This window comes from Triturus cristatus, chromosome 9 (genome assembly GCF_964204655.1).
Source record: "Triturus cristatus chromosome 9, aTriCri1.1, whole genome shotgun sequence".
Taxonomy (NCBI): Eukaryota; Metazoa; Chordata; class Amphibia; order Caudata; family Salamandridae; genus Triturus; species Triturus cristatus.
The window spans coordinates 1,005,476,465-1,005,764,822 of record NC_140592.1 but is presented as its reverse complement, the minus strand read 5'-3'; positions in this window follow the sequence as shown (position 1 = coordinate 1,005,764,822).

Genomic DNA, 288,358 nt, shown 5'->3' with positions numbered 1-288,358 from the left:
ACATACTGAATCTTAACTGACAGTCAAGAGTTCGAAACATACCTTGAAAATAATCAATTATTATTTTTCTGGTTTAATGAGTAACGTTAGGGAATGTGATTTTCTAACATGTAAGAAAGGGAGATGGATGAATTCTTTTAAACTAAATGGAGAAGAGAGTTTTCAATACATTTTAATTTCCCATTTACTACAGATATCTGGTTGCGCGCCGCAAATTTATGACACAAAGGTGCCGATTCCGATCCTGGAAAACCCGGGTACGAATGGTCGTACGGAGCGTATTCCCCGTATGACTCGTACCCGGGAAATCCACCTTACAAAGCGGCAAGTACGAATCGTACAGAAATACCATTTCCGTACGATTCGTACAAAAGTACGTGCGGCGAAAAAATACCCACAATTCCGATCCGGGACATCGCGTACGTGACGTCCGGACGGAGTCAGGCAGCGTTTTACGGACCAGCAAGTACGATTCGTGCCTACGTCACTCCGCAAGGACCATTTTGTACGGCAGCCAAAAACTGCCGGGAAATTGAGGACGAAGCGAACAAGGAGCACCGGTGCGCGACGGACAGCCATGGACCCCATCCTACGTGTCATCCCATCCCTCCTAGCCTACGTCCTGGTGCACAGAAACCGACGCAGACGCCGCAGAAGGTCAGAACAACACTCAGGGGCAAAGGGGGGGGGCAGGGGCAGGAAACATAACCTCCATCCAAGTGAAATTGCAAATATGTCCTGTACATACATGACCTCCTGGCTCTGGTCACTTCGGGGGGCGTGTCCACCACTCCCTAAGTACCGTCACAACGGAAGTGGACGTGGATGCGTACCCGTCACCACGACAATGGTGGTACGGACCATACCCACGCCCCCACAGCGTGGGTACGGCCCGTAGCACCATTGGAGTGGTGATAGAGGGGTACGCGCCGTACCCACGCCCTCAGAGCGTGGATACGGCCCGTACCACCATTGGAGTGGCGATGGAGGGGTACGCGCCGTACCCATGCCCTCAGAGCGTGGGTACGGCCCGTACCACCATTGGAGTGGTGATGGAGGGGTACGCGCCGTACCCACGCTGTGGGGGCGTGGGTACGGCCCGTACCACCATTGTTGTGGTGATGGAGGGGTACGCGCCATACACACGCACTCAGAGCGTGGGTACGGCGCGTACACCTCCATTACCACAACAATGGTGGTACGGGCCGTACCCACGCCCCCACAGCGTGGGTACGGCCCGTACCACCATTGGAGTAGTGATGGAGAGGTACGCGCCGTACCCACGCCCTCAGAGCGTGGGTACAGCCCGTACCACCATTGGAGTGGTGATGAAGGGGTACGCGCCGTACCCACGCTGTGGGGGCATGGGTACGGCCCGTACCACCATTGTTGTGGTGATGGAGGGGTACGCGCCGTACACACGCACTCAGAGCGTGGGTACGGCGCGTACACCTCCATCACCACAACAATGGTGGTACGGGCCGTACCCACGCCCCCACAGCGTGGGTACGGTCCGTGTCACCATTGGAGTGGTGATGGTGGGGTACGCGCCGTACCCACGCCCTCAGAGCATGGGTACAGCCCGTACCACCATTGGAGTGGTGATGGAGGGGTACGCGCCGTACCCACGCTGTGGGGGCGTGGGTACGGCCCGTACACCCCATGAATGCGGGGTTAGGGTCCGTCCCACCCGTACCCCTACGGCACCAGTACAGAATGGACACAAGGCGTACACACGCCACGAATGTTGGCATAGGGCCTGGTGCAGCATATAAGCAGTATAATGGTGTGTGTGCATGCACAGGACAGCAGTGTACTGCACCAAGGGGGCGGGTGGGTGGCTGCAGAGGACTCCCAGCAGTGGACAGAGACATGGGGGTGGGTGCCCAGGACTCCCAGCAGTGCCCAGACATATGAGGGGTGGGTGCATATCACTCCCAGCAGTGCCCAGACATATGAGGGGTGGGTGCAGAGGCCTCCCAGCAGTGCCCAGACATATGAGGGGTGGGTGCATATCACTCCCAGCAGTGCCCAGACATATGAGGGGTGGGTGCAGAGGCCTACCAGCAGTGCCCAGACATATGAGGGATGGGTGCAGAGGCCTCCCAGCAGTGCCCAGACATATGAGGGGTGGGTGCATAGGCCTACCAGCAGTGCCCAGACACATGAGGGGTGGGTGCAGAGGCCTCCCAGCAGTGCCCAGACATATGAGGGGTGGGTGCAAAGGCCTCCCAGCAGTGCCCAGACATATGAGGGGTGGGTGCATATCACTCCCAGCAGTGCTCAGACATATGAGAGGTGGGTGCAAATCACTCCCAGCAGTGCCCAGACATATGAGGGGTGGGTGCATATCACTCCCAGCAGTGCCCAGACATATGAGGGGTGGGTGCATATCACTCCCAGCAGTGCTCAGACATATGAGGGGTGGTTGCAGAGGCCTCCCAGCAGTGCCCAGACATATGAGGGGTGGGTGCATATCACTCCCGGCAGTGCCCAGACATATGAGGGGTGGGTGCATATCACTCCCAGCAGTGGACAGAGACATGGGGGTGGGTGCCCAGGACTCCCAGCAGTGCCCAGATATATGAGGGGTGGGTGCATATCACTCCCAGCAGTGCCCAGACATATGAGGGGTGGATGCAGAGGCCTCCCAGCAGTGCCCAGACATATGAGGGGTGGGTGCAGAGGCCTACCAGCAGTGCCCATGCATATGAGGGGTGGGTGCAGAGGCCTCCCAGCAGTGCCCAGACATATGAGGGGTGGGTGCATATCACTTCCAGCAGTGCCCAGACATATGAGGGGTGGGTGCAGAGGCCTCCCAGCAGTGCCCAGACATATGAGGGGTGGGTGCAGAGGCCTTCCAGCAGTGGCCTGACATATGAGGGGTGGGTGCATCATCCTCAGATGACCACAACTCCATGGGTCCATGAACGCATCCCCAATGTGCGACTATGTTGAGAGTGCCATATCAACACATCACTGACAGCAGTGTCCCACTCCCATGAGGATGCATGTCATTCCCCCACTGCATGACACATCACATGTGGGTGCGATGACAAATGACACATGCATACCCACCCCTGGTGGATGCAGCACAATACACACACTGAGATCATGTCACAAGACTGTATAGTCATGTCACTGCATACTAAACTAAGCGAGCCAAAGGGAACACACACTGTCACGCACATTCCAGGACTGATAGGAATGTACAGGTGCTGGCACAGCCACCAAGTTGTTGTTTCCCATGGAAGGAATAGGGTGGACTTCCCACAGATACAATGCCCACAATTGTCAGTCAGGTGAACAAATACCCTGCAGAACAAGTACCATATGTGTGCTAGGCTGGGAGTACACACATGCATAGTGCGGAAAAGGGACCATTTCCCCATGGAGGCATGGCAACATACTCTATACACAAGTACAGTGACTACCAAGGATGGCACAGACGATGCAGCCGGACACATTGCTGAGCAGGCATGGACATAGTTGAAGGGATCCATCAGCCACCAAGGGAATGTAGACACAGGTCAGCACAACAATGGTGCAACTCCCTGCAGGGAAGTTGTCAGGTGCCCCAGAGGAAGGAACACTCCTTGGGACAATGTCTCCAATCACAAAGAGCATACACGACCAAAGAATCATTGCAGAGACCTTGTGACGCCACGCAGATACCAGGGTCCACCCCATGAGCAGCAGACTCCTACATTTCCCAGATACCCAACACATGATCACCACCCCAACCCATGGAGCATCAGCACCAACATCAATACCTGAAAAGCAATCGTGTGCAAAGGAAAAACAAAATGCTTTATTCAGCATGAAAACAAAAAGTAGAAAAGGACACTATTTACAAAGGCCATAGGCCAGTCCAGATACGAAGTCCTGGTGTGGGACACATGGCCACGCGTCTCCCCTAGCTTGCCTGCACATGTGACACCTCTGGTTGATCGACTGGGGTGGGGGCATCATGTGGGGAAGGACCAGGCACCGCAGGGACAGGAGGGGGTAGGGCAGGTGTTGGGGGTGCAGGGACGGACGACTCCACCACAGGGGTGGTACAGCGCAAAAGGTGGAGGTCAGTATAGCGCTGCACACGTCCGCAAGGTCTTCCAGCGTGTCCCCTGCACCCGAAGGAACCACAGGCCCCAAGGAGGGCGGGGGGTCAGAGGGATGGGTCGCAGCGCTACTTGGGGAGGTGGTGGACAGGGGGGGGACTCAACTCCCCTACCCGTGGAGTGCCTTGCCCGTTTGCGCGCAGGTGAAACAGTGGGGCTGAGGCCCAGCACAGCCAAGTAGGTCTCCTTCTCAGACTGTGGGGCAGGGGAGCCGAGGGGAGTGACATTGGAGGGACTGGGGAGTGAGGCATGCGGACTCCGACTGTGGCAGCGTGTCTGCCTGTGTGCCCTAGACCCAGTGGGTGTGCCTTCTTCCCCCTGAGTGTGCGTGACTGGAAGTGTGCGCTTGCCCTTCCCTGTTGGTGTGCTGCCTGTGTCTGGTATGGTGCCTGCCTGGAAAGGTGTGTGTGTGCTTGGGACAGGAATGGGAGTGGGAAGTGTGGATAGCGCAGGGGTAGGTGTGGGGGACCAAGCGCTGCAGGAGACTCACTGCTGCCGTCAGTGACGAGTCCATGGACCTCAGCAACATCCGTTGGTCAGACATCGCTGATGACATGCCCTCCATGTACGACACCATCTGTGTCAGCAGTCTGGTGTGGCCATGGAGGACAGTCAGGATCGATGTCTGCCCAACCTGCAACTGCCGCTGAATGTCCACAGACTCGGCAGTGAGGGCAGCAGGGGACACAGGGGCAGGGGGTGCGGTGCCTGGCACGAAGGAGACACGTTGTTGCCCTACATGGACAGAAGGGACCAGAGCAACTGGGAGGGCGGTGATGGGAATGGAGGGGGCGGTGACAGTTGTAGTGCTGCTGCCAGCTGTTGGAGCAGCCTCCGCCCCCTCAGGGAGTTCAGCCTCGGACCCGTCTGCGTCGTAGTCGGTGGTGGTACTTCCCAGGTCCTCCGCCGCACTCCCCTCGCGCTCCGTGCCACTTGATGCTGCCGACTCGCCAGGAGTGGTGGCACTGGTGCTGGATCCCTCCTCCACGTCCGTGCAGGTGTCTCCCTCAGTGTCCCCCGATGATGCTGTGGGCAAGGTGAAGAGACAGGAAATAATCAGTCACCTGTGTACATCTGACACATGAGTCCAAACTAAATAGGTCACAGTGCATATCATGAAAAGCATCATGAGGAACATCTAGAATCCCCAGCACATATGTAAGCCCTGCACTCCCCAGTTGGTTCACCCAACATGCCCCCTGAAATAATGAAAATCAGGACAACACAGCAAATAACTGGAGATCCAATTATGCAGAGAAGCTAGTGTCTGTGAACAGTGGAGCACAGGCAGACCATGACGGCATGCCACCTCCTGGTCACTGTGAACAAAATAGTATTGGTGCACCCAATGCCAAATAACAGACGCCAATGCTGAAGGGGTCCCCACACTCATAGACCTGTGAGTACTGTAGAAAAGAAAAAGTAATACTATCTGATCCATTGGGAAGCACAAAACTTTACACTATTGACATTTTTGGAATGTGTGAATGTCCCACTTGTGGAACAGAACACACATGTGCATGAATATCAGAACCAAAAACACAATATATAAAGGGGTCACAGGGGAATTAATTTAAGGACTACCACACCTCTAATCCCCAATCAGTATTTAAACAACTAACAGGAGGTGCTAAGTCCGTTCAAAAAGAACAGAAAGCCACTGAACGCTGTGAAAGAGTGTAAAGAAACCTCCTCAGATAGTTTGCTCATCACCTGGCGGGAGTAAAGAGTCCATCAGTCCACCCTTACTGGCGGAGCTTCATCATCTGAGACTCTAGGGGGTCAAGGTCTAGGCCCACAGTGTCGAGCCAGCAGGCCCTGCCGGGTGCCCAACCTGGTACTCCCGAAAAAGAAGGACTCCTGCCAAGGTGTGTGTTCAAACTACAAAGACTCTAGTGATGTGCAGTGCTCTAAAGTGAATGTGAGTTAAAAATGGCTACCTGGGCAAAAAATATGTTTATTAGGAATTGTCCCTGTGCCATATTTAAAAAAACCAAATAGTCTTGAAAAAATTGACTATTTCCTGGCTTAGTCTAATAAGGTCGACATGTTTCAGCCGAATTGGTCAACTGACCCGGCTTTCTTCAGGACCTAAATGTGGTGGAAATAAAGGCTACTGCAGGATAGACACGTTTGGTGTATAAATCGTGAAAAACAATACTCAAAAAGTGGAAATACAATAATCAGGTAAGACTGTGGCAATGGCCACCCTACCGGACAAGCAACCTCGTGCTTGGACGTAAGAACTATGTCTTCTTTCCTAAAAAGAATTCAGAAAATCAGACCATCAGAAAGAAGTTTCACACATAAATCGCAGCATCAGTGACTACTGTTCAGCAGTGCTCATTGTGCACTGCTCTCATTACAAAAGAACCCAAGCAATGGTTTCACGCAAACAAGATTTCAAAAGAATTGTATTAAACTCACCCAGCTTTTTGTGGGAGAAAAGCCTCATCTCACCCGGCTGACTGCTCGGAGATGGAGGTACCGCTCTGTTCAAATGTGAGGAAAAACAGAAAAGTTGCACACTGATACTCATCTGTCTAAACTCCTCACATGTACATTTAAACAATATAATAAACCTATAAAAAACTTCAAAATCAATGACCTAAAAAAAACGCCCCTCATGGATACAAAAATGCAGGTAAATGAAAAAGATGTTCCTTCCAGAACTTGTTGATTTGTTTGAAACATACAACAATGCAAGGATTCACAATGATGAACACCTCGATCTATACAGTCGCCCCTGGCTCATTCCAACATCAAATGCAACAGAGTTCAGGGGGAAAAACGCACATACCCTATGCAAGGTTCAGAGCGAGAGGTGTTGCCACCTCACTATTAAATCCAAATAAACAAAAAAAAATTTTAAGCATAGATGGACCTACAGCCCTCAACCAAAGCGCGGAGCTCTCCACTCCTTACCTGTCCGTCGGTACTTCAAACCAGACTGCGAGCTGTCTGGAAGGTGACGGCAGGGGGAGGGGGAGCTCCTTAAATACACGCCTTAATTTAACAAACTCACTCAATTGGAATCAGGTGCTAGTGTGTCCTTAGCACAGACACGCCTGCGCGTCAAAGGAGGCAGGCGCAAGCATCGAGACACTCACTTTGGTGCATGCGTATTAGGAAGACTAGACAAGTCAAGGTGCACGGCTAGTGTGTCCTTTGCAAAAACACGCATGCGCATCAGAGAACAACAGGAAGAAGCGTGAGCACCGAAACACTCGCTGCGGTGCATGCGTGTTCCAAGAAACGAACAAGTCGAGAGGCACGGCCTCGGTAGAAGCCATGTTTCGAGTAACAACACTACATTAGGCTCATGCGCGGTAAACGGAACCTTTGGTACTTCATGGCTCCGTATCCGCGCATGCGTATTAGGATGGAAACGGCCCAACTTGAGTCATTATTTGCGGTGGCAGAGTCAGCACGAGCTAAAAACTCGGACCTTCGTAATGGCAGAATGTAAAAAACACAAACAAACCGCTCCATTTCTTACTCTTTGAAAACCTAATGGGTTCGTTCTTGTGTTGATGGTCCCCACCGTCCCTGTATACACTTTTAGGATATATAGCAGCAACCGAGCCCGGGCTGCTTATCAGGTATAATACCAATACAAAGAGAGTGAAACACAGGGACAATCTACCACCAAAACACTTGCTCTAGACACAAGGTCGATAAATCCAGATATAGCCAGCAATGATGACCAGCAATTGCAGCCACCTTTTACATTCAAGTAAATAGAACAATGGATGTACTCGACAGCTCTAGAGACAGATAGTACATAAAGGATGGCATATGCCTGGATATACATGTGTCTGTGTAGAATGAGTTCTGAACACTCCTATACACATTTGCGTAGATGTCCATTGGGATCAACTGTCCTATCAATGGTTGAGGATATCGTATGTGATGGAGTATCTGATGGAGTATCTACGCACCAGTCGATTTCAGAAATAAGATGATCAGACAAGATTTCAGATAGAGGCCCATGGTATACTGTCATTGAGGCCATGTGTGTCTGTCTTCAATCTAAAAATCCACCTCTGTTCTTTAGAAAACAGAAATCTTGGAATATCTGTTACGTGCTGGGGAATAAAAGGACGTTCCAGCACAAGCCACCTCAAATCATCGGCCTTATGTTGTTTGGCCAGAAAATGGTCTGTCAGACAAGTAGACTGTTTCATACATCGAATAGTACTCTTATGCTCACTTATGCGGAGCTTTACTTTGCGTGTGGTATACCCAATGAAATGCAGAGTACAAGGGCATGTGATCATATAGATCACACACTCAGAATTACAGTTTGTATGGTTCCGCAGTATCCAAGGACGGCTAGTCCCTATGTCCACTGATGTTATTTTGGTTGTCTGAGGACAGACACTGCACGAGCCACAAGGATAATGGCCTCGTACCGGGGGTAGTGACCACAAAGTATTGGCGGCACGTGTGGACTGTGACAGTGGTCGTGTGTGGACCAGGCTGTTCCGTAAACTTGGACCCTTCTTAAACGCAAAAAGAGGAGGCGGGATGCTTTCGGATGCCACATTAAGGATATGCCAATGCTTACGTACCGTTTTCTGTAATCGATTGGAAAGGGTACAGAAGGTGGTTACAAAGGTAAGCCTGTCATTGGGAATATCAGAAGTCACACAAGGAGGTGCACACAAAACTACATTTACACAGTCATTGTATGAGCTGCCCGCCTAATGCCAAGAAGCCAATGTGAAGAAGAAATGTGGTATCAGGAAGTACATATACATGGCACCACGGTGGTCGGGATGACTTGACACCGGTAAGTTGGCATCAGCAACAACCAAGGACTAACCCAAATGCTGACACACTGTGGGAACATGGCTATGTATAATTCCTAAACAAAATTTGGACAGAAATGTGCACATGTTCTAATAGTGCCAGCGTGTTCCACAAAAGTGTAAAAGTGGTACTTGTGCACTCCCTTGGGAAACATCTGTCATGCAGGCACATCATTGTCCTTCACAAAAATCAAAGTGAAGCATATAAACAATTGGGACATGTTGACAAGTGTAGTGAGTGCTAGGGCACATTACTTGTTGAATAACAACTTAAAACATGCCACCTGTCACATGGCCATCCGTACCATGATGACACAGTTGGCAACACATCTGACACACTACCTGTCATGTGGATTGTCACACATGTTCAGACACAGGATAATGCATTAGCTAATGGCCCTGAAATTGTGTTGGAATAAGGAGCACCTGCACTGAGGAGACACCCTGATGTGAACGAAGAATGTCCACAAAGATGTCAGCACACACAGACCAAACCACATAGCATCTGGAGCACACACCGGTGCCAATAATGGATGAGCAGGAAACATGTTTTTTAACTTGTGACACATGCTGCAAAGCACAAACATGACACCCTGCACAACATGCCTGGGTCACTGCACGTTGAGTGCCTGTCCAGACAATCATCACACACTGGTCAGACCTGGCAAGGAGACATAAGGTTTGGACATGTAGTCCTTGCCCGCACAAACACCCCATACCTGAGACAATGTGATTGAGACAGTGCAAGATGTGACACCTCTCAATCTGGGTTTACTAAAAAGTGCATCAGGAATTCCTAAATGTACTCCACATCACCTCGTGAGGCTGCCAACACATATTTGTGACAAAAAACCTCAACAGATTGTTGTACATAGACACACAGGCACTGGCCAGTGTGAGGATGCACAAGCAAAATGGGGTCAGCCTGTACAATGGGCACATGTAGCACACTTCAGATAAATACAAATGAGGCCAGGGAACAATGCCACAGAGGCAAAACTATGCTGAACACATTGAGAATGGGCACAGTGTTGGATGACACACATGATACCGAGGCAAGGGTGTCTTAGGGTACTGTAGTGGGCACACTGCTCCATGGTCCTGGAATTATCTGACTGTAACATGAGCTACCGTCCCGGCACTATGCATGTCTCCCACTCATGCACATCATGCCTGAGGCCACAACATTGGTCATGCATGCTGCAAGTCTGTTCATTTGTAAACTCACACTCCTATGTTGAGACTCAGCACCAGTGCCAACTGATATGGACCCCCAAATGACTGAACAGGAAAGGGCACAGGCAAGGTAACAACACATGTCTCCGACCCCACCCCCACATGATGCAGACAGCAATGTGCACTTGGATTAACTGCCAGCCTAGATGACCATGTGCAATAGTGATTACACACAGACCAGGGAACACATGTCAAGGAGGGGAAAGGAGGAAGAACAGCAGCGGATGACTTTGGGGAACAGAAAATGCAATGCACATATTAACCCTGGCAGTGTATCCATGCGACTGAGCACTTCCCAAAGCTGGTGACACACAACAAACACACATGTACCTACCCCCTTGCTGCTGCTGCTTCTCCTGTAACCGCCTATCCATGTCAGGGAAGACCACCGCCAGGACACGCTTCATTTGGTGGGTCAGGCGCCGGCGCCCGCGGTTCTTGCCTTCTGGTGAGTCCCCCAGCAGGACCAGGGAGATCCTCCTGGTCCAGCACCAGATGTCCTGCCAGCGTTTCCTCACCTGTGCCAGGCGCCGACTGCGACCCTCCACGGAGATCACGGCCCTGACGGCCTGCTTCCATATCTTCCCCTTCTCGTAGGTGGTTACCTGTGAGGATGACAAAGTGAGAATGGATCACTACACCTGCTCCATGTCACAGAGACACACATTAGAACATCTTTGATTTGTTGAACAGGGCATAGTATGCAGCAAAATAATCGCACCTTGGTCATAGGGACTTTGGCCTCTGTGTAAGGCCCAATGCACTACATGTGGCAGGAGGGGTGCGACACACTCCCTGATCACGGCAACCCTACCATAGTACTATGGGCCGTACCCGCGTGTGTCCGGCCCGTACCACTATGTTAGTGTTGCCGTAGGCGTACGCCATAGTGCTACGGCCCGTACACACGCGGGTACGGCCCGTAGCACTATGGCGTATGCCTACGGCAACCCTACCATAGTGCTACGAGCCGTACAAACGCGGGTACGGCCCGTAGCACTATGGCGTACGCCTACGGCAACCCTACCATAGTGCTACGGGCCGGACACACGCGTGTACGGGCGTATCTCTATGGCGTACGCCTACGGCTACACTCCCATAGGGATAGGACCAGTGTGTACACGTATGTGTGTACGGTCCGTACACACACGCGTACTCCTTCCCAAACCCCATATAGTGATACGACCGTACACACGCCCTCAGAGCGTGTGTACGGTGCGTTTCACAGTTTACACTGGGGATAGGAGGCGCACAGGATAGGAATGGAGGTGTCTGACTCGCACAAGGATGGACATCAAGTCATTGTCAGTGCAGTCCTTCATGTGTAGGGCCTACGTGTGTCAGGCAGTGATGTGGCACATGTCTCCTCATGTTTTAACCCAATAGTTGTGTGATGACCTGTGTACACATGTCATGTGTGATGGGGCACTATGTGGCGCACTTCCCCTTCACACCTTTTACATGTGTGCATGTAGTTCTAACTTGTCAAGCACTGCATCACTGGCATGGCACAGTCACCAACACCCGCAACTGTCCCCTGATGCCAGGTACACGAATGATGACACCTGACATCTCACTACCAGCGTGCCACGATGTGACTATGTCATGTGTGTGTCGTGTGTTCCCATGATCTTGCTGTTGGTGTTCCGTCAATGGCATCTGCTGTAGCTGCATCCAACATGGAGAAGGTGACCACCGCGTTTGCAGTGATATTGGGACAAGCGCTGTACTGTGGCTCGCGCTATTTTTAATCTCCCTATTTTGTATTTATGTTTAATTTGTTTTCATCTCCCCTGCTTTTAATCCGTTGCTGCGACCCCCCCCGCCCCTTACCGCACATAATTTGGAGTAACACCACCGCTCTTTTGCGGGTCCGGGCTCCGGGGCTCCTGGGTCACGTGACGACGCCATCTTGGGAAGGTAGTTCCCTTCTTGGGGGTTAGCGCGCTAGCGCTCTTCACCGCCACTCACCTACTTAACGCTCGCCTGGAGCAAAGCGGTCACGCGCAGCGGTCACGCCTTCCCTACGCCTGAGTCTCGCCAGAGTCCTGCCCGTCTGCGCCCGTCAGCGCTAAGGCAGGGCTAGGGCAGGGCTCTTTGGCTGTTCCAGGATGATATCCGCCGGAGACTTGTGTCTACTGCGTAGTGTGGTAAGTGGTTGCCATTATGGTGCCTTGGATCCTTTAAGTGGACCTTATCAATGTCCCACCTGTTCCTTCAAACTTTCGACACCATTGCCTATTGTGAGTCGCCAACCCATAGCTTCTAGGGTTCATATGTCAGATTCTGTTTTGGGCTCAGTCATCCATCCTGCCCTCAAAATCTTTCACCTGAACGTGAGATCACTGGCGTCTCATTCTCATGAAGTATTCTCTCTGATTACTGATGAGAATCCAGATATCTTTTTCTTTACTGAAACTTGGCTTCATGACCAATCCACGGCTGTTATAAACTTAGCCCTCCCAGTGGGATATACCATGCACTCGCATCACCGTCACGCTAGAGGCGGAGGCATCGCGGTTGCGGTTAAAACATGTTATCCGTGTGCCTGGAATCCGACCATTATAGCAGGATGCGAGAGCGCGCATTTTAACATCACAGTAAATCCTCACTTTACTTTGTCGGGACTATTAATCTATAGGCCTCCTGGTCCCGAGAGCGCTTTCCGTCTTAGTCTTTTGGAGGTGGTCTCCTCCATAGTCATGAAAACAGCCAATTTCACGATCATTGGAGATCTTAACCTGCATATGGATGCTCCTCTTTCCAACTCGGTCCATAGTTTCTTAGCTGATCTTGAAGCTTTTCAATTATTCCAACTGGTAGAATCACCCACTCATACTGGCGGACATTTGCTTGACCCCTTTTTGACGAATATCTCCACTAATATCTCAGTGCTCCAGCCCAAGCCTATGGCCTGGACCGATCATTATTTGATCGAGACGCATATCGTCACTAATATTCCTCCCTCTAGGAACAACACTCCTGATATTCTCAAACGTCCCTGGAGAAACCTGAATTTAGAGCACTTTCATCATCTTTTGATGAAGCACCATCCTCATCCTCCTAAGGAAGTTTCCCTTGGCTACGATAGCTTTTGTAAGTGGTTGGACCACTCATTAGATATTCTTATACCTGCTAGGTGGAGTAAGACTAGATCAAGTCCCTCCAGCCCTTGGTACAACGACTCCCTTAAGCTGATGAAATCTTCCTGCAAAAAAGCGGAACGCGCATGGCGCAGAACCTATGATGCTGACCTTAAATCAGCCTATAGGACCTGCACCAGAATGTACCATCGGGCCATATGCACAGCCAGGGCAGCCTTTTACTCTCAGGAGATTAAGAATAGTACGAACCCGACTAAGGTTATCTTCAGGGTATGTAAGGACCTCACCAGCAGAAAGACCGCTACTACTTTTTCAGCTTCCATGGCTCACTGTGAGGATTTGGCCTCGTTCTTTGTTGAAAAGGTTGACGCCATCTACAGGTCATTCTCTCAGCTCCCTATCAGCGAGAATATTAGAGCCCCATTGACTTCCAAACGGCTACAGGTTATTCCAAGCCCTACTCAAGAGGAGCTCAAAGCTTTGACGATTAAAGTCAAATCCGGGTCACCTGATGACCCTATGAGACCAACTCAGTTTCGGGAACTTGCCGAGTGTTGCTATCCGGCTATGCACAGTCTTATTGATCTCTCTTTTAGCACTGGTAGTGTCCCCATTGCTTGGAAGCAGGCTACCGTTATACCTATTCTTAAAAAACCCTCCCTTGACCCTACAAAATCAGAGCATTACCGACCCATCTCCCTTCTCCCCTGGATGGCCAAATTAGCTGAAGCTCATGCGAATTGCATTCTATCTTCTCACCTGCAGGAAGCTAACATACTGGATAAATCCCAGAATGGATTTCGTGCGGGCCACAGTACCGAGACTGCACTTTTGGTGGTGGTGGAACATATTAGGAAATTGCTGGACCAGGGTCAGACGGCGGCACTGATCCTATTGGATCTCAGTGCCGCCTTTGACACGGTCTCCCACCATATCCTTTTACAGCGTCTTGGGGAGGCAGGAGTTGGAGAGATGGCTCTTGAATGGTTTCGCTCCTTTCTTATGGATCGAACCTTCAAGGTATCTTTACCGCCCTATGTCTCTGCCCCTCGCCCCATTCTCCAGGGTGTTCCGCAGGGTTCGGCTCTCAGCCCTACCCTATTTAATCTGTATGTTCATCCACTGGCGGAGGTAGCCCATAGTTTTGGTCTCACCATGGTGTCATACGCCGATGACACACAGCTGGCGGTGGCACTTAATGGTGATTCCAATATGGATGCCTCTACCTTTCAGTCAGCTCTTAAGGCAGTGGCAGGCTGGATGGCGAAAAATAGACTCCAACTTAACGCCACCAAGACCGAGGTTATCATCTTTGGTAAGGAAACTGGGCTATGGGGAGACAATTGGTGGCCATTGGAGTTGGGTCCTGTTCCCATTCCTGTAGCTGAAGTCAGAAATCTTGGCGTATGGCTTGACGACAAACTCTCTTTCACCCCCCATACCAAACGCGTAGCTGGTATCTGTTTTGGTGCCCTGCAGTGCCTTCGGCCCATTTTTAAATTTTTTGATGCGGACACCAGGCAGATCATAGTGCAAGCTCTGGTTCTTACTAGATTGGACTATGCCAGCTCTCTGCTTCTGGGTGTGAATCAGGCAGAACTAGCTCGCCTTCAGCGGGTTCAAAATGCAGCGGCCAGAATGCTGGTCGGCCTTCCTAAGTTTGTCTCTGTCCGTCGTACTATCCAAGATCTTCACTGGCTACCAGTAGGCCAGAGAATTAAGTTTAAAGCACTCTGCGTAACTTTCAAAATTCTTAAGTTAGCCTCCCCTCCTATCTTACCCAGACTATCCTCCACTATGTTCCTTCCAGAACCCTCCGATCTGCAGGGTCCAACTTAGCTATTGTTCCGCGCTTCAAAAAAGCGAGAATAGGTGGTCGTTCCTTTTCGGTGTTGGCAGCCACCCTTTGGAACTCTCTGCCTGCCTCACTTCGTGCTATCCCGGACCTGCTTCCTTTTAGGAAGTCACTAAAAACCTTCCTATTTTCCACAGCTTAGCCTCCTTCCCCTCTGGTTATCTCTGTGGTGTTGTGTTTCTTTATCTCCAAAGCGCCGGGACGCCTCTTGGCTGCGGCAGCCGTGCGCTATATAAAATCAAATAACATAACATAACATAACATGTGTCTGTGTGTAGATGCCCATGTCACACTATCACGCACACCAGGACACATGTGGAATGACACGTAACGTGTGTCTGTATGCATCGAACAGGGACTTGCGAGCTTAGGACATATCTGCGTAGTCTCAATGTCTGTGTGATCATTTTTGACATGTACCCCTTCATGGCAAGGTGTGTGGTCTGTCCTTTTTTCCATGACATGTGACCTGTGCGTCTAGCTTGCCGGCAGCTGTTTGTATGAGATGACAACCTTCAAATGCACATATGTGGATGTATGTCACTCCTGTAATTTGTCTGGCTGTTCACTCACACTGGCCCACAGCTACTTTCATGGCATGTCATGTAGACCTTGCCATTCCACGTTTGTAGCTGGCTCTTGGTAGGAGTATCACCTTGCTGGCATACGTGTGCAGGTTGTATTGCACAGTACAGACTCTGTATGTAGCATATGTGTATTAGCTGTTGAACATGTGCTCAGTGCATTGACATTGGTGTAGTAATGTACTCAATCTTCGTTATTCCTTCCAAATTTCTGCAGGGCACCGCCTCTCCCCCGACCAATGCCAGACTTGGGTGCCATGAGGGAACGTGACTGCATACGCCGCTACAGATTCCCCCAACAGTTAATTGAGGACCTGACAAACAGGCTGGCACCACACCTCCAACCGCGACACAGTTATCCAACAGCGCTGACCCCCAAGATGAAGGTGATGGCAGCCCTACATTTCTTTGCCACCGGTACGTTTCAGTTCACCATAGCTGATGTGGGTGGCATGTCCCAGACCATGTTCAGCCGTGTCCTGCATGATGTTTTAGAAGCCATGTTGGAGCACCTGGATGAATTCATCCATTTTCCAACTCGTGAGCAGTTGACAGGTATCAAGGGTGAGTTCTATGCCCTGGGAGGGATGCCCCATGTAATTGGGTCCATTGATGGGACACATGTGGCTTTGGTAGCACCACAGGCACAGGAGGAAGCCTATTGCAACAGAAAACATTATCACTCCATTAATGCCCTTGTGGTGTGTCTTGCTAACATGCTGATTTCCCATGCCTGTGCACGTTTTCCAGGGTCAGCACACGATGCCTACATCATGAGGCGTAGCAGGGTGCCAGAAATCATGCTGCAGCTGCACAACGAACGAGCATGTCTTGTTGGTGGGTATACTCTGTTTGTCCAGTATTTAGCGGTATCTTTGTATGTGACGGCATCTCCTGACCCACTTCTTTTCATGATGTTTCCATGTAGGGGACTCTGGCTATCCCAACATACCATGGCTGGTGACGCCTCTCCGCAACCCCAGAACAGCTGCAGATCACTGTTACAACGCCCACGGGCAGACCAGGCGAGTGATTGAGAGGACGTTTGGCCTCCTGAAGAGCCGCTTCCGTTGCCTCCACAAGACAGGCGGGTCCCTCCCATATGCACCGGTGAAGGTCTGCAAAATCCTCCTCGTGTGCTGCATTCTGCACAATATGGCAGTGGAGAAAGATGTGCCACTCATCCTGGATCCCGATGAGCAGGAACATCCACCCGTGGAGGATGACGGCCTTTGTCACATGGCTAGTGAGGAGGAGGAGGAGGACAGCCGGAGTCAGCTCATACGCAACTTCTTCTCATAATGGTGAGTCCCTGTGTCTGAGTGTGCACGCACGCTTGGAGCCTTGTGTGGCATGTGTTGCAATGTGTGTGTCCAGCTGACTGTATGCTAAGTGACTTTGAGGTGTCTTCTGATGTGGCAACTCGAGTGCTGATGTCATTCCACACATTTCAGCTGACACACCCATTTGACAACTAGCATGGTGTCAACCTTAGTCATGTTGAGTACATGACCATGCATGCGGATGACTATGTTTTTCCTGACTTCTTGTGTGTCTCTCATCCCCAGGTAGTTGCGCATGCTGTCTGCTCGTGGCATCGTCAGCGTTACATGCACGGACATGGTAAAAAGTCTCCTTTGGGTAAGGAATGCAGCAAGGCATTTTCGGTGTGGTAGTTGTTTGGAATGTGTGGGTTTTGTTACTATGCATACATGTGGACTCAACATGGAGCACATGACATGTAGCATGACTCACATGAATTGATAGTCACACTTCGTGACAGTCATCTGTAATGGGATTGTGGATTTTGATGAAGGCCTCAATGTGTGTACAACTTCCCTCGGAAACATACGGGAGGCTACGGGTGGACATATTGCGGGACTTACCCATAAGAGGCTCAATGGGGAATTGCAGCCTCTCCGTGTGCAGCTGGGGATGTTTGGCTCAACCCCTTCACTTGTGTGCCACTCCAATGGATTTACAGCATCTGTGGTGCAAAGGGGGTGTCCAGTGTAGGTCCCACATGTTAATCCAATAGACCTGTGAGTCTGTTAATGTTGATGCTTTTGCATAGGTGTGAGCCTGAGTAATAAAGGTCTTCCTCAGCCTCCAAGGTGCCTCATCTCTGTCAATGCAGGTCTCTTGCCACTGGGCATGCGGCATCTCTGGCATGGTTGTCAAGGATTGTGCATATGAGTCTATGTGTAGATTAGCAACCTGCATGCTGTTCTTCATGTATTTGATTCTCTATTGTGCATGATGTCCATGGCTGTGTATGTGTTTTGGCATGTTGGTCCCCACAACGGGCCGTCAACACCTTCTGGGGTGTGTTTCCTGTGCGCAGCTCGGCCTTCAGTTTCATGATCCGGTGTCAGTCATCTTTGGTGATTGTGCATCCTTTGTCTCTGGGTGTGCCATTGAAAACCGGTAAGTCCTTCCTTGACATACACCTGTTGCAGTAGTCCTTTCTGACATCCTAGTCTTTGTGTGGATATTGTGGCATAGTTCCCAGGACATGCCGCCTGCTGTTGCAGCCACTGCAGCAAGGGCACATGTAGTTTCCAGATTTGGCAACACACACACATCAAAGACGCTCCTCCCTTCCTCCCTCAACCCATTCATTTGGCTGTCATCAGCTTGTCTGTGCCTCAGTTGCAGCCATGCGGTACCAAAGGCTGGACTGTCTGCACATGCAACGTGCACATTGCACGACCCTCAGGTCCTTGCATGACCCACATCACACTACAGTCTGATGTTGCAGCCACCCGCCAAGCAAGGTCCATCCACACATCTCCCGCCTGCTCTCAGGCATGCACTGAGCACACACAACACCTTTGCATGATGAGTGTTGAACTCTGACTGCCTACACAGCGCTGCCACGCCTTCCAGGCCCTGTCACACCCACCAGGTCATTTCCCTCCTACTCCCCACCGGCTCTGTACCCCTGCAAGGCCATGGGAGTGGGACTCAAGGCTTCTGCATGTAGTATGCTGTCGTCGTGATGCACATGGCACAGGTATCATCTCTCAGCGTGTCAATCTACAATGTGTCCAGGACCCCCCTATCCACCATCACATGCGCACACAACCTCATCATAAACTCGTATGCCATTGACAGCCAGGCGCTCCTCACCCTCACCAAGGACGCAGACATTTCCTGTTCCAATTTTCAAGATTGCATGGGATCCATAGATGAATGGCAGAACAGCAGCCACCTGAGGCTGGACTTGTACCGGACTGAGGTCAACATCTGAGTATTGTCCCCTTACAGCTGGGTCAACTGCTTGTGTCCCACCCACAGAAGCCCCGCACAGGCACCCAGTGTCCACGCACACAAGATGTTGTGCATCATGGATTGCTTGCTCACATTTGCCATGGTAATCACCAGCATCTGTACCTCACACTGCAACACCCTCAGCATTATGCACATGATCCCCAGATAGATCCACTCCAAGGAAAGACGGACCATCCCCCAGGTCCACGACAACATCCGTGTCAAATACTGCCCTGCCCTCTACGGAGCAGCCATATCCAAACTCCAGGGACACTTGTCCACATCCAGGCTGCATCTGCACACCTCAGCTTCAACATCCTGCGCCCCAGCCACATCACTGTCCAGCAGAGATAGCTGCAATGGATCACTGTGTGCTGCAGGATGACCTTCAGACTCCTCACCCACACTCAGGAGGCAGGCCACAACCCTGACCCAAAACCAACCTTGTACCACGTAGTGCCATCTCCGTGCATCCAACTTTGACCTGGCCACCATTCTTCAGATCCACCGTACTCCAGCATGCAGGACATAGTTCTCCCACCTAGGAACACATACCTGGGACTCCCTCTCCGGGAACCTCCAAATGAGGCATGACCTCTACGCCTTAATGTTACTCTTCCAAATAGGTGTGTCCGCACAGTTTCCCTAGCACCCCCTCAGCAGCTTGAGTCCATCACAGGTGAGTATTGTGCTCCATGTCTGCATTGAATGATAACTTGTGACCCATGTGTGTCCTGTGCCAGACTCAGATCCCAGGGTATGGATGGGTGAAGTTGGTTCAACACTCAGGCATAGTTAGACATTTACACACACATATGTTTTGGATCAATGCCAAATGACAGCAACATCTCATGACAAGTAAAAAGAATTTATTTTTGGTGGGATGAGTCTTTTGGTAGATGTGCTAAGGTGCTCTACCGAGTGCATAGAATCCAAAGTTGACAGGGGGAGATGGCATCCTTGTCAGTAGGAGTCATCAGAGTCCAGACCACAGTGTTGGTCATCATTGGTCAGACTGTGACCAGCAAGTCCATGTGGCAGAGAATGTCATTGGGTGAGGTGCTGCTGTTGCGCCAGAGGTCCAGGTGACAGGCCAGGTGACCAGGGAGATGTGGATGGTCCGCTGACTCTCACGGTCTTTTCCGTGGACGACCCACCTTCCTGGGGGGAACCTCAGATGCAGGCCTTGACGATGTCTGTGATGCTCCGTCGGACGAATCCTCCTCTCCCTGTGGCTGGTGGTGGTCTTCGCCTGGTGGCACAGGGAGGGTTGCCCATGTTGTCGGCGATCCGACGGAGTGAACGGCTCATGTCCGTTTGCACCGCCAGGAGCTCAGCCAGTCTTGCCTCCATCCGTCCTTGGTGTTGTTGTTGACTGGCATGTTGCTCGGCCTGCAGGTTCTTCATCTCGTCGAGGGTCCCCTTGATGTCTGTGAGGCTCGACACTACCTGGATGACGCCCCTGGTGTCACGCCGGTATGTGTCCAGGATGTGGCGTATGTGTGCCATACCGGTTCCCTCAGCTGGCTGGTCAGGTTCTCGCCTCCGCCTGCCTCCACTCCCACCACCCCTGCCCACACGAGCCTGGCCTGCCGTTGTGGGCACATCAGGTCTACGGGACCCCTGAGGGATGGCATTAGCGTGGTCGTCTGCCTCCTCCTGGGTGCCCGGAGAACCTTGTCCCTCCTGGTCAGACAGGCTGTGTTGTTCAGTGCGAGCAGGGCTCCTGGGTGTCTCCTGGGATGTTGGAGGAATGGGGGTGGTGGTTGGCACAGATGTACCTGACGCAGGTGCTGCAGGGGCTTGGGCACCAGAGGGGCCAGGTTGGTCAGGTCATCCACGGAGTGGTGGGAGTCGTCGCTGCTGGTGGGATCATCTTCACGCTGAGCCTGGGACTGTGATTGTGTGAGAGAGAGACAATGTTATTGCTGTTTCATGCCACATCCATGTTCCATACATATTCAAGTAGTCACAGTTCCTCCAGGTGGTTAGATGGTGCCTAGCATTCCTCTCAATGTACACTTGGGGAGGGGTATGTTGCGGGGGACAGATTGGTATGTGCTCCTGAGTGATTGATCATTAGATTTTTTGCTGGGATGCTTATTTGGCTATGGATTGGTCTTGTTGTGTCACATGTCCATTGTGAGAGTGGGTAAATCCGTTGCCTGCCCCGGGGGTGTGTGCTTGTGTGAGGGGGGGGGTGTGACCGGGCCTGCTGTTGGGTGTAGTGTGATTTGTCATTGGGTCTCCCAGGTGATGTGTCTGTCCCCTCATGGTGCATGCTGGCATGACAGTGTGTGTGAGTTCCTGTGCTAGGTATGTGAGCTTGTGGAGTTGTTGTTTGAGTGTACAGAGGTCACAGGAGGGCCTTGTGCTGCCTACAGCAGGGCCAAGTGTCAGCTACCTTGTCAGTACTTTGCCAGTCCCTGTGCATTGGGCATGGTGCATGGGTATGTACCTAGGCCATATGGGCTGTGGGCATTGGTGTCTGCTTCTGAGTTGCACAATGTGTTGTGTGAGCCCCACCCTCCCAGCATCCCGGACATCCAGTCTTGGGTTTGTGGTTGGTGTGGCCTTGGACATGGCATTGCCTTTATTTGTGAATGGGGCATGGAGACGTTAGTGGCATGAGCGTGGTTTTTGAGTGTGGTTGTGTGCGGTGAGGGCTTGGGGTAAGTTGCGTGCATTTGGTGTATTTGTGGTGTGGATGCCATTCCCCCCAAGTTACGTGAGTTGTTTGTGTACTCACCAGGCTCTGCGACTCCTTCGACTCCGTGTACTCCCACCGGCGGAAGCGTGGCCATCACCTTCTCCGCCCAGGGATGGTAATGTACGGGTCTGCGGGGCAGCCCACCTCCAGTGATGTTACTCTGGGCGTATTCCTCATTCATTTTCCTCTTGACTGCCCTGCGCAGATCGTCCCACCTGGCTTGGCATTCATGCCTGGTCCTTCGGATGGGCGCAACTGCATTCACCTTATCGACGATCCTCTGCCACAGGCTGGTTTTTTGGGCTATGCTGGTCTGTCTGACCAATGTTCCAAACAGCTGTGGCTCGACTCTGATGACTTCGTTGACAAGGAGCTCCAGCTCCGCCGTTGTGAACTTTGGATTCTTGTCTGTGGGCATGGTGTGGGTGTGGATGGTTGTGGGTGTGTGGGCGTGAATGTGACGGTGTGTGTGTGAAGGTGAAGAGGGAGTGTTTGTGAAGGAGGTTGTGTGAAGGTGTGTGAGTTAAGGTGTAGTTGAGGTGTGAGTAAGGTGCAGTTGTTTGTCTGTGGGGTCTGTCATCAGTGGGTCTGTTGCAAAGGCTCATGGGTTGTGTGTGTGGGCCCTTTTTATTGGTCCTTTTGTGGGTGTGGCTGATTTGAATTTGTGGTGGGTGTGTTATAAGAGGTGGTTGTGGTTTGGGCCTCTGTTTGCCTGTTTGGATATGCCAGGTCAGTCATGGAGATGTATTTTGTCATGTAGACGTGTTTTGTGGTGTTGTGCGAGTCGAATTGACCCTCCTTGTGCTGTTTTACAGTGTCCTGGTTCTGTACGAGTATTTTTCGCCTAGGTAAGGTCCGTACATACGCGACGCTGGGTGAGGGTGCTGTGCTACGGTGTTGGGGTAAGGTGCGTACAGGTGCGGGGCTGAGCTACGGTGTTGGGGTATGGTGCGTACGGGTACGGGGCTGTGCTACGGTGTTGGGGTACGGTGCGTACAGGTGCGGGGCTGTGCTATGGTGTTGGGGTACGGTGCGTACGGGTGCGGGGCTGTGCTATAGTGATGGGGTATGGTGCGTACGGGTGCGGGGCTAAGCTACGGTGTTGGGGTACGGTGCGTACAGGTGCGGGGCTGAGCTACGGTGTTGGGGTACGGTGCATACTGGTGCGGGCTGAGCTACGGTGTTGGGGTACGGTGCATACAGGTGCGGGGCTGTGCTACGGTGTTGGGGTACGGTGCGTACAGGTGCGGGGATGAGCTACGGTGTTGGGGTACGGTGCATACAGGTGCGGGGCTGAGCTACGGTGTTGGGGTACGGTGCGTACAGGTGCGGGCTGGGCTACGGTGTTGGGGTACGGTGCGTGCGGGTGCGGGGCTGGGGTACGGTCCTGGGGTACGGTGCGGAGGGGGGGTGCGGTGCTGACATACGGGGGTACGGTGCTAACATATGCGGGGTGAGGGGGGGCTGTACGACTCGTCTCCGGGCACAGGTTTACCCGTGTACATGTGTGCTGCAGCGTCCGCTCCATACGGGGCCTTTTACATGCGGTTGGGTATTCGGACGGGCAGTACGGATTTTTCTCAGTTTAATAGTAGTATAGTTAAGACTCCTAACTTTAGGACTCCTAAATGTCTTCTGTGAATACCGAAAGTCTTAAAATTAGGATTTTTCTCAATTTAGTAGTAGTAAACTTAGGACTCCTAACTTTAGGACTCCTAAATGCCTTCTGTGAATACCGAAAGCCTTAAAATTAGGATTTTTCTCAGTTTAGTAGTAGTAAAGTTAGGAGTCCTAACTTTAGGACTCCTAAACTGAGAAAAATCCTAATTTTAAGACTTTCGGTATTCACAGAAGGCATTTAGGAGTCCTAAAGTTAGGACTCCTAACTTCTGTGAATACCGAAGTGAGTAAGTGTCTTCTGTGAATACCAAAATGAGTAAGTGCCTTCTGTGAATACGAAAATTGTAGTAAGTTTAGGATTTTGTCTTAAGTTAGTTCTGTGAATCGGCCCCTAGGGACTGGATTCCTATACTTATACTAAGTTTAGGGGATGGACTAACTCTAAGGCCCCACCTATGGGAGGGTTTGGAAAGAGGGGTGGTTACACCCATTTCCTTTGTCCAGTATCGCGCCAGAGCAGGGGCAGGTAGCCCCTGCAACCGGTTCGAACAGGACTATGCACAGGGACACCAAGTGTGCCCCCAGTGCAGGACTTCAAAGCACCAGAGAGTGCTCCCGCCCAGCCCCAATACACATCTGCCTGTCTGGGGAGGTGGTTACACCTCCCTTCGACAGGAAACCTATTGTCCAGGCCTCCCCTGCCGGAGTTTCGGTCAGCAGCGGGAGGCCAGACCCGTGTCTGTGGCAGAGGCATCCATTTTGTGATGCCAGGGCTCAAGAAAGTCCTACCGGGTTAGACCAGTGTGAACATGTCTCTCCCTCTAGAAGGGTGGAATGCTACCCCCGCCGCCAGAACTGGCGAGGGGATAGTATTCCAAAGCGTTTGACACCAAACACAACATGTTTTGATGCAGCCATTCCAAAGTTAGCATTTACCGCGAGGTTATAATGCATGTAAGAGTAAATGGTATGGTTGTATCACAGAACAGCCATAAGGAAGTATTTCCGAACGCTGCAGAGGGGCTCAGCTCATGCTTGGGCACCCTCTCACACAAAACCAAGCACTCTGCCTTCAGGATTGTCAAGGCCTGCCATAAGAGTGACGTATAGGTTTATATGTGTCTGTATATATAGGTGGATATAGGTAGCCTATACCACTGTAAGGGGTGCAAGCACACCCTTACCCAGGCTGCAGTAGCAGACCAGTGGTGCCATTTGGAGTGCTTCCCGGGGTGGCATAATACATGCTTCAGCCTCTGGTAGGCCTCTGAGGTACTTATGCCCTAGGTACATAGTATACCATATACTAGGGGATTATAAGGCACTCCAGAATCCAATTAGATATGTACCTAATGTACATGCAAACCATTTTAGAGAGGAAGCAGCTAGGCTGTGGTCCTGATTAGCAGGGCCACAGCCAGACTAAGGTCGAAAAACAGTGAAACACCAGCAAAAAGTGGGGATACCCATGTGAAGCAGATCCTACTCTCCTACACTTCCTACCAGATTGGGGATGACATCCACAAATGGATAACTGCCTTGGAGAGGGCCTGTAAAGTACAGAAGGTCCCTCAAGGTCAGTGGGCAGCAATCTTATGGCTCTCCTTTGCAGACAAATGTAGAGATAAGCTCCTCACTGTAAGAGAAGAGGATTACCAGGTCTTGAAAAGTGCACTGCTAGATGGGTTTGGCCTAACCACTGAACAATACAGGTTAAAGTTCAGAGACACCCAAAAAGCACAAAATCAAGACTGGGTTGACTTTGTTGACTGTGCTGATAAATCAATCAATCAATCAATCAAGGCATTTATATAGCGCACTACTCACCCAGAGGGTCTCAAGGCGCTAGGGGAGGGGGGTCTGCTACTGCTCGAACAGCCAGGTCTTGAGTTGTTTCCTGAAGGCGAGGTGGTCCTGGGTCAGGCGGAGGTGGGTCGGGAGGGAGTTCCATGTCTTGGCGGCGAGGTAGGAGAAGGACCGTCCCCCTGTGGTGGCTCTTTGGATGCGGGGAACGGTGGCGAGGGCGTGGCCGGTCGATCGAAGCTGGCGTTTGGGAGCGTAGAAGTTGAGGCGGCTGTTGAGGTATCCTGGGCCTTGGTTGTGTAGGGCTTTGTGTGCGTGGGTGAGGAGACGGAAGGTGATTCTCTTGTTGACCGGGAGCCAGTGCAAGTCTCTCAGGTGTCCGGAGATGTAGCTGTGACGGGGGATGTCCAGGATGAGTCGTGCTGAGGCGTTCTGGATCCGCTGGAGTCTCTTCTGGAGTTTGGCGGTGGTTCCGGCGTAAAGGGAGTTGCCGTAGTCCAGACGGCTGGTGACGAGGGCCTGGGTGACCGTCTTCCTGGTCTGGGTGGGGATCCACCGGAAGATCTTACGTAGCATGCGCAGGATGTTGAAGCACGACGAGGAGACGGCGTTGACTTGTCTGGTCATGGAGAGGGAGGAGTCCAGGATGAAGCCCAGGTTGCGTGCGTGGTCTGTTGGTTGGGGTGCGCTGCCTAGTGCGGGGGGCCACCAGGAGTCGTCCCAGGCGGAGGGTGAGGATCCCAGGATGAGGACTTCCGTCTTGTCCGAGTTCAGTTTCAGGCGACTGTTCTTCATCCATTCGGCTACCTCTTTCATCCCTTCGTGAAGGTTGGCTCTGGCGGTGGCGGGGTCGTTGGTGAGGGAGAGGATCAGCTGGGTATCGTCGGCGTAGGAGATGATGTTGAGGTTGTGCTGGTGTGCGATGTCTGCGAGGGGGCTCATGTAGACGTTGAAGAGGGTTGGACTGAGCGAGGACCCTTGAGGAACGCCGCAGATGACTTTGGTGGCTTCAGATCTGAACGGGGGGAGGCGGACTCTCTGTGTCCTTCCGGCGAGGAAGGAGATGATCCATTCCAGTGCCTTCTCCTGGATTCCGACGTTGCTGAGTCGCTGCACTAGTGTACGGTGGCAGACAGTGTCGAAGGCCGCGGAGAGGTCTAGGAGGATGAGGGCCGCTAAGGCTCTGGAAGGTTGGTTACTGGGCAGTAAAGTGTGTGACTTCATAGGATTATACAATCTGATAATGAGGGAGCAGATTCTTAATAACTGTCAAAATCAGCTGTTGCGTCAGTACCTGGTAGACTCTGATCTGACCTCTCCCCAAGAATTGGGAAAGAAGGCAGACAAATGGGTCAGAACCAGGGTGAGGCAGAAGGTACAGAACCAAGGTGGTGACCCAAAGAAGCAGGATTCCAAGAACTCTGACAAGGGTGGGTACAAGGGTAAAGACCAGAAGTCTTCTCAAGGGCCCCAAAAATCTTCTTCTAATGGGGAGTCACAGTCAAAAACCTTGGTGCAAAATCTGTAAGCAGAAAACTCACTGGACCAGTGACTGCACCAAGGCCAAAGAGAATACTCCAGCCCCCACCAATGCCCCTAAGGCACCTGCTCCCCCTAGTGTAGTTACAATTGGTGGTGGGAATACACACAATAAGGGTGTAGTAGGGTTGACCCTGAGTTCTGAGATGGACTCTGGCCTAGTGAGAGTTCCAACTCAGGCTGTGCTTGTCTGTGATGGGGGCATGGATATGTCCCCCTTTGTGAGTCCCAGTAACCTGGGCAAATACAGACAACAGCCTTTAATAAATGGAGTAGAAGCTTGGGCATTCAGGGACACAGGCGCAAGTGTCACAATGGTGACAAAAGATCTTGTGGATCCTGGGCAGATTATACTTGGTGAAATGTACCAAGTGACCAATGCTAGCAATGTCAGAACAGACCATTCTCTGGCAGTTGTTAACTTCTCCTGGGGAGGGGTAACTGGCCTTAAGAAGGTTGTGGTAAGTGCAGACCTACCAGTGCAGTGTTTGCTTGGCAATGATCTAGAGACTTCAGCTTGGGCTGAAGTGGAGCTCAGGACACATAGAGAAATGTTAGCGATCCCTGCACATGTCTTTGCTGTGACTAGGTCCCAGGCCAAAATGTCTAAAGCTGAACAGGCCCTGGATTCTGGAAAAATGGACCAGGTGCCTCACAAGAGGAGGAGCAGTAGGGTTAAGGCAGAGCCTTCCCACCTGACTCAGAATGCTGATCAGTCTCCTCAGGGAGATGATCTTGAGCCTGAAGAAGGAACTGTCCCAGAGGAGTTTGAACCTGATCAGGTTGAGTTTTTGGGGACAGGGGGCCCTTCCATGTCTGATCTGAGCCAGGAGCAGAAATCCTGCCCCTCTCTTGAACCCCTCAGATAGCAAGCTGCTGATGAGGCTGCTGGGAATGCTAGTGGCACCCATAAAGTTTATTGGGATGATGGACTCCTATACTCAGAGAGTAGAGACCCCAAGCCTGGTGCATCCAGGAGGTTGGTTATACCTCTGAAGTTTAGGGGCTTGATATTGACACTAGCCCATGATATTCCCCTAGCAGGACAGCTGGGCCAGAACAAGACTTGGGACAGAATTGTTCCTCACTTTCACTGGCCCCACATGTCTGAAGACACAAAGGAGTTTTGTCGGTCCTGTGTAACCTGCCAAGCCAGTGGCAAAGCAGGTGGCACTACAAAGGCCCCCCTGACACCACTACCTGTGGTGGGGGTGCCCTTTGAAAGGGTAGGAATTGACATTGTTGGTCCCATGGATCCCTAAACAGCATCTGGGCAGATTTATACTGGTGGTAGTGGATCATGCCATCAGGTACCCAGAAGCAATACCCTTAAGGACCACTACAGCACCTGTAGTGGCAAGAGCTCTCTTGAGTGTATTCTCAAGAGTAGGCTTTCCTAAGGAGGTAGTTTCCGACAGGAGTGCCAACTTTATGTCTAGTTACTTGACTGCTATGTGGAAGGAGTGTGGAGTGAACTACAAGTTCACCACACCCTATCACCCACAATGCAATAGTTTAGTTGAGAGATTCAACAAAACCTTAAAGGGCATGATTAAAGGACTCCAAGAGAAGCTTAGGCAAAAATGGGACCTATCTTTTATTTGCATACAGGGAGCTGCCTCAAAAGGGGGTTGGCTACAGCCCATTTGAACTTTTGTTTGGTCACCCCGTCAGGGGTCCATTGTGTTTGGTGAAGGAAGGGTGGGCGTTACCTCTCAAGCCCCCAAAGCAAGACATAGTGGACTATGTACTTGGTCTCCGCTCCAGGATGGCTGAGTACATGGAAAAGGGCAAACAAAAACCTTGAGGCTAGCTAGGAACTGCAAAAAGCCTGGCATGACCAAAAGGCTGTACTAACTGTTTACCAGCCAGGACAGAAAGTGTGGGTGTTGGAGCCTGTGGCCCCAGCAGCCCTCCAGGACAAATGGAGTGGCCCCCATACAATTGTTGAACAGAAAGGGGAGGTTACTTACCTGGTAGACATTGGAACCCCTAGGAGTCCCCACAGGGTACTTCATGTCAACAGACTTAAACCATATGTTGACAGGGCAGACATGGGCTTGCTCATGGCTACTGATGAAGGACAGGAGGAAGAGAGTGACCCACTCCCTGACCTGCTTTCTCAGAACCCTGATGATGGGTCAGTTGATGGTGTAGCCTTGGCAGGCAGCCTCATTGACCAGCAGCAAACTGGCTGCAGAAACCTTCTCAGCCAGTTCAGATATATGTTTTCTCTGACTCCAAGTCAGACCACCTGGTGCACTCATGAAGTGGACACTGGGGACAGTCTACCTGTGAAGAATAAGATCTACAGGCAACCTGACCATGTCAGGGACTGTATAAGGACAGAAGTCCAAACGATGTTGGATCTGGGTGTGAATGAACTCTCAGTTAGCCCTTGGGCTAGCCCAGTAGTCCTGGTACCTAAACCTCACAACAGTGGTGGGAAAAGAGAGATGAGGTTTTGTGTAGACTACAGGGGTCTCAATGCAGTCACTAGGACTGATGCTCATCCCATCCCCAGGGCAGATGAGCTGATAGATACTTTGGCCTCAGCCAAGTTTCTAAACACATTTGACCTGACAGCTGGCTACTGGCAGATCAGACTAGCTGATGATACAAAGCCAAAGACAGCATTTTCTACCCCTAATAGGCACTATCAATTTGTGGTAATGCACTTTGGTTTGAGGAATGCACCTGCCACTTTCCAAAGGTTGGTGAATCAAGTCCTTACAGGCCTGGAAGACTATAGTGCAGCATATCTAGATGATATTGCTGTCTTTAGCTCCACCTGGGAAGATCACCTGGTCCACCTGAGGAATGCTTTGGAGGCCTTGCAAAGGGCAGACCTCACTATCAAGGCTGCTAAGTGCCAGATAGGGCAGAGTCAGGTTGTGTACCTGGGCCCCCTTGTAGGTGGAGGCCAGGTTCAACCATTACAGAGCAAAATCCAGACCATCATGGACTGGGTTACTCCAATTACACAGACTCAGGTGAGAGCCTTCTTAGGCCTGACTGGGTACTGCAGGAGATTTGTCAAGGGTATGGATCAATAGTGACACCCCTGAATGACAACTTCTAAAAAGATGCCCAAAAATGTTCAAAGGACAGCTAGCGGTCAAAAGGCTTTTGATGACCTGAAGCAGGCCATGTGCACTGCTCCCATTCTGCAGAGTCCTGACTACTCCAAAAAGTTCATTGTCCAAACAGATGCATCTGAATTGGGGGTAGGGGCTGTACTGTCACAATTGAATGATGAAGGTCAGGATCAGCCAGTAGCTTTCATAAGCAGAAGGCTGACCCCTAGAGAGAAATGTTGGTCAGCCATTGAGAGGGAGGCCTTTGCTGTGGTTTGTGGACCAGCTGAAAGATTCTGTATTAAGACCTACTTATTCAGTCTACAGAACTATTCAAATAGCCTTTGCGTTCTGGCCCTTTTTATAAAGAAATGTCACAAAAGTCACTTTGTATATAGTACGCACCCTCACCACAGCACTGAGCACCACATGTCACCTTGTCACAAATTATAGTTTACCTTTTGTCGTGACAGCCATGCAAACTGAATGTGGGGATTTATAAATGACGTAATTTATAAAACTTTTCAAATATCCCCCTATTTTGGTCTCTATGTGTGTTGTTTTTGAAAATTTGTTTTCTATGTGAATCAACCTATGATTGTTCTAATGTTTTAAGAAATAGTCCACACCCGACAGAACCAATTGTTTATTTTGTATATGACCGCCCAGGTTCTGAGGGATACTGGGTTACCCCATTGCTACTATAACTTTGCTGTGGTTTGGGCTCTGAAGAAGTTGAGTCCATAGTTGTTTGGTACTCACTTCCTTGTTCAGACAGACCATAAGCCCCTCTTATGGCTAAAACAAATGAAGGGTGAAAACCCCAAACTGCTTAGGTGGTCCATTTACCTACAGGGAATGGACTTTACAGTGGAACATAGACCTGGGAGTAACCATGCCAATGCAGATGGACTCTCTAGGTATTCCACTTAGAACATGAAGACTCAACTGGTCAAGGTTAGTTTAATGTACGTGCGTTTGGGGGGGGGGGGTTGTGTAGGAGAGTAGGATCTGCTTCACATGGGTACTCCCACTTTTTGCTGGTGTTTCACTGTTTTTCGACCTTAGTCTGGCTGTGGCCCTGCTAATCAGGACCAAAGCCTAGCTTATTCCTCTCTAAAATGGTTTGCATGTACATTAGGTACATATCTAATTGGATTCTGGAGTGCCTTATAAGCCCCTAGTATATGATATACTATGTACCTAGGGCATAGGTACCTCAGAGGCTTACCAGGGGCTGAAGCATGTATTATGCCACCCCTGGGAAGCACTCCAAAATGGCACCACCGGTCTGCTACTGCAGCCTGGGTAAGGGTGTGCTTGCACCCCTTACAGTGGTATAGGCTACCTATATCCACCTATATATACAGACACATATAAACCTATAAGTCACTCCTATGGCAGGCCTTGACAATCCTGAAGGCAGAGTGCTTGGTTTTGTGTGAGAGTGTGCCCAAGCATGAGCTGAGCCCCTCTGCAGCATTCGGAAATACTTCCTTATGGCTGTTCTGTGATACAGCCATAACATATACTCTTAAGTGCATTATAACCTCGCGGTAAATGCTAATTTTGGAATGGCTGCATCAAAACATGTCGTGTTTGGTGTCAAATGCTTTGGAATTCTACCCCCCTGCCAATTCTGGCGGCGGGGGTAGCATTCCACCCTTCTAGAGGGAGAGATATGTTCACACTGGTCAAACCCGGTAGGACTTTCCTGAGCCCTGGCATCACAAAATGAATGTCTCTGCCACAGACACAGCTTCCTGCTGCTGACCGAAACTCCGCAGGGGAGGCCTGGACAATAGGTTTCCTGTCGAAGGGAGGTGTAACCACCTCCCCAGACAGGCAGAGTTGTATTGGGGCTGGGCGGGAGCACTCTCTGGTGCTTTGAAGTCCTGCACTGGGGGCACACTTGGTGTCCCTGTGCATAGTCCAGTTCAAACTGGTTGCAGGGGCCACCTGCCCCTGCTCTGGCGCGAAACTGGACAAAGGGAATGGGTGTAACCATCCCTCTTTCCAAACCCTCCCATAGGTGGGTCCCTAGAGTATGTCCAACCCCCAAACTTAGTACAAGTATGGGAACCCAGTCCTTGTGACTTTAGATTGCCCTGGACGAAACTCTGCAATATATATCCTGGACCTTCGCCTTTCTATCCTGACTAGAAGACTGAAGAAATCTCCGTTGGAGTCAAGAAGTGACTCCCCTGCTTGGCAGGCACCAAAGATGCAACTGTCCGGTCTGTAATTCTGAAGCTCCCATTGGACGCCAAAGTCTCTGCATCACCAGAGGTGGATTTCCTGACTTTTCCGAGGCTACCCTGAGTCCACAGCAAAGCTGAGGCCCGTGGCTATCACGGGTGACAAGGAACCGTGACCCCTGGCCACCACGTACTATTGCTGGTACTTCAACTTCTTTTGTTTCCCTGAAGTTCTGCTTTGGGCTCCGAGTAGCCCCAGCCTTGAGCACACACTGCACCGAAGATCTCTGGCCTCCACTCCACGAGTGACCCGTGGGCCAGTTTCCAGTGTGAACACTCAAAGCTCCTTCGCGATCGCTAGCCCGTTGGCTAGTGGGTTCCCACGAAGGCAACTCCACTGCTGCTTGGGCTTTCCTGGTTGCTCCAGACGTGCCCTGACTTACCCTTGCTGGGTGAGTCCCTCAGACCTTCCTGGTCTGCACCGACGTCCTTCTTCTCTTTCAACAAGACTTGCCGTTGCCAAGGCTTGTTGGGTCTATTCTGGTCGCTGACACTGCAGCACTCGACAAACTTCATGGTACAGCTCGAATCCAGCTCATGGAGTTTGTCGACACCTCCTGGACCTCGTGGCTGAAGAGTCAAGGCACCAGTCAACTCACCTGAAGCACCCAACATCTGTGGGCATTGGTCCATCCTGCCCTCGGTCACTGGCCCAGACTCTGTCCCATCTGTTTTCAGGTTCCTTCCATCCTAGATGCAGGCCTGGATCTTTACGGCAGCAGAAGTTCTTTGCAAGCTTCCATTGCAATCGACGACGAGACACGACACCAAAAGACACCTATGCACCCGGCTTCCCTGGGTGAGGTAACTCGAGTACTTCGGTACTCCCATGGGTGCTAGCCCTAGAACTTCTTAAGTCCAAAAGGGTTTGGTCCTGACTCTATTCTAAGTGTCCCTAATCTTTAAAATTCCCCCGTGGGTCCCCTGTGTCACCACCTTGGGTGGTTCCTTGGGGACCCAGCAATTCTACCGGCTCTAGGCCTTGTGTCTAGTTCAGTCGTGATTCGTATACCACTTTTTTGGTATATGGTTTGGTATGCCCCTAGGGCCCAAACGTGTATTTGTGCTAATATTGTTGATAACTAACTTGTAACCTAAGTACTTCGAACTCCAGTATCATAAAGAGACTAGCGGGGTGTTTGATCTTAAATACATATATTTTAAATATATACCTGGTGTGGTTGTCCTTTCATTTGATCATTCAAGAGGTTATAGACTGGTAAAACAAGCTGCTTTACATTCCTTCAAGACTTAGCCTGAAGGCTGCTCTCCATAGCTACCACTAGGATAGCTTTCAATAAAGGTTGTTTTTAACCAATCACCATAAGGGGTTGTTTGGACTGATACAAGGTGCCCACTAGAACTAGTGGACAGCGTACATCAGGCCAACTTCTCACAACTCACACATGTGCATACAACCACAACCACAGGGCTGAACAATCAAAACAACAGGCATACAACTCCTGGGTGACACATGTGTGTAGTTGACAATGCAGGGGCATGCACACATCAACACTCCCGACAAACTCACCCCCTTCACACTGCACACTACCTGACCATTCAAGAGCACAAATGGAAAGTAAGCCATGGGACTAGGATGACTGGCCATCACAAGATGACCACACACATACAACACTGGGCACACATAAAGGAAGAACACACATACATGATGACCCTGACCAGCCTGCCTGCAACACTGTGTGTAGAAACCCACTCTGTGCTGGTAGTGCCAACCACAACCTGACATGTCTACAATATAGCCAACATGAACAAATTAAGTAAATGACAACTGCTATCCATTGTAAATTGACACTATTGCCCCCACAAGTGTCTGGGTCAGGAAGAACTGAAGCCCCTATCACCCCTTGAAAAATAGAGTAAGTGAGCCCAAACATTGACTATGTTGAAGTGGCACACAGACCATGTGGCACAGTAAACCATATACACACAGCAAAATAACTTTATTCAGTAAGGACACTGACAAAATAGATAACAGGAGCAACTGTCTTTATTCACATATTGCACAGATAGGCACCATGAGAAGAGAAGAGCAAGGCACAAAATGCAGAGCGTGTCCATGAGAAGCTGCACAGGCAAGGGCAAAACAACAAGGCCAGTGGCCAGGGTAGAGTGCAGAGTATGTCCATGAGAAGCTGCACAGGCAAGGGCAAAACAACAAGGCCAGTGGCCAGGGCAGAGTGCCGAGTATGTCCATGAGAAGCTGCACAGGCAAGGGCAAAACAACAACGCCAGTGGCCAGGGCAGAGTGCAGAGTATGTCCATGAGAAGCTGCACAGGGAATGTGTGCGACTGTACCTTTCCATGGTCAGCAACACAGTCAGTGGGTAACAATGTGCAGTACAGGCCTATGTGTGTGAGAGACAGGTGTGTGAGGGTGACTAACACTCAGACTTGGCTGTCAGGCGGACTGGGAGCTGGCTGTGTCTCGGGGACTGTCGGGGCACTTGACCGGGGAGAGAGCGGAACAGCTGAGGTAGAGCTATCAGTGGCTTGGCAAGCCGGAGGGCTCCTTGGACCAGGTGGTGTAGTGGCACGTGGAGGTGGAGTCATGCAGACAGGAGACACAGTGTGGCTAGGAGATTGTGGAGAGGTGACTTTCCACTTCTTGGGGATCCTAAATGGCTTGACTGACTCTGGATCAATGGGAAGTGGTGTGGACACAATAGGAACACTCACCACCAAAGCTGCATCAGGTGCAGATGCTGGCACCCCCTCTGGTGATGTGCTGGATCCAGCGGAACGCTTTGCCTGGCTTTGCCTCGGCCCCCCCTTCCCCTGTTTACTAGGTGTGACCCCTACAGTGCCCTCCTTCCCCTGCTTCACTTGGCTTGGAATGGGAGTCGAGGTGGTGGGTGAATCTGCCTTGGAGCCCTTCCTAGGTGCACCCTTGGCATGCACCACCTCCTTGGTGGGCACAGACACTGTATGCTTCTCTTTGCGATATTCTTTAAGGGCAGGAGAGTCCTTGGATGGGGATGCCTCTGAGGCATGTGTGCCTGAGGTGTTCTGCTTTGCTTTTTGTCCCCTGATGTCGCCTGACGGGCTTTTCTATCTGCTCTCTGGGGTGGCTTTGGTCTTCTGTGGGGATGGTGTCTGCGCCCGGGACCGCTTGGGTTGTTGCTGCTGTGTGCTTCGTGTGCCGTATCATGACTTTGATGTATGTGGACCGTGGTCACTATCGTCAGACGTGGCCACTGACAGGGGGGTGGACAAAGGGACCGGAACTAGACTGTAAGTATGTGCCTGTTGAAGGGCCGACGTCACTGTGGAGGACAAAGCCTGGACAGTCCGGTGCAGCCCACCCACGTCTGAATGTATGCCCTCTATGAAAGCAACCACCTGGGCCAATTTCTCGTCGTGGTCAATGAAGGCATTGAGGAGAGCTGTCTGGCCTACACACAGCTGGCGCAAAAGGTCCACAAACTCAGCACTGATGGAAGCAGGGGGGACAGGGGCAGGGGCATCGGTGCCAGGGGTGAAGGACACTATTCCCCTCTTACCGAGGCAGACACGGGCAGCACCAGAGGAAGTGGCTGGGAGGGTGGGCACTAGCCGCTGTGTAGTGAAAGATGATGCAGAGTCCCCGTTCCCTGTGCCCGCCAACATGGATGCATCCCCGCTGGCATCAGATGATGTGGTGCTTTGCGTCTCAGGCTGGGATTCCTCCAGCAGACTCCTGTCCCCCTCTGAGGCGCTGGTGACATCTGGTGTCACTGGGCTTCTGTGCAGCTGTTGTGCTAGTTTCACCCCCACTGGTGTCCGTCTCCTGTCCCTCCGTGACCACAGGAGATGCTGAATGAGAGAGAGAGAGATGTAGGGTCAGGTCAGTGGCAGCAACAGAACAAACATATGCAAGCAATGCACAACAAAAGATGACCAAATCTACATGTTGCAAACCACCCTGTGCAATCACATCATGCCAACTCACTATATAGACTCAAGCAGTGCGTGGAAACTGGAAACTCAGGCATGAGTGAGCCATGTGATGACCACACAGCACAACACCCTGCTTGTGGCTCTGTTCAACCAGACACACAACTAGCTCTGAGCACACCCAGGGACTTGATGGGGGCACACTACTTGATGCCAATGACAGATCTGGATGGAACAGGAGGGGACAACACAGACACAGACTACAACATGACAGTCCACAATGGCCATTAGCCCATGCCACCCACCATGTTGTATTTTGGGGACAAAAGACTGGTGCACATTGTTGTCAGATGCCTAGGCCTCCCCAATCTGGGTGCATGCAATGGACGCATTGATGAAGGCACAGTCGGATCCGGCACACAGCCGTTACCTCCCATGGGATTCCCAAGACTACCCCAATGCATAAGAAACCTGAAGAGCACAACTCAGAATGCAATGTGAATGCACAGCATTCAAATTACCTTTGGAAGTACAGGTAGGGCAAATGCGTGACCCCAGCACCCAGCCCAGCAGCCACTTACATGCCACTGCATCACACTACCAACATCACATAGGCCAGCGCTGGCACAGGCTCTGTACACATGCAGCCACTCCCAGCCAAAGTCACCCTCCCCAAATGCTCACCCCTGGCTTGCTGCTGATGCTCCTTCAAACGTGCATCCAGCTGAGGCTGTGTCACTGCCAAGATGCGCCCCATCAGTGGTGTCATGCTGCGCTGTGCCAAATGCCCAGTGCGAGGAAGCAGCCCCAAGGTCATCTCCGCCACGTTCTTTGCCAGCCGGTTGATGTCGTCCCATCTCTTATGGCAGTGAGTGCACTGTCCGTTTGAGACCCCCAGAGCTCGCACCTTCGCTGCAATGGCCCTTTACACAGCCTTACGCTGGTGTACCTTGAGCTGCAGGTATGGGAGACAACAGGGGGAAATGATCAGCGACACAGTGTCATGTACCGACATTTATCAGTATAGCAGCAAGATACAAACTCATCACATATCCAACGATATGTCTATCAGAGACTAGAGTACATCTCAAATGGTAAACCTGGATGGGAAAAGCTGATGTAAAAGCATGCAGGTGTGAGGGGGAACACAGTCCCTGCACATCTCACACACATGCAGGATGCCAGCACTGAAACACCTATGTGGCCTGCCCACATCTCCAGTCCATTGTTGGCTTGAGCAACACATACATCACAAATCAACCTGTGTTTGGGGGTAGACTCACTGTGTCCAAGACTGTGCAGCCCTCAACGTCCCTGCCCTATGAATAGATGACTGTGTCATGGATGTCACATTGAGGGACATGAATTCACAAATCCAAAATCCTCTTCATAGGGCCGGTCGTGTGCAATTTACAGTGCTGAGATGGCCCATAGCTGGAGTGCAATGTGAATAGACTGATGTAATACTCTGTAAGTGAGTGATATGTCCTTGTCTTTGTGGGCGGGGACTGTGCTGGCCAGCTGGGCTCACACTGAGATGGACTACAGGGACACACACAGCCATTCAGCCAAACAATCACTGTCCTGACTCCTGCATTAACAACCTTATGCGTCACTGTATGGCTGACAACACAACACAGGTCACTCATACATACATGTGCAGGCAGGCAAACCTGTGGCATTGGGTACACACACCTTCCCCCTGTCTGGCAGTGCATGACACAACCCCACACTCCAGGCACATGCTACATGTGTTTCCCCCTTCCCTATCCCCCCCACTGTTGAGGACTTACCACAACATTTGGGGCACCATATAGCCTTGGGTACTGGGTGAGCACCTCATCCACCAGGACCTCCAGTTCCTCGCTCGTGAAGGGACTGGCACGGATCTTTTCTGTCCTTGCCATCACTGTGGACATGAGACAACAGCAGCGAAATTGGGTGGTGAGGGGTCTCAGGCAGCAGTCCCTGGAGGCAGCAGCAGGAAAGAGTCTCAGGCAGCAGTCCCTGGAGGCAGCAGCAGGTGAGGAGTCTCAGGCAGCAGTCCCTGGAGGCAGCAGCAGATGAGGGGTCTCAGGCAGCAGTCCCTGGAGGCAGCAGTAGGTGAGGGGTCTCTGGCAGCAGGCTCTGGGAGCAGTGGAAATGTGAGGCTCACTCCCACACATATAAAGCCTCCTGGGGTCGTTTCAAAGGTGCCAAGCTGCAGCATTTGGTGATCCAGATCTGCCTCTTTCAAATGCATCCAATGACCGCCTCCGCGATGGCGGAGCACGCCTACTGCGATCTTCAAAATTGCATCATGCCACCGCTATCAAGGTTCCCATTGGCTCTAGGGCATGCTCCATGGCAGTGACACACCGTAGGGGCCCGGTGTGCGCTAGCGCGATGGTGCATCTTTCAAATGCATCCAATGACCGCCTCCGCAGTGGCAGAGCACGCCTACCGCGATCTTCAAAATTGCATCATGCCACCGCTATCAAGGTTACCATTGCCTCCAGGGCAAGCTCCATGGCGGTGATACACCGCAGGGGCCAGGTGTGCACTACCGCAATTTTGGCGGCAGAGCATGCTAACCGCCATTTCCCCATGTCTCTATGCCTATCACTACCGCACTTGTGTGAATGGGTGTGCTGGTGACACACCGCCGGGGCCAGGTGGTAGCTACCGCGATATGGATGGCGGAGCATGCCAATCGCCATTTCCCCATGTCTCCATATCTATCACTCCCGCACTTGTGTGGATGGGGGTGCTGGTGACACACCGCCGGGGCCAGGCAGTTGGTACCGCAATTCATGTGGTGGAGCATGCCAACTGCCATTTCCCCATGTCCCCATGCCTATCACTAACGCACTTGTGTGAATGGGGGTGCAGGTGACACACCGCCGGGGCCAGGCGGTAGCTACCGCAAAATGGGTGCCATACAATGGCAATGGCCATCTGGCAAACATCAACAGTGCACAGTACCCACATGGTCAATGGCACATCATTGTGCACACGATGCCAATGTTCCATTTACTCCACTGGTGACTACACATGCCATGTTTGTGTGTGTGATTTTGTAGATTGGCCTGTACTCACTCACATGTCACTTATGAAATTGATGGTCGTGTAGGCAGGACAGTGTTGTTCTGGACTCTACAATGTGTACACATGTCAATGTGTTGAGGTGCAGTGACAATCACAGCAATGCTCGTCTAAATGAATGATGATCTATTTTTCATGGCCTCTCATGTCTTCTCATGCATACATTCAACATTCCTGCGCCGATTGTGGTCATTGTGTGGTGGATGTGTGCCAGGTTGAAATGACGCATGTCGGTGTGACAGGTACAGCAGCTAGGCAGGAGACAGTGGGGTTGATTTGTTACACATATGCTGGATGCTAAACTCCCAGGTGTGCCCATGTGAAATGTGGCCATATCCCTATGTGCATTCACATTGACCAAGGTGGTGTTTGAGGTACTTGTTTTGTGTAAGTTGACAGGTATGCCCTTTGTGTAGCTGAAGGTGCCCCTACATGTAAGCTGGTCTGTTACTCAATATTGATGGTAGTCATTGTTGTCGTTGTGTCATCCAGAACGTGAGATGCTGTGCCCATCTCATGATGTATTGCACTGACATGTGCCCACTTCCTCTCAAATAGGGGGAGGCCAAATCTGATCCGTCACTTAACAGTGCTGGAGGACATGGAGGATGTGGCGATCATCCGGAAATGCTGTCTGGATAGAGCCACCCTAAAAACCCTTTGTGATCTGTTGGAGCCCCACCTGCAGCCTCGTCGGACATATCCAACAGCTTTCACCCCTACTTATAAGGTTATGGCGGCCCTGCATTTTTTTGCAACTGGATCGTTCCAAGAGACTGTGGCCAGCGCTGGTGGATGTCACAACCGATGTTCAACATGGTGCTGTGTGATGTACTGTCCGCCAAGATGATATAAAAGGACAGATACATCCATTTCCCCAGGGGTGCTGAATTGCCAGCTGTGAAGGGAGACTTCTATCCCCTTGGACACATCCCCAATATTGTTGGTGACATTGATTGCACCCATGTCGGGGTTGTGCCACCACAGGCAACTGAGCACATTTACAGGAATCGCTAACATTACCACTCCAGAAATGTGCAAGTGGTGTGCCTGGCCGATATGATCATCTCCCACGTGTGTGCCAAATTCCCAGGCTCGGCCCATGACTCCTATATCCTGCGGAACAGCATCGTGCCCCAGCTGATGGCTAATCTGCTTCCCAAGCGTGCATGGATTGTGGGTGCGTATGCCTAGTTGTATGGCGTGCTGGGTGTGTGACCTGCTGCCCTCTGCCTCAGCGACATTGCAATGTATATTTGTGTTTGTCATACCTAGGTGACTCTGCATATCCCAACCGTCCCTGGTTGCTGAGCCCACTGCGGAATCCCAGGAGCCCGGCAGAAGTCCGCTACAATGAGGCACATGGGAGGACACGTCGTGTGGTGGAGTGTACTTTTGGTCTGCTCAAGTCACGTTTCCGCTACCTGGACAAGACCAGAGGTGCACTGGCATACTCGCCCGGGAAGGTGTGTCAGATTGTAGTGGCATGCTGCATGCTCCACAACCTAGCCATTCACAAGGAGATTCCCCTGCTCCTGGATGATGGTGAGGACCCATGGGCCTAGCCTGCAAACCAACCCGTGTCCAGTGATGAGGACAGTGAAGAGGAGAAAGGTGTTGACCTGCGCGAACAGCTCATCACCCGCTACTTCACTTGAAGGTGGGTGACAATGTACAACATACCCATTGTCTGCTGATATTGCTGTTGTCGTGAAGGGGTATGTGAAAACTGTAACAGCAGCCAATTGTAGTCTCAGGAGTGGTTGCCAATGTTTCTGGGACAGGTCATTTGGGGAACATCTACAGGACATGTATGTTGACACTTGTTGCCCATTGTGATGTGTGCATGTTGGGTTATCCTGAGGATAGGTGTTGTGTGATGTCTGTGATGCCACACCCAGACCAGTGAATGTTGTTCGGTTGTGTTTCCCTAGCTGCCTTCAACTTCTCCTTGCCTACATGCAGCCCATACTCCTGGTACATTGTGATCAGGCTGAAGACTGTACATCCTGCAATAAAGACGGAGCAGACACGACAACATGTGTGTAAGGATATTTTATTTGCAATGGTGACATGTGAGGGTGGTGTACATTTCCATTGAGGTAGTGGTGGAGCAGTGAGTTATGGTACATGAGATAATCGAGTGGTGACCCAGTCCAACAGACAGATGCCATTCACAAGGCAGTGTGAGGAAGGACAGTCCAAAAGAGTCAATGCAGTGGTGAAGAGGGTTGCCATCATGGTTGGCTCCGTGACTGGCGTCTGTCAGGTGCTTTGCCTCCAGATACTCGCAGGGTCTTCTTAGGACAGCCCCTTCATCGTTTGGCAGAGGGGAGATCCTACAGGGCCAGTGGGGTCTGAGGACTCACCCCTCCCTGTGGGCGCAGGGGAGGATGGTGAACTGTCATCCTGCGGCCCACCAGAGGGAGGTGGAGGTGTTGGTTGTGGCTCAGGCCTGTCCCTCAGTACCGTCACTTGCTGGCCCAAGAAGTTCACAATTTGTCCCATGCGGGTGTCGATGGACCTCATCAGCAGGATGAGCTTGTGCAACAGTTCGTCCAACTGGCTCGTTCGTCCCTGGGCCTGTTCGTATGCACCAAGGACTCTGGTGATGTGTTCCAGGGATTGGGTCCCAGCCTCCTGGTGTCTGTGGTTGACCCTGTCCCTCCCTCCTACCCTGCTGCCACAGATCTGTTACCTCACCACTGTGGGCACCCGCATCCTCTCCCTGCCCTTCTCCATCGGTGGTGTGGGGTGGTCATCCTCTGGGACAGGGAGGGTGTTGCAGGCAGCACTGGTGGTGGTGGTGGTGGTGGTGGCAGTGGCCGCACAGGCCGTAACAGCAGGGGTCTGCAGTGAAGCTGTTATAGCAGCAGATGTGGTGGGGGGCCAATGGGGTCCTGGGACTTGTTGCTCCCTGGCACACCAGATGGGCCGGCTTCGAGCTCATCGTCCAGGGAATCCTGGAAGTTAACATCCGAGAGTCCATGTACCGGAGGGGGAGACTGACTCTGCAGGTTGCTGGTGTTGTCCTCTGCAGTGAGTTCTTGGTCACCTGTGGATCAGATGGGAAAGGTCATTGTAGTGCACCCCGCAAGCTTTGTGTTAGCTGTGTATCATTCACTTTTTGTACACTGCACAATTGACTGATCATCACATTGTTTACTATGTGCACTACTGTGCTTCCTGACATGATGCAGTAGTACATGCATTACTTGTCCATGGTGTGAGGTGTCAAGGCATACCATGCGACCCATGCATAATTCATGATTACAGGAACCTGTTGCCATCTAGGGCATGGCATAACATGTTTTTCATTGGGGACTCTTTGTTGATTTGTCTGACCTGGCAGGCGTCCCATCTGGCCATGGACTGGCCATTGTCATCTCCTGCATACCTTTATCCTGTCATGTGCATATCTTGATTTTTACCACCACACATGCTGTCATATTTTTCTAATGGGCCTTGTTGCACTTGCCCCATGGTGATGCACATCTCACTAGGTGCTGTGCATGAGTGTGCCCAGACTTTCTTCTACATGTGCATTGGTGTGTCACACTTTGGTAGCTGTGACAGCTTCCTTAGCTTACCTGTGTGCACACTGTGCATGGCAATGGGGTAGGTGTGCATATTTGTGCAATGTGTGGGCTGGTGTTTTCATATGGCACCATTTCTTTTGTGACGAATGTGTGGGTGCACGTACTGGCTACTTACCTTTAATTTGCTCACATTTGGCTTTGTTATGTGACACATTTGTGTGTGCGTGGGTGAGGCTTACATCCTGCTCAGTGGGGTCACAAGACAGAATAATATGTCTACCTACCTGTAAGTTTGTTTGGTGCACTGCAATGGCTTCCAACTGCTTCTGAGGTTTGGGACAGGGTGCGTGGTGGGAGTCGTGGTACAGGCCTCCCACCCCCAAACACCCTCCCAGGGAAGATGGCTACCTACCTGTAAGTTTGTTTGGTGTACTGCAACGGCTTACAAATGCTTCTGGGTGGGGGAGGGCTCCATCCTGCTCGGGTGTGGGCCAGGGTTCATGGTGGGGGTAATGGTACAGGCCTCCCACCCCCAGACACCCTCCCAGGGAAGATGGCTACCTACCTGTAAGTTTGTTTGGTGTACTGCAATGGCTTCCAAATGCTTCTGGGTGGGGAGGGCTCCATCCTGCTCAGGTGTGGGACAGGGTGCATGGTGGGAGTAGTGGTACAGGCCTCCCACCCACAAACACCCTCCCAGGGAAGATGGCTACCTACCTGTAAGTTTGATGAGGTTAATGTAATGGCTGACACTTGCTTCTGGGTGGGGTGGGGGGGAGGGCGCCATCTTGCTGATGCTGTGGGACAAGGTGGCGGGGTGGGAGCTGTAGTGCTGTCTGCCTGTACACATGCCCCCATGGTAATGTTGCTAGCTATGTTTGGGGTGAATGGGAGTGGGTGAATGTTGGATCTGTGAGACATGTTTTTGTGAGTGTGTGGTGCAGATGGATGGAATTTTTCCTAGGTGGTGTAGCTTTGTAGTTGTGCAAGGCAGGACATATCAGTGAGGTGGTAGTCATTTGTTTGTACTTACCAGCCTCCACTCCCCCGGCTACTCCTGTGAAACTCTCTGGATGCAGTATGACAAGCACCTTCTCCTCCCATAGTGTGAATGTTTTTGGTGGAATGGGAGGCCCACCGCCAGTCCTCTGAGCCAGCTCACGGTTCTTGCTTCTCCTCTCTTTGACAACCCTCTTCAGATCATGCCACCGCTTCATGATCTCCTTTTTGGATCTTGGGTTGGTCCCTACTGCATTGACCCTTTGGACTATCCTTGCCCACATTTGTTTCCTTGTGGCTAATGGTGTCTGTTGGACCAGGCTACCAAACAGTTGTGGTTCCACTCTGACTATCTCATTTACCATGACTGTCAACTCACTCTCAGTGAATTTGGGCATTTTCTGTGTTGCCATGGTGTGTGGTGTGCAAAGTGGTTGTGGGTGCAGGGGTGTGAGTGGTGGGTTTGGTTGTGATGTGTATGGTGTGTGAGGGGGGTTAGTGGTGCAGGTGTGGATGTGATGGTGGTGCTGTGTGTGGTGTGGCTAGTGATGTTTTGTTCTTTGCCTCTCCTTTAATTTGGAGTGTGTGTCCCTTCTCTCCTGGAGTATTGCAAAGGATTGCGGTCAGGGAAGGGGCTGGTTTTATACTCAGCTATGTGGGTGTGTCCAAATTGGGTATTGCTGTCAGATGTGGTGTGTGTGTTGTCCTGGGAAATGTATTTTTCTTTTTGCCATGTGGTTGTGTCATTGGGTTGTGTTTTGTGTATTTGGGGGGTATGGCTGGTTTGCTGTGTGCACTTTTCAGCCTTATTGTGGGGTTTTTGCTTCTTCCGCCATATTTTTCACGGATCGTCCGCTGCAGCTCTTCCGCTAGCTCTCCCATTCATCCCAGTGTGCGACCGCGGCAGTAGGAAACAGCGGTACGTACCGCAGACAGTCGGGGATATCCTAATTTCCCGTGCGGTGTCTCCGCTATGCTTTCGGCGGGTTGTTTTTTTTCCACTGCGTATCCAACCGCCGCAGACGGATTTTGTCCATCAATGCCCGCTACGGGCATTTTTTGTTTGCCCCGTTCCGCAGCGGTCGGTGTTTTTTGACGGAGGATCTTAATTTGGCCGCCGGTTTTTCCACGGTGCCGGCGGGCGGTTGTTTTCCACTTCCATGGCGGTCGGGGTAGTTTTCCGACCGCCATCCTAATAGGCCCCATAGTCTATGGAGGGATAGCCTTTCAATAGTGAAAAACAGCTTCATAAGTGTTTCACTGCCAGGACATGTAAAACATAAGTACACATGGCCTACTTTTAAATACTATGCACTCTGCCCTACAAGCCTTTAGTGTCTACTTTGGGGGTGACTTAGAAGTATTAAAAACAATGGTTTAGGCCTGGCAATAGGTTTACTTTGGCAGGTCGAAATGGCAGTTTATGACTACACTACAGTCTGAAGTGGTAGACCTGAGACATGTTTTACAGTGCTAATTTAGTGGGTGGTGTAGTGGTGTGTGATCATGTGCTGCAGGACTCTTGTGGTCCTCAACGTACTCCTTACGCAGTTCCTTAATCAGGTATTTGGGTGTATCTGGGTGTGGACAATAAAGTCTATGATGTACTGCATTCAGTTAATGGTTGCAAGCCGAAGAATAGACTTGTGTTACAGAACTCCATGTGTGTTGTGATCATTGTTGTACTCCAGAGCTGGGGCTGGACCCAACAACTGGTGACCTGTAGGGGATATGAGCCCCGAAGAAACAAAATTGATCTTACTCAGAGTACTGCTTGTACGTGCCATGTTCACCCAAAGAAGCAGTCTACGTTTGGAGAATGTGGAGCCAAAGTGCAACTCTAGCTCTTGCAAAGCCCTTGAAGAAGGGGAAGGTCCCACAAAGGAGAACAGGCAGGCAGCCTACTGGTAAATTTGTTATGTTTTTAAGGAGCGGGTTGTGGGTTTATAGGGGAATAGGGTGAGAAGTAATTTAATTATAAAAAAGAATTAATAATTTTTATTTATTAGTATTTATAATTAATTTTTTATTAATTGGTTATCACATTTTATTAATTCATAATTATGTAACTTGTGTTATTTTTTTAGGAGCTGGTTGTGGGTTTCAGGGGGAATAGGTTGGGAAGTAATTTAATTATGATAAAGTAATTAATGTTTTTTATTGATTAGTATTTATAATTATTTTATTATTAATTCAATATTGATTGGGTATGAAATTTAATTATTGTGTGTTTTTTTAGGAGTAAGTTGTGGGAGTAATTAATACTTTTTATTTATTAGTATTTATTTTATATTTTGATTTTATAGTGTTTGTGGTAATTTATATATTGTTAAATAATTATTAATTGTTTGTTAATTATAATTAGTTAATTGTTAAATATGTTAATTGTGTCAATTATGTAGGCGTCTTTTGTACTTTTATAGGGGAATATGGTGCGAAGTATTTTTTTTTAATTATTAAGAATTATTTTTTTGATTATAATTAATTTATATTCAATACAGTAATTTGTTGTTAAAAATTTTTTAAACTTCTATAAATTAAGGTTTGTAGTTAACGTTTAGTACTTTTTAACATTTTAATATTTTTCTGTGTAGTAATTTATTATATTTTTATTTTTGTGTTAACATTTTTTTTATTGTAGTTGGAATTTTGTTTCTTTTTTATTTTTATTTGAATTTTTGGGAAATATTAATTTTAACCCTCTGCTATCCAAAACTTTCCCTACTGTTGCACTGTCTAGAGTGGGAATAGTAATTTTTACCCCTATGCTATCCAATATTTTCCCTAGTGTTGCACTGTCTGGAGTGGGAATAGTAATTTGTACCCCTCCGCTATCCAATATTTTCTCTACTGTTGCACTCACTGAAGTGGGATTTATAATTTTTTTCCCCTCCACTATCCAACACTTTCCCTACTGTTGCACTCACTGAAGTGGGAATAGTATTTTTTACTCCTCCGCTATCCAACACTTTCCCTACGGTTGTAATCTCTGGAGTGGGAATAGTAAATGTTACCCTTTGCTATCCAACACTTTCCCTACTGCTGCACTCACTGGAATGGGAATAGTAATTTTTACCTGTTCGCTATTCAACACTTTCCCTACTGTTGCACTCTCCGGAGTGGGAATAGTAATTTTTATACCTACGCTATCCAACACTTTCTCCACTGTTGCACTCTCTGGAGTGGGAATAGTAATTTTTTCCCCTCTGCTATCCAACACTTTCCCTACTGTTGCATTGTCTGGAGTGGGAATAGTAATTGTTACCCCTCTGCTATCCAATACTTTCCCTACTGTTGCACTCACTGGAGTGGGAATAGTAATTTTTACCCCTCCGCTATCCAACACTTTCCCTACTGTTGCACTCACTGGAGTGGGAATAGTAATTTTTACCCCTCTGCTATCCAACACTTTCCCTACTGTTGCACTCTCTGGAGTGGGAATAGTAAATGTTGACCTTTGCTATTCAACACTTTTCCTACTGTTGTACTCACTGGAGTGGGAATAGTAACTTTTTCCACTTCGCTATCCAACTCTTTCCCTACTGTAGCACTCTCTGGAGTGGGAATAGTAATTTTTCCCCTCCGCTATCTAACACTTTCCCTACTGTTGCACTCTCTGGAGTGGGAATAGTAATTTTAACACCACCGCTATCCAACACTTTCTCCACTGTTGCACTCTCTGGAGTGGGAATAGTATTTTTTTCCACTCCACTATCCAACACTTTCCCTACTGTTGCACTCAGTGGAGTGGGAATAGTAATTGTTTCCCCTTCGCTATCCAACACTTTCCCTACTGTTGCACTCACTGGAGAGGGAATAGTAATTTTTACCCCTACGCTATCCAACACTTTCCCTACTGTTGCAGTAATTGGGGTGGGAATAGTACATTTTTACCCCTATGCTAGTCAACAATTTTCCTACTGTTGCACTCAATGGAGTGCAAAATGTAAGTTAAAAAAATTATAAATATGTTAGTATTTTATTTTATAATATAATGTTTTAATTATTGTTTTTTATGTTATATGTGTATGTATATATATATATATCAGGACACAGTTGCTCAGCAAACGAGGGCGCACTCCGAGACCGTAATTCACCAGCAGGCAATATGTAGCAGTTCAACCAAACGAGCCATGCCTGACGCGTTTCGGGTAGTTCCCTTAATCATAGGCAGGACTCACGATAATTTGCGCCACTGCTGAACTTTATTTAAAACATCTTCCCTCCAATGCGTCAGGCATGGCTCGTTTGGTTGAACTGCTACATATTGCCTGCTGGTGAATTACGGTCTCGGAGTGCGCCCTCGTTTGCTGAGCAACTGTGTCCTGATGTATTCGCGCCGGCCTCGGGCGTGGAGGGCGCACCACCCTTGGATTTGCATAGGGGCCACGACGCGCTATCCTAGCGACGTCAGTAGTGGGGAGACTGCTACCATGGATTGCGGACATATGCGGCGCTTCACAGCTTATTCAAAGCTGAAGGAAACTTACCGGATCCCACGGGGGCAAGAGGCAGACTGTTGGACACTACAACTCCCAGCAATCAGTGGGTGTTGTTATCATTGAGCCCATTGGAGGGAAGATGTTTTAAATAAAGTTCAGCAGTGGCGCAAATTATCGTGAGTCCTGCCTATGATTAAGGGAACTACCCGAAACGCGTCAGGCATGGCTCGTTTGGTTGAACTGCTACATATTGCCTGCTGGTGAATTACGGTCTCGGAGTGTGCCCTCGTTTGCTGAGCAACTGTGTCCTGATGTATTCGCGCCGGCCTCGGGCGTGGAGGGCGCACCACCCTTGGATTTGCATAGGGGCCACGACGCGCTATCCTAGCGACGTCAGTAGTGGGGAGACTGCTACCATGGATTGCGGACATATGCGGCGCTTCACAGCTTATTCAAAGCTGAAGGAAACTTACCGGATCCCACGGGGGCAAGAGGCAGACTGTTGGACACTACAACTCCCAGCAATCAGTGGGTGTTGTTATCATTGAGCCCATTGGAGGGAAGATGTTTTAAATAAAGTTCAGCAGTGGCGCAAATTATCGTGAGTCCTGCCTATGATTAAGGGAACTACCCGAAACGCGTCAGGCATGGCTCGTTTGGTTGAACTGCTACATATTGCCTGCTGGTGAATTACGGTCTCGGAGTGCGCCCTCGTTTGCTGAGCAACTGTGTCCTGATATATATATATATATATATATATATTACCTACTGGCGGTCGCCAGTAGGTAGTTATAGTTAGGACCACGTTTCCATAGGAAATCCGCAACATTCTATTTTGAATAACTTTGGCGCCGGTTGACGAATCCTCGCAAATTTTTCAAAATAGGTGGGGCGCTACGCTCCGCTCCTACCCTGAAAGTCTCGGGGGGATTCGTCAAGCGGGGGCTGAGATAAAAGGGAGGTCCCAAAACGCGTTTTTCCCATGCATTTTTACATAGGACCTTTAGACACAGCTACAGCCCGAACGGCTGAACAGAATTACTTGAAATTTGGCAGAGAGGTAGTCCTCAGGTCAAGGAAGTGCCTTTTGTAGGTTTGGTGTAAATCTGTTCAGTAGATTCTGAGAAAATAGCCTTTAAATCAATATATATATCTGAGCCAGCTTACGGTGCGCTTACGGTGCGCTTACCGTACGCGTACGGTGGCGTGCGCTAGCGCGATTCTGATTGGCCCTTAGATCTTAGTAAACATTCGAATCGGTCGAAACCAGGAAGCGGCGGCCTCCATTTTCTCTCTCGCACTTTGACAGGGGGATGAAAAAACAAGCGCAAAATCATGTAAAGGGGCTGTTTACACAGCTCCCAAGCACCTAGCCATGTCGAGGGAGTCCCCAACGACCCCCCAAATGAAAAAAGGCAATTATAATTTTTTCGAAAATTTTGCCGATTACGCTTACCGTACGCGTACGGTAAGAAATAATAATAAAAAAAAATATATATATCCACATTCTCCCCACCCCGTGTGAAAAAGGTGCCCGAAGGGCCCCTTTTGTGCATGGCTTATGAGAGTTTAATCAAAACATTTATTTTACCTGTCACAACGATGCTCATCATATGTCCTCCATGTGCGCACGGTGCGCGAAGCGCATCGTGCGTTCATGGCCCATCTAGCGTAACGTGGGCACGCGGTGCGCGAAGCGCACCGCGTGCTCACTGTGCGCGCACGGTGCGCGAAGCGCACCGTGCGCGCACGGAACGAACTGCATTAAGTGGGCGCGCACGCCACAAATGGCGTAAAGCAACTTAGCATTTAAAAAACCGTACAAATTCACTGAAAAAACCATAGGTTTCACACACGTTATAGTTAGGAATTAGCATTTAAAAAACCTTTCAAATTCACTGAAAAAACTATAGGTTTCACACATGTTATAGTTAGCTGGACATTTTACTGATAAAAAACCAATGAAATTCCCCCGTTATAGTTACTGTAGGCAACTATAACTCACGCGACCGTAATCCTCTGCTGATGACACATGTGTCTTTATGAAAAAAAAATATTTGTAATATATGTATAGCTAAAATTTAATGGAAGAAGACATGGGCAAATAAGTGTCTAAATACAGTATTAGCATCAGCAGAGGATTACGGTCGCGTGAGTTATAGTTGCCTACAGTAACTATAACGGGGGAATTTCATTGGTTTTTTTATCAGTAAAATGTCCAGCTAACTATAACATGTGTGAAACCTATGGTTTTTTCAGTGAATATATATATATATATATATATATATAATAGTACATTTTTATGTATTTATAATATTTTAAAATAAATTAAAGTTAGTAGTTTATTAATTTTTTTAAAATAAATATACAATTATATATTTATTTTATACATATCTATATTTAAATTTGTTAAATTAAATTTGTTTATTATATTTTTTTAAGTTTATTATATCTAAATAATTATTTGTTACTTAATTTATAATATAAGTGTTTTAACATTATTTTTTATATATTTAAAAAAGATGATATTTTGGACTTCGATATTTTTTACTTCTATATTTCTTTCCGATATTGTTGTCATTACATTTTAAATATAGGATGTCGATATTTTGACTATCAATATTTTTACATTGATATTTTTGACATCTATATTTTTGTCATCAATATTATGTCAGTGATTCGACCCAGATGTAAGGCCACAGCTGATGCTTACAGAAGGTGGAGGTCCGAGTGAGCAGCAACCATTGTCGGCATAGCATATACTCCCAACACCAGTGAGTCCCAACACAAGTTATGATACTGCTGTGTTTCTGAAACCACCACTGCCATTCGCCACTGCCAAGAATCAAAATATTGGCGCTAGAGTGACTGCATGGATTAAAACATTAGATGACTTCATAGATGCTCTAGAAGTAGATGACAAAAAGATCATAAAATACTTGAACCTTGCAGGTGATGGAGTGAAAGGAGTGATAAAGAAAATATCCCAAGCTGATGAAATACCATACCATCAAATCAAATAAAAGTTGGGAGCCAAGTTCAATCCAATGTCGAATGTCAACTATGAAAGGAACATTTTCAATCAGGTAAGACAAGCAAGTTGGAGAAACAATGGAGGAATTTGTTGAAAGACATGATGCCCTTATCAAGCATTGCACGTTCAGTGAATTCAATTACGAATAAGGAATGTGTCTCAGGGTTATCAATGGATGCCTCTCTGGTTCATTCGGATGACGCATGAGGAGAGAGACACACAGGTGCCGATCCCGATCCTGTAAAACCCGGGTACGAACCGTCGGACGGAGCGTTTTCTCCGTCCGACTCGTACCCGGGAAAAACACCTTACAAACCCGCAAGTACGATTCGTACAGAAACACCATTTCCGTATGAATCGTAAAAAACACCGACCAGCAAAAAAACACATACAAATCGGATCCGGGACACCGCGTACGCGACATTCGCACGGAGCCAGGCAGCGTTTTACGGATCAGCAAGTACGATTCGTACCACAGAACTTCGCACGGCAAAATTTTTAAAGGACCCAAAAAGTGCCGGAAAAGCTAAGTACGCCGCGATGCACGACGAAAAGGGGGCCCGGTACGCACCATACCCCCATCCCTACACGTCCGCACCGTACTCCAGCATCCCCCATGTACGCACTGTACCCCCAGCCCCCCCCATGTCCGCGCCGTACCCCCACCCCCCATAGGGTAGGTACGGAGCATACCCCCACCCTCGTATGTACGGGGTGTACCACCACCTCCATATGTATGGGGCGTACCACCAATGCCCGTATGTACGGGGCGTACCACCCCCCCCGTATGTATGGTGCGTACCACCACACCCCGTATGTACAGTGCATACCACCACCCCCCGTATGTACGGGGTTTACCCCTGTATGTACGGTGCACGCGCTGGGGGTACGCACCGTACATACGGGGGGTACGCCCTGTACATACGGGGGTGGTGGTATGCACCGTACATATGGGGGGGTGGTGGTACGCACCGTACATACGGGGGGTGGTGGTACGCCCCGTACATACGGGGGGTGGTGGTACGCCCCGTACATACGGGGGGTGGTGGTACTCCCCGTACATACGGGGGGTGGTGGTACGCCCCATACATACGGTGGTAGTGGTATGCCCGGTACATACGGGGGGTGGTGGTACGCACCGTACATACGGGGGGGTGGTGGTACGCCCCTTACATACGGGGGTGGTGGTACTCCCCGTACATACGGGGGTGGTGGTACGCCCCATACATACGGAGGGTGGTGGTACGCCCCGTACATACGGGGGTGGTGGTACGCTCCGTACATATGGGGGGGTGGTGGTACGCCCCGTACATACCCTACGGGGGTGGGGGTACAGCGCGGATATGGGGGGGCTGGGGGTACGGCGCATACATGGGGGGGCTGGGGGTACGGCGTGTACTTGGGGGGGTGGGCTGGGGGTGTTCGGCGTGTATGCGGGCACATGTTTGGACGTCTCCATGCTTGCCATGGGAGTTCACTCTGTACGGTGTTTTTTACATACGGTTGTGCATTCGGACGGACGGGACGGATCGTACTTGCGCACTCGGACTTCAGTTTCCCGAATCGTACGTAAAACTGTCCGGGGACGTGTCGGACACTTTTTCCGATCCGAGGACGTGTCAGGGAATTTTCCCAATGCGATTCGTATGGATTTTTTAACGGATAGTCCTGAATGAATCAGCAGCAATGCCTATGACAAATAACCAGAAACACAAAGTGAAGGTCCAAAAGACAATGTCTCTAAAGAAAAAAAGATAGTGTTTCTGTTGTTTCCGATGTGGATTCTCGTTTCCACATGAAGGTAAATATCCTGCCATTGGACAGATATGTAAAGGCTGTGGGAAAGAAACCACTTCATAATGGTCTGCAAAGCAAAGGAGAAACCAAGTGTGTCACAACAAGAAGAGAAAAAGGGCACCAGAAGGTTCTAGAAGCATTCTAGCCATGCCCACAAGGCCAAACAGCAACATCAATTGAAGCAAGTAGAGATTGAACGAAGATGATCATGATAAACCTCATCTTCCAAATTCTCTTTAGCATCATCATTGAATGACAGTGAAGAAGATGGATGTACAATGGTGATGTTGACTGCAGAACGATGTGCACATGTAGGACTGGCTGCTTGCAAAGAAGAACACAAGTCAAAGAGAGATTGCCAGATGCAGCAACCAAATTAATTTGGAAACTGCCCAAAGATAACGCTAATGGTAAATGGCGCCCTACAAACTTTATTATTGACAGTGGTGCATCGATTAATATCATGCCTGCAGAAAAATATAACAAACTCTCTCCGGGTACCATGTCTAACCCCACTGAAAACAAAGGTGTACACATGGGCTGCTTCTATACCATTGCAAAGTCAAGGATCATTTGTAGCGACCATGAGGCATTCGAAAACAACAATACAAGCACCAATTCATGTTCTTCATGAAGCACATGTTTACTCAGTTTCACCACTGCTACTGACATGAGACTGATATCATTCAATTACAACCTTAATGAACATTCTGAAATAGTTAGTTAATTTCTGTCTTTTTTTCATGGGCTAGGGAAACAAGACACTGAAAGTGCAATTTCACATCAATGAGGACATCCATTCTGTTGCTGAGCAACACCGTTGGATTGCTTTTCATTTACAGGGGGCCGTTGAGAAACAATTAGAGACCTTGTTAACCCTTGTTAGCTGAGCTCGTCATAACTGCCGCGGCCCGCACACGTGCAATTAATTCCCCGCCTGTGTGGGAGAATTAATCAGTGGGCGGGGTCGTGACGAGCTCAGCTCGTCATGAGCACAGCTCCACTGTGAGTCATGATGAGCTGAGCTCGTCACGAGCACAGCGGCGCCGCGGCCCCCCCCCCCGCACCACAGGGGAATTACCCCCGCAGGGAAGGGGTTAAAGCATGATATCATTAGGCACTTTATTGGTCCTAAGCCATGGGCTTCACCCATAGTGATTGTGCACATAAAGGAGAGTGGAGGTGCAGTGCGCTTTTGTGTTGATATGTGCCAGGCTCACAAAGCGATCAAGAGAGAAAGACATCTAGGTCCGCACATAGCCGACATGATTACAGAGCTGAATGGCGCCAAAGTATTCTCCTGTCTGAATTTGAACAAAGGATACTATCATCTCGAGCTAGAAGAGAACTGTAGGTACCATACTACTTTTTCATCTCATGTTGGTTTGTTCAAATACAAAAGACTCAGTTTTATTGTCAGTGGTGGCTGGCATCTATGGGGAGTGGTGGTGCAGGCAAATGGGTGGTGGGTAAAAATAAAAAACACTTACTTGCGACACGTCTGACTCCTTACTCGCTGCACATCTTCCTCCTGCAGCGCGAGCCCTTGAGATGTGCCCTAACCAATCCTGGCGCTGCTCTCATGCTGTGAGAACAGTGCCCTCAATGGAGGGAGTGGCCTAACTCACCATTGTCAAGGACACTGGCGCCATGCACTTACTCCAACCCAGCTACTTAAGACAGCTGGGTTAGAGGTTTCAAAGTGCGCATGTGTGGCTGTCCAGAACAAGAAGGTGGGCCAAAAAGACATGCACGCTTTGAAAAGTGCTGAGGCAGCCAACCCTCCTCCCTGCTGCTGTCATTCAGCAGCTGTCTGCCCCCATCCTGATGTGTTTTATTGAAAACTAAAATGGTAAAAAACCAACTTTATTACCGTTTTATTTTCCAATTCTGGGGCATGGAGGGGAATTTCAAACAGTGGTGCGACTCTTCTCCACTCAAACAGAGGAGCTGTCACTGCTTAGTGAGTCGTTGGCTGCAGAAATCTTCAGGGATGTCATTCGCTGAGTAGTAATATCAATCTTTCACACATGCTTCTAACTACAGTGATGATAAACTTGTGGTTGCGGCCACATGAAATGAGCATGACAAAGCTCTTGCATAAGAATGCTGCCTGCTTGCTGATGTAGGTCTCACTTTAAATGCAGACAAGTGTGAGTTTCGCAAAACCAAACTCAAATTGGATTGGGCATAATTCTTCTTAAGGGGGAATGATTCCTTACCAAGCATTGACATCCACTTGTTCCCCACAAAATGCAACCATGCTGTGATCCTTCTTAGGCATGACCTGCTTCTACTCCAGATACATTTGTGACTTTGCAACAGTGTGCGCCCCATTAAGAGAGTTGGCAAAAAGGAATATTCCATTCCAGTGGTCCTCTGAATGTGACCAAAAGTTTCAAGAAAACCAAACATGCGATTGAAAATATAACTGGAATGGCGTATTTTGATACAAAGTTACATTCTGAGATCTAGTAGATGCAAGCCCGGTAGGGTTGGGCGCGATCCTTTCTCAACAGAATGGACATTCAAATGCTCAGAGACACATTGTGGCACATGGTAACAGAAGTTTATCTCAGACTGAATGTGCCTATATTCTCAGCCAGAAAAAGAGAGCCTGGCTGTAGTGTGGGCTTGTAAACATTTTCATGTATTTCTATATGAAAAGCATTTCATCTTTGTCACTGACCACCAGACGCTGCTCACCATTTTCAGAAAATCCAAAAGCCAATATCCCCCTCGCATCGAGAGGTGGGTAAATGAGATTGCAAGAGTACGATTACACTATTGTGCATAAGCCGGGGAAGCATCAAAATCCTGCAGATTCTTTCTCATGAGTACCCCCACAGCGTCACAGTGTAATATCTAAGGTATGAGAAGCATATATCAATTTCATAGTAAAGTCTAGCACGCTTGCAGCTCTATCTATTGAGCAAATCATTGCTGCTACTGACACAGACAGGGACATACTCACACTCAAGGATATCGTTGCAACGCATTCATGGAGAAAACATACTCGACTTCTCACAGATGGCAATGAATATCAAGAATTCAAAAACGTGCTGGAAGAACTTTCTGTTGTGCAAGAAGGTATTGTACTTAGAGGTTTGAGACTTGTCATACCTCTGACCTTGAGACTACAAGTCATTGAACTGGCACACAAAGGACATTGTGGCGTTGTTGCCATCAAGATAGCCCTCAGAGACCGAGTATGGATTTCTCACCTTGATGAACGAGTCAAGAAGAAACTGAAAGCCTGTCACCCATGTAACTGCTTATCTCCCAAGACAACACAGCATCCGCTAAATATGTCTGACCTTCCTAAACAAGTATGGGAGAAAATTGCAGTTGATTTCTTTGGACCCTTACACAATGGCCATCGTCTCATGGTAGTTATTGATGAGTATTCACGTTTTCCCTAAGTGGAAGATTTATCATCGACCACCCATGACAAAAGAAATCGAGAGGCTGGATGATATTTTCTCATCATGGGGTGTTCCCGCCATTCTCAAATCTGACAATGGTCCACCCTCCAACAGCAGAGAGTTTAAGGACTTTCTTACTCAATTAAACTTTAAGCATCAGTAAGGAAAAAAGTGGTTCAGCGTGCTGCACTAGAAAGAATTGAGCTCAAGTCAGCCTTATGTCCAGCCCTTCGTGTCTACTCCTCAACTTACCATTCTACAACAGGTGAAGGCCCTGCCACCTTGTTAGTTTGGCAGAGCCATTGGGACAAAGCTACCACAAGTCGAGTAATAGATAATGATGAAATTCATGTCACAGATACTTCCTGCAAAAGGAAGCTGAAGGCCTATGCAGATAAGCGCAGATGGGACATGGTTTTCGAAGAAGGAGACTGGGTCCAAGTAAAAAAAAATGAAAACTCAAGACTGGCGCTCCGTTTGATGCTGATCCATTGAGAGTCATGGCAAGTAAAGAATATATGGGGACTGCTCAAGATCCCTGAAAGTCCATTACAAGAGACTTATCACATTTCAACCATCTGCCTGGATGTTCGTCAGTTCCAGACCTTACGAGTGAGACAAGTCCAACTGAATGCCCAAGTCAAACATCTGAGTCTACATATACGATGCCAGATGAGAGTCCAATTCCTTCACCTCAAATGACTCAATCCGGAAGATCGATGCGAGCACTTGGACTCATTGAGGAACTTTAATGTTTATATGTTGTCTGAACTTTTAATTTAGCAAAGGGGGAGATATAGTGCTGTGTGATCATGTGCAGGAGGACCCTTGTAGTCCTCGACAAACTCCTTACAAAGTTACATAATCAGTTGGAAGGTATTTGGGTGTGTCTGGGTGTGGGCAAGAAAGTCTATGACGTTTGTGTTCAGCTAATGGTTGCATAGCGAAGAATAAATATGTGTGTTGCAGAACTCCCTGTGTGGGATGATCATTGGTGTGCTCCAGAGCTGGGGTGGATGCGACCGATGGCACAATGTGAGCTGCAGCCCTCTTGTAGCATATATTTACAGGCTGTGGGTATACGCAGTTGCATTTATAAGTGAATTAAATGTGCCAAATGGCTGTGTGTCAATTTTTCAATGCTTAAAGGAGAGAGCACAAGCACTTTGCTACTGGTTAGCAAGAAGAAAGTGCACAGAGTCCTAATGCCAACAAAAACTTGTTTAGCAAAAAGTCTGGTGGGAATGCCACAACAAGGATGTCAAGTCTAGCATATTTGGAATTCAGTGGACACAGTGCTTATCTCATTGGTTGGTTGTATTCATCAGACGTGATCAATGGATATATCAAGATGAATGTTATGTAATGCTAAGTTGTCACTGTCCCTTGTGGGGTATTTCTGACACTGATGTAGGACTCATGGTGTGTTTTGAGGAAATTAGTTGGGATCACGAATAATTTACATGAGATGTACTATATCATTGAAGCACCGAAAGTGGTGGGCTTACATGCTGTTTTTGATATGTTTTCCAGCCCTGAGGAAGTCGCGGGTGTCTTGTCCCGAGCGACAAAACACGTGTTGGCTGGAGTCTCGACAAGAAAAGCATTAAAATTGCTCATATTTTTCATGTATTCATGCTGATATTCAAGTTGTTTACTTGTTATAATGACTATGAATGTGTGCCGGGGCATGACTCAAAATCATACAGACACTAAAGCAGGAAAACAAAACCATTGGTAGCTGTCAAATCAGGAGTCCTGACATGTTAGCAAAGCCCTTGGGAAAGGGAGTTTCTAATGAAGATGATAATGGTTGGTTGGGTAAGTATGTTTGAGTGCTGCTACAAATATATTTTTCTGCTTGGGAGAAAAAAGTATTCACTTATACTGATGTTTTGTTTTCACTTGTGTATTGAGAGTGAGTGTAATGGCCAGAAGGAATGGGGACAAAAACAGTGTCATTTAAGTCAAAAACTGGTAAGAAAGAGAAGCAGAATAGGGTTCAGAATCTTGAAATCTAAGATGGGGCTTATGGGCATTTGGCATTGGGTGGTACAGAATGCAAACAATAGAAACGCTAAGTATTTGGTGGACATCAAAGAATGTCTGTGGGTCAAGATGGGTACATTACAGGGTATCCTTGTTAAAGAGACTGAGTAGCCTCTGATCATTTACAGAATAGCCGCATCATCAAGGCTGCACTGAACAGGTGTGGGTGAAGCATTGCCAACATAACACACATTCCAACATAACACACATTCATCCCAGGTTTAGAAGCAGCAGCAGCCTAAATAGTGCAATAAAGTCTGCTGAAGATGGGGCACTGGTGGTTCAAGTAGTACAGAGGAAGCACTGGGCTGTTGAATGATGCACCATTGAACTATGCTGGTACCCAGAGTGGATCTCCCAATAAAAGTGAACAAACGTTTTAAAACGAACTTTCTAGAGATAGCCCCACGGTCATTTTTCCTAAATTGGAGAACACACACACTCTGGTGCCAATTACGATCCGGTAAAATATTTCCCCGTACGACTCGTATCCGGTCTTTTTACCGTACGAATCGTACAAGTGCCGTACAAACTGCCAATTACGATTCGCATGGGAAAAACTCCATACGAGTCGCATTGGGAATAATTCCCCACACGTCCTCGGGTCGGAAAATGTGTCTGACACTTCCCCGGACGATTTACCGTACAAACGTGAAAAGTGAAGTCCGACCGCGCAAGTACGATCCATCCCGTGCGTCCGATGTCACAACCGTATGGAAAAAACACCGTCCGCACCGAACTCCCATTGCAACCATGGAGACATGTGCCCACATACGTGCCGAACCACCCCCTCAGCCCCCGTGAGTACGGGTCGAACCCCCCGTGTATGTACACCCGTGTACGTTCGAGTCGTATCCCCGTGTATGTACACCCGTGTACGTGTCGAACCCCCCCGTGTATGTACACCCGTGTACGTGCCGAACCCCCCCGTGTATGTACACCCGTGTACGTGTCGATGTTACAACCGGATGGAAAAAACACCGTCTGCACCGAACTCCCATAGCAACCATGGAGACATGTGCCCGCATACGTGCCGAACACCCCCCCAGCCCCGTATGTACGCGCCGACCCCCCCAGCCCCCGTACGTTCGAGTCGAACCCCCCACCCAGCCCCCGTATGTTCGTGTCGAACCCCCCGTGTATGTACACCCGTGTACGTGTCGAACCCCCTGTGTATGTACACCCGTGCCGTACCCCCACCCGTGTATGTACACCCGTGTACGTGTCGAACCCCCGTGTATGTACACCCGTGTACGTGTCGAACCCCCCGTGTATGTACACCCGTGCACGTGCCGTACCCCCACCCGTGTACGTGTCGAACCCCCGTGTATGTACACCCATGTACGTGTCGAACCCCCGTGTATGTACACCCGTGTACGTGTCGAACCCCCCGTGTATGTACACCCGTGTACGTGTCGAACCCCCCGTGTATGTACACCCCTGTACGTGTCGAACCCCCCCGTGTATGTACACCCGTGTACGTGTCGAACCCCCCGTGTATGTACACCCGTGTACGTGTCGAACCCCCCGTGTATGTACACCCCTGTACGTGTCGAACCCCCCGTGTATGTACACCCGTGTACATGTCGAACCCCCCGTGTATGTACACCCGTGTACGTGTCGAACCCCCCCGTGTATGTACACCCCTGTACTTGTCAAACCCCCCGTGTATGTACACCCGTGTACGTGTCGAACCCCCCCGTGTATGTACACCCCTGTACGTGTCGAACCCCCCGTGTATGTACACCCCTGTACTTGTCAAACCCCCGTGTATGTACACCCGTGTACGTGTCGAACCCCCCGTGTATGTACACCTGTGTACGTGTCGAACCCCCGTGTATGTACACCCATGTACGTGTCGAACCCCCGTGTATGTACACCCGTGTACGTGTCGAACCCCCCGTGTATGTACACCCGTGTACGTGTCGAACCCCCCCGTGTATGTACACCCCTGTACTTGTCAAACCCCCCCGTGTATGTACACCCGTGTACGTGTCGAACCCCCCGTGTATGTACACCCATGTACGTGTCGAACCCCCGGTGTATGTACACCCCTGTACGTGTCGAACCCCCCGTGTATGTACACCAGTGTACGTGTCGAACCCCCCGTGTATGTACACCCGTGTACGTGTCATACCCCCACCTGTGTACGTGTCGCACCCTCCGTGTATGTACACCCCTGTACGTTCGAGTCGTACCCCCACCCGTGTACATGTCGTACCCCGTGTATGTACGACCCGTACCCTCACCCGCGGACATATGGAGCGTACCCCAGACCCCAACACCAGCACCTTCACACAACATCGCGCATGTACGAGTCGTACCAAGCCAGACACAAGGACAGCACTGTACAACCAAATGGCCGAAGTACACACCGTACACACGTTAAAAACGCACGTACACAACCTGGACAAAGCAAAACAACACAAGAATACACCATTCGAATGGCACAAAGCCACTAAACATGTCCAACAAGCTCAAAAACAACACAATCACTGACCTGCAACTGCCAAAATCCAAAACAGAGGCCCAAAACACAACCACTCCTTATACCACACCCACCCAAAGTTCAAACACAGCCACACCCACCAAGGGACCAATAAAAAGGGCCCACACACACAAACCATGAGCCTTTGCAACAGACTCACTGCTGCCAGACCCCACAGACAACCTACAGCACCATACTAGAAGCTTGACCACACCTTACACTTGCACACCTTCACACACACACCTTCACAAACACCCCCACATGACATACACACAAACACACCTGCACAACCACACCCACACACCCACAACCATCCACACACCCCCCCATCCACACCCACACCCCTCACCATGCCCACTAACAAGAATCCAAAGTTCACTAGCCGAGAGTTGGAGGTCCTTGTCGATGAAATCCTCAGAGTTTAGCCACACCTCTTTGGAACATTGGTCAGACAGACCACCATTTCTGAAAAAACATCCATGTGGCAGACCATCGTCGATGCTGTGAATGCTGTTGCGGACACCAGAAGGACCAGGCATGAATGCCAAGCCAGGTGGTACGATCTGCGGAGGAGGGTCAGAGCCAAAATGACGGACGAACACAACCAGGCCAACGTCACTGGAGGAGGGCCGACCCGTACACTACCATCCCTGGGAGGAGAGGGTGATGGCCATACTGCCGGTGGTGGCAGTGGACGGATTAGAAGGAGTCCGAGACCCGGGTGAGTACACAAACAACTCACCTCACATGGGGGGAACGTCATCCACAACCAAACTCACAAACAGGCACGCAACCACCCCAAGCTATCGCATGACTCAACCACACTCCATGAACACGCACATGCCACTAGCGCCACCATGCCCCATGCACCCAGCTGGAAAATGTCAAGTCACAGGCCACAGAAAACACCAACACAAGACACGGTAACCCGGATGGCGGGAGTGTGGGCCCCAAAAATCACATAGTGCAACTCAGAAGCAGACAACAATGCCCTCTGCCCATATGGCCTAGGTCACAGCCAGACAAACAGTGTGTCCCCACACAGGAAAGACTTGCCAGCAAATGGCGGACGCCTTGCATTAAGACATGGGGGTGAAGGCACTTTTTGCACATGACAGCAGCTAATGAACAGCCAACACTGTGAAAGAGTGGCAGCACACACCACCACAGCAGCAGTGCAGACACAGACACTACACCCAATGGGTGCCTGGAGATCACAAACAAACTCACATCAACAAGCCAAGGGCCATTCAAAGATCTGCTAACAGTCTGTGCCCAGGAAACTGGGCTGAGGTGACAGAGGATGACACACAGAGGGAGGGAGAGGGGGACAGAGAGGGAGGGAGACAGAGGTGGACACAGGGAGACAGACAGAGGGAGGGAGGAGGGTGACAGAGGGAGGGAGAAAGGGAGACAGAGGGAGACGGACTGAGGGAGGAGGTTGACAGAGGAAGACGGACAGAGGGAGGAGGCTGACAGAGGGAGGGAGAAAGGGAGACAGAGGGAGACGGACAGAGGGAGGAGGTTGACAGAGGGAGGGAGAAAGGGAGACAGACGGAGATGGACAGAGGGAGGAGGCTGACACACGGAGGGAGGGAGAGGGGGACAGAGAGGGAGGGAGACACAGGGAGACGGACAGAGGGAGGAGGCTGACACACGGAGGGAGGGAGAGGGGGACAGAGAGGGAGGGAGACACAGGGACACGGACAGAGTGAGGAGGCTGACACACGGAGGGAGGGAGAGGGGGACAGAGAGGGAGGGAGACACAGGGAGACGGACAGAGTGAGGAGGTTGACAGAGGGAGGGAGAAAGGGAGACAGAGGGAGACGGACAGAGGGAGGAGGCTGACACACAGAGGGAGGGAGAGGGGGACAGAGAGGGAGCGAGAAAGGGACACACAGGGAGAGGAAATCAGCCTTGTGGGGTGTGGGAATGTCTGCTCGTCAGCAGGTGGACTGCGTGCATGTAGACAAGGGTGGCCAGTGCCAGAACCCCCCCTCTTCTCCATGGCTAAACACAGGGCCATGTCACAACCTGTGCACGAGCACAACGACAGCTACCTGCATTATCTAAGTGTGTGGAACCACTCCATGTGCCCACGTACAGTGCAACACGGAAAGCGCCAATGCATGACTCTCCACACCTGCCCACTCCACTGCTGACTGCAGTCACAATTGACGCAGCAAGTAAGACTGTGCCACACATAGGTAAAGTCGCTAAAGCTGTGGCCAAGGGACATACCCATGTACAAGTGCACTGTGAGTGGAATGCAAGACATATCCAAATTCCCAGAGGAAATGTGCCAACTTTAAAACCAATGAAACATGTATGTTGCATGGAACAAAATTAACATTGTCTCTCTCACACACAGGTCAACGTCGTGGATCACCCCCCAACACTGGGGGGGAAGACACACAGGATCCGGCTCGGCGGGATGACGGAGCCACCGGCAGCGACGACTCTCACCACTCTGTGGACGAACCCGACCCCGACCAACCTGGCCCCTCTGGTGTCCAACGACCTGCAGCACCTGCGTCAGGTACAACTGGGCCAACCACCACCCCCACTCCTGCCACATCCCAGGAGACACCCAGGATCCCTGCCCCACCACCACAATGCAGCCAGGCTGGCCAGGAGGGACACGGTGTCCCGGGCACCCAGGAGGAGGCAGGCGACAACGCCAATGCCACCCCTCAGGGGTCCCGGAGACCCGATGTGCCCACAAGGGCAGGCCAGGTGCAAGTGGGCAGGGGTGGTGGGAGTGGAGGACGGCGGAGGCGCGAGCCTGACCAGTTGGCTGGGGAACCGGTATATTCCCATGTCCGAAACATCCTGGACACATACCGGCAGGATACCACGGGCATGGCCCAGGTTGTGTCCATCCTCGAGGGGATCAAGACCCAGCAGGCCCAGCAACATGCGGAGCAACAGGCCTGTCTACTGCAACACCAACGGAGGATGGAGGACAGACAGGCTGAGCTTGTGACGGTGTTCACGGGAATTCACAGTACACTCCGTCGGATGGCCGACAACATGGGCAACCCTCCCTGTGCCAGCAGGCGTAGAACATCACCACCCACAGGGAGGGATGAGGAGGAGGAGGAGACATCCGACGGAGCATCTCAAACATCGTCACGGCATGCTTCTGAGGGTCCCCGCAGGAGGGCGGGTCGTCCACGGAAAAGACCGTGAGGGTCGGCACAACAGCACCATCTCCCAGGACACCTGGCCTGGCACCTGGCCCACTGGAGCAACAGCAGCACAGCATCAAAAGACATTCTCTGCCACATGGACTTGCCGGTCACTGTCTGACCAATGTTGACAAAGACTGTGGCATGGACTCAGAGGATTTCAAATGGCAAGGACACCAACTCCCCTAGTGAACTTTGGATTCCACACACCCGGAAAGCCCCTCATGTCAAACCCCCCCCCCACCCCAACCAAAATAAAAAGTCACACCATAAAGAGAAGATGCCTACTGATTGCATTATTACCTTACATGTGTCTTGTAAAGTCTAACTATGCCTGAGTTCTCATTTGACTTCAACCATCCACACCCTGGGGCCTGAGTCTGGCACAGGACACACATGGGTCACATTGTAGTAGGCAAGATAGACATGGAGCACCATACACACCCGTGATGGGCCCAACCAGCTGAGGGGGTGGCCGCACAACCGTGCCGACAGACATATTGAGTACAGCTACAGCCATGCGCAGAGGTCAGGGATCATGTGGAGTGTCCTGGGGGGCAACCAGGTATGTGTGGACAGGTGGCAGAACCATGTCCTGCAAGCTTGAGTCAGGTGGATGCAGAGAATGGTGGCCTGGCCAACGTTGGATGCATGGGGATGGCACATGTCACAATACCCACACAGTCATGGACATCATGCACAATACAGAGTCTAATCCCAGACAAACAGCTTGCATCTTGCTACTCTAAACATGGACACATAGCCACCATCACGGAAAACCATGCCAGACATGCCGTATGCACCGTGGCAACACACCAGCATTGACTGAGAAGAGGCACCTTGGAGGCATAGGGACACCTTTATTAGTCATGTATTCTGGAATGCAGAGGCAACTCGGAGTACACATACACAGGTCATGTGGAGTAACATGTGGGTCCAACACTGGAACCCCCCTTCTGCAGCCCAAATGCGTGATAGCCATGGAACTGGCACACAAGTGTCGGGTAACAGCTAAACACCCCCTGCTGCTCACGGAGAGACTGCCATACACCATTGATCCGCTGATGTGGAAGTCCCACAGCATGTCAAGCCAAGGCAAACCGTATGTGTCCGAGGGCAGTGTAACACACATTGATGCCATCATCACATTCCACAATCCCATCACTGATGACTGTCAACAAGTCTGACCATCTATTCAGGTGTACCCAGCTGCATGTAATGTGTACCATGGTGATGCAACATGTCTGCAGAGGAACCAAACATCGACAGGGGCAGTGTGCATACATCGTGAAAAACTGCCACACCCAATACACCCCTGATGCATCCCTTATCCTAAGGAGACTTCCAAACTTGTCCGTGCGGGTAACGCTGAGTCAGCACACGATGACGTGTCCATGAGGAATAGCAGTGCCACAACAATGCAACCAGCAGACGGCATGCGCAAGTACCTGGGGATATGAGAGACACAAGAAGTCAGACACAAAAAGCACAGCCACTTGCATGTGCATGTACTCGACACATGTAAGGATGACAACATGCTAGGTCACAATTATGACTCGGGAAATACACTCATCACTGGTACCATCACTCGAGTGACACATCCACACACACCTCTAACTCACGTGGCATACATGCAGATGGACACACACATCGCAACACATGCCACACGGGGACCAATGCGTGCACACTCAGACACTGGTACTCACCACTAAGCAAAGAAGTCGCGTATGAGCCGAGTCCGGATGTCCTCTTGCGGAACCACATCCTCCACATCACTAGCCCCATTGCCAAGCCCTTCGTCCTCCACGGGTGGATGGTCCTGATCATCTTGATCCAGGATGAGTGGCACAGCTTTCTCAACTGCCATGTTGTGCAGCATGCAGCAGACCATGAAGATTTTGCAGACCTTCGCCGGGGCATATGGGAGGGCGCCGCCGGTCTTGTGGAGGCATCGGAATCGGCTCTTCAGGAGGCCAAACGTCCTCTCTATCACTCGCCTTGTCCGGCCATGGGCGGTGTTGTAGCGGAGCTGGGCCGGCGTGATGGGGTTGCGGAGAGGTGTGATCAGCCATGGCATGTTGGGATAGCCAGCGTCCCCTACATGGAAACCACATGGACATAAGTAGGTCAGGAGAAGCGGTCGTGCTGGAAGTCTACGCAAGATACAGGACAGACAGACTGTACCCACCAACAACACATGCTCGTTCGTTGCGCAGCTGCGTCATCATTTCAGGCATCCTGCTACGCCTCATGATGTAGGCATCGTGTGCTGATCCTGGAAAACGAGCACAGACATGTGAAAATCACCATGTTGGACAGACACACCACAAGGGCATTGATGGAGTGGTAGTGCTTGCGATTCCTGTACGCTACCTCCTGTGCCTGTGGTGGTACCAAAGCCACATGTGTCCCATCTATGGACCCAATGACATGGGGCATCCCTCCCAGGACATAGAATCCACGCTTGACCCCAGTCAACATTTCAGGGGTTGGGAAATGGATGAAGTCATCCAGGTGAATCAACATGGCCTCTAAGAAATCATGCAGCACACGGCAGAACATGCTCTGGGACATGCCACCAACATGAGCTATGGTATTTTGAAAGGTACCCGTGGCAAGAAAATGTAGGGCTGCCATTACCTTCAGCTTGGGTGTCAGTGCCGTAGGATACCTGTGCAGCGGTTGCAGGTGTGGTGCCAGTCTCGCCGTCAACTCCAGAATCAACCGTTGGGGGAAGCGGTAGCACCAGATACAGTCATTCTCCCGCATGGCAGCCAAGTCCGGAATTGGTCGGTGAAGAGGCGGCGCTCTGCAGTAATTTGGAAGTGACAAGGAAGAGTGAGTGCACCACAACAACAAATTATTTGTACTGAGCACATGTTAATCTGTCAATACACATATGCTACATACGGAGTCAGGTATGTGCCACATGCCCTGGACACGTATGGCTGCCAGGTGACACCCCTACCAAGACCAAGCTACACACGGAGATTGTGAACCTCCACATGCCATGGCATGGGATTAGCTGTGTCCCAGTGTAAGTGAACAGCCAGACGCAAGACAGGAGTGACATACATCCACACATCAGCAGAAGTAGGATGTCGATTGCAGAGACTGGTAGCAGAACACTAGAGCCACAGGTCACATGACATTACACTAGGACAGCCCACACACCTTGCCATGAAGGTGTGCATGTGATGACTCACCACACATTCATAGAGAGGATGCAGACATGTCCGTGTTACGCTACTCCGTGTCCCATGCATACATACGCACCTCACATCCAATACCACATGTGCCATGGTGTGCGGAACAGTGTGCCATGTCAATCTACACACAGACACATGGTGGTTGCTGCAACAGCTGCTGCTTTTGAGGGAGCTCCAACATCAACCTAATGGGAACCCCCCACGCATACATGACATAGTCACATCGTGCACCGTGGGTAGTGACATGTCAGGTGTGGTAACCCCTGTACCGGGCCTCAGGGGACACTTGCGTGCGTTGTTGTCCATGCCATGCCAGTGACGCTCATCCCAAGTGTTCAGTACGACATGCACACATGTCAAAGGAGTCAAGGGCATGCCTGGCACACATTGCACCGTCACACATTACATGTGTACACATCTCATCATACATCTGGTGCCTTCTCCACTCAGGAGTAATGTGCCACATCACAGCCTTTCACACCTGTGCCCCACACATGTAGTACTGCCCAGACAATGCCTTGATGTCCATCCATGGACAAGTATGTCAGCCCTATTCCTTCCTGGTGCTGCCTGTCACCACTGTGATGTGTGAAAAGCACCGTACTTTCGCAAAAAGGGCCTGTGTACGTTCCCGTATAACTATGGGAGTGCTGCCGTATGTGTACCCCTAGGGATAGTGAGCGTACGCACGCGTGTACGCTCCGTACCACCATGGGTACGCATACGCGAGAACACCCATAGTGAGACGGGCCGTACACGCGTGTGTACGCTCCGTACCACTATGGGTGTTCTCGCGTATGCGTACTCATAGTGATAGTGAGCGTACAGGCGTGGGTACGGTCCGTACCACCATGAGTACGCATACGCGAGAACACCCATAGTGAGACTGGCCGTACACGCGTGTGTACGCTCCGTACCACTATGGGTGTTCTCGCGTATGCGTACTCATAGTGATAGTGAGCGTACAGGCGTGGCTACGGTCCGTACCACCATGAGTACGCATACGCGAGAACACCCATAGTGAGACGGGCCGTACACGCGTGTGTACGCTCCGTACCACTATGGGTGTTCTCGCGTATGCGTACTCATAGTGATAGTGAGCGTACAGGCGTGGGTACGGTCCGTACCACCATGAGTACGCATACGCGAGAACACCCATAGTGAGACGGAGCGTACACACGCCTGTACGGGCCGTTGCTATGCATTTGGGGTGCCCTAGGGCCCCGGAACGCACCGTACCTGTGTGTGAAGCTCCAAATTACATAGGGGACACATGAGGGACAAGTATAAAGGCCAAAATGCATGCTGGTTGTCATGGAGACCAAGTTTAAAGTTTGAATATTTTCCGGAAGGTGCACAGCAGAAGTCAGTTTGAATAAATCTACTTTGTTGCAATGTGGTTCTAGAGTTGACATCATGCTCAAGAAAAAAACACAATAAGAACCCACTGACTGCTAGGTTTGAAGGGATTGGAGGAAACATAGGATGCAAATGTGAGTGACCAATCACTCTGTACTCCTGTGCATGAAACAGGCCAGTAAGGCAGATATAAGGCAGCCAGGTCCCATGAGGGAGCACTTGCCTGCACATCTCTGTATTCCACGACCCAGCTGCTGCTACTGATTCCCTGCAACCATGTCAAGGGCTGTGGAGAGGTCACAGCCATTCACCCTGGAGGAGAACCTGGCTTTGCTGGATGTGATCCTCCCACAGTACCCCCTGCTGTATGGGCGAGCAGGTTATCAGGTGAGTGCAGAATCCACTAGCACAGACTGTGTCCCTTTTTTAAGACTGTGACTTCTGCCATTGTGTCCAGGTGTGACACACATGCCATGTCCTGTAGGGGGGGTCCCAGGGGGGGGAATGCCTGATGTCTCACAGGCAGAACATTCTGTGGTGCATGTCTGCCTTCCTCACTAGCATGGTGTTTACTGTGACAATCACTGCATGGTGCATGCCACATTCTGCCTGTCTTGTCCTCCTGGGAATGTAGCCTCTACAGTCCTCATGTGATTCTGTGGTCAGCCCAGTGTGACAGGTGACTGTACCCACAGATGTGTGTTAGTTCTGTGTACCTGTGCTGAGAGTGTCCACATGATGTGTTCGTACCCTGGACATCGGTGTGTGTGTAAGTCCCCTGTCATGTGGGTGGGTGCATATGTGGAGTGTAGCACCCCAGCTGCATGAGGGATGGATATACCCTGGCCATGTGATGTGAGCAGGGAGCAGTGCTGTGTGTCTGACGTGCACAGCCAGCCCCACACCTGTGGGCCGCCCCCCGTCTAGTGGCACATGTGCAGAGTGAGGTATGTCGCTCCATTTGGCAATGGCAGGTGAATGTCCTGTGCCTGTGTGTGTCTGTGTACTCTGCTGCGGTGGCGTCAGTGGCCTGTGGCATGTGACTGCTTCGAGGTGCTGCATATTATCCTGGTGTAGCTTGTGATGCACAGTGTGAGCAAGGATCATTGATTGTGTAGTTGCCCTCATTCCACCTGTGTACTTTCAATGGCACATACTGCTTTTGCCCTTCCCCAGAGGATCATGTCCCTATGACAAAGGTGCAATGCATTGGATGCATACTATGCCTTGTTGTAAACAGCAAATGTGTTCTAATATGTGTGTCTGTGACATGTGCCAGGTGTATTGATGTAGTGTCACTTGTTCATCCTCACAGGTAGGCGCCTCTGCCAAGGAGCAGATATGGCTGACCGCCGTCAGCGCCGTGAGGAGTGCGGATGGTCGGAAGCGGCGCCTGTCCCAGGTGAGGAAACGCTGGCAGGATATCCGGTGCTGGACGCGGAGGATCGCACGGGTCCTGCTGGGGGACTCACCTGAGAGCCATAAGAACCGCGGGCGCCGCCGACTGACCCACATCCACAAGCGTGTGCTGCCGGTGGTATTTCCAGACTTGGAGAGGCGCTTACAGGAGAAGCAGCAGCAGGAAGGGGGTAGGTACATGTGTGTTTGTTGTGTTTCGCCAGCATTTGTAAGTGCACAGTTGCATGGATACACTGCCAGGGTTTAAAGGTGCTGTGCAGATCCTGTTAGACACAGTATAGCTGTGCTCTCCTGCCTCCCTTCCCCTCCTTGCAATGTGTTCCCTGGTCTGTGTGTAGTCACTCCTTCACAAGGTAATGTAGGCTGGCACTTTCTCCACGTGAACTATGCCTGTAGCATCATGTGTGGGGGTGGTGTGTAACAGGTTTGGGGACCTTGGCTGTGCCCTGTCCAGTTCAGTACATGTGGGTTCCATGTCAGTTGGCACTGACGCAGAGTCCAGACATGGGAGTTAGTCTCACAAGTGTCATGCCTTACAGCGCGCATGTCCTCTGTTGTGGCCTGTGACATGATGTGCATGAGTGTGCGATACGCATAGTGCAGGGATGTTGGGGTGTGTTGCAGTCATTCCCATTCAGGACCATGGAGTTGTGTTGCCACTACTGTCCCCTGGGGCATATTTTCCTAGGTGTCATGTGTGTCATCACAAAACGTGGACACTCTCAGTGTCAACAGCATAGGTTGTGCTCTGTGCCATTGTCCCCTGGCACCATGTATATTGACGTGAAATGTAGTACAAGTGTCCACTGTACAGCCTGACCTGATTTTCCTTGTTCATAGTCACAGTGGCGAGTGCCTGTGTGTCTAGTTACAATCCTCTGATGATGCCCATTTGTACATGATTATTTGGACAGGCGCACCTTGGGTATTTGGCGTCCAATCTTGCATTTCTGCAGCCCCTGTGTATTTCACCCAGACTAAGAGATGTAAGTGCAACCTGTGTCTCAACAAATTGTCTCATGTAGGCGGTGGTTGGTGCGGGCCAAGCCTACATGTCAAAACCAGAATTCTCCTTGCTAGGTCTGGCCAGTGTGTGATGTTTGTCTGGACATACACTGAAGGTGCAGTGAGCCAGTCATGGTGGGCATGTTTTCAGTATTACCTATGCAGCATGTGCCTCAAGTTCATGGATATGGTCCCTCCTCATCCCTATTGTCGGCAACGCTGTGTGGTGCAGATGCAGTGCTGGATTGTCCCCAGGGCCTGGCTCCTATGTCAAACTCCATTTCATGTCAGTTGCTATTGTGTCATGCTCTCCATGGGTTTTCATTGGCATGGTGGGTGAACCAACTGTGTGTTGCATGCCCTACATCTGTACCTTGTTTTGTAGATGTTACTGATCTTTCTTTGCAGGCTATGCACTGTAACCTATGTAGATTGGACTCATGTGACATATGTATACAGGTGTGTGATTAATTGCTGTCTCTTCACCTTGCCCACAGCATCGTCGGGGGACACGGAGGGAGACATGAGCACAGACGGTGCAGAGGGACCGAGCACCTGTGCCAGCGTTGACATCGTGGCTGGCACATTGAGTGCTACAGAGGCGGAGGAGAGTGAGGCAGAGGACCTGTCCACTGGCACCACCGAATATGAAGCGGACGGGTCCGAGGATGATCTCTCCGAGTGGGCGGAGGCTGCACCACCAGCTGACAGCGGCACAACATCGCACCCCGCCCCCTCCATTGCCATCAGCCGCCTCCCACTTGCTCGTGTCCCTTCCCAACGTGCCCGGTCACCACATGTCTCCTTCCTGCCAGGCACCGCACCCCCTGCCCCTGTCTCCACTGCTGCCGCCAATGCCGAGTCTGTGGACATCCAGCGGCAGTTGCAGATTGGTCAGGCTGCGATCCTTAATCTCCTCCATGGCCACAGCCAGGTCCTCAACAACATGGAGGCATACTTGGAGGGCATTCACTCATCGCAGGCTGACCAACGCAGCTTGCTGAGGTCGATAGACTCGACACTGACTGCAGCAGTGGGTCTCCTGCAGCGCTTCATCCAACCCCCTACCCCTGCCCCATCCACACTTCCCACTCCCATGCCTGTCCCACGTACACCCAGACGTCAGCATGCACCCACCACGACGGACACAGGCACCACACCAGCAGGGAAGGTCACCCGCACACCTCCTGGCACGCACACACAGGGTGAAGTAGGCACACCCACTGGGTCGGGGGGCAAACGTAAGACACGCAGCCAGAGTGGGAGTCCGCATTCCACCAAATCCACTCCCTCCAAATCCCCTCCCCTCGGCTCTCCTGGCCACATATCACACAAAGACTCCTTCATGGCCGCTCTGTCCCTGAGCCCCACAGTGACACCACCCCGCAAGCGGTCAAGGGAGTCCCCGGTCAGGGTGGTTGAGTCCCCCCCCCCTGTCTACGCCCTCCCCCAGTGGCGCTGCGACCCATCCCTCTGACCCCCCCCCCCTCCTTGGGGCCTGTGGTTCCTTCGGGTGCAGGGGATTCCCTGGAGGACCTTGCTAAGGTGTGCAGCGAGATCCTGGCCTCCGCCTTTGGCCCTGCCACACCCCCTGTGGTGGAGTCCTCCATCCCTGCACCCACGACGCCTACCCTTCGCCCTCCTGTCCCTGCGGTGCCTGGTTCTTCCCCCCCACATGATGCCCTCACCCCTGTGGAAGACGACGGAATCTAACAGGCAAGCTAGGGGACACGCTTCCCACTGTGTCCCCCATCCAGCTGTGACTTCTGGACTGCCCTATGGGCTTTGTAAATATTGAACTTCCTACAAACAAGATTTATTGGATCATGCTGAATAAAGCAATTCATTTTTTCCCCTTGGAACACTACTGCTTTGCTGGTATTGCTGTTGGTGGGGCTGCTACATGGTTTTGGGTGGTGTTCATGTGTTGGGTGTGTGGGAAATGTAGTAGTGTGCTGGTCATAGGGGGGACCCTGGGATCTGTGTGCCATCACACGGTGTTAGCTAGGTTTCTCTGTTCATGTAAGCAGTTACTGCATGGTGAAATTGTCCAAAGGTGTATTCCTTCCTCTGTGTACCCTGACATCTTCCCTGCAGGGTGTTCCCAATATTTAGCGCTGAGCTGTGTGTACATTAGCTGGGTGTGTGACGGACTCCTTCAACTTTGCACATGCATGCTGAGCGATGTCTCCACCTGCATCATTCGTGGCATCCTTGGTAGTCATTGTACTTGTGTATGTGGACGATTGACATGACTTCATGTGGACATGTTTTCTTTTTGGCGCTATGCATGCGTATACTCCCAGCCTCGCACACATGTGGTACATGTACTGCAGGGTCTTTGTGCACCTGACTGACATTTGTGGGCATGGTATCTGTGGCTACTCCACCCTTTGCGTTCCATGGGCACTGCTGGGAGTGTTAGGCACCCACCCCTCCTGTGTCTGGGCACTGCTGGGAGTGATAGGCACCCACCCCTCCTGTCTCTGGGCACTGCTGGGAGGACTCTGCACCCACCCCTCCTATGTCTGGGCACTGCTGGGAGGACTCTGCACACACCCCTCCTGTGTCTGGGCACTGCTGGGAGTGATAGGCACACACCCCTCCTGTCTCTGGGCACTGCTGGGAGGACTCTGCACACACCCCTCCTGTCTCTGGGCACTGCTGGGAGTGATAGGCACCCACCCCTCCTGTCTCTGGGCACTGCTGGGAGTGATAGGCACCCACCCCTCCTGTCTCTGGGCACTGCTGGGAGTGATTGGCACCCACCCCTCCTGTCTCTGGGCACTGCTGGGAGCACTCTGCACACACCCCTCCTGTCTCTGGGCACTGCTGGGAGGACTCTGCACACACCCCTCCTGTCTCTGGGCACTGCTGGGAGGACTCTGCACACACCCCTCCTATTTCACAATATGTACGCTTAGAACATACACGTGTGTGGGTTCGCTCCATGCATACGAGGTGGGGGTACGTGTCGTACATACACGGTTGGGGTGGGGGTACGCTCAATGCATACGGGGTGGGGTTACGGTCCAGACGTACACTATTGGCATGGGGGGTACGCTCCATACGTCCGCGGGTGAGGGTACGGGTCGTACTTACACTGATGGGGTGGGGGTACGCTCCATACATACGCGGGTGAGGGTACGGGTCGTACTTACACTGTTGGGGTGGGGGGTACGCTCCATACGTACGCGGGTGGGAGTACGGGTCGTACTTACACTGTTGGGGTGGGGGTACGCTCCATGCATACGCGGGTGAGGGTACGGGTCGTACTTACACTGTTGGGGTGGGGGTACGCTCCATACATACGCGGGTGAGGTTACGGGTCGTACTTACACTGTTGGGGTGGGGGGTACGCTCCATACGTACGCGGGTGGGGGTACGGGTCGTACTTACACTGTTGGGGTGGGGGTACGCTCCATGCATACGTGGGTGAGGGTACGGGTCATACTTACACTGTTGGGGTGGGGGGTACGCTCCATACGTACGCGGGTAGGGGTACGGGTCGTACTTACACTGTTGGGGTGGGGGTACGCTCCATGCATACGCGGGTGAGGGTATGGGTCATACTTACACTGTTGGGGTGGGGGGTACGCTCCATACGTACGCGGGGGGGTACGGGTCGTACTTACACTGTTGGGGTGGGGGGTACGCTCCATGCGTACGCGGGGGGGTATGGGTCGTACTTACACTGTTGGGGTGGGGGGTACGCTCCATGCGTACGCGGGTGAGGGTACGGGTCGTACTTACACTGTTGGGGTGTGGGGTATGCTCCATACGTACGCGGGTGGGGGTACGGGTCGTACTTACACTGTTGGGGTGGGGGTACGCTCCATGCATACGCGGGTGGGGTTAGGGTCCGTACGTACACTGTTGGCATGGGGGGTACGCTCCATGCATACGCGGGTGGGGGTACGGTCCGTACATATCCGTACCCATGCTGTGGAATGCTTGTGCGGGCCGTACCCAGGCCTTTGCCACGTGGGTACGAGCCGTCCCGCCATTGTTGGGGTGACGTAGGTGTGGGCGTGGTACGACTCGTACCCATGCTCTTAAGGCGTGGGTACGGGACATACCTGTATTGTTGTGTTGCCGGTTCGCGTCGTCAAGAACTTCCGTTGTGGCGGTCGCTGGCTTAGCTGGACATGCCCCCACCCCCTCGTAGTGACCAGGGCCTGAGGGTCAGGTATGTCCAGGGCATGTGTGCTGTGTGACTTTGGCGGGGGTTTTGTGGCCTGCCCCTGGTCCTGCCACCCCCCCCCCCCTTTCCCCCCTCCCTTTGTTGTGCTAACCTTCTGCGGCGTCTGCGTCCGAACCTGTAGAGGAGGTCGACTGCTATGAGGGCCGGGATGACACGTAGGTTCGGGTCCATGTCTGTCCGTCGCGTACAGGTACTCCTTGTTCGCGTCGTCCTGTCTGTCCGTCGCGTACAGGTCCTCCTTGTTCGCGTCGTCCTGATTTCCCGGCAGTTTTTGGCAGCCGGAAAATATTCACCGTGCGGGATGACGTCGGTGCGAATCGTGATTCCTGGTTCGTGAATGGCAGGCTGCGTGCGTCCCGACGTCACGTCGGCGCTTTCCCGGATCGCATTTGTACGTTTATTTTCGTCGGTCGGTGTTGTTTAAGATTCGTACGGAAATGGTGTTTCCGTGCGAATCGTAATTCCATGTTTGTAACGTTTTACAACCGGGTACGAGTCGGACGGAGAAAACGCTCCGACCGACGGTTCGTACCCGGTTTTTCCAGGATTGTAATCGGCACCTCTGTGTCGTGCTGATTAGGATTGTTGGGTTAAAAATGTTGCTGATTGTTAAACTTTTTGGTGTTTGAACCCAGAGCAGCAATTGCGCCATCTATCCTTGGAAAAATTATTGAAATTAATTAGGTAAACATTAGAAATGGTTCAAGCCTTCTTACCACAAAGGTGTTGCATGCAGTTGGTAATTAGTTTGATCACAAGTCAGTTTCTCATGAGTCCTTGGTGGGCAGTAGGGTGGAGGATCCCTGGCGCACCAATTTTTCCCATCACCTTACAATACCCCCCTTGGAAAAGGGTACAGTGTGGAGTTGTGGTGTCAGTAGGAGAAAAATGTAGTTAAAGCAGTGGTCGAAGTGGGCGGGATCGGTAGGGCACGGCACGCCCCTACTTCTTTAATTTAATAGATTTTGTTCCCATACTTTTTTTATTTTAAACATGCTTCCCAGGATGGCAGAAATCGACAAGGCCTATAGATAAGGCTCGGCGTTTGTGGCCGTTCAGGGCAAGGCGGGGAGTGGAGAAGGGAAAAGCACTCTGTCTTTTCCTTCTTGCCCAGAGAAGACAAAGACAGTGTCCCCATCTCCTCCTCTGCCGCTGGCAGATGCCTCCCTCCTCTTTTTTACTCTTCCACCCTCTTTTTCTGTCTTGTTCCTGCTCACTTACTGAAAACCGAGACTTCCAAAAACAGTTATTACTCCCCTTTTCCTCTCCTTTCGTTTATTTCTTCCTCCGTGAAATGGATCCAAAAAAGAAAACTACTATTGCTGGAAATGTAATCTTTTTCATACATTTTTTTATTCGAAAAGAGGAGCCTTGGGACGGAGAAAGAAATTAAAGGTTAAAAATGTGATAATTAACTAAATAATCAAGATTGAGTGGCCACAAAGTGGCCAGATTGATTTTATTCACACCCAAACAAATTAGCGCCACTTTACAGTGTTTGCCAGTGAAGCGCCACATTTATTTTCTCGTCTTTCTTTGAACAACATTGTTTACCCTGGGTGGGGAAGCGCACTATTGGTAGAGGTACTGTGCAATACATGCCTAATGGGTGGATTGGAAAACAAATTGTGTACAGCTGCTCTGTGCTCAGATTTGTGGACTTTTTAAACCATGCTGCTTATGTTTTGTAAGGATATAAGCAATGGATATTGAAAAGGGTCCTTTCTGGGCCCTGTAGTCATGTTCTTAACTTAATAGGCAAAAATACTCATTGATTTCTGAATAATGAGTGTAAAAGCATTAAAGTAACCATGTTCCTTTTACATTTAGGGTAACCATGTCCTTCTTACATTTCACATGCTTTACTTAATCTTCCATTACCTATGAGTGTTTGCTTTTTCCAGGATGTTGTTTCTTTTTTTTTAGGCACCATATTACTCTGTGGTCTAGTGCATAATTTAAATTGAGTCACATCCAGGTGTTTATAGCGGGGCACAATTGGGTTGTAGTTGAGGCATTGCGAGTTTTTCTCAGTGGGGCAGTATGTTGTTCAGTGGGAGAGAGGATGTGGCACTATGGTCAGAGCTGCCAAATTTGGAACTGGGGAACCAGGTCCAGCCTTCATGACCAGTCCACCAGACCACTCTCCTGAGGGAGTACATTCCCATGGTACACCATAGAAAACCCCGCTAGACCTTAGAAACCCTGGTGTCTTAGCACCAGCAGGTGGACCTTAGCAGTGGCAATTGTGGGTTAATCCTAAAGGCCTGTCGACCACAATCCATACTGAAGTTCATCTCCAGTCTTGCAGGCAGGCCTAGGAACCAGCACACCCTAGAGAGACAGTGCCAGAGGTCACAGGACCCTTGAGCAGGGTGGCTCTAGGGCGGTGCAATCACACCCAGTGCTGACTTTGTGTTGTGGATATCATGTTTGCAAAGTATATTATGTTTCTAAAAGCACTTGCTGCCTCCTTCCTAACTTCCAGCAATTTTCGGCAACAACAAAAATGTCATGATAACTCCGGTGATTAATGTTCTTCCTAGAGAGAGATCGAGTTTAGTCAAGTGGAAGTTTTGACTCATGGAAAGGTAGCGCAGAGGGTTAATGTGCCTGCTGCAAAGCACATATACCATGCAGATCACAAAGTGCACATAATGTTAATAGGTCAGTGGGATACTGCTTTTGTCAGTGAGATCCTTTTGTTACTTGCAGTTTATAAGTCAAAATCCTAACGTAGGACAGTGAGCTATTAACTGTCAACTAAGAGCTGCATGTTTTTTCCCAGTCTTTGATTATCCTAATGTTGCAAAAAGGGTAAATTTGGATAAAATAAATTCTGGTTATTAAAGATAACCCCCAACCATTGTATTATGTTCTAAATTCAGAGTTTGTGTTTCTCCAGATCAATCACTATTAAACTATACTGCCTTCTAGTATAGTTGTCATGTGACTCCTACACCTTTAAGTCCTGTGTAACATTTCATATACAGTGGTTTACACATGTATGATTAATTGTCTCTGTGTAATGTGTGTGATGTAAAGTGCTCTGACACCCTACACTGGTATCAGTGGTGCTGTAAATCAAGTTAAATGCATTTGAGCGAGAGTGTGGTTATGGAGACTTGAGGGGCACTGTTAAAGGGTGGTATTGAGGGAATCTATGGTGGAGGGAGTCATTGGGAGGCACCAACAAATATTGTTGCACATGGCTCCACCAACACTAACGCCGGCACTGCCCTTGAGGCCAGTGCGCCTAACCCATTGGTACCTCCAGTGGCCTTGTTTCAGCAGTAGCAGCTGTAACTCACCAGGGGTCAGCAATGAAGGATTTCCACGCACACAAACTTCACGGTCTCTCTGCTTTATGTACAAGCACTTTTAGCGTGTGCTGCCTGCTTTGGGGGCACTGGAATTATAAATACATAACTAACTGTGAGTCTATAGGGCTAGGTGGACTTCATACAGCTGCACCATCAAAAAATGTGTTCCTACCAAATTATCTCTTTGGATATGTGCATGCATTTAAGATCTATGAATGCATCGAAGGTTCCCATCACCCACATAAAGTGGCTTGCCTCATCATTTGGGAAACCAGGGACTTTATCTGGAAACCGGATGCCACCAAGTTGTCATGAGGCAGGGTTCAGAGTACGTCCCGGATGCTCGTGTGGCAATGTTGTTCCAATGAGAAGACCACTCTAGGAATTTGCGTGGGGTGATGTGTGCAGTGCAATTAAGTGAATGTGGTGTAATAAAATTGGGAACAAGGCACAAAAATAGTTTAATGAGGTGCTGCCTTGGTACCAAATTAAAACAGTGCTTTTGACAGTTTTAACAAATAACTGTGGTGGAGGTGGTCGACATGTTTCAGCCTTGGGTGGATGTACCCTAGCTTTCGTCAGGACCAAATAAGCTACTGCAACTTAAATGTGAAAAAGGTAAATCATACGACCTGCACCTGGAATAGGTGTGGAAGAAATTACCTGTAAGGTGGAAACAAACATAATGAAAACAATGTTTCAAGGTGAAGCCTTATAGATGATAGGTCACACAACGCATCAAATTAATGCTCAATTATGCCAAATACTTATTAGTAGGAAAAGCCCTTTTCAAAAAGATAAAGGTGCAACAAGTTTTTACACTTACCCGAATAAATCTGGGTATTCGCCTCGCCTCACCTGGCAACTGCTCAGGAAACAGGAGGCACCGCTCTAAAACAATGAATAAGAGGCATGGTCCAAAATGTAATGTGACACACTACCTTAAGAAACTGGAGACGCTTATCCCTAAAAACCCAGGGCAGAAACACATAGGCATAGTCCTTTAACCGGGGTAGAGCCCTATCTAAGCAGAATATTACTGATGGTAATCTTATAATGAGTAGAGAAATATCGTAGCGTTGTTAACTCATGTGCAGACACGGAGGAATGATATTATCTGCACTCATCTCTACTCATATGCGGTTTCGTCTTATCGAGAACAAACATGTATATGAAGTAACAGAGGGAACAAATAATGTCCGATATCTGGATTGAAAGGGGAGCTAGCTTAACGCACCTATAATGTGGCTACAGCGGCATAACAGATAGAAAGAATCATGTGTGCGAGCCATAGGTAGCGTGCAGATCAAGCCCTGCAGGCAGCCTCTGTGGTATTGCTTAAGCGGCATAACAAGTTGAAAAAATCATCTATACGAGTCATGCATAACGTGCAGATCATGATGAGTGTGCACCGGTCTTACCTCTCCGTCGGTACCTCGGGCAACTGCTGAGCCGGAGGGGAGGTAAGCGGTCTTGATGCCATCAGTCTTTTAAGCAATCCAAAACAAAGATGCCGGAATAGCGTCCACAGAGGACGCCCACAGATGACGCGGTAGCACGTGATCCGGGCATCATGGGAGTTGTAGTTGGAGTGCCGAGCGATATATTAACCTAGTCAGTGGTAGTTCATCCCTAGAATATAGCAATGTTTTGGGACATTTTCGTGTCTTGTTGTGAAATCCAAAATCCATTATTGTAATGGTTGAAAATAATGGTTAAGAATAATCAAAGTGTACCAAGTAGAGCGCGCTTTTAATATTTTAAAAAAATGCGCGCATAAGTCTACGGGAAAGATGACATGTTCTCCCGAAGTAATGAAGCTAGTGGTCAATAACAGACGGTATAACAGTGCTATTATAAGTCTATGGGGAGAATCTCACAAGGTAGCACGTGATCCGGGCATCATGGGAGTTGTAGTTAGAGTGCCGAGCGATATATTAACCTAGTCAGTGATCGTTCATCCCTAGAATATAGCAATGTTATAGGACGCTTTCATGTCATGTTATGGAACCCAAGATCCATTATTGTGATGATTGAGAATGATGATTGAAGTAGTCAAAGTGTACCAAGTAAAGCGCGCTTTTAATATTTTGAAAAATGCGCGCATAAGTATACGGGAAGGATGACATGTTCTTCCGGCAGTGATGAGGCTAGTGATCAAAAACAGATGGTATAACAGTGCTATTATAAGTCTGTGGGGAGGATCTCACAAGGAATCACGCTGGCACTCTATTCTGCTGGTCAAAATCTAGTAGAACAACTCAAGTTGTGTGGAGAAAACTCAGGAAAAATCACATTGGCACTCTATATTGCAGGTCATCACAGTGATGTCCATGGTATTTGGTCATTTAAACCCTGGACATCGCTCTTTAATTTAAACACCCATTTCTGCTCTTTGAGGAAAAGAAATTTCGTAATATCACTGACGTGCGATGGAATAAAAGGTTGTTCCAAAATAATCCATCTCAGGTCCTCAGGTTTGTGATTAAGAGCGAGAAAGTGACTAGTCAATCTGGTAGCTTGTTTGTTACGCCTTATGGTGCTCTTGTGTTCACTGATACGAGTTCTAATCTTACGTGTGGTCATGCCAATGTATCGAAGTGAGCAAGGGCATGTTATCTGATAAATCACCTTGTCAGAATTGCAATTTGTATGTTTGCGCAAAATCCAAGGTTTGGCCAACCCTAGATCAATTGATTTTGCTTGTTGTGTCTGGGGACATACAGAACAGGAACCACAGGGATAGTGGCCCTGTACTGGTGGAAGGTCCAACAGTGTTGACGCTCCCAAGGGTGGCTTACTTTTGGGTCTTGTATGAACAAGGTTATCGCGCAAGCTAGTCCCTCGTTTGAAAGAGAACAGAGGGGGTGGAATCTTATCATTTCCAACGTTTAGGATGTGCCAGTGTTTTCGTACCGACTTTTGAACACTGTTGGAAAATGTGCTAAAAGTGGTAACTATCGTCATTCTGGTCAACGGTTCCTTAGGAACTGGAGGTTCAAGTAAGGCATCCCTGTTGTTGTTGGACGCCCGTTTGTAAGCTTTTTTCACCAGATGGGATGGATATTGTCTGGCTTTAAGTTGTTTTGAAAGTTGGTCAGCATGAGTCAGAAAGCTGTCCTTCGTAGAACAATTCCTGCGAATTCTTAGGAACTGTCCTACTGGCAGATTCTGTCGGAGTGATTTTGGATGATAACTATGAAAACTCAGGAGGGAATTCTTCGTCTGAGGTTTTTTGTACAATTCGCTGCCCAGAGTGCCTAGTGCAGGGTAGATCGTGATGTCCAGAAAGGGAAGTCTGTTCTTATCATAAGTGACAGTGAAATTCAGGAATTCATTCTGGGAGTTCAGCCATGAGTGGAAGTCCAAAAGGGTGGCGACAGTGCCATGCCAGACTACCAAGATATCATCTATGTACCTTTTCCAACAGGCAATTTGCCCGCGGAAAGGGTTCTGGTCAGTGAGCACTGTGTCTTGTTCGAAACAGTGAACATAGAGATTGGCCAGACTGGGAGCAAAAATGCTCCCCATTGACGTCCCGGAGACTTGGAGAAAGATGGTTTCTTCAAACCTGAAGAAATTCTCCATCATCGCCAGTCTGGCACATTCCATGATGAAGTGTGTTGGTGTTATGGTATCGCAATCTCTGATGTCCAGAAGGCCCCTGATGGCTTCAAGGGTCTTCTCTTGAGGAATACAAGTGTAAAGAGATTCAACGTCGAAACTGACCAATAGGTCAGTCTCCGAGTTGAAGGCAATTTGTGGCAATAGTCTTAAGACATCCTTGGTGTCTTGTAGGAAGGTCGGCATTTCCCTGACAATAGGTCTGAGAAAGAAGTCGACGAAAGTGGATAAAGGTTCCAAAAGTGATCCTATCCCGGAAATGATGGGACGTCCCGGTGGTGGTCTAGTAGTTTTATGTATTTTCGGCAATACATAGAAATAGGGCATGACAGGAAATTTGGTGATGAGAAATTCGGATTCTTGTGAAGTAATCCAGCCTGATTCTCTTGCTTCACTCACCAAATCGTGGATCTCAATAGAAAGTCTAGTAGTAGGATCTTCTGTGAGAACCCGATATGATTTGCTGTCATTAAGTTGTCTGAGACACTCGTTACGGTAAGTATCGGTGTCAAGAATGACTATGGCCCCACCTTTATCGGCGGGCTTGATGGTAATACTCTCGTCATTCTGGAGTGTCATTAAAGCCTGTCTTTCAGTGTAGGATAAATTTTGGTAGACACGGTCTTTGCTAGAATCGAGTGCAGTGATGTCGTGTATAACTGCTTGTTCAAACACTTTCACCTGGTCCGGTGTAAGATGTGCAGGAGGATTGAAGTTGGAAGGAGGTTTTAAACCCGTGTTGGGATGATCCTCAAGTGCTAGTGTGTTTTCATTCAATGTATCTTTGTTCTTAAAGAAAAAATGTAAACGTATTTTCCTAAAGAACTTCTCAATCTCTTGTCTTAGTTGGAAGGGATCACCCACATTGGTAGGTACAAAACCCAAGCCCCTATTAAGGACTTGGAGTTTGGTTGTAGTGAGTGTCCTATGACTAAGGTTGACCACTAAATCGTCGTATCCGAACTCTGTCCTGCTTGTGGTGTATTCCTCCAGTTGCGGACATTCTGTTGGGGCTGATCTTGTTGCCAGTGTACATGTTGCTGTATCTCTCCTCTCTTTCTGCCTCTGTTTCGTCCTCGGCCCTGTCCTAAAAAAGGCTGGCCGAAGAATGGTGGTTGACATTGGAAAGGAGGCATAGGATGTGCAAAAGGCATTGGCTGGTAACCCCATGGAGAAGGTGGCCACCATGGATTTGGCTGTTCATACTGATTTTGTGTACCTCGCCTACGATTCGGGCGGGACCGTGGAAAGAGAGTCATTTTAGGTGGTACTGATGTGTTGGACCCATCAGAATCTGTTGAGTGGGTGTCTGAACCTGATGAAGAGTAGTTCGACCCGTACTTCCTTCCTTTCTTGTTAAATTCTGGAGGAACATAATTCTCATTAGTGTACGGATAAACTTTCTCAAAAGAAAAGCGAGCTAAATCTTTTTTAAATTTATCAATTTTGTTTAACAAAATTGTATCTTTGTGGTTTTTATTAGATTTATTTGTTTCCTCTAGATTTCTTTTGTATAGGGCACTTGTGATTGATGCCTTAATTTGACCTTCTAGTGTCTGTATCTCGATCAATATAGTATCGGCTGCTTTCTTTGCGGTGCTAATGATTAGGATTAACCAATCGCGGGTGCATCGCCACGCGATAAGTGACCAGTCCTTTAGAAAGGTTTTATCAGTGAGGAATAACCGGGGGGCGTTCGTTACTATTAAGCCCATTGGTGCACAGTTGTTCCTCAAGTATTCCGTCATTATAGCACCGTGTATGAAAGTGCGAGAATGTGATTTTTTCAAATTAAGTAAGGACTGCCAGTCGTCTTGTGTATTGCTGGCAACTGTCGGTAGACTCTCCAAGATACTTGGGGCCTCATATAGGTAGCCAAATACCGGTCGGTAACGGCCGATTTTCGGTAATTATACCGTTACCGACCGGTATTTTGGCTATTGGTATGTAGGGGGACAAGTATTGGTTTCGGAATTTACCGAATCGGTAAAATTACCGATTCGGTAATAATACCGAATCGGTAATGTTACCGAATCGGTAACTTTTCCGAATCGGTAATTTTACCGATTCGGTAAATTCCGAAACCAAAATCGAGATGTAGGGGGAGTGTGTGGGTGTGTTTAAGAGTCGGTATTTACCACCAACTTATAGTTGGTGGTAAATAATTAATGTATGTGTTTAAGCATTTTTACGCGCGTAGCAGTGTGCAATGTGGCATACATACATGCCCTTAGGGCATGTATGTGTGCCACATGTGCACACATGGCCGAATCAGGGGTGCAACAGGGTGTCAATGTGACACCCTGCCACCCTTGCATGTTCTCCACAATTACCGAATCGGTATTTACCGATTCAGTAATGAGGCATACCTTCCCCTCAATGGGAAAGTATGCCTCATTACCGAATCGGTAAATACCGATTCGGTAATTACCGAATTGTAACGAATCGGTAAAAATTACCGACTCATTACCTACATACGAGTTACCACTTCTTAAATACCGATTCGGTACGGCTCGGTATTTAAGAAGTGGTAACTGGTATGCTACCTACATGAGGCCCTTGGAGTGGTACTCAGAATGGACTGAAGCAGCTCCTCATCGAAGGACAAGCCCGTGAGTTCTGCCATGATTCAAGGAAAAAGCGTGTCTCAAAAGAGCGGTATAGAGGGTCTGAAGGAAAATGAAATTCAGAACCCTTAAGAGGAGAAAAAGACCCGCAGCCAAAAGACTGCTCAAGCAATAATGAAAAAGAATCTCAAAAAGAGTAGGGGGTCTACGGCATACAAGTTTAAAGACTCAAACAGAAAAAATCCCAATCCAAAATCTAAATACATAACTAACTGTGAGTCTATAGGGCTAGGTGGACTTCATACAGCTGCACCATCAAAAAATGTGTTCCTACCAAATTATCTCTTTGGATATGTGCATGCATTTAAGATCTATGAATGCATCGAAGGTTCCCATCACCCACATAAAGTGGAATTATGCCACAATGGAGGACAAAATTATGCTGCAGTGTTGACTAAATTATTCAGCAAAAAAAAGGTTGCAGCCTAATCGGTATATTTTCTGATACTTTATTATTTTGAAATTTTTACAAATGCTAACAGTCTCTGCAAAGATTTTGCCTTAGTAGTACCAGTGTAACATACAAATGCAGTGGTGAGAAAGGTGAGCAACCAACCTTTGCAAAGGGCTGTCCACTTCACAGAAACACAAGTCACATGTTTTGCAACTTTTGATCCGTTTGAGCTACAAACAATTTATTCATAAAATCGTCAAATTATACAGAAGATGATGCATTATGTGGAAAATATTGCAGAGCCGTAATTATATAGAAAACATTTGCAAACTAGGATATTTTGCGATTTATGTTTGAACTGCTCTTGTGGAAAAAGGGAGAAGTGCTGATGACAGAAACTCCACGGTTCAAAGACAAATGGCTTGTGCTTCTACTTTTAAGTGTATTTGGGATATTCTGTAATTGTAAACAAATCCCACTTTGTGAATGTATTTCAATCTCAATAACTCATATTAAACCTCAATAAATGTGTATCCATTGGTTGAATTAAATAACATGATAAGCTGTAACTGGGTAGTGAAATAGCAAACAAATACTAAACAAGCATTGGAAATGCAATGGGTCTCGCATTTGTTGGAGTTAGAGCTATTGGCTTGTGTCAATGGCAATGCGTTTTCACTGTGTAATGGAGTGTATGTATGTGGTGTGTTATTGTGTGGTGTGGAAATGTAAATGTGTGGTGTGGAGTGGATTTGTGTAGTGGAATTATGTGGTGTGGTGTGCTGTGAAATTATGTGGATAGGTATGTGGTATTGAGTGTATTGGAATTATGTGGAGTGGGATTGTATGTTATGGAGTGTAATTATGTATAATGGTATTTTGGTTTGTGGTATGGTGTGCAATGTAGGTTAATTATGTGGTGTGCTCTTGAATTGTGTAGCATGATGTGGAATTTTGTGGCATGGATTGGATGTATGTGGTGGGTAGTGTAATTGTTATGTTGATTTTATTTATTTGCTTTGTTGTTGAGTTATGTGATGTGAATTGGAAAGGTGTGGATTTGAATTGTGTGGTGTGGAACTGTGTGGATAGCTTTGCATTTTTGGTGACAAAAGAAAAACAAATAGGTAGTAGCTTTGCTTTAGATCTGTTTCTTTCGGTGTTAATAAGAATGAAAAACTGATGTTTGGACGCATAAATGGAGACCTTATGGGGCTCCTTGTAATTATGTTGATAGGCAGGATGGAATAGTGATAGAGGCAGAAAGTGCAACCTACCAGAGGAGATGGTGCACCCCTCTCCTTCCTGTTTTCCCTTTATTGTGCACCTGCGTGGCACAAACATGCGTATGCAGTTAAGTGCATCTTTAATCCAAAGCCATTTGCTAAAGTTACCACATGTTTCTATTTCATCAGGAAACGAAGGCTCTAGTCTTGGGCTTTAGAAACTGGTGCATTTTGGTAGTTGTAGTTATGGTTGCTTTAACTGAACAACGTAGTGAGGAATTAAACATATGAAAATACGTTATATTTGTGCACAGAATTTTACAACATAACTTTCTGGCATTGAAAATAGCTACAAGCTGGTGGTGTTTAAGTTGTCCAGTGTGATGTTAGTGTATCAACACCAGAAAGATGAAAGGCTGGATTGGCTTTGGTAGAATTACATCTGCGGTTAACAAAGGCCACATTGGCCATTAATGGATTTTGAAGTGAACATTTGGAGATTCTACTTTATGCTTCTCTAACATTTATATTACATAGTTTGATTCTGGTGAATTTGTAATACTATCTGTTTTAGGATTCAATTGAGGCAGCAATGCAAACATCACCATGGCTTCTGCTTAGCATATTCCTAGTATGACTTCTGAAGCCCTACACGTTTGGCTGACAATAGTGTGGTGTGATTGCTGCACAACACTAGTTATGAAAATGAATTTGATGCAAAAAATATTCACTGAATGTTTGTGCTGTTCATTCTCTGACTGTCTCCATTATATCCAGCTGAAGTGCTGTTTGCATACTACCTTTCCTGTAGGATTGAAGACTATTGAAGGAATGGCGCAAAGGTGGAAAGCAGCCATAGCAGTCACCAATCACGTTTATTTAAATTTGAGTAAAGGACTAAATTATGGTGGGAGACATATCGATGTGCTAGAATCAACGGGTGGGCAGCAGATATTGCCACTTATTGCATTTACCGTAACTGACTCTCAGAATAAAGAAATTAATAAGACCTTTTAGAACATTGAAATGTTGGGAGCTCCATTGCAAACAATGGAGTGCTCCGGGCTTATAATGGCTGGTATAAGCCCGGAGCGCCAACATTCCAATGTGTCTTTGTTCACAGCTCTGGCTGTGAACAAAGACTTCAGGGAGCCGGAGGGGATTTGAATCCCCTCGCGTTCCCTGAAGGCTTCGTTTTGTTAGAACATTCTGCCCTCTAGTGGCAGAATGTTCTAATAGCCTTATAGCCCTTCGTAGCAGGGCTATACCGGCTTTTAAAGTCCCTCTGCTTTGTTAAAGTCCCTCTCCTTCGGCTCGGGCCTTTAACGCTGCAGCGGGCCTTTAACAGCCGGTATAGCCCGCTACGGCGGGCTATAAGGCTATATTAATGCATAGGCATAGTCATGACAATGGATTTACTGCAAAAAACAGAACTTGTGTAATTGTAAAAAAAACACACTCATCGCAATGGAGCCTCTTGGCACAATATAACAGCTGTTGTTAGTTATCCAATTTAATGGCACCGATGTTACTGAAAGTTGGGAGGGAGACGCAAGGATGTAAACTTGTGCCCTAAAGGTCAAACACAGATGACAGATACCTTTATTTGATTCAGCGGCCAGGCCCAGTGCAATCCCCTGAATAAAATAAAAAACAAGTAAAGGAAAACACGTGGACAGATGTCGGCATGTATCGAAAAATAAGAAGTTAGAAACACTCAAAGCTTTATTTGAAATTTCTTTGAAAAGTATTTTGTGAACAACAAGAGGGAGGAGGGTGGTAAAGCCATCAGAAGGTCGTGGGTGTGTGGAGTTAAATTACGGGAACTGGGAGGAGAGCGCAGGAGTGCTAAGCAAAGGTTGTTCTAAAACTTCCAAAAGACTGAGTTTGCAGCTATTACTTTCCTGCTGTCCAGAGGTAGTTTTAGGGTTTACATGTATTAAAAAAAAAAGGAAACAGATACACATTTCACAATTAGGTGAAAACCAAAAGCTACTCACTAATATGATGACAAAAAAGGCGGCTCTCCCCCACTTGCCAAACTGACCTTCACCTATAGTCTACAACAAATTTCCCCTTTAAACCCCTGCCTCCTCGAACACTCACTTTGTGTTGCAGTTTTATGAGAGAATGAAGAGTTTTATCCGGAATCATAGGCTATTATGCGGAGGTTGAGACCAACGTGTGCCGCTGTGGTATTTTAGGTTTAATTAGCCACGTTCATCCTTCAATTGTCAACCTAACCCCGGTTAATTAATCCATTCTACCATATTGCCCGCTCACTTTATGGTCGTAGACAAATGCTGCAAGCCCCACGAACAATGAATGAAGGGAGCGCTAGGATCTGCTGTGGCAGTGAAGAAAAGTTTTGATTCAAATGAAGAGTAAACAGACCTGGTCCTGCTCTTCTTTTAAGCCTGCTGCCAGAAGTTCTTCAGCCAGGATAGCGCACAATGTGGGCAGAAAGCATTACTGTGGAGAGCTATTTAAAAAACAAACATTTGAAGAGAGGTGTGTTTACAGGCAGGGCTGTGGAAAATGGTTTATTATGGGAGGACTGCTGACACATTACTATGATATAGCCAGCTTCAGCTTGGAGTGTAGCTTGAGACATTACAACATACACACACAGAGTGGTGCGCATGCTCAGTGCTTCCCTGTTGCAGCAGTTCGAGCGCAAGGGTTAAAGGTATGCAAATTTGTGGGCTAAAATATTCAGAGGCAGCAGCATTAGAGAATCCTGCACGGTGCACATCAAAACCCTGCCACAAGCGTATGATATAGGGAGATCCCGGAAGGGTTTTGTCAAAGCTACTTTGCCTGTCTCAGGCAGAATAATATATGTCCCTATGTAACTGGCGGCATACTTCCATGTCCTCACTTATTTCAGCGGAGTTTACTTGGTCCATGTCATTGTGTGCTATGTTCACCCATGCTTTTTAGCCAACAGGAAAAACAACAAAAATGTGGCAGCTCACAACATAAACAAAGCTCCTGGGGAATATCGTGTTAAATCCACAGTGCAGAAGTACTCGGCAGATGGCTAGTGTCATTGGCAGCACGGGGAGGTGGAACACCATCTGGCTTCCCTGCTCGGCTGGAGACTGCTAATTGATTGGGAGGGAGGAGCGTAGAAAAGGCACAATGAAAGTAAAACCAATGCGGCACTCGTGAAAGGGGTGCAGCACTGATGAAGTATGTCCACAATTATGAACAAGCAACTGAGCGGGAGCCACAGTGGGGGAGGCAGCAGTAACACAACTGTGAAATTAGGAGAAGGTGGGAGGAAGAATTATTGATTTGAATGCAAGCAGCTATGCTGCTGAAGCTGCACACAGACAAACAGTAGCGGAGCAAGAAACCAAGAAAAAAATGGTCCCCCAAAGAACAGATAAAGAACCATAGCGGAATGAGACTGTAATAAGTCCTTGCTCGGTGGGAAGAGCAGAAGAGAGAAAGGAGGGACAAATAGGCTGGACCGACCACTAGCAACCCAGGATTTTTAAAGGACACTGACCTAGACAAATAAAAAGCAATGCCAAGAAAAGGGATGGACTTGATGCCCACAGACTGATTACAGCAGGTCTCGAACAGACAGCTGCGCTGTCTAGCTCGATCTAAAAATAGAATGATCTGCCCTTTCTGGCGTCACCTCTGACTCCGCCTACTGACCCAATCCTTGGGTTATTCCTGCCCTTCAATTCTCTGCCCACAGCTCCCCTACTTTTTTCCCCCACTTCGACCACTGGGTTTAAGAGGCTGTCTCCTCTGCTAGCTGCTCAGTTGCCAATTCTAATATTATGGCCATGGCACCAGCAAGCGGATTTCTTTTTTTTTTTTTAAATGTTTTATTGACAGCTTTTTTTAATCAACCAGTGATCGTCTGTGGACCTCCTGACATATAATTCTGGTGCTACATATCAGGAATAGGAACCATCAGTGTATTACATCACAACAGTCAGTTATGGTATGTGTGAACAATATATATGGCCAGTATATTGGTTGCATCACTGCGCAGAGGTAAGCAAGTCATAAAATTAGTAAGAGATAAACCATAAACAATTAACCACAGCGAGAGTTTATTAGTTCCTGAGCAATTATCCATAATATGTGGGTATTACCGTCATTGCACTCCCATGTCTTGTGTGATCCAGTGTTAAATCAGTATGCAGATTTCAGCGTTGCACATGCCATATGTGGTTTGCTGCCATCTTAGGCTGACCTCTGCATGGGAAGACAACTAGAACAGTCTTTTGAGTTTGGTAATCTGTGTGACAACAAGAGACCACTCTGAAAAGAACATAAGACTCAGATGTAGCATTAATGGTTGTAACTCCAAGTGATTGACAGTAAACATTTTCTTACCTGGTGTGGCACCAACTAATACTTGAGGGTGGCAGTTCCTACCATGCCATTATGTGGAAGATTCTGTTTTTTGTAAAGATGGGGGGCTTCGTCTGACATAATATCTGAACAGCCTATTAGGAATAGCGGAAAAAATAAATAACATGAAATTGAAGTGAATAATCCCATTATGCTGGAATAATCCAGAAATACGTTTTAGCCCGCGCCAGTCCTTCATTTTGTGTTTTGGTCGAATTCCTCATTAAAAATTTCCTTTTAATTACTCCGATACAAATTTTAAATGTCTCCAGCCTTCTAATGCTTTCTATTTGTAGTCAGTGTTCATTTTTCCAATTACATGATCACTTCTGCTACAGGTATATGCCTTCCTCGAAAGGATTTCCACAAAAGTATTTGTAATAAAGCTTTCACAAATGGATTTGAGTGTAAATTGGATAATAAAAATGAAAAATACTGTGGAGGTTGATAATTTATTTTCACTTTGCTGTCTCCAAATAAACTGCCTTTGCCAATAAAAGCTGTTCATAAGGTTTAGAAGTAATGTCACAGCAGGAAAAGAGAACAAAAGATGTCAGTGGCCTTTGTCTTCACAGCTTTAAGGACATCTGAAAGATAGTAAATGGAACTACCCTTGAAAGGAAAAGAAAACGAGCAAGTGTGAGGGTCTGAAAAATTTCATAACCTTTATATTATGGAGGAAATTAATGTAATTTTCTGAGTGCAAACCCTTGCTTCACATCTTAAAGCTGAGTGGTGCATGTAAAGGTCCCTTAGATGCAGGGGACTGTTTCACCAGTGGCATAGGGATCAGTTCTTTTAACCAGCATGCTATGGGTGCCCTTCTTTGGTCATACAAAGGGTCACATCCAACATTGAAAAACAGTGCTACATATAAGTCTAAAGCAACTGGAAAATCCTGGAACTGCATTAGAAACCAGCAATCTTCACAAACATATGTTGCCATTTTAGAATAGTAAATTTAGAAAGTATGTGTGCTATGTGGCACAGAAAGCAAAATCAGCGACAGGACCGTTACCAGTATGCACATGCCAGGAACTCACAAAAATAATGTTAATACAAAAAAAATAATATCAAGCAGGTAGAAAAGGGAGGAGGAGGCAATGATTTGGAAACAAAGAATTAAAGCAACAAAATAGGTGCAGTAAGGGGAGGATGTAATAGATGAGTAAGGTGCAGAGCGCTGAGGGATATAACTCATCCTGTCAGACAGACAGTAAAGAAGCTATACTCTAGAAACCGATAAAAGAAAACAAGAATATGGTGGAAAGCCACCTAATTGAGCAAGGAACTGAGATAGATAAGAACACTATTCAATCATGAGCCGTTGGCTGGCCCAATGCCCACTCTATGTATTGCGTTGTTCACAAGGTGTCTTGAAACCAGTAATAGCTGTCTGTAGGTGTGACCTAAAAAACTAGGGAACAGACCCTCTCAGTCTAGGCTCACAGGCTCTGGAACAACACCCCCATATCAATTGGGACCACTTCTCACCAACTTCAACTTAGGAACAAAGTAAATACACAACTCTTCAAAGAACACTACATTGTGAAAAAGTAAATAGTCCACTCCCTCCAAGAAAACAGACCCCCCCCGGCCTTTCCATTAGTGAGAATCAAGCTCTGATTGTATCGCTGCTTTCAACCACATATAGTGCCCCAACATCTTTTAGTTTGGTTTGTGCCTTGCAAATACTAAAAACATGCATAGAAACATATGACCTGTGAAAAGTTTGTTCTATTGTGTTTTTAAAATGTGACTGTCACCCGAGGAGTTGCCATTAGAGTTAGAGTTAGAGTTATATTTAGGGAGGATAACTCTGTCCCACCTGCAAGTCTGAAAATGATTTTAATGATTTTGGTGAAGGACAGTTATCTAGGGCTGTCTGTGATTTGTTGAGCTTGTAGTTTGCTACTACGAAAAAGATAACAGATTTAAGAACTGCGATTGCCTCCTGGTTCGATTACCACATGGGCCCATGAAGAGAGCGGAAGTTGACTTTGTGGGACCTGTGGATGTTCTTTCCCAGCCCAAGCAGAAAAGTATTCCATTGTCATGGTAGGCTATCTCAAGTGTGTGGAAATAATGTATGTTGAGGCTACAACAACAAAGAAAGCAACTTGTTTTATTAACAATAGGTTCAATTGAGAAGAGTTTCCCTAGGGCATGGTAATAGTTAAATTTGCACAAATTTACATCCACTATGATGCACTCTTTTCTGCTACGTGGCCCTCACTGAACTATCCATTGCAATGGCAGACAGAACCTGTTTGTTACCTGGGTATACGCTACCACAGTGGTTCCCAAACTGGGGTCCGCGGACCCCTGGGGATCCCTGAAGCCTCCTCAGGGGGTCCGCGACTACTTTGAAAATCAAATATTAACAGATTAATAGAGCGTATATAAATATTCAATCTAATTGTACAACTCAACATTTTTAAAACATACTGTAAATGCAATTATTAGTATCCTCATATTGATTTGTGGGAGCAGTGCAGATGCATCAAACTGAATATAGTATGGATGATGAGTGGCCTCAATTGAATTTACAAAAGCTCTAATTTTCCTATTAAAATTACATTTTGATTTCCTTTTTATCAGTGGCGTAGCTAGCCGTATGGACTCCTGTGGTGGTCTCGGCGCTTGCCGCCCCACGGCGGCCGCAGTAAAGAGCAGGGGTGCTGACGAGTATTTTCTCTGTTTGCCGCCCCCTTGCAGCAAATGCATTGAGGAGTGGGTGGGCTGTTGCCACCCAGAAACAGCCGCCGCCCCCAAAATTCATGCCGCCCAGGGTAGACCACCCCCCTCCAGCTACGCCAGTGTTTTTTATTTATATGTGTTTGCTAATTAGATAAAATGTGTCATTTGTGTATTTGTTTGATGAATGTATTTTTGGGTATTGTTTTGTGGTTCAAATCATCGACATAGCTTAGGCCAGGGCCCCCGGCTTCCAGTAATGACTCATGGGGAGGTCCCCAGATTCTAATAAAGATTCAGTTGGGGTTCCCGGGTTCCAGTAATGATTAAGTGAGGATCCCCTGAAGTAAACATTTTTGGGAACCACTGCGCTACCACACAGATGTTCAAACCATTCTATGAGAAATCTACGGGATATATATGGTAAACCTTGCCACATGGGTGGATAGATGGATTAAATTCCTGCTATCATTAGCCAGCAGAATTGTGCTGGTGAAGATGGTGGTGCTGCCGAAACTCCTATATATGTTTCAAAACATCCCCTCCCTTTAAATAAGGCGCTCTTTGCACAACTAAATACACTCATGATAAAATTAGCATGGGCAGGCAAACAACCAACGGATAGTCTACCTCATAGGTCCAACGTAGTATTCTCTTCATATATCCCAAAAACTAAGAATCACAATGTATGACAGTAAAATTAATGTCTGCCAATTCCTTGAATTCAAATTAAAATAGCAAAACTTTGGCCCCGAAGTGAGAGTTCTATATAATGACGATAAACTCATCATATTTAGCTCAATATCAGTAGGTGGTAGTTTGTAGTGCTTACACTGTATTACTGTTGGTTATGTGCAAATGTTTTACACACTGCCTCTAAGATAAGCCTGACTGCTCGTGCCAAGCTACCAAGGGGGTGAGCAGGGGTTATTTTAGGAGTGTAACTCCCTTATCCTGACTAGGAAGAAAGGTCCCTCCTTGGACAAAGGTGCAAGCCCTTGCCAACTAGAGACCCCCATTTCTAACAGTGGCATTCCCCAAATAGTCCTGGAATGATTTGAATTTGTGATTACAAAATAGATCTCCGAGTGTAACTAAATGTTTGTTATTGAGTTGCGGCATTACCGTGGATACTTGGTCTATTTTCAGTAGGGTGTACTGTTTGATGGCAAAGGGAGGTGAATACAGCACCAGGTCAGTGCAAAGGGACGCCAAACGGGACAGTACCCATATGTATCTATTGATAGTGTCTCGGTAGATAAGAGAATGCGACTTCATGTAATAGAAGTGAATGCCTTTTTTCGATAACGACATGTGGTGCATGCCTACTGTTGTGGAGCCAGTGATGAATGAACTGCACCTGTGCCACTAGGTAATACACTTTGAAGCAAGGTGCCACTAATTTGCCCATCATATGGACGTTGGAGCTTATTCCAGCATGCTCTTAGTTGTTTACAATATTTACAAATGGTAGTAGTGGTCTCATTGGTAGCACATCACTCTCTATGTACATTATACATTAACAACACAATGTTGGTGCCCTTCGAGGTTAGAAATCTACACCCCACTACCTAAGGTGTCAACCCACTGTGGCTCAAATGAACCCAGTGATAATGTCAAAACATGTGTATAAACCTCGGCACTCTAATCCATTCAATATTGATTCATACAGACTTCTCTATGCAAGTCAATTTGAACAAACCAGCAAAGAAAATTTTACTTGCTGTTCAATTTAATATACATGTGGAACATACAGCTTTAACCATATATTTGGAAGCAATAACATTGTTGGACAAGAATGGAGGGCTTAAGAAAATGATCCTTCTGTCAGACGTTGAACCGGCAGCCGACACGTGTTTCGTTACAAAGTAACTTTTTCAAGGCTGCAAATGCCATAGAGAACAGTCAAATATGTACAAGAAGAAAGTCAGAAAACAGCGAAGGAAACAGGAAAAAGATTTTTTTTGTGAAAGGCGAACACGAGAGTTGTGTACAAAAGATTGATTACATTTCACAACCATAGTGTTGTAATAAGACGCAAAGAATTGATTCTTTTAAAAGCTAGTAAAAATAGACCCAAAGGAACCAATAGTGAATAGCATTGTTCATGCAGTGCTCACACACCAAGATCTGAGTATTAATAAATCCAATAGTTAGTGAATAAAGTAAGAAATAATAAGAGCTGGTATAGTCAGATCCATATATAGTACCTTCAATAAATAATGGATAAGTCCCAGAAGTATTCCATAGAAATGCAGGTCTTCCAGTGAAAAAGGTCAGTCCCTAGCGAATATTAACAAGAGAAAAGCAGGACAATTTGTAAAAAGATCCTGATCCAAGAGTGGGTAGTTAGTCTCTTCCACCCAACTCAAACTTCAGAGAAAGTACAGTGAAGTGGCATAGATACCTATTCAGAGTAGTATTTTTACCCAGAACGGAAATTGAGCCCCACAGTTTCAAATGGATCCAATACTAGTCATCTGTAAGAGGAAAGGAAAAAACGGATAGTCTACCTCATAGGTCTAATGTAGTATTCTCCTCATATATCCTAGAAACTAAGAATCACAATGTACGACAGTAAAATTAATGTTTGCCAATTTCTTGAATTCAATTTGAAATACCAAAACTTTGGCCACGAAGTGAGAGTTCTATATAGCAGAGAACTCATCACATTTAGCTCAATATCAGTAGGTCATTCGTATTCCTTAAATAAGTAAAAATAACAGTTAAAAAAGTGGAAAGTTTCTACTTTAACCGAACATTTCTATGATAATATATGCTAATTTTTCAACTGCACATTAATTTATGCCAAAAACCAAAGAGATTTGTGTTTTGGTGATTCAGGAGCCAAATAATAAAATTCATTATTAATGAAATAACAAGAACGGAAGACACATGTATATGTAGTCTAGTCACAAATCATTGGATCGACAATTCGAAAAGTGATAACTTACAAATTGGTAGACGAAGAACGTAGGGCTATGGTATGCTCCTACAAAACAAGAGAGATAATGGTATGTATTTAAAATATTGATCTAGGATTTATCATTTACCTATAACAACTCCTTAAGTAATCAACCAACATGCCTCCAGTGACCATGTCTCTTATTTAAGTCCCAAACCGGGTAAGGCAATATTAATACCGTTGGCTGTCCCATACCCAGACTCAGTTTAGTGTAGTATCACCCATCGTATTAATTATTTAAGTACTACAAAATAGTAGTAGCATCCTCAATATTTTTGAGAATGGTTCTCAAGATTATGGGTAATAAAGCTATATAGCTGCTGACTCGTTATGGTATTAATTTGTGGTATATAATACTCATTTCGTATATTGTAAAGTGGTACCCTTAATATTTGATATTTTAAAAAAAAACAAAAGGGGAGGCCTTTTGCACTTACGAGTAACCAAGCTAAGAAAGCTCCCGATTCGTTGCAACACTAACACTAACAAATACTATCTAGTAATGGCCGCCGCTGGTTCTCGGCATTATATAGAACTCTCACTTCGTGGCCAAAGTTTTGGTATTTCAAATTGAAATCAAGGAATTGGCAGACATTAATTTTACTGTCATACATTGTGATTCTTAGTTTCTGGGATATATGAAGAGAATACTACATTAGACCTATGAGGTAGACTATCCGTTTTTTTCCTTTCCTCTTACAGATGACTAGTATTGGATCCATTTTAAACTGTGGGGTTCAATTTCTGTTCCGGGTAAAAATACTACTCTGAATAGGTATATATGCCACTTCACTGTACTTTCTCTGAAGTTTGAGTTGGGTGGAAGAGACTAACTACCCACTCTTGGATCAGGATCTTTTTACAAATTGTCCTGCTTTTCTCTTGTTAATATTCGCTAGGGACTGACCTTTTTCACTGGAAGACCTGCATTTCTATGGAATACTTCTGGGACTTATCCATTATTTATTGAAGTTACTATATATGGATCTGACTATACCAGCTCTTATTATTTCTTTCTTTATTCACTAACTATTGGATTTATTAATACTCATATCTTGGTGTGTGAGCACTGCATGAACAATGCTATTCACTATTGGTTCATTTGGATCTATTTTTACTAGCTTTTAAAAGAATCAATTCTTTGCGTCTTATTACAACACTATGGTTGTGAAATGTAATCAATCTTTTGTACACAACTCTTGTGTTCGCCTTTCACAATAAAAATCTTTTTCCTGTTTCCTTCGCTGTTTTCTGACTTTCTTCTTGTACATTTTTGACTGTTCTCTATGGCATTTGCAGCCTTGAAAAAGTTACTTTGTAATGAAACACGTGTCGGCTGCCGGTCCAACGTCTGACAGGAAGATTGTCATACAATGTTATTGCTTCCAAATATATGGTTAAAGCTGTATGTCCCATATGTATATTAAATTGAACAGCAAGTAAAATTTTGTTTGCTGGTTTGTTCAAATTGACTTGCATAGAGAAGTCTGTATGAATCAATATTGAATGGATTAGAGTGCCGAGGTTTATTCACATGTTTTGACATTATCACTGTGTTCATTTGAGCCACAGTGGGTTGACACCTGAGGTAGTGGGGTGTAGATTTCTAACCTCGAGGGGCACCAACTTTGTGTTGTTAATGTATAATGCACATAGAGAGTGATGTGCTACCAATGAGACCACCACTACCATTTATAAATATTGTAAACAACTAAGGTGCCGATTACGATCCTGTAAAAAAATTCCCCGTACGACTCGTATCCGGTCTTTTTACGTACGAATCGTACAAGTGCCGTACAAACTGCCAAGTACGATTCGCATGGGAAAAACTCCATACGAGTCGCATTGGGAATAATTCCCCACACGTCCTCGGGTCGGAAAATGTGTCTGACACTTCCCCGGACGATTTACCGTACAAACGTGAAAAGTGAATCCGACCGCGCAAGTACGATCCATCCCGTGCGTCCAATGTCACAACCGTATGGAAAAAACACCGTCCGCACCGAACTCCCATTGCAACCATGGAGACATGTGCCCACATACGCGCCAAACCACCCCCCCAGCCCCCGTGAGTACGGGTCGAACCCCCCCGTGTATGTACACCCGTGTACGTTCGAGTCGTACCCCCCGTGTATGTACACCCGTGTACGTGTCGAACCCCCGTGTATGTACACCCGTGTACGTGTCGAACCCCCCCGTGTATGTACACCCGTGTACGTGTCGAACCCCCGTGTATGTACACCCATGTACATTCGAGTCGTACCCCCCGTGAATGTACACCCGTGTACGTGTCGAACCCCCCCGTGTATGTACACCCGTGTATGTTCGAGTTGTACCCCCCCGTGAATGTACACCCGTGTACGTGTCGAACCCCCCGTGTATGTACACCTGTTTACGTTCGAGTCGTACCCCCCCGTGAATGTACACCCGTGTACGTGTCGAACCCCCCCGTGTATGTACACCCGTGTACGTTCGAGTCGTACCCCCCGTGTACGTGTCGAACCCCCCGTGTATGTACACGGGTGTACATTCACGGGGTACGACTCGAACGTACACGGGTGTACATACACGGGGGGTTCGACATGTACACGGGTGTACATTCACGGGGGGGTTCGACACGTACACGGGTGTACATTCACGGGGGGGTTCGACACGTACACGGGTGTACATACACGGGGGTACGACTCGAACGTACACGGGTGTACATACACGGGGGGTTCGGCGCGTACTCACGGGGGCTGGGGGGGTGGTTAGGCGCATACTCACGGGGGCTGGGGGGGGGGGTACGGCGCGTACCGGGCCCCCTATTCTGGTCGTTTTGCGGCATACTTCGCTTTTCCGGCACTTTTTGGGTGCCGTGAAAATATTGTTGTCCGGACTGCTGTCGGTTCGAATCGTACTTCCTGGGTCGTGAAACGCTGCCTGACAGCGTCCCAACGTCACGTCAGAGCATTCCCGGATCACATTCGTATGTATATTTTCGTCGGACGGTGTTTTGTACGATTCGTACGGAAATGGTGTTTCCGTGCGAATCGTACTTCCATGTTTGTAAAGTTTTACAACCGGGTACGAGTCGGACGGAGAAAACGCTCCGACCAACGGTTCGTACCCGGTTTTTCCAGGATCGTAATCGGCACCAAAGAGTGTGCTGGAATAAGCTCCAACTTCCATATGATGGGGAGATTAGCGGCACCTTGCTTCAAAGTGTATTACCTAGTGGCACAGGTGCAGTTTATTCATCACTGGCTCCACAACAGTAGGCATGCACCACATGTCGTTATCGAAAAAAGGCATTCACTTCTATAACATGAAGTCGCATTCTCTTATCTACTTAGACCCTATCAATAGATACATATGGGTACTGTCCCGTTTGGCGTCCCTTTGCACTGACCTGGTGATGTATTCACCTCCATTTACCATCAAACAGTACACCCTACTGAAAATAGACCAAGTATCCACGGTAATGCCGCAACTCAATAACAAACATTTAGTTACACTCGGAGATCTATTTTGTAATCACAAATTCAAATCGTTCCAGGACTATTTGGGGAATGCCACTGTTAGAAATGGGGGTCTCTAGTTGGCAAGGGCTTGCACCTTTGTCCAAGGAGGGACCTTTGTTCCTAGTCAGGATAAGGGAGTTACACTCCTAAAATAACCCCTGCTCACCCCCTTGGTAGCTTGGCACGAGCAGTCAGGCTTATCTTAGATGCAGTGTGTAAAGCATTTGCACATAACCAACAGTAATACAGTGTAAGCACTACAAACTACCACACCAGTTTAGAATAATATCCAATATTTTTATATACTTAAGACAAGACCAAAACGATAAACATCCACAGTACAGTACTTTAAAAATCTTCAGTTACCAAAGTATCGTTGAAAAACAGTTCCTTGATGTTGATAGCTGCGTCCGGGGCTATCACGGCGTCGTGAAAAAACGACCCAAACAGTTCTGGCTGACCACGGTGTCGCGGGTCAGCTACTGTGTCGGGAAGATTCGCAAAAAGTACCTTTCAGAAATGCAGGTCGTTGATGACCTCTCGTTGTCCTACGCGTTGCAGGTGGATCACCTCTCTGATGGAATCAGGAGCACTGGCGTCGGCAGGCGTCGGGTGCTTCGGTGCGAAGTGCAGCAGTGCGGTGTGCAGTGCCCTCAGGTCGTGGTGTGAGCAGCGGCTCGGTGGCGGTGTCAGATGGCATCGTCGGTGAGACCAGGGTCATGGTGTGAGATGAGGGCGGTGCTTTTCATGGTGCTGGCAGATCATGGTGCAGCCGTGGCGTCGTCGTTGCTGAAGCGCTGTCGTCGGCTGACGAACTGGAGTTGATGGCACTGGCGTTGGTAGGCCAAGGCTGCGGTGCGGGATGAGGGCACTGCGTCGTGTAACTTTACGAGCGGTGCCCTCGAACCACGGTGCAAGCAGAGGCATTGAGTCTGGCGTGGAGCGTCGTCGTCAGGGATACCAAGGTGTCGTCGTGAAGCGAGTCGGTGCGGACTGCGGGGCCCACAGGTCGCGGTGCAAGCAGCGGCTCGGTGGCGGCATCAGCAGGCATCGTCGGTGAGACCAGGGTCGGGGTGCGGCGGTGCTCTCTGTGGTGCCAAAGCTTAGGCATGAAGCGAGGCGGTGCGGATTGAGATGCCCACAGGTCACGGTGCAAGCAGCGGCTCGATGGCGGCGTCGACAGGCGTCGTTGGTGAGACCAAGGTTGCGGTGCGGCATTGCGGCGGTGCCCTCTGCGGTGAATTCAGGACACGGAGTCGGCAGCGGCGTCGTAGATGGCGTCGGGCTTGAAGTCTTTGCTGTTCCTGAGACTTCTTGCACAGGGGGCAAGCTCTACCTCAAGCCCTTTGGAGATACTCAGCACAAGTAGAGAAAGTTCAGTCCAGTCCTTTCACTGCCCAAGACAGAAGCAGCCACTGCAGGCCAACACAGCAAAGCACACAGCAAAGTGGTAGTTCCTCCTCACAGCTTCTCCAGCTTTTCTTCTTGGCAGTCTTCTTGAGTCCATCGAGTTCTAAAATTCAGGTGTTTGGGCCCCCCTTTTTATCCTCAATGTCTCTTTGTTCTCTGAAGGCAGAGAGGCCTTTGCCTAGTCCAAACCAGTTCTGGTCAGTCCTGGAGCACTTTGTTAACAAGACTCCTTCTTTCCTTTCACAGTGTAGGCCAGGGACATCAGACGAACCACAGGAGGTGGTACCAGCATTATGGAGGGAAGTCACAGCCCTATTCGGGTCCCAGTTGCAACTCTTCCCACCCATCTACATGTAGATCTTGCTATTCAGCCCTGTGCTGACTCACCCTGTCACTCAAACTCCAGACAAGGAATACACAACCTAGCAGAGACAGGTTTGGATGGTTAGACAAGCAAATACCTATTTTCTAAAAGTGGTATTTTCAAACACAGAATGTTAAAACCAACTTCACTAAAAGATGCATTTTATCATTCTGAGTTTAGGCATACTAAACTCGGCTTTCTACCATGTTCCCTGGGTCAGTTAGGATTATAGGATGTAATAATCAAACTGCCCATTCTAGCCTATGGGGAACAGGTAGCCTTGCAATAGTTAAAAACGAGTATGCTTTATTTCACTATCAGGACATGCCACACACACCAGGGCATGTCCTACCTTTCACAGACAATGCACCCTGCCCTTGGGGGTACCTTGGGCCTACCAGAGGGGCGACTCACATGTAGGAAAGGGAAGGTTTAGGAACTTGCAAGTGTGTGCGCTTGCCAAGTAAACATGGCAGCCCCAGGCGGCGCACAGGCTCTGCAATGGCAGGCCTGAGTTGAACTTTACAGGCTGATTGCGTGGGTGGCACAATCCAGTGCTGCAGCCCACCAGCAGCATTTGATTTATAGGCCCTGGCACTCACAGTGCACTTTACTAGGGACTGACACATAAATCAAATAGGCCAATCATGGAAAACACTGATCCATAACACATTTTATACAGGAGCATTTGCACTTTCCCACTGGACATCAGTGAGGAAAGTGCACAGAATCATTACACCAGCAAAAACAGGTAAAACAAGCATTGACCGCGCTGCCGTGAAAGTGACACGGCTGCGCAGCCCGTGAAAGTGAAAGAGATCGCAATCAAGCGCTGCGAGCGAAGCGATCTGTGGTGGGAGATGGGGAGAAGCGGGAGTTGTGTGACGGAGGAAAGACAGATGGCGGCTGCGCGCGTGCACGCTCGCATGCAGGCAAGCTTTAGGCCACCAAAAGCCTGTGGCAGCACTTTGAAAACCCACACACTAAATGTCTCGCAGAGCAGCGCATGCGCTGGCTCAGTGAGACCTGTAAATGGGAGGTCAGAAAGCAAAAAGTCAGGGGAAACACGCCAAAAGATGCCAAGTCTAACAGCCACTAAAGCATTAATGGAATACCGCTAATACATCAATGAATGCCCTCACCTATGGCAAGATGTTTCATGCAGTACACCGCCTCTGCCCATTATTCCCTGCTGAACCGACAGAATGTCATGTCATCTCAATCCTCTTATTCACTCCCCAAATGACCAATTTAATCACTACACTCTATAATGCAGTTATGGGGGCAATTGAGGTGCCAGCTATTCAGGCATATGAATTATGGGTGGCAGATTTGGGTGTAGACATCACGGATAAGATGTGGAAGTATTGCTGTCAGCGAACAAAGCAGTGTCTCCCAATGGTCAATAAACATTATTACAACTTTCTGAACAAGGTTTACCTTACACCAATGTAATGTCAGGTATGAGGCTACAAGTGACCCTAGATGTCTATGGAGTGGTGCCCTCCAGGTGGACTTTATGCAACTGGCATGGCATTGTCCCAGTGAGACCACATTCTGGGACTAAATAATTAAAACTATGGAAGAAACAACGGAGCACAAATCCAGGTCACCCCCACTGTTAGAATCCGGGGTCTCTGGTTGGCGCAGGTATGCACTTGCGACAAGCAGGGACCCTTTCCTCCAAGTCAGGGCAAATGATTACTCTTAGAAAATAACCCCTGCTCACCCTCTAGGTAACGTGGCACGAGCAGTCAGGCTAAATTCCAGAGGGCATTAGGTTAAGCATTCAAGGCGACCCACAATAACCATCAACACACCACACAGAGACACAAGACTGTATTTATAAAAATAAAGGTTCTTTATGTAAAGGTTCTTTAAGCAGGCTTTAAAATACAGTCTTTTACTTTAAAATGAGGTTCCAGTTACTTGTTATCACTTTTCAGGAGGCCACAGCTCTTAAAGTGGTCACTTTTGGTGCAATCTGCACTCTTTGGGGGTCTGTGCGCTTCGTAGGGCCCTCCGTACGCTTCGTACCAGTGTTAGAACGCTTCGTGCCGTTTCTCACTCTTCCCGCGTGAGCACGCGTACTGGGACTCAAACCGTACGGACCGTACCTTCGTAGGTACGCGTCGTACGAGTCCGGTACGCCTCTTGCCACTCCTCACGCTTCCCGCGTGAGCAGCGTGTATATATTTCCAGCGGTACGGGCCGTACCTTCGTCGGGACGCTTCGTACGGGGCCGGTGCAAACTGTGCCAAGACTCACGCTTCCTGCGTGAGTGGTGTAGCGGGACGACGGCGCCGTACGGACCGTACACAGCAAAGTACGCGTCGTACAGGGGCGCTTGGAGCTTACAGTACCTTCTTCTTGGGGGCAAAGTTTGTGACGGCCTCCGCAGTCCTTGGCAGGGGCGTCCCGCGTCGCGTTGCAGTCCCGCTGGTCAGTGGACGGCGATGCTTCGTGGGGCGCCTCAGGACCTCTCAGCACACCTCGATGTTGGAAGCAGGAGGGGCAGCTCGGGGGTGATTTTTCAGCGCGGCGCGCTGTCGGCTTCGTCCAGAATCGGAGAACCAGTGCGCCGCCGGTCCTCACAGTGGTCTCTACGGCCAGGGGGTCGCAGAGGCTCAGCGCTTGGGCACAGGCAGTCTCTCCTTACGTTGCGAGCTCCGGCTCGAGGGGCAGTTGTTCACTTTGCTCAGGCCAGGCAGGGAAGGCCTTCACGGTGCTCACAGCAGCACAGTCGATTCAGGAGTCGCGTTGCTCAGCGAGATGGGGGCACACAGGTTCTCTGGGGTCAGCGTTAGCAATCCACCCACAGCAGCTTGCTCTTCTTCCAAGGAGGGGTAGCGCCCACTGTTCCTGGGGCGCAGTTCAGGGGGCAAGTTCACAAGCAAGCCCTTGGAGATTGTTTTAAAAGCACAAGTTGAATTCACAGTCTTTCTCAGTCTTTTCCTCCTCTACTTCAGCAGCAAGGCACCCACCACAGGCCAGTCTCTCAGGCTTAGAGACAGTACTCCTCCATGCAGCTTTCCCAGGTCCTTCTCTTCGGGCAGAGGTTCTTCTTGGCGCAAACAGGTTCTGATTTCTTAGGAGCAGGGCTCCTTCTTTTATAGCACAATTCTTTTGTTCTTTGTCGCCAGGGGGCCTGGGCCTGGCTCAGTCCAGTTTTGGAGCACTTTGTTGTGGTGACTCTGCTCTTTCCTTTCAGCAGCAGGGCAGAGACATCAGCCTCTCCACAGGGGGCGGAGCCGGCATTGTGGTGGCTGAGCACAGGTCTATTCAGAGTCAAAGGTGTACTCCTCCCACCCATCCTGGTGTAATCTCTCTACCCACCACCTGGCAGCCAGCCTGTCTCCTGGAATTCCACAGCCCTGCTCTTCCCTGTTACTAGGCAGAACACACACACACAGCAGAGGCGGACTGAAATGACCAGGTCAGTAAATACTAACTTTCTAAAAGTAGTATTTACAAACACATGATATTAAAATAAACTTTACTAAAAGAAGTATTTTATTATTCTGAGTTCAGGCATACTAAACTTGACTTTCCACCATGCTCTCTGAGTCCACTGGGATTACAGCGTGTAGTAATTCCAGCAGCCCATTCTGGCCTATGGAGAGCAGGTAGCCTTCAAGAGTGAAAAACGAAAATGGATGTAATTCACTATTAGGACATGCCACACACATCAGGGCATGTCCTACCTTATACCTACAATGCACCCTGCCCTTGGGCCTACCAGAGGGGTGACTAATATGTAGTTAAGTGAAGGTTTGGGGACTGGCAAGTGGGTGCACTTGCGCAGTCAGCGCGACAGTACCAGACTGCACGCACGTTCTGCAGTGGCAGACCTTAGACATATTTTACTAGGCCGCTTCTGTGGGTGGCACAACCAGTGCTGCAAGCCCACCAGCAGCATTTGTATTTACAAGCCCTGGCACTCCTGGTGCACTTTACTAGGGGCTGATAGTAAACCAAATAAGCCAAACATGGACACCAATCAATGTATACATTTTACCATAGGGAGAGCATATGCACCTTATCACTGATCAGCAGTGGTAAGGTGCCCAGAGTCATAAATCAGCCAACAACAGGTCAGGAAAAACACAGGAGGAAGGCAAAAAGTTTAGGGATGACCCTGCAAAAAGGGCCAAGTCCAACACCCAGCATGATGTTACTTGGCTTTGTAAAACATGTCCTGAGGGACCTTCGCAAATTGACCTCCATGACTATCGTGGTAGGTAAGCAAAGGGCTGTTATGTCATGGGGGGACCAGAGCCTTTCTTTTTCAAGACTAGCTAAAAGATATGGCTCTGTCTGGGAAATAGTCTGAGACCTACACCACTACCCTCCCCCATGCCACATGCCCTAAAGATTCCTGGGAGCCATTGAGAGTCTACCTGCACACCCTTAATATTGAGTGAGATGACGGTGGTCGATTGTCATCTACCGTGAAGCTCACGCATTAGCACGCATTACCTTTGGGGTGATTACTTGCTTCCCACTGAGGCTTCATCTGGGGTGTTGGTAATGTGTCCTGCTTCTCACGATGCTGGGGGTTCCTTTGTAGATGCTCAGTGTCATTGATTCTTATTTCTAATAACTGTAATGGTTGATTGTATAACACAAGCAAATACCCCAAATCTGTGTCTGGTATTTTTTGCCTCTATAGCTTGCAAAATGGTAAAATACATTGTTTTTAAAGTCACCATGATGCAATCATTTTTGAAGACCCATGAAATTATTCCGAACAAACTGGTGGTGTATTATCCCTAAGCCAATGGACAGGTAAGGGCCGTAGCTACGAGATGAGACGCGGGCAGTCGCGGATCGTCGCTACTGCTCACTTTGCCACTGGATTCAAGCAAGCCTGGCTGAAGACGGCTGAAATGCCAGAAACCGGTCCTAGGAAGCTTGTTTCCGGTCCAGGGAAGATATGGCTTGGCAGTTCGGGCTGGACTGTTCCCATGAGGCACAGGGTCAGACTGATTTGCATATGGCCATGTCTGAACTGGGGTGGCAGAGTGGGCTAAAGAACGGTGATGGATTAAACTCAGATCAGTTGACTGGGGGGTGAGTGCTTGCAATGTTCAACACTCCGTCCATCATTTCCTTTGGTTTTTGCTTTATCCTGCTAGGTAAGCAAAGGGCTGTTATGTCATGGGGGGCACAGAGCCTTTCTTTTTCAAGACTAGCTAAAAGATATGGCTCTGTCTGGGAAATAGTCTGAGACCTACACCACTACCCTCCCCCATGCCACATGCCCTAAAGATTCCTGGGAGCCATTGAGAGTCTACCTGCACACCCTTAATATTGAGTGAGATGACGGTAGTCGATTGTCATCTACCGTGAAGCTCAGGCATTAGCTCGCGCATTAGCACGCATTACCTTTGGGGTGATTACTTGCTTCCCACTGAGGCTCCATCTGGGGTGTTGGTAATGTGTCCTGCTTCTCACGATGCTGGGGGTTCCTTTGTGGATGCTCAGTGTCATTGATTCTTATTTCTAATAACTGTAATGGTTGATTGTATAACACAAGCAAATACCCCAAATCTGTGTCTGGTATTTTTTGCCTCTATAGCTTGCAAAATGGTAAAATACATTGTTTTTAAAGTCACCATGATGCAATAATTTTTGAAGACCCATGAAATTATTCCAAATAAACTGGTGGTGTATTATCCCTAAGCCAATGGACAGGCAAGGGCCGTAGCTACGAGATGAGACGCGGGCAGTCGCGGATCGGCGCTACTGCTCAAGTTGAGAAACCATCTGTTTGCGTTGAGGAAGCTGCCTCTCAAATAGAAAATCTACTTGTGCGGCAGAAAGAAGCAGCACCCTTTTGTGCTGCGCATGGTGCCATTTGTGCTAATTTTCCAGTGCGGGACAAACACCTGGTGCTAAAAATCAGTGTGAACGGTGCGACCCAATGCACTCTGCCGCTTGTGGAACTGCGAACTCTGGCCAGGACTACTTTGAAGCAGACTTAAAATGAAATAAGGGCTACATATGCAAACAATGTGACAACACAGGGACCGGACACAAAGTCTATGACTCAGATGTTGGAACAATGACATTGGGACTGTGGCATTACTAAGGGCCACTGACCAGTAGATACCTGCAATAATACAGGAACATTATCTTTTGCAAGTGGGCTCTGGGACAATGACTGATTAAGTGACAAGCCCATTGGGACACAGACGGAGATATTTGAAATGGAGACAAGGCACAGACATACTGATAAAGGGTCACAAATATTGGGGCCAAGCCAATGACAATGAAACACTGTAATAGGGGCAATGACAACAGGGACACAGTAACCCAGGGATCGGAATAATGAGTTGTGTGATATTTTTCACACTCTTGCAATTTTCCCCTGATAGATTTCGGCAGGTCCCACCTGCCGAAATGTATTGGGGGAAAGGACCAGAGGAAGAAGCCAAAACATGTGGAATGCGGTGTGTTGAAAAAATGACTCTGTACCTTATGCCTCATTTTTCATTTAAACACTTGGAACAGGAGGTATTTACCACATGTGGTAAATACCTTACCCTGAGGTAATAATGCCCGACCCTATTCCTACAAATTCACAATGAGGGCCTAAGCGGTAAAGAACTAGTATTGTACACTAACATAAAGACACTGAACTCAGGGACACAGTAATGTGGAAAGGGCCTAAAGCTGTGGAGGTCGCACAAGCACACATGAACCCAGAATGAGCAAACCACCAATGGTTGTTGGGTACTGCTCTGTTTTGCTACATTTTTGTTCCCTAGCCCGGCAGGCATTCCTGTAAGGAAGGGATTGGGTGTGAGCAGCAGCTCTCTTCAGGGATTCCCTGAGCTGACCTCTGGAGTCCATTCTGTAAATGAGAGGGCATTCTTTCATTTATCCTGGGAAGCAGGTGCTGAAGTGAAAGGGAGAGTTGAGACCACCACAACTTCTTGCATGGTAGGGAGAGCTTGATGGTGAAAGTCATTATACTCAGCTTATGTCTTTCACCCATCATGCCACTTTAGTTTGGACCTAGCCATATGCAAATCAGTCTTGCCCCTGATGCCTAATGGGAACAGTCCAGCCCAAACTAACAGGCCAAGTCCTCCCTGAACTAGAACACAAGCAACCTAGGATCTGTTTGGCCCTTGCTATGGGCTCTCCATGCAGGTTTAGCTTGGCTTCTGTGGCATAGTGAACCTGTGGCTTACGCCTGGGCACACCCAGAGCACTTAGGGCGTCAAATGCAAAAGCAACAAGGTGACGGATGGGATTCTTGAATTAATCTCAGCCACTGGAAATCGCTCAGGCCGCTTCCCAATCCATTGTTTTTCGCCCACCTTGCCCCTCAGTTTAGCCCATCCATATGCAAATCAGTCTTGCCCCTGCTCCTTCTGGGGAACAGTCCAGTCCAGACTGCCAGGCCAAGTCCTCCCTGAACTGGAACACAAGCAACCTAGGACTGATTTCTCCCTTGTTATGGACTTTTCAGCCAGGTACAAGTTGGTTCCATTGAGCTCCACTAAACGTTTTGCCCTATTGTGGTCCATTTTGGCACTTTACGTCCATGTGTCCAACTTCTTGCAGGAGTAAATTTGAGTGGCTAAGGAGGGCGCAAGAGGCTTTTTGACCATGACTCGCAAGACTTCCTTATTGGATCTAAGCAACACCAGTACACAAAGTAATTCAAAAGTACTTGAAATGTTAGTCAGGAACAGGTTCGCCCCTGTGCCCGCAGAGAATTAAAGGTCAGCACTAATGCCATTTCTACAAATATTAAGATCCAAGAGAATATTTCATCTGACTTGTCTAAACACATTCCAAAACCACTGGCACTGTATGCCTGATGCAAATCCCTGTGGAGTCCTTTTTCACTTACTGTTCATAAGGATGACTACAGCCATTCTTCGAGAAAATCCTCCAATGTCATTGTCAAATTCATAAAAGTGCCAGTGCTAGTTAAACATGAGGAGGAGGTTAGTGTCATGATCCCACTCACTGGCTCAAGATGAAATGGTGGAGACTATAAGGTAGGTAGAAAACAAGTTTATTTAGACAATTGTCCATAAAACATTCTAAAAACACATAAAACAGTTACAGTGTAAGAATATGATGGCAAATCTAGAGGATCCCACTCTAAGGAGTGGCAGGGACATTTTAACTTCAATTTTCAATAAAGAATATAGGCATTCATTGGCAAGAAAATCTGAAAATGAGGGCTTGTAGAAAGTGGGAACCTGAACCATTCATAACCCCTAAACTAATTAACTTAGTAACCAATCATTGGTTCATTTGTGGGAAAAAAGTGCCTCGGGGATCATCATGAGGCAGCTTGCACCAGCCTCCTGTAATCGCCGCCTAAAACAGATCTCCTGTACCTACCAAAAATGAATGGGTCTACGCTCCAATACCTTTGGGTCGAGTTTGGGCTATACGAGCCGATGTTCATGATTTAGTGCCAGTGCTGAGCACCGGAAACCACCAGCTCAAATTAAGCACTTTAACCAATAAACAACTGGGCGGTAGGCATCAGTGTCAAAGTTGTATTGTGCTGAGGAGGAAACAGCCTTTGCCGTAAAAAGCTACACTTCCCTTCCTAGGGAGAATGGTCCTAGTTGCACATAAAATAGCTGGAAGGGAAGTCCTGATTCTGTAAACTACAGTATTCTCCATGTAAAGACCTTGGGGCCTTGGCTGAACATCAGAAGGAGGAACCTAACAGACTGCAACACAAGCAAAGAAAGTGATTTACATAGAATAACCTTGTAGAAGTGATGCAAACCGTCCAACTCAGTCCAGATTACAGAGAGGTCAGCATCCCATTGAGGTCTTTCATCTGTGCATTTCTGTGAATGGTCTGGCAATAGAATAGGAGAATGAAAAAAGAACCTGTATCACAACTTGTCTCGAAGTTCAAATGTGGTTCTAATCACTTTCTCAAATTTGAAATCCAAACTGGCCTGCATATCACTCTATACCATGAATAAAAAGATTGGGGATGGACCCAGGAAAAGCCATGTGGTGCATAAACAATTAAATTAACTTAGCAGCATCCCCACTTGTTCCAAAATCGAGTACAAGTGTAAGCCCAAATAGGAAGGCGATTTATAGAAACTGAATGCTGGCAAATAAACAGGGAGAATTGATTACAAATCTGTTATTTGGCAGATGCAACACTATCATTTTAAACATGCCTGCAACTGATGGACTTGGGGTCATTTTGAAACAAAGTGCTTGATTGGCTGAAAATGAAGGTCAAGCCTGAATGGTCTGACTCTCGGTGAACTAAGGAAATGGAAAATACTATGTATTGCAAATACACTAGAAGTGGTTCAATAACTTTTTGTGGACAGAACACTGGAGATCGTGTGGAAACCAAAAAAATAAAAACGGCTAGTAAACGTTTATACCTGAGAATCAGGGACAAAGAGCAGAACGTCTTTCAAACCCCTCATTCTAGAAGTTATTCTAGCCCAAACTCTCTCCCATCTCTTTTAAATTTCCTTTTCATTTGTCATTATTTATGATATAAGAGAAAGCAGTTGGGATGCCCCACAGTATAACTTAACTCCAGTGCCTGACCTTCAACAATTGTTGGGACTCATGCTTTCAACCTATGCACTTTACGAACTTCACCCACTTCAGCCTTGGTTTCAGCTATTTTCTATGGGGTTTGTTTTCATGAGAAGTTTGTGCATTTCATTCTGGTGTCTGAGAGGCTTTTGGCTGATGGGTGATAAATAAACATAGCACATAAACATGGTAACAGAAGCATAGGAGGGAACAGAGAAGGGTTCCCTGAAACCAGATTTTTCATTTTTGGTCAAAATTCAATTGACCCAGACAAAAATCAATTAAAATGGTAATGGTTGGCTGAATGTAATATGGCACTCCTAAAAATATGATGATTTCTTTTAATGGATCTTAAATAAATACACAATTTAAAAATATAAAAAGCAATAGGACTGCAGACCTTCTAGAAGGACTTCAAGGGAACATGACAGATGTTCACAGGATGTTGATTGTGAAGATAGATTAGTTTCAGTTTCCTTACTTATTTATAAAATTCCGCTCACTATTGTTAATCTGTATGCACCTACTAATCCAGATAGTTCCTTTTGGCCAGGAGTGTTTTCTAAACTGATGAGCTATACTGATGAATATTTGATTGTTGGTGGAGATTGTAATATGGTTTTTGATCCCATCATGGATAGACGCTCCAAATCTAGATTTCTACCTTCACAAATACATTCTCATTTCAAGTCGACAATATCCCAACGATCTCTTATTGATGCTTGGAGATTGTGCAATCCAACAGGTCAGGAGTACACTTTCTTTTCTCCTGTCCACTTTTCCCAATCACAGATAGATTATATGTTTATTTCTAATGCTCTTGCTCAGCACGTCATTAACTCTGATATAGGATCCATTTTGATCTCTGACCACGCACTAGTCACCTTGGATTTAGATCTCCTTCCACCCTCTCAGGTAACTAAGCATTGGAGATTTAATAATTCTCTCCTCCTAGATTTGCAGTTGACACGTACCTTTGAGCAATTTTCTAACACATTTTTCAAAGAAAATGAATCTCCTGACATATCCCCTCAAATTATTTGGGATGCTTATAAAGCCGATTCTAGAGATTTTATTATTAATTTTGCTTCCCAGAAACAGAAATCTACCTCCAATAAATTTAAAATACTTAATACACGCATTAAGCAATTGAAATATTCTTTTTATAATTCTCACTCAGAACTTATCTTAAATGATTTAGTGTCTGCTAAATTTGAGTTTAATACACTTTCCACAGAAAGTGACAATCCTTATTCACTTAAATCTTGTGCGAAATATTATGGGGGTCAAAATAAAGCAGGACAATTTCTTGCCAATTATCTTCAAATCAAAAAAGAATGTACAAACATTGATTCTATTTTAACCTCCACTGATCAATATATATACACAAAAGTGAGGATATACTTCTGGAATGTACAAAATGTTATCAGGCCCTACATACCCCGGAATCTCAGTCTAATTCCCAAGATCCTCTTCATTATTTATTATCCAGCACTTTGCCCTTATGTCATGACATTGATTTTTCCATATTGGAAAAGGATATTCTAATCCAGAATATTTATAATGCTCTTCGTTTCCTTAAACGTGGCAAAGCTCCCGGACCTAATGGTTTTACCATTGAATTCTATTCTTACTTTTCCTCATTTTTGTAACCCAAATTACACCAACTCTTCCTTTATTTTATAGCTTCTCATACATTGGGTGGCTCCATTCAAGAGGCATTGATATGTATCTTTCCCAAAGATAATAAAGACCACAGATTGTGTAAACATTATCGTCCTATTTACCTAATTAACCTAGATTATAACATTTTTGTAAAAATATTAGCTCTTCGTTTGGATAAATTATTACCCCAATTAATTTGGAGAGAACAACGTGGTTTTATCAAAGGTAGGCACCTTTTGTATAATACTCGACTATTAAATCCAAATCGTATATATCTTCTTTGGTAGCTTTCTCTTTGGACGCGGAAAAAGCGTTTGATAGAGTTAGTTGGTCTTTTATTTTCTCTACGCCCTCCTGGTTTGGTTTTGGTCTTAATTTTATTAATAATGTTTCTTTGTTCTATTACTTCCCTAAATCATCTATTTCAGTTAATTGCCTTATGTCTCCTTATTTCCCTCTTCAGAGAGGCGTTCGGCAAGGTTGTCTGCTCTCCCTTTTATTATTTGTACTTGCTTTGGAAACGTTTTTAATAAAGATTTGTTCTAATCCACAGATTACAGATTTTGTTTATGGGGACACTCAGCTCAAAATCTCGGTCTATGCCGATGATATTTTGCTTTTTATCTCTAATCCACAAACATCCTTACAGTCTTTTTTTATTAGAAGTAGATGAGTGTACGTCTGTCTAGGATTATAAATTAAATGCAGACAAATGTGAAATCCTCCCTAGGTTGATTTTAGTCTGTCTTCCTTTTATTAGAATCCAGATAAGATTAAATATCTAGGTTAGTGGTTCTCTGACAGTTAAAGATGCTATAGCTTTTAATTTGAAAAAGCTACACTCAGTCCTTCTTGTGCATACATCTCATTGGAATCCTTTGTTTTAAACCTGGTGGGGTCGCTTCAACACTATAAAAATGATGTTAGTACATATTATATTGTTCTAAATTTCAAATATGCCGCACACATTTCACAGTCCCAATATAAAAAGATACATTCTGTTTTATCTAATTTTTATGGAATAATAAAAAACCTAGGATGCCGCTTCTTAAACTTAAAAAACCAAAGCATCTGAGGGGGAATTAATTTTCCCGATTTCCCTAAATATCTCTTAGCCTTATGTCTTAAACAAACATAGCTTTTATTAAAAGAAAATTATTCTACACTTTCTCCTTTATGGACAGATCGTGAAAAATCCTTTTGCCATCCCTTTTCCCTGATGGAGTGTTTGTCTTTGACTTCTAGACCCTCATCCTTATTTCTTCCAATTTTTAAGAACACATGCAACATTTTATCTCCCATCTTTATTTCTTATAAAACCCCTAAGGATCAATTTTTCAACTCATCAATTTGGTATAAATAAAAAATAGAATTATTTTCTGTAAGGATTGGTATTCTAGAGGTTTTGAATGGATTCATCAATTCTTTCAAGATGGTACCAGCTTGCCATTTCAAGTAGTACATTTGCTTTTCTCTTCTCCAGAATCATATGAAGTCAAATACCGTTTCCTTATCTGGGCAACTCAATCCTCTTATAAGAAACTCTCTCTTGATCAAGTAACCTCTTCCTCACCTCCTCCTATTCATAACTTATTGGGTGTATTGCCTTCTGCATCCCGACTATATAAACATCTTACTCTTGTTCCGGAAGATAGAGATAAAACAGAGGTAGAGAACTTTTGGGAAATCGATCTGCTAACTACTTTTTCCGTCTCAATTTGGAATACAAGTTGGGTTAAAATTAGGAAATCGTCTAGAGCAGCTAATGCAACTCACACTTTATTCTTTATTTATAACCGCCTTTTGATCACCCCTGTAACGTTACATAGAATTGATTCTGCTGTACCTTTTAACTGTTGTTATTGTTCTCAACCCTCAGCAGATCTTAAACACATGCTTTTTGAATGCCTTCTTATTTCTGAAATTTGGTTGAGAGTTTGGCAACAGATAAATAATATTTTAATACACAAGACCCATTTAATTTTAATAACATTTTTCTAGGTAGTATTTCCGAATATTGGACTTCCCAATCCAAAGATTTTTATATAATAGATGTACTTCTGGCTGTTGCTTTTCAACAAATTACGAAATCCTGGAGGGATACATCTCGGGTATCCTTTCAGGCTTGGTGGTATGGAGTGTGTTACAATCATAGACTTGATAGAGGGTACATTTATCCAGTTGCACTTGTATTAAAAATGAGATTTTGGTGGCTACCCATGATTACCTTTTTAAACACCTCTGCCCGTATTTCACAGTTAAATAATCGTAGAATCCAAGAAGTGCCTAACCCTCCATGAATTGCTTTAGAACATTAACATTTTTTTTTTATACTGTTTAGATCTTAATACAGATGTTTTCAAGTTGCCATAAAATTGATACCTTTCTTCCTGATGGTGTTCTACATTGCATATTTGAGATTACATGCTTAATGAGTTTTTTGTTTCTTTGTATTTTAATTGCATAATTATGTCAATACACTTTTATTTTCAAACTTAAAGGGAACATGACATATGGACACTGAAAATAGAGCAAGGTGACACTGACATGGTCAGTTGTCAGCGGTTGTGTTCTCTTGATGTTTTTTTTAACTGATCTGTATTCCTGCTGCTACACTTTTTTTTTTTTTAACTGTTTTTACTTGCATTTGCACTTTCACTGGGCCGGTCCCCGTTCCACCACAGCTGAGTGCTGATTGCGTGGAGGGACGTGGCTCCGCACACTATTCAAACACTTCCTGGTGGGGGCAGTACTTATTCTGTGTGTGTCCCGGTCGCGCTGCGATAGGTGGCAGCGCGCCGGAAGGCAAGGCCATTCAGAGCTAGGGCGGCATAACGAAATAGCGGTTGTGTTCCCTTGATGTTTTTTAACTGATCTGTATTCCTGCTGCTACACTTTTTTTTTTTTTTTAAACTGTTTTTACTTGCATTTGCACTTTCACCGGGCCGGTCTCCGTTCCACCACAGCTGAGTGCTGATTGCGTGGAGGGACATGGCTCCGCCCACTATGCGAACACTTCCTGGTGGGGGCAGTACTTATTTTGTGTGTATCCCGGTCGCGCTGCGATAGGTGGCAGCGTGCCGGAAGGCAAGGCCATTCAGAGCTAGGGCGGCATAACGAAATAGCAGTTGTGTTCCCTTGATGTTTTTTAACTGATCTGTATTCCTGCTGCTACACTTTTTTTTTTTTTAAACTGTTTTTACTTGCATTTGCACTTTCACCGGGCCGGTCCCCGTTCCACCACAGCTGAGTGCTGATTGCGTGGAGGGACGTGGCTCCGCCCACTATTCGAACACTTCCTGGTGGGGGCAATACTTATTCTGCATGTGTGTCCGGCCGCACCGCTAGCGTGCCGAAGGCACGCCTAAGGCATGCCCGTCTGCGCCCGTCCGCGGCCGTATCGCGACCAGCGCCAGCCATGCTGCCCGTGTGCTTAAAAATAAGGTCATACAGTGGCCCAGACACAAACTTTTGGCCCTGAATGTTAAAACTTGCACCAAAGCACATGGCCATAATCCGGCATCTGATTTACCAAGCAGCATGTGCACGGAGTGCAACTGGGCGCCGGGAGGTATGGCAGCCTATAGGGGCATAACTCAGCCAAGCAGAGAGCAGAATATACCAGTTGAACAGATCCGGGCATGCTTAATTAACTGCAGGTCCCTGCCTAAGCATGCAGATGACTTGTGGCTCCTCCTTGCAGAGATGGAGTATGAGATTATGTTTTTGACAGAAACCTGGTTGAAGGATGATACTCTTGCTGCAGTGGCACTTGCTTTCCCCTCTGGCTTTAAAATCTGCTGCGCAAATAGGGTAGGCGAAAAAAGAGGAGGGGGAGTAGCAATTATTTTTAAGGATATCTGGGAGATAGCTTGCTCTGCATTGGAGAATATGGATGTGATTGAAGGCCTTAATTTGTGTATTAAGACCAACCCTACGACCTCCTTTGCAGTCTTGCTAATCTATAGACCCCCTGACTGTATGCCCAATATTCACCTTGAACTGTGCGAGTATATCGTGCAGAAATCCCTTTTATTCTCCAATTATATAGTACTTGGGGATTTTAATCTACACGTTAATAACCCCTCCTGCATGCAAGCTATGCAGGTAGTCTCTTTTCTTGAAGGAGCAAATTTACCCCAACTTGTTAAACACCCTACCCACAAAGCAGGACATACACTGGATTTGATTTTTTCCAAACATTCCATCCTTGGAAATTAAAGCCACATGCCAGCTGGTGTGGTCTGACCACTGTCAAGTGCCTTTCTCCTTTAGCTTGGCTAAACCCCATCTAAAGGATAGCTTCCAATATTTCTTGAAAAGAAACTGGAAAAGGCTGACAGCGGAGTTTTTAAGTCTGGCGCTGTTAGCTAGCCAACCGACGCTTTCTAAAAATCCCAATGCAGACTCCGTGTCTCTTCATAATTGGATTGCGACTGCAGTAGAATCCACTGCTCCAGCAAAAATTATGAAATCCTTTAGGAAATCACCCTCGGCCCCCTGGTTTTCAGAGCAGCTAAGGGCTATGAAAAGCAGATGTAAGCGTCTTGAGAGACAGTGGAGAGTGGACTATGACAGCGCAGCTAAAACAATATATAAAAAATCGCTTAAAGAAATGCACAGATCAATGAAGGAAGCTAGGAGAGATTATATAGTCAAAAGTATTGAGAATGCTGATACACCTGGCAAGGCTGTCTTTAAGGTGATAAATGCGTTCCTTAAACCTCGTGAGCTGCTGACTGACGCACAACCTTCGGTAGAATTATGTGAGAAAATATCTGATTTTTTTTTACACCAAAATCCGTAAGGTCTATAATTCCTTTTCGCCGACTGTTGAAACGGTCAAATCTGACTTAACAAAAAGGAAAGTACTCAGGCTCTCCTTCTAAGAATTTACTCAGAACTCACAGAAGGAAGCACTGGCCATGCTCCAGGGTTGTAAGTCTGGCTCACCGGAGGACCCCTGTCCTCTGAAACTATGGAAAGAACTGGCTAACTCTTCTATTCTGGTGTTGTCTGAAATATGGAACACCTCACTCACTACTGGTATCTTTCCTGACTTATGGAAGCACGCCACTCTCCTCCCCCTTAAGAAGAAACCCAGTGTGGATGCAGGTGAATTGAATAATTATAGGCCGATCTCTCTGCTGCCTGCACCAGCTAAGATGTTTGAAAAGATAGTGCAGAGACAACTATCTAATTTTATTGAGAGTCATGATATCCTGCACGACACCCAATCTGGCTTCCGTGTTGGCTTCAGCACTGAAACAGCACTGCTAGAGGTGGCGGATTCGGTCAGGATGGCGCTGGACTCAGGAGCATCAGCTATGCTGGTGCTCCTGGATCTTTCAGCCGCTTTTGATACGGTGGACCATCTCATATTGGTCCAGCGCCTCTCGGACATTGGGATACAGGGCATTGTCCTGGAGTGGCTCAAATCGTTCCTCCATAAGCGCACACAGGGGGTGGCGCTTCAACCGCATCACTCCCATTTGGTATTTCCTTTTAAAGACCAGTCATGTGACTCTTTTGAGAATTTCAAGTGCTACCTTAAGGATATAGCTCAATGGATGAATAACAACAAACTTAAGCTGAATGCGGACAAAACAGAAGTGTTGTTTTTTGGTAAAAATCCGCCACCCGCTACTGATCTCTGGTAGTCGGAGGAAATGGGCTGTCCTCTCACCCCTGTAGAGTGTGCAAAAAATCTGGGAGTTAAATGGCAGACAGATTTATCTTTTTCTGCCCAAATTCAGTAGGTGACTGGAGCATGCTTCAGCAGGTTGAGAAACCTACGTATAGTTTTACACCTTTTGCCTGAAAACCACCGGCGGGTCGTGGTCCATGCCATAGTGACGTCTCGTTTGGACTACGCAAATGGCCTTTATCTGGGCCTACCGGCATACCAGATAAAGAAATTGCAAATGGTTCAGAATGTGGCTGCGAGATTGGTCTAACGTGTTCCATTCAGACAACACATCTCTCCGCACCTGAGGGAACTGCACTGGCTGCCGGTCGCCAATAGAATTAAATTCAAGGCACTATCCCTTGCCTTTCGTGCATTCCATGGAACTTGCCCCAACTATCTGAAGCATAGGCTAGGAGTCTACAAGCAGGACCGTCTGCTTAGGTCTAGCTCGCAGAACCTGCTATGTATCCCACGTGACAGGAAAGCACGGATGGGAGGTAGATCTTTCAAGCTCAGGGCATCTATGCTATGGAATGCCTTGCCAAATGCCCTCCGTCAGATTACCTCGGAATTGCAATTTAGGAAAACAGTTAAAACATGGCTTTTTAATCAGGTTTAATCTCCATTGACCCCTGTTTCAATGGCAGGCTTTCCTACGCGCCACCTGTTGCTATAGTGTCGGGACACCTCCTCGAAGGTAGCTGTTCGCCCTCTATAAATGGCAGTATTATTATTATTATTATGGTCACATGGAGGGGAACAGTGATGCGGTGACACTGACACTGGGAGACTAACAGTGAAACAGTGACCAGAGAAGATCTTCAGAAATGGACACAAGCTATAGCACAGTGGCAGGGAGAAACTGTGATGCAGGCATACAGAGGCATTGACATCCAGTGCCACGGACAAAGACAGTGTAAGATAGCCATTTACACTGGACAATGGAAAGGGGTATATGGGTACAAAGGGACAATGACTTGGGGGCTCTGACATTGCCACACGTTAACAAGGAAAGGCTGACCCAGGGTCAAGAAGACAGAATCACAAAGTCACAGACACTCACAGCAGGTAACAACAGACCCTGAGCGACGATGAGAACAAGGGCACATGCATCAGCACAAAGAATGCCATGACCCCACTTAAACTCTTTGCCAAGAAGAAACTTCAATGGCAGACATACCTTGTTAAAAATGCTAGCTATTCTTCATAGCTGTGGGAATGAAAACTGAAGAGACCAATTGTGTAAGTCTATACAGCTCTGCTCCAAAATCTTTATTTTTGTTCCATTCGGCTTTTTCCGTATGACTCTCCCTTTGTCTCACACTCATTAACTTCACATTTACACTTTATTTCACATCTCTCCTAAGGCAGAGAAAAGTGACAAGGAAGAATGTATTATATTAGTAAATGCCCCTGTAATTTAGGGCGGCAACGTAGGGTGTTTGCCCTCCGCTCATGTATGGCACATATTGTTCAGTGAAGGCTAACTTTAAGGCTACAACATGGCTAGCCCTCTGGAAATAACATATTTCTCTCTTTTAACTGTGTCCTTCTAATGATGGCCACATGCCATGGGAGTCAGGCTGAGAGAGTCCAGTTTTTTTTTTTATTTTAGCCACACTGAAAACCATGAATTTTGGTTCCCTGCTTACAATGAAAAATGCAAAGCTGTAAAGTCCCAGAAGCGTTTTTAGGTCTCGCCTGAGGCAGCGCATGCGCTGCACTGGCGAGACTTTTAGTAAGTGGGCTTCAAAAATCCGACCACCCGCTTTTTGTGTGGCCTCAAGCGTGCGATTACGCGCACGGTTTCGCGCACAGGCACCATCAGGCTTTCCTCGTCATGGCTCATTAAGCGCATCGCTGGCGGGCCACCTTATAGCGCACGCACATCGCACACCACTCACCAGACGTGCCTCCTTGTTTTTTTTTTAAAGACGTGTGCGCTTGTTGCTAAGTGTTTTCCAGCATGTGTGTTTTCATTCACTGACTTGCAGCTCGAAACAAGCAAAAAAAGGACTTGAAGTAACAATTCTTTCCTCCACTTTGCCACCAATGGAGACACACGTAAGATGTACTCTACACCTTCTGCAAAGCGAGCAGCGGCTGAAATTCAATTAAAGCTTAACCCATGTGCTCACAATACAAACATCAGAAATAATGAATCTCTCCTTTATTCCTAGGGCTGGTGTTTGTTGTTGAACCACCACCACCTGGAGTAAGGTACATTGATTTACAGGAAATTGCCCGCTCATACGCGTATTAGTCATTTACAAATACTACTATCCCAACCAATGAACCCTGATAAGCCGCAGTTATCTGAGCCGAGTGAGTCATCAGCGCGTCAGTGTCTGTTTACAAACAGCTCCATTCCCTCCACCTCTCCCTCCTCCCCTCATAGTTCAGGAAAATATTTGTTCTGAATCGTCTCGTTTGAACTGCACGCAGCCACTCTCGCAGCTCTTCTGGAACCTGCCTTTGTCCTGCTTAATGTGTTCGAAGATGGCATCTGAACAGTCAAGTGGAGCGAGTAGACAAGTAAAGTGGTTTTCATGGGAAAATCTTCTTCTTTAATTAAGAACAAAAAAGCATTTCTTTCTCTGGTCCTCCATTTTAGGTCCTTCGTTTGCTTTTAATGCAAGCTAACTCATTAGGTGAGTACACAGGAAACTCTGCCGGTAGAGGCTTGGATTTTTTAATCAGGAAAAAGGCTGGCGTCGTTGCTTACTAAATGTCGATGATGGACGGCCGGAAGTATGCTAAGTGATGAAGCAACCTGCCCGTTGTTGTGAAGCTCTTCCAGAAGAGAGTAGGCCGTTGAACCAATCAGCAGGCAGCTGCTGTATCACGGCCAAAGGCCTATTTTCTTTATGTGCCCATGAGTGCCACAAATACAGGTTAACCTCGAACAGCCCTGTGTCCAAATGGTACGTCAAGGAGGAGTTCAAAGCAAACACACATGTTGATTGACACTCCCGGATATGTTACTTCCATCAGGCTTTTTCTTCGTAAGGCATTGAATAAACAGAGGTTAAAGTAACCGAATGGGCGAATGTTTTGTCATATAAAGAAGAAAGTTGCTGTAGAACGGATAGTTGTGAAGATATATACAATGCACTTTTCAATTCCACGCATGTATTCCGAAGAGAGGTTCTTGTCTCTTGAACCAGTAAATCCGGACATTAATTTTAAAGGTTGAGTTGTGTTGAGAAAGGGTGTTACAAACACAGAGACAATAATGGCTTGAAGCATCCCTGGCAAATGGTACCCACATCCCACTACTATCATGCGTTCAGAGAAAAAAAAGGGATATGTGTGTTGCTGCATCTGCTGTGTTGCTGCGTCCGGACTTAGTCACCACCAGTACACCGTCTGACCACATCACTGTTAACACAGCACAGTGAACAGAACACAGTCTGCATCTAAATGGATTTGTATAACTAGAACATCAATGTAAGTTGATGTACTTCAACTTATGCTAAAACATAAAAAAATAAGGGCAACAATTTACTAATGAAGACATAATATTAACAATGAGCATTATTAAGCAGATCTGATTGGGCTGTCAAATAGTTACCTGATATGGATATTTAGCAAGTTGTTGACATTTAGCAACAAGCATTGGCATAGCCAATAGGTCTCGCCTTTAGGACCTCATAAGTGTTTAGCCATGCAACTGTTGATATTGTTGCACCAAGGATATTGTACTGCATAACTAAATACTTATAAGGCCCCAAAGGCGAGACCTATTGGCTATGCCAATGCTTGGGATTTAAAGGTATTGCAAGAATGCAAACCCATCATGAAGGCAACAACTGGACTTAGGCAGCATTCAAAGGACAAAGAACAGTGACATAAAAAGTTGTGTAAATAGGAAACCATCAAAATAAACTTACCGATAATTCAACAAAGTGCTCGTCGAAATTCAGTACACCTACAAAAGCAAGAACTGTAAAAGTGAAATGCCATGTGTTATAAAAAACTATACACAGAAACTGCGAAAAGTGGCTCAACAAAAACTTCACAGGAGGTTGATGGGTGATGATAGGAAGAAAATGTTTGTTGGTAGAGACAGAGGATGAAAGGGTTGCTTTGTTTCAGGGGATATGAAAGAATTGATTTGTTAAGTGAAAGATCATTTGTTGCAGAATGTGTGAAGTATCGTATGAAAATGATACACAATCAGTAGATGCAAAGAATAAAAGATGAGAGAACCAGGCCAATAGGGAATTAGAGCATGATGGCATCATACATACTATCTACATGCATGAAAGGGTAAGATGGTAGGAGGATGGATAGCAGAAATGGGCGCATGTGTAGCTTGTCAAAACCAGGTTTCTGCCGAGCATCAGGGCCGGCTCTAGGGCGGTGCGACCACCGGGTGCTGACTCTTCCAGGGGGCACCGTGTTTGGAAGAATTTTATGGTTTTAAAAGCACCTGCTGCTGCATTGCTGGCCTCCGGTAGTTGTCATACAATAAAAATGTCATGTTAACTGCGGTGATTAATGTTCTTTCTGGAGAGAGAAGGAGTTTTGTCCAGTGGATGTTTTAACTCATTTTATGCAAAGAATGTGTTCCATGCACATCACAAAGTGCACATAGTTTAAATAGGTCAGTGCTTTTGTCAGAGAGATCCTTTTGTTACTATCAGTGTAGATGTTAAGATCCTAACATCGGCAAGGTATAGATTAGAGAATTATGATTTTTTCCTCACTCTTTCATTATTCTAATGTTTCATAAAGTGTTTATTTTGGTAAAACAAAATCTTATTATTAAATGTAACTCTTACCCCTGGGGTTATGTTTTAAATTCTGAGTCTGTGCTTCTCCAGACCAGGCACTCTTAAACTATACTGTTTACCAGAATGGATGACATGTGACTTACCTTGTAGTCTTCTGGCTTAAGTAACATTTCCTATACACTGATATACACACATATGATTGATTGTCTCTGTGTAATGTGTGTGTGATGTAAAGTGATCTGACACCCTACACTGGTATAGGTGGCGAAATATAACTGAATACATCGGAGAGAGAGTGTTTATGGAGACTTTAGAGGGCACTGTTAAAGGGTGGTAGTAAGGGATATCGTGGGGGGCACCAACAAACATTGTCGCACAGGGCGCCACCAGCGCTAAAGCCGGCCCTGCCGAGCATAGTGAGGGTAGGTTCCTTCTGGATAACTTCCAGCATTCTGAGACACATAACAGATTTGATACAAGCATCTTGTTGACTGTCAGAAAATGTGATTAAGAAATCCTTTCATTGAATGGAAGAACCTTTTCATCCACAAAATTGAAAGCCTGACATCCGAGCTCTTCCACTTGAGTCTCTCGTCTCAACATGTGATTACCAATTAGTATTTTCTAGGTCAATGGAACACACAATAGGATATCTCATGTCATGACAGCATTACAGGCTGCAGTGGTGGCTCGCAGAGGGAGTGCTGCAGGGCGGTGGGGTGGATGGGGGAGGGGCAGGGTGTGGTTGTAGTAGAGTCAGACATACGACGGCATGGAGTAAGGTAAGTAAATACCTTACTCTGTGGAGAAGTGTGGCTCAATGATCAGAGCGGCAGACCCTGATGCAGAGGTCTAGCCCGGGACCAGGGTTCAATTCCCCGCCTCGGTGGGTCTTGGGCTCAAAAATTCCACGGACCTGATAATTCTCGCCTCGGTGCCATTCCAATCATGGAGTCCCACTCTGCAACTCTGGGCAATAGCTTGCTTAATCTCCACAACGGCCCCGAACAATGCTAAGGATGCCTGGCCTCCACCTTGGGGGGTGCCCAGGAGTGGACGCCTCACAGGAAAAGCCAGGATGGGTTCCACAGCGGTATTCGTACAAGCGCCTTGAGACCCTTGCGGGTGAGTAGTGCGCTATACAAGTATCAATTTACATTTTACATTTACATTTACTGGCCTCACTGATGGCTCCTGGACTTCCTGTGGAATATGATCACTAAAATACTTAAAGGTCAAAGTGTTAAAGGATCCCCAGGGTGTACTACAAAGCAATCTCGGGGGTGTTCACATCGGCGACAGCTGCTATAGATTTTTGGTGCAGGCTACCACTGTCAGTCATGGGCTGAGTGACCTTTGCCACTCAGCCCATGACTGACATCCCCTGAATGACATCCCATGACTGACAGCCCAAAACAGTGTTTTTGCCTGAGCTCCTTTATTTATATGCAAATATCCCTTTTCAATTAAATCATCATTCATTTCAAGAAATCTCCTCACTACTGACTGAACTGGTTTAAGGTACAAAATGGAAAAGAGTAGCCCTTGACATTTTTGAACCTTAGTATCTGGCTGCTCAGCTCAGGAGTGTGGCAGGCTGGTTTAGCCCTGGCTCCTTCTTTAAGGTTGCGTACCTCAAATGTGGATTGGCTCTCATCGACATTGGTGAATATTTGCTGAACAACAAATGCAATACCCAGCCCGCCTCACCCTTACTGTGGGCAACTGGGTACAATTAGAACAGGTAACTGCGCTGGAGTCAAGGCATGACTCCATATGCTCCAGAGGCCTCCTTGCTGTCGCTCCTCCACTTTACTCAGTTGGCTAAAAGGGTTGACAGATCCCTAGAGGCCCAAGCAGGGGAAACATCATTAGGCAACTTATACTACTCTGGCCACCTCATGCCTTTTAATGAAGTGCTAAAAGTGCATGACCTTCTCCCGGGACAATTTGTGTCCCACGTGGCATTAACTAAGGCCATAGCCCTTGCATGGGGTGGGAGCTAAACCATCGACGGACAGGCTCATGCCAATGCTTTGGAAAATGGGCAATGGCAGACACTTTATCACAATAGCCCACAGAGCCATAAGGATCATCAGATCTAAAACTATAATTTCATTAAGTTTATAATGGGAGGAAGACTTCAGCGAAGCCCTTACTGACCCAGAATGGAAGCAGGCTCTACAGTAGATACGCCATATCTCAATAAATGCCCGCCTCAGGCTTATTCAATTTACTTATGTTCAGAGAACGTACCTCACATATTGGTTTAGATTGGAGTGAGAATAGTAAATGTCACCCCGTTAGTGGCCAAACTTTCTCCAAATTGGGATAGATTGTAGTGAGAATTGTAAATGTTGCCTCTTTACTGTCCAGCATCTTCCACAACTTGGTTTAGGTTGGAGTGGGTATAGTAAATATCACCCTATTAGTGTCCAACACCTTCTCCAAATTGGTACAGATTGGAGTTGGAATAGTAAATGTTGCCCTTTTAGTGTCCAACACCTTCCTCACATTGATATATTTTGGAGTGGGAATAGTAAATGCCATCTCTTCAGTGTCCAACACATTCCACAAAATTGGATTACATTTGAGTGCGAATTGAAAATGTCACCGTTTTAGTGTGCAACACCTTCCAAAAATGAGTATAGAATGGAGTGGGGATAGTAAATTTCACCAGATTGGAGTCGGAATATTAAATGTCACCCCTTTAGTGTTCAACACTTTCTTTAAAATAGTTTGCATTTGAGAGTGGGAATAGTAAATGTCACTCCTCCTCCAGTGTCCAACACCTTCTATAAATTGGTTTAGATTGTAGTCAGAATAGTAATTGTCATCCCTTGAGTGCCCATCACCTTCTCCAAATTGATATAGAATGGAATGGGAATAATAAATGTCATGCCTTTACTGTCTAACACCTTCCCTAAATTGGTTTAGATTGGAATGGGAATAGTAAATATACCCCTTTAGTTTCCAACACCTTCTTCAAATTGCTATAGTTGGAGTGGGAATAATAAATGTCACATTTTAGTGTCCAACAACTTTACCAAATTGGTATTGATAGGAGTGGGAATAGTAAATGTCACCCTTTTAGTGTCCAACACCATCTCCAAATTGGTTTAGATTGGAGAGGGAATAGTAAATGCCAACGTAAAAATAACCATTTATATATAGATAAATACAGCATCTTCAATGTATTTTAATTATTACATAAAAAATGTAAATCATATTTAAATAGTATTGTATTATGTAAATTTTCCACTTTTTTACCAGTTCTTTACATGTTTTAACATTCCTTAAATTGTTTTATATACATATCTTCAACACCATTTTAATAGAGATTTTTTTCAGTAAATATCAAATAATTGTATATGTTGTGGGTGGGCTGTTCCTCAAATTAAACTTTACCAGTGGTTCGCTGCCATATAATACATGACATTTCTTTTTGGTGGGATTGAAGTGAGGAGCAGCTCAGGTTGTAATATTCCTTCCATATATGAATTATTGCTTGGGGTGGATGCCTACTGAACCTAGCTATTGGAAGAAAGTTAAATTTAAAACCCTCAACGCGGCTTTCAAAATTTGGTTTAATCTTAGGAACAGAAGTGAGTTAGGTAAATTCAATTATTACACCCCAATTTGTGGAACTTGCTGACTTCCTCCATTATTTCGAGACCTCTGGTGTGTCCGGTGGACAGCCACGGGGCTTAGGAGCTTAAGTGACTTTTATATATTACCCTTGTTTGAAAAATTGCAACAGGATTATGTGTTAGACAAGAAAAGGTTTTTCAAAAATCTTTAGATCTGCGATTATCTTCTCAAAAGGGAAAGGGGGTTGGGTGAACTAACTAAGTCGGCCCATATGGAAATTATTGGGAGTGATTCCATTTGTACTATCAACTAGCACCTGAAAAAAAAATTGAGAAAGCACTTGATCAGTGCGCCCCTAAACTAGACAGTAAATATAACAATACTGCAGGATCCGAGAAGTGGCACTCAATAGAGCTGAAACTAATGAAAAGAAAGCGTAGAACCCGAGAACACAAATGGAGACATTCAAAGCACAGTAAGGATAGACAGAGCTACATAGACGAGCTTAAAAGCTACCACATCACCCTAAAAAACGCAAAGAAAAACTACTATTAAAAAAGAATAGAAGACAACTGTAGATCATCCAAAGAATTATACTAAATAATTTGAGAACTTTGTAAACCTACTAGCATGTCTTAAACCATGACCCCTACAACAGACAACTGTGAGCTACTTAACAACTTCTTTACCGATCAAGTGGTCAAAATCTATGCATCCTTTAACAATCAGCCTGAGAGCGACAACATAGATTGGGAAATTCTGACACCCCATCCTCTGGCTCAGGCTCACCTGGGCATTCTGGCCCACCTCTCAGAAGAGCAGATAGCAAAAGCTATGATTGAGGTCAAGGCAGGATCGCCACTCTACCCCTGCCCATACTTTATCTTCTCTCTATTAGTATCAGTCTTATGCCCCTATGCCACCCAAAATTTAATAAATCTTTGGAGTCAGCATCTTTCCCAAACCATATAGAAGGAAACAGTGGTTTTCCCACTACTAAAATAACAGGACTAGAAATTTACAACCCAGCAAATTATCGACCTATCTCGCAGCTACCGTATCTATCCAAGGTATTGGAGAGATTGGTCAATAAACAACTCACCAACTTTCTTGAAACCAATTAACTCCTGGCCCCTCCCAGACTAGTTTCAGAGCAGATAACAGCACTTAGGCCACATTACTTGCTGTGTTTGACAACATCAGATCCTTAGTGGACCAAGGCAGAGCCGTAGTACTGATCCTCTTGGATCTAACTGTGGCTTTCGACACCGTATCACATAACAACCTACTACGAATTCTTCACGAAAAAGGATTACATTCGAAAGCCCTCTTTTGGTTCTCATCCTTTCTGAAAAACAGAACCCAAAAAATTCAAATGGGCTCATGCTTCTCAAAACCCAAAATTATCAAACAAGGAGTCCCACAAGGAGCCTCCATAAGCCCCACTCTTTTTAATGTGTATGTCTCCTCCCCAGCAGCAATAAGTAGGAAATGGGGCTTTGACATATGCTCATACGCGGATGATACGCAATTACTGATCTCCCTTGATGACAAACGTGCAGACACTAAGAGCAACCTAATTAATTGTCTCACTGAAATCGCAACTTGGATGACAGATCACTATCTAAAACAAAGGGGCATATCAGCAACAACCGGCGATAATTATCTCTAAGCGCACTTAGCGCTAGGATAATTATCGCCAGCTAGCGTTGATTTTTATCGCTGAGATAGCGTGCTATTAGCAACGCTTATCTCAATAGCGATAAAAAAATCCTCACGCTAAGTGGCTAACGTGAGATTATCGCTGGAAACCCAGCGATAATCTCACGTAAGCTTGTTGATAGGGACAGACAAACTTAGCCATGATATCCTCCTTCCATAGGATATCATGGCTAAGTCAGAAGAATACCAGACGTAAAAAAGCAGCGTTAACCGCGGTTAGCGCTGCTTTATTTGTCTCTAACAGGGTTAGCGATATTCTTGATAATAGGAGAAATGTCGCTTAGCGACATTTCTCCTATTATTTTACTCTGGAACGCCCCCTTTGCATCTCATTAGAGGTGCAAGGGGAAGCGTAGAGTAAAAGGGTGCTAACATGCAAATTTGCATGTTAGCACCCTGTTGTTGATAGGGTGCTAGTTTTAAAAGCCCTTGTTGATATGCCCCTAAATGCCAGAAAATCAGAGATTTTACTTTTCGGGGTTGCAAACCCAATCTGGGACAGTACTTGGTGGCCCCAAGCACTGGGAACCGCCCTGAGCCCAAGCGAGTTGCTAAAAATTTGGGTATCCTTTTTGACAATGCACTATCTATGCAGGACCAAGTGCGAACGTTATGCTGAAAATGCTTTGCCACACTGAAACTATTCTCCAGACTCTTCCCTTGGATTCCGCTGTACTGCAGAAAAATAAGGGTGGGCGTAGTGCTCCGCTCCACCCACGGAGTGTACGTAGTGCTGCCTGCTTCGTGGTCCATGAAGTAGGCGTAGCAGGCAGGACTACGCACACAGCGCGGCGGAGCAGAGCCGCCCGCCCTCATTTTAAAATAATTTAAAGTATTTTAAAGTAAGAAATGCGCGTGCGCGGGTGTCCGCGCATGCGCATTTGTGAGGAAGAAGTTGCCGCTGAACCAGGAAGAGGGAGCCCCGGGACGCCGCACCTCAGGTAAGGCACTTTAAATTATTTTAAAATGATGGCGGGCGGGAGGCGGGTGGCACGTAGTGGGGCTATGCGGAGTGCGCGAGTGAGCGTAGATTTGGCCACACTACGCGCTGCTCCACGGAGCCCCATTACGCCCACTACGCCCAGGGTTACAGAAAAACTGTCACTCAAACCCTTTTCCTGAGTAGACTGGACTATGGGAATGCGCTTTATGTGGGCATGCCCAAGTATCTCTTCTCTCGCCTGCAGGTAGTCCAAAATACAGTTGCTAGACTGATCTGTAGTAAAAGCAGGTACAGCTCAGCATCAGACAGCAAGAAGGAGCTACACTGGTTGCCAGTGAGCCAGAGAGCCAAGTTCAAGCTCCTTTACCTTGCCCACAGAGCTTTACAAAAGAAAGGCACACACATCTTGCAAGACAAGATTGAATCCACAAAACCTGAGGTCACGTAACCAGGCCCTGGCAAAGATTAAACGCACCACCAGAGTTAGAATGGGAGACCGCTCCTTTTCTAAACTGGCTGCTGTTCAGTGGAACGACCTTACACTTTTTTTAAACATTTTTTATTATCATTTTCTTACCAACATCGCAATGCAACCCCCCATCAGTCTCAGCCCTCCACCGGAGAGTGTTACACTTGATATGTCAAACAGTTGAACATGAGAAAAATCACCCTTCCCGCGTGGGCTCCCCCCACCCTCTCCCTCCCTCAGCCCATGTCAGTGTGCCCCCCTCTGCCTGTCCTCCTCCTGTTGAGACCCCCTCCTTCCTACGAATCATGTACAGGTACTCAAACCATTCCCTGGCAGCTCAGGGTTCCCCCCCATGCCTAGCCACGACTCATGTGTCCACTTCTCACCATGGCTGCCCCCCTACTCCCCACTTGCCGCTTCCTCCTGTTGATCGGACGTGCTCCCTTCTCCTCAGACATCAGCCCCTGAAGTTCCACCACCAACGCCTCCCAAGCACGGGCCGTCGCCAATGCCTTTTCGTCATCCCTCCTAAGTGCTAATTGCAACCGGAGTGTGCCCTCTGCGCCTGCCCATCTCGCAAACGCCGTCCTCCACCTCAGAAAGCTAGGCCCCACCCGTGATGTCCACTGCATGGTTAGTTCCCTCTTGGCCATAATCAACCCTAAGTCATAAAACTTACTGGTAATCTTCGTGCGGCGGGTATGGGGAAACCAGAGCAACAGGCAGGCCCCCATTTCCGGGGCAATATTGCGGTCTGTCACCTGATTCAGGCAGTCTATGACATCTTCCCAATAGTCACCCAGCCTCACGCATGACCAAAACATATGTTGAAAATCAGCCCCCTCTCCCCCACAACGCGGGCACTGAGAATGCGCACCCCCAAAGTATCGCAGTATCTTAACTGGCATCAGATAGGCCCTGTGTAGTGTGAAAAACTGAACCAGCTGAAACCGGGCATTACGCGTTCCCTTCCAGGCCTGCCGATCCAGCGTGGACCATGTCGACTCAGGGATGGGCTTCCCGAGGTCCACCTCCCACCTGTCCCTGAACGTGTCCAAGGGCCGCAAGCTTGCCGTCGACAGCCTGCGATAGAGGCAGGTAATAGCCTTGGACGTCCCTGCCGCCATAACCACGTATTGGCAGCCCGCGGCGACCGGCGGTTCCGAGAGCCCCATATTCCAATGCCTCTGGAGGCCCGCCACGAGGGCTGCGTGAAGTAGATAGTCCCCCCGCGGGAGCCCATAAGAGTCCTGCAAGTCCTGGAAGGGCAGCAGTACCCCCTCCTTAAACAAGTCCCCCACTACTTGTATGCCCAGCTCCTCCCAAACAGCTAGCCCCGACCAGTTGCCCCCGTGCGGGAGCGCCGTACACATGCCCAGGGGGATCTCTGGGGCATAAGGGTGAACTATGGCGGCCCTCTTCTGACATCGGTTCCAGCACAACCGGAGGGTGCGCTCCTCCAGAGTAAGCTGAGCAAGATCCATCCGCTGCTGAAGGACTATGAAAGCGATCACATGACGTGGAATCAACCTGCCCTGCGGGCCCCCTGGGCCTCTATACTCCCTAGCCACCGCCTGAGTGAGCCATTGGAGCTGTGCTGCCAGATAGTACCATTCAAAATCCGGGGCCGCCAGTCCCCCCTCCGCTCTCGGCCGCCGCAATGTGGTCAAAGCCACCCGCCGCCGTCCCGAGCCCCATATGAAGCCCGTCGACAGTGCACGAGGCCTCTCAAAGAACGATGCCGGTATCCATATGGGCAATGTGCGAAAAAAGTATAGAAGGCGCGGCAGCGCCACCATCTTCAGCAGTGCCACCCTTCCCGCACACGAAAGTGGGAGCGTACTCCAAAACCCCATGCTGCCACGCAAGCCCCGAATGGCTCTGCCGATATTCCCTTCCAGCAGATCAGGCTGGGTGTGGTAGATATTAACCCCCAGATAGCGCAGACATTGACCATCCCATCGTATCACTCCCAGCGAGTGGGGGGCCTGTCCATTAGGCAACAACGGGAACAAGCATGTCTTGCCCCAGTTGACTTTGAGCCCCGACAAATGACCAAAGATCTCCAACAAGTCGGTCGCTCCGCGTAGTGCGCCTTCTGCGTCTGCCAGAAACATGAGCAGGTCATCCGCATAAAGGGAGATATAGTGGGCCTCTCCCCGCAGCTGTACTCCAGCATAGGAGCGCCCCAGTCGGGCATGCGCCGCCAACGGTTCAATGGCCAGGGCGAACAGCAATGGGGACAACGAGCAGCCCTGCCTCGTCCCCCGCCGTACCCGGTAGGGGGCTGAGATGGTCGCCCCAGTCTTCACGCGGGCCGTGGCATCATTATAGAGCAAGGTGGTCCAGCGTACAAAGCCATCCCCCTTGCCAAATGCTTGCAACACTCGGTATAGATACGGCCACTCTACACTATCAAAGGCCTTTTCTATGTCGACCGAAAGCGTTAGGGCCTCTGGATATTCATCCCGATCCACCTCCATCACCCGCAGTAATCGCCGAACGGAGGTGGCCGTGTTACGCCGGGGAATAAAGCCCGCCTGATCTGGATGAATCAGGGCAGTCATATGGGTCAACAGACGCGACGCCAATATTTTACTCAGGATTTTGTAATCCACCGTCAGCATGGAGAGCGGGCGGTATGCCGCGCGCGCCCTAGCATCTCCCCCAGTTTTCAGCAAAGGTACCACAATGGAACGACCTTACACTTGACCTATGATTGACAGACGAAAATCCGCTTTTTAGAAAGAAACTAAAAACCCTCTTATTTCCTAGCTACTCAGTAGATCACCCCACTCTGTAATCAAATACCCTTTCCTTTACACTGCAAAGTATGCTCTCCTAGTGCCGTGATGTCCCTCGGGATAAATGAAGCGTTCTACAATTACAAATACAAAGACGTATGAACATTTGAGTGCGGATCAGTCCGATGATTTGGAAAAGCATGTTACCAAATGGAAGATGTGGGTTGGCAATACGGATTGTGGTTTCTATCAATCTTTAGAACTCTGACGTACCCTTCTGGTATCTGCAGGATTGCAGGCACAGCATTTTAAAACCTTTTTTGACCTTTGCTATTTTCTGGCCAATGAACCAAAAAAAAGCTGTTACAGCACACCCATCAATACACATGATGATCCAAATACAGTATTGGATAAGTAATAAACAAGGTCTGATTCCAAATGTAATCCTTGATAGGGGTGCCTGCCACAAGCTGCAGGATTATGGATGGTGCCCCCCAGGGGCCATGTCATAGGTCCAGGGGGGAAGGGAAGCCGCCTACGGGCCCCCAAAGTCCCTTTCCATCAGCCTTTTCATGGCAGGTTCACTGCCATGAAACGGCCGGCGCAAAGGGACATTGTAATCCCTACTGCAGTGCCTGAGCAGGCACCGCCACTGTTGTAGGGATACAACTCCCTCTGATGCACCGACGGGTTACTTGAGCCCGTCGGATGCGTGGCGGTCGGTCACTCTGACCACCAGACATCTGCCCGCCATCCTAATGTGGCGGGTGGTAAACACTATCATGATGGCTGTCAATTGCGGTCCCGCATCATCGTAATCAAGCACTAAGTTTAGGAAAATGGAGCTGAGGCTGAACATCAAAATTACCCTCAAGCTAATATTATTGGGCACACATAACGACATGGTCTCTAGGGCGGGGCAGTATTTTGTCCTTGAAGAGATGGCCATGGTCCTTATCTTTATCGCATCAGCATGGCGAAACCCACTGCCCCCCACATTTCACCAGTGGCTAACGCGACTACTGTCAATGTACAATCTCAATATTAGTTTATATATTCATAAAGGCAAGAAAGCCAGAAAGAAAGGCAAACAGGTCTGGGCTCCACTTCGAAACTGTCTGGGATGAAGTTGTTCTGTGCCATGCTCTGCTTTACTGGTCTCAGCCTGGGGCATTATTTTGTATCTCACTCTCTGGCCTGTGCAGTGTAAATATAATTTATTCTGCAATATTCTTTGATTATTGTGTGTTTCTGCCAATCTTATTGAATTGATGATGCTTATTAGGTCTCGCCTGACCCAGCGCATGCGCTGGTCTGGCGAGACTTATTGAGAGGGCTCCAAAAAGTGCTACCAGGCAAGCCTAGAGCTACAGTGCATGTGCGCGGGCGCGCGCGCATGACGCCATTACTTTCACTTTCGCGGCCGCATGGTCGCTTTGATGTTTGATCGCGATCACTTTCGCGGCTGCACGGCTGCTTGCTAATTGTTGTCTTCTAGCGCCTGTTACTGACTGTCACCTCTTGTGCAAATTACACCCTCCCATTTCATGAATTAGAAAAACAAGGGAGCGCTTCGAAAGCACTGCTTGTCACTGGGAGTCACCCTTGCCGTATTTGTTATACACTTGGACCACTTCCGCTCCACGAGAGCTTTACGTTCATACATTAAAGGCAGAACTGCATTACCTTCCTCCTATTGTGCAATTTCCTGGCAAACGCAGCGGGCAAAACATGACGCGCAATTGTTCGGGACATACTGTCCAGCTTCAACGAGTTACAAAGCAGCAGGGAAGCGCAACAGAGCCTCACAGCTGTTTAACTTGCTCCATGACTTTACCAGGATGTAATTGTGTAACTTCTCGTGCCTGTCAAACAGGCTGTTAACACCACAAACTATATCTAGGCCTTCAGCATGTGGCATAGAGCTCTCTGCAGGAGACGCATGGACCCACGCAGCTAGGTTACAGGGACCTCGGCACGGTATTGCAGCATGCGTTTTACCCATTGAGCCCCCTTTGCCGTAGGTGCATTAACCAACCGAGTCAGCTTACTGGGAACTACACACACAGGTCTCTGCTACAGTTGCAGTAACCGATTGAACTGTCTTTTTCCGATCTGACATGTGCCCCACGTCTCTACAGTTACACCCATCTCCCAGCAGGCTGCTCTGCCCAGCCAACTCTCTTACTCTAAGGTACACTCCGATTTCTGCTACAGGCGCTTTGAGCCTCTGAGCTGTCTCACTACTGGTGAAGACTGTGATCAAGCGCCTCTTACACACAGATCTGTAGCCGGCGCTACATCCATCGAGGCAGTCTGCTTCAATCTCTGCCACAGGCGCTTTGAGCCGATGAGCTGTCTCACTACTGGTGAAGCCTGTGACCAAGCGCTTCTCACACCTCCTGGTCAGGGACCTGCTCTCTCCCCCGCAGTTCTGCTGGTGTGCCATTACTGCAGTCGTGACGCTGCCCTGTCTAACAGGTTTTGAGTCTGCCCTCCTCCAACCCAATTTAGATATCGTGCCCCTGCTTGGGGAGCCTGTATTGGGCCTCTATTTTGTGACTTGTGCCTTGTTTTTTGGTAGGCACGGGTGATTCAGTAATTTGCCCAGAAACACAGGATGTTGAGCCGACGCTAAGACTCAAACCTGCATCCTCAGCTCCATAGTTGGCAGCTCACCATTACGCCACAACCTCTCGCGCAAGAACTAAAGCATTTTCAATATTATAAGCCACGAGGCCATAGCTGTATGTTTGCATGTAGTATGTTTATCTTATCCAACTAACAGCCTTTGACAAAGCCAATAGTCCTCGCTTGTTGTAGGTGTAATGTTACTTGTTGTATTATGTATAGGGAGGCAATAACTAAAGCAGCAAAATACCAGTCGGGTTGAACAATATGCTGAGCACATATTTTTAGCATAAATGTTTTAAGTCACACCCTTAATTATATCATTCCAGAGTTATCCCCCCAGTTTTTTTCATCCTACTTAAAGCCCTGGACACTCTCCATTTTCCAGCAGAAAAACACATTCTTTTGATTGTGGCGCTTAAAACGATTTGATTGCACTGTAAGTTAATGAGAGAAGACTAACTTCTCTTGATTTGTTTTCTAAATCTCCATTCAAGGCCTACTCAAATGTTTGCATACAGTATGAATACAGAACCCCCTTGTTATCGCATATATAGGATTGCCTACAAAGTTTCAACTGTACCCTGTTACGGGCATAAACATAAACTTCTGCTTGCCAATCAATAAATCAACATTGAAACTTTTATTGTGAAAATGAAATCTACAGCATTTAAGACGATGTAGTAAAGAACATTAAAGAAGATACGCTAAAGTTATAACGTTAATGTTAACAATAATGTGAGGGGGGGGACTCCTAGTGGTTGGGGGGACTTCAATGCGGTGGTTTCTGGGACTTTGGATCGTCACCCCCCTAGGGTCCTCCCCCGGGCCCAGGCGTGGCTACCTGGCCTCTTGGATACACTGGGATTGGTGGACTGCTGGCGCTTAAAACATCCCACGCAGCAGCAGTACACCTTCCACTCGGGGGCACATGGTAGCCTCTCACGGCTTGATCATGTCCTTGTCCCGGCGGCCTATGCTGGGAGTGTGGGGGAGGTGCGCCATCTGGCGCGGGGTATTTCAGATCACTCCCCGCTCCTGTTCCATTTTGATGTCCTTCCGAGGGGTGAGGGCAGGGTAGTTCCCATCAATGCCTGGTACCTGCGCGACCCCACTATTCGCGCTGCTGTGATTAAATCTCTGCAGCGATACTTTGATGAGAATGTGGGGTCCACTCCTTCGGCTATCTCCTTGTGGGAAGCCTTCAAGACAGTTCTCAGAGGAGAGGCCCTGTCCCTCATTTCCCATGCCCGGAGGCGCGAGCGGGAGGAGGTTACCCGGGTGGAGGCCGAAATTGCTGAATTGGAGGGTGATTTAGAGGGCGGAGTGTCGGATGCTGCACTGCATGTCCTACAACTTAAGCAGGCAGCCTACAGGGCCCTCGTTACGGAGGCGGCCAGGGGCCTCAGTAGGGAGCAGCAGGGGCGACTGTATGATGTGGGTGATAAGGCGGGCAAGCTGATAGCGTGGTTGGATAAAAAGGAGAGAGTGAATCGTGTGGTCCCGCTGATTGAGAGGACGGATGGTGTGAGTGTCACCGAGCCAGAAGAAATTGTCTCCTGTTTCGCGGATTATTTCCGCGAGGTGTATTCTCCGGTCTCTCCTTGCTCGGAGGAGGACTCCCATTCCCTGCTTAGGGATATCGCGCTGCCTTCCCTCTCGGAGGAGGACAGGGTGTCGATGGATGCCGCTCCTACATCCGACGAAATTGCCCTCGCCATACGTTCGGTTGCCTCTGGCAAGGCCATGGGCCCAAATGGCATCCCTATCGAGTTATATAAGTTGCGACCAGATGTGCTGGCGCCCCACCTCCGCGCGATGTTCCTGGCGGCCCACTCGCTGGGCTCCCTCCCGCCGAACCAGCGTCTGGCTACTATCGTGGTGATCCACAAGGAGGGGAGGCCTCGGGACCGGGTCACATCCTATCGGCCTATCTCGCTTTTGAATGCGGAGCCCAAAATTCTCGCCAAAGTGCTGGCCAATCGGCTGGTCAGCGTGGTGGGCGACCTGGTCCACCAAGACCAGTCCGGCTTTATCCCCCATCGCAACACAGCCCTTAATCTGCGGCGCTTGCACGGGGTGCTCGCACGTGTCCCATTCGTGCGGGAGCCGGCCATTTTGGCGTCCTTAGACGCCACTATGGCGTTTGACACGCTGGAGTGGCCATACATTTGGGCGATGCTGGCGAAGTTTGGATTCGGCCCGGGCTTCATCAGTTGGGTCAAACTGTTGTATTCGGGCCCATTGGCGCAGGTGGTGGTGAATGGAAGAGTTTCGGCCCCATTCGAGCTGGGTCGGGGCACGCGACAGGGCTGCCCCTTGTCGCCGCTCCTGTTTGCGCTGGCCTTGGAGCCCCTGGCGGAGTGGCTGCGGTGGCACCCCTCCATCCGTGGTCTCCGTTGGACCCCCGAGTATGAGGACCGTGTGTCCCTATACGCTGACGACATCCTTTTGTATCTAGCCTCCCCACGTAAGTCACTCATAGTCCTGGTTGATGTTTTACGTTCATTCGGCCGGAACTCAGGCCTTGTCATCAACTGGGCTAAATCATGCGTGTATGTGCTCACTGGGGAGGCTCCGGTCCTTCCGCCGGGTTGTCCGATTCAGATTGCCTCTCAGGGGTTTCGATACCTGGGTGTCTACATTACTCTGGACCCAGAGGCTCGCTACGAGCGGAACTTGCTTCCCCCTCTCCAGCGCTTGAAGGAGGACGTCGTGCGTTGGCGGCGCCTGCCGCTTTCGCCGCTCGGCCGGGCGGCGTTGTTTAAGATGATGTCGTTGCCACGTTTCTTATACGCCCTCCAGAACACTATGGATCCAGTCCCGGCGCGCTACTTCCGTGAGGTGGAGAGTTTACAGCGCCGTCTGTTCTGGGACGGGAGGCCGCGGATTGCTCTGGCGAAGTTGACGCTCCCATGGTATGACGGGGGGATAGCCCTCCCGGACATTAAACGGTATTACTGGGCCTCCCAGCTAGCTGCAATTAACCATGGCCTCTATGGGCCCGCCTTGAACCCGGCGTTTGAGATGGACAAGATGCTACTGCCCGGTGGCGACTACAATCGAGCGCTCTACTCTGGCGCGCCCGATGCTCGCTTGACGGGACCTACGCGTGTCATGATCAGAGTATGGCATGCGGCTAATGCAGCTATGGGGTGGAAGGACCGTTTGACCCGGGCGTCACCGCTGTATGCGTCTGAGAAGCTGGGCTCTCTCTGGACCTCGAAGGGCTTCGCGAAATGGGACATGATAGGCATCAGTACAGTGGGGGATCTCTGGTCGAGGGGAGGATTTAAAACATTCGAGATGCTGCAGACGGAGTTTCAGTTGCAGGCTAGTGAATACTTTCGATACCTGCAGATCCGTCATGCACTGGGCTCCGTCTTCCCAGACGTCGCCTCCATCCGGAGTCTTCCCCCCTGGAGGATAGAGTGCTAGATGGCCACGTCCCAGATAGTACGATCTCCCTTATTTATAAAAAATTGATTAATGATCGATCGGGCTTGCTGATTGGCCTTCGCGAGGCTTGGGTTGCTGACGGTCTGGAATTGGACGATGAGGACTGGATCTCCGCGGTGGCCTCTCCGAAGGAGGTGGCTATACCGGCTCGCCTTCGCTTCGTCCAGCTCAAAATACTCCACCGGGTCTACATGACGGGGCCAAGGCTTCTGCGCATGGGCTACACTGTGGATGGTTTGTGTAAGCGTGGTTGTGGTGCCGTGGCGACCTTCCTGCACATTTTATGGGAATGCCCGAAGGTGGAGCGACTCTGGCGCGGTGTGCACGAGGTCCTGCGAGTGGTTACGCGTGTTGCGCTGCTGCCGGAAGCGAGGAGATGCCTGCTGAATGTGTGGGAACCAACTGACTACTCGGCTCCGCAAACGTGGTGGGTGACTCTGGGATATATGATTGCTAAGCGTGACATTGCGCAACTGTGGGGATCCCAGAACCCCCCGACGGTGTCGGCCTGGAAAGAGCACATGGACTGGTGCATGTTTCGAGAAAAGGTGGTGTATGTGGCGAGGGGTAAGCCTGCGACATGGGTGAAAGTGTGGGGCCCCTGGAACGCCTACCGTGGGAGTATTTGCGCGCCACCATTGCTGCCTGCTGCCTCACCAGCCCCGACCCCTAGCTGACCCCTTCCCCTAGCCCCGGGTACAGGTTCCCCCAGTCCTCGCTCTGTTTCCCTTCCCCTCTTTGGACTCCTCTAATAGTTGGGGTTCCCCCTTTTGGGAGCATGTGCTGTTACTTTCGACTGTAGGGTAGCCTTGTGGGTGTTGTTTTTTTGTTGTTTGTATAAAATGAAACCGCACTGTGACGTATTATGGCTGTGGCCCATGATGTTGATGACTCCTGCTTATGCTCCTTTGTAATGCCAAGGGTTCCATGAACGTATGCCATATGTTTCTGCCATTCCTAGCGGCCGGCCGGAAGGTTGTGGGCCCATAATTGTATCTTATTGAGATTGGTAATAAACGGTTTAAAAAAAAAAAAAAAAAAAAACAATAATGTGAGGTGCAAAATACCGGGGCGCAACTAGTACCAAAGCTTGGGGGGATCTAAAACTCCCAGCTTGTTTTGAGCTCCCTGTCTCCTCATGTGTGAGCATGAGTTTCATGGATTATGCCCCCTCTCCTTCCTTTCTTCCAAAATGAATGGTTTTATTCTTACACCTTACCGCCCATAACCCCTTGCGTGTTCAGTATTTATAATGCATGCACTAATTAATTGACAATTTGAATTGACTTTGCAAGGATGAAAGACCAAGTCATCCCTATTTGTCTTCCCTAACCTCAATATTAGTAGATTAGTCTTGTGGTGCTGGTGAGGTGCTGGTGACCAATCTTGGATGAATATGTGACGTTACAAAGCAATCAGAATGATCGCGGAACGTTACATCGCAGTTTTTACAACGACTTGCGCTGGACTTAGAAATAGTATGATTTACCATTCCAACACCAGACTGAGTACAGTAGGGAAGGTGTTGGAATTGTAAATCCTACTATTCCTAAGGTTAGAGCGCCATCCAGGGCAAGTCGTTGTAACGACTTGCGTTGTATTACCCGCGATGTAAAGGCATTGCGATGCAATGCCTGCGTGGTAATGGATGTTTCCCATCTTGGACGGATGAAAGACCAAGTCAGTCCTGTCTGTCATTTTTTTTCCATCACAGGTTGTCGTATGGTCACTGGCATTGTATTCGTTTGTCATGCACCCAATTGTTAGCTTTATACACTGTCATCAGTATTATCATATTGTATAATTTCATGCTTGTGTTTCATTTAGTACATATTTTGCTCCAATTACATGTAAATCAAAGTACATATCCAATGGGTGCAGCAAACTTTCCAGGATATCTTTAATGGACATTTTGGGCAACAGTTTGCATTCAAGGCACATCAGAACTATGGGATTATGCATTCTGAAACAAACTTTTAGAATGTAATTCCATAACCCCCTTTTAAAATCAGGCCCCTTTTAATAAAATCTTATAAATTACAATGCCAATAGCTCTAACTCTAAAAAAAAGAAATGCGAGACCTATTGCATTGCAAATGCTTGTTTTTGTTTGTATTATGTGTCCTCCCTTGTGAAATCAATTGGGAAAATGTAGTAAAAATATTTTGAAAATAAAAATAATAGAACAATATTTAGGTGGGTTAGTGCCGAGAAATGTCTAACCTCATGGGCCATATTCCATGACACATAGGTGCCGATTCCGATCCGTTCAAAAAATTTACCGTCCGACTCGTATTCGTATTTTGTTACGTACGAATCGTACAAGTCCCGTACAAACGGCGAAGTACGATTCGTACGTGAAAAATACATACGAATGACCTCGGGAAAAGTCTACGAGACGTCCCAGGACAGTTTTACGTACGAGTCGTAAAACTGAAGTCCGAGCGCACAAGTCCGATCCGTACCGGCGTCCCGAATACACAAGCGTATGGGAAATGTCCCGTACCCCGGGTACACTTGTGACCGGGGTATGAGTCGTACGGCCCCCCCCAGCCTCCCACCCCTCCCGCGTACATCCGCGCCGTACCCCCAGTGTACATACGGGGGGCTGGGGGTACGGCGCGCACATACGGGGGGAGGGGGTACGGCGCGTACCGGGCCCCTTTTTCCTCGTGCATCGCGGCGTACTTAGCTTTGCCGGCACTTTTTGGCTCCCGTAAAAATATAGCCGTGCGGAGTGCTGTGGGTACGAATCGTACTTGTTGGTCCGTAAAACGCTGCCTGACCTCGTGCGGACGTCGTGTACGCGCTGTCCAGGATCGGAATTGTATGTATTTTTTAGCCGCACGTAGTTTTTTACGATTCGTACGGTAATGGTATTTCTGTACAAATCGTACTTGCTGGTTTGTACGGTGGGATTCCCGGGTACGAGTCGTACGGAGAAAACGCTCCGTACGACCATTTGTGCCCGGGTTTTACAGGATCGGAATCGGCACCTTAATGCTGTGATTATTTCAAAGCAAAGGAATTCATTACCGAACCAAATTTTCCATTATTCTTATTAGAATCTAGATCCAAACAGAAATTTAACTTGCAAGAAGTTTGCTTAAGAAAAGATTTAAGCTGAGTCATCGATATAGATGAGGCCACACTTATATCGAGAACAAATTGTTCAACAGCATAATCAAAAGCCCTAAAAAAAAAGCTTTGTCTCTTTTCAATTCAAAACTTTCTTTAAACATAAGGGGGCAGATTTATGTTCCCTGGTGCATCCCTGCAAATCAGCATGGATGCGCCAGGGAAGATGCGTCACGCAAGTTTGCCCTTGCGCCACCGCAGATGCGCCCCATTTACAATGAGATGCATTGTGGCGCAAGGACAAGCAGATACGTGACGCATCTGCCAGTGTAAGGTTGGCGCAGAGCTGAAGTTGTGTCGCAAGCGCGACGCAACTGCAGCACTGTTCCAACCTACCCTATCCCTAACATGGTGCGTCAAGCCTTACGCCTGCTTCAAGAAGGCACAGGGTTTAGACGCATCAGCGTTGGGTAAGTGACTCAGTGAAATCTTATAGATTTCACTGAGTCACTTTTCAGGGGCGTTCCTGCGACGGAACGCCCCCCCTGAGTAAAAACGCCCACATGAAACCTGATGCAGGTTTCATGTGGCGCAGGGCTTTACACCGTGACGCATCTCCATAGATGCGTCACGATGTAAATGGAGCGCAACATGGCGCAGGGTTTAGGCCGCCGCTGCGTCACAAAAGTGACGCAACGGCAGCATAAACGGGGCGCAAGTCCCTCATAAATCTGCCCCAAGATGTCCTAAGGCGTTACAATTACTGTTCATGATGCAATGATCCCATTGCAACACTTCCACCAAACTCCGTACCATCAAACTTTTTTAGACCAAGTTCTAATCTTATTGCAGCTGTGGGGGCTAAAGTATTGAGTAATAGCAATCTCCTTAGTATTTGCCCTTCAGAATTATCTAAACAATCTCTACTTTGACATATGAATTAGTGCATTGGCATCCTGAATGATGTGACTCCGCAGAGGGAGATTTAGATCTCCTTGGTAAACTTTGCACTCTTGCAGGAGGAGTGAAGAGAGGGCCATTTTGGCCTTCCTCACCATCTCCCTGAAGATCTGAGTTGTCCAGGTGGGAATCATCTTGTTCCTGGCCAGGGTTTGAGCCTAGGTCATAGAAGATGTCACCTCCTACCTGTCCTCATTTCCTGTCCCACCCTCTTTCTCCTGTTCATCTGACCCAGGGGTCTTTCTTAGGTCATCTAGCAGCAAGGCCTCTATGAAGTGTTGGGTGTTTGCAGTTCTCCCTGTCTTCAGCTCTCTAGAGGCACACAGGGCTTACAATTCTTGGAATGAAAGCTCACTGTATCTAGAGGGCAGAGCGCCACTGGCAACTCCTTTAGAAGACATACTAGGTGTGGTAAGGTACTGTACCTACCTAACCTAGTGGGAACTAAACTCTCTGAGGTTGGAGAAATGGTGTGCTAGACCCTTGACTTATCCAACCCTAAGTTCAGTAGAACTTACTTATTTTAAGCTAGTATTATATATACCTCGTACATAGTGGTTTTCAGTTAATCAATACAAATATGTATCTGGTAAAACAATGCAGGCTTGAATCCCAACTGCTGCACACAAATGTGAGAGGTTGGCCTCGTATATGATGTCCACTAATTAAAGTGGGCACCTTGAACCAGTCCAAACAACCCTTATGGTGATTTAAGAGGTCAAAGATAACTTTAGAAAGCTATCCAAGTGGTAGCTGTGGAGAGCAGCCTTCAGGCTTAGTCACGAAGCAGTTAAGCAGCTTGTTTTACCAGAATCCAACCTTGTTGTATTGGTTAAATGAAAGGAGAACCACTCAGTAGTTATAAGAATATATATATTTATTAGTTTAACACCTTAAATACCTCACAGTATCTGCTACACGCAGATAAACCCAAAGCACACAATACTTTAGCACAGAAACAATCGTAAGTAGTATTAATACACAGTGGGCTCCAAGGGGAGACCAAACCATATACTAAAATAGTGGTATAAGAACCACGACTTGAGTCAAAACAATGTCTAGAGGATGTAAAATCGCTGGGACCCCAAGGAACCACCCAAGGTGAGTAAGTAGGGACCCCATGGAGGACGGGTGCAGTGTGAGATCACCACCGCGTACTACGTGCAATTCAATGGGAGAGTCGCAGTTTTTAAGTTTAAGGACCCTTCCTAATGGATTATGAGGAAACCCTTTAGAACATAGAACGTTGGAGAGCCACCCCTCCCGTTGATACCGAAGTGCCAGAGTTACCTATCCCAGGGATAGGGTGCATAGGTCTGAAGTGGTGTCGGAAACCGCTGTCGTTCTCAATGACAGTCTTCAAAGAAATGCCACTGCTGCCACTGCTGGAAAGAACAAAAGTGTCTGGTGGAATCCGCAGGTGGATTCTTGATGGAAGGACCTGAAAGCAGAGGGGACAGAGTCTGGGTCACTCAGGAGTGACCAGGGGCTCGGTAGATGAATGCCCACCGATGTCGGGTGCTTCAGGTGCGAAGAAAGAGACCTTGACTCTACAGCTTCAGGAACCAGGAGATGTCAGGGATGACCAGGAGCTGGATATGAGCTGTCCCATGAAAGATGTCGAGTGCTGAGGGGTGGGTGTCTGGTAGGAGCACCAACAAGCCTTGGCAACGGCAACCCATGGAGAAGATCAAGGAAGGTCAAGGCCTGGCCCAGCAAGGACCTGAGGACTCACCACAGCAAGGGGAGTCAGGGCAGGACTGGAGCAACCAGGGGAACCCAAGAAAAGCAGTGTTGTCCCTCAAATGGACCCACAGGCCGAAGGCACAGGAGTCGCAAGGGGACCTCTAGCAGTTTCACAAAGACACAGCTTGCAGGGCACAGAGTGTGAGGAGTCTAGAGTCCTTTGTATGAAATGTGCGCAGAGGTGAGGGCTATTGACTGCACAATGCACAAAGTTGGGAAACACAAACAAGTATAAGCAATTGCAAAAGTACATGGTGCCCAGAGGTTCAGGTTATGCATTTACCATGAGGGATACTGGCCTTAAACTTGGTGAGAGGACAGCTCAACGTCAAGAAATGTAGGAACTCCCCTCCTTGCTGCAGCCTTCAGAGACCGCAGGAGCTCAGGATCAGCAGACCAATCAGTTGCATTACAGTGCCTGCAAATGCAGGGGAGTGACTTCTTCACTCCAAGGGAGATACTTTAGGTGTCCTTGATGCTCCACAGGTCCTGCACAGAGCCTGTATGGTGCACGGGCACAGACGATGCTTTGGACTGAGAGGTAGACAAAGTCGGGCCCAGTCGATTTACAGCGAAGTCCAGAGTGTCCAGATGGTCGAAAGTCAGTGGTTTCTTTTTCAGAATCTTGTCCACGTCGAATCTAGGGTCCTACAGCCAGGTAAGTCCTTTTGTACCCACGGGAGAGGGTTGGACAGATTCAGGGGACCCTCCCAGGGGACAGTAAGGACAGGGGGTGGTTACACCCATGATCTTTGACCGGTTTTGCGCCAGAGCAGGAGCCAGTGCCTCCCAGAACTGGTTTGAACTGGACTATGCACAGGGACACCAAATGTGCCCCTCGTGCAGACTTTCAGGCACTTTCGAAGTGCACCCACCCAGCTCCAATTCGCTAAATCCTGTCTGGGAGGGGGTCACACCTCCATGTGACAGGATGCCTATTGTGCTGCCTTCCTCTGCTCAAGCTTGGCTCAGCGGCAGGAGAGCAGAAATGTGTCGCTGGTCAGCGGCATCCATTTTGTGCTGTCTGAGTTGAGAAGGCTGGTACCGGGAAGACCAGGGACCCACAAAGCTTGCTTCTGAGGGGTGGAATCATACCTCCCGCACCAGTTTTCAGTGTGGAGGTATGATTCCAAGGTGTTTGATACCAAACAAGACATGGTTTGCTGCAGCAGTTTTCGACATAGCATTTTACACGAGCATATAATGCGCTTCTACCTATATGTCGGGCTGCATCACCGACAACCCCGGAGAATAGTATCCGAAGTCTGCAGGGGTTCTCTGCTCATGCAGGGGCACCCCCTCACGTAAAACCCAGCACCCTGCCTTCAGAATTGTCAAGGCCTACTATAGGGGTGATTTCTAGGTTTTAAGTGTAGTGACCTATAGCTGTAGTAAACCTACATCTAAGGATCTAAAGTAAGTGGTGCATGCACCATATTGCACAGGCTGCAATGGCAGGCCTGTAGTTCCATTTCACAGGGCATCTCATGAGTGGTATAATACATGCTTCAGCCCATGAAAGGCCTCTGGGGTACCTATGTCCTGGGTACATGTGTACCATATACTAGGGACTTATAAGGTTACCCCAGTATCCAAACTGGAGTGTACCTAAGTACATGTCAATACATTTTAGGGAGAAAGTAGATAGACCGGGGTCCTGATTAGCAGAATCCCAGTCAGACTAGTCAAAAACAGTGTAACATAAAGCAAACAGTGGGTGTAACCATAAGAAGCAGATCCTACTTTCCTACAATGACTGATATGGACAAGAATAGAGACGGAGTATGACACAGGAGACCCCAGAGTGAAAGATGATTGAACAACACCACTGTAATAATGCTAAGGCAAACGTTATGTTATGTTATGTTAACGTTATAGGTGTTTGTGAAGTACACAGCTCACCCTGGAGAGTATCTTGGTGCTAAGAAAGCTGGGGTTATGTTAGCTTTGACTGTGACTTCTGCAGGTGAAGAGCCATGTTTTCAATTTCTTGCGGAGCTCAAGTCCTGAGAAGGCAGCTCAAGTGTTTAGGGGCAGGTTGTTCCAGGCTTTGGGCACGAGGAAGGGAAAAGCACAACAGCCGAATCTGGTTCTTTGTGTGTGGGAGATGTGTGCACACATGATTCTGGCTGAGCAGAAGTGTCTTGGTGGGTGTGTGGGGTGTGGATTAGTGAATGGGTTGATGCAGGCAAACCCCAAAGGGGCAGATTCACAGAACTAATCTGAGGTAAAATCCTAAACTTAATACTTTTGGTATTCACAGAAGGCATGTAGTAGTAGTAAAGTTAGGACTCCTAACTTTACTACTACTAAACTGAGACAAAATCCTAACTTTACGCCTTTCGGTATTCACAAAAGGCATTTAGTAGTAGTAAAGTTAGGGTATTCACAAAAGGCATTTAGTAGCAGTAAAGTTAGGAATCCTAACTTTACTACCACTAAATGCCTTTTGTGGATACCAAAAGCGACATTTCTCCTATTATTTTACTCTGGAACGCGCCCTTTGCATCTCATTAGAGATGCAAGGGGAAGCGTAGAGTAAAAGGGTGCTAACATGCAAATTTGCATGTTAGCACCCTGTTGTTGATAGGGCGCTAGTTTTATCTCTCCTTTTTTGGCTTTTAAAGCCAAAAAGCAGAGATAATGCCCTTGTTGATATGCCCCTTCGAAGGTAATGGCATTTACAGTACACATCTCTGCAATTCCTTGCTGATTCAGCTCGAAGTGCACACGGGTGGCCACCAGCACTGATTACCCTTTTCAAAATTGCATTAATGGAATATAACTTAGCCACAGTGTGTTTATTATTATGTATTAAAAATTGGATTCGGCAAAAATCTGTAATTCATGAAAATCATGTCCATGTCGTGATTTCCAAAGAAAATCAGAAGTTACTGACAAAAGACAATAATAAAAGACAATCATGTAAAACAAACACATACATTTCTGTATGTATGTTCTTGTAGGCGTGTGAGCCTGTTCACACACATTCACCACATTTAACATCTCCTAACCCCCACAGGTCGAAACACTTCTTATTTGTTACAAACATTTGATGGCTCCTTGTATCGCAAACTATTCTGGCCAATTGACAATGACAAATATGAATGAAAGTTTCTTTAGATCCCTTATTTTTTAAGTTTCACCTGCACAGCGCTGTGCTTGTGAAATCTATTGTATTTAATATAAATCTTAAAATGGGCTTACATCCTGCCCTTACTTTTCATTTGTCCGTGTGCTTGCCACTCACTTTTCCTCTGTTTCTATTGGTTGTAGCATATTATTTCCTGTTGTTCCTGGTGTGCTTCTCTTATCAATGTCCCATTTCCCAAGTACTCCTTTCATCTGCTTTGGTGGAACTTCTTTTAAGCATGTCAGCACCCCTGCTGTCACTACAGGATCTACATCCTTGTTTTGAATCTACAGTGCTGCTCACATGTCATGGGCTCAGCGTGCTGGTCTCAGTGAAGGGCTTGTGATCACAGCTTTGCGTGCTTTGTGGGAAGCAAATGCTCAAATCCCAATGCGCACTCACCAGTTCCCCAAGGGCTAGAGCAGGGACCCACTCGAGTGCTCCCTTTTGTTTGCAAACTGAGCAGCTCATGAAGCACAAACAGCCAGCAAGAGCACAGTATCAGATGCTGGCACTTGTTTAAATTGCAGCAGCAAAGACAAAGCACTGAAAGTAAAATAACAAGTTGGATTGAACTCTCTCACTTGCTTTTTGCAGTTTTACATAGCGTGATATTGACCTGAAGGTACTGAAGCGCTTAACATATGCTCAACATGAGCACCAGGTTCGTTACACATGGGCACATTCATTTTTTTGTTTTTAGGCATGGGGAGATTAAGCATTTTTTTCCTGTGTCGTCCTCATTCCTTACTTTCTTGCTGCCTTTTTCAGCCTTGCCATGTCCCCCACATCCCTACCCTCTCCAAGCCTTCGCTTATATTTATAAGTCACTGCCTTCTCCAGCCACCTCACACTGAAATCCAAGGGCGGTCTTACATAAGAAATGGTTTCTGATGCAAGACAGCTTGCCGGGCCAGCAATATGGAGGACATGTTCAGTACAGACGATTTTTGATGCTACCAGTTAACGTAAGCATAGTAGTGTGGTGGTAGTGGTGATCTGGATTGAAAGACATGCTTCTATGAAGATTGCGGGGAGGAGAGCAGTCTCCATACCTATTTTGATTGCATGTGGACAAGTTTGTTTCCAGGGTGTTATTCGCTACTCAAATATGTTTCTTTTGCTCTCTGATTGACATCAGTTTTCTTAATGGTGTAATGGCTAGAGAGGCCGACTTTGAAGCTAGGGAATCAGGTTTGAGTCTCGGCGGGAGGCTAAATATCCTGTGATCCAGGGAAAATCACTTAACCTCTCCCTGCCTAAAAATGAATGGGTCCATCTGTAATGCAATTGTTGCTCATGTAAAGTGCTCAAGTACCTTTGGTCCGAGTTTGTGCTATATAAACCTGAAAAAAAACTGGGTGTTTTCCCCACTATAACCCCCTACCCCTATACTGATTTAGGTATGAGGGATATTATGGTAGCTTTTCGGGAGCATAGTTTAATTTGTCAATCAACATAATCGTTTTCAGACCAGCCTGAACAAAATTTTCACAGGCGTGGCCTTGTTCAAATTATGCTCAGAAAAGAAAGTACTTTTTGAATTAACTTCCCACATATATTTCATCTGTAAATGTGCTGCACAGCCAAACATAATCGTGAATAGTTGAAACTGCTGGTTCAGGAAGCCATTTCCGTTCACAAATTTCTATAAAAAATTAAGCAGACTTCCTCATGTTTACATAGTGGTGTTCAGCTGGACACTACTACAGAAAAGGTATTGCAACACAAGAAACACAAAACAGCATTGCCCTACTTATTGCAGTTGTGTAGGCCCAGTTTAAACTGTATATTTCTTTGGTTTTTAAATTCACTTGGAAGGGTGTTCTCATCAAATGTTGTAATGCTCTTTGTATGTTCCACTACTGTTTGTTGTTGAGCTCAAGCAACTGGTCTGTGATTGCCCTCGACAGCAGCTTTCCCATAGAGGGGCGCTCTTAAGCTAGAAAGCGCGATAAGTGAAGGTGAATGGCACTCATCATAATACGATGGATATTCGAATATAGTGTGCCTCAAACTCATGGGTTTACCAAAGCTATATTCTCCCACAACCTTGAGGTGCATGACGGGTGCACAATGTGCCTATTCAATCCCTGGCGTCCGACAACATCGTTACAGGTATGTAAATATTGTGAGAACAGTTTTGGTGAATTTGCGAGTGGATGTAAATGCCTGTGTGTGCTTGTGTAACGTGGCTGCGCCTTTTGTATCGTGTATGACTGTACGTTTCTGTATATGCATAGAGCGTGTTTTCTATGCAGTTTTTCTTGAGTTTTAGGCATTGTGTTTGCTTGTGTGCCTGTTTTTGCTTTTGTTTAAAGATGGAGCATGTGTGTTTTGTATATACAATTATGCAGTTGCAGATGCATAAAATGTGCCCTAATGTGTGCATTTGCAATGTGTGTCAAATGAGCAAGATATTGGGAAATTGAAAAATCATGGAATTTTATTTCCAGTGATTGGTTACAATATGCCATTTTATTTTCCGTATGATGACAAAGATGTCTGATGGGGACCTTTTTTTTGCTTGGTGCATACATGGTTTTGTCGTTGTTTTTTAAAGACATGTTTCACAGCAGCGCTAACTGCTGTACAACATGGCTTAAACTTTTTTAAAAATGCTATGATACGGTCAAGGTTGGCTGCGTCATAGCGCTTTTAAAAAAAATACTTCAAGCCATGCTTCCTAGCAGCACTCACTGATGTGTAACACATCTAAAACACATTGACACACTACTGGCTCTGTCAATGTTGGTTTCATTTGCAGTTGTGAGCACGAATAGCAATTTTGCATCAGCGTTTGCACTCATCCATCAGTGCAAAATTACACCTTTTTGATCCAGTCAGTCGATGCAAATGTATGTGCAAATATGCAAGCATAGTGTGTAGTGCAAATGTATTGAAACTGGGCAATTATATTCCCAATACTAGCATGAACAATGCAACTGTTCTTGTTTTCTCAAACCATACCATGCTATAGAATGACAGATGATACCATATCGTACCATACTATACTAAAGACTATACCATACTGTACCATAATGTTGCTCGAATATGAATTTACCTTGAAAAAATGAAAGACAAGAGGCGTTTGGCAAAACAGGAAGAAGAGTCAGGGTCTGAAGACAGTCTCAAAGCACATTGGTTCCAGACATCATTTTATACATTACAGGAGGTGTCATAAAATAGTTGTACATTCCTTTGGAGACAGGAATCCGGGCCTAGTCATAGGGCCATAAATGTGGTCTTTTGATACGAAGTATAGGTGGGCCTCGACCTCGAGTGGACCCAGTACGGGGCCAGTGAGTACGTGCCCAGATGTCTGGCATGGGGAGCGCATGATCACTACGTGTAATGTGCATGCTGTGTTCTGATTGGCTGTGTGTTCCTAGCTTAGTGTTGCATCTGACTTTATGATCTTTTTGGGAACGTGCGCCCCTCCGGCCAAATGTGTTTTATTGGGGCCAATCTCCTGAGACCATTGTGGTGTTGCTGCCTATCTGTGGGATCAATCCGGGTTTTCCTGTTTGCGCATTTGTCCAAGGGTTACGTGTCCCCCACCTGTGGTATGTCAATCAGTAGCTTCAGGCCTAGGTCGCAAGGCCTGCCGGACCACGTATTTCTAAAGCAGGGCTGAGGAGGAGGTCATTTAGGTGAATTCAACAACGGAGATGCAAGTTCATTATTATACGTACATATATCATGGTGTTCATGGGCATCGTGTTTATCAGTTTTAACAATAATATACCATACCATACAATGATAGGCCATACCATACCATACTTTCCAATGACATACCATATCATACAATATTATACAATCAGCAATCACACACCATACCATACAATGACAGCCAATAGTATACTATACCATTCAATGACAGGCCAAACCATCCCATACTATACAGTGACACTCCATACCATACTATACAATGACAGGCCATTCCATTCTATAACATACCATACAATAACAGGCCATATCATACTACATGATGACAAGCCGCACTATACCATACAATTACAGGCCATACCATACTATACAATGACATGTCATACCACACCATACCATATTATACAACATAACTACAAAAACAAACATTTACAAAGTCAAGATATCTCACATGGGTGAGACCTATTGGTTTTGCAATGCTTGTTTACACCATTAAGCTTAACATTACTCTTGCCCTAGTTTTTTTTTTTTTTTTTAATCCTGTGCATTTTTAGGTCAAAGCCTACCAGACAGCCCAGCCATCTGGCTGCAACATTATATTAGGGACATTTTGAAAGTTGATCTAGGAATGCGTTCCACCTATTGTTTACAATTGGCTTTTTACTTAGTCACTCAGGGTTACTTTCTTTCCATTTGCTGGCTCTGTTTGTTTTAGCCCTTCCAGCATTTGTTTGTCCCTTCCATAGAGCATAGCCTATTTACCACCTTTCTGAATTGCTTCTTCCACCATCCTTGCCTTTCTGGAACTCTTTTTTCCAAAACACTCTAGGAGCTTGCATGTATATTCAAGCTGTGCAAGGCACCCCCCATGTTAGTGTTTCGCTTGTGTGCTTCTGTACCCCCACCCATATTGCTTTCTCTGCCATTGCTTTGCCTTTTTTTCACATATAGTGGGAACTAAGGGGCATAGTTCCAAGCCCCTATTGCCACCACATCACTTTCAGTGATGTGATGGTAATAGGGGCCTCGCCTTATTTACAGTAGAATACAATACAATACAATACAGTGCAGGAAGGGGGACCTTATTGCACATAAACAATCTTCCCCCCAACGCAGGCACCCTTGCACTATGGTGCAAGTGTGCCTGCGTTGGCGCTAGGCAGCTGATCTCAGTGCCAGCACAAGGGGAAACACACGGGTTCACCGCATTCTTGTGAATCCGGCACATCCCTGCATTTTTAGAATGGAAAAGCGTGGCATTAAAAATGTTTGCTTAATGTCAAGCTTCTCCATTCTGCTGTAAATATGCCCCTTAGTGCTTTGGAGGGCTTTACATTTCATTTTACAAGGTCACATACATTTCTTAGAATGCATGCAGAATCACAGGATGTGGAACAACATCAGACTCTGGGACTCAAACTTAGTTATAGTGGGAAACTGGCCGCATATAAACTTTACAATTACATTACCATTCAATCCAGTAAGTTCAATTTTTTTTTTTTAGGATGTACCCAGAATCACAAGTTCTGCTTCCCCTATTTCTTTACCTTGTCCTGTGCTTCTCCTTACCCTTCTGTTGCTTCAACACCCCTCCCCCCAGACCCTCTTCCTAGTTCACTCTTTCATTCTCCCTGGCACATGCCATTTCTGACTAAAATCTTGGAGCGGTATGTAAATAAAACCGTTATGAAATTTATGGAAGATCATCGATTGCTCTATGCTCGCCAATCAGGCTTTCGGGCCCATCATAGTCCTGAGTTGGTGATGCTCCGCATACTGGATGAGCTTAGATTGGTGGCTGATAAGAACAAGTCCTCTGTGTTGATTCTGCTGGACCTTACGGCAGCATTTGATACGGTGGACAATTAAGTGCTTATGCATCGGCTAATGGATCACAGGGTCCGCACTTTGGTGGATTTCTTCATCCTTGAACGACCGGTCACAGAGGGTGCAGATTGGTGGCTATATTTCTAGAGAAAAGGTGCTTGCTTGTGGGGCCACTCAGGCATCTGCGATGTCCTCTCTGCTGTTTAATATCTATCTGCAGCCTCTGACTGCACCATGAGCACAGCTGTATTGCTAACTGTTTAACTATGCAGATGATACCCAGCGGGTCCTACGATTGAGAGTGTCCATGCAGGCTCAGTTGAACATGCAGAATATTGTTATGTTCACTGTGAACTGGATGACAGCAAACTCTCTGAAAGTGTATCCAGATAAGACCGGGGTTCTGGCTATTACCATGAAGGGAAATCTGTGGATGGACGTTTTTTGGGTTTTGTCCCCGAAGATTAGGTCCTATCCCTGAATCTGTGACAGTAGTGAAAAGCCTAGGTATCAAGCTGGATAGTAACTTGTCGATGGCTAAGCAGGTGGCGATAACAGTTGGCAGCTGCACAGGTCTCCCTAGGCAGCTCCGTAAATTGGTTCTTATTCTTCCTTTTACTACTATACGAACAGTGGTTACTGCATTGATCATGTCACGGTTGGACTATGGCAGTGCCCTGTACATCGGCCTCCCCAATAAACTGATGGGTAAGCTCTAAGTGGTTATGAATGATGCTGCAAGACTATTGTTCAAGCTACCAAGACGGGTGCATGCAATGCCACTGCAGCAACAGTTGCATTGGCTGCCAGTCAATGCAACAGTTGCATTGGCTGGCAGTCAAACAGAGTGCCATGTTTAAAGGCCTGTGTTTTGCGCACAAGACGTTGTATGGCACCGTACTAGCCTATATTGATGAGCGGCTGAGGTACTATGTGCCTGGATGGCGTCTTTGCTCCTCTGAGGCGATTTTGTTGACCTGCCCACGCTTTCATAAAACTACCTTGTGCGGCCGGGCTTTTTCAGTAGTGATACCACAGATCTGGAATGGATTACCGGAAAGTTTGAGGAGAGAAACCGCTCTCCTCCCCTTTTGGAAGAAACTGAAAACATTCTTATTTAAACAGGCTTTTGGAAGAGATTGACATTCTCATTATATTAATATCTACTGCAAAATGGTATGATAATCCTTAGATAAGTGCTAAGAGACTTGTGGTATTTGAGTGCTATAAAAATGTTATTAACATATATGTGTTATTAACATTAACATTTACACACTGGAACACGCTCACACACACCAACCCCAATCTCATTCTCTTCCTTTTTGTTACCACCTTTTCTCCCTTAGTCTCTGTTCGTTTCTCCGTTCCTGTTTAGTTCACTCTATTCTCAAATGTTTCAATATATTTTTAACAAAGAAAGAGAAGTTAATTAGCTGACATTTGAACAACTTCTACATCGGAACAAGGCCGGCTTACGCATTCTGTGAGGTAGAAATCCAATCTTGCTGCATCGGAGATAAACAGAACTCTTTTCTTTTTTACCAAATCTTTTTAGGTGTTTTTCATTATAAAACACTGCATGTACAAATAACTATTCCCCCCACCATCCTCTGATACCAGTGGTGTAACACAGGCCCACAGCCCCCGCGTTGCGGGGGGGGGGCCCTGTGCTCCAGGGGCCTCCTCACTTCATCATGAATTGAATGGTGCGCACGGCACGCATGCCTGGGCCCCGGCCGGGCCTTGCGCCTACCTCTGAAGCTGCAGGGCAGGCCAGGCCCAGCCCTCAGGACAGGTGAGTCTGCGTAGTGGTGGTCCGTGGGTGGCTTTACCCCCTCTTGCCTTTCCCAAGCAATAAGCATTTCTCGCCCTCTCTATCTGAGTGGGCGCCTGTTTTCAGAAACTGTGCATTCTCTGAATGTGTTTGTTAGAGCGGGGGTCAGCATACTAAGGGAAGTTAGTGATTTTTTTTTCGGTACTAAAGGAGATTTGGTACTCTCAGCGCAGAAGCCAGATGGTTACATTGCGCTTTCCCTAAAACGCTGCATTTTGCAAGAACCGACCAAAGTTTATGACCCCTTAAAAACATGCTTAGCTTCCTTTTACAAAAACAACAGTTGATGGACAGAATGCAGAACAATGTCATACATTCACCCCAGTACAGAGATCTGGGCCTAAATCCATCGTTTTTTTGCTCACGATGCCATTCCAGTTTGAACCCAGCCATATGCAAATCAGTCTTGACCCTGTGCCTCATGGGAACAGTCCAAACCGAACTGCCAAGACAGGTCCTCCCTGGACTGGAAACAAGCATCCTAGGACCGGTTTCGGGGTTTCACCCCTCTTCAGCCAGGATAGCTTGATTCCAGTGGCATGGAGAGCACGGGACTCACGTCTGAGCATACCCGTCCCACTCGGGGTGATAAATGCAAAAACAACAGTTGATGGACAGAATGCAGAACAATGTCATACATTCACCCCAGTGCAGAGATCTGGGCCTAAATCCATCGTTTTTTTGCTCACCATGCCATTCCAGTTTGAACCCAGCCATATGCAAATCAGTCTTGACCCTGTGCCTCATGGGAACAGTCCAGCCCGAACTGCCAAGCCAGGTCCTCCCTGGACTGAAACCAAGCATCCTAGGACCGGGTTTGGGGTTTCACCCCTCTTCAGCCAGGATAGCTTGATTCCAGTGGCATGGAGAGCACAGGACTCACGTCTGAGCATACCCGTCCGATGGATTTAGGCCCAGATCTCTGTACTGGGGTGAATGTATGACATTGTTCTGCATTCTGTCCATCAACTGTTGTTCTTGCATTTGTCACCCCGAGTGGGACGGGTATGCTCAGACGTGAGTCCCGTGCTCTCCATGTCACTGGAATCAAGCTATCCTGGCTGAAGAGAAGTGAAACCCCGAAACCGGTCCTAGGATGCTTGGTTCCAGTCCAGGGAGGACCTGGCTTGGCAGTTCGGGCTGGACTGTTCCCATGAGGCACAGGGTCAAGACTGATTTGCATATGGCTGGGTTCAAACTGGAATGGTATGGTGAGCAAAAAAACGATGGATTTAGGCCCAGATCTCTGTACTGGGGTGAATGTATGACATTGTTCTGCTTTCTGTCCATCAACTGTTGTTTTTGCATTTGTCACCCCGAGTGGAACGGGTATGCTCAGACGTGAGTCCCGTGCTCTCCATGCTACTGGAATCAAGCTATCCTGGCTGAAGAGGGGTGAAACCCCGAAACCGGTCCTAGGATGCTTGTTTCCAGTCCAGGGAGGACCTAGCTTGGCAGTTCGGTCTGGACTGGTCCCATGAGGCACAGGGTCAAGACTGATTTGCATATGGCTGGGTTCAAACTGGAATGGCATGGTGAGCAAAAAAACGATGGATTTAGGGCCAGATCTCTGTACTGGGGTGAATGTATGCCATTGTTCTGCATTCTGTCCATCAACTGTTGTTTTTGCATTTGTCACCCCGAGTGGGACGGGTATGCTCAGATGTGAGTCCTGTGCTCTCCATGCCACTGGAATCAAGCTATCCTGGCTGAAGAGGGGTGAAACCCCGAAACCAGTCCTAGGATGCTTGTTTCCAGTCCAGGGAGGACCTGGCTTGGCAGTTCGGTCTCGACTGTTCCCATGAGGCACAGGGTCAAGATTGATTTGCATATGGCTGGATTCAAACTGGAATGGCATGGTGTGCAAAAAAACGATGGATTTAGGTCCAGATCTCTGTACTGGGGTGAATGTATGACATTGTTCTGCATTCTGTCCATCAACTGTTGTTTTTGCATTTGTCACCCCGTTGGGACGGGTATGCTCAGACGTGAGTCCCGTGCTCTCCATGCCACTGGAATCAAGCTATCCTGGCTGAAGAGGGGTGAAACCCCGAAACTGGTCCTAGGATGCTTGTTTCCAGTCCAGGGAGGACCTGGCTTGGCAGTTCGGTCTGGACTGTTCCCATGAGGCACAGGGTCAAGACTGATTTGCATATGGCTGGGTTCAAACTGGAATGGCATGGTGAGCAAAAAAACGATGGATTTAGGCCCAGATCTCTGTATTGGGGTGAATGTATGACATTGTTCTGCATTCTGTCCATCAACTGTTGTTTTTGCATTTAGCTTCCTTTTACGTCACACCACCAGGCAGATTTACCTGCACGCCAGCCCAGAACTCGTGCATAAATGACATAAAAATACACTAAGAAGGGTTTGTAGCTCAGCCCTCTTCCGGCATTTGATTCCTACGGTTAAAACATTCAGCCATTGCTTGAATAAAGTATTATTCCGATTTTTTATATTTCTCAGCAGTATTTCTATCTCGCTGTCATGATACTGAATATTAGTTCTACTAGTCTGGTTAGAGAACACGTCCATTGCAGTCAAGTGTCCATGAACTGCTCTAGAGGGCTTTGTTACATAGTATTTACCCAGTCTCTGGAGGGATTATTGGGTATCCCCAGTGTGGTGTAACTATCCACTGAAGGCCTCAATCCCTGATTGACTATTTCTAGTGGTGACAGTCAATAAAACGCTTTGCAGCTGGTTCGTATCAGCTCTTTTGATTACGTCTGGTCCTGGCACTATTTGGATAGGCATGGAGGATACTGCTTTGGCTGTGTTATGTTATATCAGCTGTTATAAACACCTTGCACTCTCAGTATCCAATAACAATGTTAGTCCAATGAAAAACTCTGATATGGCCGCTGGATTTATTTTGGGATGGGGGGGTTAATCTGGCAATAATCTCTTGGCATGTGCAATCACTAATGCTGAAAGTACTGGATATATTTTCTCAGAACATAGATAATTTGTGGGTTGCTGGAGCTGATTAAGGGGACACCACTATGTTTTGGCACTGATACCATGGCCGTGGCAAGTACTAAGTATTGCCTCTAGATGATGCAGGAGCTGACCCATGGGACGCGATAATACTGACAAATAAACTGGAACTGCTGGCAATAATACCAATGAATGACAGAAGACATGGTGACTTTGTTGCTGGAATCTGGATGATGCTGCCATAGATCATGGGGGAGTCCAGGGATTCTAATAATTATTTTTTTGAGATGCTATCGGGCATATGGAGGCTCTGACACTAGTTGGGGGTCATTTGGGACGCTGGCAAATATACAGAAAGCAGGTAGTTTTAACTTTGATGTTGGGCACACTGGCCCTGCTCACACTGATAGATAGCAATGTAGAAAATGATAGGTGGATGTTAAGTGTTTAAGATAGAGATCCCAAGAATGCTGTGGGGTTGGTCCTTTCGCTCAAGCCCCATTGTGGGTCTTACCCACATTCTAATAATGTGCTGGGGAGTAATGTGTGTCTTCAGTGAATTCTCTGGAGGTATTGTACACATACAAGCACCGAGAGGTTGAGGATTAGTGACAAAATGTTCAGGAGTATTGTGTGTGGGGCCCAAGTAGAACAAAAATAAAGAGGATGGGGCCCGATGACCATTTCTCCATAAAACAAATGATAAGAAAGTTCAACATTCATTTGGGACAATCAGTAGCTGGAGAAGGGAAATGCAAGAGTATCTACGAAAAAAAGAATAGCATGATGAATTCCAGTACATAAAGGTTATAATAGTTAAACCTACTTCAACTAAGATGTTAGGGCCGAAACCTTCATCTTACTGCATGGAAAGCTGACACCATTGGTCACACACTCGGGAATAATGGAGCAACTGAAGGTGGCAATGCTATTAGAGGAGAAATGAGCAAGAGTGATAGAGGAAGCCTGAGCTATTTACTGTAGAATTGTCTAGAGGCATTTGATTGAAAGAAGACCTATAAGTATGCAAAAACGATTAATGGTTCATTTGGATAAAAGAAAAAGGATCCTAGGCTGGAGGATAAGAGATAATATAATTGTCCTCTCCGCAAATAAATTAACATGATATTTTGCTCTCTAACCCCTGAAACCAGGACTCAATCAATACAGTCGAGTTTCATGCCTAGCAGTGGCTTAACATACACCCCTGAAGTCCCCACGGTGTGGGGGTGGGGGATAAGCTCCAGGTGGGGTCCTCAGCACAGTACCCTGGCATGAGAGCTCCTGATTGAGTCCGGAGGGGGCCCCTTCATGTATTTTGCAGGGGGGCCCCCTCAAGTTTTGTTATGCCATTGTCTGATACGTGCTGTCCGTACTCCTAAAAGTCCCGGTCGTGGAGATAACCATGTGTGTATATAATCAGGAGCAGTGCTAGCCCAATGACTGTGGGATGTCTCAAGAGAGGGGGTGTTGGAAAGGAAGAGAGGACGGAGGGGGGAAAGAGGACATGATGGCACTCACCTCCTCTGCAACAAGTGTAGGCCTCGTCCAAAAGGGTGATCGAAGTGTTTTAGAGCCCTGAGCCTTTCTTGTTTGAGACTACTGAATTCAAGCTTTAACATGTAGTTAGAGAGATGTTGCCAAAGGCGAGCAATTTCCATGTCAGCTAAGCTGGGAGTAATATGCTCCATGGCTAGGACCTGCCACATCTTGTAGAACTATAGGGAGGAGGTTGTGGGTCTTTACTCTTCCAGTAAAGGGCAATCAGTTGCTTGGCCGCCACTGTCATCTGATGTCTAAGAGTCCATTCCAACCCTGTCATACCTGACAGTCAGTCGTATCCCAAAGAGCACAGCAGTGGGGTCAGATGAGATGGGGTTGCCCAAGGTAGCCTTGACTCAGGATCTCCTTCCAGAAAATCTGGATAAGCGCAAAGCATCACCACAAGTGTTTGAATGTGCCCAGCTCTTGGTTACATCACCAACTGAGGTTGGAGATCCAGAACTCTTTTATGATGTACACAATTATTTTAGAGCCGCTGTGATTGAGAAGCATGATTGTGCATCCGGGCTCTGAAGAAGCTCTGTGAGTTTCTGGACTGTCGGGCCTCCCTTCGCTGTTTCACAACATGAAACACAAAATATCACAAGAGTCCAGTAAAATGCTGGGTGAAGCTGGGCCATTCTTAACCACTGAGAAAGCACAGAAAATACCCAGGTGTGAGTGGGTAATGTTACAGCAGTGCAGAGGTGCATCCAGAGACCAGAGGCATGCACACACGAAAAAATGCAGTATCTATGGCAGATCATTAATTTACGACACTGGCAAAAATGCAAGATCACACATTGGATCAACCTCTGTCACTAGCTTTTAAGTTACTCCAATGAATGGATACCCGGATCCATTCAGTAATTAAATAGATGTGCTTTCAGACTCCATACACAGGGTATCCTTGCTGGGCCTGTTGCTAAATGTGTTCAACAAGACACAACTGTGCACAAATCATTGCACATTAGCACGAAGGCGACTATTTGTATGGCAGATATGCAGTATACTGGTAAAGAAGAACATTTTCCATTGCATTGAGTATTTGTTTGGTAGACAAGCACAGAAACGTGTGTCCTCCAGAAATGCTGTGAAGAGCAGTACTGGCCCAACCAACTAGTGGTGAATACTTATTTACTTGTGGGTTACCAAAAATATCCCAAACTGCAATTACCAGAATGGTATCAATTGGTAGAGTCCATACACTTGGACATTCAGGTGATGGACTAACAGATAAAATAGGCTTGGGCTCATATTTAACTGATGGCAAAGCAAAGACTCAATACAGAGGTAAAGGCTTCCCTTTCACCTCCAGGTGGCACGTAGACTGTTAGGGCTGTGTAGTCAGCACCCTAATCAGGATATTTATCCTCATTCTACAAACAAGGACAATACCACTAGGTTTGTTTGTCGTGCAACCCTGTGACATCTTATCCCATCTCATACATGCAAGCAGATACTGATGGAAGTGAAGTAGTTGTAGGCAAAGCCCATGTAGCACTGTAAGGTCCTAAAGAAGGGTAAGACCCTCCACCTCCTTTTAAGGGAAGTGAACAGCAGAAACATGTGGACCTCCTGCTTCTGAAGAGGTGTATAAACATTCTTAGATTATCTCCCCATTTTTAGGTCTTGCTTAGCCAGCACATTTGCTGTCTCTTTGTGACATTTTATTTTCACTCAATGGGCTTAGAGACCACCCATTGCTTACCACTGCTTCATTTTCACTGTAGCTTGCTTGCTTGCTTCTTATTGGTCAGCTGTCATAGGCTTACTTCCTCTTTGTGTGTTTGTTCCTTTCATGCAGTATGGACGCATTACTTGTGCCCTTCCACTGTTCATTTTTGTAGGTGCTACTTTTTTCTTTGTATTGAAGTACTTTACCAGAGAGTGTCTTTTTCAGCTGGCTCCCTTGTGTACTTCTCCTCCTCCTTGGTCCTCCCCGTCTGCCTGTTTACCCCCTCCTTCTGTTGTTCATGTTGGCTTGCCACCACCCGTCCTCCCTCCATTCAATGTCTGTGTTGACTTGCCCCATCCTAATACCCTCCCTCCCTCCATTCGTTGTCAGTATTGGCTTGCCTCTGCCTTCCTTACATTTATTGTCCATGTTTCCTTGCCCCACCACCTCTCCCTCCCTGCCCTCCTCTATTTGTTGTCAGTGTTGGCTTGCCCCTACCCTCCCTTTGTTTATTGTCAATGTTGGATTGCCACGCCCTTCCTGCATTGTCCGAGTTGGCTTGCCCCCACCCTCCCTTCAACCCTCGATAAGGTGTCTGTGTTATCTTGCTCCCACCTTCTCTCCTATCAGTGTCCATGTTGGCTTGCCCCACTCCCACTCACCCTTCATAATTTCCATGCCCGTATTGTGTTGCCCACTCCTTCCCTTCATAGTCCGTGTTGTCCCCCACTGACACACCATAACCATAATAAAAGTGATATGATGCAGAAACCACTGACAGTGTCATAGCAGTTTTCCCCCTCACTCTCTGTGCTGCCTCCACACTCACTTCCTGTTTCCTTCTGCCACATCCTCCCTCCCATGCTGGCTGCATCACAGCGCTTTTTCTCCTTAATTTTCAGCCATGCTGCTGTATAACCTATCTAAAAAACATTGACAAAGACACTACCTCAAATAGCCGAGACCTATTGACGTTGCCAATGTTTGTTTCTATTTACAATGTCTATATTTATCTGTCTCGAGGAGCTATAACTCATAATATGGAGGACAAAACATGGAGAACCTGAGATTTGAATGCTCAATTGTGTAATTTGCAATCATAATGGAGGAGACCTGACAGCTGCTCGGCGAACAGCCAACCCTCTTAGTGAATCTGTCTCTCCCATTGAGCAGTAAGCTGGACCGGTAAGCATCAACAGCAGTGGTTATGCGGCATCAGGACCTGTAACAATGGGGAGATCTGGCTCACATGTGACCGGTTAGTCAGAGAAGGGCGTAATAAAAGGCCAGTGTTCATCCTAACTGAGGATGCCTCAGTAAAGGGCAACCTTTGCGGCTGCAGAGCTTCTGAAGCCACTAGCCGGGTGGAGATTTGTGCTGATTTGCAATAAATGGAGGAGCAACTCGAGCTTCCCCAACCCCAATGGCAGTACTGAAAACAAAAATGTATGCTACCTTTGTGAATCAAGCCCAAAATCAGAGTGTAAGTTATACTTTTGAAGTAAATTTACACTTGGATTTTGTGAATATCAAAAAAGTAGTAATCTTGCTCAATAGTGTAACGTTTTCCAAAGTATAAATTACTCAAAAGTGTATAGCCCCCCAGGCCCTTCAATGTGAAGGATACATGTAAGTCACCCTTTTGAAGTAAATTTACATTTGGATTTTGTGAATAGACATAAAGTAGTAAACTTACTCAAAAGTGTAAATTACTCAAAAGTGTAAGCTACCTTTGCGAATAAGGCCCTAAGTGATCAAAAACAGGGATTACTACAAAAATAAAACAAAAGAAATAATCAACAGACCAAGAATCATATTTGAAAGAATTAAGGGGCTCATTATGATAGCGGTGAACCCGCCACCAGTAGCCTGCCATTGGCGGATTCACCGCCAACTTGCGGCCATTTTCCGCCCGCCAAATTAGGATGGTGGGTGGTTTGCTGGCAGACAGGAAGTCTGTCCGCCACGGGCAATCGTTACGATTGCCTGTCAGACCCAGAAAGCAAACCTAGAATGGTGACGGCGCCTACCAGGCACCGTTCGCCGTCTTAGGATGCTTCATCTCCCCCAGCCTTGAATGGCAGTTTACACGCCGTTTAAAGGCTGGCAAAGATTGACTTTGGGGGCCTGTTGCGGGCCCCCCTTCAGCAGGGGCACTTTCCTTCTGCACTTGGGGGCACCTATGGTGCCCCCAACATTTCCCTGCACCATACGGTGCCTGCCACGTAGTGCAGGGAAATGCAAAACCTGCATTTTTACCATTGTGGCTCGTGCTGCAGCCTGCAGCACCCATGCAATGGTAAACTTGCCCAATGCGGCCGCCACCATGGCGGTTGCATTGTAATTCCATGGGCGGGACCGCCGCCATATTTTGCTCTAACCCTATCTAACTACAAAACATTTTTTAACTCAAAAGCATTAAATTAACACTGGTAAAAGCCCCCACCCACCCACCACTCCAGCAAGCTGTGCGTCCACATGGTCTGCCTTCCGACCTCAGAATATGGAAGCCCTTGGTAAGATTTTAATAATCATCAATGCATGCTCACATCTTATAGAAGCTGAGCCAGGTACCCTATTCAGAACATATTCAGACCAGTTTCTACCATTTCACCTTGAAATCCTACCCTCATCTCTAGCAGAAGTCTCCTTCCAGAATGTTCTGGAGTCAGGTTACCTCACTTGTGAAGAAACCAAACTTATACCCAGCTCAGGAAAACTACAGAACTTAAGGCCAATGATAACTCTACTGTTCATTGCCAAAATAATTGAAAATGTACATTCCTTTAAATTGCGATGGTGGAACTTGCAGAGTGTAACTCTGCGGAATTCTGCGGAATAAAAAAAAAATCTCTGCGAGATTCCACGGGACGACTTTACCGACTCACTATCAGAGCACGAATAAACTTCAAAACCACATTTGTTACACAAAATGTTCACTCAGGCCTGCCAGGTTACATAAAAGAAAAAGACTACGGGGAATATTAACAAGGCGGCGCTAATAGATTACCACCGCTTTTGCGGCCGTTTTCAGCCGAAAAGCGGTGATAATTTTATCGCCTTATCAGCAAAGACACGCTATCGCGTGTTTTGCTGCCTTAGCGCCCGTTTCCAGCATGCCTAACTTTGCATCGCTAATGAGATGCAAAGTAGGCGTGGCTGTGAAACCAACCAGGGAAATATCGCGAAGACAGTTTCGCGATATTAACTAGGAAGGGTAGCAATTATTTAAATCGCGTTAAGTATGCCTTAACGCAGGAATTTAACGTCTGTTAAATTCCTGACTAAGGCATACTTAACATGGGGGTTGGATTCTGTGGCTAAGACCACAGGCCCTATCATCTAGGATAAAAATTCCAGAGATAGTGGTGGAAAACGGCGATATCCACACTATCTCTGGAATTTTTATCGCCTCGGCGATGCACGTTGTTGATAACGCGGTAACCGGGCGATAAATTCCAGAGATAGCCGGCGATAAATATGCTAGCGCTAAGCTCGCTTTGCGATATTTATCGCTGACCCTTGTTAATATGCCCCTACATACCTTTGAGGGACAGAGTGTACATAGAGGCTAAACTTAGAAATCAGCCCTTCAAAAAACGAAAACCGCTAATCAGCCTTTCTACTTTTTTGCACCTAAGCTCTGGAACTAAAGCCAGGAAAAAAAAAAGGTAAATTACTAAGGGGCATATTATCAAGAACGACGTTAAAATGATTGCCGCTTTAGCGGCAGGAAACTGCCGCTAAAGCGGCGATAATGGGTTTGATAATATGCCCTTGAGAATTCCAATATGAGCCCAGGTTCACAACAGAACATGGGCTTCTATTGGAATTCTCAAGGGCATTTCATCAAGCCCATTATTGCCGCTTTAGCGGCAGTTTCCTGCCGCTAAAGCGGCGATATTTTTTACGCTGTTCTTGATAATATGCCCCTAACTTCTTAAAGTTCCACGAAAAGCTCAAAACCAGCATGTTGAAAACTGATGGAGCTCTGAGTATTGCACTATCCTCTTAGAAATGGCGAGTTATCATTTTTAGGTCTCGGCTGCGAAGGCTGCGCTTGCGCAGTCTCGCTCCGAGATTTAATGACTTGGAGAAGAGGGGCTTGAACCCGCCCCTCTTCTCCCCTGTTCTCCATTGGCTGGCCTCTTGAATGCTGGCCAGCCATTGGAGAAGAGGTCAGTCATTCAGATTAGGCCCCGTCCTTTTCGGATTGGGGGGCGTGTTTTTTGCGAGAAGTCTCAGGGAGGAGACAACAGCAAAACACGCCCCCGAATCCGAAAAACAACGCTGCCTTTCTCCGAGGCATTTCTGGCTGACCTCGGAGAAAGGCGGTGGTGTCTTCCGGTGCCCTTCCATGCGTGAGTCGTCTGGTCTGGCCAGGCACATTCCTCTCTCGCTCCTCGTCTCCGCTTCCTTTTCCCTCTCTCCTGCAGTCTCATATCTTTCGCCCCCCCCCCCGCCTCAACCGCCCCTGCCTTTCTCTTTTTTCTGGGTCGGCGTGCCTTCGGCATCTTCCTGCTAATGTTTGCCTGATCTACAGAGCAGCCTCCCCCATCTTCCCGAGCAGGACTCGACGAGATCCAGCTGGGTTTGAGTTTCAGGGGCGCTTGCTACTCCACAGGAGCTCTTAGTTCATTGAAGCCAACTGGTCACTTACATTTCACAGACTTCAGCAGTGGGACTGGTGATGCTGATTCCATTTCATGCACTCACAGTTTGTTTGTTTTTCGTATTTCCCTCCATGACAGAGAAGTCTTTGGTCAGCTTTCTCCCATGCATAACGTGCACAGCAACTTCACGTTTGCGATGAAAAAAAACGAAAGGCACTGCCAATTAGAAGCCTTTGAAACCAAGGCAACCGTTTTGGTACGTGAAGCTCTGACGTCGTAGTCCTCTCAGGAGACCTGCGGGAAGGACACGGAAAGAAGGCATTACCGGCAGCTGTGGGCTGTCCAGTTCCATGCGTGAGTAGCTCATCCATTTCGGGTTTTTTAGTTGCATGCTTTTCTTTTATCTGTAGTCCTGTATAACCCATTACACAGCCAGGACTTCAAATCCCAGAATTCTAAGAAAATTCCTGGACTGCCCAAACTAGTAGCTTGAGAGCTCTACAGACAGTTCCTGCGTATTTACAGGTTGACTCGGGAAATCAGAGGCTTAGCTACTAACCGAGTATCAGTTGCAGTCAGTGGGCCTCCATTATACTTGTTTTTAACTACCAAACTGTGGGTAGAGAGGTCATTATAACATGCTCGCCTGGGGTCCTATGGTGCACTTGCTACGTCATTGCACAGATTAAAAACATGACTGGCAGCAGAGGCGCTACTAGAGCCAAATTTCGGGGGGGGCTAAGCAAAAATTTCGGGGGGGGGGGGGCTGAATCTTTAAACAGTAGGCAGAGTGGCGCTGATTTCGGGGGTGGGGGACTGAATCTAGGCAGAGTGGAGCTGCAGGGGCTCTTAGAAGGGGTGAAACAACAGCGAAGCCTCATTAACATGCAAATGGTCTTTTAAAGACCTGTGAAGTGCTCGGGCCCGGCTTTGTGTCTGCCCGGGAAGCGGTCTCATCCCGGGCTGCCAGACACGAGGGGGAGTGGGGGGGGGGGGGGAGCTGAAGCCCTGTGAGTCCAATGGGTGTTGCGCGCCTGACTGGCAGACATATCTTTTCCATTGGCCGTCACAGCATTTTATTTTGTGTTTATTTATTTTGTATATAGTTATGTATGTTTTGTTTAAATTGCATTTATGTAGCTCTTACCCCTGACAAAGCGTGTATATGATCCTGTAGCACGTTTAGACTATGGGCTTGTTCTCGCAAATTTTATATGTAACCTTTGCATGCTTAGAAAATTCGAATACATAAATGCATGTAATATAATTTCGCCAGGATGGCATTGTTAAAAGGAAAAGGTATGTAAAATGACCACAAAGTAAGCTTTCCATATGGAAAATCTCGCAGCAAAATAAAAGTTCTCGCCCCCCCCTAAAAAATGTATGCATGAACATAATCCGCAAAAAAAAATTTTCCTGATATACTTTACCAGTGGGGTCATTTATGCAAAGTGCACAAACTCTACAAAAGTAAATTTCTGCACATACTTCAGTTATTTTGACGCTTGCCTCAGCAGTGATAATGACACAAGTGATATTTGAATTAGAGCATAATAGCGGAGTGCAGTGTAATTTAAGTAATTGTAGCATGCTTCCGTCGTCAGCGTCGAGTTATTGGCAAAGATGTGTATATGTAGTCGGAGGAGGGGTGGGCAGACTCCAGCTCTGTCTTTGAAGGGTGAGACACGCCCCCTTGCTCCGTGCTCTCGCTTCACAGGGCCTGCTCCGGAGTGAGGACTCGGAGAGGCCAGTCTAGCGGAAGACCAATGGCTTCTGACATTAAATGCCGCACACTTCACGAGGCTTTTCTCTGCATTAGGAGGCCCCCGGGGGAAGTAAGACCAGCGGTCTAGTCTTCCCCCGGGGAGTTCGCGCAAGGGAAGGACAGGGGAGGAAGGGGTGGGATAAGGGGTGGGGTCGCAGGTAGGGATTAAAAGGGGCAGGAAGAGGAAGTCCTTCCTCTTCCATTCCCCAGCGCCTCAGGGTGGGATAGTTAGTGGATCGTTGGGTGCGCGGAGTGGGGCCTGTGGAGAGTCGGAGGATCGGCGGGGGCGTGTTCTCGCGTCGGAAGCGGAGTTTGTTGGTGAGGTTACGAGCGGGTGACAGGGCGGCCTCGTTTGGCGACGTTTGGCGGCCTGTGGGTGTCGGGTGGAGTCGGCGGGGGCGGAGCGGCGGTTAGCGCGGAGCGCGATTACGATGGCATCGGGAGGGGGTCAGGCGCCGGATGAGGCGGCGGTGCGGGCGGCGCTGCAGTTGTTGGGGCGTGCGGGGAGGGCGGACCTTCTGCGGCCGGGGGTTTTGGAGCAGGCATGGGTGGGGATGTCCAGGACTCCGCGTTCGGCGTCCGCGGGGGTTGCAGCGGCCGTTGTGGCCTGTATGGAGGAACCGCCTCCGAAGAAACACGCGGTGGGTGCGCGGGGGGGCAGGAAGGCGGGGCCTGGGGGGAAGCCTGGAGATAGGCGTCATAGCCTCCCGGCAATGGGTTCGTCGGCTGAGGTGCCTGCGGGGATGGGCGGGGGGGCTGGTGAGGACAAGGGTGGGGCTGGGGAGGCGCGGCTGGATCGGGGGGGGGCTGGGGCTGGGGGCAGCGGGGGGCCTCGTTTCTGGTTGAACACAGTGAAGACAGCGACTTGGCTGAGGACCCGGAGGAGCAGGTGGGGGATGATTTTGCCCTGTATCTTTCAGGGAGTGAGTCCGCGGGGGGCGAGGGCGGTGGGTGGGGGGAGCAGGGGCCGGACATGGCGGGTGGGGGCAAAGGGAAGGGTGGGGGGCGGGGAGCTAAGGGCAAGGGCCCGGCGAAGGCGGCGGGGGGCCGGGGGTCGGGGCTTGGGACGCCTGGCTCCTCTGGGGGCGCAGGCCGCGGTCGTGGGGCACGGGACGCGGGGGAGGGGCGGTGGGACAACCGCTGGGCGGAGATGTCTTTGGAGGAGCGTATCCGGGAGCAGCGGCGGCTGATCGAAGATACGGAGCGGCGCTGGGAGGAGATGTGCGCGGCCAGGGAGGGGGAGCGGGCGGCGGCCCGGGTTGTGGCGCGCGGGGGAGGGGCGGGGCCGGCGCGGGGGCGCGGGCGCTGGGTGTGGCTGGATGAGGCAGGGACGGACTTGACGTTGCAGAGACCTGGTGGCGCTGGGGCCCCCTCGGACTATGCCGGTCACGAGGGGGGGGTGGGATCCACGCCAGCGCTGATTGCTGGTAGAGGCCGGGGTGGGCCGGTGGGGCGCACGACGGCCTCCAGACGCCGGGACGAAGCAGTAGGGGGGTCCGCGGCGGCCTGCCCTCCATCGAGGGAGCGCGCATCATCGGCGCCGGAGTATGAGTTTGTCCTAGGAGAGAAAGGAAAAGGAATGAAGCGTGTAGTGCGTGAGGTGCGCATGGAGCCCAGTGAGCCTGTGGTGGGCGAAGAGCTGGATTACGAGTCGGAAAGTGAGGAGTTGGAGGAAGGCGAAGTGCGTGAGGTGATGGGGCCGGTGGCAACGCGGAAGTTTGGTGTTTTCCAGGACAGCAAAGCCAGCTGCAGCAAGGCGCCAGCGGCGAGGGTGTCAGCCCCGGGTCCCGGCGGACGGGCGCAGGAGGTGCCACGCACTTTGACAGGTGAGAGCACATGGTGGGGGGCGTGGGATGAGGGGTTCGGGCAGGGGCGTAAGAAGTCTTGTAGGTCTGTGGGGGTGGGGGATGGGTCGGTGAGGGTGGTGGGAGAGACGGCGCAGCCGAAAGTGCCGGCTAAGGCGGCGGCCCCAGAGGGGGATGAGAAGCGAATGGTGGGAGCTGGTGTTCAGACGGAGAAGGTGACAGATGGGAAGGAGGAAGGGGGTAAGAAACATAAGAAGAAGCTGCCTTATATGGGGTTGGCGATGCCCCTGGGGTCCCATCTGTCTGAAAAGACGAGGGGCAGGATTTGGAAACACGAATATGTGGATGTCTTTAAATTGTTGCATCGGGAGATTCAGGCGAAAGAGGGGTCTAAAGAGGAGGAGTGGGAGTTGACAAGGCGGCCACGGGTGCTGATAACTATGGAAAATTGGACGTCGGCCTTCCTGATTTATGCCAGTATTTATTGCGAGAAGCATCCGGATAGGGCGATTGCGTTGTTCAAATACATGGATATCATCAGAAAAGCGCAGATGCACTTTGGGGGTTTTGCCTGGCTCAGTTACGATGAGGAATTTCGGGCGAGGGTCAGCGTCAACCCTGATAAGCCCTGGGGAGAGGTGGATCAGGAGCTGTGGGTGCAATGGATGGCCTCCACGCAGTCCTCGGCGGCTACCCACACTGCGAGTGGCCTTCCGGTGGCTTATCGGTCTTTTCAGTCCCGTCCCGCCTCGGGGGGGGCGGGAGGGGGCGCGAGTGGAGCTGGGGGTGCGGGTGGGCAGGCTGCCGCTGCCGGCGCAACCGGACAGCCTGCTAAGAGCGGGGGAGCCACCACTGGGGCTTGTTGGAATTTCAACAAAGGATTCTGCTCCCGCCACCCCTGCAGATTTAAACATGAGTGTTCGAAGTGTGGAGGCAAGCACCCGGTCACGCAGTGTTTCACTTTGGCCACCCCGTCCGAGCAATGGCGGGTCACGAAGGGAAGGGGGCAGGCTGGGCCAAAGGGCTCCTACACCAGTTAGTGTGGAGGCCATGGGTCCATGGCTCTCCCGCTACCCTGATCGGGCGGCGGCGCTGCGGCTGTTTTGGGGATTCACAGAAGGGTTTCGAGTGGGGTACCAGGGGCCGCGGGAGTGCAGGTGGGCTGAGAATTTGCGGTCGGCGAAGGAGTTGCCGGGAGTGGTGGAGGCTAAGTTGCACAAGGAGGTGTTGGAAGGTCGCGTGGCCGGCCCGTTTGACACGTGGCCGCTGTCCGAACTCATCATATCCCCTTTGGGGGTGGTTCCAAAAAAGGAACCTGGCGAGTTTCGTTTGATACACCATTTGTCATGGCCTGAGGGACGGTCAGTGAATGATTTCATCGCGGAGGAGGATTCCCGGGTTTTGTATGCGTCGGTGGATGATGCGATCGGGTTGGTGCGATTGTGTGGGCGGGGGGCGGAATTGGCCAAGTGTGACATCAAGTCGGCGTTTCGCCTCCTGCCGATTCACCCGGAGGATTTCTCGTTGCTGGGCATGCAGTTCGGGGGGGCCATCTTTGTGGACAAGGTGTTGCCCATGGGGTGCGTGATCTCCTGCGCTCTGTTCGAGACTTTCAGTTCCTTTTTGCAATGGGCCTTCACTGACAGGGCGGGGCACCGGCTGGTGTCCCACTACTTGGATGACTTCTTGTTTGTAGGCCGCGGTCAGTCGGGGGAGTGTGGGGCGGCTTTGGGTCACTTTCAGAGGATGGCGGAAGAGTTTGGGGTGCCGTTGGCGCCGGAGAAGACGGCTGGGCCCAGTTGTTGTCTGGCGTTTCTGGGGATTGAATTGGATTCAGTGGAATGGATGGCGCGCCTCCCCCAGCAGAAGGTGTTGGAGATACAGGACTGTCTGAGCCAAGTGGTGGTGCAACGGAAGATCGATTTGAGGTCCGTCCAGCGTTTGTTGGGCTTGCTGAACTTTGCGTGCCGAGTGGTGCGGGCGGGCAGGACGTTTTGCAGGCGGCTGGGGCTGGCCATGTCGGGGGCAGTGTTGCCCCATCACAGGGTGCGGATTTCGGTGGGTGTCCGGGCGGATCTGCGAGTGTGGCAGGGGTTCTTGAGTGATTTCAATGGGGTCTCCTTGGACTTTGCCGATGACAACATGGTGTGGCAGGTGCAGATTTTTTCGGATGCGGCTGGGGCGCGCGGCTTTGGTGTTTTCTGGGATGGTCGGTGGTGTGCGGAGCAGTGGCCGGCGCACTGGTTGGCGCAGGGCAGGAGCATTGCGTTTCTGGAGTTCTTTCCGCTGCTGGTGGCGCTGCAGGTGTGGGGGCAGGAATTCCAGAACCGATCGGTGCTTTTTCATGTGGACAACAGGACGGTGGTGGATTTGGTGAACCATCAGAGGGCAAGGGACCTGCGGGTGCTGCGCTTGCTGCGAAGTTTCATGCTGCTGTGCTTGCGCTTGAATGTGCTGTTTCGCGCGAAACATGTGCCGGGCGTTAGCAATGACATCGCGGATGCATTGTCTCGTTCGCAGTGGCAGCGTTTCCGAAGGTTGGCGCCCGGAGCGGACTTTGCCAAGACCAAGGTGCCGGAGGGTATCTGGAGCTGGGGGGAGTGAGAGTGGTGAATCTGGTGGAGCAGTCTGTTGCCGAGTCCACGCGGCGGACGTATCGTATGGCATGGGTGGAGTTGGGGGTGTTCTTGGGTTGGTCGCGGGATGAGTGGCGGATGTCTCAAGGTGAGTGTGAGGCGGGTGTCGTGCGCTATGTTTTGCACTGCATGGACAGGGGATTGTCGTCAGTGACGATTGCAGGAAAATTGGCGGGGATTTCTTTCTATGGGAAGCTCTATCTGGGTTTTGATCCGGCCAAGGGTGAGTTGCTGAGCAGGATGCTGAAGGGCTGGACCAGGGAGCGGGGAGGGCGGGGGGGAGCACCGTTGCGCCAGGCGATCACTTTTGACCTGTTGGTGGAGGTGTTGGGGGAGTTGGGTTTTCTGTGTTACGATCGGTATGAGTTGGCGTTGTTCCGCCTATGTATGACGTGGATGTTTTTTGGGGCTTTTCGGGTTTCGGAGTTGCTGGGGGGTAGGGGGGGATGGGGATGAGGTTCGAGGATGTACGTTTGGATGGGGGGCGCCTGGGGATATGGCTGGGGCGTTCCAAGACGGATCAGGTTGGCAGAGGCGCGTGGGTGTGGCTGAATGAGTCTGGGGAGTTGGCAGTGTGTCCGGTGCGGGAGTGGAGCAGTTTTTACGGGCAGTGCGGCCGTGTGGCTGGGGAGATTTTCTGTCATGCTTCTGGGAAAAGGGTCACGGCTTACCAACTGTTGGCGGTACTGCGCATGGCGTTGCGGCGCTTAGGTAGGGACCCGGCGGGGTATGGGACTCATTCCTTCCGGATCGGCGCGGCGACGGCGGCGGCACGGCTGGGTTGGTCCTGGGATAAGATCAGGAAGATTGGTAGATGGCGTTCGCGCTGCTGCGAGCGGTACGTCAGGAAGTAGGGCGGAGGGGTGCGCGGCGGCTGGGTGCGCGTTTTGCGCGTCCTTTCTCGTTTCTAATGCTCCTTTTTCTTCGTAGGTTGTGTTGGGGGTCCTGGAGCCAAGACGGTTACCTGGATAGTGGGACATTCATTTGTGCATTGGGCTGCCAAGTTTTCGGACAGGCAGGTGTACGGGCGTAGCCTGGGCCTGAGAAGCTGCAGTCATGAGGTTTTCTGGTGGGGTAGGAGTGGAATGCGCTGGGGGGAGCTTTTGCCTTGGCTCACGAAGAAGGTCTCCCAGCAAGGATGTCCGGATCTGCTTGTCATTCACCTGGGGGAGAACGATCTGGTGCGGCAATCAGCGGTGTCCTTGATCTATTTGATGCAGCGGGACTTGGCAGCGATCAAACGCAATCTGGCTGGCGCTTGTATTGTGTGGACAGAGTTCATTCCCAGAAAGTTTTGGAGGGGGGCGTTGAAGCCCGCTGCAGTGGAACGCGCCCGCAGAAAATTAAATAGGGCGATGAGAGTGTTTTGTGAGGACTGTGGGATCAAGGTGCTGGCGCATCCTGGTCTGCGGCTCGAAGAGCCCTTGCTTTTCAGGGCCGATGGCGTGCACCTTTCGCACATGGGAAACGCTTACTATATGATGGAGATGAGGGATTTTATCAGTGGGCTGTGGAATGAGTCGATCTGGTGTATGCGGAGGTGAGGGCGAAAGGTGCACTTGTGGGGGTGGGGCAGGTAACCGCCCTCCGGGGGTTCCCTGGTTGGTGGATTGGGGAGGGGGGAGGAGTCCATGACGGGCATACTCACCCTTCCGGGGAGGGGGATACTGGGGGAAACGTGGGGGTGCGTCAGAGCAGTGGACGACGAATGGAGATGATGGTGGAGTTTTGGAAGAGAAGGGAGGAAGCGAATGGAAGTGAGAAGGTTGCGGTGTGAAGTGGGGATGGAGTAGTTGGAGTCTTGGAGAGTATGGGTAGTGAGGAATGTTGTGGTTGGGGATTGTTGGGGATTTGTGTTATGTTTCTGGTTATGGTTGTCCAACCCTGTCCTAATAAAATGGCCTTTTACGCTAAAATACCTTGCGTGGACTGATTATTGCGCGAGGAGGCCCCCGGGGGAAGTAAGACCAGCGGTCTAGTCTTCCCCCGGGGAGTTCGCGCAAGGGAAGGACAGGGGAGGAAGGGGTGGGATAAGGGGTGGGGTCGCAGGTAGGGATTAAAAGGGGCAGGAAGAGGAAGTCCTTCCTCTTCCATTCCCCAGCGCCTCAGGGTGGGATAGTTAGTGGATCGTTGGCCACCCGCCCACCCGGCAAGTACATGACTAGTTGAGGAGGTCATGTTTTCAGCGTGCCAGTTTAGGACGGGTTGTGTGTGTGTGGGGCGGATTGGGGAGGGGGGAGGAGTCCATGACGGGCATACTCACCCTTCCGGGGAGGGGGATACTGGGGAAACGTGGGGGTGCGTCAGAGCAGTGGACGACGAATGGAGATGATGGTGGAGTTTTGGAAGAGAAGGGAGGAAGCGAATGGAAGTGAGAAGGTTGCGGTGTGAAGTGGGGATGGAGTAGTTGGAGTCTTGGAGAGTATGGGTAGTGAGGAATGTTGTGGTTGGGGATTGTTGGGGATTTGTGTTATGTTTCTGGTTATGGTTGTCCAACCCTGTCCTAATAAAATGGCCTTTTACGCTAAAATACCTTGCGTGGACTGATTATTGCGCGATTGGGAGACAGGAGTCAACTGTGTGCGCGCACGGCCCTTATCTCTGTGTCTTCGCCTGGTTCCTCTGTAGTTTTTCTTTTATTATTGCCTGCAGACTGGGAGGGTGTTTATTGTGGTAGGTGAAATGGTGATTTAGTGTGATGTGACTAATGGGTTCTCGTTCGGAATTATGTTAATCACGTATGGAGGGATGGATACACCCCCAGGATAAATCACAGAGCAAGTGGTAGGTGAAAATGTAAATAATTGAGAGAATGCATCTGCGAGGAGCACACTGATGTATGCATGAGTGATTTATTACGAGAGGCATGTCTGTGCCAAGACCGGAACACAGACGCTGCACACGGGGCAACAGGAAGGGTTGTGATTCCAATGCAGCACCACCGTACTAACAGGATGGGTTAATCATGCGTAGGATCCCACAATCCGGTCAAGTGAGGACAGCCAGGATAACAACACAGGTCTTCTTAATCCTACAGGTGACATCTCCACTAAACCCCATCATAGATTTCACAACCATCTGAAAGGGGAAAACTGTACACACTCAAGAACACTGCCTGAACACAAAATGAAGGCTGCTTGTATTTTCCTCTGCGGAACATGTTTTATTTAGTTTTTAGGTCTCGGCTAGCGAACAAGCATTTACAATGCAACGGTCTCGGCATTGTTAAAGTTAGAGCTATTGGCATTGCTCATGACGTTTTTTTTTGTTTATGTTTTTGTTTTTAAAACATGTAAAGAAACGGCATTGTTATTTACAATGTCAATAGCTTAATCAGTGTGTGTGTAGGTGGCTCTGTGTGTGGGTGCAAATGCAATAGGTCTCGCATTTGAGAGTGATTAAGCTATTGACATTGTAAATAACAATGCCGTTTCTTTAAATGTTTTAAAAACAAAAACATAAACAAAAATAATGTCATGAGCAATGCCAATAGCTCTAACTTTACCAATGCCGAGACCATTGCATTGTAAATGCTTGTTTCCCAATGTGGCGGTCAAGGATGCTGCAGACTTGACGATTGGTGCTGCTCCCTCACATCTTAGTAGTTATCTGTCGCTAAGCAACGCAAACACTTTTAAAGGGCAGGAACTCTGTTATGTGAAATCCTCACACCCCTCGTCGTCCAGAGGCAATTACTAGAGCAAGAGTGCTGCAGCGACCTGTGTGTTTAACCCGTGTGCCACAGGTTCAGCTCTCAGAGGGGCTTTTGGCCTAGTGTAAGATTCTTCACTGCTCGTTTTGCCACTTGCAAGGCCATTTACGGCTCTCAGTTAAACCAGAGACCTGCTGACTAATCGCTCAGAATGCAAAAGGCAGCGTTATATGTCATATTCCGTGTTCGAGCTGTTAGCCATCTACATTTTAATTGCAGGTCAAGCCTCCCACTTGCGGGCAGGGCCGACTGCCGTACGGGCACCGGGCGTTTTCCCCGTGGACTGGAAGAGTGGGGGGCGCTTTTGGACAGGTGGGGGCCTTTTTTGCTTTGTTCAGTATCTCGGTGAGTTTGAATAGCGGCACATGGCGTTTCTCATGCGCCTAGCCCCGCCTTCAGGAACAGTGGCCTAGCAGCCTTATGTAAGCAGGGAACCCCCCTACATACACGCGCGCACGCGGGAACGCCCTTGGTAAATGTTCAATCTGTCAACGGGCCGACCATTGCTAAAACTCCATCAGCATAATTTTCTCCCAACACCAGGCGCTGTGGTATGATAGCCTCGAACCCTGCACCAGGCATGTGAAAGTCAAACCCATACACCTCAGAAAGGACAGGTAGGGGGCGAGATACAACATCTCTTTGAGCATTGTTTTTGGCGGCATATCATATCCAGTATGCATGTTAGAAAAACAAGTTAACGCATTGACATTGAATTGCAACAATGTATTAACTTCCGATGGTAAAATGAAGATGACCAAACTAGTCCTCTCTATGAAAGGTAGCCTTTTTCTGCTACCTACAAAGCAAAGCAATTGAGCATGGGCAATTTTGTGGATAGTTAGCTTTCTGATCAAAATATGATCACTGGGCCCGATTCACAAAAGTAATCTGAGACAAAATCCTCACTTTAGGACTTTCGGTATTCACAGAAGGCATTTAGGAGTAGTAAAGTTAGAATTATGTCTCAGATTACTTTTGTAAACCAGGTCCACTGAGTCTAACTATCAAGGCAGCTATGTGGGCTAAAGTGCTTACTGTGGAGATGCACACAAAGCAGGGGGTCATAAGGTCACAGTTCAAAGCAGCTCACACTGCCTTCATTTGTGTCAAGGGGTTCCAAACTTCAAAATGAAATCTAGTATTCTGGGTACTAGTGACACTTGGCATTTGTAGTGCTGTGAAGCCATTCAATGGAAGCAGGTATGTATAAAATAGTTTATTTTATTGCCGCATATCTGTACATGGTTTACTACAGAGCGACGCCAGTAATTTAGGCAATATGTCCGTGCTCTAGTAATGTTCTTTTGAGAGCAGGGCCCCCGCTTGGAATACTCTTTTCTTTTCTACCACAGACTGTATGAGTGATATGTTCATCTGGAAAGGTAATCAGCTTATATGGTGAAGACAGTGCTCTACAAGCTTCTCTCACGCACATATACAGCAGAGACAGCAGCAGGGTAACCACTCATCAGCTTACACAAAAGGACTTGACAGTAGTAGTGCAAGCATGCCTTTGAGGTGGGACAAATGGAGGCCTGGTGTATGTTTACCTCATATACACGGGACTAGTGTTATCCTGGACAACACCAGTGCAAGCCAGCATCACACAGGTGGAACGAGTATCCTGCTGGGCAACAGCAGGGTAAGCCTCCATCACAAACATGGAACAGGTGTTGCACTTGGCAGCAGCAGTACAAGCCTTTCTAAAAACATGAGGTTGGCAGCGCTTGAAGGTCTTGTAAGTTTAAAGTGCCCAGATGAGTAGCAGTTTCTACACACCCCAGAGCATAATTTAAGCAAGGGGTTTCCAGTGCTGCGGCACCGGCACTTAATTGTCAACACCGGCGCTTGTGAGAGTCTGCACCAAAGTGGCACTGTCTGGTTAATTTAGAGATGACCACAACAACAGTTAATTATTAATTCAATATACATTACTTGCCGCCCAAGCCATTCTTATAGCTTTGAGGGCTTGAAATAGTCCAAATTACCACAATTGTAGTAGTGTGATGGCTAGTAGTTGTGTTGTTATAGACAATCCAAACAAACAGTAATGCTTATGAAGACAAGTTGTGGAAGAGAGCACCGACTGAGTGGCACCGTGAATGAACCTCGCGATCTTTTGGTTAGGCATTTGCTATTTCAATGGTAGATTTCTATAATTATCAACAAGTAGATGTAGTAAGTCTCACTGAGCCAACTGTACGTTTAATGAGACTATCCTGCATCTCTTGGCACTGTGTTGGTATAGGAGATAAAGCATACTGGTGTGGAGCATTTCAAAACGAAAGTGTCATATCTATTTCCTTGCGTGTGCCATAATAGGTAACAAAAATGGGACATGTAACACAGAAAGTGCGGCTGTTGCGCTATTTACTGGGAACTTATCTGGGTTTCACTGAATGCCTGCCCTTGTCAGCCTGCAATATAGAATTCCACACCATTTATCTTCTGACATAGAGCACAGACTGTACAGCACTTATATGTTCTCCAATTGCAAAAATGTGAACCTGCACACCACTGGCCCTCTGTGCTTGATAAAGACACCATGTGTGATCTGCAATGAAAGAACAGAAGGGGATGTGGCAGGGCTGTCAACTAGCAGCCAGCTCTGTATTTTTGTAAGAAGAACCCTTGCAGTTGTGATTGCAGCATGAACGAGCTCTGAGGGTAGCACTGCCAGGACTGAAAGAAGCAGACAGTGCAGGGGCTCCTCCTACCTCTGAGTCCCAGTGCCACTACACCAGTGTTAGACCTATCATTCTTAGAGTGGTCTTCACCCAAACATGCTAACGAGTGCTAACATGCATGTGCTCACTCTCTAAAACATGGTAAAATTGGCTTACACCTGATTGGCATATGTAATGTAATAATTAGTCCATAGTTCAATGGTGTGCCATATACCCAGAGCCTGTAAATGAAATGCAACTAGTGGGTGTGCAGCACTTATTGTGCCAACCCCTTAAGTAGCCCCTTAAAACATGTCATTGCAGCCTGCATGCAGTTTTAAACTGCCAATTCGACTTGGTAATATAACCCCCTTGCCAAGCCTTAAACTCCCCTTTAATTGCATATGTCAACCCTAAGGAAGGCCCTAGGTAACCCATAGGCCAGGGTGCATTGTAATTAAAAGGTTGGGCATGTACTTTTAAGTTTTACATGTCTTGGTAGTGAAAAACACCCAAATTCATTTTTCACTACTGTGACCCCTACCTCTTCCATAGGATAACATCGGGTTGCCTCATTACATTAGATAAGAGCGAACGTTTGATTGGGAACAGGTAAACATTTCATGTTTGGTTTCTGAGAAATCGTAATTAAAAATGCTCTTTAATGGTAAAGTCAGATTTCCAGCTACAATTTCGAAAAAGACACTTTTGGAAAGTTGACATTTTCCTGCCCTATCTATTTGGTGCCTTCAGTCTGTTCCTGGGTCACATGACTGGGTATAGTTGGCAGTTGGACTTTGTTTATTCCTCTCAGACAGCCACACAATAGAGGGATTAGTTGTGCCTGGATGTTCCATCACTGGCAGGGTAGGGGGGGCAGAGCTGGACACAGCTGTATCCTCCTTCACACAAAGGACTTGTCGCCCATGCATTGTACATGCTGCCAGTCAGAAGCCAGGGAAGGGCAAACAGGTAAATTCAAGCACTTCAAAGAGAATTCTCTAGAAACTTCTCCTACTTCAAAGAAGGTGCCAAGTCTAAAAATAGGACTGTCAGACCCACTCTTCAGTTCACTCTCTGGACCTGCTGAAGGACTCTCAGAGGACTGCCTGTAGCCTGCTGTGTACTCCACAAAACTATTTTGCTGCACTTGGAAGGACTTTTCAATGTATCTCCATATAACCGGAAATCTCCACATATGTATTAGGTATCACTCGCGCTTGCAACTCACTGGAAGACCTGGAAGTGAAATTATTTGAACTTATTTTTAACTTCCCTATCCGATTTGTCGAATAAAATAAATTATGGAGTTCGGGACAGTTTGCCGAATACTTCATGGTCATTTTAGCACGGAATACATTTTTCTAATTCGCTTTTTAAAGGAGTTGCACTGATTCACTGTATTCTATTCTGCACAAATTTGACGTTGTTCTACAATAGTTTTATGCGCTCTGACTAATCCTTAAAAAATGTATTGCTCTCAGATATTTCATCCACACCGAGTTTTTGAGAGAGTCTACGGGGTATTGTTTGGACAATCATAATACTTTATAAACAAAGAAAAGCGAGATTATGTGACACAGCGGTCACGTGACATGGAGAGGAAGTGAATTCAGCATTTAAAAAGGGCATCCACAGCTAAAAGAGTTAGCCCTGGAGGGTGAGAAGTGGTCCAAGTTGGAGACGTTGTACCTTAACGAAGTAAGTGCCCGGTGTCGTGTTTGAATGTGTTTTCCAAGTAGGGCTTCTTCAATACTAATCTAAAGATAGGCAGTGTATTGTGCATATTTTCCCTTCTGTGTGTATTATAGTGAAGTAGTAGGGAGGACTAGGGAAAGTATTGACCTCTCATACCTTCCTGTTTTTTGTGTGTATATAACAATAGGACCATCAGACCCACTCTTCAGTTCACTGTCTGGACCTGCAGAAGGACTCTCAGAGCACTGCCTGTGGCCTGCTGTGTACTCCACAAAACTACTTTGCTTCACCTGGAAGGACTTTTCAACTAATCTGCATTCAATCTGCAATCTCCACACATGTATTTGGCATCACTCACCCTTGCAACTCTGATTGCTCACTGGAAGTGAAACTACATGAACTTATGTTTAACTTCTCTATCTGATTTGCCTATTAAAATAAATTGTGGAGTTAGGGAAACGTAAATGTTAAAGACAAAGTTTGATGAATACTTCATGGTCACTTTAGCAAGGGATTATTTCTTGAATTCGCATTTAAAAGGAGTTGTACTGATTCATTGCGTTCCATACGGCAAAAATGTGCTCTTGTTCCACAATAGTTTTATGCACTCTTATTAATCCTTAAAAAATAAATTGCTCTCAGATATTTCATCCTTAGCCAGTTCTTGAGAGAGTCAACTGGGGCATCATTTAGACAATCGTAGTATTTTATAAACAGAGAATCCCTGCCCCAACTTCAATTGGTTTATCAAGCATGCCTTTGGTAAACCTAGTAAAAAGTGCTAAACATACACTACATATGTTCTCTACAGCATGGTACAGTTGTATTCCAAACGTTAGACCTGCATATATGAGTAAAGGTACTAACTTGGTTTTGAACACTTCAGGATTATGGCAGTGTGGGATTATATATATTTAAAAATATTCTTCTAAGTGAAACTTGATGTGTGTGCATTTCATTTCCAATGCCTTTGGTCCTGCATTCTAATCCTGCCAGACCCCGAGTTAGATACACGTATTCAACCTTTCAAACATTTTCAGAGACCATCCTCCAAATACATTTGTTCATTTGCTTACAATGCTCAATTATGTCTGTGTTGGCTATATTGACTACCAACTCATTGGAATTGTTGTAGCTATTAATTGCTTTTAGTTCCCTGTTCAAACCAACTGGGGTGGTATCCAAAATTACCATATCATTGACACACTGGAGCAGGGCTATGCTTTCCCCCCCAACTTTGGTAGGAAGTATATTACTCCCTTCAAGCACTCACCCATACCTGAGATGTATAAATGTAGCATAAAACTTTCTGCTGTTCCTAGTCCTGTCCTCGGCCTTGACTCGGACCCAGGTTTTCCAATGTAACAGGTGGATTGCACTAAACAGAGAACCCTCAATTCCATGTTTAAGCAGCAAAGAATGGCCATATTCACCCTGACAAAAACCAATAAATAATCTAAGAAACAGGCAAAAAGTTATTACTTTCAAATAGTATATTTTTCTTTGCCTGAATATTCAGTGTCAGGTATTAACTGTTGTCATTTTCTCCTTGCGGAATCCTGATGCTACAGTAGGAGGAGCTTTCTGTCTTCCACCCATTTTATGAATTAATCTAATAGGGTTTTGTCAAAAAGTTTAGTCTTGCTATCTAATAGGGCGATTGTGTGGTAAGTTTGGAGATTACTAAAGCCTCTTTTTTGGGGTATAATATGGAGGATCAATCCCTATCATGATTCTGAGATCGCTCTAAGCTCTAGGGTTGCGGTAATAGAGACTGGCTGAATCCGTACGTTACAGTCTGAGTTGATGATATTCATGGGAAGTCCTTTTCCACCCGGTCGCTTGATGTTTGTGAGGAATGTATCATTGACATGCTCATTTTATCACATATATTTATGCTTAAAAAAGGGGAGTCAACGGGTGCCCATTCTGTTATGCTGGATGTGAAGTATAACTACTTTACGAGCTGTTCCCAAACCATTGCTTGTATATCATTGTTACTTACCTCCTTGCAACCTTTATACAGTCCTGTCACTGATTCACATGATTTCTTTCAGTCATGACAATGGACCCAACCAATTATATCAGCCCATCTTTTTACTAAAAACGCTTCCATAAAGGTCTAAATATCTTTTCTATAATTATTCCTCAAGGTTTTGAACTCATTGTCTGCATTAATTCAGATTATCATTTTGTCCCTTTTCTCCATCAGCCATAAAAGCAGCAGTTTCTTTTGGTGTAGTTCAAGAGTGAACTTACCCGCTACCCTATTTTCCTCCCACACTTTTTGTTGCTCCTGGTTTTGATGGCGTGGTTTGTTAGAGGGGTAACAAAATGTATGACACTCTTTACCAAAACCTCCCTGTGGATTACAATGTTCTACTCTGACCTTTTATCTTTTAAAAATATCATGCAAATTACAATTTCAAACTTATTTTTCCATTCTAATATTGCATCTTGTGATGCTGTACTCCATAGCAACCTCCATAATAGAAGGCTGAGATTAGTTCAAAAATTCCATCCACCACCATGTTGTTTTTGCATTTGATGCCCTAAATGCACTGAATATGCCCAGGCGTGGGTCCAGAGTTCACTGTGCTACTGGAATCAAGCTATACCTGGCTGAAGAGCTTTAATAAGGGCAAAACAGGTCCTGGGTTGCTTGTGTTCCAGTTTAGGAAGAACCTGAACTGGCAATTCGGGCTGATCTGTTCCCATGAGGAGCAGGGTGAAGACTGATTTGCACAGGCTGGGTCCAAACTGAGGTGGCATGGTGGGTGAAAAATGATGGATTGGGATGAGTCCCCAAGTGATTGCTAGTGGCTGAGATTAAGTCAAGCATTCTGTACACTGCCATTTTGTTGTTCCAGTATAGATGCAGCATCTCACAATGAAGGACCAATTCTACTCTCTGCAGCTCTAAGAATTGTATTTATGTGTTATATCAAAGATCTAATTGTGCACTAATGTACTATTTAACACTGATTTTTCATTTCTTTTCATTTTGGTGTAGTGTTGCATTTTCACAACTAGAGAAAGATGTTTTGTGAGTGATAAGGGACCAAATACATTTTAACTATGACATGCGTCACACTATGCAGCTGTATGCAAAGAGTGCCTAGTGCCAATTTCCCCATGGGTACAATCAGGTGAAGTGATAATCCTGGTTGCAAACTAATGTTGCCCTCTGGTGATTGAAGGTTTACATTTATTAAAGATATTGCTTTCTTGAAATTGTGCCTTTTATTACCTACTGCATCAAGCAGACATTTCCATGTGAAGAAAGTGAAACTCTCTATGAAGCTAACAGTAAGACTGTGTTTAAGATATAGCAGTGTTTCCATGGTAATTTATTTAATCAATATTTGTTTTCAAAGTGGGATATTATTACTCCCAGGTTTTTAAAACTCTGGGGGGCTCATTTATGAGCCCCTGTGTCACTTTTGCGCCACCGGTGCGTCACTTTTTGTGATGTACCAGTGGCATAAAACATGCGCCATGTTGCGCCATATTTACGAAATGACGCATCTAGGTAGATGCGTCACTTCGTAAACCCCTGCGCTACATTATACCTGCGCCAGGTATAATGTATGCAGGGTGGGCGTACCCCTGCAAGAAAGGGTTGTAGGAGTGGTGTGGCAAAATCTATGAGATTTTGCTGCGCCACTTCTAGGACGCCAATGCGTCAAAACCTTACGCGTGCCTCATGGCAGGTGTAAGGGTGATGCAGGCCCTTTCACATGGGGCTTGCCCCATGTGAAAGGAACATTGCTGGAGTTGTGTCAGGCTTCCGACACAACTCCAGCAAAGCGCCACTTTTTGCGCCGACAGATGCGTCAGTTATACTGACGTATCTGTCCTGCCTTGCGACATGATGCGTCATATTATAAATATGACGCATCACTGGTGTCGCAAGGAGGGCGCACTGAGAAGTGACGCATCGCTGCTTTCACGCAGCTATGCGTCACTTCTCATGAATGAGGCCCATGGTTTACAGCACATTGTTTCAAGGACCTTTTGCTTGCCATATGCTTAGAATGGGCTTTAGGAAAGTCCCTATTCAACCATTGCCTTTTTTGGCTTACCTCTTTTCAGGAATTGCCATTCGCAGCTTGGATCAGCCAGAGTAGTAATTCTCTCTCGCCTGATGTTATCGGCTGTTAGAGCGCGCCTTTCCAACTAGAAATGCAATGTTGAAATTGAACTGCATGAGGGACTACTTCACTACCATAGCTCCTGCTTGCTTCTTCCTTTCTCACTAATTCTGTTCCTCTCCCTGCTGCTCTTCCACCACTTACAACTCGACCTGTATGCTCCACATTTCCCCACTTGCCACACTCTCGTATCACAATCCCATCCTCAGTATCTCCTCTGAGTATGTTTCCTTCCTATGCCCGACACCCTCTCCCATCTTCCTCTCACTCCTCCCTGTTTCTCATGTATGCTGCATGTTCCCCCACCCGCCACCCTTCTCACCCCCCCTCTCCCCCCCCCCCCCGCTGTTTCTCATAATGCAGGCAAAACCGTTCTTCCTCAATTTAATTGAAATGAAAGGTGGGAAGAACTGAAGGCTTTCTTGACTTCGTTATGGATCTCTTTTTGTTTCCATGCAAAAATGGTGGGGAGGCAAGGGGGCCTTCATTGTGGTCTTTCCTATTCTATGTCACACCAACTAAAGAAGAAAATTAATGAAAGCTTTCTTTTTTATTTGACATAAAAACAAAAACAGGGCTTTATCGAAGTCATGGGGGGCTTCTACACAGTCTGGCTTTTGTTTCTTTCTGTGACTTTAATATACTTTACGCTCTTCAGACATTTTAATGCTGCGCCCACCTTTAGTCAAATTATTTAATGACACACTCTGACATATTTCACTCAATTATTCTACAAAAGAACAATCAAAATAAATACTTTTAGGGCACACACTCTAACAATTGTAAACAGCAAGTGACCAGAAGCAATGGTCTCTCTTATTTATATTTTCTTATAATCAATCACATTTGTGAAAGAGAAAATATATTGTAAATAAAACATCCAAAATGTACATTCCTGTCTATTTCTTTGCCTTCTAATCCCACCTTTTGACAACTAGCCCACTTGATGTGTGTGCCACTTTTAACCAACTTAGAAAAAAGCAAATTGCACATTGGAATTTTTTGGCCCATTCTTATAATGCTGAAGGTAAAATTCCAAGTTCAAAAATGCAGTGCGCTTTTAGCGCAAATAAAATGGTTGGGTGAAGGTGTTGCACGAAAATGTAAGCTCGGAACCTATTTCAATTTGAAGAGTGCAGTAATCCCATCCCCCATTTCTTCTCCAAGCAGCTGCTTAAACTAATTGGCATTAAAGCAGAGAGAGCTGGGAGCATTCTAAACGTTTTAAGTGATTAGCGCACACAATCGCAAACACGAGTCATTTCGTAAATCCCCATGTGCGGCTTTTATTTCATCAACACATTAATTTTGTTTTATGCGGCAGCATTCCAAACTCCCATTCCTGTACAGCATTTATCCATTCACTCGCTCTCAGTTGCAGCCCTTCCCTCTCCCATTATTTATCAGGGTTTAAAGCCAAAGGAAGCTGGAGTTCCACTTCTGGACCTTCTTTGTTATGGGTGCAACTTAGTACCTTCCCTCCAAACTCATCCCACAGCCTCTTGATAAATTGGGGTTGGATCAATACAAAAAAGGCTCAGCCAACTCTAAAATAAAAAACATAGGGGTATATTCACAAGAACGTGTCCTAAACATCACTAAAAAATGTTAACGCAACTTTATCACAGCCTATCGCGGGACAATTACCCTGTGTCAACTTGGAATTCCCAACAAGGCGGCCCCATGCGATAGTTTGCCGAAACCGCGGCCAATACCGCGATACAACCACCTCGACGGAGATAAAAACACAAACCCCAATGTGAAAAAACCTGCAATGGGCCAAAGCGCGATGAGGAAATCAGCGCTAAGCAGCGCCAGGCCTGCAACACACACCTGGCAGGCGGGAAAAATCACCAAAGTAGAAAAAAACACCCAAACACAAACTGACCAACACCCACGCACCATGGAGGCAGCCGGAGCAGGCGCAGAGGATGAGCGTAACCCCACAAGCACCCCGGACGACCAGCCCGGGACCTCGGGGCAGGGAAGGGCAAGGACAAGAAGAGGAAGACGATGTTCAGTCCGCAGGTGAACAGGATCATAGCCACGGAGGTGATGGAACACCATCAACAACTGTTCGTCACCTCCAGCGTGTCATTGGCACCAAAAATGCAATATGGCGGGACATCGTGGACAAGGTGAATGCTGTCGGAGTGCACAAGAGGACAATGGACGAGGTCAAGAGGCGATGGAATGACATCAAGCGAAAGACCAAGGAGAAACTCGCAGCGAACCAGAAGGCAGCAATGGAGACTGGAGGTGGGGGCCCAGCACTACAGCTCGTGCTGGATGACATGGAGAAGCTGGTGTCGACAGTCATCAGTGTGGATACTGTGGCCGGAGTCGGAGGACCAGACACTGCTCAACAGGACACAAAAGAACCGCAACAGGGTGAGTGACCACCAGGCACTGGGTGGAACGGGTGGAGATGGCCACGATGGCACACATGCACAATCAAGCAGAGCACAGTGCACACCCTCAATGACTCTGGGTCATCGCCCAGATCTAGAGACTGTCACAATACACAATGGCATGCTGTCTGAATGTCAACATGTACCATGCGGCTACATACATGTGGACAAATTGTAATACACCATCTCCCCTTCACATTGCAGGGCCACGATCAACACCCCCTGCAGAGCAGTACCAGCCACTCTTCACTGATGACGAGAAGGACAACCCCAGCATGGACGCACAAGCCCTCCTAAACATCATTGACATAATCCGCGACTCACCTCCAGGATCAGGGCTGCCCAGATGCATCGAGGAGACCCCACCCACCACCCAAACCACCCAGCAGGAGGCACCCACGGCCCGGCAGTCTCCCAAGACCCACAGGAACAACACACGGCCTTCCAACGCCGTGTGCTGGAGGGCCAGAGGGAGTTGGCAGAGCAGGTGCGGGTGGGGTTCGACCTCATGTCTACCAAACTGGTCGCCATCCATGGGTGTCTAGGCCCGCTACATGGTCTCCAACGAGCCCTGACTGACATCGCTGGAGTCATGACGCGAAGAGAACACCTGTCTGCTCAGAGGGGCTCCACCGGTACCAGCCATGAGCTGGCACACATGCGGAGGCTCATGGATGACATGGTGTGGATGGAGGCGGAAAGGATGGCAGCCATCGCTGCACACCAGTGAAATGTAGCTGGTATCTACCATGCCCTGCAGATCCTCATCATGGCATTGCTGCCACGAGGCGTGGTGATGATGAATGCTGCTGCCCCCACACCATCCACATCTCCGCCCCCCTGGTGTGCCATTGACTCACAGTGCGGCAGACGAATCCACTCCGGCACCTGATGTGTCAGTGGCATACAGTGCCTCAGCCGTTACTGCAACACCCACAGGTGGGGCAGAGCACACATCCGGGAATGAGGACGTGGATGGGTTTGTGATCAGAAGGAGGCACTAGCATTCATTTCCGCCACCTGGCCTGTTTCAGCTTGGTGCTGCACATGGCCCCATGACCTTCCACTGACCCACGATACACTTTGATGCACTCAGCTTTGACAGTGACATGGACTGCCATAACCTGTTTGATGACCAATGACACGGCGAGCAGACTGCGGACTATACCTTTCCTCTCCCGCAGTACTTGTCATCCCCGGATGGACTCTAGCTGGCCCTCCAGGGGCCCATATTGTGTAGTGTGCTTGGCATTGCCCTGTACCGCTCCAGCTGCAAAACTGCACTGGATGTGCAATAGACATCCAATAACGCACTGCCGTGTTATGTCTTTTTCATCATTCAAGTATGAATGTGTGGATGAATGTAGGGACAGTGATTTCCCTTGCTTCAATGATGCTCATCCTGTGGGATGCCAGTCAGAGGGTGCTACATTGCATATTGTGTTCCGGGTGCCGTGGACACTACAACAGGGACACACGCATCAGTCACTTCCATGTTCGGACATGGACTGAACCACGCCCAGAGCCCACGAGCCATTGTTGCAAGCCCTGCGCTGGTCCAGCATATGGCAGGCCAGACCACTCCGCTTACGCTCTGAGGGGGGCCCTAATTGCTACCCATAGCAGGCGTACTCGCTGGTGGTGTGCAGGTCACTGGTCTAGTTGTCAGCATGTCACAGCCACTTCCTGTGGGCAGGTTTGCACACACACCACACCCATCCGGCACAGGCATCACAGGCCATGTGACTCTGCCTCTGTCACATTCCCCTCTTCCGGTGGTGACTGGATGATGGACGCTCCACGGTTCTCAATCATAAAGGACCCATGAGTTGTTGCGCACAGGGTTAGTGGCACCCGAGGCCTTGCGGCTGTCACGGGCCTACCACCATGTGGCGCTGACTGGGGTTGCACAGGGTTAGTGGCACCCAAAACTCTGCGGCCGGCACAGGCACCCTGCCACGGGACAGTGACTTTGGGTGCACTGAGGTAGGGGCACCTTAAGTGCTGAGCGGGTGTGCAGCCTGCAATGATGCCCCGTCCCAGCGGTCCGGACAGCTCAGGTTTTGTGTGCCCTGCTGGACCACAGTGTAGGCCAGAGCCAGCGGGCAGCGCGGGCCTACCACCACGTGGTGTTACGTCCGGGATCACAGAGTTAGTGGCACCTATTGGGCTGAGTGGCTGTGCAGCCTGCGATGAGGCCGGCTGCACTGGTATGTCCTCTGCCATGGAGTAATCAAGACCCAGCACCAAATTTGAGACCTGGTGGCCTGCGGAGCAGGGCTGCATGATGTGGAGGGTGCCATGTCCGTGGGCCCCGGGCTTGTGGCTTGCAGCGGCATGTGGTGGGACCTCTTGTCTGCACGCCGGGGAAGGAAGGTGAGCAGTGAGGCCTGGGTGTGCATGGGCGGGCATGCTCCGATGGGCGGCAGGAGGGGCTGGGGTGCCTCTGCCTGGGTGTGCATGGGAGGGCAGGCGTTGTTGTGTTGTGCAATTGTGTGTACTGTGCCAATCATGTATATGGACTCTGTTTCAGATGTGTGACCTGGTGAACTGCAATATGTAGTGTTGGTGCTCATGCACTCGAGCCATCTTGTAGTGTTCTATGGAAGGCTCGAGTGCATGCGCTACGTGACTGTGGGTTGGGAGGTTCTAGAGCATGGGACTTTGTGTGTACAGAAACTGTTGCTGGCGGCTGTGCCCGCATACCTCTGCTGTCTAGGGGTTTAAGATGGAATAAAGGAGTTCACTTATACTTTCCGTCTGGTTTTTAATTTGAACTCAACAATGGCGACGATTGATGCTTAAACCCCGTGAACCCAAGCACATTGGATGAAGATCGAGAATATTGAATATTTCATCATCCAATTTGAACAGAATAACGACAGCAATCAAATAAAAGAGTAACATTTATTTTTGCTACAAGTACGATTCTGAAAATGTCTGCAAAGGTATTGTTTAAGCCACCTGTACTATCTACTTTCCCCTGCATGTTCGGAAACTTCAGCCAGGATAACTCTGTATCTAGTGGTTGAGGCTTGAGGCCGTGTGACTGAGTCCTCCCCCAATTTTCAATTTAAAAAGTACTGTGGCATGAAATAGTAACAGTATTGGGCTGTTTACTGTCTTTGGAGGTGTCTGGGGTGTCCGGTGACAGTTGGTGTAACCGCCATCGGCCGCATTTTACGAGTGGCGGCGGTATTCAGCGCTCCTGCATCCTTGGTTACTTCATTGTTTTCCTGACGTCAGACGGTCTCCAATTCCGACACTTTATTGACATCTGACGTGACACGCTAGGTCACGCAAGTATCACGTTACGAGCGGCCATTTTGGATCGACCTTCTTGGTAAATTGCCGAATTACATTGCTGATTTGCATTCTTTCACCGGCAGAATCGAAGCAGTGCTCGTGTGTTTAATTAAACACATTCCTGGAATATTCTTGTGACTTCCGATTGTGTTATCCCTCACCAACTACTGTGACACACACACATATGTGTGTCATTTCGGATACTGTTTGTCAACTACCCTGACACACACACACACACACCGTGTCTCATCCAGCACAGCCTTTCACCACTGCGACACGCACACTAGTATTGTGTGTCATTAATCTGCCTAATTTAGTTATACTGTATTTATTTTGTGCATTTCTAGAAACATGGCTATGGCAACTATGAACTTACCTGCTCCACAACAGTTCATGGTGAAGGACTGTGAGGTTTCAAGCCAGAGATGGGAGGAATGGAGGGATTACCTCATCAATTACCTTGACACATTCGAGAGCAAAGAATTACCTCCTGAAAGGAAAAAAAACATTTTGCTATGTTGTTTAGGTCCTGGGGGTTTGAGAGTGTATGACAGAATTCAAAAGAAAACTGAAGGTGATGGTAATGTGTTCTCCCAAGCCATTTCGGATCTTAATGCAGATTTCGCACCTACTCTTTGTAAGGCTGTGCATAGGTTTAACTTTTACCACCGCAAACAAGAAACGGGTGAGAAGGTGGAAGATTACATTGCCTCTCCCAGAAGGTTAGCTTTGTCATGCAAGTTCGGTGTCATTGAAGAAGAAATTATCCACGACCAACTAGTCATGCATTGTAACAACCAGACCTTGCAAGACAAACTGTGCATTAATGGTGACGCGAATTTACGCGAAAGTTCTGCAATCATTAGTAAGGCAGAATTAACCTTTCGTTGTGCAAAAACAGTCATTGCTAAAGCTAAGTTCGATAGTAATGATGACACACTTAAAATTGTCAGGAGTACTAGCCATACTAGTTTGGAAAAAATTAAAAAGAAAAATGATTTTCAACCACCAAAAGAAAAATCCAAAAACAGAGAACGCACAGAAAAAGTGTCTGACATCAAAGGTACATGTTACCGTTGCTGTAGCACGTCTCATCTTGCCAATGACAAAAGACGTCCTGTTCTAGGGCAAAGATGTGCTTATTGTAAGATGTCTGGGCATTTTGCACGAGCTTGCCGCAAATCCAAGTCTGTAAAGTGTATAGTGGATGAATATGAGCACGATATTGAGAGTGCAAATTCGGATGATGATGCAAACAAAGTGTGTTGTATTAATGACAATGAATGTAAGAGGAAAAAACCTATTTGTGAAATAAAAGCGGGAGGTGTACTAGTAACCTTAATGGCAGACTCAGGTTCTCCCTACACAATTGTAAATAAAAACAAGTGGGAAAAGTTATTTTGTAAGGAAATTGGTAACCACCTTGAAAGCCCAACATAAGTCCTGTGAGCTATACAGGTGAACCCATTGACCTTCTGGGTTTTCGTAAACTTACGTTTGAATTCAAAGGGAGATTGGCTGTCTGCAAATTATATGTATCCGTAGTTGGACCCTGTGTTTTGGGTTGGTGGGATCAAGGTGAACTTGGAATACGTCTTGATCCCAATTGCCAAGATCCTGTGTTAAGTATTGATCCTCTACAAGAACACCAATGTGAGGATTTGACAAGTAGATTTCAGAAAGTTTTCTCAGGGGATATCGGTGAACGCAAAGGTTCTTCCCACAAAATTGTGCTCAAAGACTGTGCAAAGGCATGCATCCATAGGGTTAGGAACATTCCCCTAGGTGTCAAAGATGAAGTGGTGGGGAAAAATAAAAAAAATTGTGGATAAAAACATTATTGAAAGTATAGAATCATCTGATTGGGTTGCTCCCCTTGTCGTCGCACGTAAGGCCAACGGCAAAATCCGTTTATGTGTGGATTTGAGAGAACTGAACAAAAATATCTTCATTGATGTGTTTCCTCTTCCCAAGATATCTGAATTACTATCAGCGACTAAAAATATGGTATGGTTCTCAACTATAGACTTAACGTCTGCATATCACCAAGTTCCCTTACATGAAGACAGTAGACATCTTACAGCTTTTGTCACTCCGATTGGTATCTTCCAATTTAAATGCGTTCCTTTCGGACTGGCATCAGCTACTGCTATGTTCCAACACATTATATACCAGTTGTTCAAAGATATGAAAAAGGTACTGTTTTTTCAAGATGATATTCTCATCATGGGGAAGGATTTAGAGGAACATAACATGATCTTAACCAAAGTCTTACAAATTCTGGAGTCGAAAGGGTTAACAGCTGAAAAATTGAAATGTAAAATTGCCACCAAGAGTGTAACATACTTTGGCCACGAAATTAGTGCTTTTGGCATCCGACCTAAATCAGTGCTTATTGATGCTATCAAAAAAGCTCCCACTCTCCAAAATAAGGAAGAAGTCAGGTCCTTCCTCCGCTTGGCTGAATTTTATTTAACATTTGCACATAATTTTGCTGACAAAATGTATTGCATTAGACAATTGTTGAAGAAGGGTTTTACCTTTTGTTGGTCGGATGAATGTCAAAAATGTATGGATGGCATAAAGAAAGATATTTGCTCTGCTCCAGCACTTCAAGGTTTTGATCCCAAACTTAAAAGTTATATCACTACCGATGCCAGTGGGAGAGGCCTGGGAGCAGTACTATCCCAGTTGCAAAGGGATGGCTCTGAATGTGTTGTTGTGTTTGCGTCAAGAAGCTCTTGGGTGTTTATGGGGACTTAAACATTTCAGGCAATTTGTTTGGGGTACTTGTGTCACTTTACGAACAGATCACAAACCCCTTACTAAAGTTCTTACATCACAGGGTCTTAACAATGTTTCCCCGAGAATGTCTCGTTTTTCTGCACAACTTTTGGATTTTGTTTATGATGTTGTTTACATCCCTGGCATTTGTAATAGAATTGTGGACTTTTTGAGTAGATGTCCCTTAACCGTTGGTATACTGGTGATGACTGGGACCAGTGGTTTGCTGCACGTGTGTTTAACAATGAATTAGCGAGTATATCTCACGATGATTAGGTGAGTAATATATCTCGAGATGAAGAACTTCATGCAGTTTGCGAATTTGTCCTCAAAGGCTGGCCTGACAAATCTTCCTTACTTAAAACTGGCATCTCATTTTGGAAAATTAGAAACGAATTTTCCTTTGAAAATTACTTATTGATCAGGGGTGGTAAGCTTGTTCCACCTAAGGTTTTTCGTGATGAAATTATCAACTTATGTCACGAAGGTCATTTAGGAATCGTCAAAACCAAATGCAGAACTAAGCAGTTCTATTGGTGGCCTGGTGTCGACAGGGACATTGAAAGGATTGTCCGAGATTGTTTTGAGTGTACTAATTCAGATAAAAGTTTAACCACATTCAAACCAAATTTACATCCTATTGTTGTTCCCGATATGCCTTGGGAAAGGATTGGTGTTGACATTTTTGGTCCGGTAAAAACCACAGAAGGTTCACAGAAATACATTTTTCTAGTAATTGGCCATTTTTCGAAGTGGCCCGAGTACAGGATTGTGGAGAAAGCTGATACTGACAACCTGTTACACTTTCTTGGTGATGTGTTTCCTAGAGAGGGTCTACCTAAGGAGTTAATCTCTGATAATGGTTGGCAATTTATTGGTGAGAGTTTCAAGAACCTCATAAAAGAGACTAGAATTGTACATAGGACCACATCTAACTATCACCCAGAAGGGAATGGAAGTGTTGAGCACTTTAACAGAGTTATAAAAGGTATTATTGAACTTTCTGATAGCAATGAAAAAGATTGGGAGGTTGAGTTGAGAAAAATGGTTGGGGCCTACAGAGTTACCAAATGTCAATCTACAGGTCACTCACCATTTGAACTGATGGGAGAACGTTCTCCCCACACCAAAGACAACATGGGTTAGCTAAGTTGCACCAAAAGTGTTCCTTGTTCTTTTGAAAGTGTCAAGCGTTCTCTGCAGACCAACCAGGGTCATTTGGTTGGGAAACACATGGATGTTAGTAAAAGGAAGAAAGTCAGTTTGCAAGTGGGAGACGTTGTGAAGGTTGAGAAGGGGAGAATTGTACGCAAAGGTGAGAGCTCATTTTCAGCCCCCCTCAAAGTTGTTAAAATTCTATGTAATTACGCAATTTTGAGTGATGGTAAAGTCTGGAACGCTAACAGGATAGCTTCATATAAAGGACGGATGGAAGTAATGCACACTAATGTTAAGAAAATGGTCAAATATGATTGGATTGATGATATCAGTGACACTGCTATTACTGGGTATCCCACCCACATTGAACCTGTGGTGTATAATGATGGTGACCAATGTTCAGAACTAGTCACTCCTAGCGCACAAGGTATTAGTGCGTCTGAGGATGCAGTGGTGATTCCTCGCTCCAAACGTATATGCTCCAAGCCCAAGTGATTGGAGGACTAAGTTACACAAATTGAGTGTTAACTGAAATGTATTACTTTTGTTCTTGTTTTTTTGTTTTGTTTTGTGTAAGGGGGGAAGTGTAGTGTTGGTGCTCATTCACTCGAACCATCTTGTAGTGTTCTATAGAAGGCTCGAGTGCATGCGCTACGTGACTGTGGGTTAGGAGGTTCTAGAGCGTGGGACTTTGTGTGTAAAGAAACTGTTGCTGGCGTCTGTGCCCGCATACCTCTGCTGTCTAAGGGTTTATAAAGGAATAAGGAGTTCACTTATACTTTCCGTCTGGTGTTTAATTGGAATTCAACACAATACATACCGGCAAGTGGTTGGAGACACACCGTTGGCAGCAGGTGAGCAGTGTGGCTTGGGTGCGCAGGGGCGGCACACTCTCTCTCTCTCTCTCTCTCTCTCTCTTTCTCTTCTTCTCTCTCTCTCTCCCCCTCTCTTCTTCTCTCTCTCTCTCCCCCTCTCTTCTTCTCTAGATCTCTCTCCCCCTCTCTTCTCTCTTCTTCTCTCTCCCTCTCTCTTCTTCTCTCTCTCTCCCCCTCCCTTCTTCTCTCTCTCTCTTTCCCTCTCTTCCTCTCTCTCTCCTTCGCTCTCTCTCTGTCCTTTGATGTGCGCAGGACACACCTTCTCATCATGATTTTTGTCTTGCAGACTGTGACCTACGGAGTGTCCTGAGGGGAGCCGCCATGTGTCTTCATTTCATTTCAGTGTTCATTTTAATAAAGTTTCATTTGTTGCTTCAAAAGTGAATGTGTGATGCTCTTTTTTGTGACGAGACATGCATGTCACCAGTTGAGATTGTGCGACATCATGCGAATTATTTTGTACATGTTTAGGTGTAGCTGATGTGGCATGTCTTTGGTCAGGGGGGTGCCGGGGAGGGGGGTCCTTGGGGTGGTGGCGGCGGTTGTTGTTGCCCTTTCGGCCCTCCGGTCTGCATGTTCAGTTGCCCGGGTGCATCTGTTTGTCTTCAGGTGTGGCTGTGGGCTGAGCTCCGATTTGTGGTGCAGGCTGTCATCTGACTTTGCGCCAGGTCAGAGCAGGTGTTATTTTCCTGCTGCTAACGCACCTTATCATTTGTGTTGTGTTCTTATCGTAGATCTGGCCTGTCGTTGAGAATGTTGTGGAGTGGTGTCTCAGCTTTTGGCACGGGAACGCCTACTCTGCATATCATTAGCGAGAGCTGCGGGGGTCATCTGTGGCGATGTTTTTTGCGGCTGCTATCGCGGGTAAACTGGTGCTGTGGGCTGTTAACACCAGCTTGTGATTGGGGCGATAAGTTTATCGCAACTTTGGCTGCGATAAAGTGCCGTTAACTCACGATAGATCCTTGTGAATATGCCCCAGAAATTTAAAAATAATCACATTTACAACACTAATTGCTCTCACTTTCACCAATGCGAGACCTACTGGATTGCAAATGCTTGTCTTAGAAGTGCTACTAGATGACTATGTTCTCAGACACATCATGTGCCCTGGGCTTTCATTTTAGAAGTCCTTGTTTCTTCAGCCCTGCTAGTCCACTAATTCTGTTGTTATGAACCAAGACTAAAACTATCAGACACACCTTGTTGTTAAGGACAACAAGGCCAAAGAGTGGTAAATGGTGTCCCTGGTGACAAAGAGTCATCTGGTAACCTTATTTTTTAACTCTTTCGTTTATTTATTTAGTGTTTTATAGAGCGCGAACCAGACCCGTGAGGGTATCAGAGAGCTTTACAGTAGTAACAGGTGGGATACAAGGACAAAGGGGGGAAGAGAGCCAAAAGGATAGAGAACAGATAGATACAGCATATGGAAAAACAAACAATCGTAATATCCGGCTACATTTTGGGGGAGGAACAAATCGATACATTAAGCTAGAGAAGCAGTCTCAACACCTGGGAGGTTTGTTTCGAATTGCCGGTGGGTAACATAAGGAGAGAGGGCCAAGGGATAATGCCGTAACGATAGGTAAAGTCAGGTTACGGAGGTGATTGTAACGTTTGGTTGTCTACCAGAGATGAGGAGTCACAGTAGTATCTACTCCAAATCCTGTCATACTCCTAAGGGGGTCTTGTATTGACCTGTTTTGATGTTCATGGACTCCTGTTGCTAAGGATGTCATACTGCAGTCCTGTGCCTTCATTGAACAACCTAATGCATACTGGACATTGTAGTTATGATGAACCTTGGTTCATCTATTTTAACTAACAGATGAGAAAACAGGGGAAGCATCAGGAATGGAACATTGTGCTCATGCTGACATGGAGCGACTAGAGAAAAGAGACATAGATGGTGTCGCTCTAGCGGTGCGGTTGCTGTGTTATTTATTTCGGTATGGAGATCGGTTGGAGTGTGCGGCATGGTTATTCATTGATTTTTTATCCTCGTTCCGTAATCAGTTCAGCTGAAAGTGGATGATTTTCCGACAGACTCTCAACTTTCATATATAAACAGACCTAGCGCAATGCGTAACAGGCAGATTGCCTTCTTCTTGCATTTCTTTTTAGCCTGTTAAAAATACTTGCCCTCAGACTTTTGGTATTGACAGTTCACTTTTTCAGTTGTTATATATTGTACCCAATATGCTTTTAAAGTTGGCCAAAGCGATAAAAAACAACAACATTGATTTTAGTTCCCAGCTTAGGTGTGTCTTGGAGACATTAGACAGTTAGTTGTCTTTTAACTACTTACCAAGCTGTCAAAAAAAAAACACCACACTAGATTACTAAATCCTCCGATGAGAAATATCCAGAAGTGCAGTCTTTTTCTGCAAGTGCTCAATAAAAAGGCTTTTCAGAGTAGGGTAAAGCTAGAGACCACGTAAGGCCTGTGATCAGGGGATGGAAATGGATGGGCGGACCAACACCTAACTGCTATCTCCTCACGAAAAGAACGATTTGGACTTGGTCTCAAAATGGCAATGCATGTTAAATTGGCCAAGAATTAGAAGGATAAATGTTAACTTTGCAGAACAGCAGTCCACTGTGGAAGTTGAATTGGTCCACTGGAATTCGTAGCTGAGACTTGCAGATTACAAGTAAATGTCAGCAGCAGGTGCTAAACCCCCTTCATTGTCAAATTTGTCTGTTTATCTGCCTCCCTAAATATAGGTTGAGTCACTGCTAATTGTGCATAATCACCTACTAGTAGTGTGGAGTCAATTTAACGCCGGATATGTTTGTATCAAAAACACATTGTTGAAATCCTTGATCACATCTGATCTTTATTGTAACCGTTTTAATAACCTCAACCTTTTTAAATAATCAATATACTTATATACTACAGTTTCTAGCGAAAGACCACCCTGGCATGCTGTATGCAGGTGGTGTTATGGTGGTCATTTTACCAACCTCAAATGATGATTATTACTTTGACTTCTGAGATACGTAGCAATTACTGCAGTGAATGCATTAACCTACCCAACCATTATACCCACTTCTGAATAAGAACTATAAGACTCATAATGTGTGTCAATGAGTCCTAATGGCAGTGTTGGATTTGGTAAAAAGACTGCATGTATATTAACATATACAAAGCAAATATTTAAATTTGTGGGATTACTTGGATATATCAGAAAGTTAACCCTTTCACTCGCTTTAGCCCTTCCCCTCCTTTCAAACTGGACCACTTGCAGCACCAAAGACAGTTGCCCCATCTAGTGGTGGGCGACACGAGTTGTATAGTGGCTGTTGTTGGGTAGCATCCTCTAAACATACATTTTGACCCCTGATTCTTATTTATATATGAAGGAAGACGGAGTAGAAAGGAGGAGGAAATGAGAGCAGAATGTGAGATGAGCAGAGAGGTGGAAGGAAGAAGGGGGAAAGGAGCAGAAAGACGATTGGGTGAGGAGGAAGTTGGGGGGTTTGTGGCTGGAGATAGACGGATGAAGGAGTGGGGCAAAAGAGATGAAAAAGTCAAAAGTTTAAAGAATTGTTAGGGGATAGAACTTTTGAAAACTCACCTTGAAAATGTGCCCACACGCTTCTCTCAGCATGGGAGCTGGTAAGGCACAATTTGCGATGGCTGGCTTTGGTTCCTTGTCTGCCCCGAGTATGACAGTCTCCCCTTGCCCTCCTCTAGAATTGTTTAAATTGTGCATTACCTGTTTCAATAGATGCGTGGAATTGAAGGAGCGAAAAACTCAGTGGGGTCAATGTGCTGAAGCCCCTGGAGCCCCATCATGAACAGTTGCATTGGCGCAGGGCAGAGTACCACTTGTGTGTGATTGAACTGTCTAAACTGCTTTCATTTAACCTGATGCTTCTCCAAGCTGGAGCATGATTTTCAGTTTGCACAGCTCATAACGAAAGACCAGGGTCGGCCTCACATGGTCAGTGACTGGCTACCGCCCTCCCCCTATGACCACACCACCCCCGGACACAGCACATAGACGTGGTATCTTTGGAAGGCGGGAGGTCGCGAGACCCCCCGGCCGTATTTATTAAGTACAAAACAATACATTTTTTTAAATTTGCATGATAAACAGTTATACAAAAATCAGCAGGACATTAGATACATTATTGTCAACAGGTGTGAGTGACTATCCTTAACAAAGACTCTAATACAGATTGTTTCCTAACCGAGTCTAACATCCTCCTCTGCATTTTTGTATACTAACATTTCTGGGCCATATGGCAAGGTCGCTAACCGGTGTCAGGTCCTACTAGCTGCGCCTCCCCTACAGGTGTGCGCATGCGCAGCCGGGCCCGGTAATTACCCGGTCCACGCCCTGAACTTCATTTACCCACTAAAGGAGGGCCCTTACTCTGCGCCATCCTGTGACGTCATGAGTATGCGCGCGCGGGGTGGCTACCAGCCTAAGGAAAGCGTGACTCCCCAACCCGCGCCCCTTTGAAGCAGCAGTTACCTTGCCCCTGAAGTTCTAGGAGGGGCCAATGGCACCTCCCCCTGGGCGGGCACCTCCGTAGGATGATGCCCGCCCCCTCAGACCTTCAAATAGTTGCTCACCGGTCATGACCTTACCGCATGCCCCATACCTAATAAATACGACGACCTATGGGAGAAAATTCTAAAGGACAACTACACTGACTAAAATCACACATCATGTATAACACCATAAAGCTACAAGGGAAAGAAAGGCCTAAACACGACTGCACCAGTTACACATAATACAGTATCATTCACTACCTTGGGAGAAAAAGGCCTAAGAGAAAGCATAATCAAGAACATAACTTCACAATACAATATTGATCGCTACAATGGGAGAAAAAGTCCTAAAAGAAACCTCATCAGAAACTAACATTTCCTAACAGTTTACCGCGCCCAATGTCCGCTAGTCGGACTAGCAACGCATCAACCACGTACTCCAGGGATGGTGGGTGGGGAAAATTTAACGCCCTGAACGCCGGGGCACGTCCGTTGTGGGGGAGCGTCCAGGCAACAAGGGGGTCACCTGGGCGCTCCCCACCTCTTTATCCCCCCAGTGGCCCGCCCCCCTCCCCTCCGACCCGGATGTCGATTAACGACATCCGGGTCACGTAGGCAGCCAATCGGTGGTAGGGCGCGCCCCAGTGGACACGCCCCCACCACCGAGAAGTCCGGGGGAGGTCGCCGCACTGCCATGCAGGCGGGGGGGCCAAGAGCCCCCCCTTTCCACATGGTCAGTGACTGGCTACCGCCCTCCCCCTATGACCACACCACCCCCGGACACAGCACATAGACGTGGTATCTTTGGAAGGCGGGAGGTCGCGAGACCCCCCGGCCGTATTTATTAAGTACAAAACAATACATTTTTTAAATTTGCATGATAAACAGTTATACAAAAATCAGCAGGACATTAGATACATTATTGTCAACAGGTGTGAGTGACTATCCTTAACAAAGACTCTAATACAGATTGTTTCCTAACCGAGTCTAACATCCTCCTCTGTATTTTTGTATACTAACATTTCTGGGCCATATGGCAAGGTCGCTAACCGGTGTCAGGTCCTACTAGCTGCGCCTCCCCTACAGGTGTGCGCATGCGCAGCCGGGCCCGGTAATTACCCGGTCCACGCCCTGAACTTCATTTACCCACTAAAGGAGGGCCCTTACTCTGCGCCATCCTGTGACGTCATGAGTATGCGCGCGCGGGGTGGCTACCAGCCTAAGGAAAGCGTGACTCCCCAACCCGCGCCCCTTTGAAGCAGCAGTTACCTTGCCCCTGAAGTTCTAGGAGGGGCCAATGGCCCCTCCCCCTGGGCGGGCACCTCCGTAGGATGATGCCCGCCCCCTCAGTCCTTCAAATAGTTGCTCACCGGTCATGACCTTACCGCCACAGGCCAGCATTGTTAACCGACGATCTGGCCTCCCCCTTTACCTAGACCTAAACCAGGAGCGCGCTTACTTTGCAAATCCCTCCAACCAGGCCCAGACATTATTAGACCACAAGACGTTCGCTGCCTCAGTCAAGTGAACCCCGTCCCTCAAGTAAAAAATGCTCGCCCCATATACATCCATGTGGAATCGTCTGCAACTGGGGGGTCCGAAATAATTTGTCCAACTGTGTGTTGACCCTCCGTACCGAGTGATTCAACGCCCTGACCGAGACCCCCCCTCGCCACTGCCACCGAGGGATAAGTTGAGACCAAACTACTGTGGAACCCGGGCAAGCCCTGGCCACCCACCCCGCAGTGGAAATGATCTCCTCGATAAGCACGCGCCTCCCCAATTTTGCCAAATCATTCTCCCCCAGGTGAAGTATCACCACTGACGGGGGGGGGGGGCGCTGCTGAGCTAAGAGTCCCTGGAAAAAATTCTGAAACTGGCTGAGGCATAAACCCCCCCTCCCGAAAAATGAGATATCCAACCCCTTCTGCGCTGCACTCGTCCTACGGTCTCCTGAAAGAAAAACATGTTCCGCACGCCTAACATAAGAGTGGCCCACAATCCAAGTCACCAATTTCTTGTGTCCTCCGTGCTGTGCCGATGTCGGTCGTTGGCGCCCGGTGGCGAGTTCCTCCCCTGCGTCACAGGTTTGAGAAACTGCAAAAAACCAGAAACATACCGGGCGTGAGCACCATCCTGTCACAACATGTCAATTCGTACATAACTCTTGTAACGTTCAGACGACCATCTCCCCAGTTTCTTTACATTCTCCACTGAGAGACCCCTCGCCACTGCCTCAGTTGCTGCCCCAATCCTAAATGAGTGGGTGCCGAATTCCCTTGGATCGAAACCTGCCAGTCTGACCGTTAGCTCCAAGATTCGCCTAAACTGGTACCTGGTCAATGGTGTACCATCGGCGTGACACAGCAGTGTGTCCCCCGCCGTGCCCTCCCGCTGCCTGCAGAAAGCCTCCACATGAGAAACCGGGCAGCAAGGGTTGGCCCGTGCCCGGTGGAGCACTATGGTGTGACCCCGAGAGTCCTGATCAGTTTTCGATCTCTGAATTGTTATTCTCATAACGTCCTCCCTGATCTCCACACCGGCCCACCGTATTCCGCCCACTCTATCAGCTTTTGACCCGGCAACTAACTCCCCAACCCTCAAAGCCCCATAGAAGGCCAGGGAGAATGCCGCTTTGAACAAAATAACCTCCCACTGGGAGCTACAGACACTGTGCAGCGCCCCCAATAAGGCCGTCAGCCGTGCCAGTCCAATGGGCCGTCTCCTATCGCCCTGGTAACCCTGTAAACGGCGCCAACCCCTCAAGGCCTTGCGCACCAGAAAGGTGCTAGTGGGATCTCGCACGCCCTTACCCTGCGCGAAGAAGGAGACCGCCGCCCTATGTCTGTTCGCAGCCGCCACTGAGCGCCCTTCCCTGTTCATTGATTCTAGGTACGCTGCAAAGCTGTCCTCCTGGGCCCACCTAACCTCCCATTCCTGCCCCAAAAAAGCCCGGTAAGACAAAAACGCCCCTTCGTAAGCTGTCTGGGTCCTGGGGGCTAAGCTAGCAACCACGAGGTCCTGTAATCTGGGGCACCAATCTGCCAAAGTGCTGCCGGGAATTGCGCCGGCTTGGGATCTGCTGCAGGAAGATGTTCCCTGAAAACCTGCATTTTAAAGCGAGAAAGGGAGTCAGCTGCATTGTTGAGGATGCCAGGGACATGCTTGGCTCTGAAAACCACATTCCATTTTAAGCATTGCAACACAATCTCCTTCAGTAAACGGAGTATGAATGGACAGCGTGCCCCCTGCTGGTTTATGCATTCCACAACCGTCATGTTATCCGACCAGAACACCACGGATTGGTTGCATAAGTGTTCCGGCCAGACCATCAATGCTACCCATATCTGGAAGAGCTCCAGAAAGCCAATATTGGTGGTCAGTCCCTGTGTCCTCCATTCTGCTGGCCACCGCTGGGCGACCCACCTGGTACCCAGAATGGCGCCAAAGCCGGTACTCCCAGCAGCGTCCGTCCATAAGCCCAATTCCGCCGATGTGGAGGGAGGACCTGGCCACACTACTCTGCCATTAAAATCCTCCAGGAATGCCATCCAAATAAGCATATCCTGGCGAACCTCAGATGACAACCTCGTGTGGTGATGTTTCTCCCGTAGCCCTTTCATAGCTTGGGCAATAGAGCGTGAAAAAGGGCGTGCCATTGGATGACCCGAAGCGCAAAATTCAATTGCCCCACCACCTCCTGTAGCTGTTGCAATGTAACCTTGTCTTTGCGTAGGCATTGACGTAGGGCTGCTCTAAAGCTAGATACCTTAGCCATGGGTAACCTGAAGCATCCTTCCACTGAATCAATTTCGATACCAAGGAATTCCAAACAGGTGGACGGGCCCACCGTCTTCCCCGGCGCTAGCGGGACCCCAAAAGACCGCATGAGCACGCAAAATTCCTGGAACGCCCAAGCACACTCCTGAGATCCCACCGCACCTAAGAAAAGGATATCCTCCAGATAATGCATAACCTGCCGGTGGCCCGTCACCTCCCTCATGACCCATTCCAAAAATGAGCTAAACGCCTCAAAGTAAGCACATGAGATAGAACAGCCCATGGGCATACATTTATCCATATAGAACTTGCCATCGAAAGTGAAACCTAAGAGATGGTGGTCCAGAGGGTGGACTGGGAGGAGGCGGAAGGCAGATTCTATGTCTGATTTTGCCATCAATGCCCCTGGCCCCAGCGCCCGCAATAAATCAACTGCCTGGTCAAATGAGGCATACTTTACACTACAAATCCCCTCATCAATCGCATCATTCAGTGACGCACCTCTCGGTGCCGACAGGTTGTGGATCAATCTGAACTCCCCTTTCTCTTTTTTGGGTACTACCCCTAGTGGAGAACACACAAAATCGGGGACAGGCACCTTCTGGAAAGGGCCAGCTATCCTACCCAGGGACAGTTCCTTGCTAATCTTAGCAGCCACCACTGCGGGGTTATGTTGCACCGACAGTTGATTCCTGCAATGTGCGCTACCTGTATAGCCCCCTGCCGGGATCCTAAAACCTTGAGAAAAACCTTCCTGCAGTAGAGTGGCCGCTGTGGGATTCGGGTACCTATTCAACCAAGGGATCATTGCCAAAACATCTATAGGGGTTGGAATATCCAGAATATCTGAACTACACTGGCTTCCCCCTCCCCCTCTGACTGTGGTTGCCCTGCTTGGACCTGCAAGATGACTCCGGGTGGGAGGGATGACCGCAGACTGAACATGCATGTCTGAATTTACAGGTGCCAGGGGCCCTCGTGCAGGTGCGCTTATTAAAATCCCAACACACCCCTTTCCTCTCATACCCCCCCCCTACCCCTACCCGGGACCTCACTCCCCTGAGCCGCCCGAAAGGGGTGTTGAGGTCTGGTGGAGTACCCCCTGACCGCACTGGTGGACTGCAGTGGGGCAGAGCTCCCTGAGAACTGCCTATGCCATGACACAGAGTCAACCTTGTCCCATGTCAATGATGTGTCAAATTCCTTAGCTTTCCTGAAATTGACATCATACTCCTTCCAGGCATCCCCCGGGTACTGCTCGCTCCACCCCACAATCCTACTCTGGTAGCAAGCCTATGGCGCCTGCACATTAGGAGGCCGTTCGGCCATGATGGTCGTGAATACTGCGAAAGCCCTAACCCAATTGAGCAAAGTTTCCTCTACCCTAAATCTAGCGCACTGTGCCCTCCATTCACTTGGATACATCCACTCCTTTAGTGTCTTTGCCTGTTCCATCTCCCTGTGATCCAGTAGCAATGAAAAAATGTAAATATATTTTCCCGCCCAAATCAACTCTTTCGTTGCCTGGGACACATGTTGTGCCAAATTCTCACTCCTAGAGGGCAATGACCCATCACCCAAGAGAGGCAGGGCCACCTACTTACCATTTTTCTGCGCCGCGGCCGGTTGACCACCATCTGCCTTCGGTTGGGTGGGGCTGGAACCTGCAAGTGAAGAAGAGGGGGGAACCGCAGCTCTATCCGCTGCCGCTGCTGATTTAATCTTTTCTACCAACTGTGCTGCTTCTGCTGCATGATCTGACGACGCTGATAATACGCCCCCATTTTGTAGCCAAGGCAATAACGCCGCTATTTGAGATACCAATTCAGGCGGGACCGAGTCCGGGTTATCTGCTGGGACTACGGGCGCCCCAGGGGGCATGGCCGGTGGCACTGGCATGGCAGGCAACGTGGTGACCGGCGGCGGCAGACCCGGCACTGGGATCGGTAGCACGGGCGGGGAAGTAGGCCCCACAGGAGGTAGCGCCGGCGGTATGGCAGGAGCCGGTGTGACGGGCGCCAGGACTACCGGCACAGGTATAAGGGGTACCGGAACCGCGGGTGCGGGTGGGATCGAAACCGGTACCACTGGGGCTGGGGCACTGCACCTGCGCTTCTTGGCCTTAGACGTCTTGGGCGGGCTAACAAAATCCCCTCTTGACAAGGGTGCCTTCCGCTGCCTCACGGGCCTGCCTGAAGAGACTGGGGGATCAGTAAACCTTTCATTCATGCGGGCCTCCAATTCATCCACCTTACTCAATCTCCTATTAATGCTGTTCATCTCCTGCATCATGGCCTGCATCATAGCCTCCATCCTGGACCCCCCTTCACCACCTATCGACCCCGGCATGACTTGGGTGCACCGCCCTACACTAATACCCTAATACAGGCGTAAGTGCGCTTATTACCTTCACCAGATGGAGGATATACAGGGGGCTGTAAGCACCATGCAACCGTAACCGCAACGCCCCGGCTTATCCGGTTTGTCAGGGGTGAGTAAACTCTAACGTAGACCCACCCGGCGGCTACCAGAAGCAATGCAATGCGAGCCCCCCGCTCTCCTCTTACCGTTCAAGATCCGGCGCACTTTCAGCCGGAATTTCGCCCGCGACCACACTGAAGTCCGCCACTCCGCTCGCCACGTGAGATACAGGATGCAGCGTTAACGTGCCTAAAATAGAGAATGCATTAATACATGCTAGTGTTAAATACAAACAGCCGGTGAAAGCGGACTGCACCACGTTCAGACAAAGGTATGTAGCTTAAACTTTAACTTCCCCCCCGCTGTCCTTGGCTGTTGCCCCCCACCCAGCAATCTCTCAAGCAGTTGGTGAAAGCTAGCTTGGGCCTTCTTTAACCACACCTCCCCTGCCCCTTAGCTGTTCCCCCCACCGTAGCACTCACACAATTTATGGTAGCGTGGAGTACAAGGCTAAACAAAGGAAATTCACTGTCTGTTGTGAGGCAAGGCACCTGTTACCTGCCTAACAAAATAAAACGATTGCTATAGACTTTTCCTTTCAGAGATGACCTCGCTTCCACTGCTGGCGATTGAACCCTTGCCTCTCAGGGACCTGCAATACCACAGGCTAACCACACTGCCGCTGAGCTACGGTTCCTGCCTCCAAATACAGAATGCCCGCGCTTTTCTTCGTTTTTTGTTACTGTATTGGTCACCGCACACGAGCGCGCTTCACTACGTGGTTCAAACCCCCCCAATCGCCCCCCGAGAGTGTTCGGGAAAATCGCTCCGCTGGCGCTGGCAGCCTGCCTGAACCCGCTGCCTCGATTGTACCTCTATCCGTATTCTTCAAATTGTCCGAGCCGGATCAGGAATCAGTGCCGCTACCTTCCTCCGCTCTACCCACGCGAGCTTGGAAGCTCCAAAGCCGTCTTCCGCACGGTCGGTGATCGCCGCACCTCTATCCGTGTTATTCCAATTGTCCGAGCCGGATCAGCAAACAGTACCGCTACCTTCCTCCGCTCTACCCACCGCGGGATTGGACGCTCCAAAGCCTCACCGCGCCGTCCGGGATCGCCGCACCTGCAAGGGGGGAAAAAACAAAGAGAAAATTTAACGCCCTGAACGCCGGGGCACGTCCGTTGTGGGGGAGCGTCCAGGCAACAACGGGGTCACCTGGGCGCTCCCCACCTCTTTATCCCCCCAGTGGCCCGCCCCCCCTCCCCTCCGACCCGGATGTCGATTAACGACATCCGGGTCATGTAGGCAGCCAATCGGTGGTAGGGCGCGCCCCAGTGGTCACGCCCCCACCACCGAGAAGTCCGGGGGAGGTCGCCGCACTGCCATGCAGGCGGGGGGGCCAAGAGCCCCCCCTTTCCATTCTAATTCTAAATTAAGCTGCCTGGAAATCATGCATTTACTCAAAGCTACCACCATCCCCCGCCAGACAGTGGCGGGCTCACTGCCGGTTTCGCCTTATGGCAACCTTATGTGCCTTGTGTAATCTTGGCCACGTTACTGGACCTTCACAGAGTGTATTTTTCACCACGTGACTGAGGGCAACTTGGTGCTCTCTTATGGTTCATTCTCTTTATTGGCATTCCAAATAGTGCCAGTTTAAAAAACACAGACACCTCGAAGCCTCTCGAGGTCGCTCATCAATTCATGCAGGTCTTGGCATTCAAGTACCTTAACTAACAAATCCCATCCCCAAGCCCTCCCTCACCCGCCCCCACTAACTTCGAATCGTCTGCCAAGAGTAAGACAGCAACAACATGTTGTAGCTAACAGATGTTTAGTCAAGTTTTCAAGTCTATCTCCGGCAGTCTTAGGAGGCAGAGATATTTAGGGCAAGTCAATTCCCGAAGTCCTGTGAGAGCAAAGACAAATAGGGGCTCCATAAATCTCCGGAGGATGTACTCTGATTGGCAAGCGTTAATTAGATCTTTTCAATGCCTAGGATATGCCATAGCAGGTGTAACCATCCGGTATGGGTTGGTATCTGCGGTGTACCCCAGTGTGAGAGGATATTCTGTATAGAAGCCTCTAGCGCCAAACCAATCTGTTTCCCCCGCCTGAATTTTAGAGGGCATGTTAAAGTATTAGGTAGGTCTAAGATTGCATAGGAGGGGAACCTTGGCTCTTGTGTGTTAAGATACAGGTCGATATCGTCAATCACTTGTGTCCAGTATAGGAGTAGCCGTGGGCAGTCTCAAAATAGGTGGACCAGGGTCCGCTGTACCCCACAGCCCCTCCAGCAGTCTGCACTCCAAGCCGGGTTAGCTTTATGAAGGCGGACAGGGGTATAATACCAGTATGTAACCATTTAGTGAATGTTTCGGTGAGAGCTGCATTACCAGCTGTATGCCTGGCTCTGCACTATATCTCCTACCAAGTCTCGAGTGTCAAACTGCCTCCCTAAGTACCTTTTCCAGCGGCTTTGACTGGCGTTGTTCATAAGTTCATTACGTTGGGTCAAGAAGGCATATAACTCTGATATGAGTTGCCTATCTGAAGTTTTAGTGATCAACCATCTCTCATATGGGGTGAGGTGCCGCTGTGTATTAAACCTGTTTTGCAGCTGTAGTAACCAATGGCGAAGCTCCATATAGTGTAGGCGTTCAGTTTTGGGGAAGCCAAAGTCTGTGCATATTTGAGTAAAAGGGATCATTCCCTCTTCATCAAATGTATCCAATAGAGCGGCAATTGGACTGCCGCCACCACACAAACATCTCCGGGCCCACACCCAGTGTGAAGTCCGGGTTATCCAGCAGTGGGTATTTTGATCAGTGGAAGGAAGTCAGTCCGCACCGAACACTAGTGTGGTCCCAGGCCTCCATCATCACCTTTGTGATGGGGGATCGATAAACTTTCGGATGTCCATCCATCATCTTTAGGAAGGGGACTTTTTCAAAGTGATGTGCCCACCACTGCCCTGTCCTGAAACAACCAATGATTCACGGATTCAGCCCGGTTCCACTTCACTAGGTAGTCCAATTGTGCTAGCTGATAGTATAATCGCAGGTCTCGAATGCCCAAACCTCCTGCCCTGGGGGGAAGAAATCTCAGTTCCTTCTTCATGTGTGTTTTTTCCCAAGCCAGGTGTACTCGAGTAATTACGCCTGGAGTTTAGGGATCATACCCTTTGGCGGGGTCAATGGGAGTGTTTAGAAAAGACATAGTATCTTTGACAGAACGGTCATCTTGACAGTTGCTATTCTCTTCAGCCAGGAGATCTGGTGATGTTTCCAGCGGACTAGGTCGCTTAGGACCTGCTGGTATAAAAATTGACAGTTAAGAGAGGAAGTCAACTGTATGGTGGATGCTAATTTGATCCCCAAATAAGGGCTCCCCTCTCTCGCTCATTGGACAGGGTATTGCAATGCCAGCTGCTCCAAAAGCGCGAGGCTCTCCCAAAGGTCTCCTGTTCATTCAAGAAAGCCGGTAGGTCCGTGGCAGGTCCGTCCAGGGTCACCAACACATTGTCAACGTAGAGGCTTATAGTGTGTTGGTTCCCCCCAAAAAACTGCTACGGTAATCCAAGGGCTGTCCCGGACCCTCTGAGCCAAGGGCTCCATGTATAGGGCAACCACCGGGCGACAATGGACACTCCTGGCGCTTGCCCCTACAGGTCTGAAAAGGAGCAGAGGTGTGCCCATTAATCCTGACCGACACCGTATGCGAACAATAGAAGTTCAAAACCTGTGCCCTGAACATCCCAAAGTGTAAGAGAACCTGCTGCATAAAAAGCTAGTATACTCTATCGAAAGCTTTTTTGGCATCTATTGCCAGGAGCACGTGAGGCTTTCTCTGTAATATGTAAAATACACTTGTTATTGTTGCTCATTTGTTTATCAGGGATGAAAAATGCTTGGTCTGGATCTATAATCGAAGGCATATGTGGGTTAAACCTGCCAGCCAGGATGCCCGGAAACAGTTTCAGGTTCACATTTAAAAGAGAAATGGGCTGGTATGAACTGCACTGCGACCTGTCTTTGCCTGGTTTGGGGATGACAGCAACAAAGGCAGTCAGCATCCAGGCCAGTATCACTCCAGGAGCGGCAAATGAGTTGAATAGCTGCGTTAGAACAGGAGCCATGATAGGACAGAATATTTTCTAGACTTCTCAATTTTCAGATAGGAAACAGCTTAAATAACTTCCTCAAGGTGTATGTCACTTTCCAGTGACTCTGCCTGATCCGGAGTAAGAGGGGACGTGCACATGGACTGAAGATACCGGGCACTGTCTGAGGGATTAAGATTTTGGTTAGAATAGAGTTGTGCATAGAAATCCCTAAAGGTGTCTGCTACAGCACTGTCCTCAGTGACAAGTTCTCTGACTGGTGTACATATGGAGGATACCGCTAGAGCTTGTCACTGAGTGCGTAACGTATTAGATAGGAGCCGGCCACACTTGTCCCCAACATAAAAGGTGTGGTGCAGGCGAAGAGCAGCGTATTCCACCCAGTCTAAATCTATGCCTGCAAGTTGGGAGCGGAGAGCCGAAAGTTGGCGCCAGACCTCGGGGCGTCTTTGCGCTGGTGTATGCGTTCTAGCTCTTTGACTTGGTTGGTAAGGGTCTCCCATTCTCTTTGTGCACCTTATTCTCAGTTGCTGAGGTTGCAATTTCCCCCAACCACTGTTTTGAGTGCCTCACACAATGTAGCGATGGGAATGTCGGGTGTATCGTTAAGAGCAAGGTACTCAGTTATAGCTCATTGGACCTGCGTCACTCACCACCTCAGGACATTGTAACATTGTTTCTCTCAGTCTCCACATTCGAGTGAGACACTCCAGTGGGGGGAGATACAATGAGAGTGTCACCGCAACGTGGTCGGTGAGCGTTGCCGTGAGTATCTCTGTCTCCGTGGTGAATGTGTGTATATCAGTTGTGCCTTGTAGGTAGTCCAGTCTAGCATATGTTTTATGTGAATGTATGACGTTACAACGCATACATTTACAATCCATGCCTTTACAATGCAGTTTTTACATCGCAACATCCTTTACAACGCATACATTTACATCGCATGCCACTGCAACAAATTTTTTAAAACTACATTTACAACGCATTCCATTACATCGCATTATACCTTTACAACGCATACCATTACATTGCATTTAAGGTAAGTGTTGGCTAGTTTAGGGGTAAAAATTTCTATTCTAACTCCAGGGGGTGCAACAGCAAGGTAAGTGTTGGATGGTGTAGGGGTAAAATGTACTATTCTAACTCCAGGAGGTGCAACAGTAGGGTAAGCGCTGGATAGTGTAGGGGTAAAAATTGCTATTCTAACTCCAGGGGGTTCAACAATAGGGTAAGTGTTGGATAGTGTAGGGGTACTATGCGTTGTAATGGTATGCGGTGTAATGACATGCGTTGTAGTGTCATGCGTTGTAGTGACATGCAATGTAATGGCTGCGTTGTAGTGACATGCGTTGTAAAGGATGTTGCGATGTAATGACTGCGTTGTAAATTTATTGCGATGTAATGACAGCATTGTAAAGGTTGTTTCCCGTTTTATGTGCATTGTAAAAAAAGGAGTATTCACATGTGTGTGTGTGAAAGTCCCTCCATGAGTCTCGGACTCCCAATTCCTCCCTTTGATAGTGCCCCTGCCTGGCCGTGTCTCTGTGTTGACCTGTCTAGGATATTGTCAAATGCCAGGTTGAGATCTCACAGCAGTAGACATTGTCTCCACCAGTGTTGTGAGTAAGAAGGACTTCTGCCCTTCATTCAGAGCATAGATAGAGCTCACCACCAAGAGCTGACCCCCCCCCAGTGTAAAATGGTAAGGATAGGATAGGAAGGATAGGATGTACATTTGTAGAGCGCGAATTGCTGCACGGAGGCGTCCAAGCGCTGAAGAATACCCATAATCCGCACAGAAGCCCAAGAGGGGAGAGAAGGGGACTTAGACTGAATGAAATAAAAAAGTTTTCAGTTGTTTTCGGAAGGCTGTGAGGTTAGAGTTTGCTTTAAGATGCAACGGGAGAGTGTTCCAAGCCATGGCAGCATTATGGGAAAATGCTCTGCCTCCGGCTCTAGCTCTTTTAACTCTGGGGGCTGTTGCCAAAAAGGTCTGACTGGAGCGTAAGCTTCTGCTGGGCATATAATGGGAAATTAGGTCCCGCGTAATCCTAGGGCCAGTATTCCAGAAGGCCTGGTGAGCTATGCACATAGCTTTAAACATGACTCTCTGGCGTACCGGTAGCCAATGAAGGGACGCCAGTCCGGACCTCACTGACTGTCTGCGGGGGAGGTCGAGTAGAATGCGTGCTGCGCAGTTCTGAACTGTCTGAAGCCTTCTTAGAGTGGATTCAGGAGCGCCAAGATAGAGTACATTATTAAAATCAAGGCGTAACTGAATTAAGCCTTGTACGACCACTTGTTTGGCTTCCAGGGGGAGGAGAGGGAGAATTTTTTTTAACATCCTCATGATGCCAAAACAGGTGGCTGAAAGTTTTATGGATTGAACGTTAAAGGACAGAGAACTGTCCAGCCAGACTCCAAGACTCTTAATGCTGTTTTTAGGAGTTGGGGGGGGATCCCAGACTTGGCGGCCACATGGACGGAGGGAGGCTAGAATCCGAAGGGCCTAGGAGCATAAGCTCAGTTTTATCCCCATTCAGTTTAAACACGATCGGGACATCCAGGTCTTCACTTCCTCCAGGCATTCTCTGAGCCCACCCCGAGCAGATGGATTGGCTGCCTGTGTCATAGAGACCACCAGCTGCGTGTCGTCCGCATATGAAATGATCTTAATTCCAAATGGGCGGACGACGTCAGCCAGCGGCCTCATGTACAGATTAAAGAGTGCAGGGCTCAGAGGGGAGCCCTGAGGGACTCCGCAGTTCAGAGGTTTGCTGGAGGACACAGACTCGCCTTCAAACACACGAAAAGATCTGTCCTCTAAGAAGGACTGGAACCAGGACCAGGCTTTATCCTTAATCCCGGCCTGGGATAAACGGTACAGCAGAGTATCATGGCTGACCGTGTCAAAGGCCGCGCTGAGATCAAGGAGGATCACTGCCACTGATCCTCCTTGATCCAGGATTTTTCTCGCTTCCTCTGTGACCATGAGAAGGGCGGTCTCGGTCCCATGTTTCGGTCTAAAGCCTGTCTGGGTGGGATCCAATAGGTGAAGATGTTCCAGAAAGCTTATTAGTTGAAGGTTTATGTATTTCTCCATGATTTTACTGACCCATGGGAGCAGGGAAATGGGGCGATAATTGCTCAGGCTGGTAGAGTCCAAATTAGGCTTTTTAATAAGGTTCTCACCATAGCCTGCTTCCATGCGGTCGGGACCGTGCCGGAAGAGATGGAGGCATTTAAGACCTCCCTAATAATGGGTAGGGTGGCCTGTGAGGCTGCCATTATAATGTTTGGAGGGGCAGGGTCATCAGGAGAACCAGATTTTACTTTTTGTGCTAAGGATTCCAGAGTGGCGAGATCCAAAGGGGGAAAGTGAGTAAGCGCGGGTGGCTGTAAGCTGAGGGGGGGGGTCGCGGAATGGGGTAAGGGGGAAGGGTTTTTCGGGGAAAAGGTAGAGTAAATAGAGATAATTTTCTGATGAAAGAATTGGGCAATGTTGTTGCAGTGGGTAGTGGACTTGTCTACCTGCAAGCTAGGGGACTGTTTAGTGAGTTGCCTGATGATGTGAAAAAAAGTGAGAAGTATGCCGCTCATTTTGGCCCCCTTTTGTCCCACTCTCCCTTTAAAGGAGTGAGCCACCAGTTTGGCCACTCCTGCTGTCTTAGTAAAAGCAGAGGAGAAAAATTGGTGGGGGAACGTGCGTGACCTGAGGTGGTGACAATCCTTCGAGAGAAGATGAGTCTCCTGAAGGGAACATATGTCAGCCCCCGAATTTTCTAAGTACGACAACACTGCCCTGTGTTTCACCGGGTTATTAAGCCCCCACACATTGAGAGTAAGGACCTTAGGTGTTGTAGCCGGCATTAGATCTGTCTACAATAATAGAGGCTATAGAATATGGCAGTCTGTTTAATCCAAGGCAGCCACTAGCTGATGTTGCAGCCTCTATAAATATTGTGTGGTCATCTTGTTGTTTCCGCTGTAAAGGTGAGTGTAAGCACCAACAAAAAAACGGGAAGAAAAAACTATTTGATAACTGGAAGATCAACTTACATTCAGTCCCTTAGTCTTGCAGCTCTGCGAGGTTAACAATAAGTGGTCCAGAATATGGCCAGCAAGGTCCGGATCCCCCTGCCCTCTACCTGGTCAGCCAGCTATGAGTGAGTCTGCTATGTGACCGGCCATCCTAGGGATTGTCTGCCTTGGCCAGCACGTGGGGATCACATTAAAAGCCGCCTGCTGCCCCTCGGCTATTTCCACAGGGTCCGGGTGGGTCGCAAAGCCTCACCCGCTAGATTGTCGTTCCCTTGGTCAATAGGAAGGGGAATCCGACATTCTCCCCTCCATGGGCAAGTCTTGACCCAGGACCTGACATGCCTCCGCCAATGATCTTAATTGGAAAAGTTTCAATTCCAGGCGAAAGACAATGCAGAAGGGGAGCCCCCAAGAGTAGGACACCCCCTTGCTTCATAGGTGCATAGTGACAGGTCGGAACTCTCTCCGTTTCTGCAGTGTGATTGCTGCCAAGTCCTGGTAGAGTGTCGGGGTATGGTCTCTAAAGTTGATGGGGTGCTTCTCCAGTGCTTTATACAATATTTCTTTGTTGACTTGGAAGTAGTGAATGACTACTGGTGGAGCCATATTTGAGCGTGGCAGTCCAACATGGTATGCTCGATTGATCTTCATTTCGGTTTTTGAGGGTGCCCCCAGGACATGGCAGAAGAGGTACCAAATGTAGCTAAAAAGGTCCTTCTCCTCCCCTTTAGTAGTCATGCCTCATGTTCAGATGTTATTCCGGCAGGATCCGTTCTCGAGATCCTCCATATGAGCTTGCAAGTCTATATGTTGCTTGCAGAGGAAGATGATCACCTGCTAAAGGGATTTGACCTACCCCTCATGCCATCTCCCTGTTCCTCCAGAGCTGCAATGCGGTCCCCCAAAGAGTCCACATCCCTGCTAATTTCTTTGGTGCCCTGGGAGAGGTCTATTTTGACCTCTTGTAAATCGTCTCTCAATGATGTGAACAGGGATTCCAAGAAAGAGCTCGTCACTGGCTCCTCCACTGTGCCTTCATCCTGGCACTGCAGCGAGTCCTAGCAAGGGCCCCAGAGGTTCGGGAGAGCATCTCTTTGAGGGAGCAGTCCCTTTTTGTATGACTGGTCACCATTATCAGCAGCTTGCGTTGCTGGCCTCCCCCATGCTGTCACTCCATGGGCCTAAACCAACCCGTCACTGCCCTGAGAATCCCAGTAGATGATATTCGAGGTGGAATGAGGGCTGTCGATCCCGTCAGGCCCCTCTTTGCTTGTGTCCCCAGGTAGGCACTCGCTGGTAAATTCCATGCCCGCACCCAACAGGAGGGGGTCCCCAGTGCTCCCACCGACTCCCACAGTCACACAAAGTCAGCTCTGCCTTGCGGGCCCTGGGCGCAGCTCTCACTCCCCTCTCTCTCAAGTGTATTCAAGCACAAGCCACGGGCAATAATGTCACCTGCCACACTTTTGCATGTGATCTGGCAAGTGGGGCAATGTTCACTGACCTGCTCCTGGTTCAGTCTGGCACTCAGCCTCTAGACGTTATGAGTGGAACTCTCCCCCCACCCCTCCGATGGCAGCAGCCTGACAGTGCTCCTGTTTCAAGTGCAGCTACAGGCCCGTGCAACCAAGGACGGTCCCTATCTCACAGGAAGGGCAACTGCCTCAGCCCCTCTTGGTCCCCGCCACCCCACTCCACAATAACTCACCGGGGTCAACAGGCCACCAACATAGGAGCCAGCACTGCAAGCAGACGAGGAACGGCCTGCTTCAGAGTGCAACCAGCACCCGAATGGATATCCATGCATAGACCCCACTCGGCTAGTGGATCAGGACGGAACCGTCAGACCCCATTGGAATTCCTCCACTCCATCGCCATCGCCAAGTGACTCCAAGTAGGGCTCTCTGTGTCCCAGGCAGCTCACAGCCAGGCCAATCGCTGCAGGCCTCGCATCACTTCTGGTCAATCGTATTTTTGGGCCCACCAGTCTTTTGGGCTCAGGTGTGCATTTGTGTGCTGCTGACAGAGGTGCAAGCTCCACACATAGGCAAAGGATAGCCGGCCTCAGGGAGCAGACCAGTCAGTCCGAATAGGTGTCCAGGGATGTATTTCGCCCTGGTAGGGGCCCAGGATGGAGCCATTAGCCCCCGTTGAAGCCTCCTCCTCTCCACGCTTCAGCTCACTGCCCAGCAGCTCTCAGTAGGTCTCTTTGAACCCCAGTTCCCTGAACAGTCGGCCGCTGCAGGCCTTACCTCATGCCTGGCCAGGGCTGTCAGTCATGGCCTCAGGCCCGCCAGCCATCAGAGCTCCGGCAAGCAGTCATCTGCACCCCTGCTAGGACTGCTCTCGGAGCAGCCCTGGTGTCTCCGTCTCTGGGCGAGTGTCGACAGCGTGCTTAGCACCCACGAGGCAGGCAGGTCGGAGCTAGTGTGCTAGGGCAGCGGCGAGCACGGAGAGATGAGAAAAGATGTCTTACCCAGCCACCATCAAGGCCATGCCCCCCTTGGTGCTCTCTTTAGTGATTGGCAACCATGTCCCATAAAATACTTGTCAATTTTTAGACGTCCATACCCCGACTAACTCACAGCGGAGCTATAGGTCTTCTTAGATTCACCAAAAATTATTTGCAGACGAGCACTGGGCTTCACAAATTTGAGTACCCCTACATTTGCTGCCACAAAACCTCGTCCGTTACTATCTTCTCCCGTGATGATGACCTTGAAAGGGACATATGAGATCAAAACGTCTCAACATCACAAGAAATAGAATAAGACTGAGTTTTAGATATTTAAAAAAATGATCTTTTACCCAGGTTGATTATTCTGATTCAAGTCATTTGTATTTTGTATATACACTTGTGTATTCAGAGTTTAATTCTGGTTTTCAATTGTGTGATCAGTGAGAATTGAGCAATTCTTTCTATTAATTAAATACTTTGTTACACAGGTCAGTCTCGACTTGTGAGTATCCGGTAAGTTACATCCAGCCATTTAATTGCTGAGAATTGAAAAACTAATAGTAAATGAGACTTCGGTGAACCATGCATTTACCCAGGTTCCTAATTAGCAGGTCTTGGCGCTCTTGTTTTCTATTCTAATGTTGGTGAATGCAGCAGTTAATCTCTATCCCAGCTCTGTCTGGGGAAAGCAGCAAGGCTTGAACATCTAAAAGGACTCTTTTGCAGCAGGTGTAGTCAACATTCTCTGGTCCTGATGCTACAAAATATTCCACCCTACCTCTCTCAGTGCGTCCAATAGGTATCAATGCACATATTGAAGGTAGATCAGAGGGTCCTTCTGGCAACTGTAAAGCAATACACATGTTGTTAACAAAAACAGTACAGGATGGTTGACAATAATGCTTTTCATAATGTCTATTGCCCAGCCGAGATGCAATTCAAACATTATTGATGGGAATGATTACTGACGTGTTATTTTACAATGAAACCACTTTTTGTTGATGTCATCTCTCAAGCTGCAAATTATAAAGCAATGCACTTTACCTCCTACTGCTGTTCTTTTTTTTAAGTTTAAAAATGCTTTATTGATCAAAGTGAAACACAGAAAAATAAGGAAGTATACATATGAGTGAGACATGTCATAAATAAAACAGCATTAATAATGGAGAAGAAATAAAGTATGCATACAATACGATTGCAGAACCAGTATAAAATAGGACAAATCTCACAAGAAAAAAAAGGAAACAGTTTTGCATCACATACTTATGCCATTTTGCAAATTGTATGTATTTTATAAGGAAAAAGGGGGAGGGACGAAAAAGGAGGGAAAATAACAATACCATGTAGATCCTAATAAACAAAAAGGAAGAAGGAGAATGGTGGGGAATGAAGGTAATGAAAGAGCAAGAGGCAAACGGCAAACTATGAATTGGGATAGAAAATAACTGAAGGGTAAACCCAGAAAAAAAAGAAATTCAAGGAGGTTTGGAGACTTCATCATTTTTAATATTAGTGGCGAAAGGTAGGACGTCAGAGAAAGTCATAGCAAATCTCTCTTAATGGCGATCTGTAATTTGTATGAGTGAGAGGTATCCAATCTATGATTATGGCATATCAAGTTCCACCATGTTGAATAAGAAACATTGTCAACATTTTTCCAATTAGAGGTAATAACCTGAAAGACAACCGCCAGGAGAAGAACTACTAACATTCCTTTGGTCTTGTCTCTTGTCCATATGTCTGAACACCTGCCAAGAAACAGACACACTATGTGGAAGGGGGCTGAAATAGAGAATAGCTGGAAATCTTTACACCATGCTTGCTACCAGAAAATTGAGTTCTTGGCACATAGGAAGAATGTATGAAGAAAGTCTCAGTTAGAGGAACCTCAAGAATAACAGTTGTTATTGTTCAGTAATTTAATTTTGAATAAAATGGAAGGAATAAGAAACAGCCTATTGTAAAAGAAAAACATGGTCGGAGTAGCGCTGGCTGAGCGAGAAGTGTGGTGTATTTCCTGCCACAATTTGTTCCATAAAGTATTGGAGAAAGTAGACTGAAGGTCCTGTTCCCAAGCAAGTTCAGTTTGGATTTTGGTTCCAGGATAAAAATCTATTAATATATGAAAGCAGTTTTAACTTCTATGGTGAAATCATGAGGTGATATGAGAAAACCAAGGGATTGAACTGAGGTGGAAGAGGGGTCTGTGTTATATTGTCTAAGGATGTCCTAGAGAAGAGCATATTTGTGTCTATGCGAAAGAGGAATATGAAAAACATTATGTAACTCCTCAAAGGAGATACATTCATCATTAAAAATGATTTGGGAAATGAATGTGATACCTGAGGCTACACAGGAGGGCCACTTGAGAACTTTGTTGGATAAGGTGATGTTATAAATGGGGGATACTAATAAGATTTGAGAGGGAGAATATATCTTGGAAATAAACTTTTTGGCAATGTGACTGGAATGATTTAATAAAGGAGAAGGCATATGTCTAGGTTTTTGAGAAATGAGAACAAACTGAAGAAAAGGGAGGACTTGGGGAAAGTATGAGAGAACACCAGAGAGGAGAGGGAGTAGAAGTAGAAGCACCTAGAGAAGACCAATTCTGCTTGAGGATAAAGTGGAATTAAATTGTGAGGAGTCAGCAAAGTTAACCCCCACCATTTACTTTCAGCTTCTTGAGTTTGTATAGAAAAATATGGGCCGGCCACTTTTTCCATAAGAACTTGGTTAATAAACTATCAATGGAATGGAAGAAGATGTGAGATAGCCAAGGAGGGAGCATCCGTAGGGAAAAAGTGATACTGGGCAGCCCAAGCATCATTTTAATTGTGGCTAGTCTGCCCCACCAGGAAAGGTAAAGAGGGCACCATTTGACAAAAGGGTAGTATTTTTTTTGTTCTAAAGCTTCTAAATTGGCCTTGATTGTTTCTTTGATGCATGAGGAATATAGAATTCCTAGACTTTTAACCCTGGAGGATTACCATAAGAAACCGGTATTTTTAAACATATCCAGTAGACAAAATTTGTTAAGAGGCATACCTTCAGATTTGTCTATGTAGAGTCGGTAACCGGAAACCGAAATGTAGTGAGAAAAAAGTTGGATTAACTCAGGGCTAGAGGTGGAAGGGACAGAAACAAAGTAAAATGTAATCAGCATAAGCAGTAAATGTAACTGTTTATGGGTATAGCCAACAAGAGCTTGGGATCTACGTAAGGACTCTAAGAATGGTTCCAATGCAAGGATGAAGGTAATGGTGATAGGGGTCAGCTCTGTCTGGTACGTGTAGTGAGGGTGAAATATGGAGACTAAAGACCGGTAGTGAAGACTGAAGTAGAGAGGAAAGAGTAGAGTGTTTTAATATAGTACAAAAATGTAGGACTGAAGCCGTACCACTTGAGAGCTCTAAAAAGAAAATCCCGGTTGACACAGTGAAAAGCTTTTTCCACATCCAAGGTGACCACTGCAAAGGGTAATTTCATTTTGGAAGTTACATGAAAAATATTTTAAAAGGTGTGGAAATTATCAGAGATGTTACAGCCCTTGATGAAGCTGGAATGTTCAATTACGACTAAAGGAAGAGATTAAGTCGTCTGGAATACCAATTTTATTTAGAACATTTTACAATCCGTGTTGATAAAGGGAAATTGATCTGTCACTTTTACATTTTGCCAAATCTTTATCTTGCTTAGGAATTAGACAGATCATGGCTTCCATTAACGAGTTGGCCTTGGTGTTAGTAGATAAAATATGTTGAAAGAATGATAGCATATGAGGAACCAAAAGAGATGAGAATTTAGAATAAAATTTGATAGTAATACCATTCGGGCCTGGTACTTTCTCCTTTGGGAGTTTAGAGATGGCGGTACATATTTCAGCATAAGAAATATCAGCTTCTATTTGGGAGAAATCAACCTGTGAGGCTTGTAGTTTTGTAATCGTCTTAAGAAAAGATTCCAGGGAATCCTGAGTGGGTAAAGTGCCCTCAGTTTTAAAGATTAGAGTAAAATTCTGCGAAACAGGTCATTATTTCCTGATCTTTGAATAATTTACTACCGGAAGCATCATGTATGACCCCCATCCTAGATCTTTGTTTTTTAACTTTTAAATAGTTGGCATGCATCTTACCTGCATTGTTAGAGGCCCTGTAGTGCTTTGCATTGACTTTTAGAAGGGCGTTACTAGCCTTGGTAATAGAAGGTTTATTGAAATCAAGTTTGGCTTGGATGGGTTGGTCTAGAACATCTTTGTGAGACGAGGAGTGGTATGTGTGTTCTAATTTCTTAATATGCTGTAAAAGGGCAGAGGATTCCCTGGCAGTCTCCTGTTTCTTACTTCATACGTAATTTTTAATATAGCCTCTCACAGTGGCTTTAAAAGAGTCCCAAACATAGTGAAACGTGACATCTGGACTGATATTATTGTGAAAAAATTCAGCAATGCATTTCTCAAAACCTGTAACAAACCACATTTCAATAACAATCAGTTATTGAAATGCCACCTGCTAGAGCGTGGAAGAGTGAGTGAGCCCTAAATCAATAATCAATGGGGCATGGTCTGAGACAAGGATAGGACCTAGCTCCATGTGTAGGAGATGTTGCTTGAGATTCTTATCCAGAAAAATATAATCTGTTCTAGAGGAGGAGTGGTGAGTAGGAGAAAAAAAGGAGTATTCTAAAAGATCGGGACTAAGAAAACGCCAAGCATCAACTAATCCTCTGTGTGTGATTATTCTGTGAAAGGACTTTTACATGTTGTTAGGTAGATATTTGAAGGCAGATTTTTTATCTAAATAGGGATCCATGAGTTTGTTGCAGTCCCCACCAAAAATGTGATTGGCATGCATTACCAACATTAATTTAGGTGAGAGCGACTTCCAGAGTGAGTGCCTATCCCAGTAGGCCCATAAACATTAACAAGCATTGGCAAAGCCAATAGGTCTCACCGATGTGAGAGCTATTGGCTTTGTCAATGTCTTTTAGTCATGTTGCACAGCAGCACGGCTGCAGGGCAGCATAGCTAAAAAGAAAAAGGAAAGTAGTTTAATGTGGCTAGTCCTGGGCGCGTCATAGCACTTTTGTCATAGCAATATAATGCAGCACAGTGCTATTTTTAAACAACTCTCAGCCATGCAACGGGCTGAAAGTCATGGGAAAAGCGCTATGACAGCAGGGTTGGAGGGAGTTAAGCAGCATGAAAAGGTAGATAGCAGGGGGTAAAGACCTTCATGTCATTATAGATGTAAATAGTGTGCATCATCAGCACTGTACCAAATGCCAGTTATGTTGTGTGAACTGCAGAACGTAATCATTGCAGCAGAAAACTCTATCTTCTCTTTTATTGTTGTACCGCCCAAGTTTTGAGACACCAGTCTTGTCATTTCATTTAAGCGTGCTTTCAGTGTCATTCCAGCAGATGGCGATGTTACCTTTCTTAGAGTACCCTAGTTTCCTACCTGCCACAAATCAACATTCTAAAGCACAGTTGATCGTTCAGTAAATTAGAATTCCTGTGGACATGTCGCTGTCGTGCGCTTAATAACAATGCGTTACTTATGAAAATATACAGAAAAATGAAGTTGAAGATATAGGTTGTGACTGTGAGCACTCCTGTAGTATAAAATGAAGATGGGTATATTGGTCGTGAGCACTCTGATGGGAGATGTATTTGTAATAGCGCTTTTTTCACAGCGTTATAATGCGACATCGCTATTTTTTTATAACTTTCAGCAAGTTATAGAAAAGCTCTAAGGTGGTGGGGTTGGAGAGGGTACAGAAACAAAAAATGATAATAATACCTGAATTACAGCCTGATCAGTGGAGGGACACTAATTAAAGGCTCCATAGAAGAACAGGAAGTGACTTCAAAGCACACCCCAGCTAATAAGGTATAGCGTCGCAAGTAAAAGATCCAGTCCTGATGGGCTGTCCCAAAAGGAGACAGGGCGGTAACAAGGAGGGACTAAGAAGCCTCATTATCAAACGGAAGTCAGCATTTATCATGGACGATGACGCCAGCCAATGAAAAATATGGGCGGAGCTTCCACAGCACTTTCACATCTGCCCCCCCCCTCCCCCCCCCCCACTACAATTTGCCTCGCAAAGCGTGCAGCGCAGGCGCTGTAACTCTAGGCTTGACCAAAAAAAGGAGTAGGGGCAACCGTTGATGGTAGCAAGAATCTGGCATCAGTTTCTTGTTTTAAAATGGAAACATATAGAGATTCATGAAACAGAATAACCACACCATTTTTATGATGACCAGCAGTCGAACAATAAACAGAACTGACCCAACTTTTTTTTCAACATATGAATGTCCTTTTTGTGGAGATGTGTTTCTTGTAACATAGCAATATAACTAGACAATTTAGAGAGGTTATTAAGAACTCTCTGGCTCTTGATGGGGCTTCTAAGGCTTTTGGCATTCCAAGAAACAATTCTAAACGAATAATAAGGAGCATTGTTAAACATTATGAGAAAATAGCTACCTCTGTTAAAAAAAGGAAAAACATAACTGTATACCATCCAATGTAAACAAACAAAACATAGAAACATGAAATAGGAAAAAAAATGGAATCACAGGAATAAATAAAAAAAGAAAGGAAGGCCATGAGTCCAAAAAACACCCACAGGAGAAGAAGCAAGTGAAGGATGGCGAACGTTGAGAAGGTAAAATGAGAGAAAGAAATAACGTAGTGAATGAAGCACAGAGGTGCCCTATGAGGGATAAATAGATCCGGAAACCCAGTCCGGAAATGAAAAGGTGAAGAGAAAAGGAGACCGGAAAAGTAAGAAAAAACTGGAAATAGATATTAAGTGAGGTACTACATTAAAAAACATAAATAATCCATAGGAGAAATGAAGATCTTACCCATTCAAGAGTAGAAGCTTGGGATGGACATTCAATAGAATTAAGATTATACAACATGTGGATAACAAACAATACTACAGCGCTAATAGCAGAGGGGAAAAAAGAGAAAACACCTCTGGTGAAAGACTGATATAGCAGGGCAGTAAAAACAAACCATGTTATGTGGATAACGAACAATACTACAGCGCTAATAGCTGAGGGGAAAAAAGAGAAAACACCTCTGGTGAAAGACTGATATAGCAGGGCAGTAAAAACAAACCATTTGTAGATCAAAAAAGTTTTAGAAAAAGTCAGAACATGCATAAAACTTCAGGATCCACCAGTGTCCAGTGATTCTCTCTTGTGGAAATGAATAAATCCCTTAAATTGTGCAGGAGAGTCGAAAAAAGTGGACCTGTCATTTTAGGTAGCCTTGAAAATGCAGGGATGAAGAAGACCATATCTAGCACGCAGTGAGGGACACAAATTAAAGAATTTTCTGCGACAAACGGCTGTGGTTGAGGGCACATATTGTGAAAGAAAAATCCTGTGACTAAATCTAATTAACTGTTTTCATTGCTTGGAAACTGCTACAACCTTCATCAAGTCTGTATTTTGGAGGAAGAGAATAATTATTAGTCTAGGTTTAGTATTTTAATTGGTGGTGGAGGACCTATGGACAAGACGATGGGCTATTTGAATGCTGAGTGGTAAACTACTGGAAAGACCCACTAACTTTGGTAAGTTTGTCTGAAGAAAAGCGAAATTATTATCTCCTTCCACCCCCTCCAGAAAACCATAAACGCAAATATTGTTCCGCCTGTTTCGATTTTCTAAAATTGTCTTTTGCGGGAAGTGATTTCCTGAGCCAGGCAGGTTACTTTTGAAGTGATGCCGCGAGACTCTGCAATTTGTAGTTCTATGTCCGATACCCTAGACTCAAGAGATGACCATTTGCCTTCAAGAAGTTGAAGAGTAGAGGTTGTTTCCACCATGAAGGGTTTCAGCATTTTTAATTTATCCATTAAGCGCCTCATGGTAATGGGGGTAGGGAGGTTTCCTAAGAGAGACTGGGTCTTTTTTAGGTCGTTTGTTACCTCTGCCAGTATTCTCTTTGTGTGAAACAGAAGCAACGCTTGTCAGAGAACCAGTTTTCAAGGAAATATTATCACCCTCTGCCAGTACAACCAGCAGCAAGGTGGGATGAGGAAACAACCACCAATGACTGAACTGACTGTATATAAGTGCACATGATAGACAGCAATAATGGAAAATATTTCATAATATGTGCTTTCCCAGCATATAAATGGTAAAAAGAAAGGCTGAAGAGAGCGACTGGAAAAATCCTCAGGGGTAAAATTATAGCATAACTGAGTATGTAGCAGTATGTATTCAAGCCAGGAGCGATGGCACTACAAACAAGCGGCTGGTTATAATTCTGTCAGTGATGAAAACAGCGGGAAAATCACCGACCTCACCATGATGCAGTAGAAAACAGAGCAGATTACTTAAAGGCGGGTAAGTGAAATTTCAATTAACACTCACTCTCCCATGTCCTTCAGCTGTCCTAGGCTAACATTTTGAGAGGCCAAACGTGACTATGGTCGAGAGACAGAAAAAGAATCTGGACCGGGGAGCGGGAACTCTATTAGCCAGCGGCCATCTTGTAGGCAATCAAGCCAGAAACGAGCTCCTCCCGCTGTTCTGAACCCACGCCAGAGGCACAAGTAAAGGACCAAAGCATCATAATCATGGTCAAGAGAGCTAACCCTTCAGAACTCCCATAGCAAAGGATAAGTGTCATTAGGGAGAAGGATCAGTTATTTAAAAAATACTTGCCCTCAAACCTTTGTTATTGACAGCGCACTTAACCAGTTGTAATTTATTGTACCCAATATGTTCCTTTTTCAAGTTAGACAAAGGAATATAAAAAAACAAACAAAATAGTTTTTAGTTCCCAGCATAGGTATGTCTTGGAGACATAGGACAGTTGTCTTTTTACTACTTACCAAGCGGAACAAAAACACCACACTGGCTACCAAGTACTCAGATGAGTAACATCCAGAAGTGCAGTCTTGTACTACAACTGCTCAAAACATGATTTTCAGAGTGAGGTAAAGCCAGAGACCATTGTCTGTGGAGCACCATTATTTAGACTTCGCCCTTACACGTCAAGTGAAATCGTATAAATGCACCTGACATATTCACTGTGTGCCTTACTTTTATTAATGTGTGTGAAACATTTAAATGTATTACTAGAAGTTATTTACTATAGAACTTAGAGATCATACATGTGTGCACTAATGCTCAGTTTAAACATGAATTATGTGCGCTTTATTCACTTTTTACATTTACACTTTAAGTTATATTTGCATATGTAAACGTATTCCTTTGCTCACATTTTGTAGTTCTTGTGCTCATTTAGGTTCACCTGACTACAGGACTCAGTTGAAATGTATTTTGCTTGCTAGCCTGCTTTTTTCCTAATTGCACGTTGGTTATTTTATAAGCTAGAGAAAAGCTCATTGTCTATATTAGACAATTGATAGAGAGGCCTGATTTAGCAGTGAATGTGGAGAAACAATGGTCGAAAGAAGCTTTCAGTTCATCGTGTACCAGGATGGCAAGATGTTCAAGGCTGAGAACCGCAGCATTAGTTTGATGCGTTGAGAATCAGAGCTATGTTGCAGATGCACTCAAGTAGTGCTCTGATTGGATCCTGGTGGTGTGAACGGAGATAAGATGTTTTTGAATCTCCTCTTACTTTTTTTTGGGAGTTCCCATAGGAGAGATTCCCTTTAGGCTTAGAGAGGTACAGACCTCTTTGCATGCCTTATTCTTGTGAGTGTGAAACTTTATGCTAAACACATATTTTCTTTTCCTTTGGATTTCTACTGATGTCTGATCATGCTGACACCTTCTGCTTCTATGCTCTCGAATTAGAGACCCTTGATAGATAAACCTATATTTTACCCATGTTAGAGTATAGAAGGGAAGTTTTTTTATTGAACACCTGTTCACTCTGATTTGCTGTTGTATAATTGTTGGTGTCACAATTCTGTATCTCATTCTATTGCATCTCAACCAACTGAGATATTTTACTTTGCCGATTATACTAATGTACTTACTGAACTTGCATATGGTTTGCCTATTTGTTGGATTATTTGGTAATCCAAATAAAACCCTTTTGGGGGGGGCGTGGCTTCGGAGCCTTTGAAGATGGCCGCTGTTCCTCGGAGCTCCGACGGGACGTGAGGGAGCGCGACCTCTGCAGGCAACCTTTTCTGCACCAAAAAACATCGGAATTGCTAATTTCGGCATTCGGAAATGCCGCTCATCAGAATGCTGCCTTTGTTCTTCCACAGGGTGAGACTGGCATGCTTAAATTAATGTTTTTTCGGTTGCCTCATCGTTGCGGCCGCCATTTTGTTTTTCAACGTTCCTAAGCTCTCTTTCTGAAGCGGTGTGACGAGGCTGTTTAAAAGTTGGCTGCCTTTTCTGCTATTATCACGTTTTCTTTGCGCTTTTTGAGCAGCGCTTATTTTGTCTGTCCTCGGTGCCTGCAGTTACTTTTCAGCCTCATTTCAGCATTATTTCCTGATATTAGCCTGGACTGCTGTTTTCCACTTTCTTTGCATTTTTCCCAATTTTGCTTGTTTTTGACGGTCTCTGAGTATCTTCTCTTCTATCAAAATGCCTTGCGGCAATTGCAATGCTGCTCGTTCCTCCACTGAGGTGAATTTAGAGAGCTATAATCCATTTGATGTTTTACAAGACCATACTGAGGAGACTATTAAAGACTCTTTTGGAGCCAAGTCTACTATGCCGCTCACTCCTCGTTCAAACGCTAAACAAGGTTCCAAGATACCCTCTGCGTCACCATCTACTTCTGGTAAACGGATTAAAGCTAACCCACCTTCTCCCACCAATTCATCTTCCTCGATATCTATGGAACTCATTCTTGATGAAATTCGTGCCCTAAAACCACATATGGAGGAAACTAACGCCAGACTTCAAAATCTGGAAGCCAACTGGTCGCTCACTGAAAAGAGAGTTGATGATCTGGAATTACGTGTTGACTCTGTCCAAAATCTCACAGCTCAAGTTCCTCTTATCTCTAAGGAGGTTTTTCAACTTAAACAACAGATTGAAAATTTGGAAAACCGTAATAGGCGCAATAATCTGCGCATTTACGGATTAATTGAAGGGCTTGAAGGTGATAATCCAATATCTTTTTTCAAATCTTTTTTGCCAACTCTTTTGGGTCTTCCTGAAACGCCTCCTCTAAATATTCAAAGAGCGCATCGTTTAGGTGCACCATCCCGTTCTTCTCCATCAACATCTACTAAACCGAGAGGAGTCATTTTGTACTTTTTGGAATATACAGATCTACTCAGAGTCCTCCAGGCTGCCAAACAACGAGGGAAAATTGCTTGGCATGGTTCTAATCTGTTTTTTGCCCAAGATTATGCTAAGATGACTGCTGACCGTCGGAAAAAATTCTTAGACATGAGACCTGCGCTACGCAACATAAATGCACGTTACCGTTTATTTCACCCATGTCTTTTTAAGGTGACTTATAATAACAAGACTACCAGTTATGAAGATCCAGCGCTGCTTCAACAATTTCTGAACAGTTGCAGAATGGAGTCCATGGAAGTCCCGCAGTCATGATGGATTTATATATTTTAGTAGCATTTGTTTGTTTCATCCTTAGTGCTGTTTAATTTCTCCCTTAATGTATCATATATTGTTCTGTTGGACTAATTTGTTCCTTCTTCTTTCCCCTATCAGGTAGCGACTTTGTGGTCCCTCATCGTTCCTTGTTATCCTAAGTTTGCCTAGCAGATGTCCCTTCCTTACCGTCGCCCTGGAGTCTCCCGTCTCAGTGTTCCATCTTCCTCATGTGGCTTCACCAACCCCGTTCTCCATTCTTTTTGGTGGTATGTTTATTTGTTATCGTATTTTTTCGTCACCTGTGTTTGTCGTTTCGTACTTTTGTTTACTGTGTTATGCATTTCTTCTCATCTTTTTCCTTTACTTTTTATTCTCTTTCCTTTTCTTTTTGCCCCTCTCTCTATCCTTGTTATTTCTCTTTTTTTTTATTTACTTCTGATCCTCAATCTTTTTTGACTCATACCTTTCTGCTTACAACTTTTCTTCTCCAAAACTTTCTCTTATCTCATATTTCCCTATATTATTCTTTCAATAATACTTCTTCAGGTGCAATGTCGTTTTTTCTCAAGTTTTTCATAAAGTTGCTTTATATTTTATTGACTTTATATATATTTGAATTTCATACAGTTTTTCTAGTATAAGTTATATTTTTAGATGTCGATAACTATACTTACCTGGAATGTTAAAGGATTGGGTTCTCCCATTAAACGGCAGCGTGTGTTATCTCACTTAGCCAGTCTGAAAGGGGATATTGTATTACTACAAGAAATTCATATAAAAGAAGTTGAAATTGCCAAATTACGTCGTAATTGGGTAGGTCATGTTTTTGCATCTCCTGGTTCCGGGAAGCGTAATGGTGTTGCTATTCTCTGCCATAAGCGATTAAATGTCAAAGTTATAGACCAAGCCAATGATTCTGAGGGTAGGTGGGTGACTGTATCTTTGTTGATTGATAACATCCCTATAACTATTGTTAATGTGTATGCTCCTACCACACAGGATAAACTATTTTGGCCCCAGATGCTCACTTCATTGATGCAATTCTCTGATGATTACCTTGTTTTGGGGGGGGATTGTAACACAGTGGTGGATCCTCTTATAGATAGACGGTCCAACTCCCATTTCTTGCCCTCTCTCATGCACACTCAATTTAATTCCACTATCTCCCAACGTTCTCTTGTTGACTCCTGGAGGCTCTGCCATCGTACACTTAGGGAATACACGTATTATTCACCAGCCCACTCTTCCCAATCCCGGATTGACTACATTTTTATTTCTAAAGCCTTAACTCAACATATTACTCATTCTGAAATAGGTTCTATTTTAATTTCTGATCATGCTCCAGTTTCCTTGCAACTAGATTTACTCCCTCCCGTAAAAGGTACAAGGAGATGGAGGTTTAATAATTCTCTCTTATTAGACCCCAAATTTACCCCAGCTTTTCTTGAGTTTTCATCCCTATTTTTTACAGAAAATGAATCTTCTCTGATATCCCCTCAGGTGTTATGGGACACTTTTAAAGCTGCTTCTAGAGATTTCATTATTTCTTTTGTCTCTCGTAAGAGGCGTGCTGCTTCTCAATCCTTACAATCGATTAACCTGCAAATTAAGCAATTGGAGCACTCTTACTACCTAACCAAATCCCATTCTGACTTGGATAAACTTCTTAAAGCTAAATTCTCTTTCAATAAAGTCTCCACCGAATCTGCAAACCTATTTTTACTTAAATCTAGTGCCAAGTATTACACTGCTCAGAATAAGGCAGGTAATCTTCTTGCCAAGTATCTTAAGGTTAAAAGAGAACGTACAAGAATCGAATCCATTATCTCCTCATCAGATATCACACTTCATAAGGATGAGGATATTCTGAGGGAATTCACTGATTTTTATCAAAAGCTTTATACTCCGGAGTCTCCTCCTCTGTCAACTGACATTGCTCAATACTTATCCTCTATTCCTTCCCCTTCTTTTCCAGGAACCGATTTTGCCCCCTTGGAAGCAGATATAGGTCCTAAAGACATTCTGGACTCCATTCACTTGCTTAAAAAAGGCAAAGCTCCTGGGCCAGATGGATTCACGATCGAATTCTACTTACACTTTTCCAAGTTACTTGTTCCTAAACTTCATCAACTATTTTCATTCTTTATAGCGTCCACAAAATCTGAGGGCTCCTTTCAGGAAGCCTTAATCTGTCTCCTCCCCAAAGAGAACAAGGACCATACCCTATGTAAGAATTATAGACCCATTTCTCTAATTAATCTGGATTACAAAATATTCGCAAAAATTCTAGCGCTTCGTCTTGAAAATTTTTTACCTAAGTTAATTGGTAAGGAACAGTGTGGTTTCATCAAGGGCCGTCATCTCTCTGATAATACTCTACTCTTTTTTAATGTATTAAGCAAGTCTCACTCTTACCAACACTCTTTAGCTGCTATTGCATTAGACGCTGAAAAAGCATTTGATAGGGTTAACTGGCAATTTATGTTTGCGGTTCTTGTTTGGTTTGGTTTTGGCCCGAAATTTCTTGCATACATCTCTTTATTATTCTCCTTCCCTAGATCCTTTATATTAGCTAATGGCCTTGTCTCATCCTCATTTCCCCTCTTTAGAGGCGTCCGACAAGGATGTCCTCTCTCTCCCCTTCTTTTTATTTTAGCATTAGAGCCCTTTTTGATAAAAATTCGAGAAAATAAAGATATCACCGGTTTTCCCTATGGAGATAAATATTTGAAACTTTCGGCCTATGCGGATGATATACTTTTATTTATTTCCAATCCCCAATCCTCTATTCCATCATTTTTGTCTGAAGTCTCTGAGTTTGCGAAGGTATCGGGTTATAAACTTAATGTAGACAAATGTGAAATCCTTCCTCTAAATAAGTTTTGCCTCCACATAGATTTTTTGGCCTCTTATTTTCATTGGAGCCCGACTAAGATCAAATACTTAGGTTTGTGGTTTAAACCTTCTATTAAAGACACTGTAACACTAAATCTTAACAACCTACTAACAACTCTAAGAGACTCTACAACCCGATGGCATCCCTTGTTTTTATCTTGGTGGGGTAGGTTAGATTCTATTAAAATGATGTTGGTTCCAATAATTTTGTTCTATCTTTCTAATCTTCCAATTAACATTCCTAAATCCTGTTATAAAAATATCTACTCCATCTTATCAAAATTCTTATGGCATCATAAAAAAGCTAGGATGTCCTTTGCCAAACTTAGATGCCCTAAACAATTGGGTGGAGTTAACTTTCCGGATTTTGCTACTTATCATACCTCATTTTTTCTTCGGCATTCTGTTCCCCTTTTATCAGATCATATTTCTGATAGCACCTCTCAACCTTTATGGGTAGACGTTGAATCATCTTTCTTTCATCCTTTCAATTTCGAAGAATTTGTGTCACTGTCCCATATCCCCAAGAGATTCTCTCTTCCCATTCTTAAAAACTCTCGGAAAACATTTTCTCCCTTTTTATTGGACGGTTCTGATGCTCGTTCACGCTTCCTGCAGTCCTCCTTGTGGTATAATCCTCTCATTAAAATAAGAAATAAGATGCTTTTTTGGAAGGACTGGTGGGATTTTGGTCTCCGTTGGACTCATCAACTTTTTCATGCAGGTACTTGTGTCTCTTTTGATACTCTTCAATCCCGTTTTTCTTTGCCAATGTCCTTTGAATCTAACTACAACCTATTGCGTGCGGTTACACAAATTAGCTATGACTCCCTCTCTTCCTCCGTCGATCATACCAACTCTTCTCCTCTTCCCCTCCCTTCTTTACTTGCTTCTTCTTCTGCTTCCCAAATCTACAAAAAGTTAAGAGATACTTCTTCTAACACTCGGGACAAATCCAAAGTAGAAAGGGATTGGGAATTGGATTTAGAGGACTCCTTTTCTGCTCCCTTATGGCAAAAAATTTGGATCAAATTGAGGAAATCGTCTAGAGCAGCTAACACAACCCAAACGTTATTTTTTATATATAATAGACTTTTAATCACTCCTGCTAAACTAAATATGATTGATCCGTCTATTACCCCTACCTGCTGGACCTGTTCTGCCTCTCCGGCAGATCTTAAGCATATGCTATTCATATGCCCAGTGATTTATAAATTTTGGAATGACGTGTGGCGACAGATCAACAAAAATTTTTCCACTCATTTCCCCTTTACTTTTTCACATATTTTCTTAGGTAGCCTCTCAGACATATGGTCTTCTTCCACTACCAATACCTCCATTATTGATTTACTTATAGCTGTAGCGTTCCAGCAAATCACTAAGTCTTGGAAGGATGCCTCCAAAGTTTCTTTTCAGGCTTGGTGGTATGGGGTCTGTTATCATCACAGGTTAGACAGGGCCTATGTTTATCCCATTATGCTTGCTATTAAACGTGATTTACTGTGGGTTCCAATTAAAATTTTTTTAAATATGGTTGCACGCTCTCTACCCTCACATAATCCTTGTGCAGAAGAAGTTCCCAAACCTCCCTGAAACTTTCCCTGTTGGTTTCAAACATATATGCATATAGAGTGTTTTATATTTATTTCTGCTTTGTTACTGGAGAAGTCTTTGTACTTTTAATGCATCGGTATACTCCTTTTGCATACTTTATATATCAATGATTATGTCTCCCCCTTATTTCTTTATTTTTTCCCTTTGCATATAATAATGTTACATTATTAGTTGATCTTATATATGTTGGTTTTACTATAATTCTGTTATTCTCAAATTTCAATAAACTTTCCTTTAAACTAAAAATAAAACCCTTTAATCATATTTACCAATTCCTGGTCCTCATTGTGGAGTCACATGGGCTTCACAAGTAAAAATAACATTGCTTGATGTTTTTTAATGCTTCATGTCAGCTATAAAAAGTTTATTTGACCAATGGGGAGAGATCTACGATGACTTGACTAAGAGATTACACTTCAAGGGCCAGGATGCTGCGGCAAGATAGTAGCATATCCGATGGTTAGCAACTGAAGCAAAGGGAATTAGTGCATCTCTTGGAGAAATTCTAAACTTGCCCTAACCCAGCCCTAACCCTTAAAGCCCATGAAGGCTGTACGAGGTCTGCTTAAGGGAGAAGTGAGAGTCCCGGTTATAAAAAGAGAAGAGGTGCCGCCAGAAGGCACAGCAGGTCATCATATGAACATAAATGTGGGGTTCCACGCATGCAAATGTTTGACATATTGGCAAAAGATCACTTAAAATGGGGGTGCATTGATGTTTCCATGCTATTGGACATTTAATTTGTGAATTATTGAAAATCTGAACAGGGCATTTTGCGAGATGAAGGAACCTCTTGTTGCAGGGATTCTGCTTATACACAGAACTATGCGTAGAACCCCAGGACCTCAGTGAATAGTGGTGTACCAGAAACTCACCTCAGAACCCAGAACCCAGTATCCGGCTAGCATAAGTGTCCCATTCGTTATCCGAGATTTGGCTCGGCGATCCCAATGAAAAGACAACCCAGAACAAGCTACTCAGTGTACTCTCAGGAATGGTGGGAATCGGAAATACGTGTTCGTATATTATTCTCACATCAGTCCACAACAAGAATCAAATGAGACACAGTGAAAATAAAAAGAGTTTATTTTTATAGCCCACATGTCCTAAGATGCAGTACTTTGGCTAATACAAGCAGACAAATGATTATAATTAAAACCATCAGCATCGTTACAATACCATAGAATATAAAAGGGGTAATTATGTTATAATGACAGTGGATACTACCACCTTCCCTTTACTAAGAAGCTAATGTTATTATTATGCTAATAGAAGGTCTCTTAGGCTTGAAGGGGGGACCCCATACCTCAAAGATCAGCTTAGTGAAATCACATCACAGGAGCATCAGGAGTCTTCTCGCAGGAAGGCTCGTCTTCGGTCTGAATACTAAACATGCGGGCTGCAATATTAAAAGCACCAACTTTCAGGTATTTGCAGCTGCCTGTGTGTTATGGCTAAATAGTGGGTCGATCAACCTAGAGTGGAAAACATGCATTGTCTAACAACCCAGACTGTTTGTCACATCATGTACAGACCAAGGTCGCTGCGCAGAGCTCTGGATGGTAACAACAGATTGCTCTCGTGTGAGGCAAAGCTCGAGTCAGCAGTTTGTTTAAGCAATAACATGTAAACGCAGTGTCGTGCGCAAAAGCAGCAAGATGGCTTTCTAACATCGAACGTGGTTATGCTAACTTAACAATGTATGTACGTATTAAGGGAGTCCTTACTACATGCCCCCTTGATCGAAGCACTAAATAGTAAGCAAGAAAAGAGAGAACGCAGAGTTCAGGTGCGACAGAGCAGAACAAGGCGTATTCAATTCAAAAAACAAGTTTCAGTTCAGGCAAAGTCCGAGAATGAAAAACCAAAAGTGGAGAGAAAAAACAAAAAACCTCAAACGTGTAGCGGGGAAAAAAAATGAAAAAACGCTGCGCCGGGCAGCAGTGCAGAGGCACAGGTACCATTCAAGACATGGGAGGAAAAACATAGTGGACGACAGTTCACTCAATCCATGAACGTATATGCAGCATACGTGGCAACTGCTTCCAGCAGAAAATCGTTGGCACGGCCACTAAAGGTTTCAGCCATCCAGTTAATCAAAGAAAAGGAACATACATGTTCTTCAATTAGCGGAGCCTCTAGCACCATCAGAGGGCAACCAGCGTGTACTTCCAAATAACTCATATCCAAGAAGTCATATGCCGCCCTTGCGATGTCCCAATTACCCAGGATTCCATGCGCCGCACCACAGGCCATTCAAAGGGACAATCTAGGCAGTGAAAGACAGGTTGCACGCAGGTGAAGTAGGAATACCGGAAGGATAATCCATATGCCAGGCTCAAAGTCGCCAATGGCAGGACGCCATAGTATTCAAGCATCCTGTCACGAAGAAGATGCAGACGGGACAGGCTGTCGTGTGGCACAGAAAGAGCAGCCATTCCATAGTATGAAAAGTAAAAGTAGCACACCTGCCACTAGCGCCAGAATCAACGGGACACCTCCAAAGACGCTCGAGAAAATAGAATGAAAAAATGCCGGAATCACACCAAAAATAGTTTGGAAAGAGGTCACGAGGCCTGAGCCCACAAGTTTAAAAAAATGAGCCAGGCCGGTTGTGGACGAGGCATTGAAAATTGTTTGGATCAAAGCTCCAAAATGCAGGGGGAGGTCAGTATTTAAAAGCGCCTGCACCTCAGTGCGCGTATTTGCCACGTGAAGGACAAATGTTTCTCGAGAGGAAGTCAACGGCAGCTCCTTTTGGTGCAATAGAGCTATTATTCTGCTCATCTTGTTGAACTCTGCTTTCAAGGTCGGAATCGAAGGCCAGATGGAAACATCCAGCCGCCCATGCGGGGGAGGAAATAGAACATTATTGCAGCAGACTACTCTCTGCGATACAGTTACTATGTATGGGATCCCCACTAACATCCCGCAGCAAGCTTCATTATTCAAAATCAAATAACTACCGTTTGCAAGCAGCGTGAAAGATGGTGTAATCACGGGGACTGGGATACCTTTGAGGACGCAGGCCAAATTCGGGGCGTGTACATTGCAAGCACCGTGCAACTGAATGTCATACTACAGAACGATCAGGTGTCGTGGTACATTCCTCACCTTTCAGATAAACCTCAGTACCGTCCCTTGTACATCTATACGTAAAAGGGAGGGACCAAACCTCATGCAGGAACGCGGTACCCAGCTGTTCATATCTACCCAGAGCATAGTGTTTCATACAGGACGTAAACTTAAAAAGCGCGAACGGGAGAGTGATCAACCCATGTAATAACCACACTGCTGAATCCAATTCCGCCACAGAGAAGGGTAACGGCTCCAATTTTTCAATATGTAACAAGGAATATGAAGCATCTTTCATGGACATGAACTGCTGTTTGTCAGTAAGGTTAAAGGGAAGAAATAATGATGTTGTATTCAGATAGTCCCAGGGGACCTTCCCTGCCTTTAACGTTTATAATGTCCATGCAAACTGCATAACAGAACGCAACTGGTTTTGACCATGGTACAATACAGACACATCATCATGTACAATATCAACAATTGAAGAAACAATATTGTCTAATGTATAAATTCTAGAAGAAAGAGTGTTAATGCTGTTATCAATAACTGCCAATACCTTTTCCATATTAGCTTGATCAATAGCTCTCAATCTGGAAGCCGCCTCAATTTGTGACAATTTCCATACTTCGTTGTAAATAGCATACGCCCACCTTTTTGTTCTGCCACCCACAGGACCTTTAACAAAATTATTCAAATCTATTTTGTCATGTAATTTTGACAAATGAACTTTGACAGATGCCAAGGTGGAATGTCGCAGCCAGGACTGACATAATTTCCCTACAGAGTATGTAGTTACTGTATGTGACGACTCAAACCTAGGGTCTACGCGTTCCTGAGTATACCCTGGTTTCAGCCCTAGAAAACGACGTTGACAGGTATCAGAACTGCTTTGCCAAACTAACCATCCCTCACTACTAAATTTCGAAATATTGAAAGATGTATTAGAAACCAATGACTGCACAGCAGGAAGGGACAGATCTGTGTGGTTATCCCAATTGGGGTAAGCGCCCAGATCCAGCACAGAAGGTGAATTTAGTTTTTTAGAAGTGGCCAATCCGAAACAGGTGGTTTGGAAGATGGTTGAATTTAAAAACAACATATGATTTGGTACGAGACAGGCACGGTGTAAAGCTTCAGTTCCCTGAACCTGCCACGGTTTGGAACCCCAAACCGACTTAAGATCAATAGTAGCCTTCCATAGATCATAACCTTTGATTGACAACTCATCCATAAAGGATTTAGAATAAAGTAATTTGGTGTGTGTCAGTCTCACCTTCGAGGCAGACTCAGGCATAACCTTAAAATAAAAGGATGCCGGGTCGGAAACACTGAAATCAGTAAAATAAGTATACTTATCAACTAATGTAGGTGAACTGCCAAAAGAGGGGGTGGGACAGTGTTCCCATTGGGTAAAATTTACAAAATTTCTAAATGTATTCGCTTTATGCAGGAAGTGATTTCCATAATGCTGAAAACAATACTGTTCCGCATAGTTAGCCGCATTTTCATATAAATCTTCAGCATCAAAAGCGGCATAATATTTCAAATCTGAAAACAGTGCTTCAATGGCGTGAACATCCCAATCATCAGAACGTATGTTCTGCTTAACCACATCACCCATAGAAACACGAAATACATTAGGTACATTAATGACCTCTGTAGGCCCATGAATTTGAAATTTAACAGCATCCCACGCGATTCCATCCAAGACGGGCCAGACAGTAATATTCACAAAAGTCTGGTCCCTTTTCATGATGTGGGACGAGGAGTGGGGGGCCAAAGTTCCATTGATAAGTCTAATTGTTGATCTCTCTTTGAGATAGTGGCCATCCACCAGACGGAAAAACACTATTACGAATCCAATGGACATAAACAAAAAAATACTGAAAAGCAACAGCCAGATGTATGTCCAAGGGGCAACCAAAAAATGTCTTTTAAACCAACTAGCAAAAACAGCAATGCTCGAAGGGGGAGTGGAGGGCAATGAGTGAGTGTCAAAGGAGAAACGGGACTGGTCAAGCGCCGTAGATTGTAAAACAGGCGAGTGACCATTTGTAGGATAAGCATACTCAGTCTCGTCGGGCAGACCACCAGCCGGTGGTATTAACAGGGGATCAGTAACTGACTGCATCTCGATGGCAACATCAGACAAGGTGGTAGAAGCAGGAACCAACATTGAATTCCTTTGCATCGTCTGGCATGAAACTGCTGGAGTCAGACTAAGAAGTATCGGCCACTCGCTGAAGTTTGACATTGTCAATAGAGATGTACCTGTTTTCTTTTCGACCAGGAAGTGGAGGTAAAATGACTGTTCTTGTACCCTGCACTCCAAGCACTGGAACCGGTGCACGGTAAGAGGGACCGAACTCCTTCTTGTTCTCCACCTTCTCACGGACCAGGTCTCCAACTCGGGGTAGCCAGCCGACTACCGGAATCTGAACCTCAGCTTCAGACGTGGAGGGCAAGTGTTCCTTCGAAAGAGTGTCTCTGGCTTCTTGTAGAGTCTGTAAAACAGCACAGTGATCATCTACGTCAAAGGGTGCGGTCGACGCCGCCATGTCTAGACCATCAAGGTCTGGAACAAACATTCTGATTCCGAAGAGCATCATGTATGGGGTCCGCCCACCCAGAGACCTTCTAGGGAGATTATTAAGTGCACGTTGGACGTTATACAAATGGGCTAGCCAGTTCCGGCCTGTGCCTAAAACACGTGCTGTCAATGATTGCTTTAAGTCACGGTTCATTCGCTCCACCACACTATTACCCTCAGGTCGGTAGGGGGACGAAAATTTGACTAGGACCCCCAAATTTCTCATAGCCTCCTTGTAAGCCTTAGAGGCGAACGCAGGGCCCTGATCAGAATGGAAGGTACCACACGCAAAAGTTCCCACAAAGACACGCAAATCCCTGATGACAGTCCGCGAATCAGCACTCCTTTGTGGCCATACCCAAAGAAAACGTGTGCACGAATCCACTGCAACCAAGATATACTTGTACGCAGTATCAGAAGAAAAAGGACCGCAGTGATCTAAATAAACACAACCAAATGGCTTATTTGATATGTACAACTGTGTTTGTGGTGGGCGCGCAACAGTAGAAGGTTTAATCTGTTGGCAAATGTCACACTCAAGAACATAAGCGCGTGCTTGTTTATATAAACCAAACCACCAGTAACGTTGTTGTAACAGAGATATAGTAGCGGACACGCCGGCGTGGGCTGACGCCAACCCCTCGTGTGCTGCTAGTATCAGAGCTGGTCTGCAGTCCGTGTTGGGAATAATTCTGTCACCAACGTCGTTAATCCTCACTAACGGGACGTTATCAGGACTTAAGTGATAAAAATAACGAGAAGGAAAACCCTTCGGGTAATCACTTCCCTTCTCTGTAGCAGCAATAGCTGCCAAGATGTCATCATCAATCTTACTTTTGGATCTTGTAACTGCTGCCACTAAGTATGTAGCCACTGCGGTTTTTGCTGCCTCGTCAGCCAAGCTGTTGCCGACAGCATGGACACCAAGTCGTTGGTGACCAAGAGTGTGAATAACATTCACGAGAGGGAGACGGTCTTTAAAGTCTGCCACTCGAACCCAAAGCAGTTTATGCTTAATTGTGCTACCTTTGGTATCTCGATAATCATTTTGAGACCAGAAGTGTAAGTTGTCATTGTAGGACTGGACACACTAAAAAGAGTCACTTACTATTAGAGTCGTGACACGGGGATCAGCAAACTCCAGTGCAAGCACCAGAGCCCGAAGCTCCGCCAATTGCGTGGTACAATCACCCAATGGCTGCGTATGCACTGCAGCAGAATGGAATTCACCATTTACGAATGTACCTACGACAATTGCGCAAGCCGCAGAATAAGCGTGCTTTGATCCAATCGCGGGCTGCGCCGAGCCGTCAGTGTATATGACACAGTGGTATTCTTCGAGCGGGCGCAAAGACAGAGGAGCCGGATGAACGAATTCATACTGCAAGTACTCTTGAGTCTGTAATGAGGCGTCAAAGATATAAGTGACATCTGGCGACGTCAGAGTTGTGGCCCATTGTATCCACCGTGGATGCAAAGCTTTAGAATTTGGTACACTTGCTTTAGTCACTGCCTCTAGGGCAGGATACGGTGTTACAACCAGAATCTGTTTCCCATGCGACAGTGCGCGTTCTTTAAGGATCGCCATCTGTACAGCAGTCAGAACTTTCTCGACCGTGGAAAAACGTAATTCAGCAGAGGTGTACAAGTGTGATTTATACGCAATGGGGACTGTATCGCCCTCATTAAACGTCAAATACGTGAAACCCACGGTGCCTGGTACTATTCTTATTACCAGGTTAATGCGGTTATCACGCGTCAGCAAGTATTGTGAAGCAAGAAGATCAGCCTGTAAAGACTGTAGAATAGCAGAGTGTTCTAGCTGTCAGCTAGACTTCGAAAAGGAAGGTTGTACCAAGGCATAAAGCGGCTTGATACGCTGGGCATAATCAGGAATATACGTACGTCCGAAATTCAGAAAGCCCAGGAGAGATTGTAATTTTTTCAGCGTTGTAGGAGCGCGCAAGCATGCGCACTTCTCCAGAAAGTGGGGAGCCAGTCCCTTACCTTCATTGTTGAGCTCGTAGCCCAAAAACAACACTGTATATTCCGCGATGTGAGACTTCGCAAAATTGAATTTGTAGCCATAGTCAGCAAAACTCACTATAATATTGTCGACTCGAGACAGATGTGGCATCAGCTCATCATCCGTGAGGTAGATATCGTCAACATAGGAGTATGCGTCGGGGTCTATTCTTTCTAAGAGAGAAACCACGCGAGCGGAGAAGACGCCAGGGCTATTTTTGTAGCCCATGGCCAATCTCGTAAACTGTTTTTGTTTGCCGCCCGAAGTAAACGCCGTCCACTGGCTACTCAGTGTGGACAGGTTGTGGCTAAAAAAGCCATTGGAAATGTCAAGTGTCGTTTTAAATCTTTTACGCACAAGACTGTCGACAAGAGCCGAGCTGTGTGTATTTTGTACCGCGCAGGTCTGGCAATGGGAATTTAGGTGCCGGTAATCCAAAACTAAACGGTACTCCTCAGCGTACACTTCAGCCTGGTCCTTAGGCACCGTGTGCGCAAAGGACGGGAGGATTACCTCCTCCCCTCTAGAAGCTTCTAAAATGAAAGCTGGGGGCCAATCTGCCTCCGCTAGGAGGATATCATAGGTGGTAGTCAGATTATCCCAAAAAATCCCCTTTATTGTACGTTGTATGTCACCCTCAATTAGTAAGACTATTTCATAAAGTCTGTCAGGGGGAGCCACTCTGGTGTCAGCTGTTTCAACAGTAACCATTATATCAGTTGCTGTCACCGCCAGAAATGGACGCAGAGCTTGACGGACTATGGTAATTTCCGCTGCGCTGTCCAGTAGCGTCAGCGCCCATGTCCGGTTCCGAAGCTGTGTCCGCACTATCTGAGGCATACCTTGCCGTCAGAGCAGCCACTTTCTTCTTCTGAAACGGGGGTCTTTGTCGTGCAAATTCGTCCTGCTTGCCTTTACCTTCAGTCTGTCGGGGCTGGTCACGTGTTTGTGGAGCACCCCGACCTTTGCCACCGCCTCCGCCACCGGACTGTGAAGCCGATGTTTCCTGTGAAGAACGAGGAGAACGTTGTTCAGAAACCTGAAATCTATCAGGAGACTTAATAGTAGCACGATCACGCAGATCATAAGTGCGTTCACTACCTGACTGAACGGGAGAGGCAGGCCGAGAGCCCTGTTTCTGCTGCTGCTTTCCCTGTTGTTTCGACCGCCAATTCTGTTTCTGAAAGTTTGGACGGTCATCCTTACCAGAGGCTTCCGCCTTACCCTGCTGCTTAATCTCGGGAGTTTTGACCACAGGTTTAACTCCTAAAGAGCTACGACCCAAATCTCTGTACGCAGACGAGATTATTTTCGCAAATTCCCGCGGCTTATCCTCATCAGCAACTTTCTTCAGTTCATTACGAACTTGGAACTGCATAGCATCACCCTTAAGGTTACCCATTATCATGGTAGCCACCAGGTCAAACTGTCCGAGGAGCCGCATTCCTAATTCTATCGCAGACTCCGCACTGTGGTTATCTTGAACACGTTTAATAACGGAGGGCAGCATCAACATAGACGGAGTGCCAAAGCACTGCGAGTACGTCGCTGCAAAGACCTTGCCCCAGTTTACACAATCATCAATGTCGGGGACTAAGTCTTTAGGCAAACTAATGGTAAGGATCCTGTGTTTCTCCACAGGAGATGTATTCGGGTATACCGCTTCTATTTGTTCAAATTTTTCAGCAAGCCAAAAGGGGAAATCATCCCTAGTTTGGGGGCGCTTGCCCATAACAGAATTAACCATAACAGGACTAATGACTACCGCGTGGCGGTCAGTTGGTTGTCCCGCAACAGCAGGTGCCCCCGCCTGCATATTGCGCGAAACGTACTGCACCAACGCCCTATATACTGTAATAAGAGCAGTGTGCAGTACACGCAACTCAGCCACCGTCACCGTGAGGTAACGGGGATGAGGCGTAAATCCGGCTAGTACCGGCCAAGTGGCCCCTGCAATCGATAAAGGGCCCATTCTCGGCGGTATAACCACATGGGGAAGGGCGCCATTAAACCAAATAAGATGCTGCCAAGCAGATATTGGTATTTCCTGTGTCCTATACGGTGTATAGTTCGCTGGCACGGCAGTGTAAGAATGAAAGGTATTATCGTCCTCACTTACTGCCGGAATCGTCACCCAAGAGTAGAATAACTCATAAGGATGAGCCGCATCGGCTCCCACCACAAAGATGATGTTCATACCAGTGTCCGGCACCCCATACTGCGTCAAATGACGTTTCAGAGCTGCACGGCTATGCGCCGCAATATCTACCGCCATAAGGACAAGCTACACTTGAAGCATTCAGTAGCACAAGGGTTCAATAACCTTTTTAATGATCAAGCTTGAAGAAACCTATATCAACAGAAATAGGTAGGTTTAAATCCGTCAGACTTGTTATCCGGAAACAAGAATGAGGGTGTTGTGGACTAATATAAGCACTACTAAGGCGTTTCAACTCATAGACCAAACGTTAGGTGCGCCATGTTGCAGGGATTCTGCTTATACACAGAACTATGCGTAGAACCCCAGGACCTCAGTGAATAGTGGTGTACCAGAAACTCACCTCAGAACCCAGAACCCAGTATCCGGCTAGCATAAGTGTCCCATTCGTTATCCGAGATTTGGCTCGGCGATCCCAATGAAAAGACAACCCAGAACAAGCTACTCAGTGTACTCTCAGGAATGGTGGGAATCGGAAATACCTGTTCGTATATTATTCTCACATCAGTCCACAACAAGAATCAAATGAGACACGGTGAAAATAAAAAGAGTTTATTTTTATAGCCCACATGTCCTAAGATGCAGTACTTTGGCTAATACAAGCAGACAAATGATTATAATTAAAACCATCAGCATCGTTACAATACCATAGAATATAAAAGGGGTTATTATGTTATAATGACAGTGGATACTACCACCTTCCCTTTACTAAGAAGCTAATGTTATTATTATGCTAATAGAAGGTCTCTTAGGCTTGAAGGGGGGACCCCATACCTCAAAGATCAGCTTAGTGAAATCACATCACAGGAGCATCAGGAGTCTTCTCGCAGGAAGGCTCGTCTTCGGTCTGAATACTAAACATGCGGGCTGCAATATTAAAAGCACCAACTTTCAGGTATTTGCAGCTGCCTGTGTGTTATGGCTAAATAGTGGGTCGATCAACCTAGAGTGGAAAACATGCATTGTCTAACAACCCAGACTGTTTGTCACATCATGTACAGACCAAGGTCGCTGCGCAGAGCTCTGGATGGTAACAACAGATTGCTCTTGTGTGAGGCAAAGCTCGAGTCAGCAGTTTGTTTAAGCAATAACATGTAAACGCAGTGTCGTGCGCAAAAGCAGCAAGATGGCTTTCTAACATCGAACGTGGTTATGCTAACTTAACAGTGTATGTACGTATTAAGGGAGTCCTTACTACACTCTTAGACCTACACAGTACAAGGCTTTAATGCCTGGGAGCATGTAGCTCATGCCAGAGAAAAAGAGAAATATCAGTGTCAAGTCAAAAAGGCATTACGTACTTGGGCTGAAACTAGATGGGATACAGAACAAAAATTGAGAACTGCTCCTCGCCCTGCAGGATGAGCCGGCCCTACGGCTTGACCGACACACCCTTGGCACGGGCCGACTTCTAGGGGCGCTATATAAAAAAAGGCCAAGGCACGCGCTCTATTCGGCCCCACTGCACACACGATTCACACCTGGTACACGGCACAGCGCATGCTCGGTTCGGACGGGGTAATCACCCAGTACACCCCACTATGGGACACCCCAAGATTGGGTAAGCTCCGGAATAGCAAAGGCTTTGGTCGTTGGGACCTCATTGGAATCTCCAGGGTGGGAGACTTGTGGAAGAAGGGAGAAATGGTGACATTTGCCCAGCTGCGAACAACATACCACATGGCCGACTCGGAACAGTTCCGCTACTTACAAATCAAACACGCACTCACCAAGACCTTGACCCAAGGGGATGACCTCCCCGAGTCCTCACCTCTCGAGGACCGCCTCCTTACGGACCACCTCTCCAAAAAAGCCATTTCTCTCACCTACCCTAAACTGATAAACAATCAGAAAGACCCCACACACGCCCTCAGAGTGAGGTGGCAGGCAGAACTGGGGGATCTGGACAATCAAGACTGGCAGGAGGCCCTGGCATCCCCGCGTGAGGCGGCAATCCCGTCCCGTCTCCAGCTTGTGCAATTAAAAATACTGCATAGAACGTACTATACCAGAACAATTCTTCACAGGATTGGGAGGGCAGTGACGCCTCTCTGCTTACGGGGATGTAGACAACCAGGCACGTTTCTACACACAATATGGGACTGTCCCATTATAGCACAATTCTGGGAGGCAGTCATGGCTACTATCACCCGAGTCAGTGGAGTGGAGGTCCCCAGGGAGCCCCGGTGCTGCCTTCTTAACATATGGGAGCCTACAGACCTTAATCACACGGCGCAGGCTTGGGCAACACTAGGGATTACACTTGCTAAGCGCAACATTGCACAGTGCTGGGGAGCGCTTGCGGCTCCCCTGCACCAGCACTGGTGCCACGATTTAGATAAGGCCATGGTGGCGGAGAGGGAAGTATTTACCCACAAAGGTTGTCCTCGAAAGTGGACATGGGTGTGGGGCAGATGGAACGCTTTTCGAGGCAATATTTTCTCCCCCTCACCGGAAGACTCCGGCACAGATCTGAGTGACTAATCCACAACAGCCCACACAAGACCATGGAGACGCCCATGGGGCAGAAACTGAACTATCAGAGGTGTGGGTGGTGAGAAAATGTACCAAATTTGTACTATGTATTGCTTAGCGCACTGCCTGATGAATGTACACAACACGATTTGTAAGAGTCCGATGAAATCAGCAATGTTTCTTCATAAATTCAATAAAAATATATATATGTTTTTTTTTAATTGAGAACTGAAATGATTGAAGGAGCTACGTTATACCCTGCATTAACAAGTGAGGAACCTCAGAAAGAGAAGAAGAAAAAGAAAAAGGAGTATAGGGTAGAGTGTGAAGAGGGAACAGATGAAGAAAGTGATAGCGATTCTAGTGGTGGCTTTTTGGATGTGTTGTTGTCAATCTGTCCACCACCTTATAATGAGGCTTAACCTGCAGGAAAGAGTGATGCTGTCACCGGTGGAAGCTTAGAAGGAGCCACGGCCCCAGCTAATACAAATCAGAACCTTTTGGGAGAGAGGTCAGGGATTCGTGCTCCAGTTAACCATACTGTTTCTAATGCCCCAGATGTAATAACTGTTCGGGTAACAATTGGTTCTTCAGTTCCTTTCTACAAACGGTAGTTTTCAGGAACCACATCACAAGCCTTGATGTTCCGCGCCGGATGGAGAGGCACAGAAGAACTCCTATGGTTAAGAATATGGTGATTTCACCAACAGTTGCTTCTGTATCATAAGTAATAAATCAGGCAGGACCTACCCCTTTAGGGGAGCCATCTCACATTCTCAGATTTCAATTTGGAATTCACCTCAGTGTACTACAAGCAGTAGCCTCCAAGGAATGGCTATGCCCAATTCTTCTAGAGTCCAAAATAGTGTTAATTCACAGGAATTGGATAATTTTATTCAGGTTTTTCAACGGGTCCCCATGAGAAGTTAAGATTTCAGGATTGAGCAGAGACATCCCATCTTTGGGAAAGTAGAATGCAATAAATGTGGTCAAATTAAAGATAGAATTGGATGAGATGATTTTGGGAAAGCTTGATCTTGCCAAATTAGATACCTATCAAGTGAATGAGCTTATATACATGTGATGCTACTAAGCGTGCAGCAGAAGCCCCTAATAAGCTGTAGGAGTTAGCTCAGACATCTGATGTGAATTTATAGGACCAAATCATTGCAGAAAAGTTACAGTTTATGTTTTCGATGAAACTGACATAAACTGAATGAGAACATCAGGAATTAAATAGCAAATTAGAGAATTGATTGGGAGCATTTGAAAATGGAGTGGATGGTTGGACAAGTGGGAAGGAAATGAAAGGAGAGCCGCGTTCGCCCTTGACTGATGTAGATGATGCTTTAATTTTTCCATTGAGAGATGTGCCTGGTGTAGGTCATGTTCATGGACCATGGAGTTGGAATGTCCTTTGGTCATTCACAATGAGAGAGAAGCCAGTGGAATGGTACTTCCAGGTTGATTGGTTTGGGAAGATTTCACAGGTATTAAGGATATATTTGAACACCCTTTTTGACATTGTGCTACCGAGTGATTTATGGGCGGAATGTGAAGTAGCTGTACAGTGGCCAGAGAAGGAGCCACAGAATAGTGATGAAACCATATCAACAGGTAATTACCTTTTTGAAAAGAAAGATACAGACGAAAGACATTGATTGAGTTAAGATTGATAGAACAGGTAGAGGAGCCTAGCGCGCATCCAAGATGGTCGCGTGAGCACAGGGCTCCCCGGACCCTCTCTGCTCCTCGGAATTTATCCTGAGAATATCCTGACGTGGCTTATGGAATCTGGGAGATAAAGACCAGCTGAGCGTATATCTCTTTTCAAAACTCAAATCGGACCTGGGAATCCTGAGTTGTCGTCGTCGGAACTTTTGGGACCCACCCGACGGAGGTGACCGGGGTGAAGGTGACCCGAGGGACCGGGCTGCAATTGAACAACAGCGGCTTCAGCGCGGTGCCAGCTGCCGATCCACCACTTTCGGTTTCGGTTTTGCACTTCAGGAGACCGGCAGGGAGGTGCGCTCGGGGTGGAGAGGTGCTTCCTGGGCCTCTGCATGAGGTTTTCTTTCATCTGCCACTAGAGCGCCTATCGCCTCGGACCCCCTATACCGACATTTTGTGGTCTCCTTGCTGGTGCCTTACACCTCTTGATTGGAGGTCCCCTCGGGTGACCGTGTTCACATGGGGGGCAAAGGGGGTCCCGAGGGCCGCAAGACCAAGGCTTCCCTCCGCGGGGGGGCAGTCCAGAGCAATAACATGGACCGCTACACCCAGGGCAGGGGGCCCTCTGGCGCTGCTGGCCTCCCCTCGGATACTGCGGAAGGAGGCGCGACCGCCACTACGGAACTATCCTTGCAGGACATTATGGGCGCCATTGATGGCATCAGGGAAACCATCGCGACGCAATATGAGGCCCTGGCCCGTAAGATTGACACTGTCGCGATCGATGTCACCCTGATCCGGGCCGACCTCTCCAAAACTAACGAGAAGGTCCAGGCTCTCGACGCACGGACCTCCACCCTCGGTGCGGAGGTGTCGGATCTGCGGGCCGCGCTTGGAGACATCGGGGTGGTTAACGACCATATGGCCCGGCGGCTTGAGGACTTCGAGGGACGGGCCCGACGCAACAACATCCGCGTCATAGGTGTACCGGAGTCCTCTGACGGCCGCCCGGTTGACCTCGTGGTCGAGGAACTTATCCTGAAACAGTTGTCCTCGGCTGGCCTAAGTAAGTTCTTTGCCGTGGAGCGGGCCCATCGAGTTCCGGGCGGTCGGCCACGGCCGGGGGCCCCCCCGAGGCCTATCGTGGCCAAACTGTTCTACTACAGGGACCGCGACGCTATTCTGCAGGCCTCACGGACCCACGGCCCGGTTCGTCATGAGAACTCGACCATCAATTTTTACCCGGACTTCACGCAACTGGTCCAGAAACAACGGATGGGATTCCAAGGGGTGAAGCGTCGTCTCCGTGAGCTGGGCCTAAAGTATTCGATGCTCTACCCTGCAAAACTCCGAGTGGAACATGGGGATCGGACAGCCTTTTTTGACTCTCCTGTGGCTGCAAGTGACTGGCTGGACTCTCTGCCGGACGGAGGTGGCCGTCCCGGACCCTCTGCGGGCACCGCAGGTGATGGGTCCCCTTTAGAATGACTTTTGGTCCTTGATTTTGCCTTTTTGCACTGTACAGTCGGGTCTTATTTCATTTGCATATTGTGTTTTACCAGGACCAGTGAGGGGGGCGGGCGGGGACGGGTCCCTTACCTCCTCGGGGTTCTTTTCGTAGAATGGGGTTAGTGGGGCGACAGGCACACTGCAAGTTGGGGGGGTTTTTTGGCCCGCAGGGGTGCAGGGTGGGGGGAGTTGGTCCTGGGGTGGGGTTGGGGGGGAGGAGGGTTTGTTTTGCTGTGTGTTTTTTGTTTACAGGGCGAGGTACTGATTTTTGTCCACATTTGGGAACTGTGCTGCAGGCTGGGGGACCCTTGATCTATTGGGGGGGATGGGGGGGACGGGTTGAGGCTTATGTCATGGAACGTTAATGGGTTGGGGGACCGTATCAAGCGGGGTGTAGTACTGCAATATTTGCGTCGTTTGACTCCTGATGTGGTGTTTCTCCAGGAGACGCATCTGGTTGGCAATGTTTGTCATGCAATGAACAGGGGGGGATACCGCCTCGTGGCCCATTCTGGTTTCACAACTGGTTCCAGGGGGGTGGGCATTCTGCTGCGAACCTCACTTCCGGTGGAGATCACTAAGATAGTCTCGGATGACAGAGGGCGCTATGTGTGTTTGATTGGGAGGTGGGAGGGGCAGCCCCTTGCCCTGGTTTCAGTTTACGTCCCCCCGGGCCTCCAGAACTCCACCTTCACTGACTTGGGTCGAATGCTGCTTGACCTTCCGGACAGCCTCCTGCTCATGGGCGGGGACTTTAATTCTGTGGTTTCGGGTGAACTGGATCGTCACCCACCAAGGACCCTCCCCGCTGCCCAGGCATGGCTGGGTGGGATGCTGGAGACCTTCGGCCTGGTGGATAGTTGGAGATTAATGCATCCGACCCAATGCCAATTCACCTTTCACTCGGGGGCGCATGGGAGTCTCTCTAGGTTAGACTACTTCCTTATGCCCGCGGCGCAGACTGGTCGGATTCGAGAGGTCAGGCACCTGGCGCTGGGTATCTCCGACCATTCTCCGCTGTGGCTTGTTTTTGACACCGGGCCGCGGTCTGCAGGGCGGATCGCTCCCATTAACCCATGGTACCTGCGAGACCCTACGACTCGTGACAGCCTGGTTAAGGCTATGGACCAATACTTCCTGGATAACGAGGGGTCGGTGTCTTCTGCAATGTCCCTGTGGGAAGCCTTTAAAACCGTGATCCGCGGACACGCCCTTTCCCAGATAGTGGTGGCTAAGAGGGTCAAGAGTGAGGCAGTGGTGAGGCTGGAGACTGACATCTTGGGGCTGGAGTCGGCCTTGGAGGCGAATGTTACTCCGGACGGGCTCCATGCCCTCAGCCTGAAACAGTTTGAATATAGGTCCCTGGTCACTGACGCGGCCAAAACTATGTATAGGGAGCAGCAGGGTCGACTGTACGATGCCGGGGACAAGGCGGGAAAGTTGATCGCGTGGCTGGACAGGAAGGAGAGAGTGAATCGTGTGGTCCCGGAGTTGCGTGCTGCGGATGGTGTGTGTGTGACGGAGCCTGACGAGATTGTGGAATGTTTTGCCGACCACCTCCGGGCTGTGTACTCCCCAGTGACTGACAGGGATGAGGACGACTCTCGCCTTCTACTGAGGGATATCGCCTTGCCCTGCCTGTCCGTTGAGGACCGTGAGCGGCTGGACGCCCCCTTGTCGGTGGATGAAATAGCGACCGCGATCCGCTCCCTTCGCTCGGGCAAGGCTATGGGTCCCAACGGTCTGCCCATTGAGCTATATAAATTGCGCCCTGACAAGCTTTCGCCCTTCCTCAGTCGCATGTTCCGTGAGTCTCTGGCGGCGGGTTCCCTCCCGGCCGATCAGCGTTTGGCCACGATAGTCGTTATCCCCAAGGAGGACAAGCCGCGAGATCGCTGTACTTCTTACCGGCCTATTTCACTGCTAAATGCGGAGCCTAAGATCCTGGCGAAAGTCCTTGCCAATCGTCTGTTGAGCGTCGTGTGCGATCTGATTCATCCGGATCAATGCGGATTCATCCCGCATCGTAACACCGCTCTTAACTTGCGGCGTCTTCATGGCGCCCTTGCCAGGGCGGAGCTCCTCTCCGAACCGGCCGTGCTGGTTTGGATGCCACGATGGCCTTTGACACCATCGAGTGGCCATTCCTCTGGGCTGTCTTGGCTAAATTTGGCTTTGGGGAAGGATTTATTGGCTGGGTGAAGCTTCTGTACACGGGACCCATGGCTCAGGTGGTGGTGAACGGGCGGGTCTCTCGGCCCTTTGCCCTCGGCAGGGGCACGAGGCAGGGATGCCCGTTGTCCCCTTTGCTCTTCGCTCTCGCCCTGGAGCCACTCGCGGCTTGGCTCCGCTGGGAGCCCTCGCTTCGAGGGATCCGGTGGGCCCCGGGCTTTGAAGATCGGGTTTCGCTGTATGCGGACGATATTCTCCTATATCTCACCTCACCGCGGCAGTCGCTCAACGTCCTCTTTGACGTTCTGACTTCCTTTGGGAATAATTCGGGTCTCACGATCAATTGGTCTAAATCCTGCGTCTATCCGATCTCCGGTGGTCCTCCACTCCTACCGCCTCGGCTTCCGATCCAGGTATCACTGAGCGGCTTTAAGTACCTGGGGATATACGTTTCGCTGGACCCGGTGGCTCGCTATGAGCTGAATCTCCTGCGTCCGCTTCGGCGATTGCGGGAGGATACGGCCCGGTGGTGCAGGCTGCCCCTGTCCCCGCTGGGTCGGGCCGCGCTGTTCAAAATGATGTCCCTTCCCAGGTTCCTCTATGCACTCCAGAATTCCTTCGACGCCATCCCAGTGGCCTACTTTCGGGAGGTAGAGAGCCTGCAGAGGAGACTGGTGTGGGACGGGCGGGCACGTATTGCTCTTGCTAAGCTTACTCTCCCCTGGTATGACGGGGGCATCGCGCTTCCCGACATTCGCAGGTATTATTGGGCCGCGCAGCTTTCGGCCATCAACCATGCCACGTATGCGCCTGGCCTGAACCCGGCGTATGAGATGGACAAGTTCCTGCTTCCTGGCGGGGACTATAACAGGGCGCTGTACTCCCGCTCGGCTGGCCGGACCCTTACGGGTCCTACTAAGATTGCTGTGCGGACCTGGAGGGCCGCCACTGCGGCCACGGGCTGGGGTGAGCGACTGACATGTGCTACTCCTTTGTTTGCCTCCGATCGCCTGGGGAGCCTCTGGACTACGAAGGGGTTTGACCAGTGGGACACGATTGGTATCAGCAAAGTGGGAGACCTGTGGCATAAGGGCGCGGTTAAGACTTTCGCGGCTCTTCAGGCCGAATATGAGCTTACGGACAGGGAGTTCTTCCGCTATGCCCAGGTTCGACACGCCCTGCTCTCGGTCTTTGGAGAGGGGACCACGATCCCGGTTTCCTCGCCCCTCGAGGACCGCATACTTGACGGACATGTCCCGGACAGCACTATTTCTTTAATTTATAAGAAACTGATTAATCATCGGGCTGACCTCTTGGTGCGCCTTCGGGAGGCTTGGACGGGGGATGGGGTGGAATTGGACGACGAGGACTGGCAGTCTGCACTGTCGTCCCCCAAAGAGGTCGCCATTCCAGCCCGTCTCCGGTTGGTACAGCTTAAGATTCTTCACCGGGTGTATGTGACAGGTCCTCGCTTGGTCTCGATGGGATATTCCGACGATGGGCTCTGTAAGCGGGGTTGTGGGCTCAGTGCCACCTTTCTCCATATCCTGTGGGAGTGCCGCGAGGTGGCGGACTACTGGCGCCGGGTACATACGGTTATGGGACAGGTCACTGGGGTTGTGCTGCTGCCGGAGGTGCGTCGCTGTGTCCTGAATGTGTGGGAGCCCAATGATTATAGCGCGGCTCAGACTCGGTGGGCGGCCCTGGGGAACATGATTGCCAAGAGAGATATAGCGCAGCTTTGGGGTGCCCAGCGGCCGCCCACCGTGTCAGTATGGAAGGAGAATATGGACTGGTGTATGTTCAGGGAGAAGACTGTGTATGTTGCCCGTGGTAAGCCGGGGACATGGGGCAGAATCTGGGGGCAATGGAATGTATATCGCGGGGGTATCTGTACGCCCCCCCTGGTGGACACCGATATCGCCATGTCCCCCTGACCCTTGACGGTTCCTGGCACCTTTTGGAATGACTACATATGGACGTTCAGTTCCCTTGGCCCCCCCCCCGTCCCCAGCCTCCCGGTACTCCTTCCTTTCGTGTGCTGCTTAATGGTCTGACCTGGAGTTCCCCCGGAGGAAGCCTGACCTGCGCCGTTTGTCTTTATGCCTCGCCTTTTGTTTTTCTTTTAGTTTTCTGTGTTTTTTGGATCTAAGTCTCCTGTGCCTCTAGAACTATCCGGACTCACTACGGGGCCGGCCCCCGGGAACCGACTGCAGCTTTGATAAATGTATAATTCATTCTGTACTTAGCGGCCGGCCCTGGTGGTTGTAGGCCCGTGCTTGTAATCGAATTATTGTTCAATAAAAACTTTTAAAAACAAAAAAAAAAAAAAAAAAAATCCAAAAAGTAGAACTGTGGTTAAGAATTGTTAGAGTTTTAGGTAAAAATAGCACCAAGAAGCACAAAGCGGCACTCATGGTTAACTGAAATGGGGCAAAGTCGAAAGTTCAGGCCGACTGCCATGGAGCACGGGTCGGTGCAGGGATCAGGATTGTCACGGTGGAAGGTTTATCTTCTAGCTCGGTCCAGTTCCATGCGAGGAACCTCAGTCGGAGCTTCATATTGGTGGGAGACTGCAAGGAAATAGTTGTTGGCATGAAGACCTGGTTGTGGGTCGGAGCTGAACTGCCAGAAGAGCTTTGTTGGAACTGAGAGCAGGTTGCAGGTCAGAGCTTCAAATTGGTGAGAAACCGACGGTGGGTGTTCCTGAGGTGAAGGGCAACATGCAGGTGAGGTTCAGAGTCTGTAGCCGTGGAGGATAAGTTGGCTATTAGATGCAGGTCCCACAAGACTCTTTGAAGTCTGGTTGCATTTGCAAGTGTCACATGGCCATTGGAACATTGTTGTTTTATCTAAGTTAGCATGAGCACGCTGCAGCTTGCCTGCTGCTTTGTGCACGTTACTACGCAACTTTATTTTTTCAATAATTTCTATGGCTGTTTTCAAATGAGAACTCTTCACTGTGTTCACTCTCTGCAAGTTCCTGGAATTTTGACTGAACATTGTGAGCAAGGTCGAACAACAATGCTCCTTGTTATTTTGTTCTGGCCAGGCCTTAGCCCTTAAGCAAAACATACCGATGCAGCTGTTGTTTGGACAACGTACTTTGGCATTATTAGCACACATTTGGAGAGGGAGTTTTCCAGGAAGAAGAGCGAGACAGCACATACGATGTAGATCTACCATCTAAAGGCTAAGGTATGGGGTCTGCTGACAAACCCCAGAGATCTTCTAATATATATTAACACTGCTTCTTAGCAAGGGGAGGGAGGTTATGCTCTATTGTCTTTTCATAATGACATCTCCCTTCCTGATTTATGGACTAGCTGCTATGCTGACTGTATTTGTACTATGCATTTTATTGCTTGTTGTGGCACATATACTGCATGTTAGGGCACATTAGTTAAAATAAATATTTTAAACAGTAAAAAAAAAAAAAAAAAAAAAAAAAAGATTGATAGAACAACCCAACAGCCTAAAGAGACTGTGCATTCTTTTTATGAGAGATTGTTGCAGGTATTCAAGCAACACAATGGAGAATCTTGAATCCAGAAATATGGGAAGCTTTGTACTGAGGTGTGTGACAGGATTGAGAGCTGAGGTTAGCATGATAATTCAACAGCATTTAATTCATTGGCAGAACAAGTTGATTGATGAGATTTTGAGATACGCAAAAAATTGTAGTGATGAATTGGAAATGAAGCAGAAGTGGTTGAAGGAGACATTGATGTTGATACAGGTGAAAGCAGGACCAAGAGGAGGTCAGAGACAACCGTAGATAGGAACATTGGTGCCATCCAAAGTGTTTAATCGCAAGGAGTTCCAATGATGCAAGGTGGAAATGGTGATCTACAACAGGGTAGAAGACGAGGTGTCCTGATTGACCAGAGTACTGGAATTGATGTTGCCACAATGAAGAAACCAAATCCATGTTATTATTTGGGGCATTAGAAGAGGGAATGTCGTCTTAATCCCTACATAATAATGAGTGAAAATCAAGTTCAAAATTCAGGATTTGCTCAGATATAGGTAAATAACTCTGTTCAACAGCAAAATATGCCAAGCCAGAGAATGCAAAGTACCAATGTGAAACAAGTCCCAGTGGTGCATGTTCCTCAAGCCCCAATTCCACAACAAAATGCGAATGGTCCCAGATTTATTTCTAACCAGGTCCCGAATTTTTGTCAGAATCCCTCACAGAATCAAAACCCATTTCAGCAGTTTCCCATGTTGAAAACTAAAACAGCGATATGATTAAGCATTCACTGAAGACATGAATTCTCTCTAGTTAAAACATGTTTCTTGTTTTATGTTGACAAAAGTCTGGACTCCATTTTGTATTGTCATGTCTCCACGTGCTTTGCACGAGAAGAGTCCTACCTTTTCGCTAGTTGCTCTTGTAATCTGCCTAGTAACAGTCTATAAATAGTTCCTTTGTCCGTCTGGCGCATGCCCAGACTTGACCACATCTGTTATCAGTTAGTCCTTGTTTGACCATGTTTTCGCGGGCTCAGGAAATTGTTAACTCCGCCCATATATTGATCCTGTATCGAAAATGTCCATAAATGGTAATGAATTTTGCTCTATGTTGTATCCACCCACTTATGAGCCCCTCTGTTGTGTATAAAAGGGGACCACGTACGCAAGTTCTTTGTGCTACTCTATGCAATACTGAAGAGTGTTGTGTAGGTTGTAGGACCACCCTTAAGGGTTAATAAACTCTGTCTTTGTATTTGCAGTTTCCGTGCCAACTTCCTCCTAGCTTTTGTTACAGGAGAGCGAACCCTTGTATTCTGCGGGCCTAGCTGGGGCCTGTACTCATCAATTGGCGCCCAACGTGGGGCTCATCGGCGACTCGGATGCTCGAAGGACTGGTCGTGACGAAGGTGAGGAATTTGGCCGGGGATGTGATCACTGCCAGCGGCGTCTTTTAGTCCTGGCATCCCGAGGTTTCTTCCTTCCCTTCCGAGCTGACCATCTGGGTGGCGCCGGTCCTCGACTGAGACCTCTTCTGTCGGTTTGCCATGTGACAGCCGTTTGGGCAAATTTTGGAACTTGGCAGTTGGAATCTGGACACTCTTGATTGGTAAGAACCGTTGTATGGTACTTGCTCCGAGTTTTTGAAGCCTGGGTTGGCTATTTGAGTTTGATTTGTGATGACCGGTCATATTTTGTATTGATTACTGTGAGAATATATGCGTTGCAACACATATAGGCAGGTAATGTGGAGATATTTCTCCGGAGTTGTTTAAATCTGAACGGCGCAAAGTTTAAGTGCCATTTTTTTGATAATACTGCATATTTTGCATTATTTTGGAGCATGCCTGCTTTTAGCGCACTCCGTAAGTGGTGCTGCTGCTTTGGAAACCGGTTAAATCTTGAGGAATCTGCTCCAGCCCCCCCGGAGGGGACTCCTAATAGGGATATGTATGTGAAGCATGGTCTTTCCTCTATAATGTACAGCACAGTGTGGAGGAAATACACCAAAAAGGATCCTGAGTTACGATGGCCTTTGTATGGATCGTTTGATATGTGTAAGATTGAGTATGTGGAACAGTGTATGTGTAAACGGCGTGCTCGGCAAGACATGTTTGAATGTGTATGGTTATGGGTGAAGGAAGTGCGTGAGCGAGAGAAACGTGAGAAAGCGCTGATTGATAAAGAGCAACGGAAAAATGATCATGTGAGAGCACAGGAAGGGAAGCGTCGGGAGGAAAGAGAACTGGCGGAGAGACAAGAGAAAGAGCGTAGGTTGCAAGTCTCGGGTCAATATGCTGTCCGCCAGCCACTTTATCCTGTCCTTACTAATCTCGAAGATGATTTTCATTTATTAGATCGCTCTCCGCCCCCTTATGTTGCCGCGTCTGCCCCGAGGTCACAGGATTCTGGATCGGTTTTGGATAAGGTAGACACGCGGTCCATGTTATCAACTGATCGTATGGGTGAGCTTCGGAAAATTTATTTTCGTGCGCTTAAAGGCAAGCTATCTCTTACTGAATTATTGGAATTTTTGGAAAGTTGGCAGGATAGAGAGAAGTTGTATTTTGCTGAAACTTTTTCTGAGGAAGTGATTACTGCCTTTTGGAAATATTCTGATGTTTTTGAGCCCGATGATGTAGTATCCGATTCTAAAGCATTACGTAACGGTGTCTTTTCTCCCTCTAAGGTACCCGATGCGGTTCGACGGCTGTTTACATTGCGGGACGCGATGCTTGAACTTAAAGAGAGAGCGCGCCAAAAGACAGGGGAGAAGGAAAAATCGGATTCACACGTCGGCGGAAAACAATCGTCTACCTCCCATTCAGATAAGAGCGAACTAGTGCATGCTAAACCGATGCGAGAGGCGGCACCTTTGTATGTTCCTCCTAAAGGAGCAGGAACTAGTCCAGACATGTCTTCCCCCGATGCTAGGGGATATTTTGTGTATAATTGGGTTTATACTCCCTGGCATAGGACTGATGTTATGGCATTAAAGAATGCATTGCCTGACCCCCGCAAGAATCCAGCGGCCTTTTATGAAGAGGTCGAAGGGGCTTTGAATTCTTGTACTATGACTTTAGCAGATATAGATTTGTTCTTTGGGCTCATTTTACCACCGGATATGTGGCGATCTGTAAGGAAGGTGGATGATCAAGCCGCTTTTAAGGCTAAGTGGTCTGAGATTGAGGATGAGGATAGGGAGAGAAAACCCGCGCAAAAACCGCCCCAGATTATTTTAGATCTCCCTGCCGCTATCTTGACCAAGTTGAAAACAATTATTCCCCCTAAAAAGATTGACTGGAATATGTTAGCCTCATGTAAACAGAAGGTTGATGAATCAGTTTCAGACTTCTTTACGCGCTTTGAGGAAACATTTCATGATTTCAGTGGTCAGTCGCTTACGGATGATACGGGTCGACATCTTTTTGTTGATAAATATGTGGCGAATTTATTACCGGGAATAGCAGCTCGATTAAAGGTGAGTGAAAGTTCTTGGTCCACCTCGTCTCCGGCATCCCTCCTGACCATGGCTCAGTGTTATGAGCGTCAAGAACAAAAAGCGAAGGGGAATGAGGAGAAGAAATCGAAAGATTTGAAAACTAAGGTGATGTTAGCACAAGTGTATGGTCCGCCTCGTCGGGGTGTTGAAAGAGGTAGAGGAGGATTCTATGGTCCCCCTTCGGGTCGGTCAGATGTTAATAGAAATCAATGTGCGTATTGTAAACAGTTGGGTCATTGGGCCAGGGATTGTCCGGTACTATATGCACCCCGTCAGGGACGTGGTCAGGGACCGCCGAGAGGTAGAGGGGGCTTTTCGAATTTCAGAGGGAATTCCAATGATCGTGCTCGCTTTGAGCCTAATGTGCAGCAACGAGATAGACCTAATGTATTTGATCGGCAAAATCAGTATCAAATGTCTGGGAATGACCGTTCTGGGTACCATGATTCGCAGCATGCGTAGGATTGCGTTGGATGGGGGTTGGAATCAGTTGAAGTGCCGGTTGATCAGAGGGGTCCTTATGTTTCAGCAAATGTTCTGGGTTCTACTGATCAGTTCCTAGTTGATACAGGAGCTACTCGCAGTGCGCTGTCCAAACAATTGGTTCCGAGGGCTCCCCCATCTGGCTTAATGGTTACATCGGTAGGGTTTGATGGTACACTCTCTCGAAGCCCTCTATCCCGACCCCTTGCATTTCGTGTTGAACAACTTTCTGCACCTTGTCCGTTTTTGCTTGCCCCGAACACGCCTGACAACATTATGGGTCTTGATATGCTTAAGCACTTCAGAGCTACGATCCGCTGCTCCCCTACTGGAGTACGTGTGATATTAAACGATAATCACCCTATGGCAGAACGGATGTGTGTGGTTGCAGAGGATGCTGTATTAGCTTCTCTCCCTCGTACTTTGTGGGCCACTTCCGATACTGATGTGGGACAGATGGTGATTCCGCCTGTCCACATTAGTGTCCAGGAGGGTGCGGTGTTACCACGCCTCCCTCAGTATCGTGTTTCCCAGGAGGGGGAGGAGGCACTCATACAGATTGTGCAGGATTTGATTAAGGTGGGAGTAGTGGAGGAAGTTCCCTACAACGTCTGCAACAGTCCTATTTTACCCATTTTGAAGAAAGATACCGATACTAGGGTTTATCGTTTTATTATTGACTTAAGGGAGGTGAATAAGATAGTGATACCTCAGTATCCAGTGGTTTCTGATATCACGACGTTACTTACTCTGGTCCCGCCAACGGCGACCACATTTTCGGTTATCGATTTGAAAAATGCTTTCTTTTCAATTCCTATTCATCCTGATAGCCGATACCTTTTTGGCTTCACTTTGAATAACCGCTCTTATAGATTTTGTAGAGTCCCTCAGGGTTATACAGAGAGTCCTAGTATTTACAGTCAAGCGTTGAAAAGACAATTGGATTCCTTTGTTCTTCCTGATGGTGTCGCCCTTATACAATATGTCGACGACATCTTGTTGGCGGCCGACACTCCTGAGCTGTGTGAGAAGTGCACGTTATCCTTGCTTTCCTTTTTGGCATCTCACAATCACAAAGTGTCGAGGAAGAAATTGCAATTCTGTAGACCAAAGGTGACTTATTTGGGTCCCCTTTGGTCTAAGGAGGGGCGTGCACTCACACCAGATCGTATTCAAGTAATTTTGGACACGCCAGTACCTTCCACACAGAAGGATGTGCGTGCATTTTTGGGTCTTGCTTCTTTCTGTAGGCAATGGATATTGGGGTTTTCACACATAGCTAGGCCATTGTTAGCACTTTTGACAAAAGATACCCCAATTCCTCTTCCCTGGTCAAATGAGTGTGAAATTGCCTTTCAGCAATTGCGACAAGCCCTTTGTTCAGCACCAGTGTTAGGGACCCCTGATTATACGAAGCCCTTTACATTGTATGTACATGAGAAAGATGGATGTGCATTATCAGTTTTAGTGCAGATGAACGGCGACAAGCTGCGCCCTTGTGCATATTTTTCGGCTGTACTTGATCCTGTTGCCCGAGCATTGCCTGGTTGTTTTCGCTCGGTTGCGGCGACAGCTGTGTCAATACGCCAAAGCGAGGGAATTGTGTTATCTCATAAGCTGTTGGTATTAGTTCCCATGCTGTTGATGCTCTGCTTAATCAGACAAAGACGCAGCACTTGACCAGTACTCGTTTAACGGGATATGAGTTGACGCTTTTGGCTCCTCATATTACGTTAAAGAGGTGTGCAACGTTAAATCCAGCCACATTGTTGCCGTTCCCGGAAACTCAGTCTGAAGCACGAAAAGCACACAACTGTATTCTTGTGACTGAGGAACAGACAAAGGGTCGTATTGATCTCCAGGATACGCCCTTTACAGATGTAGATGGAGAACTGTGGGTGGACGGATCATGCCTGAAGCTACCAGATGGTACGACTTCAGCAGCGTATGCAATTACCACATTACAAACAATAGTGGAGACAGCACGCATACCGCAGAAATCAGCTCAGGCAGCGGAACTGATAGCATTAACACGAGCATGTGAGCTCAGTGCAGGATTGTGTGTGAATGTTTATACAGATAGCCGCTATGCCTTCGGAGTAGCGCACGATTTTGGCCTACTCTGGAAGGAGAGAGGGTTCCTAACGTCACATGGAGCACAGATAATGTATGGAGAGTTAGTTCACAACCTTTTGACTGCATTGACATATCCAAAGAAGATTGCTATAGTTAAATGTAGTGCCCATAAAAAGGTGGTTGATAAAGTTGGAGAAGGGAATGCTTTGGTAGACCGGGTGGCACGAGAGACTGAGATGCAGCCTGGCTCTACTGCAATGTATGTTGTGAAGTCACAGGCAGAAAGATGGCACGATGCTAGGAGAGAAGTGCTGGAGATACAGAGAACCGCTTCCGATAAGGAACAGGAGCAATGGTTCAATGATGGAGAATTAGATGATAAAGGGTGTTGGAGAAGTAAGCAGATGGATAAATGGAAGTTACCCACAGCTTTCGTACAACCTATGGTTCAGATGGCACATGGACTAGCGCATGTCGGAGCTTCCGCAATTGTCAAATTACTCACACGAGTTTGGGAGCATCCGGAGATCGCTAGTACGGCAAAGAGGGTAGTGCAGACTTGTATGATTTACCTGAGGTATAACCCAGGAAAGGGTACACGAACTCCAGCAGGAGGATTTGCAACACCTACTGCACCCTTTGAGGTTTTGCAGATGGATTACATTCAGCTTGAGCGCTGTAACAATCTGAAGTATGTTCTAGTAGTGGTTTGTGCCTTCAGCAAATGGGTTGAGGCATACCCTACGAAAGACAATACTGCAATGACTACAGCCAAGATGCTGTTGAAGGAGTTCTTCCCTCGATATGGTGTTTGTAGATTGTTGTGGAGTGATAACGGACCTCATTTTATAGCAGACGTTATCAAGTATGTCCTGAAAGGACTGGGAATTACCCAAAAATTCCATGCAGTGTTTTACCCTCAGTCTGCGGGATTGGTTGAGAAATATAATGGTACTTTGAAGCTTAAGATCGCTAAGATCCAAGCTTCGACTTCTTTGACTTGGCCAGACGCTTTACCGCTGGCATTATTGTCAATTAGATCGATACCGCATTCTCGGACCGGTCTCACACCCTACGAGATCGTGTTTGGACGCCCAATGAATATTTGGGGTCCACCGAAACCGAAGTCAGTGTATGATGTACCTTGTGTAATCATGAATGATTATCTGGCACAGTTAACGGATAATTTGGTTTCTATTCATCAACAGGTTCGAGAAGCGCTCCCTGATCGGTCCACAGGTGAAGGACATAACCTCCGGCCTGGAGACCACGTTATGATCAAGGTGTTTGAAAGGACGAACAGTCTGGAGCCGAGATGGGTTGGTCCTGAGCAAGTCTTGCTCGCAACGAGGACAGCTGTGCGAGTCTCCAATCGGAAGAACTGGATCCACTCCTTGCACTGTCGTAAAGTGCCGCCTGGATTATTGGAGCCTGCTGTATTGACCGACCATCGAGAAATCCTGACTGCAGAGAAAGGCCGTGCTGTGGAACCGAACGACACTGAGGAGCTCTTCCCGGACCAAGCGATTCCTGGAGGAGGAAGATATCATCTCAGACCGAGGAAGTGATTTCTTTCCTGTATCCAGATACGTTGTCAGGACGGCCCTTAGGTTAGTGAAACAGAGAGCCAATGAGGCAAGGGGGGGATCAGCCCTGCATTAGTGTAGTGACACCCGTCTTGGCCCGCTGGTGAAGAAATCAACGGCTGCCTAAGGGGAAGAGTTCTGACAACCTTTTAGTTTCAGGAAGATATTGACTTTTACTATAAAATGGAGAAGAAGAAGATTTTTTGTGCGACAAGCTTTATTATCATTGTAGCTATTGTTGGTATAACCACGTGGTTTGTTGAGGATGTGACTCCTGCCCGTGAGTTGCTTGTTTTGACTACTCCAGTGCCTGAGGAGCACTACTTTTATACCCTTCCGTATCAAGAATTGAAGCATCGTCAGTCTTATTTGAATAATACTTTTATCCAGATGTTGCATCATATGAAGTACTGGGTATTTTAAGCCCAGCGGTGCAGGGGAACACACCCTATGACTTCGGGGTTCTTCCTGTTTCAGACCTACAGAAACACAGAGTCTTCTGGGTGAAGTCAAAGATCAATTTATTGGCTGCAGACCAATAACAGGTATCCTAGAAGTACAACAGCGTGTATGTTCTCAGGAGACTGCTAAAAATCACAGAAACGGGCTTCTCCTTAAATACAGAATATCCTGCTTCAGGCATACATTCCTTGGTTTACGATATGGCCATATAAAGTATACATTACAAACGAAAAGGCAGAGTCATGATGACCATCCCACATTCCAGTTAAGTCAGCCCGCAATTATTTACCCAGCAAGGCTCAGATCCCACATCAGATATCGATAGGCCCCAATAAACATGAGCATCTCCTGTTTGGAAAACAAGCCATAAAGCAGGAACAGTCAGGTGCGAAAGAGATTAGCTGGAGGCTTGTGTTTAATGTAAAGGCTTTATGGTGTGTCAAGCCCTGATGCTAATCACAGGTGGCCAGAGGACGGGGAACTCGTGAGACCGGACTGACCTGGGGCAGCGGAGCCAAGCTGCCCAGGTCACAGAGAAGTCAAAGGAAAACACATGTGCTCTAAAAGGCTCGTATTTGCTCCATGCTATGTAGCCTATGTGAGGGCAACCTTAAGATGGCCACCGCTCTAAGATGGAACCCACGTAGTGATGTATAATAACGTATACACAGTGCATTCATAGCTAAAACGTTACACAAAGCACTTGTACATACCGCATTAACCATTCGCGGTTCACTAATACCGGGATAGACAGGGGTAGGGCCCTGCCTCCTACGCGGTCCCAAATTGCAAAGTACGACAGACCCTCCTTTTGCCCTTACATAGGCAATAACTATACTCATTTCAATCCGAGTCCAGGTCAATATTCACGAAGTCATGGAGATGTTGCTGTAGCATCATCCTATTACTTAGCTCGTCCCTCGATACAGGTTTCCTTACACATAATGTAGCACAGAGGCCACATATCGCAGGAGCACACTGTATGCACAGACAGAACAGGAAAAGGATGGCTAAGATCATTCCAATGACCATCAGAACTTTCCAACCCCAGGCAGATATCAGTTCCCAGAACCACCCCACCAGTGACCAATCTCCTTTATCCACGTGTATGGACTCAGATATTTTATGTAGTTTGGAGATGGCTTGATAAACTGTTGGAGCGTTGTCTGGTATGAAAATGCAACAACTAGATTGGATAACCTTACATACCCCACCGCGGTCTGCAAGTATGACGTCTAGAACCATGCGGTTCTGCAAAGTCATGAGGCGATCCGCTTGGAGCTCAGCTGTCGAATTACCAAGGGCACCAGCCGTAACATTAACAGTGGATTCAACCACACGAGTCAGTTGTCTCAGGTTCCTACTATTGACCATAGGTCCCCAAAACGGCAAGAAACCCAAAAAGAAGTCTCCCGCTTCCTGACCGGCAGTATCCTCCTTACTAATCACGCCTCTCACAACTCTGGTCGTGTGATAGTCAGAGGCAGCAGTAAATGTTGGCGGTAGCAGATTCGCAATATAACATGTGCCCGAGAAATCAGGGGGCAACCATGTATATGCTCGGTCATTGCAGACAAAATATGTACCCTTGGCAGCCAAAAACGCAGGGGAAAACTGTGACGGAAAAGTGTACGTCTCAGTACAGTCACTTCTTCCCAGTTGAGCTCTTGGATTCTGACCATTACCTTGCAAACATAACCGACCTATGTGGGGTACGACCCAGATTGGGGATGAGATTTTTCGCTGTCTTTCACCCAGACTAATACTATACCCCGTCGCGTTCCACCCTACATAAGCTCTCAACTCTTCTTTGGGAATAGATGAGTATGCATCGATATCTCTGCTCATATCGGCAACTCCTTTCATTAAAGCTTTATTATTGGTGCTAGGTCTGATGGAACGCGGTTGTCGCGGGGAGTACGCATCTAGGGCAAAGAGAAACATGGTCTGGAATGCCCATGACGATCCATTGTAACTAAACGGCAGCACTAGATAAGGAATACCCTTGTTAATGGTATGTGGCATTAAACCACACACCCAGCAATTGGTTGTATTCATGACTAGTTGGTGCTGGTGCAGGAGCTGAATAAACGAGTTGTTTACAAATTCTGATCGTCTGGCTTGTTCATGTTCAGGCAGAGGGTGAAAAGAGTGTGAGGAGACAGTAGAAGGAGATATAGGCTGTACAGTGGGTGCAATGGGCTCTTGAGAGGAGAAGAATACAAATCCTACAGTAAACACTACCATACTACATAGTACAAACAGGCATAAAAACACAAAACGTTTGCTTTTCATTATTTTACATATTCTTGCTTTAAAGTTCATTTCCTCAGCGGGTCTCTCCATCTTAAAAAACTCCATCCTCTAATCGTGCCGCTCGCGGCGGGTGAGTTTCTTCTGCTAAGGAGTACGCCTGTCAGTCCAGGAAACGCCCTAGACCAACCAGAACCGTTGACCTAACGTCTTCGGCCTGTACCCCAAAGTCTTGGCACCGCGACCCTGCGGCTGAACCCGGATGGTGGTTCGAAAAACAAAAATCAAGAAAGTCCTTCAGATGGGAGAGCTATGGTATCAAAAACAAAAAGGTGAGGAAAAGAATATTTATTTGTCCATAGGCCTTGGTCTCAGATTGTAGTGGAGACGGACAGGTACTGTTTGATCTTGAAACAAGAGTTCAGGCTCGGTAGTGTCCAATCGAATTGACGGTGGCACAGCTTCTTGCAAAATATCGTCACTTTCCTGTGCTGAAGTTGTGCCTTTTATGCGTGCATCACTGAACGGCACAAAACGAGGTACAGTGTCTGTTTCAGAGTCTGTGATACCCTCCTGGACCCACTGGTCATACGGCAGAGGCAAAGGGATTCTTTTCACGTGGGCGTCGTGGATCCAGTTCTTCTTCCCCTTTACTCGAACAGCTGATCTTGTAGACAGTAGTACGAGGTGAGGGCCAATCCAGCGGGGCTCATCGTTACTTTTCCGCTGGAAGTTTTTGATGAGCACCCACGTGCCAGGGTCAATGGGGTGTCCTGGAGCCTCAGAGGCCGGGGGGAGAGTATCATGCACCTGTTGGTGTAAAACACGCAGTTTAACCGTCAAATCATACAAGTAATCAAGCAGTACTGGATGCTCGATTTCACTGAATTTTGTAGGTCTTGGCACACCCCATACATTGGCCGGGCGGCCAAAAACTACCTCATAAGGACTAAGTCCCACTCGTGAGTGTATGGTCATTCTTGTGGATAGGAGTGCTAAAGGCAGAGCGTCAGGCCATTTAAGACCGGTGCTCGCCTGGATTTTGGCCAATTTAAGTTTTAAAGCGCCGTTGTAGCGCTCTACTAATCCAGCTGATTGGGGGTGATTTGCAGCGTGGAATTTCTGCTTTATACCTAGTCCCTCACACACATTCTTCATCACTTTACCCACAAACTCACTTCCATTATCACTCCACACCATTCTTGGCATTCCAAACCTGGGGAAAAATTCTTTCACAAGGGCTTTGGCTGTGGATAGAGCAGTATTATCTTTTAGGGGATAGGCCTCTATCCATTTTGAAAAAGCGCAAACAACCACCAATACATATTTCAGGTTGTTGCACCTTTCCATGTGAATAAAATCTAGCTGCAAAACTTCAAATGGATATGATGGAGGCGCAAAATGACCAGCTGGAGTTGGGGTTCCCCTACCAGGGTTGTACTTCAAGCATACCATACAATTCTTGACCACATTCTCTGCACACTTGGGAATTCCAGCATTCTGCCATACTGGAGCCAATAACTTACAGATTCCTTTCATACTGATATGTGCCATTCCATGTGCCATAGTGACCACTGGAAGCACATATGCATCAGGCAACAACCATCGCCTATGTTCTGACAGGTCAACCCAACAACCATTCTCATCCAACTTACCCATACTTTCTCTCCACTTGCTCAACTCTTTCTCTGTGGCTTCAGCTTGAAGGGACTTTACACTTGCTATTGTGTTTTCACACATTCCAACATCACTAACCCATCTTGCAGGGCCTGCAACATACATTCGAGTCTTTACATCTTTTGCTGTTTCTTTCGCAACTTCATCAGCAAACGCATTACCACGACCAACATCATCAGTGATTTTCTTGTGCGCACTGCATTTCATAATCGCAACTTGCAACGGTAGGGTCAGTGATTCAAGGAGATCATTCACCAACTTGCCATTCTGAATCTTAGCTCCATGCGAAGTCAGGAACCCACGTTCCTTCCATAATCGCCCAAAACTGTGGGCCACGCCAAAGGCGTACTGGCTATCCGTATATATGTTCACTTTCATTCCTTCAGACAACACGCATGCTCTCGTAAGGGCAATTAATTCTGCTGCTTGAGCCGAATTTTGTGGCACACGTGCAGTTTCCACAATCGTGTGCAAAGTAGTGATAGCATATGCAGCAGTCGTATCACCATTCGGGAGCTTGAAACACGAACCATCCACCCATAAGGTACCATCACACTCAGTCAGGGGAGTATCTTTGAGATCTACTCTCCCTTTCGTCTCTTCTTCTGTTCTGAACAGACAATCATGTTGCTCAATCTCATCTAGATCTGCTGGAATTGGCAATAATGTAGCTGGATTCAACGTGTTGCATCTCTTTATGTGTATGTGATTTGCTAACAGTGTCAGCTCATATCCGGATAATCGCGCACTAGTTAAGTGCTGCGTCTTGGTCCTGTTTAACAATGTGTCCACAGCATGCGGAACCATAACAATCAATGTATTATCCATTACTAGTCCAGCAGATTGTCGAATAGACATAGCTGCGGCAGCTGTGGCTCTCAGACAACTTGGCAATGCCCTCGCTACAGGGTCCAAGGTTGATGAAAAATATGCGCATGGACGCGGTCTGTCGCCAAAAGGCTGTGTTAACACTGATAACGCGCAACCATCTTTCTCGTGAACATACAATGTAAAAGGCTTGCTGTAGTCAGGGGTACCCAACACAGGAGCTGAACATAATGCATTACGCAATTCCCAAAAACTTTTCTGACACTCTTCAGACCATGGGATAGGATTCGGTGTGTCTTTGCATGTTAATGCTAACAAAGGGTTTGCCAACAAGGAAAAATTAGGAATCCAATGCCTACAGTATGAAGTAATGCCCAAGAAAAAACGCACTTCTCTCTGTGTTCTTGGCACACTCAACTGTGCAATGGCTTGAATTCTTTCTGGGGTCAGTTTCCTTCCCTCCTTCGATAAGAGATGACCTAAGTAGGTCACTTCTTGTCGACAATATTGCAATTTTGAGAGAGACACTTTGTGATGAAAGGCAGACAAATGATGCAACAATGACAATGTAGCTTTTTTGCAAATCTTTTCAGTATCCGCGGCGATTAGCAAATCGTCAACGTACTGAATAAGGATAGCGCCACTCGGTAAAACAAGTGCATCAAGCTGCGCTTTTAAAGCCTGGCTGTATATTGATGGACTTTCACAGTAGCCCTGGGGAGCGCGTTTGAAGCGGAAGCTGCGACCTCCTAAACTAAAGCCAAAAATGTCTCTGCTCTCCTCTTCAATTGGGATGCTAAAGAAGGCATTCTTTAAATCGATCACTGAGAACCATGCAGCGGAGGCTGGAATCATGGTTAACAAGGCAGTTATATCAGGGACAACTGGAAACTGTGGCACAACAATCTTATTAACCTCTCTAAGATCAATCACAAATCTGTAAACAGGTGGCTGTGAAGTGTCCGTTCGTTTTAAGACAGGTAAAATAGGACTATTGCAAACGTTGCCTCTTGTCTCTTCAATTACACCCTTTTTAATCAAATCGCTGACAATTTCTAACAACGCCTTCTGACCTTCATTGGAGATCTTGTACTGGGGAATACGTGGCAATCTGACATTGGCTTTTAAAGTGACCACATATGGCGGTGTTTCCAAAAGACCCACATCATTGGGACCAGTAGCCCAAAGGACATCCGGAAGGGATGACAATTCAGGTGGCATTGCATTTTTAGACAAATACATTGGGGAAATCACTTTCTTACCTAATGTAAGTTGTACTCCTGAGGGAGAACAATACAGTGTGGCATGCAATCTTTTTAGCAAATCTAATCCTAACAAATTCTCACCACAACCTGTTGTTAGGATGAGAGGTGCTTGTAGCTCGCAAGGTCCAACAGAAAGAGACATAGGACTAGAAATCGGGTTCCTAACTGGGGCGCCAGAAAAACCTACTGAAACATTCATTTCGCCAGACAAAGGCGCGCCAGGGAGTTTTGAATGCATAATTGAACTCTTTGCAGCACCAATGTCTAGCAGAAAGGGCTCCGTTACATTTGCTGTAGTTACTTTAACATAAGGTCTGCTCTGATCCACTGGCACTGAAACAACTCCCTCTCTCTGTCTACGGCTGTCCTAGTAATCATTATCCTCTACATTGTCGTCTTCTGCATAATAATCATTATTGTAGTACTGAGCTGTATTACCAGTCGCGTTGGCCTGCTGATCAAAGCTATTTATGGTATTTTGAGGCGGAAGAGGACGCGCGTTCTGGGGAACATTTCCACGCCCTCTGCCTCTAGGAGCTTGCTGACCACCTCTACCTCTTGCGCCATACGCATTACTGTTACGCTGCATTAATTTAGGGCAACTATATTTAAAATGACCTTCCTCTTTGCAATATGAACATTGGTTGGGACCTACAGGGAAGCGTGGTTGATAATACCCATTCATTTGCTGATTATTCTGAAACTGTTGGGGCTGGTGATAGACACCTTGTGTTTGCCTGTAATTATTCTGTCCTCCACGTGGCGGATAGGCCTGCTGTAAAAGGACCTTTGTTTTCAGTTCTTTCGTTTTTTTATCTGTTCTATCTTTTTCGTCTTTATCTCTATTTTCATAATACTGTGCAGTAGCCAGTATTTGCGCTGAAGAGGAAACAGCCCAAGAACTTTCTGAATCTTTTAATTTCTTACATAGCTCAGGAAGTAGATTCTGCACAAACTTATCAACAAATAACCGTTGGCCACCTTCAGTGCTCATGTCTTGACCACTGTGGTCGATAAACGTTTCTTCAAACCTGGTGAAGAAATCGGACACTGTCTCATCTTTCTTCTGCTTGCATGCGGATAATTTATCCCAATTTACGCGCATCGCGGGCATTATAGTTTTCATGTAGGTAATAATTCGACCAGGGAGTTCTGCTACTAAAGGGTCAGGTTTCGCGCCACCAACTTGGCCAGCATCTGCGGCAATGATATTAGCCCATGTGTTACCCAATTCTGCAGCGTGATCTACATTACGAAAGGATCCCCATAAAGGCTGTGGAACAACATTCCCAAATAACATATCTATGTCAGCCAGATTCATGACGCACGATTCTGCAGTTTGGGATAACTCCTTATAATACCCTGTAGGGTTTTTACGGGGGTCAGGCAATGTCTGCTTAAGCGCTAACACCTCAGATCGCTTCCATGGGACATGCACCCAAACACACTGTAAATGTGCTAAGACAGGTGGATTAGCATTCGGATCAGCAGGTCTCCAAACTGGGGGAACCTCACGCATCGGATATTGGCGCGCTTTTACCTTCTTCCCCACAGGGAAATCCTGCTCAAACAACGACTGCTGGCAATCATCATTCCTCAAAGATAATAAGGCCGCAACTGCTTTATTCACATCGGGGCCCACAATCATGCCTTTTCCAAAATCGAATCTCACTCTACATAACTCCTGCGGGTTTGGATCTCTACCATGATCATCCAATTCCTCACAGAGGATTTCACACATTTTCTCGAACACATACCTCTGTTTCGGGGCATCCCATTGGTGAAAAACGTCAACAACTGACTCCACCTCATAGAGTGAAGAAAAAATAATCCACCTACGCGCCATATGATCTAATACCTTTTTCTCTTCAGGATCAGGCAGCTGACTGCGCAATTGCTTACGTTGTAAACCAGGGGTCGCAGTAGATGACCCAAAGAGAGGCGACATTAAAGTAGTCACTACATTAGCTAGTCGTTGTCGTGCTGAAGGAGAAGTTGAAGCGACAACGGGGGGATAGACAGAGGGAACAAAAACAGATTCAGATACAGGTACCTGGGTAGTGTAAGAAGGAGCGCCAGGGGAAGCCGCTGGCGTGCTAGGCAAAGTCACAGGAAGCGCGGGGGTAACAGGTAACAAAACTGGCGGCCCTTGAAAGGGCTGCACTATAGGGGTAGGAGCCAGCTGAGGAGGAGCTGGCGGCTGTGGGAAGGCTTGTGGCATATTTACTGGAGGCTGCGCATTTACAAGCTGTGGAGGCGCGGTAGCATTTTGCGCATACGGGGGTGGCGAACTTAGCAAATGGGACATTAGGGAATCTTTCTCTTTCTCTTTTGTCTCATCTTGCACAAGGGGTGACAAAACAGGGTAACATTTATCAATCCCTAGTTTGCGCTGTCTATGTAATTGCTCATTCATTTGTTCCTCCTCATTATCTTTAAATTGCACAGCTGCTTGCATCATTGACATACCTCTTTCTTTCTTATTCTTTTTTGCTAGCTTAATTTCCTTCTGTTTGGCTTCCTTTCGCCATAGGCGGAAAGAATCAAACATCGCCGGCCGGGCTTTCTTTTTAAACAATTTAACTTCCAAATTATCTAAGATATCTGTATCGAAACTACCATTTTGGGGCCATTTTAAAACACCGTCCTTTCTGGTGTATCGGATCCATACTTCATTATATGCAATGGGGCCCACGCCATGTTTTACATAAAGCTCATAAGTAGGAGTTCCAATTGGAGGAACCGGACATGAATCCTCTAACTGGAAATCCCTTCTACAACTAAAACAAAACCAATTACCAAATACACTAGAACCAGGCATCTTCGCTCACTAGTCTAGTTTCAAACGTCAAAGGATTATCGAATACGATAGTCTCGTGAATACACGAGTCCTCTGGCTTTGGGACTTGCAAGCACCAAATTAAAATGATCCCGAAGGATACCAAATTCAAACTGGGAGACGCTCCACTTATACTTAACTGAATATCGATGATAAATGGCGTCACCAGAAGACTCTCTCGATTGTTTCGCTCTACCAAAAAATCGTCAAGGGTCCAAAACAGGGCGATTAATCAGGGCAGCAGTCCTTCGTAGCCGTCGGGACGCGGAGAACCTCGCAGAAAAGACTTTTGGACCACGTCGACATGCAGGGGTCGATGAAGTGGCGGCCTTCCTCCAGAATTTCCACACGAAGCTCCTCACGAACCTCTGGCTTGGACCGGTACCGCTGAAATCGCGCCGAGTTGGGCGCCAACTGAAGTACTGCGTATTTTAAGCCCAGCGGTGCAGGGGAACACACCCTATGACTTCGGGGTTCTTCCTGTTTCAGACCTACAGAAACACAGAGTCTTCTGGGTGAAGTCAAAGATCAATTTATTGGCTGCAGACCAATTACAGGTATCCTAGAAGTACAACAGCGTGTATGTTCTCAGGAGACTGCTAAAAAACACAGAAACGGGCTTCTCCTTAAATACAGAATATCCTGCTTCAGGCATACATTCCTTGGTTTACGATATGGCCATATAAAGTATACATTACAAGCGAAAAGGCAGAGTCATTATGACCATCCCACATTCCAGTTAAGTCAGCCCGCAATTATTTACCCAGCAAGGCTCAGATCCCACATCAGATATCGATAGGCCCCAATAAACATGAGCATCTCCTGTTTGGAAAACAAGCCATAAAGCAGGAACAGTCAGGTGCGAAAGAGATTAGCTGGAGGCTCGTGTTTAATGTAAAGGCTTTATGGTGTGTCAAGCCCTGATGCTAATCACAGGTGGCCAGAGGACGGGGAACTCGTGAGACCGGACTGACCGGGGGCAGCGGAGCCAAGCTGCCCAGGTCACAGAGAAGTCAAAGGAAAACACATGTGCTCTAAAAGGCTCGTATTTGCTCCATGCTATGTAGCCTATGTGAGGGCAACCATAAGATGGCCACCGCTCTAAGATGGAACCCACGTAGTGATGTATAATAACGTATACACAGTGCATTCATAGCTAAAACGTTACACAAAGCACTTGTACATACCGCATTAACCATTCGCGGTTCACTAATACCGGGATAGACAGGGGTAGGGCCCTGCTTCCTAAGCGGTCCCAAATTGCAAAGTACGACACATACCCATGTTGCTACAAATGCTACGAACTGTTGGATATGTGGTATGATGCCAGCTCATCAGAAGAAAGGAGGAACGCCGTTTATACCTCTTCCTTTCTCTCATAATGGCTCTTGTAGAGCATGGTACACTTTGCTTTTTGCCACTCGGAAACCTACAGTGGGACGATTACTTTTTAGACTTAATAGGGAATGTCATCAAGATAAAGAAGGCTATCCACAAGCGAATGGGACAATATGGGAGTGGGAAGAATATCGACCAGATAATGAATCGATCCCCTACATCTTCACGAACACCAGAGACACTGCTGGAAACGAACAATTTGTGATTCAAGTGGCACAAGCTCAAGCGGACCTGTGTGTTCAGAGTGTGGGTCATATTCCTGTTGGTGTTAGTGACTGTATTATTGTTTTGAATATAGATGGATTAAATAATAGTACTTTCTTAGCTTCCCATAATACGTATTTCGTATGTGGGAATAAGGGTTATTATCGCTTACCAGCCGGCTGGTCCGGAGTATGTTATGTAGCGTTCTTATTGCCCCCTGTATTCTTAGCGCCTGCATCCTATCATAAAGACTTGAAGTTATTGAACAATGTAACTGTAAATAGGTATAAACATACTCTATCTATTGATGATGTTTACCAAACTGACACTAGCTTACAGCAGTATGTTGATTTTAACTTAGGATTGTTTTTCTTTGTTGGGGCTGCCCTAAATAGTAGGAAGGTTCGACGATTAACAAGAGTTGTAGAGGCTGTAACGAATCAAGCCGCTGCTGCTCTTGGGAATCTTACGGAAGAATTACAAATCACTAGAATTGTTGCGTTACAGAATCGTATGGTATTAGATGTTATGTTAGCAGACAGAGGTGGAGCATGTAGGATTATCGGAAGTAGCTGTTGTGCATTCATTCCTGACCACACGCCATCAGTCTATAACGCCATTAATAAATTGCATAAAATTGCAGCTGAAATTCATACAGAAAATGGCACTTGGACCTTTTCTGGATGGTTTTGGGCATTGATTACTACATGGGGATGGAAAGTTTTAACTGGTCTCTGTATTATTGTAGCAGTTCTGTTTTCCTGTTGCATCTGTGTTCAGTGTGGTCCTTTACTCTGTTCTTTATGTGTGTCATTCTGTATTCCTGATAAGAAAGCTATTGCCAATGTCACCTATCAGAAACATTTAAACAAAGAGGTGGAAGAGATGATGAAAATTGACATATATGATGATTATCCCAACAAGCCGAATGTCTTCAGTAAATGCTGAAAGGGTCGTCTGTTGAAAACTAAAACAGCGATATGATTAAGCATTCACTAAAGACATGAATTCTCTCTAGTTAAAACATGTTTCTTGTCTTATGTTGACTAAAGTCTGGACTCCATTTTGTATTGTCATGTCTCCACGTGCTTTGCACGAGAAGAGTCCTACCTTTTCGCTAGTTGCTCTTGTAATCTGCCTAGTAACAGTCTATAAATAGCTCCTTTGTCCGTCTGGCGCATGCCCAGACTTGACCACATCTGTTATCAGTTAGTCCTTGTTTGACCATGTTTTCGCGGGCTCAGGAAATTGTTAACTCCGCCCATATATTGATCCTGTATCGAAAATGTCCATAAATGGTAATGAATTTTGCTCTATGTTGTATCCACCCACTTATGAGCCCCTCTGTTGTGTATAAAAGGGGACCACGTACGCAAGTTCTTTGTGCTACTCTATGCAATACTGAAGAGTGTTGTGTAGGTTGTAGGACCACCCTTAAGGGTTAATAAACTCTGTCTTTGTATTTGCAGTTTCCGTGCCAACTTCCTCCTAGCTTTTGTTACAGGAGAGCGAACCCTTGTATTCTGCGGGCCTAGCTGGGGCCTGTACTCATCACCCATGTTGGACAAACTTGGGGATTATGGTTCAGGTCATTTACTATAATGGTGCCTGAGGACGGAGGAAGATTGAGTTCTTGGTGCAGTCCTAGAGGTCTATTCGCAGAAGGTAATGTGAATGGCCACCTAGGATCATTCTTGATTGATACCGGTGCTACACGTTCCACGATTAGAACAGTGGCATTTCCAGACCTACTCCTCTCAGAATTAAAGTTGTAGGAGTTGCAAGTAAACAAATGACAAATCCAGTAACACGCGAAGTGCCTGTTAAAATAGGGGCCTTTGAAGAAAAACACTAGTTAGTGGTGTGCGACTTCAGTCACACACCACTAACTGGTGATTTATTGTGCAAGTTAAATTGCACCGTGTACTTTACGCCAAAGGGTGTGAAGTTTCAGACTCAAGTTGAAGATATCTCTTTCAAATTAGCAAGTCAAGGACCAACCATTGGATTGTACACTTTGATGACAGATGATGATTTGCCACCATATCTGAGAGATACGGTGAAACCTGATGTCTGGGACTTCTCAGGAAAGGACATAGGTTTCATAAAAAGAGTTGAGCCTATCCGCATAACTGCCAATCCCAATTTTGAGTACCCAAGAACATTCAGTACAATCTGACTCCTGAAATTATTGCTGGAATTACATAGGTGATTGAGTTAATGATACAACAAGTCATTTTGAAAGAGATAATGGGAAGTCATGTAGCTCACCCATTTTGGCCTTGCAGAAGCCTAGCTGTAAATCCAGCAAATTTCAAGACTTGAAAAAGATTAATAACATTGCTATACCCTGTTGTCCTGTGGTACCGAATCCTGCTGTGATTTTTTTTCCTATTCCATGTGAAGCTGAATAGTTCACTGTGATTGATTTGTGTCAGGCATTTTTGTCTATTCCCTTGCATGAGGACAGTCAGTATCTTTTCGCCTTCTGGATCCAGAGTCATGTTTTGGCATGATGCGGAGTCCCACAGCCCTTCAATCTTATTCAGATCTTTAAAAATAACTTTAAGTCTTTAATAATGCCCTTAATTCAGTCATAGTGCAGTATATTGACAACCTCCTGGTCACATCAGGAACCCAAGAAGCATGTAAACGAGACACCATTGCACTGCTGAACCATTTGGCTTAGAATGGACATAATGTGTCCCTAAGTAAGTTACAATATTGTCAAAATAAAGTTATGTATCTTGAACATCACATTGAGAAGGGAACAAGGAAGGTGTCACAAGAGAGAATCTCAGCGATTCTGAAGATTAATCTGCTAAAAAATCAGAGAGAAGTCAGGATGTTTTTGGGAATGGTGGGCTACTGTCTACAGTGAATACCCAACATATCCATAGTTACTAAGCCTTTACAGAGGCTGACACACAAAGATGTGTCGCATCCAGTTCCCCCGGGACAATGATTGCTTGGTTACCTTCCTAGAGCTGAGAGAAAGTCTCTGTTGTGCCCCGGCACTGGGAATGCCTGATTACAATAAAGCGTTTGCTCTTTTCTGCAGTGAGAGGGAGGGCTGTGCTCTCTCAGTTCTTACACAATTGCATGGAAATGCAAGAAGACTTGTAGCAAATTTTTCTGCTACCCTTAATCCCGAAGTCACATGGCTGCCTGGATGCCCTAACGCAGTGGAAGTAGTTTGTGTCAGCATCTAACGGTGTGAAAGTATTGTCATGGGTCATTCCCTTACTGTATTTGTGCACCAACCAGTGGAAATTTTGTTGACACATTCATTCACTCAACATTCAAATTGCAGAGTGGAGAATAACAAACAACAACATTTTGCTCAGTGACCTTAGTCCTAGTACAGAATGTTCAAGGAGCTCAATAATATGCCTACGAAGAAGTGTAGATGTAAGCAAAGCCATTTCAGGGAATATTATCCTGCACAGGCACACAAGCAAATGTGTCTCAAGTGTCAGCGTTTACGGAAAGATGGCAACTTTAAAATATGAGCATGTAAAATGGTGGTGTATCTACTCGGGCCTGTGACCATATGACTCCCATTCCTTGGACGCAAGGTGACTGAAAGCTTCCTAAATTATATGCTAAAAAAGAATACGTTCATGAAAACCTAAACATAATTGTGCTCCTTAATAATAAGAGCATACAGAAAGCCAAACTGTAGTAAAACTAATTAAAAAAGCAAATACAAAAATACAATTTATAAGTAATATAGAACGGTAAAAAAAAAACAAGGCCAAATACAAAAATCTGTGCTGCTCAAAACTGTCAGATTGGTTAAATGTTCCGAGGACTAAATGAAACATTGCTGTTCTAGGAACCATAGACAATGTTCCCGGTCGCACCAATTGCACCAGCTGCAGAGAGCAAACATGTTCAAATCCAACCCGCTCAGCAGTCACCCAAGGAGGAACGACCAGCAATAAATTCACAGAGGATGAGCCAGGATCTAAATTACCATGAGCTGATGCATCTTAGCAAGGCTCATGATATGCATTTTGAATCAATGGCAATTACATAGGGCAAGGGCACAAGTGGGCCTTTACGAGATCCACAAGCAGTTCTATGTCCATAGATTGAACCGGTTGCATTCCCAACCATTTGTCTACAGCAAACTGAAAAGTGCACAGTGGACAGTGGAATACGGCCTGCACGCAGTGTAGCCAGACAGTCCAAAAGGACAAGAATCAGTCATTGTTTAGTTCTTGGATCAAGGGTGCACCAAAGAACTGTACCATTCTCTATTGACACAGGAGCATGTGTGGCAGTGCCATCCCCATTTGGGAATGTGATGGAAAATCCATTGCGGAGAAGATAAAATATAATCAGTGTCCCAACAAGTAGGAACAGGACCAGTGAGTGGTAAGTCTCCAAAAATGCTTCCAAGCACGGAGTTTATATAGGATGGAATAACTCCGAAGACAGTCTGGAAGGTGCTTACCCTATCGGAGCCAATTGTCTTAAAATAGTGCTCTACCTCTTCACTTTTGGAAATGTTTAACATGTAGTGCACTAGCTCCCCAAAATTAAGGGTGGGCGTAATGTGCGTAAGGGACCTATGCGGAGAGGCACGGAGATGGAGCCAATCTCTGCACTCTCCACATAGTTCCGTTACGCACATCCCGTCTCCCGCCTGCCTCCCACCCGCCTCCCGCCCGCAGTATTAAATACATTAAAAAAGCAATTTTTAAATAACCTTACCTTATCGGCGGCGTCCCCGGGCTTCCATCCTTCTTCATCTCCTGGGAACGGCGCATTTGCGGGAGCCCACGCATGCGCATTCCTGCCGAGGAATGCACATGCGCGGGCTCCCGCGCATGCGCAGTTCCCAGATGAAGACGTGCTGGAGAAAGATGGAAGCCCGGGGACGCCGCCGATAAGGTAAGGTTATTTAAAAATTGCTTTTTTAATGTATTTAATACTGCGGGCGGGTGGCCAACTTCTGTTATGCCTGAGTGTGCGGGGATTTGCCTTGTTTCTCTGCCTATTATCGTGGAAGGGCAAATCTCCACACATTCCGTGGGCGGAACGGAGTTGTCCGCCCACCCTTACCCAAAATGGTGTGGGAAATTGGTGTGGAGTAACAACTGTATCTCAGAGGAAAACTTTGCAACTTGAAGATCAAACATCTCACTTGCAGATGTTAAGGGCACATCCTTCTGAACCAAAGAGGCTTTCAGTCTGCTTAAAGCATCAAAGTTTACATTAGAAATCTTAATCGAAGGTCAAACTGTCACATCCCTAACTGTACAGGCAGGTGGAACCAGAACTTGTCATGATCATGGAAACTGTCACTAGATAGGTGATTCCCAGTCGAATCTCACAGCAGCCTTCAACGTTTAACATCAAATAGCTACCATTGGAAAGCAATATGAATGCCGGACAAATCACAGCAGCTGAAGAATCTTTCAGATAACATGACAAGATCTCTTTGGATGCATTACATGCGCTGTGTAGTGTAACCTCCCTGCAAAAGAGAGGATGGCCTAGAGTATTCTCGCAGTCTGCATCCCTAAGAAAAATCTCAGTAACACCATTCCTACATCAGTATGTGAAATGTAAGCTCAATGACTCATGCACAAACCCCTAGCCTAGCAGTTCATATCTGATGACTTGATGGTGTTGTAAGCAGTAATTCAAGTGAAACGTTGAGCTTGGCAGAGAAATAAATATGTGTAATAACTAATCTGCTGATGGAATTTCTGTAACAGTGAATGGTAATTTTCCCAACTTTTCTATGTGTAACTTTATGTATGTCATGTCTTTCCTAGCCATAGTGGCCTGTTCTTAAGTTAGAATGTATAGCAAAAACAAGCTACTGGTATTTAGGTGTTTCCATGTGATGCAACCAGTGAGTAGTGTCTGTAGAGTCCAATTTAGTAACATAATAGACCTAAGCTGTGATTGCCCATGTTGCAAAAGGGCCATGTCACTCTGTATAATGTCGATGTCAGATGACACACTGTTACCCCAAAAATATATGCTATGGGATGAAGTGGTCATACCATTATCTACTACGGCTAGAGCCTTTTCCAAATGTGCTCTGCCAATCTAACACAGTCTCTCAGCAGCTTCCTGCTGTGAAACTTTCCACACTTCGTTGTATATTCATGTAGAAAGCGCTTTTGGTGTGGTTTTTGAGGACCTAGTAAAGAAATCCCGTAGACCCATGTCATCAGAAAGAAAGGTCAAGTGATATTTCACCTCAGACAATGTTGAATGTTTTAGCCACTCTAGGCACAACTTTCCAAGGCTGTATCTGGTTACCACTCCTGTGTGTTGTGTCTGCACATAAAGTGGGTCTGGCCTACTTATCCGAAATCCTTTAGTGTTGTCAAGAAAATGTGCTGGACATCCGTTAGTGTTTAATAGCCAACTTACCCGCCCTCTTGATTGGAACATGAAGAATTGTATGTCCCATTCCTAAGTATGATGTCTATTGTTTCCTCTGTGTAATTTGTGAACTGTTGTCAAATCTTAAAATGTGCTAATGTCGGAATAGTTGGTGTAATTAACTGGCACATGCATCAAGGAAGGCTTTTGCGATTCCTTAATTGCGATTATTAAGGAATCGTAATTAAGGAATCGCAAAAGCCTATGCATATAGGAAGCGCTATAAAAATAGCAATTCCTAAACATTCCTTAATTGCAACTCGCAAATTGTAACCTGCAATTAAGGAATGGCTTTCCATTCATTCCTATGTCCCTACAGGCCCATAGGAATGAATGAAAATTACATGCGCAATTTGCGAATACCCATTAGGTACTCGCAAATTACGCATGCAATTTCAAGGGTGCAGGGGTGTCAAATGGACACCCTGTTGTCCCACTGAAATTGTAATGTGCACCCTTGTTGCACACACACATGCCACAAGTGTATGTGTGTGTGTAACATGTAACTTTGAAAAATGCACCTTTGTGCATTTTTCAAAGTTTTTGCAAATTACCGACCGGTTTTATTTTTCGGTAATTTGCGACGTCGCTATTTTAAATTTCTTCTAGCATTGCATTTAAGGAATCGCAATTTGCGATTCCTTAAATGCAATCGCAATTTTCAATTTTTGCATTTTGGATGAAGCATCTCAAATGCAAAAATACTGGTCGCAAAGGGGCAGATTCTGAGAATCTGTCCGTTAGCGACCAGTTTTTAGTTTGATGCATGTGGGCCTAAATCCTTTATTATGACTAAGTTGAGACAGGACGTTTGCTGCACAGTTTTATTCAGGAAAATCAGTTGGTGTGGTTAGGCATACTCTAAATAAAGCCTCATTCCCCTGAACATGCCAATCTTTTTTCCCCATATGGATTTTAAAGCAATTGTGTCTCTCCAAAAGTCATACCCTTGTGTCAACAACTGAGAAGTAAAAGATGCAGAATAATTCAACATTGTCAGTGAGCATAATTTTCTACGCTAGGTGAACGTGTTAATTTATAATAAAATGATCCTGGATCTGCTGAATCGTAACCATGCACATTTCTATGCAAATGTTTGCGAGCTACCCTGTGGTGGTGACGACAGTGTTCCCATTGTGTGTAATTAAATACTGCACCAGAAGTACTTGCTTTATGTAAATAATGGTGATCATAATAGTCAAAAGAGAACATTTCATCATAATTAGATGTACCATTATTCATTTCTTCACTATTGAAAACAGTGTAATGCTTTAAATCAGCAAGCATTTCATGTGTTAATGTCCCAATCATCAGTGATAGTTCCAGGAGTAACAACATAATTTAAAGACAATCCAAAAATATAAGGTATTTTTAAAGTTTCAGTCAGTCCAAATATATCATATGGTACCTTATCCCAAAGAATTCTATCAGGAACTAGAACAGCTGAAAGGTTCACCAGGGAAAGGTCTCTTCGTACCATGTGTGATAAAGAATGAAGTTTCAAAACCTCCTTGACGAGTTCAAATGCAAAAAAAACAATCCAAAGGTAGAGGAAAAGTAATGAAATTGTAATATAAATGTCTTTCCATGGAGGAATAAATTATGTATTTTTGAACAAAATGTAAAAATCACATTGTTTCCTTTGTGGAGGTTGATCGGGGTCTGACAAATCCGAAGAGAAGTCATCAAAGTCGATAAAGTAGCTGTAGGCTGTTTGTACACAATTTGGAGGCTTGTGGAGCTGTGTAGAACTGATAGATGATTCCAATGGCGGTACTTTGTGGTAGACACCATCAATGCCTGTTTGTAGGATTGAAATCTGAGTTTCTGTACATGATAATTGTATGGCATTTGTGAGGTAACAGGAAGAAGTGATACTTCAGAGTTATTGGTCCCGAGCTGTGGAGATAAAGCTTCATCATCGGTCAAAGCTTGTAACAGGACTTCATGTAGGGTAGTGAGAGGAGACAGGTAACTACCCAGGAGCCCTTTTGGCCTAATATGTAGAACTGGCCACATTATGTGGTTTGATGAGATCTATTGACACAAATCTCTTGTGTTTGCTACAAGTAAGGGGCGGTAAAAGTAAAGTGAGCGTACCTTCAACAGCCAGGACAGGTACATGCACTCTGTAGGATTGCATAAATTACTTCCTGTCCACAATTTTTTCATGGACCAGATCACCAATATTTAGAATCCAACCAGGAGTTGCTGATGCTTCTTTCACTTTACCAGTGGTGGAAAGTTTCTCTTGAATGTTGCTCTGTGCTTCTCTGAACTTGTTCAGGTCCTGCACAACATCCAAACGTTCACTGATATCAAAAGGCGTTTCCGCCACCACTGTCCTGAGACTGTCATGGTCGGGAAGCCACATCTTAACCACCAACAGGATCTCATAGGGAACCCGATCACCCAGGGATTTTCTAGGCAGATTATTTAGGGCTTCCTTGACCCCATGTAGGTGGTGAACCCAACAGCGACCTGAACTTAGTACTCTAGCTGTTAAAGACTGTTTTAAGTCCCATGTTCTTCCTCTTTACTACCGTGTTTCCCACCGGTTGATAGGGGGAGAAGTACTGCATGGTCACATCCAATTTTTCCATGGTGTCTCTGTAGCCCTGGAGGCGAATGCTGAACCCTGATCTGAATGGAATGTGGCTAATGCATATGTACCAATAAAGACTTGCAAGTCCTTTATACCAGTTTGAGCGTCAGCCGATCACTGTGGCCATAACCATAGAAATCGAGAGCAGGAATCTACTGTTAACATGATGTACTTGTACGACCTTTCTGAGTGTAAGGATCCACAGTGGTCCAAATAGACACAAGCCAGAGGCTTGTCAGAGATCAATAGAGGTGTCTGTGGTGGGTGAACTATGGTGGAAACTTTCATCTGCTAGCAGATGTCACATTTGAGGACACAGTCCTTGGTCTGTGTGCAGAGACCTGGCCACCAATAGCGTTGCTTCAGTAGTGAAATTGTAGCCGCCTTCTCTGCAGTAGCCTCATGTGTTGCAGGTATCCGTGCTAACCTGCGATCTGAATGAGGTATTACTCTATCCCCCACTCTGGGAATAGAGCAAACAGAATATTCTACACACTTAACTGATAGGAGCATTTAGTTAGGAAGCCTTTTGGCAAGAGGGTACCATTGAGGCAGTGTTGGAAGCTGTCAAAATCTCTACATCTATCCTCATACTAAAACGAGTAATTTCAGCAACTGAAGCAGTTTTTAGGTCTCGCCTTGCTATCGCGTAAGCGATCGCAAAGCGAGACAATAGAGAGCGGGCTGGAAAGTGCTCCCAAAAAGCGGATTGCATTGCTAGCACGCGCACAATCACGCGCATCGTGCCGCCATGCAATCCGCCTTTTGGGAGCACTTCAAAGGCTCCGCTCCCCCGCCCCCAAGCACGCGCGCGCGCGCCACGCTCCGCCGGGCTTGTTTCTTTTCGCGTGATCGCGATCGCGATCACTTTTACTTTTCGCGTGCTCGTTATTTATCTTGCCCAATTCTTCGCCCTCTGACCCTCATTCCTACACAGATTGAGCAAATGAGCCCGTCCCGTCACCCGTGTGTTACTTCCACTTGGGTTGCAGTAGCACCAAGCTGTGGCCTGCCTCCCCGCCTGCTTCCCACGTCTGAAGCATGGGAAGTGCCGAGGCCTGCCCGCCAGTATTCCCATGTATACCGACCTGTCGGTCCGAGAGCCCCGAACGTGTGGCCAGCTACGACTTCCTCCTGATGGTGATGTATCTGTTCGAAAGGAACTCCTCGAGCTCCAGCCGCTGGTGATCTGTGTAGACTACGCGGTATTTTTCTCTGGCCCTCGTTTTGCCTATTTCAGGGAAAAAAATGATATCACGTTTTAAAAAATGTGGTGGGGAGGTGACCACCAGAAACGTACAATTCTATGCTTTTGAAACATGTTCTCATTTACTCCTTTTCTGTAGGACATATTCCCATTATATGGAAGCATCCATTCATTGCAGCTCACAAATTACCGACATGTTCATTAAAGCATTTTTATATCTCCGTGTAACCAAAACTTTTATTACATACCTACGTTGTGATCAATAAAACAATGCGCAAAACATCCATGTTCTTTCAACCCTAGCCGCTGCAGCTAAACATGTTTTTTAAACCCTTTCTTTATTTCACTTTAATATTCCATTGGAAGATTGCGCCCACCTGCGGGTTTTCATAAACGCCGGACCATGTTACATAAAGCTCTGCGCCTCTGCAAAAATGAGATCCTCGGGCTCGCCGGGCTTTCACTGGATCTATGTTAGCAGTAGACTGGAGACCGGGTTTTGCAATACCTGTTCTCGATCATGCTTGTTGTATAATACAATTCTCATCCTAACTATTTCAGTTGCAATTAAGTTAATTTTTTAATTGTGAATATTAGAATTATCACATTACCGGCGTGAATGTATCATATCGTGTAAATATGTGACATTCTTCTCATGTAACGTACTGGGTTCTATTGTGAAGATTTCTGACACATTTGGGTAAAGTCTGCGCTATATAAAAATGCAATTAAATAAATAGGATAAATAAATGAATACAAATCTTTCAAGATGGCTGCCGCCTTTGCAGATTCCTGGCCCTAAATGTACAAGGAAGGTTTCACAGGCAAGTGACCTAAATATGCGAAATAGAAATGAGACTAGCATGTCTGACGTTTCCCAGAGACATGTTTCCCGTAGTGCGGAAATTTGGGCACCCATCTGGGTCAACCGAGTGTTCTTTTGACGTTCCACATGACCTCCGAACAAGAGGCATAGAAAGCAGAAAAAGACTGAACGGTACAATTAAAGTTCATGAAAAGTATTATTGTTCCGAAGCTATAAAATAATACACTATATTCGTAATGTCTATCCTCATCAAACAAGAACACTAGCACACATATACCTTCTATAATTTCTGGCGACATAAAGCAAAACAATGACTTTATAAAATCGATTTGAACCCTCTTTATACTTGTTTTTTATTAGCTTTGTGAATTCGAAATTGCTGCCATATGCACCCGGGAGATACGCCAGCAAACGCGTCATCCTGTTATTTGACGTTCACTTGGTTTATGGTTTTGCCCTTCTTTCATTTCCTTGCGCTTCTACCTTTCCGTCAGTTTGATTCCGAAGTGCGCATGCCTGAACCTGCTGTAGTATCGAGTCAAGAAATAGGAAGTGTTGGTTGCTCGGTGTGTGTGTTCGCAAAGCGAGCGCTTAAAAGACATTTGCTGAGACATTTAGTTGGTATATAAGTGAAAACGAGTTTCACGTTTAATCAGCGGTCAAAATGCATAAAAAAGTATGGGAACTGTGTTCCTAATAACATTTTGTTCGAGTTAGTGACTGGGTGGGCGTGGTCACAGTCGAAGCTAAAAACAAAGTAGTCTAAATATTTTGTTAGCCTTTCACTTATATGTAACTGCTTATAAGATATAACGCACACGCCTTAAATAAAAAATAAATGCAAATTAAAGTAATCTTGGGGAGATTCAGAGGGTGTGGCGTTATGGCCAGAGCTGTCACTTTAGAACTGGGGAGCCCGGATTGAGTCTCGGCGTTGGCTCAACATCCTGCGTTCCTGGGCGAATCACTTAATCTCCCTCTGCCTTGAAAAACATTTTTTATGTGTCTTTGTGTTGTATAACTGGTGCTCGTCTAAAGCGCTCCTTCGGGTTGACTTCATGCTATATGAAAATGCAAAAAAAAAAAAAGCATTTGCAATGCAATAGGTCTCGCATTTACGTGAGTTTGAGCTATTGACATTGCAAATGACAATGCCTTTTATTTTTGTTTCCGTTTAAAAAAAATAAATAAAAGGCATTGTTATTTACAATGCCAATAACTTAAACTCGCGTAAATGCGAGACCTATTGCATTGCAAATGCTTGTTACTGTTGCTTTTGTGACTTCATCAGCCATTGAATTCCCTGCAATGTGTATTCCTACACGCTGATGACTTACTGTGTGAATTACAGGAGTCTGTGGCAAGCATGCTTTTAGTTTAGCCACTTGCCCTCAAAGCATCTTGTGCTTTATTGCGTACCCTTTGGAATCTCTGAATCCATTCAGGCTTCAGTAGTGTAAGTACTCATTGTAAGACTGGACACAATAATGTGAATCATACACTGTGAGTGTGTGGAATCCAGGATCCTTATTTTCAAGTGCCAGAATTATCTCTTTCAGTTCGGCCAGCTGTGCAGTGCTACCACTAAGTGACTGCGTATATGTTTCATAGGGTTGGAATTCTCCATCCTTCATTCTTTACTTTACCATTGCACAAGCAGCAGAGTATTGGTGCTTTTTTCCTACTGCAGGCTGAGCAGAACATCATTGTAGAATATGTAATCAGACTGATCTTGAGGCATGATTTAATTGGGCAGAGGAAATTTGTGTTCATATTGGAGATATTCTTGTGTTTATAATGTAGAGTCAAATGTAATCTGCATCTGTTGCTGTGAGTCAGTTGGCCCATTGTATCCATCTCAGATGTAAAACTTTCATGTTTGGAATGCAGGCTTTCGTAACAGCCTCTAAGGCCAGACAGGGAGTCACAACAATTATGTGTTTCCCTTGAGCCAATGATCTTTCTTTCACTTCTGCAGTCTATACTGCCATCAAAAACTTTTCTGACAGTGCAAAACATATTCCTGTATTTGTATATAAATGTGATTTATATGCAATAGGTACAATGTCTCCTTCATTGAATGTGTGAAATAGGTGTACCTTGATGCACCGCAATTTTACAGATCACCAGGTTTGTGGTGTTTACACGTGTGTTTGTTTTGAAGCTATCAGCTTGTACTGAATATAAAATGTGTGTGTGTTCAGCTGTCCAGTGTGAACTTGAAAAGTTTTGACAAATCAAGTTGTAAAACGGTTGTACCTATTGCACATAATCATGGTCTGGATCCCAAGAACAGTACACTGAGATAGGCAATTTTTGAATATTACATTTTTAGTCCTTGTGACCAAATCCCAAAACTATGTGATCTACTCTAGCCAAGTGAGTTGACAGGTCATCATTCGTCAAGTATATGTCATCAACATAGGACAGTGCCTGATCCTATAATAGTTTTGTTACAAGGGCTGAAACAGCTCTGGTCTATTCTTCTACCCTTGTGGCAATCAACAGAACAACAACGACAACAACTCCTCCACCCTGATCGACAACCTCGTCTACCTCGGACTAAAACAGCTCGTCACGATGCCAACCCACATCGCCGGTCACACGCTTGATGCCATCTTCTCCTCAAGCCCCCATGTCACCTTCAGCCACGCCTCCGAACTCACCTGGACAGACCACCACTGCATCCACTTCACCTTCCGAAAACCCCTCACACACCACCGCACTCTACAGATCCCCGCCGCTGCTGGGGCAAAGTCACTGAAGAACAACTACAGACAAACCTCGCACTCAACCCACCGACCAACGCCACCAACCCCGACGATGGTGCACGCACCCTCAGACGCTGGATGGACGACTGCGCCAACACCTTAGCCCGCTGAAAAAGCCCACCGACAGAAACACCAGCAAGAGAGCCAGCTGGTTCACCCCGGAACTCCTAGCATCAAAGCGCACCTGCCGGAAATTGGAGAACAAATAGCACAGCGACAAGACGCCGGACAGCCATGCTGCCCACAAAGACGCCATCCGCAACCACCACCACCTCATCAGGACTGCCAAAAGGACCTCCTTCAAAGACCGCCTTGACAATAACGCACACAACACAAGGAGCTCTTCAACATCGTGAAGGAACTCTCCAACCCCAGCTCCAGCGCCAACGACATCCCGCCATCGCAAGCCCTGTGCGACTCCCTCGCCACCTTCTTTCACCACAAGATCACCGACATCCATGACAGCTTCAACCCCCGGACGACCCCTACAGGCCTCGACATGCCGGACCCACCCTACCCCATCGACCACGACTCCCTGACTACCTGGGCCAACGTGAGCATCGAGGACACAATCAAGACCATGGGCACAATCCACTCCGGCTCCCCGTCTGACCCTCTCCAACACCACATCTTCAACAAAGCCGGCAGCTCCATCGCACCCCACCTGCGCAGCACCTTCCCTGAGAGCTGGAAGCACGCCGAGATCAACGCCCTACTGAAGAAACCCAAGGCAGATCCGAGCGACCTCAAGAACTTCCGGCCCATCTCCCTGCTCCCGTTCCCAGCAAAGGTCATCGAGAAAATAGTTAACACCCAGCTCACCCATCACCTCGAAGACAACAGCATCCTGGACCCCTCCCAATCAGGATTCCGCAGCAACCACAGCACCGAGACCGCCCTCATCGCCGCCACAGATGACATCAGGATCCTGCTAGACAAAGGTGAGACGGCGGCACTCATCCTCCTGGACCACTCCGCCGCCTCCGACACCGTCTGCCACCGCACACTTCTCACGTGTCTCCACGACGCAGGGATCCGAGACAAGGCCTTGGACTGGACCACCTCCTTCCTCTCCGACAGAACTCAGAGAGTCTGCCTCCCCCCGTTCCGGTCCGAAGCCTCCGAGATCATCTGCGGTGTCCCACAGGGTTCCTCTCTCAGCCCGACGCTGTTCAACGTCTACATGGCACAACTCGCCCGCATCGCCCGACAGCACGACCTCAACATAATCTCCGACGACACGCAGCTGATCCTCTCCCTCACCAAGGACCCCCTCACCGCCAAATCCAACCTCCACCAGGGAATGAAGGCGGTCGCCGACTGGATGAAGGAAAGCCGACTTAAGCTGAACTCAGACAAGACGGAGATCCTCATCCTCAGGCCCAACCCCTCAGCATGGGACGACTCCTGATGGCCCGCATCACTGGGGACACCCCCGGCTCCTACCAACCACGCACGCAACCTGGGAGTCATCCTTAACTCGAAACTCACCATGACCAAACAAGTCAACGCAGTCTCCTCTACCTGCTTCAACACCCTCCGTATGCTCTGCAAGATCTACAGATGGATCCCGACTGACACAAGGAAAACAGTCACCCAGGCCCTAGTCAGCAGCAGATTCGACTACGGAAATGCCCTCTACGCCGGAGCCCCGTCCAATCTCATCAACAGACTGCAAAGAATCCAGAACGCCTCTGCACGCCTGATCCTCGACGTCCCGCGCCGCGACCACATCACCTCCCACCTGAGGAACCTGCACTGGCTCCCCGTCGACAGAAGAATCTCCTTCAAGCTCCTGATCCACGCACACAAGGCACTCCACAAAGCTGGCCCAGCCTATCTCAACAGTCGACTCTCCTTCTACGTACCCAACAGGAAACTCCGCTCTGTTGACCACGCCCTGGCCACGGTCGCGCGCATCCGTAGAACCACTTCTGGAGGCAGGTCCTTCTACCACCGCGCCGCCAAGACCTGGAACACCCTCCCCCTTAGCCTACGACAAACCGAAGACCTGCTGACCTTCAGGAGACGACTCAAGACCTGGCTTTCCGACCAGTAGCAGCAGCACCCCCTCCCCCCCAGCACCTTGAAACCCTTACGGGTAAGTAGTGCGCATTACAAATTAACTGATTGATTGATTGATTGATTGATTGATTGATTGATTGATTGATTGATTGATTTTTGAGAACCTAGAGGACTGAATGCTGTCAAGTACCTGCTTTCTGGCACTATATTTTGGGCGAAAAATCCAACTGATATATCTAATGTGGTTCTGTATTTTTTATGTACTATATTGTTCATTAGTACGGCGTAATACACGTTTTGTACAGCAAATATGTGTATAGCAGTGTTCAAGTGTCTGTAACCTAAGCCTAAATTATATGAATGATCTGGTTTCATTGCTGGAAGCAGAGGATTATTCATTAATGAGGAGCAACTTTTGATCACACTTTGGTATTCAAGTTGTGTGAGTGTTTCTCTAACTTGTTTTTAGCCTCATGTTTAATGGGGTATTGTTAT